Source organism: Pholis gunnellus (assembly GCF_910591455.1).
Source record: "Pholis gunnellus genome assembly, chromosome: 11".
Lineage (NCBI taxonomy): Eukaryota > Metazoa > Chordata > Actinopteri > Perciformes > Pholidae > Pholis > Pholis gunnellus.
In genome coordinates, this window is record NC_136538.1 from 15,379,464 (window position 1) to 15,667,821 (window position 288,358).

General features: G+C 41.1%; 4 protein-coding genes across 6 annotated transcripts in view; 1 reads left to right on the forward strand and 3 right to left on the reverse strand.

Annotated features, from left to right (window-relative positions):
• Positions 1 to 19,586: 19,586 nt before the first annotated feature.
• LOC306703483 (protocadherin-15-like) lies at positions 19,587 to 148,626 on the forward strand (the record flags this gene model as incomplete). Its single annotated transcript, XM_079169461.1, has 37 exons — positions 19,587 to 19,677; positions 29,463 to 29,477; positions 30,628 to 30,693; positions 50,757 to 50,917; positions 53,257 to 53,412; positions 54,565 to 54,684; positions 54,812 to 54,922; positions 56,939 to 57,109; positions 60,804 to 60,912; positions 61,064 to 61,176; positions 64,173 to 64,379; positions 67,134 to 67,268; positions 70,779 to 70,928; positions 72,417 to 72,610; positions 73,481 to 73,613; positions 73,725 to 73,804; positions 79,672 to 79,765; positions 83,816 to 83,944; positions 89,053 to 89,358; positions 90,491 to 90,721; positions 93,999 to 94,115; positions 100,705 to 100,845; positions 102,283 to 102,395; positions 117,894 to 118,003; positions 119,285 to 119,425; positions 122,919 to 123,046; positions 127,364 to 127,579; positions 129,543 to 129,631; positions 130,689 to 130,865; positions 133,162 to 133,380; positions 135,879 to 135,998; positions 143,144 to 143,165; positions 143,821 to 143,859; positions 144,006 to 144,079; positions 145,573 to 145,687; positions 145,850 to 147,786; positions 148,510 to 148,626. 36 exons carry the CDS (start codon positions 19,587 to 19,589, stop codon positions 147,761 to 147,763), a joined length of 6,507 nt encoding a protein of 2,168 aa, XP_079025587.1. The 3' UTR covers positions 147,764 to 147,786; positions 148,510 to 148,626.
• Positions 148,627 to 181,344: 32,718 nt separating this feature from the next.
• On the reverse strand, positions 181,345 to 182,514 carry dkk1b (dickkopf WNT signaling pathway inhibitor 1b; the record flags this gene model as incomplete). The annotated part of the gene is made up of 4 exons (XM_079168445.1): positions 181,345 to 181,610; positions 181,727 to 181,861; positions 182,034 to 182,178; positions 182,299 to 182,514. 4 exons carry the CDS (start codon positions 182,512 to 182,514, stop codon positions 181,345 to 181,347), a joined length of 762 nt encoding a protein of 253 aa, XP_079024571.1.
• A 2,125-nt stretch (positions 182,515 to 184,639) lies between these two features.
• On the reverse strand, positions 184,640 to 266,539 carry LOC306703192 (cGMP-dependent protein kinase 1; the record flags this gene model as incomplete). Of its 3 annotated transcripts, none has more annotated exons than XM_079169067.1 (18): positions 184,640 to 187,063; positions 187,197 to 187,263; positions 187,369 to 187,431; positions 187,537 to 187,659; positions 188,087 to 188,250; positions 188,722 to 188,863; positions 189,030 to 189,119; positions 189,654 to 189,793; positions 189,909 to 190,005; positions 194,223 to 194,297; positions 196,269 to 196,334; positions 205,734 to 205,828; positions 207,341 to 207,418; positions 212,356 to 212,419; positions 215,440 to 215,545; positions 237,703 to 237,816; positions 256,322 to 256,488; positions 266,283 to 266,539. In XM_079169067.1, the coding sequence occupies 18 exons, from the start codon at positions 266,537 to 266,539 to the stop codon at positions 186,965 to 186,967; spliced, it is 2,007 nt and encodes a 668-aa protein (XP_079025193.1). In that variant the 3' UTR covers positions 184,640 to 186,964. The 3 variants fall into 3 exon arrangements, with proteins under 3 accessions (XP_079025193.1, XP_079025191.1, XP_079025192.1); XM_079169065.1 differs by lacking the exon at positions 266,283 to 266,539 and adding an exon at positions 262,458 to 262,777; XM_079169066.1 differs by lacking the exon at positions 266,283 to 266,539 and adding an exon at positions 262,458 to 262,762 and having other exon boundaries at positions 189,870 to 190,005.
• A 14,110-nt stretch (positions 266,540 to 280,649) lies between these two features.
• The window catches only part of sgms1a (sphingomyelin synthase 1a), a 16,916-nt gene continuing 9,207 nt past the window's right edge, over positions 280,650 to 288,358 (reverse strand). Inside the window, exons 2-6 of the mRNA XM_079169068.1 lie at positions 286,042 to 286,953; positions 285,832 to 285,949; positions 284,696 to 284,849; positions 283,680 to 283,846; positions 280,650 to 283,085 (exon numbers count right to left, since the gene is read on the reverse strand). Of these exons, the coding sequence (XP_079025194.1) occupies positions 282,909 to 283,085; positions 283,680 to 283,846; positions 284,696 to 284,849; positions 285,832 to 285,949; positions 286,042 to 286,652 (1,227 nt within the window). The 5' untranslated portion in view covers positions 286,653 to 286,953 and the 3' untranslated portion in view covers positions 280,650 to 282,908. The remainder of the gene's footprint in view (positions 283,086 to 283,679; positions 283,847 to 284,695; positions 284,850 to 285,831; positions 285,950 to 286,041; positions 286,954 to 288,358) is intronic.

The following is a 288,358-nucleotide window of genomic DNA, read 5'->3' on the forward strand; positions in this document are numbered from 1 at the left end:
TGTGAGGAGGCAGTGTTATACAGTTCTATTTTCTACTTTAATAGAAAAAAGGGTAAAAAGCTTTTGCTGTCAAATGACGTATTACGCCTGAGCCTTGCTGTCCAAGTGGCCGTTTGGCTAAAAATAACATTGTAGAAAAAACTAAAGTAAGGACTTGTCTGAAACTCAGAGGAGCTGATCTAACTTTAACCCTTACATTTACATTGCAATCCACAGGTAGTTTAGATCCTTCACAGGCTTCTTAACAGGCAATGCTATGCGAATAGTGTGTGCATCAGCCCTGTTAGACAATCGACTTGAAATGGTCTCTGTGCCGTATGTTCACCTCGTTAATGTGTGACAAGTTCTGAAACACATCATCAGAAGATGGAGCAGAAGTTAAAAAATGAGAGTGCCTGACATAAGTTCCTGCAAATTTCTTTCTATTGAAGCACTTGTATGTAATGCTATTTTCAGTGGGCAGTGCCTATAAGAATTATATGATGCACTGTAGGTAGCAAAGAGACATTCACGAGAGGGAAACTGGTGTGCAGTTGTACACTCTAGGTAGAAGGATCCGTGGCCTTGGATACTTTTCTGGATACTCGACCAACCCCAAAAGTGAGGAATGTAATTTAAAAGACAAAAGAACCAATTATTGTATCGGTCTGAAAATGTCAGGGACAGCGTAGGAGATATTTTTTTCACAAACCACAATTTTATCAGGATTTTGATTTATGTTTGTTTTGAAGAATGACACAAACCAATACCCCACCAAATTCTGTTTTGAAATTGAACACCTCTTTAAATATTTATCAATTACTTTTTCGAAATCCACATGAACCACTCTTCACATCGACATGAAATAGATCCACCGCTGCAGCTGTTTAAAAAGAAAATATGTATTTGTTAAAGCTGGTTTGCCGGTTATTCTCGTTATTTTCGCCTTCCAAAACAGCGGTGAAGAGTTTTTATTCAAACAAAAGTTTGATTGGTGTTTTAATTGGATGCCAAATTAATCAGAGCAGAAAGGGACAAATTGCCTCCTAAGTATATGACCGGTTGTGGACGAACAATATAGGAATCAAAAGTCCATTTTTTAAACGCAGGCTGGCGCGGTGCTCACTCAACATTAAACACACCGTGGGGGCTATATTACATCCTCACGGAGAACAATGAGGATCTGTTTTAACTGAATATTCCCTGGTCTACCACAGCTGAAAACCCCAAAATACAGCATACAGCAGCGTTGTGCCGCTGTATGAAGGAGAGGCATTGGCCATAGAACTGCAACTGATAGAATGTGCAGTGAAGGGCGATACTAACAATCTATCTGTAAAGGCAATTATCTTAACGTAATTGTTCACAATCTAATATTGTTATACCGCATTCACCTATCTGTAAGACAAATTGAGTAGGCTAATATATTGAATTAACAGGTCTTTACATCAACATGACATAATATTGATTTGTCGGCCATTTCATTCACAGAATTGTCCGAAAACAGACATTCTTGTTTAATATTTTACGTATTGTTTGTCGTTTAGATTTAAAACAATGTACTATTTCATTAATTATATCATCGTGATTTAAAAAGACATAGTATATATATATGCAGGACTGTATGAATCTGTTTTACTTTTTCTTGTGAAAAAAGCACATCACAATGATCTAAAGCCCAATGTGATGTGTTCAAATTATCTGTTGTTGAAAACCCACAGATGTTCAATTTACGATCCAATTTATGAAGAGGATCAGCAAATTGTCACAGTTGAGAAGAAGCAATTAAGGGATGTTTGGCATTTTTGTTTAAATATATGGATATTCTTTTCACTTTTTTTGTGACTTTTGATGATATTGTCAGAATGTCAGTTGATTGAGTTGCAGCTCTAAAAGCATGATGGAAAACGTGGCCCCTGTTAGCTTAACCTCCCTGTTTTAATATGCTATAGATAAAATAAACATTAGGAACATCTGGATAAGGTATCTGTGAGGTTTTTAAAACTTGGAAGTGGGTTTTTCTTTGTTTTTTTCAGAATGCCCATCAGGACGGGCAGACGATGGCGTACAATTAGCATAAACACCCTGAACCTTCTTTCTTTGGGGTTTTCTTGGAGCCATTGATTAGTTGTCATCAGATGAAATGCATATTAAGGGGCTTCTGCACTGCAGCATTGGTGGTTGTTGCTTGATTGATGTGAGGTCTTTTGCTCTGCTAGAGCTTCCGGTCTGGCAAAAGGTGTATTATTGTCATAATGGAAGAGAAGAAGCTCAAGGGGATCTTCCCTTTAAGTATTAATAGGGTGAACTGCTGTAAAGAGGTTATAAAATACTGGTAACTGAAGTAAGCCAGGGGGGATAAATTCGGCAGTGGTGAATTATCCTAAGAAGTGATGAAGGGTGTTGTTCGTAGAGGATGGAAAGGAAAGCCTTGGGGTGTGGCTCATACAGGTGGAAGTCAAAATGAGACTAATCATTCCACTGGGCGGTTGGCTTCCACTAGATGTAGCAGGTTATTCTTGATGGAGCAGCTTGTTAGAGAACAGGATGGCTTTCCATGTTCTTCCACCTCAGCATTATCTTATCATATTGAAATACAATGCTCAGCAATCCACAGCTACACAGCTCAAGGCACCTCATGCTCGCATCGCTTGGGGTGAGCAGTTTGCATTCATTTAGTCTTCACCTCTTTATTACATGAGCTCACACCAGGCAGATGTGTTTGTGTGTGTGTGTATGTGTGTATGTGTGTGAGAGTGAGAGATAAAACGGTAATTAACAAGGGCTGCAACAATCCCATGGCTGACTAATGATCTAATCTTCACTGTTGCATCAGCGCTTCACACAAAATGCATTCTGGTGCTGAAACAAATACGACTGCACTAATGTTGCAGCCCTTGAGCACTGAAGGCAGAAAACAAATTTCAGAGTTTAAAAAATTGTCTAAATTTAGGCTTTCGTAGTTTTGTCAAAATTAGTAACATTACCCGTCGCTAGTTAGGTTGAGGTTGGCAATATTCTATGGTCATTATTAACAAATCCCATTAGATTTGAACTGAAGATGTAAATCTTCAGAAATAAGTCACACATATATATATATATACTAACATTTTGTGCATTTGTTGTTGACTACACCCAGCCACAGGTTTATTGCGCAAGCAAATATTTACAGCAGCGGGACCACGTATGTGGGATCGACTCCAAATACACAGCGCCCATGTTGATCGTGAAAAGAGGTCATATGGCACAGAGGAATAAGCTACAATGTATCAGGCTTTGGCTACACAGGCAACACTGTTTGTTTTGGTCTTTTCAGGGCCTTTGTTTCAAGAAAAATGTGGAACATTGCCAGCCTTATGGTGTTGATTTCAAACTCAATCACGACACAATCATGTTGTTTTCAGAAGGCGGTTTGTGTTTTGAAGGATGAAATCTGAAAGGTTTACTTCAGCTGAGTTGTTTAAACTTGTATTAATTGATTTGTTTTGGCCACTTGGGGTCTGCGTAAGAAACTGTAACCACAGCATTGACATACTATCACATGTTAAAGTCGCTATAGCGAATGTGTGAGAAGACACTGAGAGCAGTAAAAATGGACCAAAACTGTAAATTTGCCCGCCAGAGGCTCTGAGTTTGTCTGTATGCGTTACACCGTTCACATTCACACGGTTATTTGAAACATTTTTGGCAACGCATTGTTTGGATATGCAAAAGACCTTGAAACACCAGAATTTCACCCCCCAAAAAGGCAAGACTACAAGATCTAGGAAATTATTAGACGAAAGGTTACACGTTAGACTTGACTGAGTTTGATATTTCGAAATTCAATAAGTGCTTAATTCTCGATTTAGAATTCTTGCTCTCAGGTTTTACAAAGTGAAGAAACAGGATGAGTTATGAAAATGGGATTTCATCATAGGATAAAAAATATTTCCCCTACAGTGTATTACTATCATAACTTACTTATCACTCAGCAAATACATCTTCATTCATATGCACAATGGACACCTCAGGGTAACCATTTCAATATTATTTGATAAGAGACTCGTGGGTGGTGATGCCTGAAATGATTTGGGCCCAAGTGTATAGTGAGAGGAAGAGGAAACGGGAGCAATTGTGAAATGTGTTTTCTTTCTTTTCACCTTCCTCCTGGTGTTTCAACTTCCAGCGATGTTCTTTCACATATGCAGAGGAGATGCTGTGGGTTGCAAGCCTGTGTAATGATTTACCACCTTCTCCCTCCCTGTTTCCATGCGGGGAAGGGCACGTACTGCACAGCAAGAACACCATTATCAGATCAGTAGCTCAGTGTCAGATATCAGAAGTAGTAAACTCCGCCAGCTGTAGTAGAATGAAATGCGCGAATGGGAAACATTAGTACCGAACCAGTTTAAGAGGCTGCAGTGAGCATGGAAATGAGTCAAAGACACAGGGGGGGGAGTACAGGAGACCGAAGGGTTATCTGATTTCTCAACCAGGAGGATGGTGTCTGTAGTTTTAATGAATCTTTTTTAATAATCATACATTTCTTTCCCCCCCCCCATTCGTCTCAGATTGTCTGCATCTCTGCCCTCTTATCGCTCTGTTTCACATTGAACCATTCTACAGCTGTCCTTATTACTGTCTATTATGGATTTGTCACAAATTTTGCATGTCAGTCTACCTATTATGTGTGAGCTAAAACTAATTAGATGTTAAAATATCTCATGCAGTATGATCTCTCTAGATTCAGTCCATCAGTGCCAGTTCATTGTGTGTCAGTTCTTTGAGCCGTCATCTCATCTTTGCAGTTCCAGAGTGAGAGCTTAAACAGAGGTAATATCTCAAGGCTACAATACAACTGCAGTATGGATTGTCTTAAGAACTCAGCACAAGGTGTTTTGGGGCAAATAAGTAACCCTTAATAAGCTCACAGGAGGTATTATATAGAAGTCAAGCAATAAAGTCAGTGAAGCGTGGGATTTTATACTCTGCTTTAATTAACTGTAGGCCACATATCACATATTGTAACTTGCTAGTTAACATCTTTTGGAGTTTTTTTCCTCCCTAGAAAGGTATTTAGTGGAAACGCTAATGAGATGCTCTGGTTTGGAGAATAAACTAAAGTGTCTTGGCCTTTGACCCATAAGACAAGTTCATTGACAACGAACAAAAGAAAGTTTGAGCTACCCTTCTCTCCATGCTGAGGAGAAGCAAAATCAAAATGTTTGAAAGTTTAATTTGGGGCATTTGCATTATTTATTTGTTTATTGTGACTTTAGTCAGACTGGGTGTGTTCCAGCTGTGACTAGAGGGTGGCTGGCATTACATCTGTGGTGCCTGTCATAACTGCAGAAATTCCCTTGAGCCACGCTTTAAACCCTGTGGTTCTCTGCATTGGAGACAACAGTGTGCCGAAACTTTCTAAAAACTTATACTCAACCATGATTTTTTTAAGTTTAGTGTTAAAAAAAACACCATAACATTAGCATGTTTTCCACCCCCAGATTGCTTACATTCTATTTCATTGCATAACAGTGCTGCAGGAATGACTTTGAATTTTTGTAGGCCAACCAAGAAGTTACCATCATTCTGGTTCCCTCAACAAAAGGTCAGGGGATTTATATCGGATTATTGCATAAAATAAGCTCTGTGGCAAACAAAAGTTTAAGACACTTCCAAGTTTTTTTCAGCAAGATAAAGGAACTCAAATGTAATGATTTTTAGAGCTTGAATGCAATCGGCGAAGTAAAAAACTAAGATGACGCTATAAACAAACTACACCACAGTCGCGTGAGTGTGAGTATACAAAGAGGCTGTAAAGGTGGACTAATCGGCGGGACGTCCTCGACAACCTACAGTATGTAGTCTCATTTAGCCACTTGTTAGCAACCACCATTTTTTTAGACACCTAGAAGCGTTAAAAATTCCCGAGTAGTGTTTTCAGTGTTTTATGTTGTAAAACAAAATGTAAAATTCTCTCAAGCTTGTATTAACAACTGACATCATTTCAGCCATCTAACCAAAAACACATTAAAAAAACCTATTGACTTTGAGACGAGAAAAACACTGATTTCCTGGTTTTAGGACTCATTCCTCCAACACTCCAGTATTTTGATTAGGACACACATCCATGCATAACTGGAGCATCTCCACAGACATCATCTTAGAAACCACATTATATGAAAACATTGTATTGCATCTAAATGTGTCTATAAACAGCTCTCATTAAATATCTTAACATTGCCATATTATCATACTAACATTTTATCCAAAGGTGTCCATCTTTTAACTTAGACACAATCTAAACCTTATGTTCAGTATCTAGTACCATTGCTACACTTGACGCAACGAACAAAACTATTCATTTGTAACCATTTGATAGATTGCTTACCAGACATTATTGTGGTTTGCCTGTCTTATCACCAGGTTTACGATGCAGACTATTTTGACTACTGTACTAGATTTCAGTGTATCTTTGGGGCTGAGTTCAGAGATCTTCTGGATTTAAGCTTACCGGTAGTGCCTTACTGTGCTTTTACTGCATTTTTGAAGGATCACTGTGACATATATTCATCTAAATGTTACTCACAGGGCTTTTGTTGGCACATAAAAGACCCATTTCAATACAAATGAGTGCACTCTGTTTTTTATACCAGTCATTACAGAATCCTTTGAAGCATTTGATGCATTCAGAGAAAGTTAAGGAGGTGAGTGGATTGCGTTGTGTGGTGGCTCACATGCCACTTAAATGGACTCTTAAAAGGAGAAATTAATGTTTTATATTTCATATCTTGGTTGAGGCCACAACATATGTGAAACTTCTTACCAAAAGTCAGCAATAAAACATACAATTGAGATGTCTGATCTAAAAAATATATCATACAAATCCATTGAGCATAGCGCATCTGCCAGATATAGATTTTTGAAATGGATTAAGTGATTGTCCTGACTTTGGATGACTAGATAGAACAGTACGATATATTCATCAGTTTATCGAACGTCTGCATTGCAGGCAAGTGGCAGATGGCAAATGCATATTGTTGTAATAAACTCAATGCTCAGTCCTCTAAAATCTTCTCTTGACGTACTGCATCATCAGGTTTTTGCAACACAAATTGCATCTAGTGAACTTACCGAGACATTCCTTTGCAGGGAATTATAACAAGACCAATAAGTCATAAACGCAACATAAACAGAATACAGTATTGGTTTGTTTTTAGTTTTTGTATTCTGACCAAGATGCACACTGAGTAGAGGATTTTAAACTTGTCACTGTTTATAAATTACCACAAACCTAGTTTGGTATTTTTGTACTGCAGTTTCTTGCTTACTTATTAGCCCACATATACACAGATACCAATATATCTGCAATAAGCTAATATCGACCAGCCTGGCTGATGAATCGTTACAGTGAACAATATATCTATTTTCCCGACAATATTTCTAATCTAGATAAATGCACCATAAATCCCCACCTGCCTCATAATTCTAACCATTGCCTTTTGGATTTTAGTTGAATGTGAAAGGATTAGTCATTCCAGAGAGCAACCTTGTGACCATCACAGCCATGCTAGCGGGTGTTAAAAGTCACCCACTGAAGTGAAAGATTTACAAAAAGTCAAAAACAAAACCTTTTGTCTGGCATCAGCTACATGTGTTTAAGTCCATGTGGCTAAATGGTTCCTATTGTGCAGAGCTGTGCGCCTTGTGACATGGATAGGGCATTGTTGATGCTAAGCAGACAGCGCAGAGTGGTGGTGGCACCCACATGGACTGAGCTCAGCGAGGGTTTAGAGATATAAAATGTGGTCATGAGATGACTAAGGCAGGGGGATTAGACCCTCTGAGATCTGTGCCTCTTTCGCTCTGAATTAGAGAAAATGAGAGGTTTAGTGGACCACCGGGCTCTGTTGACATTATCTACTTACTGCACTGCATGTGGGTTTACTTTTCAGCTTCCTATTACGGGTTCCTCAATAGTAAATGAGAGGAAAAATCACAGAGATATTATGGTGTGCAATTATGGTCTTTTTGAACATTGTAATGATGTATGTACTAGTGCTGTGCTTTTTGTGTATGGTCCAATTTTGCTTCAGTTTTTAATTAGTTTGTTTTAGACAGTGTCCTTTAATTTATTCAGCAAAACAAAAATAATATATATATATATGCAACAGAAGATGTTAGTGCAGTGCACCCCTCATATACACTTTTCATCCACCTCATCCTGACTTCCCCCCCTGCCAGCTCCTCATTTAATTTCCCTCATGTCCTGCAGCTGTCACTTTTTCTCGACAGATAATTCAGCGACATAAAAGCCAACTGCTAATTACTGCTTATCATATGATATTCTGCTTTTCCTTTATTATGTGTAATAGCTTTTATCAAAATGTGCAATAATGTATGATTTAAAGCCCCTTGCTGATTGTAGCTTTACCTTAACGCTTTTGCTGCACTATATTCCACATCCTTAAAACTGACCTGGTCTTTACCAGGGTATATACCTGCTTGTTACTTTGGCTGTATTTCCACAGGCCTGGTGTAGCTTGTCAAAGACCCGCTCTGCCACGCCAAGCACTGAATACATGCATTTAGATAGGCGACCCACGCTATTGTGGTCCTTTTAGGCAGCATGGCCTTTAGACCAAAGCTCTGTCTTGGGTTAAACTGGCTCAATACATCTGTGGCTTTGTTGATGGCCAGAGAGAAAGTGCTGTTTATTAAAGTCTTTGTGTTCACATCTCAGTGCTTTTTAGGTTCTAACTGAATCTCTGTGGTTTGAAAGATATATTTCACTCCTATGCTACTTCACATTAAAAGCTTTCCATAAGCGGAAGACTTTGTTTGTGAAGCAGCGACAGAGCTATTGTTCAATAAATGGAATGCAAGACATGGACATATTTGAGGCCATATCTGGTGTGCCGGTCAGTTTTAAGGATTGCAGGGAGGACGAGTAAAACATTAAACAGCCAGAGCACAACGGACATGTCTAGATGATTTGTCTGTTCTTGGATACCGTTCATTAACATCACATCTTTACTTATTAGTTAACTCATCATTGTCAGTTATCTAGAATACCCCTTTATCATCCAGACATTCAACAGTCATAACACACAGTGGAGCGCTAATTTCCTCTTTGTTCTTCTACTTAGAACAAGCATATTTATTGTCTGTGAAACACATTGCATAAACAGGTGCACAGGGTTTATCAAGCCATCTCAGCCCATCACTATAATCATGAGAGCACTTGAGGCCCACAGTAAATCTTTCATTTACTGCGAGCAGCACTGCAAAAGCACATAATGGTGTTTTTACATTTTCCCATTAGGGTCAGTGTTTCCAGCCGAACTACACAGGCTCAACACCACCCCCACCTTTTTACGTCTGTGTTTTGAATCAGCACCAGTCCACTCAGCACGCTTCCCTAACATGATAAAATGCACTCCGTGTCAGAGGTGGGCTGAGAACAACGTACTTGAATAATTAGGGAAACCAAATGAACACCAACTGCATAATAGCTTATCATTTCTGTGTCAAGTGAACATTGAGGATGCTGTTTGCACCGAGGGCTACTCTCTCCCACAGCCACATAAATCCAGTGAGCACTCAGTTAAGAATCGCTCGTCATAAGAGCAGTAACATCATCATATCGAGGGAAGCACCTGCAGTGTTAGTGATTGAAGACAAACAAGTACATTTAATTTAAGTTCAAAGCAATGGGGGTTTATTACAACCCGTTACCAAACCGCCGCAGATACAAATACTATTGGTATTGATCGTGTGAATCCGGAGTACTTTTGGTGCTTTAAGAAGATACATATGCAACCTTTAAGAACAGGATAAAACTATATTTGTGCAATTGTATCAGGGTCAGATTGGACTGCACAGATTGTTTACACACAGTTGTGGCTTGTGCAATTAATTCAGCGTGATTGTCATATTTACACTCTGTATTTATAGCTCTGCTTTGGTGTATGTAGCTGTGCTGGATTCATGTGTCTGGAAGAACCACTGTGGTATTGTTTGATTGAATGAATACAACTCACAATTGGCTAACCCTTCGTCTAGGGGGCGACCCTCTCTACCCCATGTGCGACCGTAGCACATGGGGTAGTAAAACACTGAACCTCTAACTGCTCCCCGGGACTCTGAACCTCTAACTGCTCCCCGGGCGCTTCTCAGGGGCAGCCCACTGCTCCCTATATTCTAGGGATGGGTCAAATGCAGAGAACAAATGTCCCCACTGCGGGACTAATAAAGGCTTGTTTTAATTGTTTAGACACAAATAGCCTGTAAGGCATCGTTAAACACTTAATTTAAATTTAAGCAAAAGTCTCAAAGTCGTTGTTTAAAACATGTCATACAATCTTGCCAAAAACAAAAAGTTGCTGAGTTGCAGGTACAGCAGTGTGTGTATTGGTGGTTCCGTTAGCTATTAGTGGTTTGTCAAACAAACTGTAAAAAGCAATATAAGTGAGCCAAAAAATAGCTTGGGTTGTACAAAACCAATGGGCTGCAAAGTGTTGTAAAACACATTTCATTAAAACTCAAAAACAAGCTGCTATGTAGGCGAGCAATCGGTTCAATGTCGACATATAGGACACGTCATACAATATGTGGACAGACACAGAGGTGCACACTCACTCACAGACGAATGCACACACACGCGATTGTTCGCATGATCATCCTGGCGGAGATAAAGAAATATTTCAACACCTTATTTTAAATGAATTCCTAATTGCTTAGTACAACAGTGTCAGTTTGTAGTACAATTTGACAGTAGATTAGACAGTGTTTTTCACAAAGATGGATGAATAATTCTGCTAATGGCTGCCATAATTGTGCAGCCTTTGTGATGTTATTATGTTGATATATCGACTAGCTCTGTAGTTCACATTCTGGTTTTGTTCCTTCCCTCAGCAAGCAATACGTTAACACTCAAATTGTCAGTAAACTGAATGTTTGAGAATGTCTTACTTCCCTAATTTTTCATACTGTACTAAATGTCCTGTAATGAAAGATCAGGGCAGGCTATGTATAGTAATGCAGGCAGGGATCCCTCAAGCTTAAACCAGTCTGTACTTGAATGGCATAGCCACAGTTGATTTAGGAAAATATACATTATAGACTTATTTGAGACTCTTTGGTCCAAGTTTACTTCCTGTCAGCTACTGCATCCACAAACATTGCAACAGGTAGTAATAATAATAAACCGATTTAGAATGTTTGTTGTTACGTTTGAAAATATATATTGATTGAAGTTATTTGGGCATACCTTTTTGCCATAACATAAACCATTAAATATTCACTATTTTGGAGGAAGTACAACTGAGATTTCGATAGGAAAATGTAAGCACATTCTCAGGAATTTACTGTTAAATAGGTGTGTATGATGGCATGGAAAATGGAAAAACTACTGAGGAGTAAAAGCCATTTTTCATTTCACTGTGACTTTGAGAGCAAGTTAAAAAGATCTTTCCTAAACAGCAGCAAGTGAGGCAACTGGTTCTTTGCTGTCAGTCATCCCTTTAGTTTCCTTTCCTTCCAAAACAACCAGCTAGATGAGTAAACACAAGCATGACATTTGCAGTTTAGAGATGTCAAGTCCAGTTGAAACATTTAGTTCTCATATTAAAGTTAATGTTGCCTGCGCGGTGCAGCTGAAATGAGTGAAGAGAGTGTGAAGGGAGAGTCTGGCCCAGCAGTGCAACGCATGAGTTACACTGACCTCTCAAAAGTCTCCTTGTCTCAGTGATCGAATACCTTACATTAATCAGTTAATGAATGTTCTTGGTATCTATGAACTGGAGAGAGATAAGACTTTTTTGGCTCCAGCTGCTTGACTGGATGTGTAGCCTGCTTTCTTTTCTGTACTTGAATGCTACCCTCGAGCTGGGTGTGAGCCATTTGCAGGACGGTCTGTTCGGGCTAATGGCTCCCATCATTAGCGCACGGGGTGTCCCTTGCTTCCACTGATTACATCTCACAGTAGCTAATAAATAGCTCTCCACTGGTCTAGCACACCTAACCAAAGTGATTTAACATTTGCTTTAGTTATTCATCATTTTGTTTCTTTGTTTTTTAGCGGAATTTGGTGCACATGCATGTACGTTTGTGTCTGTGTATGACCTTGCTTAAGGAGGCAACAGGTTCGTTTACGTTTTGAGTTACACACTAGAGTTGAGCTCCTGGTGTTACATTACTGTGACAGGTATATTACATGCTTGATTTTGCTTGCTGTTGCCAAGCAAAGATCAACTTACAGGCCCCAGGTAAGACATTACACACCTGTGATGTCATCTGTTGGGACTTTTTGGTAATTACCTGTGATGAGTGACGCACTATGTGGCTCTTATTTTTATTAGACCACAACAATCCATTTCAGATTTAGCAGAGTACCATTCTGTGTTTAGATGCTCTGAATTGACCCCACTCTAAGCCCCGCCCCCTGCTGCTACTCCCTCAACCTGTCGGAGCTATGGAGCCAACACTGTCACAAACTGCACTCTCTGAATAAAAATCATCTACTTTTTGAAAAGAAAAAGTTATTTCAGAGAGAAGCAGACAGGAGGGTCCACAAATACATTTAAAGAATCTATTTAGTATGTCGAAATTGATTCAGCTGCAAAAACAGGTAAAAAGGACAAAGATAGAAGCTAAAGCCGATCATATTGTAAAAGTGGCCCACCACATTACCTGATGATCGAGACAGAAGACAATGAAATTAAGTCGCAACACTGTTCCTGTTCCCAGAATCATTAAAAAGCAAAACCAGTTCCAACCTCTCAGGTAACGTGTATCACTATGTTTAACCATGACTAGCTTGAAATCCACAAAACCAGTCTGAAAATTAAATAAAATCTCAAATGATTTCATGAAAATTAGTTTGCGGGACAGTTGTCAAACCCTGGTCAGAGCTGGCCAAAGCTACTCTGATTGGCCAGTTTGTGTTTGAGGGGCGGAACTTAGCCAAAACTAGAATTTATTCTAGAAGTAATATGTTGATGAAAGTGAAGGAGATGTTACATCATGCCATTTACTGTATAAATTGCTACATATTATTTTAGGCTATACCGGACTGGTTCCCGCAACAAAAAGCTAATGGAAGTTTCCATCGGATTTGTGATTAAGGCAGAAAATAATCTCTGGAGCAAACAGACGTAGTACTTACTTATATATGTATATACAGACAGACCCACGTGACAACAGGAAATACCTACCGCAGTTATCAAAATGCTGAAGTAGCTGAACAACGGTGATAGTCTGAATATGACACGGTGTGGCTGAGCTGTATGTATTTTCTTAAGATTTTCTCAATTTGCAGGCTGGTTTTGTGGATTGGATGTGGGTCAAGGATAAATATTAGTCATACTTATACTCATTACCGAAAAAGGTTAGTAGGACATACACGCTTCTAAAATATTACGTTTAGAAACCTGAGGAGTCAACAATAGCAAAGCACTTCAGCAAATCATGAACTAATATTGCTAGGTATTGAAGGTATACTGAATGTATGCTGCTTTTGTTTTATGATTGTAGAAGTGAATAAAGACCTACCCGGCTTTAAAGGAACAGTGCTGATCTTAATTTAACTGTCTTCTGTTTCGATCGCCGGGTGATGTGGTACTTCACTTTTACACTGTGATCTGTTGGCTTTAGATTCCGTCTTTATCTATACAACCTGTTTCGGCTGCTGAATCAGTTTGACATCCTGCACGTATCCTTCAAACGCGTATTATAGACCTTTCCGTCTGCTTCTCTCTGAAATAGCCTTTTTTTGTTTTTCCAAAAAGTAGATGATATTTCTTCATAGAGTGCAGTTAGAGTTACCAAGGAGCCCACATTGTCACTGACAGCTTGAGGTGTAGCAGCGGGGGCGGGACTTAGCAAAGGGTGAATTTGCCGTGTTAGCAGTGCCGAGCTGGAGCCAGCATGCATTTTGCAAAAGTCAGAACCTACACAGAAAGGAGTCATCTTGCTGTGTTGAAAGACTGCTGAGCTGCCAGCCCCTTTTTCTTAATAATTTTACATTATATTCTTGTCTTGTCTGCTTGTTTGGTAAGTTGGTTGAAAAGCATCTTTAATTGATTTGTATTGGCTATACAAAACACAATCCATTGTTTATTTTAACTTATTGTTCCCAGTGTTCCTGCAAAATGACAAAGAGTGTTTGTTTCCTGCGGGTGTTTTAAATATGAATATTAGAGGACAGTCTGCTGCTGTTATGATTCTAATTGAGTTGTAATAAAGTTGTAAACATGGTGATTAAACAAATAGTCCTCGTGTTGCAGTTTGTTTGAGCACCCTGGCATTATGGGTAATATAGTGTCCACTGATAACTAATTTATGAGCCCATGTGCTGCTGGCATCTCAAGGCTTTTATAACTTTGCATAATTTATAGTGCTTTGTTTTTCATTTGGTCACTTGATCAATCGGATGACATGGCTCTGCACTGTAAGTTGGGGATGGGGAGGAGCCACTCAAGATGCAATCTGGTGCTTTTGTTACACTGATGAGTCTGCAATTTGTATTACCTGCACTACAGGGAGGATGCTGACATGAGATTGATGAGGATGTCAAATCTCTTGAGAAATTACTGTTTTCTTTAGTTAATATACGAGTCACTTTGTTCCCGAATATTCAGCTCAGTTATAGATTCCAAGGAATTCAACTGCCTTCCACAAACTAGATAAGCTTATTATACCATAACTATGATGCTTATTTTGAAAATATGTATTTGGCAGAACACTGAGACTTGCTGTATTGAAGTATTTATTTGAAAAAATAAAAAATAAAATCTGTAATTCTGTTATTTTCATTATTGATGTGTCCACAATTTATCCACAAAATGTCAGAAAATAGTGTGTATCACAGTTTCCCAGTGTTACACAAAGTCCAAGGTGACGGTCCTTAAATGTCCAACACCAACAATCAATCAATTCAGCTCTATTGGATGGACAGTATAGAAGCATACAGAAAACAATGGGAGAGAGAGAGGGGAACCACTAGCAACACAGTAACATGGTAATGCTGTATTTGTCGTATGCACCACAGGTTAACCATCAGGTCTTAGGTAGAAAATGTAATTTATTAAATTTGTCAAATCCTGTTTGTTGGAGTTATGATAAGATTCAACAGTAATTCAGTATGATCTTTTATCAACTTTTAGCAGAATCGTATTGTGTTGTTACAATCTGATCATGATATTAATCTACACATTTGTTATTTCTTAGCAGTGATTTTGAGCAAACTTTGATCGCAATTTCCCAAAATAAATTGCTGAAGTTGTTGCAAGAGTTTGTTCTAATGTAATGCATAATGATGGAATACAGTTCTTTGCTTTAACAATCTAACATTTGCAGCATCATGATATGTATCTATCGGTAATTAATCTTGTAAATACAGTGATAAGGATTTGAACAATTTAGCCCAGCACTCGTATTTAGACTAAAGTGAAATAAGTAACAATCCAGATAACAGATTGTCCGAGTGGTGCATCAGTCAGATTATGTAAGTGAATTTTGGCTTTTCTACCTCTAGTCCATTTTGTTCTGCCACAGTGGTTAACTGCACTGTTACAGATTTGAGAGACCATGTTGTGACCCACTCAAGAATCCTCCACTGTCAGTTATCAAAGAGGAGCAGCTTCCACACCTCCACTTTTAACAGCTGGAAAACAACAGCGAGGTGTCATTACTTCACTGTCACCAGCTCAGTTTCACATTTCGCAAAACTGAATGGGTTTATTTTGACATAAAGCAGACAATACAATTCATGGGGACAAAGAGCACTACTAGGTTCCATACAGTCTACACATGAAAGGATTTTGCTGCTTCTTTTGTAGAGGTCCAAGCTGTGCCGGGTAGACCTTTTCACTCATTAGTATTCAAAAATGTTCTTTGTTTATTTTTCAGTGCAAACTAGTTTTAACTTCATTATTTTGTCAATATGGATTCAAAAGCTCTGTAAATTGAAAAGTCAGTAAAAAGAAAATGAAACAATTTGTAAAGGCAAAAATAATCACATCTCACCTTTTTTTTGTTTAGCACGGTGGGTCAAAACCATTTTTGTTTTACCTCAGAGACTATAATAGCGAGGCTGTAAGCAGGGAAGTGGGCAAGGGGATGAAATCCAGCTAGTCACGATGGTATCCTGTTCAGATGGCATCCTCCTGTGCGATGACACATGGGGGAGCACCTCAGCAGCACCTGAACTAACTCTTATTAGTCTACCGACTCTCATTCACTGACTTGTGAATTGGAAGACAAGTTTCCCCTTTAGAGTGGTTTGCTCACCTCTTTGTTCTGGCACAGAATGGGCCTTTAGAGGGTGACTACGCACGACAGTAAGCATGATCGGTCTGTGTACAGTGTAGTATGGGTATCTCTGTGTCTTTATATGACAGGAATCTATGCATTTTCCGGTTATTTCTGACGATGTGATAACCAACGAGTATCACCTATGCTTGAGGAAATTAAACATCAATTAACAAAACTGTAAAAAAAAAAAAAAAAATGTGTTGCTTCAAAATGCAGAGGTTGCTTCAGAGCATTTCACCCTTCTTTGCTGGCAGACTACAAAATCAACGTTGAAGGTGCATGCTGCTAGCTACGTGGAGATGCTGGAGGGTGAGGCGGCTTAACAGCCCAAAGATTAAAGATTAAGTTCTACCCTTAAAACCACTGGGTGAGTCTGGTACAGCCTGACTCTGGATGCTAAAACTGAGATCCCATAAGCGCGAGCTTCAGGTCGAAACAATTCAGCTTAGCTGGCTTATCCAGCGTCAGGCTGTGGATGAGCGCAGAGATGACTGCTGGAATTCAAAGACGTTTACGTTTATGTAACAAAATTCACTTCTGGATGGGATATTTTGTATTAGTTGCTTTCAGCAGTTAATGACGACGACAAATTAGCAATTGATTTGTCACTTTCTTTTGTCACTTTTCACCAAACTTATAAACTTCAGTGATGTTCCGGTGCATCTGTTTGGTGTTCATTGCGACTGTGCCATTAATGAAAAGATCATAAGCATTGCTTGGCCTTTAAGAGTTAAAAGTTGTGATTTCTGTTATCGAGACATCTCTGACAGTCTGTCAACACCAGAGCACATGAACAGGAAGAGGTGGAAAAAAAACTCGATGCCGGAGGAGAGTCGATCGAAGGAACACAGACAGCGGAAGAAAGAAAGAGACACGCTGCTTTTTTTTCTTTCTTCCAGGGAGCGCAAAACCCCTGCAATTTAGGGATAAAGAACGGCATCTTGACTTTTCGAGTAATCCATAACTGTGATTGCTTCATTCGCCTCTCCACACCCTACCTTAAACACTGTCTGCTTGTTCTTGTCCACCCCCTGCATCATAAGTTTAACCACTTTTCCCCCCTTCACCACAGACATATGATGGAAGATATAGGCAAGCATTTTCATTTGGCAGAATCACTTGGAGGGAGCTGTGGTTTGATTGCGGTGATATGACATGTGTTGACGTAGAGCAGAGTGGGATTGACCTGTTTGCGCTGAGAGCTTCATGAAAGCTGAAGACACGGATATCTGTTCATGATATGGCTTATGGGCAGCAATGAGAGGACTGCGTTGGACACACAGCATTGGAGCCATTCTTTCTTTCAAGCACCCAGTCAACAATCTCTCCAGTTTCCCTGTTCATTAAGTTTGAAGGAACATCGTTGTTAGCCTATGTAAATGAGATACAGCGTTCCCATGTCAACCGAGAGGAGATTTGGAGGAAGCTGTGTAAAAAGAAACAACTTCCCTCTTCAGGGTGGCTGTCTGTGCAGGTCTGCGTTTTCTCATGTGAAAAGGATCAAAGCAATCTCACTCAGCCCTGTTAAGAAAGATAGATGTACGAATGTGGGGTATCAAATCCGCTTCAAAAGAGAACACCACTGGGAGCCAGAGAGATGAGAAGGCAGTGAGAAAATAGGAAACCAGTGTGAAATCGCTCTTGTTTCGCTGTAAGAGAAGAGAACACAGCTGTCTCCTGCCGTCCACAGACTGTTCATGCAAGATGTCTGTTGTTTGGGAGCCCTGGGTGCAGCGGGGTGAAATTTATTTGGGTGGACGACTGCGCAGATTTGTCAGAAAGCAAGTGAATTTATACATGCTGTACAATGCGTGGTGAAGAGAAAGTGAGTGCGAAAAAAAGAGAGAGAGCGGAATCACCGAGTGCTGATAGCAGGAGTCAAAGATTTAGATTTTGTTCAACATGCTTTGATATGATAGTGTTGATACTTGTGAGTCCCCTCCCGTCCCTTTAGCATATGCTATGAAAGCTGATTTCACAGCTTATCGCCTGCTCTGAGAGTAAGCCTTGTGAGGAAGGTGTGACATCAAATAGCTCAGACAGACAGAAACCCCCTCTATTCCTCCTCCTGACACCTTGGTTTCCTAAAGCTCCGAGTGGAGGCTGTGTGCTACGGATTTGTGTGTGCCCGAGTCTTAACATACAAACTGTATGCTTTGCTCGTGATTTTCATTAGAGCCAGACACCGTCGTAATGTTTGGAGCTGATGCAGTTTGCTCTGATTCCTAGGCGGGCTGCGTACGATTTCTTTGATACAAGGTCATAACTTCTGATGAGGATGTTTTGTGGTATGCCATTAAATTCCACATAAAATGTATTTATTCCTGCACGTGCAAAATATTCCCTTTCTGCAGACTCATATAGTACCTTTAAAAAAACGTTGTACTGCTGGACTTTGAGAATGGAGGCTGTGGTTGGATTCCATCAGTCAGAAGTAGTATCACAACTGTGGGGGAGGTTCTCAAGCATTACTTGCAGCATCATTTTAAAACATATTTGTATTTAGTCATATTCCACCAAAATTTGTGAAGTCAAGTACATTTTATTTATATAGCCCAATATTACAAATCCCAATGCACCTCATGGGGCTTTCACTTGAGCACACTGGTTTCACTCCAGTCTGTATTCGTTCCAGTCAAGCTCGCCAGCAGATGCATTTGTTAGCTGATTTATTAGTTGGCTATCTGGAATTGCAACACTAAACCGTTGTGGGTAACAAGACAGATTGACTCTTGATTGCTCAGTGTTCACCTGAGTACACCTCCTAAGACCCATCATGGTCTCATTGGAGACACACTAAACACGCATCCATTGTCTGTTAAGGAAAGGAAAAATGAGTGCTACTTGCTCTGAATTCTCCAAACAAAAGTCAGGAAAAGTTTTTCGCCTAAAATAAATTCTCAAACAAATTAAATGACAGAGATTTTACACGTTGGTATCCATGAAGTTCTGATATACTGCTCAGACCATGAGACAATGCAACTTACGTAATGTCAGTTAATACGAATAAATCTGCATGAGAAATCAAATTGTTGCTGTAATATAGAAATTACTCTTTTTTTTTTTACATTTCGATTGATCCAGATAATCCAGCGGATTATTTTATTTTCTGTAAACAAAATTGGATTCTCAGATTAATGTGTTCTTTGAAAATGTTAACCTCATGATGATGTTGTATGTAGATGTGCGTGTGTGTTGGTCACTGTGTGTGCGTGAGGGCTGGAGGGCTTGCTGAGACATGAATGAAAAATCCTCTCTCTCGTTTGTTTTTTTTGTCCAGGTGGGCAGGCAATAAGGCTTGACAGAAGATGCGACGGGGGTGGTGGCTCGTCAGATGGCTGGGGACAGGAATGGCAATCCTCTCTCTGCTAACCCACAGCTGGGGCCAGGACACAGAAGGTATGAGCAGCCAACACTGAGGCCAACACCCTCAGGCCTCCCCTTTTTCAGTTTACTATAGCTGCACTGCCAAGAGAGGAAAGTTGCAATGTGGAAAAGGCAATGTTTCATTTCACTGTCAGAGAAACAGTATGGTGTACAACAGCAAATCTGATAAATTGTTACTGAATAATGTGCCAAACTGAGGTGTGGACCACTTGAACAATATAAAAAACTCGTAATGGATCGAAAGTAAAACTCATTTAAAGAGTTTCCATCTGTTAAAGATTTTGAGATGTGAATGCCGTCTGAAAAGTCATATATATGAATATATGTAATGTTTATGTGCTGTACTCCTGCTGTACCCACTTCGCTGTATCGATCTTACAAATACTGCAATGTTGTGTTTATGGATAGTAAGGATGATTGTTTTTCATGCCAGTCCAAATATGTGCCATTTCTAAAAGTCAGTACATAGTTGAAGGGCTTTCATGAAGTGGAGAAGGACCGCAGAGACGCTGCTCTCAGGTGCGCTTTCAATGATTTGCATACGGCGATGCTTCAGTGAAAATACTCTATTATTACTCTAATATTCTTACTATCCTCCCTTTTGAAATTTACACAATGTTTTTCAAAAGACACTAGTTAGAGAGGGCATATCATCCAGCTTACTTCCTACGCAGTTCACTGATAATGCTGAGGATTCTCCTTGTACTTTCCTGAACACGTTCCCACATTACTGAGGGAATCTTAGCATTTATTGTCTCATCTCACTGACTTTGTAACAGATGCCAGTTAAAAGTGAATTCCAGCTGCATGAGATTGGCAGGTCTTTAAAGAAGGTGCTGAGATGAAGCAACACATGCACAGAGACGTGCTTAATTCTCCCGTGTGGCAATATTGCACATAATTCAGGTCAATTTTGAGATCCCAACCCCGTTTCCTTCTTTCCTTTTTTTCATCCCTTTCCCTGCTTCCCAGCCTTCCCTGATAAGCTCAATAATGTAAATGCATTTTTAGATAAGAGCATAATCTCTGTTTACTGTCTTTTGAATCAAGATTTTATTTTGAGAGGTTTGCTTCATGGGATTGTATGATTTTAGCAGAGAAATGACTTCATGACTGACTGAAACTTTGACGGTGAATGAGTGCCTTGTGGTTTCCTTTAATGAAGTAACCCTCCCAGGCTCTGACCGCATTAATAGACATGCGTTGCTGTGTGGAGTGAGGAAGCCATTTACCCCAAGCCTAGCAGCTGTGGAACTCAAGAACGGCCCTGTGGAATATGGGTTTGGGGGTCATTATTTATCAAAGCTTCATATGGTTTTGCTTCACTATAAGGCAAATTATTACAATATCTTTATTTTGTCATTTATGTTTTAATATTGGATCAGTTTAATAAAAACACATAACCACTTTTTTTCAACATTGCAGGTAAAGAAACAAGTTGCCTTCTTCCTCAGCTTTAAAATCCAACTCGAGCTAATTTGCTTTGCCAATTGCTTTTTAAGGGGAAATATAATTGCTCCCTCGAGTCTGTTTTCTGGCAACGTTTTCTGAAGGAACATTTATCTACTGCACAGTAGTTAGGGAGGAGGTCAGTATGCCTCAATATGCAGGATTGTGACACTGGATACCGGGGGATTCCCATCTTGAGGTGACAAAAACACTTTGGTTAAGAGTAACCATGTCTGTCACGTTATTCACTTAGAACATTTATTAACAACATTCCTGGATGGCATTGCATTTCTTACTAAATGTGTTTATTAGAAGTATATCACCGAAAATTCTAGTCAGTTTCTATATCAGTTTGGCTTTTTAACCTCAGGTTGCTTGGCACAATTTAAGAAACAAACTCATTCTCAACATTTTTTACAGATTTTTATTTTCCTTTTTGTTAAAAATGCATACTTAAATGATGCAAATGTGGGAATGATAAGGCTTTCATTTTCATCTTTAATCATCAAATGGTTCCTGTATTGGTATACAATCAAAAACCGTCTGATATCGTCCTGTAATCAAGTAATAAAGGGTTGGTTTCATTCTGCTGATTGGAGATGGGGCTGCAGCCTGTAATTTGACAGGTTGCAGACAGAAATAATTACGAAAGGGGCTAGCTAGGTATTAGTGATGCTTGCATGCTCATGAGCTCTGCTTGGATCAGAGTCTGCCAATGAATGACTCACAGTGTCATAGTTGTAATGAGGGAGCAGAGGGTGAGATAGAGTACATGAGAGTGAGGGGTGTGGGGGCGAAAGTGGACACTGAGTCCGTTCGCGGGTCAGTGTCACCCAGGGATGAACTTGGTTTGAGCAGGGATCATCCCCTCCCTCAACACATGCCGCATCTCCCCCCCCCCCCCATAAATCTCCCTGCTCTGCCCACCTCAAGGTGCTCTTGCTATTTGGCTCTGTCAACTTGTTTGTTGTCTGTCTATCAAACAAAAATAGCAACCAGAGTTTTTTTTATTGATGGATCTGAGCTGAGGAGTGATGCATACATCAATTTCCAGTGGACGTCACAGTATCTTCAAAGTCCTTCATTAATTAGCAGGGAGACAATATGAATATCAGGCTTCTAATTAATGTGAATGTGGACACTGAGAGAGAAAAGGGCTGACCTTGAGGAAAATTAGGGTTTCTTCAACTAATCAATTAGTGAATGTAATTGAAATACAGCGTACACTTGGTCAGTGTTATTGTCTCCCGTCTGATGAATACTTTTAGGCAGGGATCTGAAATATATTCTTTATTAAAGTGTTTTTATGAATACTGCTCTGTGTCAGTTTCCAGTAATGACTGACTAATAGCTTATTCAACATGAAAAAGAACATATAAAAACAAGTATTAAGCTAAGAATTGTCTGCGTCTTTCAAGACGATAATGACAGCTTTGTCTCAAATAATAGGGGGAAGCCATTAGGAAAATTCAAGCACTGTCATCTTCCTGCTGCATTGTGTGCGTATTTCTCCTCCATATCGCTTCCCACATTTCCTCAGTATTCTACATCTTAATACCTGTTCTTAACACCGTTGCTGCTTTCATTTTTCATTAATAATCCTCCCTTCCATGTGCCATGCTTTCATGTTCTTCTCCTTACCTTTCATCATCTGACTGCGACTCCACTGTACTGTAGTCTCCCTCAACAGAGATTAATCTTTGACTGCACATATGCATGCAAACCCTTGCAGTGTACGACATGTGTGTCCATCGATCTTTGCGTGACTGGAGACTAGCACTGAACAAACTTCAATCCAAAGCTGAGCAGACAGATGCACGCTATCCATACCTCTAAATCCCTGCATCGGCAAATCCAGATGTAGGACAAATGCATACACACACACACAAACATGCTCGCTTGTATTTGTGTGAGTGTGCGGATTAGTTAACATGCCTGCGGACGCGTCTGCCATGTGACATCAGCCTACCTTCCCCTCTCACACTATTTCCTTCTCTCTGGCGGTTTCCCTCTCTTCCCTCTCTTCCCATCTGCACATCCATTCTGACCCACAATTGTTTGTCTATTTTTGGGATTGTCTGATTAGGGGCCAGATGTGCAGACTGTGTCTGGCTGCAGCAGAAGCCCGTGCAGTGGGGGAGCAGCGGAGTGACAGGGGGAAGGGGTTTTAATCTGCCCGCCAGCAGGCTGTAATCAGGCCCTGGGCAGCACAAGAAGGGAGGGGGGCCGGGGGCCAGGGGCCGGGGGTCGCTCTTCGTAAGACTGGGCCCCGTGCTGCCTGGAGTGTGTACCAACAGGCTCAACCTGGGGCTCGGTACGTCGGCATGTGTGTGCCGAACTGTTCCCTGGGAGTGTGATTGCAACCCTTGCCCTGCTGCCTGTGTGGTTAACCTGACGGAGACAAACAGAGGCAGCAATGAGGAGGAAGTCTGGATAAGAGAAGGAATGAGAGCTCTGCAGAGGGATTACACATCAGTAAAGTAATCCCCTTCTCTCTCTTCTCCATTATCAGCCACTAATGATTTACATGATGCTGCAGGAATTCATTCCCACCTCTATCGCTGACATTCTCAATCACTAATACCCATTTTTATTTCTTCCTTTTATTTCCATTTTGTGTTGACATATTCTACCCTACGTCTAAATACACACAATTACAGCGAGAAGCCATGCAGAGAGACCCATGCTTTTAGTGATTCGTAAGGAGAGAGGGAGAGAGGGAGAGACTGGAGAGAAAGAGATGGCGAGAGACGGAGGCAGTGATTGCATTTCTTGTGCCAGACAGACATGCTGCAAGAAGAACGCACGCGTCTGTCTGCACTTTAAATTAGCTGTTTTTTTCCTCTGAAGAAACGGTGACTGGCTTAATGTATACTGTACATGTAAGGAGGTTGTGCTGCAAGAGTTTTGTTTGTTTTACATTGAGTTGGGTTTGAATTATTAGATTGTTAGCTGCTACCATCCTTATTGTTTCCTTATTGTAACTCTGTCAGATCTGTTGTCTTGGGGAATTAAATCTATATATTTATTTTTTTATGAATATTCTTTTTTTTTAATGGCAGTTTATGGGAGAGTACAATCGATAATATTTAAAATAATGAAAAAGACAGAGACAACTAAAAGAAACACCTATATGTTATAATGCAATCAAATACAATAACTTTATGAAGCTTTCTCAAGTTTGAGTGTAACATTTTATTATAGGGATTTGTAAGAACATCACATAGATACAGATACTATATATACTACACATATGGATAACATAATACGGAAACATTATGAAGTTTTAAGCAAAAACTGATCTACAATATGAACTGTCCAAAAATCACTCATATAAACATTTAATGGGTTTTAGATGTGACAAAGAAATGACCAGTGGAGTATACTAAGAAGAAGAAGAGACCTTTATGATATGAACTGTAACTGTAATGCACAGCTTTGACAGCCAACCCCAGTGGATGACTGGCCCCAGCTCCCCTTACTATAACAGAGACAGCTCATCAGTTTTGACCTGCTGTCTGCCCATGAGCAGCCATTACCAGGCAATGTGTATGACTGGACAGCTCCCCTTTGTGGGGTCTCACTTTCCTTTGCCAGGGCCTACTGGACCTGTCCCAGAATGCCCCTCTGGACATGGTTCCATGCAAAATAAACTATCAAACCAACTGGGAAATTAAAACAGTGGTCCTGTTTGCTCCTGTTTCCACTCATCCCTGTCCTGGGCTGCCTGCCACTGCTGGGATTAGTGATGACTCTAACCTCCAATCTAGACGTTTTTAAAGTAGATGCTTGTCAAACCAGAGGTCGGCAGTAGAGACGCACCGATACCGGTGTGGACCACTGCTGTTAAAAGTTAAAAGCTAAAAGAAGAAAAGAAAACCTCATCCACATATTCCTGTCCTTGCTGGAGGAGCCTTCCAAAGGCTCCGTTAGACATTTCCTTATCATCACCTAAGGCTTGATATTTATGTGAAAGGGCAGGAGCGTTTATGGTTTCATATGGACATTTAGTATGAGATGTTTTATGATGGAACCTTGTGTTGAGTTGGCCATTTGCCGTCCATCAAAAGAATGAGAAATGAGCTCCTACTTTCCTCTTTGTTGCTTCGGCACTTTCTCAAGAATCCCTCTGTGCCTCTGCCTTTTTTCTCTCCATCTCCTTCTTTGACAAATGTGGGTAACGTTAGTGGCTGCCCACATCTAGAGAGGGCAGTGTTTTGGTGTTTGTAATTGTGAAATGATATGCACCTCCTGGTTATCGAAATGCGATGCCTCGGATCCTTTGTAGGTTTATTGTGAAGGTGTGCCAGATTGATTGAGACAGTGCAGCCTCATGGACCACATTGCTTGTTAGGTTGTTTGTCCTTTAAAGTCTGTTTCCTTTTTAGATCCCCACTCCCAGGGAGCAGCAGTTTGATTTATCGGTTCCTAAAATGGTGCTTTTGCAGATGAAGCCACAGGAAAGCACAGGCTATTGAATTGAGTGTCAGGTAAAAATGCCTTTTGAAAGTAAATGTCAGTGAGCAGAATTCATCTCGCCACTGCCTTGTTGCTTCGGTAATACAGCGGTCGATGAGCTGCCTTGTAAAGACTTGAATTTCTTAAGAGGTTGTCTGCAACTCAGCCCAAAAAACATATCTCAACACTGTTCAACATTTTGATTAATTCAGTCATTATCACTGTTTTCTTGTAGTATTGTATATGAGTAGTTCATCTAAGACTGAGTATGTTTAATAGTCCCCTTATCTAAAAAGGGAACATGTCATATTTTATTTGTTTTATTTGCAGTCTGAGAGAAATGTCGTGGTTTTGCAAGGAAAAATGCAGATTTGTTCAATCACGAGCAGCAATCATTTCGTAATTGAAGCTTCACGGCTTCAAGTCAGCATTGTTCGGTTGATTAGGGAGACGATCTCTTTCGGTGAGAGTAAATTACCCCTGGGTCAAAATTAGAAGATTTTGATTGTCTTTGGATTAGGCCTCAAGTGTACAGTGCCCTGATTAGTGATTGAAAGCTGCTTGTTGCATTCTTTATGATTCCCGTCTTTTTAAATCCCTGACTCTACCCTGACCCTACCCAATGCTCATTTCATTTGGAGCGGAGAGATCAGGTCGCTAAAAGATTTTTTTTTATGAGATTTATTTAACCAAAGCCTTTTGAGCATCAGCTGAGGACTGTGAGGGAGCCACTACAGCCATAAAAGCTAGAAATGGAAGTACACAATGTAATATTGAGGCTGCTCTCTTTGTTGAGGGTAGGCAAAGGGCCGCAGCTCTTAGTTGCTCCATTTGAAGATAACTTGATGCAGTATCCCAACAAACGCAAAGTTAGTCTGCAATGCTCCAGCTGTGAGAGATAAAAAAAAATAAAAAAAGTTGAATGAAATGGTTGGCTTTGAAGTTATGTTCCCTTGGAAATGAAAACAATATATCGTATGAACATCAAACAGTGTGCTGTACTTATCCTTGTAGACTTAATTATTTGGGATTTACTTTTGTCTCCTCAACTATTTGGCTTGTGAATGTTCTGAACACCTAATGCAATAAGTATCATAAATCAATATTAGCCAAGAAAAAACTTTTTTTTTCTCATAGTTTAGGAAAGTTTGGAGTCTCTTGTGAGGCAGCCAGCTAAACCAAACTCAGTCTTCCACTTGCTCAGTATTTCCTCTCCAATCAATGGTAGCTTCTGCTCGTCTTACAAACGTGCACATTATTATGTGTGGGCCTACATTTAATGTCACACAAGGGCCTGGTCTTGTTAAGAAGGGTCAGTCAAAAATAGTTTACACCCCCATATGAACTGTTTCAGCCACTGTTGGTAACTAGGCTACCAGAGTTTAGCAACCAGGCAAACTGCATATTCGTACACATTCTTTCCAACACAATCCCAACACGATACCTCGATAATTCCCCACAACCATCACATTTTACCCCAACAATAAAGTTGATAAGAGGCATATGAATCTATTTAAAAACGCACACAACCCCGAGCCTGATGAACAGATTTGTTTGTTAAGTAACTGAGTTCCCCGTGCTGCTGCATACACCTCTCCCTGAGCTGTGTGATCGAATGTGTCTTTCCTCTAGCTCCCACGCTTCTGCTTTGTATTGTTTTTGACTAAACAACTGCATCGCATTTCATCATGAGATAGACATAACATTCCCTTATGCAGATTGAGAAGGGCACAATATTTACACTTTGCTTTTTTATGCCTTTTGTTTTCAATTTTTCTCTGCATTCCATACATACTTCATATTGCCAAAAAAGCTCGGCTCTCCTTTGCTGTTTGACCCTCCTGCTGCTATTCTTTATTTTTAAATCAAGGATGTAGCTTTTTAGGAATTGGTCATAACTTATTCTAGATAAGTGGATTAATCTAAGTAGTTTTCCAATCAAGTATGTTACAGTATATGGATGGATATTATTATCTTGAGTGCTGGGGGGGGGGGGGGGGGGGGTACAGGAGATTTGGTAGGACCATTGAGCTCATTTTTGTGTACCCTTGTGCAACCAGAGAGCCATGGGGAAGTATTATTCTAGAAGGCTTCTTAATGGGAGGAAAGCTTGATGTAGAATATCGTTCAAAAATATCACCCACTGCTTAAAATATGCAGATTTGGCAGGAGGTTGGGATCATCCGAACTTGGTAGTGAACATGACTGAGCAGACCTTGATGCTTTGTGTTTGTATTCACATGCATGTGTATGCCTCACTTCATCAGTGCAACATGTTTGTGCTCTGATCGCAATATAGTCCCGTTAGCACTGCGAAGGGAGGCACTATTCTTTTTCTCTGCTTGGTTCTGCCTTTTGTCTTCAAAGCAGACTCTTCACATCTTTCTCCCCTACTGCCACAACTTCCACTTCAAGCTGCACACACAAACACGCGCGCACATGTGCACCCGCACAAACGCACATATATTCGTGCCTGAACACACATATGCAAAACTAACTAAACAGACTGTGATCCCTTAAAAAGCTTCTCAAAATGAGTGCAAGTAACTTTTATTCCACACACTCGCACACCCAGACGCACACATGTGCACACTCTTTCTACTTCACAAAGAGTATATTCTCACAGAGCAGATTTGCATTCTTATTTTGATGTTGTTTGTTGTTTATGTCTCCATTTGCGAAGTGTGACCCACTTGCTCTGTTCATTTTGACGCTATTAAAGGAAACCCTCATCCTGCTACTTCTTCAGCAGACGGTTACAGGTCTTCTAATTGCTATGGAATCATAGAACTCTAAAATCGAACAGTGAATAAGCAGTGCAAGACGAGTATGTGTTGCTAATTATTCCCAAGTGATTTTAGATTAGAGAAGGTTGTTTGTGCTTACCGACGTATTGCCTTCTACTGAGAAAGGAATTTCATGCAGCCTATCTCATATGGAGCAAGATGAGATTCCGTGCATGGATGTGAATCTCTGCTCTTTAAAACTCTCTGTTCAGATCATGACACTGACTTAAATTAGAAACAAGAAGATGCAGTCAATGATTTGCATGAAATGTTCCGTGCTGTTGACGCAGGTTTTTATTGCCATTCAATTGCTAATTATTGTGTATACCTACACTTTAGAAGTAGCCATGTTTAACATGTGTAACATCGCATCCTAAGGTCTGAAAGGTCTTAAAATAATCTCTCAAACCACCACTTTAGTGAAGGCTCATTGGCATGCATATTTCATAAGAAAACTATCCACTGCTACGCACCTGGCAACAGGTGCCTAGTTCCACGAGTGAAGTCAGGCAACAGGAGGCGGGTGTGAAACCTTAGAGCGCTGACTGTTGCTGTGGTGTCATTGACCATGTGTCTTTCTTTCTGTCCATCTCTGGTTACATGTAATGTAAGTGGACACCAACTGGCAGCAAGCTGCTTGAGATTCAATATCTTACAAGATGCAGGCAGAGCGATTTAGGAAAGAGGCCCATGCTCTTTCACGCAGTTTTATTTTTTTCCTTTTTCAGAACACATGGTACCACTTCATTTACACAGAGAAAGCGTTTTAGTTTTTGAGTTGATTCATATTTATAATGCACCCCACTGACTCTCTTGTGGAATAATGTCAGCCGGCAGCTACTGGCAGCGAGAAGAGATCGACTGGCTGTATCTGTGATAACTGTGTGTGGTTCACTCACATAAACCATTTTTCTAGCAGTCTAGCAGAGGCTTCCCTGAAACTGTCTCTCTTTCCCCCTATTTTCTAATATCTTGTCTTTTTTTTAATAATGATTTTCTCTCCTTTCCTAACTGTTCCTCAACCAACTGTTTCATACTTTTCTTTTCTTCCATGCTTCTGCTCTGCTTCTCTCTGGCTCCACTAACCCCTGACCCCTTCTTCAGACTGGCAGTATGAGGGTAAGAGGGCAACTGTCCGTTGTCTGTTTTCCTTTTGTTTCATTACATTCCTATATTCTCCTTCACTGTTTCCCTCTATCTTTGTCTAGACCTCTCTCTTTCCTGTTGAAAGACATTTAATCCTGAACTTTCCTCACATCGGCTGCAGAGCGCCTCACCTTGCAGCGCCTATTCCTCTACACTAGACACCTCCCTTCCTCCTGTCTCCACCTCTCCTGCTGCCCCATCTGGTGCTGTCTGTCAAGCTGCAATTACCTGTTTCCCGTGTGCCCATACCATCTAGCTGCTGTGACCTCTCTCTGTGAAGCCGCTCTCATCAGTGCATTGCTTATGAGGTTGCCACATGCTTTGACCACCCTGTTTGTCTGGTGTCAGTATCGTACAGTCCACTCCTGTTAGTGCTGTGGTAGTCATAGATGCCACCTGCTATAAAATAAATACATGTTTTAACATGACAGCTTATGGCATAACAGGAAGACACTGAGACAACATTTGAGGTTTATTTCCTCAGCCCAATTAAATATTTACAATGTTAGCGATTGCATTGTCAGTTTTCTTTTTTCAATATTGTTCTAACATGCTGTGGGCTATATTCAGATAATATTTCATATCAGTCCTTCATTCAAAATTGTATTATTCGTATATGGAAGTATTAGCACCATTGATGTGTTATTTGAGTAGGAAAGCCGGAAAAAAGGCCTGATACACAAATTTGAACACATTTCTTTGGACCTTTCTATGATTGCCGCTTTTTTGGTAAAATATACTATAGTTTGAATTCTTTGGGCCTCAAACAATAATTTGGATAAAACTATCTTAGAAGTTTAAAGGGCACATGTGCCTCTAGTATGAAAATATGTGAAACAGCAATGTTAGGCTATCGTAGCTTAATTGTTGAGATTCTGTGGGATCAAATAACATAAACATGATCCCATAGGCAACAGGTAATGAATCTAAGGAAGTAAACTCGGGGTAAACCAAGCTTTGTCTCAGACTTTAAAAACCCTTGCTCAACACGACATGCAGTCATTTTCATAAGCTGCCATGAAGCACAATATACTGTTGGGATTGCAAAGTCAATTGTTTAAATCAAGCACAGTGGAGTTGAGCTTCTTTGATGTCAATTTGCTTTTTCTTTATTCACATGCAGAATGTAAGCTGTCCCGGCCAGGCCCCCCTGCAACCATAGTGACCATTGATGAGGAGAGCCCCAACGGTATGTACCATACAGTTGCTCACCTACGCTCCTTACTTTATGTTTGCTCCACTTCCTTCTGTGTTCCTGTATGGTAAAAGCGTATTCACTCAAGTGGCTTGTATTACACTGTTGGGATTGTTTCTGTTGCTTTGGTAATGCATATTAATGCTTCCCCTGACGGGACTGCTCGGTGTTGTACAGTCGCACAGCTGACGATCTCTCGGGGCAGGTTGGTTATTGGAGAGGTTTTGTCAGACATATTGGAATGTCATTCTGGTCATATTTTAAATTAAATATGAATACATTATAGTTGTTCTTGGTTTGTACGTTTGTTCTGCTCTCCCAGTGGTGTGTGTGTCTGTGTGCGTGTCTGATTGAATTAATACAGATGGTGTTTGGCATACAGATGTGACATGGGGCTCCATTAATGAGTTGTGTGCTCCCCTCGCAGGTTCTCTTTGCTATGGTATACCTGTGCTACAGCACCACAGGAATTGCTGATGCATAGAGCAGACACACTATTAAAAGTCCTTCTAACATTTAATCAGCAGCATTCATTGCAATTGTAGATATACACAACTACTTTTTTACTAGTAATAATTCCAAACCGACTTATCCATAATGTAATTTTGACTAGTAGCAATTCTAATTAAATATATCTACAATTAATTTCTCACGAGTCAAAATGTAAATTCTTGACATCAACCATGAATTTAGTGGAAATCTTCATTGTAGATGTCTGTAACCTAACTACAACTGGTCAACTTTAACCATGGACTTCTATTCAAATTCTTTGCAATGGAGTGCCACATATTTACACTATGATAGAAAAACCAGCAGCATAATGAACTGTGCCGGCTGTGCGGGCTTTTAGCGCTTGTTAGTGCATGTTATTGCCCCACTGGCTAGCTCACAGCTGCTGCTCTGCACTGCTCTCAATGGCAGTTACAGCTGATAACGTCGTCCCGACCGACAGCATCATTGTGGAAGCGTAGCACCCACCTTCTGGTTCCCCCTGAGGCAAATACTTTTCTGTCAGCACTATCGCAGTTGTTTGCACTGTAGAGCTGTTAGCACAGTTAGCTATGAGCCGCCGGCTCGCCGTCGACATGTTGATATCCGTTGAGAGTCAATCGAAATGCTCCAAATATCGTATCTTTCACCTTTAACAACGAAAAAGTATTTCATTAGGTTTAAACTGTCAATTTTGGCATTTAAAAAGCAGCAATATACCTAAAAATAGCCTAACATTTCAACATATTGCCAATCATTATCACCGAAGGGGAAATTCCTTCACCAGCCCTAATGATGCCCAAAATACAAAATGATTTGTTGACCTTTCTGAAATGCAATAGTTGATATTTGAAATGGCAAATTACATTTTCACCAGTCACAATCCTTTTTCAACATGTGAAAATTCAATTGTAGATATTCTGTATCATTATTCTTACCAGTGAAAAAGGAATGACTGATATTTATAATGTAATTTGTTTAGTTTTACCGATATCTTAAATTAACACTTTATTCAGTGAAAGTTAAATTTTTTAAATGTTGAAATGTAGTTTCTACTAGTGTAAATGAAAAACATTTAATAGTGTAAAAGGGGTTTAAATTAAGTGTAAAAGGGCTTTAGATAGACATGCAGTACTTGAGTGGATCAGGTGAAACTATCTCTTTTTCTCTTCTTTCCTCCATCTTCCTCTGGCCACCTGCACCCACTTCTCAGTTCTCTCTAGTTTTCTTCCCTTTTCATCTTTCACCTTCTTCTTTGCAACAAGTGTAGAGCATTTGCCATCTGCATTCTTTACTGAAGAGCTTGTGTGTGTACGTGCAACTGTGTGTGTGTGTGTGTATGGGATAGGGAGCGTTCGCTGCTGCTTGGGGAGGAGCTATATGTTCATTGTGGGAATGAAAAATGCATTCCCCCTAAATGGAGCAGGTGTGTGTCTGTCTCACTTGGTTCTCCCTGCAGATATTAGTACTGCAGGTTAATAGAGTTTAATGAGCAGCTCTGACTGAAGATAGAATCCAGAGCTTGTTTATACAATCAGAATACTATTCCACAGATACTCCACTTCCCTGCAATATGTGCTCTGGGCACTGCTTTGTAGGTGGTTGTGAGGAGAAATTGTCTGTGTGCACATAATGCGTACACCTTATGTGCATATTTGTATCCCAAGAGCATGATTGGGTGGCGCTGTGTCAAATGAGGCTGCCATTCGTCAATGCAACAGCCTCCAATTCAGACTGTCATACTGTCTCACCTACTCCTTCCTCCCTGTGTGTGCAGCTATGATTTGGGGCTTTGATCGATTGCCGGGGGAATGTGTGAGATGGAGGTAGCCAAGCCTGCATCCGAAAGCCTCCCTCGCCCCACATGCGCCGATGCTCTGTGTGTGAGGGATTTGCGCTAATCTTCCTCATAAAGCACTCATTTACCTGGGATGCGGGTCTCTTCTGGCTCCATCGTCCTTTTATTTATCTCTCCGTGATGAAACGGCCCAGGGCCCATCCTCCCTATAATGGAATGTAAAACAGGCAACCAGCCGTTATTGACCAAAGCAATTATCCTTCCAAATGTGTTTCATCACTTTTCTTCTGTCACACAGAAACCATACAAATGACACGTAATAAGATTCCATCTTTTCAGAGCATTTGCCTCTATATTCGTTCATGTCAGTGAATAGGAAAGCGAACGACATAATCACTTTTCAGTCTGGATTTGTTTGACCTAGGTCAGAAAAGATAGACAAACAAATGCATTTAAAATCCTGCTTTCCTTGGCTCCTCAGAAGAACAAATTCAGTCAGAAAAGCTAAGAAGATACAGAGTTCCCTGTGGAGGAGGTGTGTTGCTCTGAAATATGTTAACATTTGCAACTGTCAAGGCTCTGTATTTTATCAACAGTTGTTTGTTCATTGATTGTCAAGGTTGGAATCATATATGGCTCTGTTAAGACAATATACCATGGCTAAGACCTTGTGAAATAAGCCCATTTTCTTGGTCCTAGCTTCTGCTTTTTTGTTGTGTTTTTTTTTCCAATTCAGCGTGCTGTTTTATTCTTGGAGGTTTTCACTTTAGAGAAGCAGATAGTCACGAGGGGATAGCAACCCAGTTGCTCAAATGAAGCGTTACATGTTTAATTTATCCAAGCTGCTGCTTCTGCAGACCCACTGACAGGTGCCAGACACAACACATAAAGTCTAACTCGCTTGCAGTGTAGATCTCTATTGGGAAGACAAAGCTTTTATTTCTATAGGCTCCTTTGCTTATTCAGGCTATGAGCTAAATCCAAAAGTAGTTAATCAGATTGAAGAGATTTCTATCTCTTGGATCGGGGCAGCTGGCTATGAGGAGAGAGGAAAGAGAGCAGGGTATTTTCTCATTGACATGAAGCTTCCTCCAACAGCAAACAGTGTGTCCATAAATGAGCGTGCCGTCTCCTAGCTTTTATCTTGTCTCCGCAAATTCATGATTTGTATCAACTGTTGCCTGAAGCGTGTGAGGATCCTCTCAACCCGCTGTATATTGAGCAACAGCTTATAGGAAGTCAGAAACAAGTGTTGCTGAAGGGCTTCATTAAAAAGAAGTCGGTTCAACATTCGTGATATGTGGTGTATCTGCCAAGGTAGATTTACTCTAAATGCTGACAAATCATTACATCTTGAGGAAGGCTGACATTTATTTGAATGAGCCAATAAAAGTAAAAACCCTCAACAGGCTGATGATGCAGGTAATTGTATCAGTCAGTCACTAAAATGCATGCTTGACCTGAAACGCCAACGCCCCCAGTTACACTGAATGTCCACAACAAGTGGTTTAATGATCCGATTTAACCTTTTCCCCAGTGGAAGAGGAACCCCTTTGGTTGTTGTACCTTATCATTGACATAGTAACTCACCAGCTTCGAGCCAGGAGTTAGTTGTTTTTTCAGATAAGCCTCAATGTATATGTTTTCTTACTAGTGAAGTGGTAGTCCATTGCAAGTCTTTCACGTCAGTGGTCCAGCTTTAACCTATAGCTGCTGTAATGTGGCTACAGTAGACTTTTTGTGTCAAGCTATTTGAGTAATTCATTATAAGCCTACCATAGTGGCTACAGTGATCACCCGTCTTTAAGCCATGAAAAAGAAAGATAACAATTAACCCATAAGCTGTTAATATTATGACATATTGTGGAGCAGAATGAGGCTCAGTATCAGCTTAATGGTTATTGAAGTCCAGCTAAGTTATGTCCTAAAAAAAATGTTACCTTTATTTAAATATGATAATGATGAAAACTAAGACTTTATGTCAGAGTGGCACTCCCAACACAAAGCACTCATTACCCTTCCATCACTTTATGCCCTTTTGTTGTTCCAAGTACTCAGACCAATCGCTCATGTGATGGAAAGTACACTCTTTTTGGGAGGAAACAATATCCTTGTCTCGTCTCTGCCTCCTCACGCTCGTCTCTGAACGTCCACCAAAGTCAACTGCACAAAGCTCTTGTGATAACTCTTCTGATAACTGTGCCAGAGTCCGTATGAAGACGAAGAAAGACATCAACTTAAATCTTCTGCTTCAACTTTTCTCTGGTCTATTGTCATCTCCTCACTTTCATCGTCTTATTCGTATGTTGTGTTTAGACTCCGTGCTTCTGTTTTTAGACCCAAGGCAACTGGCCACAGAGCAGCCTTGACACGGCATTAAACGATTTGATGGAGCTGAAATGATGGCAAACAGAGCAAATGGAGAGTGCAGTTGCGAAATACCATGCAGCCTGTTTAAAGGTCTTTCCTCTGCAGCTCTCATAGAGTTGCGTGGGCTTTCTTCATGAGCACAATACCAGGTCCTGTATCATCGGTTTGTCTCTAGGATTGAAGGGCTTGGAGGCAGGTCAAGAAAGTGTTAAATGTGTTAGCAGGTTTAAACAATTAATGCACTGAGCCAGGCTATGTGAGTGTTTTTTCTCAGACACCATGGACTCATTAGCTTCTCCCCTAAAAGTTAATTCAATCCCTGACACTGTTTCTCTCCACAGAGCTTGTCATTAGTCCGACCATACTCTCTGTTGCTTCATTCCTTTACATTAACATGTTGTGTCGTTACTCTGTTTGTAGCCTTTCCCCTTTCTTTATGTCTACTTCTTTCTCTCTTCTTTTGTCTATATTCCCAGACACGACATCTAGCTTGTTGTTAGGGGTGCAATGATCATATCAGCAGAAGAAAATGGGTGCAAATATAACATTTAGACATGATTTTTTTTTTTTATTTCATTTGAAGAGCAAACGCACTGGCTGGAATTTAAATGTGTCGTTCAAATATAGGAGCAAATTTCCTCATTAAAACTGAACATCCTCAGACCTGCATGAGAAGTCTGCAACCTTTCTTCCATCAGTTGCACCTGGAAGGCAGTAACATTTCCTCCGAGGTTAGCCCAACAGTGGACTAACACTCCAGTTAGACAGCGCTAAGCATGTAGCGCTATGCCTTACTATGATGAATCTTGAAACACCCGGAGTCCTGAATTCAACGGTTTTCAAACAATAGTAGTCGTCAGCAGGGGAGCAAATTGATGTATTGTGCTTTCAATGAGGCCCTGTACAAATAGCAAGGGAATAGTTTGTAACCTCTTTGCCAAGTTGGGTGAAAAAGTCTTGGTCCCTGTACAAGGTATATTGCTCCATCTTCAAGTGACAATTCACAAATGAACACCGTTGCCTAACTATATATCTAAATAATTGGCAGGTGTGAAGATATCATGAATGTACTTTAAACAAATATATATATACAATATATATATATATACTGTAAATATGGGTATGTGCATATTTCTGTTCTACTGCTGTACACTGTGTGTGATACTTCTGAGACATGGATACAAAGTGATGAGAAGTCACGAACACATTCTGCAGTACACGATCTGTGTTATATTTAGGCCTGGCCAAAACCGATCAAAATACGTACTCAGTACAATGTGCCGCAATAACAACATCCAATTTAATATAGGTTTCAACACAGGCAACGTAGAAACTGAAAGCCTGCCCACTAATTAATCTGCTCTTTTCATGTTTGTTGACATTAGCTTGATGAGGTTAGCTAGCGTTAGCTACCCGGCTAAATGGCAGGAATAGCGGAACAAAGTTGAATCTGCAAAAAGTCGACTTCCATCTCCCATGGCCTCCTCTCTCGCAGCGAGCTTTAATATATATATGTTTTTGACTGAAAATAACCGTTTGTGCACTTTGTAATCACTTGATTTTCACGATGCAGGCATTTTCAACATTATGCAAAAACCAAACTTCTAATTAAACACATTTATATTATATATTTCCCAGCCCTAGTCAGTGCCAAGTGTGCAGGCAGCCATGTAGAAATCCTTAACTTCTCTTCTAACCCCACTTGTAGCACTTGTATCTCTAACCCTTGACTCCACACTCTGTGGTTGTATTGTCTCAGAGCTGGTCTTTTCCTGACCTCAAAATAGTTCTCATTGAAGGTATACATTATAATGAGGTGCCTTCGGTTTGGTGAGCGGGTCGATTTAAAACAGCTTCCATTTAAAAAAAAACATTGAAAATATGTCTGGTATTCTCACAAGGCTGGCTTTTTTTTTCCTCTCGATTATGACTTTGGACATTCCTGTTCTTCCATAATATTTGCAATTTAGCAGGAGATGAAACATCTGGGCAAATCTGGCTACGATGTCCCAAGTTACCAATTTGATTTTGTGGAGCTGTGAATCTGTTCCTCAAACAAAGCGAGCACTGCTGTTTTATGTGTGCACACACATTCAAGCATTTGAAAAGTGTGTGCCGAGTTACAGTGTGTGCGTGTGTGTGTGCTTGTGTGTGTGAGAGTGGGGGACATAGTGAACACGATTTCTCTTTTTTACAAACACACACACACCCACACACACTGGTCTCAATTCTATGATCAAGTCCAGTTGTGAGGACTGCTAGGTCATCAATATGTAATTAGAGCGTAGCTGAAAGGCGGGATTAGTGCACACCACCTGCTCCTTGTGGATTAGCAGAGCAGGGGCGGGGCACGCAGTGAGGCTCAATTATACACTACATATACATTGTGACCATATCAATACGTCATTATTGTTGTATGGTTTATGCACCTCACAAGCTATTATTTTTGATAACGTAATTTATGGTAACCTCTGTCTGGTTTCCAGATGCTGAAGGTTAATCAGATTTAAAGTGGGTCGCAACAGCCTGTACTTGCCTCTAATTAGACCATGAGTGTGTTAATGCTATTGTTTTTCTTTAGAAGTGTAAACATATTTTAATGTTTGATGTGCAAATAAAGAGAGCAATTATAGAATATTGTTGAGATAAACGGTCAGCATAATTGCTTCTGTTGCCGTTGTAAATCACTTTGTGCTTATCCTGATTATGTTATAAAACAGGCCTTTCATGTGTTTTGCTGCACTGTAATATTATTTGCATGAACACACTTTGATTCGCTGGTTTAAATATCAATGTAAAATGCTCCGTCTCTGAGATGCAAATAATCTCTGAGTCAAATTGCTTAATCTAATTTATTGTGTTTACTTCATGCACGATCAGAGAAATGAAATGCTCTGAATGAAAAGTAAAGGGTCTGAAACTAAAATTAGCCAAATTATTAGAGCTGATAGAATGAAATGCCTTTTTAATGAGTCCTGGTGTGAGCACACTGCCCTCACTGTATCATCACTGTATTTTCCCCAGAAAATGGCAGGATTGTCAACGTAGATTAATAGTGTCATCAAAGAATGTGTTTTTTTTTAATTCACATCCCGCTAAAAGGATCCCTGTGTTCTTTCTCTGCAGCATCTCCCCCCCCCCCCCCCCTCCCCTACTGTATGTACGTGAAGAGACTATAGAGCAGAATGATGTTGCTAGTATTCCACACTGTACTGTGGCACAGACCAGAGCAGAGATCACTGCAGTACGTTCAAAGCACACTGTGTTGGCCTGTGTTAGTCTGGTAGCATCTTTGGATGTGCGCACACTTAGTCCCTACTCTGCATGAGCAAAATAGTTTCACAAATATGCTAAACAGTGAAAATTGATCACCAGTTATGTAGATGGTGAGGTTTTAAAACAGAAAATCAGCCGTTTATATTGTACATCACTTGACATTCAAAGGGTTTCTCCCCTAAAGCTGCAGAGCCAACACTGTATTGATGGCATCACCGCTAGAGAGATTCTGGAGCTGCTCCACTGAAACAATGATACCAAGTTTGTGGACACCATATTGATGCTTAGGGCGGTTTCAATAATGCTGGCATTTTTTTGGCTCATCACTGTTAAAATTGCAAGAACATTGAGGTTAATCAACACCTCCATGAGTGTTGAAGAATCACACACAGCTCGTCAGCAGCAGCACCAAAGAGGTTCTTGCTCTGTGACGGCCCCTTGTTATTAGATATTGATTGTACAGTATATTCTACATTATACCCCAGCTTGTAGGGTTATTAGTGGGGTTTTGCGTCTCCGGTATTGAAGGAGGGTATTTATTGACTTTCCATTGTAGGGAAGCACATACACTGTAAATAGGTTTAAGTGCGTGCCAGCAAAAAAAAAATACAAACAATTGGAGCTATTTGCATCACTTTTAAAAGTAAAACATTAAAACACTCTCTGTGATGTTGGATTTATTTGTGTAAGGCCAGCTGGTAATTTGCAGTCCTCTATTGATAAAATATGGAGCGTTCTCTAATTAATTTCCAGCATATTGTAATGAGATCGTGGATTAGTTTAATCCTCACATTAGGCTGAACAGACATTCAAATTATTGGTGATTCATATTTCGTGTTTGGATTTCATTATTAAGCACTGCAAATTAAATCTGTGCTGTTCAACAATAGAAATGTTGCTGTGAAGACTGAACCATGCATCTCTTCCAATCATCATGGTTGTAAAATGGCAAATGGACTACTTATATTTAGCTTTTTTGTAGGACGAAGTGCTTTAAAGTTAGATTCTGATTCACCCATTGACACTGGGAGCAATTTGAGGCTTCTTAAGTTATTCAAGGCTTTACGTACGAACCCTGCTTTTATCCAACGAGCCGCTTTACCACTTGAGCTACAGCTGCCTCCTTTTATACATTTTTCCTCGGCGACATCACAATATCCAGATCTGCCTTTCCTACTTGAGCTTTAAGTTAATGTGGAATGGCTGTAGGAGTTTGCTGACTGCTGTTGACGTGCTGTTTGCTCTGCCACTTTCTAAACTGAGATATCTTAACAACCACTGGATGGATTGCCATGGCATTTCGTACAAGCATTTGTAGTCCCAAAAGGAATAATGGGGATCCCCTAGCTGTTAATCTGGCGGCACCAGCTGGTCAAGGTTTTCTACAAGATGTATTTGGAACTAGTCTACCTGTGGCCCCTACCGGCCTCTGGCTTTTTTGGACGGTGTGTTTTGCGATCGGCTAACAGAACTACCAGTATGCACACACACACTGCTGACTGCATCGCCGCTGCAGCTGCTCTGCGGCTGCTCTCCTGGACCGTGCGCCTACACAGAGCCGGGGAAGATATGTGCATAGATTAAAGCCAGAGCGCACATCTATTTTTTGAAATGTGTGAGAAAACCCCCGACTGATACACTTGTAAGTCACAGCAGTGGTTGTTGCAGTCACACACCTGGTGGAGATCTCTACTGAGTGGGTATTTCTCACATTAAGGTGTTTATTACTATCTACAACACAGCTACAGTACATGCCAAGGCTGAGCCACTCTTGCGCCGGCTTTCTTGATCACTCAGCTGTTAGTTTGGCATAGAAGGTAATCATAGTCCCCATAGTTAGTTACAAATGAGGGGGGATGGGATGAAATATGAGTCAAAGACAACAGTGAAATTGGAAGGCAGGCTGGTGAATATAGCGATGCCTTCTGTTTTCTTTACAATGCACACAGAAGCCAGTCTGTTCAGGAAAATCCGGTTAAAGCAGCACATTGGAGTTTACATGCACTGCAGTAACCTGGTTAGCATGAAACCCATGTTTGGTCAGTAATGAGATTTCTCCCCCATGGTGCTTTGCCATATTTTTGAATGTTGGCTGCAATACTTAAAGTGCACTGGTGATACTGTATGTGACACCTCAGCTCAAGGATTTCAGAGTATTTGGAGTCACACAGCACAGTGGGAGGACATACTTTGTAGTGTAAGAGCAGTTCCTTTTTCTTTTTTTTTCTTCCTTCACATAGAACGCAGCTAATGGCCAATACATCTGAAATCTAGCTGCATGTACCAAGTTCCTCTTAATACCATGCCCCAATTAAAGAAATGTTGTTTCTCAGTCACATGTTTATGATAAATGTGTTACTTGTGAATGGATGCAGTTTTATTTTTAATGAGCTAGCACTGCCTGGAGTTTGTCTGACTAACAGAGACTGTGGTGAGACTTTAAGATAGTCGGAATGTTTTCACTCACCTCAGGTTTGGCATCAAGTAGAGAGACAATGGTAAAAAGTATGAATCTACGTCATGTGGAGAAGCAAACCCCGTTCTTAGATTTAAATGTGGTTGTTGCATAGCCTACTACACTGGAGCTCTTGGAAAATGTGTCACACATAGCTATTTTCGTTCACATGGGACATCTCAATCTTTCAGGTAGTGTATTCGTTATAGGGAGTGAAATGTGTTTCAGAAAGAATGTGTACATTTTTGAATTATACATGTTTGAATTGCAAATGGCAAATATGGATACACGCTGTTAAACGTGATCAGGAAACACTGCCTGGGTTAAATCTAGCTGTCAGAATCTAAAAATAAATAAGCCTTTTCCTTTGCCCTGTAACAGTTTGGGGTGTATTGGAGGATTTTCATCACTCGCTCCCAAAGCTAGAAATGAGAAAGATGAGTTTGTCCCATCTCTGATGTCATTCCAATGTACAGTTGCATAGAGAACTGCTTAAAAATGATGACAGTCATTGGGTGAGAGTCAGTTCCAATACCCTGAACATCTTTCAAGCTAACGTTCTAGGACTGCACAAAGTCAGTCTCCCATTCATTATCAATGGAGCAGCTCCAGGCCGTAAATCAGAATGACGTCACAGATGAAAATCGTGGATCTTGAAATCTGAGCTTGGGACAGCTCACATTTATGTGAGCTTCAGATGCTAACTGAGTCTGTTATAGATACTTCAGTGTCATGCTGCGGTGGTCTATTTAATGCCCCAGTTTTTTGATATTCACACACCTCTACTGGTGAAGAGTATATGACTCATGACTTGTCCAATTTGACATTATCACTACTGCGGTGCACATTTTAACCTTAAATCCAATCCAAATGTTAAGACTAGTATGTCTCTTGTTGGCCGTCACTCTTTATGTAAAATAGCACATCTGAACGGTTATAACCAGTCATGTGAATCTGCTAATCCTGAACAATTACAACTTTATTCAACGAAGATGAGCTCCCTCCCTCTTTAACTCAGCTATTAAAGACGTGCCCTGCAATTGATGTGCCTAAAATGTGTTCATTTAATCGAAAACCACCAAAGCAGTGAAGACAGACACAAAGCTTTCTGGTTGATTGGACTTTATTCAGATCCAAGCAGTCTATTCTCTTTTAATCGGAAATCGTCTCACACACCCCTTCATGTTACTCAGGGTAATGAATGCTCTGTCTACAAGGTTCTTGTTGAAAGGTTCCGACCTCTTTTAAGGGCTTTGAGTTTTTAGATGAAGGTCTTGCAATGCTTGGCATACTCACATGTAAAATCGATGATGTACAATCCACTGACATTTACACCATATTGCATGTGATGTCAGTGACCTGATCAAGGACATATGCTAATGCTTTACATCCGTTCCAAAAGTCAGAAAATGTGACCTTCTTGTGCTAAAGGCGCAGGAACAGAGTTTTTATGAATTTGACAAGACAGCAGTCTGGAGAAAGTATTTATGTAAAAGTAATTTCATTTTGTAGCATAACATTTTAGTGAGTTATGGATTGTTCCAGTCAACAATTGCTAGCTCAAGGCTTAGATGTGTCAGTTCTTCTGGTGGTACAATGCTTTGCAACAATCTGGGCATTCCACAAGCACCTGATGCCGGCCAAACAGCTGACTACTTATATCAGTCCAGCCATCGACTTTATTATATTAGCTTTGATAAATAATACAATAGTGTTGATGAACAAGTTGCGATTCGCTGCACAGGTACTATACATTTTACGACCGCTAGCCTCAGCTACAAAACACTGTGAGCATGATGATTGAGAACGTGCGTCCCGCCCCCACATGCTCTTTTGGGATGTGTGTGCGCACGCTCAGCCAAGAGCATTGTCCTCAGTGTTTGATAAATAGTAGCAAAATAATTGATGACAAAACATGTCAAAAATTGTATTAATTGCACAGACAGGGGACGCCCTCATTAGACGGGCTTCATAGGAAAACACCGTTGCAGCAAAGTGACAATTGTGCGACACACAGACGTTTAATGCTGTAGTCTTAAAACGCACTAGAAGCTTAATTCTCCACTTTACAATAATATAGGCAAAATAGGCTATACCTCTGGTGTTGTTCTTCAGGCGACAAAGCAACAACAGCCTTACTATTTATTTTAATGCTTTCTATTTAGAAGCAGTGCTGATGGCTTAATGCACTTTTCAGCATCAGCATTAAGATTGTGTTGTCCATCTTTCCTTTCTCCACACAATCTCCTGCAACTAAGCAACCATGTTTATCTCTTGGAAAGCCTTCGTATGTAAATAGATGTAGATCATTTAACATACTGGCCTCTGTGATGGTTTGAGGCATACTGTATGTGACTGTCTATTGTTCAGTGTATTTCTTCCATTTACTCCTATGACTCTCTGCCTGGACCGTGACTCTCTGCCTGGACCGTCCTCACCACACCGTCATCTGGCCTACAAAACAAAATCGTTCATTATTATGATTTTATGCAAGTTGCACTGTCAAAACTAATTTGCAGGACCAGTTTGCCTCTTTGGCTTACATTCAAAAGGATTATTGTTATTACACAAGAGATATGAAATCATCCTGACTATGTGGCACATGTGGATCAGACTGAATGAAACAATAATGTGTCACATTTGTTTGCACATTAGTTTATTTCGACTGCAGTGTAACATCTGTTACCACACAGCAAGAGATCTATTTTGATTTTAATGAAAGATGAGGCTGGCGATTAAAACATCCTCATTTATGTGATTCATATTAGGCTTTGAAATTGAATTATTTATGTATTCATTTGCAGGTGTGGGAAATTGTTTAATCTTCAACTTGAGCAGTTGATGTAGGCAGCCATTATTAAAACAAACTAACGAGTTACAAACATACCTGTATCTACAGTCTATACATGTCGTAGAACAAGTAAAATCAATATCGCAGGCTTATTTATCAAGCAAGATAAATTCATTCTTCATTTATTGACACTAAATATACTTGTTTCACTTAATCCAACCAGCCTTAAAAATAGGTACAAGTTATCGCCACAGAGAGCTTGAGACACCAATCAGTGTGGGAACAGGAAGCAGGAGCCACAATTGGCCAGCAGCCAAAGAGGTTCCACAATTCATACTACATTGTGCAACATTATGAGAGGATGTACTGTCTGCAGACAGTAAAGTTCCTGGTGAGTGCAGATAAAAAGTGTGTTTATGTCCGTGCGTTTATCTGTTCTTTTGGATTGGAAAAGTATCTGTCATCTCTGCTTGATTACTTTAATAGCCCTTTTTCCAGCTTGGGTGAATTATGTATCTGAAGTTTCCAGCCTCTACAGAATGTTACAGCCGGAAAACTTTCAAAGACACATTGGGCTTCCTGTACTTGCTGCTGATGCAAGATAGAACTGATTGTCAAGTTCTCCTCAAAGCTTAAAACACTGAATGGTGGAGCTGCATCATATCTCATCTGTCATACTATTAGTGAATACATTGAGCTCTTCTCTGCACTCACTTGACTCGACTATGTCATCCGGTTATCCCCAGAATAAATCAGAGTTGTGTTGGTAGTAGAGCATCTTCCAACACCGCTTCCTAAATTTGAAGTACAGAGAGAGTCTCACAATTTACAACTAGATGTACTGTATGCAATTTTCGAACAGCCATTTATGGCCATGCTGGTTATGTGGCGTTATGGATGGCAAAATACCTTTTTCACTGCAGCCATGTTTCCTTAATGTAACAGGGCAATAATAAATGGTATTAATTCACCTGTGTTTATCCTACAATGACATTTCAAAACAGTTGCTGTGAAAAAGGCCTTTTGTAGGTTGTTAATTGATCACATTTATGATCCCCTGACTATTCATGTTGTACCATCATCAGGTCAAAGTTTTGATTTGTCCAATACTGTGGTTTATGACCAAATACCTGCAAATCTACTGACACACCCATCCTCATCTGTCCTTATATGTTCAGTGCTAATTAGCAAATATGAGCACGCTAACTCGCTAAACTTAGATGTTAAACATGTAAACTTTATATCAGTTGTATAGGGGTTTCTATTTTTTATGTGAGAAGTGGTTTAAGATCTCTCTCAGTCGTAATGGCCCGAAATGTATCCAATGCATATTCTGCTCAAAGAGAGTGTGTGGTTTAAAACTGAGATTAGGGAGAGAGTTGTATCAGTAACTTTGACATCACTATGCTTTTTGTACTGTAGTTATTTTCAATTATCAATTTGCAGTCAGGAAATTATCTTTGTATTTGGGCTGTTTTGGGTAATCCACAGAGGCAAATTTGCTGTTAGCCAAAGTGATGAGAAAAAGTTGATGGTTTCACTCAGGCTCAAATTAACCCAATTTTCATGAATAGCAGGGTGTTAATTGTATGCCCTGTATTGACAAAATGATGCTCAAGGCCCGATATAAGCTCAGCATGCACGTACGTGTGACATGCAACTCACTCAATATGGGAGGAAATTAAAAATCATTCATATCCATCTTCATAATTCCCTGGAGGAAGAGATTGCTGCAACACCATTTGGGATCCGTGTTTACTGAATAAAACAGCTGCAGCTTTTTTTTCCCTTTGTCTTCTTGACTCTGGTTTACTTTGGCAGACATGCATAAACAGACAGATGTTTTTCATGTCAAATTATATCAAAAGTAATTAAGCATTTGGAGTGCTACGATGGCACTGATATTACATCCCCCCTCATTTGGTGATGGCTGCAATGCACTTATTTTACTAATGGCAGCGCATGCTGCACAGTGCGCTCCTTGACAGCTGTGCTCGTGTTTGTACTGAATGTGCGTGAGTTTGTGCCTGAGTAAGAAAGTTAAACGCCTCTGTGCGAGCTTTCTGAAGCGAATAGCCTGCATTGTAAGTGTGATTTCACACTTTCCATAATTGCTCCATAGTTGCTGGTTGACCACTCCACACATTGTGAGCATACAGACATGTTTAGTTTGGAGTTAGATCATCCTCCTCTTCCTCATGTCAGGCATCACTGCTCAGACAGCAATTATGCGCTGCAGAGGCCCCACAGTCACGGCTGCACAAGACTGTGATGGAAAGGGGTGTAGGCTACTGGATGTTTTTCTAAATGTATTGAGTAATGCACCCTATAAACTGTCTTTGGAGGGGGAAGGATATACACATCTACAAAAACACTTCACACACATGAGGTTGTAGACGGAGCAGATACAAAATAAATAAAAAATAAAATTCACATACCGTTTTCTCATCCCTTGATAACCTTAATTCCTGCATTTATTTCCTATTTACATATCTTAACTTTTATCCTATGATGTGAATGCTAATGAACACAGAAGTATTTTATTAGCATGCAATGCAAAAAGTTGTAATCTCTGACTGCGTATGCACTCGCTTTGAAGTGTTGTTTGATCAAATGCCTGTAAAAATGTTATTGCACTCTAAGATTGTTCATTATCAGGTAACTGGGCCATGAGCTCCTAATTAACTCTTTCCAGAGTCTCGGTACCTAAATTGCAAAGGCTGATCTCCTTTGGTCTTTAGACTTTTGAACATCCAAAACACAAACTTCACAGGATCTCAGTCAGCAAGCTGTCGCATATGGAGTCCCCCAATGCTTTACAAGTAATCAGTAAGATGTTAAAATCACTTCTAAAATTAAGTAGCCAGTGAAGTGACGCCAGGATAGGGAAATATGCTCTAATTTTAGTGCCAGAAAGATACTTTTTACCATATCCAGAAGAAGGGGAATTACTTTAATCCAAATGGGACATTACAAAGAAAGTCACCAGACTTGTTTTGGGGAGGAATCCACTTCATAGATATTATGAGTGTGAATTACATGTGGAAGAGGCAGTTTGAAAACATGCCATGAAGAAATGAGGGTCCACTCAGAGATGTTCTGAAATGACCTACACATCCCTCAGACCTACACAAAAAGTTCCACCAGAGAGATAAAGAACAGTAAAGCGCTGTGTTGACAATGGCCACCCAGTGCTAGCTAAGTCTGCTAAACTATATCAACTGTATCAAACATTGCTCGTAGATGTAGAAAACTTGAAAAGGATGTATCTTGTTGTTTCATAATCATTCATCTCTTGTCTTGAGGAAGGCAGTTTGAGCTCTGTGATAAGCTTTAAAAACCAGACTGAAACCTTCAGCCCACAAAAAAAGATATTTGAGATGGGTCCAAAAGTCACTGGGACCAAGTGCAAACCTTTGCAGCAGAGGTTCAAATGGTGCATTCAAAGAAAAGACAGTGGGAACAGTGAGTGACAAGAGAACCATTAAACACCCGGAGAGCTTTCCTACTTAATGAGCTATAACTGAAATTGTTGTTAATTTATGTATATCCTGCAGCTTTTTAAGAGAGTTTGGTTCCCAATAATTGCATCCATTTTCACATACCACCTACACAGGTGCTCATCTACCTTCATTTAACAGAATGATTAAATGCTGAAAATATTGTTTCCCTCACTGTTTTCTTGCCTTTTGAAACAATGATCTCATTGAACTTTACTTATGTAGTTATGAGTTAACTGCTTGTTATTACCCGATCTTACCCACTTTTTTTTCTTCATGAGACAGATGACAGTATAGAGGCAGACTGTAAATGAGGCGAGATTGAGGGGTATGACATGCATCAAAGATCATGGCCAGAATCGAGCCCGGACGTTGTATATGGCGTGCACCGTAAACATTTGGCTACCAAGGCGCTCCATTATTTCTTTTGGTTTGCTTCATTGTGGCACCCTCAACCTTTTATGAATTAAGATCTTGGATTAAACTCAAAGCATATTTCAAACAGGAATTCATACTAAAACCAATACAGCTTTTTTTTTCATAGTAAACCTGGAGCCCTATCAGAAACAGGCCTCCACACTTATCTGGTGCCATCATCTACGCATGCCAACGTTATTGATATTTGGGATACAAGTAAGCCCTCTGTGTTGTCTCTGTGGGGTTCGTCCACTGTGAAGGCCAGATCAGAGGCTCCTCTGACCGGAGATGAGCCTGAATGAATCACAGGCTGCTAAAGAGAGAGATTTTATTTATTTTGAAATGAAGTACATATTCAGCACGGTGGAACTCAGGGGTAGCACTTGTTTGTATAGGTCTGACAGACTCTGGCGTCCTACTGACTGATGAGGACAACAACTTTGTAGTATTGACTGTTAACGCAAAAAAAGCTGAAGTTCAAATAACTTGAGAAAGAAAGAAATGCTTAATATTACCGTGTAATATTATTAGCGGTGTAATTCACGACCCGAGAGTTTCAAAAAGATGTAGCTCACCACTCAAGTTACTGAGGCAGATATATTTATGAAAAGCTGTGTTTTAGATTAATGAACAAGCAACAAGGGGGTCTTTTGACTTTTAAATTAAATTCTTAGTAGATCCATTTTTCAGACGGGGCACAAGTAAGACAGATAATTATAGATCTTTGTGATTACAACACACAAATGCATCAAACCCTGACTGCTGCAAACGGGGAGCACGCTCATTAATAGTAGCATAAAAATGCAGGAGTGGGTATTATAATTACAAAGCAGAAGCTTCTATCACACTTCCGTCTGCGCTCCTTCCAGAGAGCCGATTGATGGACCTGCTTTATGAAAGGATGAAATTCAAGATGTTATGGGCAGTAATTAAAAAAAACACATTAAAACATCACCACCCTCTTAGGTTTTACAGCTGGCATGTCAGGTACTTTTAGTTTCCACAGTATTCAACATATATATATATACAGGACTGTCTCAGAAAATTAGAATATTGTGATAAAGTTCTTTATTTTGTGTAATGCAATTAAAAAAACAAAAATGTCATGCATTCTGGATTCATTACAAATCAACTGAAATATTGCAAGCCTTTTATTCTTGTAATATTGCTGATTATGGCTTACAGCTTAAGAAAACTCAAATATCCTATCTCTAAATATTAGAATATCATGAAAAAGTATACTAGTAGGGTATTCAACTAATCACTTGAATCGTCTAATTAACTCGAAACACCTGCAAGGGTTTCCTGAGCCTTGAAAAACACTCAGCTTGGTTCAGTAAACTAAATCACACGTATGGGGATTATCACAATATTCAAATTTTCTGAGACAGTCCTGTATATATATATATTTGATAAAACACAGTGTATTTGAGTTGTCACTTTAGGCATATTGTTGATTACATGTGAAATATGTGTGAATGTAAAAGAGTTGAATTAAGGTAATTCAAGAAAAACAAAACATGAATAAGAACTCTGTATAACTCGTGTTTTTAACTGAATGCTTGGAAGCGGTGATTTTGCTCACATGGTTTAGCCTGTCATGGTGCTATAACTCCTAAAGCTTTATATTTGATTAGACAGTGACATTTAAATTAACGTTCTCTTATATCTGCATGACATGGATGATTTTCCTACACAGCATGTGTAAATGAATATGTGTAATCTAAATATACTTGTGTTTCGAAAAAACCTGTTACTCTGTGTTTGATAATGTGAATTATTGTTCCGTTGTTGCCATTAATTGAAACATCCTTCACTTTGGCACGAAAGCACCGGCACTGAGTTTTGTACAATATATTCACCTGGATCTCCAACATGATCTGTCTCATATATTATTTAAACTGTCTGGATGGATGGATAACATACCAAAACGATACTGATACGTTATGTAACAACGTGATACACTGAGATTAAAAGCTAATTTGATTCAATCTACCTACAAAAATATTTTTATATATTAAATTTTTTTGTTACAGAAATGAATCAATTCTTTTTCAAGTCAGGATGTATGTGTGAGATAACTGTAAATTGCTTCAGAAAGATAGAATAAGGGTGTACCTGTATTTGCTATATTCATCAACTATTAAAGTGACAGCAATGCCCCAATAAACAGTGTGACAGAGCACTAATTTATTACTTTTCATAATAGGCAGCTTTCTAATAAGATTTATAATTTTTCTCATAATTCTTTTGTAATAGTCTTTCGCGTTTCACTTTTTCAGGAAGGTGTACTTTTACTTAAGTATGTATTTGAATTCCATTTTGCGCCACTGATCTCAATTGAACCGCCTTATCACTGCTCCTGCTGGCTTTTTCTTTTTTTTAATGAACCACCAGTTATTTCATAAATCAACCAATTTAGCCACTAATGAATAAGACAATCCTCCGCTTTAACAGGCTTCGGGAGAGTTATCCCAGAGGGCTGATGTGGCAAAGTTTAATCAGTCACTGTTTGAAAGCTGTGGAATATAAACCAGAACATGTTGGAGCCCCCAAGGATGATAATTATTGATTTTAGAGATTTACCTGCATGTGGAATAGTCTACATATATCTAAGGCATTATTTCCCCTTTTCTTTCAACACAGGAGTAGATATAAATAGTAATGTTAGTTGTTTTTTTTTTCAGAAAATACAAGATTAAAAAACCTATACCACCTCTTCTACTGTTTTAGGTATTATAAAACCGTTATTCCAGTAAGCTTCGTGTTCTTTGTTTTTCATTTCAGCTGATTGTTTGTCAGTAATATGACCTTTATCCTCCCGTGCATTTGCTTTTTTAGTATTCTTTTTTTTAACAACAAAACATTTTTTCAGTTGCAAACATGGGCTTTTGGAAAACATGTTTATTGTTCCATCAACAAGAGGGCCGTTTATAAGTAAAGACTACTCTGCCTTCACAGGTACCGTTTTGGTGGAAAACATGCAGATAAATGGCCGCGCCCAAGACCCAGGCAGAACCATCTCACTGACGTTGCTTGACAACTATGACTACTGGGTGATACTGGAACCATCACGTCAGAGGCTCTACCTCAACAGCACCGGGCGCATTCTGGACAGAGACGTGAGTACAGGACTAAGGATGGGGATGTGTATGGAAATCAGGGAAAATAAAGTTACCCTTGTGTCGCTGTGTTTTTAATTAAATCTATTTTCCTTCATTTATGAATACATGTGAGCTTGTTGTGCGGATTAGAGAACAATATTTCACACAAGCTATTAATCACTGGTCTCATGGTAATGATTAAGTGTTGTAAACACACGGTATCCGTTTAATGTTAATCATAGGTGAGTCAGTTTCTTCACATTTATTTTTTACCAGGGCCATTAGAATGTACTAATTAGTCAACATTATTATCATTTATGAGGCCAGTGGGAGGCCGTCCACATGATGAAAGAATAAAGCATATTCAGAGGTTTTAATTATCTGTTTAAGGTGATGTGGTCTTTTTACAGTAGCGGTGACAAAAACTTCAAAAGAGGTTCTAAAAATGTTGTATCTTCTTGTAAAGAAAAGCAACCAATGAGTCAGAAGATTTCCACTGAAAAGTACCGTGCATAACGTGCATAACGTGCATAACGTGCGTTGAGTGCGTTGAGTGCGTTGAGTGCGTTGAGTGGATGGCCACAGCAGGAATAGACAGCATTTTGTTAATTAGACACAAATTGTTGTGCATGTCCATGCACTTTGAAACGTACTTTACTATTATTATTTATTTTAGGAATCTATACAGGAAATACATATTTATACAGGAAGTGGTACCAACAATTATAATGTTTTAAAGCTCCCCCTAAATTTCTCAAATGGCTTTCTGGTAATTTGAACCCTGATCATATTTTTTTTGTTTTTACTGACTAACTACTACATAGCTTAAGTTGTTGACGCACCTGCACACATGACAGAGAATGATCAGTAACCTGGATAAGGTGTTAACTTTCCATAAAATCCCGGTTTCTATCAGAGTGTTCCAGCTAGAATATCCACGTTTCTCTCAAGTGCAACACAGCAGGATGCTTCTTTCGTTTGTTATGTTGCCCCCTTTTTTTGTGGTTGTGTTTCATCTTTCATGCTTACAAACAGTAAACAGATAAGGAAGGGAATAAATCAAAACGTGGCATGTGAGATGGCCTAAATAAAGTTTTTGCAAATTTGACTGATATTAGCAGTCATGACAAAGTGATCTATACGATAAGGCAATTGATCTTGATCCTAATCGTTTAATCTTTACCATTACCTTCATTTTAATAACTAATTGTAGTTCATGATGTTTTTTTACTGTTACTCAGCTACAAAGAGAACATATTGTCGATGTAATGTAGCACCAATTTTGCATTGGTTCAGCCTAGATTGATAATTAACCCCTAGTGCTAAATATAGTAAGTGAAGGAATAAAATTCCAGTCACTGTGTCTGTATGTAATATGTTCAGTTCAGTTCTCCAGGGTACCCAGTAAACCTGCCGCGAATACAGATCAGTTAAAATGGTACAGTATGTGAGGTGTGGGGTTCACTGGGTGTTAAGTGCTGTGACTGCCGTGGGAAAGAAGCTGCTTTTGAAGTGTGTGCTTAGGTTGTATGGACTATGGGGATGGAGCTATACTTAAAGCTGCTAATGGGAATATCTTAGCAATATGGCCAATTAACAGGAGAAATGACAACAGGGGAGGAGCACATGGGAATCAAACCTTTGCAAGTGAGAAGGAGGGAGGGGGAGGAAGAAGCTTACCAGGCTTCATTACCCGTTACTGTTTCTAAACTCAGGTGATGCCTGACTGGCAGTGGTGGGAGTGAGACAAGCTGTTGCTGTCCAATATACATTTTAAACAGAACATGACACAAGGCCGGCAGCTCTGTTCGAGCAGACATTTGAATAATTGATTACATTATTTATTTAAAAAGCGATATAAGGCTGCACAGTCCAGTTTCAAATAATAATTAAAAAAACAATAGCTGTGATTTGTTTACACCAATATAATTGCACCAATTCACCCAGACTGAAGTAGATTTTGTCAGGATGAATTCAATGTCAGAATACAGAATACACATTGATTCAAGTAAATTGATTCAGTAAAAAACACTGGTGGATGCTGGAAAACCCCTCTGTCTTATAGCTTTGATCATCATTTGTATGTCTTGTTTGTTTGTTGTACTGGTTCGGTAGCTTGTTTACTTGGAGTATTTGAAACCAGTGGAGGTCAGTCAAGCGGCTCTCATTTGATTATCTCCGACGAAGTACACATGTTGTTCTTTCGAAAAGGGAATTCAAACCTATAACAACGTTCAGTGTGATTCTTCCAGAGAATGAAGTGTCTTTCTTTCTCTGTCTCTGTCTCTGTCTCTCTCTCTCTCTCTCTCTCTCTCTCTCTCTCTCTCTCTCTCTCTCTCTCTCTCTCTCTCTCTCAGCCACCCAACTACATCACCACCATCGTGGTTCAGGTCCAGTGCACCAATGAGCTGGTTGGTACCGTAATTTTCCACGAGGTACGGATTGTTGTGAGGGACATGAATGACAACACCCCTCGCTTTCAGCAGCCACGCTACTATGTTGCTGTAAACGAGGTAAGGGAGCGACTCCTGTCTCTCTGGGAGAGACACTGTGTCCAGAACTTTAATGTTGATTGGACCAGTTTTTGTTTAATGTGAAAAACTAGCTGATTCCAGTGAAAATTGGTGCAGCCTGTGTGTTATTTTCATCCTATTCATCTCGGTTTCCCCGAGTCAGATCCACGAATGAGGACAAAGTGGCATACATCGCTGTTTGCCACAGAATCTGTTTTTTCTTATCCTACCGGTGGAGTCACCAATGTCTGAACTATTCAAATCACACTGATGATCATCAACATGGTCCTGAAGAGTCAAATTAAGTTCTTGACTCAATGAGGAACGTGATTATCTGACTGCCTGCAGCTATTAGTTATCAGCTAGGTTCTTGTTGACTACACATTATTATCTTTCATTGTTGATACTGAAATAATACCTTTCATCTTTTACAACAATTCTGTTCAATGTGGCCGTATGAACCATATCGTATCAAACCCTGTCAGACATATTTGTTCTTTTTTCTCAAGTTTGTACATTTGATCTCTACTGTACGTATCCATGCTAACTGGCAGGTCAGGAAAGCATTCAAAGAATTGTGTTGTTGCTCGCTCTGCATTCATTTACATACTTCCTGTCAGCACCAGGCGTGACAACCTTTCGCCTCCGGAACAAACCTGCAATTCATCAAATCTTCTGAATTTACAGCTCATGTGTTTTGAGATTAGGAGGTAATTCCCTGCTGAGTTCCGTTGTTTACACTTTGTGTACATTGCATGTGAGAGGTTCCTGTCACAGTGCGTTATCCTTGCCGTATGCAGCTGCCCCAGCAGTATAGTGAGTCATTCTACATTGCTGTCAACTTCTCCCCTGAACAAGCGCTCCTGCTCGCTGCCTGGTCCTGTAGACCAGAGCTGAGGGCTCTGGGGAAAAGCTGTGGTTCTCATACTTACTTTTTGTTATTCTGTCAGCACGTAAGTCTTCAGACTGCTGCTGACTGCAACGTTTCCTCTTTTAGATATTTTTTTTTCTTTTTGTGTACTAATGGGCTTGGGTGGCAACAGTAATAGCTATATGCATGGCAGGCTCCCTGCTGTAAGTAGATGTTGTACTCACAGGGGAATGTTTGAGCCGTTGACTTTTCTTTCTCCCCAATCTCATATTTTCTTGTAGCTCACACCAGTTGGAACAACCATTTTTACTGGCTTCTCAGGAAATAATGGAGCTACGGACATTGACGATGGGCCCAATGGACATATAGAATACGGCATCCTTTACAACCCCAATGACCCGGTATATGGACGACTCGCGTCATGATAAACACCCTCTACACCATTGTAAATTTCTTCAAGAGTCATGAGTTATTGCTCACATCCACCCTTCTTCCTGTCTCATCATATCGACTCTCTTTTTCTTTCAGGCATCGAACAGTACAGTGAGTGTTGCAAACACCCTTTCAGGACACATTACTCTGGCAGAGAGGCTAAACTATGAGGAGAGAACTCGCTACCTGGTTTTGGTCCAAGCTAATGTAAGTGGCTTTTGATTAATCGAGTGATAAGACTAATAAGCGCTCAATGTCAACAACTTATAAATAGAAAAGAATTGTGAGGTAAAGAACTCACTTGCAAATACACAAATATCTCAAGAGTCCCTTTTTATTCAGTAGCAGCGGCTGTATTCACACATTTTCATTTGAAGCGAGGAATTGAATCACTTACGGTCCTCTTATTTTTGGCCTAAGAGAGTAACAGTGTTTCCGCCATATTTCAGATCTTTCTAGGTCTAGAGAGTGGATGTTATTAACATGAGGTCAATAATTTGCTGCTTCAATGAGTTCTAGTCAATAAACTGCATAATTTCTATTCCTGAGTCAACTTTTGTTGCAGCATTTATTTAATTTTTTTCCAGAAATGTGCTCATCATTAAGCATTTTATAAGTTTGACCAGTCATAAGTTGGATTCTTGTTCCTTTTACACATATTAAGAAGAAGTAATTAGAAATTTCACAGTTGGCATTCAGTGTAAAGGAACAAGCGTTTTAACTCCCATTTAACTAGTACAAATTCAGAGCTTTTCATTAAAAGTGATTGAAGCTGTCTTTGAGACATTCTATGATAACTGTTGGTAGTATGTATTTTCAAGAGCAACTTTGCAAATCAGAATTAAATATGGATGCGTAATTATGGAGTTTACTTGAGGGAGTGAATTTTCCTTTACACTCTCACGGGGCAACATGTCTGCAAAACTAGTAAACATGTCAGTATGAGTTATAATGAAGGCACTTTTATTCTGTTTTTCTAGTCCTTACCCTAAGCCACAAGGCAGTAAATGTCTGTTGACCAAGAGCTACCGCGAAGCCACTGGTCAAGCATTTGACTTCAATTAGACAAACACCCAGGCTGGGATTTAAGAGTTCCCTGTTTCTATATAAACAGTGTTAGATGTTTCAGAACCTTATTGATTGAAAGCTATGAGTCTCAATATACAGAACCTTTCTTCACAAAAAAAACAAAAGCAACAGTTATCATAAGTCACATAATCATTTACCTTAACAAGCAGTGGTCGAATATTAAACCCTATACTATAAAAAGGAAGCACTGCAGGACAGATAAGCATTTAGCAGTTAACCAATCTTCTATTCTCTCCATTTCCTGCATGAGGGAGCAAAAGACTCATTCCTTTACTCTGGCAAGAGGTCCTCCAGGGAGATGTTTATTTTCTCTTGCAAGAGGACGTCAGAGTAGAGAAAGAACGAAGACATGGTATTTACTAGAACGCTGTGCTGCTTGTGTCAAGAGTTCAATTACACTAACAGTGCAAATCTTTGGTGTGCCGTGCTGCTCACTTCTCAGGGTACAGCTCTGGGAAGCAGCAGTGCAACAGTGGGCGATCTTTATTGATAGCTGCTGAAAAGATGTGTTTTATTGTCAATAATTATTTCATAAGAATGAGTTTAATATACAGTTGTACCGTTCGATCTGGTTTGAAGTGGTTTGACGTTAGGTTTAATGTTTGCATCCTAACATCGCTTACATTTAAAAACATGAAATGTAGCAAATCAGGCAGCTAACTGCTAACATTTAACATGATCGTTTAACAAATACTTAATATTGTAGTAAAAACAAAATGCCATTTGTTTAGGTGTTTTAAGTCAAAACGCTCCTACAACCTATTTTTCAAATTGTCTTATATAAAGACGTTTTCCTTATTGCATTGAGATAACAAATGGGTTATTTAGAAGTGATGATGGTATGCTGGCAAAAAATATTTAAATCATGTTCTACTTAAAGCATAAGAAAATGTGTTCCAGTACCCTTTCCTGAAGCCAGACAAATGAGGAAGGAAAACCAATGAATGCATGACTGTGAGCTTCCACAATGGCAAACAACTGTAATATATGCTCAAGAACAGCTGCAGAGATCTGTCATGGTTTTAAAATGTGATATTTATTTTAGCCCGAGCAGTGTGTATTTCCGGTGCACAAATCAACAAATCGTCCGGGAGTTTGAAGTTTGAAATTGAAAGCGTTTTCTTCATCGTCCAGGACCGCGCTCCATACCCCCCCAACAGACGAACGGCTACCACGACTCTGACTGTGGACGTTCTGGACGGAGACGATCTGGGCCCCATGTTCCTGCCCTGCGTTTTGGTGAACAACACCCGTGACTGCAACCCCCTCACCTACCGTGTTGCTATCCCTGAATTCACTGAACCGGTAAGAACCAGGCAGACAGGCAACTGTGAACATGCTGCTGTTCCACAAGGTCATTTGAACAGAATTCCTCCTGTTATTGGTATGTGCATGTTTATAATTGTATCTCCAGTCGTCCTGCGTGTGCCACATAGATTCAGATTTGTGATACATTTGTACAACAAATGTTCAACTATGCCAGCATGTTAAGAAGCCTAATTGTTCGCTTACACCTTGTTTTTGCCTCCTCACATGTAGGCAGAGTAAGCTTTGCTGTTGTGTCTCAGCATGGTTATTCCAGGGGCATTTTCTGGTCTGTTAGACCAGCAATTAGAGCTGAAGGCTGAGTTGACCTGGGATGACAGCCAAACACTACTGGAATTCACAGAAGCAAGAAAAATAGAGAGGGAGATGAGATAAAGAGTCTGAGGTGGTGCACCAATAGAAATGATATGTGTATCTATAAACAGTTTATCTATGTCTATAGAAATCTATATCTACTGTGTATTTCTATGTATTACAAGATCTGAACTGATATTAACTGAACTAGACTGTGCTGAATTGTTGTGTTTGATTTGACTAGACTTAAAACAATCTCACATCAAGGTCATCTGAGCACTGTTCTGGAGGTTTCTATCATATCACATTGTCTTCATCAGAAGATGGAGTCTGATCAGCTGCCATGGATCTATAGATGTGTAGACTTTCCATTATTCAGAGCACCTCAAGGACTTCTTATATAAGTCAAGAGCTTGACAGTTTGTTCTTGATCTTTAATTAGGGCTGGGCAATACAGCGATATTATATCCATAGACTATTCTAGATGTCGTCATAGATTCTGGATTTCGTAAAATGGCAAAAAAGTGTGTATCTCTTGTTTTAAAAGCTGCATTACAGTAAAGTGATGTATTTTCTGAACTTAACTCACTTCATCTTCATTATTTCCACATCACTAATTATTTATGAAGAATTTCATTGTGTAGATATTTTGTGAGAGCACCAATGGTCAACCCTACAATATCGTCCCAATATCGTAACGAGGTATTTGGTCAAATATATTGTGAAATTTGATTTTCTACATATCGCCCATCCCCAACTTGGGAACAGCAGTTGACAAACAAGCTCAACTAAAAGTCTACTTACTCGCTTGTTCTGGGTTTTTTTTTATAACTGTATTACACAGTCGTCATCAGCAGTCTAGACTACATTAGACAAGTGGACTGGATTGAACTGTCTTGAATTGGATTTGACTGGAGAAGTCTGGATTGGACTTGATTGTATTTACTGCACTGTAGTGGATTGAGGTTGGCATTGCAGTGTCTTCAAAGCAGCAAGGTTTGCGAGTTTGTTGCAGTCGTTGCAGTATTATATACTGCTTGAAACAGAGAACAATAGTTACTATAACTATAAAATAACTCTTTCACATTAACAACAAACTGAGTATGTGTTGTTAATGTGAATTATTGTGTCAGAGCATTTTCAGAATACGTAGAATTGCTTGCTTTACAAATAAGTGCCAAGTTCTTTTGTTCTTTTTGTTAATTGGAGCTTGACAAACCAATTTATAGTTTGATTAGCTCCACAAGCTGAATTATGATAATACTATAGGATACACAAAGCTGAGAACTCTGCTCTGAAGCAGTTATTGGGAAAAGACTGCATCAAGCATTGGGTTAAGTGTGTGGGTTGACATGTGTCGCACATATAGAATTAAACTGAGACAGGGAAAGATTAAGTAACACAGAAGCCTGCAATAATGACACAACAGAAGCTATTTGGATTGGTTGAGAAAATGAAAGGTTGTAGATTGCGGCTGACAGAGAGAGAAGGGGAGCTGCCACAGTGCGTCACAGTTGTTTGTCCAGACTTTCCATTCAGAGTTTGCCCATGTAATGTATAATTTATGATAAAAGGTTTGCAGACTGCTAAGTATGCAGGACCTGGGAGCACCGGGTGCACAAACCAAAGCTTTTTCATTAGTGTGAGAAAATGTTGCCCTTTTTCCCTGTCTTCCTGCTTTTCCCCTGGAAACACTGCATGGTTTCATCCTGCCCAAGCCTCATGCCAATAAAACCTGATGTTACACTGATAATACATCCCTTTAATGTATGTATACGGTTGTATTACTCTCAATAGGATGTCTCCTCTTTACATTTAGAGTTTTTCCAAAATATTGTCTTAAGTCTGTTTCATAACATGAGTCTTCTTTTACTTTCCTTAAACAGTGTTTCATTTCATAACTTTGCAGTTTTCAGTCAGTTTCTTTTCTCTATTCTGCAGTGTAGCCATTATGCTAACATATCTCTCCACGGGGAGATTTGTCTACTCATAATTGATGAGTGTATTGTAATTAATCACAATGGCTAGACAGGCATTATTAAGTTGATCTGTATTCATTTTTTGCCCTGGGGGGATATAATGTAGGCTCTGGAGTCCCCTTGATAATGACTGCTGGAGGAGGGTATTATAGCTAATCATCATTGTGCAGAGCTAGAGGGATTTGATTTAGCGCACCTCCAGACATTGTAAAAGCGAGAGGGCTGGTTAGGGAGGGGTGTAAGGATTACTCCAGAGCTGAGGGATATAAATGTGCCCCCTCAGGGAGGGATTCTTCCTGCCAAAGAGCTGTTAGCCATGTGCCTGTCTATGCTAAGGAAGTTTAGCGCAGGCCTCTTAGCATACTCGCGCATACTGTATCAGGCATTTTGCATGAGGAGAGGTATTCTTAAATGTGATGTGCTAAACATATTCCCACTTAGCCATATGTTGGTGCAAAAGTGTAGAGGCAGAGCTGGGCAATTAGTGCTATGACGTGTGAGTCTGCATGAGCAGAAAAGTAGCCTGCAGCACCACAACAGATTACCCTCATTGTGCAACTCTATTATGCATTTTAAAAGTATGCATATGAGAAATATATCTTATAGCACTGGCTTATTAATCAAATATCCCAATAATTGGCTAGTGTGCTAAACATTTTTACTGGCCTACATCCGGAATTTGGTTCTTTAATTGGATATTAGAAAGAAGGGATACCGATCCAACTATTTCAGTACCGATATCTGAGCTTTGGGTATCGGCTGATATTTGTAAGGCAACATCAGGCTTGATTAAACATTGCTTTTCTAACTTTTTACAACAAACTACAACAAGTAAATACATCGGTATAAATGTATTGAAATGTTATTTATTAAATTAATGATACCTGATACCAGCAATCGGCCCATTGTCATCCCGACCCGATTCAGCTACTTGAAATATCAGTATCGGTATCTATCAGAAATATTCTCTTTGTTTCTTTTAAAAGTCATAATATTCTTTCTTCAAAGATACCCAATTGCAGCAGCTCAGCTCAACCCCTTCAAAAGCAGAAAACAGTTTAATGGGCCAGGAAGAGAGTCCAGGGAAGCTTCTCGAAAGAGATGTTTTCATCCGGAGGAGCACAGTTGCAAGGGATGTACAACACATCGGATAAGATTATACAGCAGCCAAAATATTTATATATACCCACACAATATGTATTCCAGGGCTGATGATATCCCATCCAAGTGGAATTTTCCGTTTCATAACACACTGAAATGTCTGTCTCTGCATAATCATGCTCTCATAGGAGACAATATCTGTGCAACTGTGGGCTACAACTTCACAGTCAACAGAAAATAAACAGGTTTGCATCTGATTGTCTTGCTGTGTTGTTGACTGACTCCCCCTCTTGATGCAGAGCAAACTGAACCCACTGAATGTCACCCCTGTAATCCGGGCCGTGGACATGGACAGAAACATACAGCCTCCATCAGACAGACCTATAATTCTTTACTACATCCTGGTTGGTAGGTTCATCTTGATGGATTTTGCACATTTGATGTTCTTTGGCTCTGTCGGGAAGCCGTGACTTGACTTTGGGATGTTCATTCGGCTGTTCTTGACGTTATCATAAAGTGCACTGAATCCAAAACTGAATATTTCTCTTCTTTATTGCAGGTCATCCGGTCACATATCCAGAGTATTTCTCCCTGAATAGAACCACTGCAGAGCTGCATGTCCTGCAGCCTATCAGCAGGGATTTGTATCAAAGGTTCACTCTCATCATCAAGGTAAACATTAAAATTCTGAACCAGTGCTAGTTTTATTTTGTCAAAGGTCACAGGACATCACCTATACTATTCAAGCATAGATATAAATAGCTAAAAGAAAAAAGAAAATCTGTTTAAAGTCATGGAAATCCATTGGCCAAAATATGAATGGAACCCTGCATTTACTGACCCAGATGGAGCTTGATTGTCTTCATCAGGGTTCAGCCCAAGGTAAAATATTGGTACTCCTGTTGTCTCTGCATTAGGTAAGCAACGTTTTATGAAACACCTTAATTCTGTACTAATGTACAGATGTGTGCCACATCACGTTTAACTTATATCTCGAAAACTTAAGCATGCACCCTCTCCACCTAGATAACCTCAGTCCTGAAGGCCATTAACCTTATCTTTAGCTGCTTTGGAGATTGGGGGGGGGGGGGGGTGAAAAAGATGTTATGATTTATGGACTTAGCAGGAGGATGGCCTGCTGCACTTTCCTGAATCCCAATTTAGAGCAGAGTCAGGGATTGCCTCGTTGCTGCTGGTGCAGAGCAGCAGTGCTGATGAACTTTCCATCCAGCCATCACTAACCTCTAGACACCTCTGAGTGCTGTGTAACCTGCTGTTTACCGGAATAGCTGGGGAGCAAAGAGATGAGAGGAAGAGCTGATTTCCACAAGAGGAAAAAGGCAAAGGGCGATTGATCATATGAGTGGCATTTTGCATGTCTTCGGGAGGATTGTGCATAGCTAGGGGAATGGAGACAGTTCAAAGGGGGAGCAGGAAAACACCAAGATAGATGGAGAGATGTGTGTGGAGGAGGCACTGTAGGAGCCTTATCTACCTCAGTCATAAAGACGGAGCGGAATCGTTGCTCAAGGACTCCAAGGGGCAGGGAAGTGAGAATTAGACTTTGGTATCTTGAGAGTGCTGTGATGCAGCACAGTATGTGGTGCACATAGCTAATGCTTTAGGAGATAAAAAAAAAAAAAAACAGTGATGGAATGAGCAGCAGCATCTCAAGCATATTTAAGAAAACACATCTTTTGTTCTTCAAAAGTCATGATTGATCCTGACAGAGTCAGAATGACTGGGATGAAATGAAGACAAGTGACAAAGGCAGAATGAGAAATATAGAGAAAAAGAGATCCAGTATGACACTGTCAGAATGATGGAGTCAGGACAGGAATCAAGGCAACAATGACTTTTAGAAGCAGTGAATCTCCTCCAGGTTTCTGTGTTGAATCGGTGGAGCGCAGGTCATTTAGCGCTGCCTCCCTGATATAGGGACACCGCTAAAGAGCCGAATCACCACGGAACACTGACCTGCATCTTGTCTTTTCTCTCTCAGACAAAAATGTGTGTCAATGTCGAGAAAAAGAGCAGAGAACAGCCAAGCGAGCACACTTTGTCCGTCAATGACACCACTTTTTCCTCCGGTGTTTATGTGAGCAGATTGGATCTTTAGGTCAGTGCAGTGTGGGTGTTCTTTATTATCACTCAGATAAGGGGAAAAAGGTAGAAGATGTTTAGAAAAGAGAGGCTGGCATAATATAGCGATGCCAATGAAAATATGAAATGGAGTGAAACTCAACTTGATGTGCCAAAACTGCAAAAGAGTGTAGCAAGGCTGTGCAATTATATGATATACACACAACACAAGAAAATACAGAGTTTGTTTTTTTGGCCCCAGCACTTTACCTTTTAGCTTTAGAACTATATTCTCCTGTTGCAATCGGTTCTCTGCAACACAAGCCCAGTGAAATCGAGCTAATGTGCAGAATCGGTTCCAGGTCATGGCTGAAACTGATGTCGCCTCACTCCCCCCCCTCTCCATCTGTATTTTCAAAGCCTTAATGATTATGAAGCATCCCAGTGTGGGAGCCAATAGTGACATATGTGCCGAGGGAAAAGATTGCAGTGACAGCCTGGCCATACCACATTCATCTGGTCTGCTCTCACTGGGCTCGTTTAAGACACAACTCGGGTTAAAGTGCAGCAAAAATCAGGTTTTTTTACAGTTTGAAAAGCTGGGACAACACATATTTTGATTTGTGGTAATGTACTGAGCTACTTAAGCAGTCATGTCACCAACGGTGCTGGAAAATGAGGGGAAAGGACTGTTTACGTTTTGATGATTGCGCGATACAGTTTGATTCGTGTTCCACTGAACGTGACATTTCATTCATGCATTTTTGGGATTGTACAGCTCTGGGAATTTACTAAGCTGTTTTGTAACATTTAGTAGTTCAGTGACCCTGCATGTTCTAGTATTTTGAAATATTTTATAGATTTAGAAATTACATTGATAGTATTGTATTGTAGTATATCTTGGAGAACATTGGTGGTTTTGTCATGAACTGACTGATTGAGCAATTTCACTCTTACTATTTATATCAACTTGCAATGTGACATTTAAATGAGTTGTGTTCCACAGTTGAGCGCTGCATGTCAGTTTTTGGAGAAAGATATTAACATGTGGAAGAAATGAAGAGGTGTCAGCTGGGATTTTGTCATATCAGACTGTTCCATGGTTCACTCAAGCTTTCAGGCAAAGCAGAGACACTGTGTGGAAACGCTCAGGATTCAGCTCAGTTGAGTTAATGGAGAAACAAGTGCTAGTACCCTCGTTTAATAGTCAATTCTGGCACCGACTTCGTGGGTAATATTTCCATTGAGCCTCCTTCCATCACTGGTCATCCACTCAACGGTGTAGCAAGAGCTACCAATTACTGCCTCTGCCCGACAAATGATGGGATTTGCGTTAAGTGCTCTGGTAATTACTAAGGCCTAATCCAAAGTGGACCCTTGATTAAATTTAGTCAATGTAGCTTTTTGTAATTAAAATGACATTCGAAGAAATTATGGCTTTCTGTCCCTGTGCCTGCGTAAGAGTTTGGACAGCATAACTTTCATCATCCAACTCCTTATTAGTACTTCCTAATACATTTTCCAGCAGTAAATAAAGACTTCCTTGGCTTGTTGGTATTTGACTTTCACTCTTTTTTTCATTTCAGGCTGAACAGGACAACGGTCACCCCCTCCCAGCTTATGCTGACCTCATTATCGAAATCCTGGATGAGAATAACCAGGCACCATATTTCCAGTTTGTCACCTATCAAGGCTATGTGAGTGAGTCCTCCCCAGTGGGTACGACTATCTCAGCCAGTGCCAACCTCACTGCCCCACTGGGAATCATCGCTCTGGATAATGACATTGAGGAGGTAGAAAGAAAGAGCCTTTATCCGGCTATGCTCACACTTGCCTACACTTTACACATGTCCACCCATGCATGTGTGCATACAAACACAAAGCGCTCGTAGTGCATTGATTGAATATTGATTGAAGGTCCACATTTATTCATGTGTTTTTGTTGTGCAATCAAAAATGAACACACAAATTCACGAGTCATTCTCCTGCTGTATTTTTCTCCTTGTTGTAGCTGGCTCCTGGTGATACACCTGTAGGTAAAGGGGGTTGCTTTTAGGTGCTATGGCACATACACACACACACAGAGTGTGATTTAGGGATGTCCCGATCAAGTTCTTTTCTCTTGCTCCTAATCTCAAATGGTGGTGCTTTTCAATGTTGAGTATGTTTTCAGTGATTAATCCAATATTTAGGTAACCCTACATAAGAGAGCTGCTCTCTTGATAGCTCGATTTATACCAGTACAGCAAATTCAATTGAGGAATGTAGCTGCTTAACCGCTCTCCATTAAATCTGCATCACAGCTTCAATTGGCTCCTTCCAATATTGAATGTAAAGCGTCCTGCAGTGTTTTGAGTAATATCTTTGCAGAAAGGAAGAAGTGTCGGTGTGGGGAAGGTTTGGACAGGATTTAGACACGTTTTTTTCATCTCCACTTGCTGAAGGTCAAATGCATTTGTTTTGTTTTGTTTTGTTTGATTGGTGTACCTAAAAAGTACTCGCTTTGCCCCCTGAGGCAAATTGTCAGTGTGCGTATCATTAATTTAATTGGATGTCTGCTAAGTTGCCCATAAAACCAAGGCTGAGCAATTTTAAGGAATATATCTAATTGAGATTTTTCTGAAAGATATAACGATTGCGATTTGATTTCTGATATGAATTTTCTAAGATGAGCTTCAGTTCAGTTTCAAATATTTGTTGTTAGTGGGCGAATAAGCAGTCGCCTTAGGCCACTCCTGATTGGAAGAGGACGACAGGGGTTTATGAAACCATTGGGAATGTTAGAGATGAGCTGCTGGTTGCCTCAACAGTAGAGAGAGCAGTAGATTGCAGCCGGGAGGTAACAAAAAAAGCGCCTAAAGCTGATCAGCTCAGAGTTGGCTTCACTTGACCTGCGATGGTGGACGTTACTGTGGAAGTGGATGCATTAGAAATCCCACTATTATTATTATTATTATTATTATATAATTGTATGGAGATGGACATGATTATCAAAAGTATGATACTGACTGATTATTTCACTCTATAGATTACAGAAAAGTGCAAACAAATTTGACAATATTGGGGGGTTTTCTCTTTCTTTCTAGTAAGTCCAAAACTAATCTAATAAAGATAAAGAAAACTAACACGATCGAAGTGGAGATAAACAATAAATTAACAACAGCATAGGCATACCTGGAGCACAATACGTTTCTATAAACAAAGGATCAGTGGATAGACTTTACTTTGCCAATTAAAAAAGCCTTGATCAGCTTGATTCACACTTTGCAAATTGACTCGGGACATCCCTACTTTTAATTCATGCATCACTTTGCAAAAAGTAAAAACAAACTGAGAGCACTCATCACTACTGGAGACATCCTAAACAACAATTTGTGAGCATTCCAGTGTGTTCGCAACATCAGAAATTATATGTTTTCTGTTTTGAAATCTCATAAACGGTGTATTAAATGCTCCGCAGCTCTCCGGTAATGATGGGTGTGTGTAGATTAATCTTGCTGATGCACTGACATTTGTAGCCTAATGGGAGTGTGTGTTTGGAGTGTTTTGCTGTGCTGTGTTGATCGTCTTTATATGCAGATGGATGTTTTGCTGTGGTTTCTGCCGTTTCCTCAGTAAAAAGTTATACAATTCTCTTTGAGTACCAACTTTGCTCTTTCACAATATTGGTATTGCTTTTTTATGAATTAATTGTTTGGTGTGTAGTTGGATAAAGTGGGTGTTTTGAAACATTTGTTTGACACATTTAACAAACGGTGTGATTGTGTGGGTGCATGTTTGTGTCCGTGTCAACAGACACAGTGGAGAGCGCATCGAATTCCCTTCTACCCTGACTGCACTGATAGATTTATATTTGAATGGGTCGAAGCAAACAGTCACACACACAGTCAAAACAAATGACTACTACCTCTAGTTCATCTTTCAAAATATCCCTTTACTCTGTCTTTGGAGAAGATTAACAAATCAAAGTGGAGTGGAAACAGAGATAACACAAATCAATAAGCCACCCGGTCCTGATGTTTACCAAACTCTCTTAAGAGGACTCACTGATCGATGTGAATCGAAGCCGACTCGCAGCAATCGACCACAGTGGACTCAACGTTTATTTGTTAACACAGTCCAACCACAGCATTTAGGACACATCTTAAGCAAATGTCTCTTATTAAAAATGTTATATGAAAATGTTACAAAAGCTGTATAACTCAAACCTTTTAACGACTGCTTAATGTGGACAATATTTTTCCCTAAAAAGGAGCAGAGACTATAATGGGTTTATGTTTTAGCAGAAGTCATTTCCTCTTGTCTTTTTTTTATTGAGGCTATAATGTTAATACATTGGTTTCTGGTTCCCGTCCTCAGCTCTTTCTCCACTGTATTCTAAAGACTGATGAGAAACCTGCCAGTAGATTACTTTTTCAACTCTTTGGCAGATCAAAATGTACTGTTTGATGGTTTTCTCAGCCCCACAGCTGCAGCCTTGGAAAAATGATGAAACACTCATGTCACTATGGTAATGCATTTCTTTTTGTATATCTTTCTGTTGGAAGACGAAAGACCCCATGTTGAAGATTACCCTGGATGACTACGCCGCGATCTTCAGTCTGACTCCAACTGGGATGATCCGCTACCTGAGGCTCATCAAACCTGTGGACCGGGAGAAGCAGATGGCCTATACCTTCACGGTAGGCCTCGGACTCAGTGGAAGCTATCTGCAAGAGAGCACTACAGCCCTTCAACCTACATCCCCTATTCTGTGTTTATTAAAAGTCTCAGGTTAGCTCTCTACCAAGAGGCACTTGATACAAAGATACAAAGCTGACCTGACACTTTTAGAACAATATGACCTTTATCAGGAGTCAAATAGCAGTGAAGTGAAACAGTCTGTTCACTTGAATTTACAAAGTTCCATCAAAAAGTAATCCAAAGACACATCAGACCTCGATAGTTTTATGCTTTCAGTTGGAAAAAAACAACAACTTTTATCTTATGTTTATATAACGTAATTTAACTCATTTCTGTAGACAAAGCACAAGCAAATGAAGAACCCATCTTCACCAGTTTGACTACGCAAAGAGAAAATGAACTGCAAATGAATCACATAGGCCAGAAAGAAATATGCTGCAATTACAGAAAACACAAACAAAGCAAGTTGTACAGAACACAACAAACAACAACAAAATGTCTGACCAACATTAAAAACTGATCAATTCATTTTAAATGTAAATTTTAATTCCAACATTTTGATTGTATGATTTGTATATTATTGGAAATATTAACTTATTTAGCGTTAGCCTGTTAAATAATTACTCGCTTTCTTACCAGTTTTTAGTTTCCAGGAAACTTACATTTTGTTGTAACTTAGTTCTAATGTTGTGAAGGGTTTCTCTGTTTGCTTGTGTCTTCAGTATTTGCAGCACTTTTCTGTTTGTCCTGTCAAATTGATGAATGTGATTCTTAACTGGCTTCTGTTTATCTATTTGCTTGTGGTTGCAAATGTAAGTTGTACCGTATCTATACATTCTACAGTAAAAAGTAAAACGTGGTTACAAATAATTTAAACACTTATCAACACAAATCTCTAAACTAACTCTTGGCAAGAAGGCGAATGCGCGTTTTCCCAACATGTCAAACTATTCGTTTATAGCGACATATAAAGAGTGTATTTGGTGGGAACTCTCTAATCCTTTGATATATGAGATGGTTCAATCTCACTGAACTCTGCAGCTAAACCTTCATGTTCCATTAGGATTCTATAGTGGGTTACTTAATCTTTATAATGTTTTATTAATCTTCTTGCTGTGTGGTGTTTTTAGTGGGCTTTAAGTTTATTTTTTACTGCTGTTACATTGACGTCAGCAGCCTGGTTTACCAAAGTGACTTAATTCTGCGCTGATGCTTAGCATCTTGTGAAATACAGTAGGTCCCTACTTCAAGGGGTATTCTTCAGCAAACCAACAGCGAGCTCTGTGGGAATGGTTCCCTGGAGTGTGCAGGAGCTTCTGAACAGGGAGGGTTCACTCAGATATAATGCCAAGTTTGGATTTATTGGTTTGGACATAAGCATTTATGCAGGTATGATATGTTTCCCGTGTGTGTGGAAAGGTGGTCTGCCCAGGTTTGTGTATCTGTTTACAACCTCATGTTTATTATATAGTGTTTTTATCTCCTGTTTGAGGTATGAGGATCTGAAATGCTGGTTTTGTTTCCTTTAAGGTCAGGATACATTCTGACTACACAATACAGTGAGAGCTGACAGTGTGCCTCCGCTTTGCAGTTTTCAGAGGGCACCATGAACACAGCAACACGCTCCTGACTTAAAAAGCAGTTTTTCCACCTTTTTACTGGTTAAGCAGAGACAGTGACCAAAGCATGATTAGTGAACCAAGCTTTAGCTACTGAGGCCTTGACCTGCTATGCCAACTGTTAGTAGTAATGCAGAGATGGTGTGAAGAGGAGTCGGTGCTAGAGCCCACTAGAGCTGTGCCGCTGTCCTTCGCTGTTATGTTCTGGGTGCCTTTTAAGAAAAGATTGGAACTATTACGTACCCAACTACAAAGGCCTGGCAGATTATCTTATAGACAGGCGTGTTGGACCATAAACTGAATTTGATCAAAGATTCGTGAATTTTAAAAAACGTGCTGCATTCAAAGTAATTCCCAACCATGGTGTTGTAACTGTATTTTATGTTCTTTTGCGAAGTCCAACAAATCCGCAATATACAATTCCAACTAAATTCAAGGCAGTCCTGGTGTGAAGTCATGTTTCTGTGTTTTGGTACTAATGGCAGTTTTTCTGGAAAGTTTTATTATAATTATGATAACGTTCATCGTGATATTTTTGCCCACAATAATCGTGAAAATGTAATACTGGTACATACGTAGTGTGTATATCTAGAGTTCAATCCAGCTTGCACACGAGATTCATCAATCATATTTTTATAGAGCAAATGCTACACAAGCTATTAAGATGAACTAACTTGTTGTCGACTCAGCATGGGTTTTAGCTGAATTGTGGCATGGTATTTTGAGTTACTAATCTTAATTGGCTATATTATCAGATATGACATGTGAATACAATGCTTTCTGAGTTCTTGCTAAAAGCTTGTTAATGTTTATAAGCTAACGGCATAGAGGCTTTGAAAGTTGTGCTGTGGCTTTCTGAATATGGTGTTATGTCAGAGATTGTCATTGAGAGAAATTTGGTATGAATGCTAGCATCAAATCAATCGTATAATTACTCTGCATGTCCTGGACTGAAGGGAGAGAGAGCACACAGATCCAATTAAGATAAATATCAGCCTTCAAAGTTTGTTGTGTTTTGTGTCATATCTTACTGTTTGTATGTGTGTGAGAGACAGGAGGAGAGGGATGAGAAGGCAGGCTTGACATTTGACATTTGTTCTGTGTATGTGAGTGTTTGTGCAGGGACGTGTCAGCATGTGTATAAGTATGGAGTGTCTATACATACAGTTGTGATGACTCAGTGAATCCAAATCTGTTTTCTCTCTTGGCTCCCAAAAAGTGTCTGGCGTCTCTCTCCTGGGGCTGGCTGGAGAACAGAGACACTGTTTGATGGGAGGGAAAGTAGCTGCTGTCGTGTATGATATCATGTGTTTCTGTACACCTTCACCGTGAATGTGTAGCTGCTACTGAAGGCACCCTCCTGATGTACAGCATAACCGGCAAGACGCGTAATTTCCACTTCAGCGTTAAGTGCAAATGTTTGTGGAAAAGCCATTTCCCCAACAGAAACATGTATTCCTTGCTGTTGCCACAGTTGGTGTTCCTACACTACATTTGTTGTTCAACTTAGTCCATTTTCTTTCTCCCTGCCAAGTCCTTGAGATCAGAGCTGGCAAGGACAAATGAACATGCAGTTAGCTCAGTTTGCAAACTGTCCTTTAGGAAGGCTTTATACTGTAGAAGCTCTCTCTTCTCATCTCTTTAAAAGGCACTTCCAATCAAAGGGTATAAAAAATAAACATATGCAAAGGCAAAGGCAAAGTGACTTAATGGCGCTGGTAGAAACAAGGTGCAGTTTGACTCATTGTCGTATCAAAGCAAAACAGTCTTGAAGGAATAAGGCTGAATAAAAGAATCAACTCTCTCTGATTTATTTCAACGGACGGACTTTGTTAACTTGTCTCCAGTTTCTTAAGCTACAATGTGCATTTCTCTTTCTCGTGTTTACAGATGGTGGCAACGGACGGCGTCCAGCAGAGTATCCCAGTAACTGTCAACATCCTGGTCATTGATGCCAATGACAATACGCCCACGTTTGCCGAGGTCTCCTACAGCGTTGAGGTCTTCACAAACATGCAGCCTGGGGAAACGGTACTGCAGGTAATCAATCCAACAATCGGTCTCTCGTATTTCTTCTCTTGCTCTGCCATTTCTGCTTCACGCCATCGCCTTTGTCCCAGTCCCGGCGCAGAATCTCTCACACACACACATTCTTTCACTCTTAAAGTAAAGAACCACAATGATCCGAGGCCCAATTACAGTTCCCTTGGTCTCATCTGCAGTCATGACGGGCAAGTCAGAGAGAGTATTTCTCTCCATCCACAACGCACAGGCATGGGAAACCTTTTACCCTGCAGAACAGCTGCTGTCACGACTGAAGTGAATTTATTGTGGTAGGCATTAAAGATGGCCATTTATCAATCTTTCCCATTGCATTAAAATCATTTTTTTAAAAGCAGGATTTTGTATGTTTTGATCCATGTTATGTATTAGGAACATTGGTTGCTTGATTTCATTAGAACACCGGCTTTAAAGGTCAGATCTTTCCTTTGCATATACACACTCTAAAACCAAGTAAAGCAAGCTTTCATGCACATGCGCAGGATGCGTGTAAGAATATGCGAAAGCACATATACACGTATATGCACACACAGTCGTCAAAATGTTAATCCATAAGCCCATTCTGCGATATCTATTAATGTGGAGAGCGATCATTTCATTGTCTCTTGTTTAGTAGTTGGAGCATGATCTTTTCGTCTTTCAGTCGATCTGTCCTCTCGGCACAGCCTCTCCAAAAAAAATGCCAGAGCCTGAAAAGGTCAAGTTTGATCGGTCTTCAAAATCAGCCATTTCGCCCTCCCTGAAATGAGGCCAGGGGTCACAGAGTGTCTGGTATGACCGCTTAACCGATTTTTATAAGCAGTTTATGAGAGCTGCAGGCCCCCGGAGAATGCTGCTGCTTATTTGATGCTACAGCTTTTACTCCAATGTCAGGAGCATGAAAAAGGAGGTCTGGGCAGCTTGGATTAAAGTTTCAAGGCCTTAAACTACACCAGAGATCATAATTACAAGCAGCGGGATGCCCTAAATAATGGGCGTGAATGAAATTGTGGCTGCTTAATTCATTTCACAACAGACTGTGCAAGAAATTATTTATATATTTATATTATGCTTTCTTCATCTTTAGCAGATGTATTTCCACATCTTTGTAATCCATCTCATATGAAAGGTAGCATGAAATTACTTCTATCCAATATAAACTTTAAACTGTAATCACAACGAGGGAGGATATTGCAAGTCAGTAGTGTGTATACTTTCAGCTAAATGCCAACCAATTCTTCTTATCTTCACAAGAAACAAAGGTCATGTTTCTATTAGTTGACAACAGGGCACCAAAATGGATTCTATTATTCGCTGGCAACTTGACTAAAGTCAGTCACAACCCCCTACTGAGAAATAGTTACTGCTTGACTGGTTCAGTAAGCATGTAGCTCTCGGCTGTGCAGAACTCCACCTGCAAAACTACAAAGTTTGGATAGAAGTAACAACATGTTGTGTGTATGTCCGTCTTTCTCTCCATTCTTCCAGTTAACAGCAACAGATGCTGATGAGGGACTGAATGGTCTGGTGACCTATGAGATACTGGCTGGTGCCCAGGGACATTTCATCATTACTAATCGCACTGGACGCATCACTGTGACGCCTGGTGTCACTTTAACTGTGGGACGATCTTACGCACTCACTGTCAAGGCCTCTGACAATGCGCCAGAGACCCAGAGAAGGTATTTTACAGTAGTTCTCTTCTGATGTGTGATGTCTTTGAAAACAAAAACAAAAAATGCACCATCAATAGAATGAAGGTGTCTTCTTTCAGTGTGATGTGCAGTTCATTTGTACACTTTTTCTTTGTGTTAAAAAAGCCTTCAGAACTCACATCCTCAGGGTTGCAGAGGAGCTACCAGCATGTGTTGTTTACAAGTCTTATTTAATTCAATATGTGTTCATAGTACAGCACAAGATTCTGGGTGACATGCAAAGTTTTCTCTGGGCTGAATTATAAAGAAATAACATTTCTGACAAGCTGTTGTGATTTTAACAACAGATGGTCTTGCTTCATCCAACATTGATTCTGGTTTGGGGTGTTTCATACATTGTCTACTGTTTACAGCAAAATAGTTAAGTGCAAAAGCAAAAAAGACAAACTCATAGTGTAAGACATTGTGGTTGAGGAATAGGTGGCCTCTTTGATTTCAACAAGAAAACAAATCCTGGCAATGACACATTTAAACTGGCCAGGATTCAAACAAGCTACAGCAGGCTACAGGCCCAATGTACTTCACAGAATGGTTACTGCACTTGTCAGATCAGCTTCAATGAATGTACCTTCATAGCAGTTTGAACAAAAGACGTCTTACACAATGAATGAGTAAGCAATGAACACAGTCAGGACCATTTGCATGTGCACAACTGAGAACAAGCCTAACAAAAAACATCATGAATGCAAGGCCTGTTTTGTGTTTGATATCCCACTTAAAATAAATGAAACCAAAACCTGTTGAGTTTTCTTCTCTGTTCTGCAATCCAAATGATACATTATGAAAATGTTTTACTAGGTTGTAAAGTGGGCTGATGCGTTCTTACCTTTCTCCCAGGAGCTCCATCACTACAGTGTACATTGAGGTTTTGCCTCCCAACAACCAGAGCCCCCCACGCTTCCCTCTGCTCCTCTACAACCTGGAAGTCAGCGAGGCCATGAGGATAGGAGCTATTCTGCTCAATCTGCAAGTGAGTCGCTAACCAAGCCCCCCCCCCCAGCTCAGCTGTCATATCTCATAGCCTTTAACTTTAATGGGAATATTTTATCTTCAAGATCCTGCTTTCCCTCTCCTTCCCCAGGCCACAGACAGAGAAAACGACCCGATCACATACCGCATTGTGAGTGGGGATTCCCAGAAGGTCTTTAACCTCTCTGAAACGTAAGTCCAGATATTTTTCAAGTACAGACGAGCCCCAGAAGATATTCTCACCAAGGCCCACTTGAAATGGAGGGATGATTGAGTATTTATATGGATGTCTGCGTATGTTTCCTCCAAGGTCTCATGTTTCCTTTATAAAGATCAACAACATGCAGGTTACTGTAGGTGAACTGGAGACTGTGAATGTGTTTGTCTATATATGTTATTCCCCACCCCTCTCTCAATGCATGTTTAGCAGGATAGTTGCATGGAGAATGGATGGATTGCAACATGTTTTGCTAGATTGCTGGCAAGCTAACATAACAAACTCCTGGCAAACTATTGTTTAAATTATTATAGAAAAGTTCTGCAAGGGCACTCTTCAAACCCTGATATCAGTTTGAGAGTTTATTGAGGTTTTTGAGCAATAAGACAAAGCTGTTGTAAGCAGTGTTCAGCTAAAATTCTTTAATAAGCTTTTGTGTCTCATGTTGTTCTCTCAGGTGCAAAGGCTATACGTAGACAATCAGTAATGATATCTTGTAACACAACGTTGACTGTGTTGGCAATAAAAGAGGCCCTTGAAGCGGAAGAGGCAGGGTCTAACCATCATCATTAGCTTCCCTCTGATGATATAGACTGCCAGAGCGAGTGATGGTGGTGGGAATGAGAGTAGAAGGGATTGTGATAGTAGGGAGTAGATGCTGACTTGCCTATTATTGGTTTTGGCTGATTTATTAGCCAATACATGACTTTGTTTTATGAACACTGGCGCTGGCTGCTGGCACCATCAAGAATCCCAATGAACCAAGTTGAAAAGCAAATCACAAATTTGCCTCAAAGGGACTTACAATCTGTTGCAGGAAGAAAAAAGGGAAAAAAACATCAGAAATAGAACAAAGGTGGAGTTCCTCTCCCAGGACAGATTGCAGACATGCAATGGAAAATGTAGACATAAAGAACAATAGTAACAATAACATATGGACAAACATAATAACATTAATAAAGTGCAGATATATGAAGAATACACATCCAGGAATATTATAATTATATTAATAAAGGAACCAATTTGCAGCTATCTCTTTTTCAATGCATTCATTAAGTGTTACATTTCCTACGTAAGTAAATGTATCTTAGATCAGAGGTCTGTTGTAGGATTGGTTACTATTTGCAAAACACTAATTTTGGCTCCGTGGAATGATGAGGTGAAAATTATACGTTTCTTTCATGTATCATCTGAGTACCATTATTATGTATGTAAGCTGAAAGAAAACCAGGAGAGACATGCATTTTTACCAAGCGAGGGTGATTAGGTCAGAGCTACTAGAAGCTGAAAGGCAATGCTGATTTGTAACTCAGAAGAACTCCGTGGAAAAAATCACACAGGATAAAACTTTATTTGATAGCAATTTCTATTCGGGTCTTCTTTCCTCTTTCTCTCCATTCTCAGTTCCATTCTCAGCCATCTGCTGTCTGAGAGAAGACGGGGGCATGAAACACCAAATAAATGAAAGGAAAGGAAATGTACCCCACATATCTTACCTGACGTATCATAATCAAAATCAGTGTATAAAAAACCCACCCCACTAAGTCATTAGTCGGGAGTAAGATAAAGTCATACAATATTAAAGTGGTCTGTGCTTTTTACCATTAAATAAGCAAACTAATATGGAAGGAAGAGACGTGGCGAGACTGAAAATGCAGGACCCTGCCAGACACGTTTCTAACTAATTGATTAAAGCCACTTTTCTCTGCATCCTCAGTCTCCCAACTATGCAAGGACAAACTGTGTTGCAGCAGTGAATCCCTGCCTTTTGTTTACTCTTAATCTGCTCCAGTGTTCAAATTGTTTGTCTTATGGAGGCATGTTTACTTTGTGGCTTCATAGTTTTAACGGCAAGCTGAAACTGTGATATGATCAAATAATGGGAGACTATGATTACTGCCGTTACTATAATCTCTTCAACCAGAAACGACAGAAATCTTGTCGAGTAGATAAATCTCCTTCAGTGCATTCTCCCGTATGGCAGAAATACTACAACCCCATCACAAGCTCTAAGCAACCTGGCAATATGATAACGTCAGGCAGGTGCTTATTTCGCACATGATGAATCAAAGAATGATTAGCTAGTGTGCTTGATGAGTGTGCAGTATACAGAGCCCTTCTTCACACTCTCATTTTTCAACCCGTCAGAACTCCAATATGATTCAGTAAAGAGAATTTCGCATTTGCTGCATGTTCAGATTCAGGCTACATATGGTGCTGGCTCAACCCAGCTATTATGAATAATGAGCTCTCAAGTCTATAACTTCCTATAAATGGGGCAGGTTCTCTCGAGGGAAGAGGCAGGACTGCTTCAGATTCACTCACCATTTTGGTAGTGAGCGGGGCTCACCCTAAAGTCAGTGGCCCTGTCAGCCACCAGGCGCGATGCAGAGAACATTTAGTAATGACATACTAGCAGGCAGAGGCCAGATGTGGTTCACACATAAACAAGTCTAAAGTATTTCTAATAAAGTCCCAGGTCTGGTCGGTCCACTTAAGATGTGTCACATATTCAGTACACAGTACTTACAGTAACTTTGAATATTATGGTCAGTGTCAGTTTGGAACAAAATAGATCCAGTATATACTCAAGTACTGGAAAAGTACCTCCTGATGACCCACTAAATATACATGTCAGCTGCATCAATATACAATAGCCATAGCTATATTAGCTTAATGCAGATAATATAATTATCAGTGTATATGTTAGCCAATAAGTAACAAGAACCGGCAGTATAGAAATGCCAAACTAGGTTTGAGATCATTTAGAAACAGTGTCATCATTACATAAAGCACATGAAAAGTACAATTTTTACACTTAAAATATCTTTCTTTGTCACAATTCCTTGAATAAATGAATAAGGGACGTGTATCAAGGTTGATAGTTCTGTTTTTTATGTTTAGAAAAAATGCTATCGGCTGATTTTTTACACTTCAAAATATAAACTTCAGTAACAGCCTCAAATATCCAGTGTCAGTTGGGCTATAATCAGCAGATCTTGCTGCTATTCTCTATTGTTCATGAGAGCATCCCCTTTGAAGCCAAAGCCTTTTTTGTAGCACCTCAAAGTCACAAAAACCTAGAGGCCACGCCAACTTTGATACTTGAGCCGTTTTCAGTGCTCAGGTATCCAGTTGGCAGCTGATTGTTCAGTTGGCAGCCGATTTTCTTGCTTCACAGAGAAATTGAAACTGAAATTGGAAAAGAGTGCAGAAGAAGGTACACCTTTTACAACCCTGTGAAACCAAACACTGCACACTCAGTTCTGATTAAATTGACTCAAAACAAGGGTTTTAAATCACACAATTAAAGTACAAATATACTGTATGTCACAGATTTGTCTTTGATTTCCCCTTGTGGAATAGCGGAAGTTTATCTTATCATAAAGAAGTATCCCACTGCTGGAAAGATTGTCTTTTCATAAAACCAGGCTGTGTATGAAATAGAAAGGTGCAAATTATTGTTTTTTATGTGGTGCTACATGACCAGAGAAAACAGAGAACATTGGCTGTGGTATTCCCTTTTTAGAAAAAGGTAGAAAAGGTAGAAAAGACAAATTATGATACTATGTTCAGTAATTAAACGTTACGCTTTTACTTCAAACTGCCAACTGTTTTAAGGTGACGTTAAAAAAAAGAAGAAAGAAAACACTATGCTCAGACGTCGGTTTTGTGGCACGGGCTTTGGTTGATTTTTCCAATTCCTTTTCGGGATCCTGAAATATATCCTCAGCACTCCCCTGTCCATATGTGGCTCAAAGCGTGGATGTGTTACGCTTGCTTGGGCCTTACTCCATAAAGTTGGATTCAGCAACTTCATCCAACAGAAACGGGATTCTGTGAAATTTGCTGGAATACAGCAACTCCACTTGTGTTTCCATCGGTGCACATTTATCCCAGCGGCACCACGAGTTGTCCTCCACATGGGGCGGCTCTGCACCCTGACCCTCACCGACTAGCAGTGCGAGACTCTTTGCTGTGGCGGCCTTTTCCTCCTCCATACGCCCCCGCACTGTACTTGGGCTCATATAGCCGAAGTAGCTCCGAATGTCTGAATCCAGTATTACAATATGACAATCTTCATTATCAACGAAAACATTTGCCTTCTGTTACGGTGTTCCAGTGGATGTTGTGATTTTGGAGGGGTGAGGGGGCAAGCATAAACAAAAAGTAGAATCTGCTGTTCGAACAAACATCCCTGGAGATTACGTGTCTGGTTAGGGGGGGGGGGGGGAGTTCAGCACTGTTCATTTGCATATACCTCCCACATTATAATGATAGAATGCTGTTTGAAAATTGGCAAAGTATCCCTTTAATCTGTATCTGCGGTATCTGATGTCATGCCACACTGCACTACCATCCTGTACATCAAGTCCAATAGCAAGTTGAATTTGCCATTTAGGGATCCAAGCAGAATGAAAGCCTGACTTGGTGTGACTCGGATGGATGGCCTCTAAACTGCATCATTGTCGCTCTAACAGTGCTGTTAACAGCACCCTGTCAGTCTGACAACATCTTTTCATTTGCAGTGGCTGGGGAGAAGAGGCAGGACGCTATCACACATGATCAGTGAACCTCTCAGACCCAGCCGCTCGAGTGTAGTTCAGCACTGCAGCTGTAGTAAGGAGCAAACTCCCCAAGCTGACTAAGTGACATTAATCATTCCAATCTTTGTTATCATCAGCACCGAGATCATCATCATTCTCACCGTAATTAGGACAGTTATCACTGTATATCTTCATTATTACATTCACATCACAGCTCCCTTTACCTTTAGCTTCATTGAGCACACAGTGGATTATTTTCTACCGGCATGCTTATGTATAAATCAACATGGGCACAGCAGCCAGTGAAGGATGTTCTGCTGCATATTTATGGTGTTTTTAGAAATGTGTTCACCTTAACTTTGGGGCAAGTGTTTTGAAAAAATAGACAATGTTGATCGAGGTTTCTGTTATTTGCCTTTCGGATTTTTAAGATGAGGCTCTACAGTTTGATGGTTATGAGCCAGAGAGGCAGGAAGGAGGCAGCGGTCAGGTTCTGCTTGGACTGTTTGGCCAAAGAAGCCTTAAATTAGAACAGTGATGGTGCATGGGGACAGCAGGGAATTGCAACAGGCATTAATCTAGCAGTGCGTTTCGATGCATTCGTCTTTCCTTCCATTTGTGGTTCTGGCAGAGCCTCTCCAGAGCGTGGTTGGGAAATTGTTTTGTTCATGCTGTGTTTGTGAGTGTGTGTGTGTGTGTGTGTGTGTATATGTGTTAATGCTCTTGCACTCACGTGTCTCGTGTGCCTGTGTGTGCTAACAACGATAATTCAGCGTTCTGCTTGGGAATGCATCCACACTTTGTTTGGTGTGTGCCAAATTATACCTTGTGAACGAGCAGGAGGGTCGCTGTGCCTGCTGCAGTCATTGGAAAGGAAACATGAATCTTTCTGTCTGTAGTCCATGTGCTTTGGGAGCAAGAGGCAGGCTACAGAGAGAGAAAGACAGAGTGGGAGCATTTAAAAGCCCACCTGCTCTAAGCTAGAAACGTAGCCTCCTCTTTCAGCGACCGTGTTTTATAAATCTGTCTAATCTGGAAATAAATAAACTCTGAAGTGCAGTCCGCTCCATCACTCTCTGTTGGATCAGCGATAAAGAATTAAAAACGTTTGTACAAATCTCTTTAAGTGAATGCTCTTTCGTCATATGACACAAACAAGTAATGCAGGACCATGTCTACACAGAGCCCTATATTGTGTTTCTTTTTGTGAGGTTGTTGTATTAATGTCTCTAGTTGTCGGTGTGTAATAATAATAATGATAATACAAGTGTCTTCTCTCACCCCCCCCTCTACAGGATTGGCCTACTGCTTCTGAGAGAGTCTCTGGACAGAGAGACCACAGATCAGTACCGTCTGATTGTCACAGCCTCCGATGGGAACCCTGGAGGGGTGAGGCACACTCCTCTTTATGAAACTATTAGCCTGAATCCTCGGGGTCTGTGGTCGTCAAACATTTTGAATTCCTAAAAAAAAGATTCCTAAAAACTGTGGAAGCATTAAGAGTCAGGTGTCTCTGTGCCAAACCAATACGACACCAGAATAATAAGGGCTGCCTGTTCATTTAAGTCCGTGCAGAAATCATAACTTTGTGATCTGGTAATCTGTTGAGTTGCTTTGTGGAATTGCGTCATTGATTGATAAAAGCCTCTGCTGAATATAATTGTGCAGGAGGTAGAGTTGTTTTTTCTCCGAGCACAGAAGTGGTCATACTGACATACTGACTATTATTAATTTCCCTTTTTTTCAAACTCGAGTGATTCTCACTTGCCAACGATTTGACTTTGCAATTACTAAGGCAATGGGCAAAACTACCCTGCAATAATTTGAATGTTTTTCACTGTCAAAGACTAAGTTATAACTATGTGAGCTTGCAAAGTATTTTGTACATTTAAAAGTGTGTCTGTTCTTACATCTACTGTTAAAAGTATATTTTGTTGGTGTGTTTTTTAACTAGATAGTTTGAGCTATCAAAGCAGTTTTGCTCCACAGATGTTGAACAGTTGTTTTGAACGGCCAAAGTATTGAAACAGTGATATCATTTAAATAATTTGTTGAGTTTTTTTTAAGCTCAGATAATAATTCTTTAGGCAGAGTGGGTGTATAGTGTTCCCTGAAATGGTTCAAGAATAGGAGCAAGAGCAAGATCAATGCATGAATAGATGCAAAGTAGTGGACAAGCAGCACTAGTGTTAAGCCAATTCTTGAAGTCTTTAAGGAGTACAATGATTTCCTTTATATAGAGCAAACAATTTTACCTGAGTAGTACTAACCATAACTAGTAACCAAGCTTTAAATGTAAAATTGGTGGAGTTTTCTTATATTAACTGCTGCCCATACGATGTCATCACGAGTAGATGTGACTTTTGAGTGTTTACATTCACAGACCTGTCTCTGCAACTTAGTCTAAGGAAACAGCAGACACTACAACTGAAAGTGAATGCAATGCTCGCTGCTCCTTCTCCCACCGAGAGCAGATAATCATATAAACACTCTTAATTTAATTAGACTTCACCTCAGTTGGCTGAGTTTTCACAGCTGTCTCTCTTCCAGGCAGAGGTGAAACGTGGTTTCCTTTTTAAGATGCAGTGTGATAGGTAATAAACATTAGCTGATGAGCTGTTACAGGAGTGATGTTGATTGCCCCCCCTCTCACCTGTGCACGCACAAACACTCAGAACTGCAGCTCATTTTCATCTGTTGGCAGACTACGTCTGTCAGTCAAATGGAGCTATATAAGAAGCATTATATGCTGCAGCTGTGTCACAGTTTTTGTGAGATTCCCAGAACTGTAGGAGTGCAAATTGAGACAGTTAGAGTGTGTGGGGCAGAGGAGATGGACAGTGACGGGTCAGAGAGAAAAGAGCATCACCTCACAGAATGAGGGAACCACAAGCTGGTGTTCTTTGTCCTAATCGTAAAGGATGGATTGTACAAGCAACGCCCTTTGCCTGTATGGCGTATGTCTGTGTGTGCGAAACGTCTCGTCCACAGAGTAAATTACTGGCAGACTTGTGTGGGCTTAACGTCACAGCTGGGCAGAAATGCTGTCACAACAGGAAGGAAGTGGAGTGACTGAGATGGGTAAAGGGTTGTGGGAGGTTTGGAGGTGAGAGACTCATTCAGCAAGACAAAGTGCTGCAAGGAAAGCTGGAGACAGAGAAACAATCAAAATATGCACAGGAGGAGGGCACCGAAAGGAGAAACTGACTGAGAAAAGGAGGGGGGGACACCAGGGATTCGCATGTGTAATTAGCACAGAACTTTGGTAACCTTGGGAACCTGACACAAAGAGAGAGGCAAGCCGCTCTTTGAGTATTGTTAATTGTTTAATCGCTAAGGCTGCAGCTGTCGATTATTATTAGTTATTAGTATTCTAACAATTATTCCATTGATTATTTGAGTAATCGTAAGACTTTTGCTTCATTAAGGAGCAATAGTAAATACATAAAAGAAAAAAATAAGACAGAACTACTGATCAACATGGGTATTGCTTTGATTTCATGCAATAATATTATCTGTCAAAAGTAAACCCATTTAGTGCATTTAAGTGCCTTATTACATTAAGGTTTCAATGTTCCCCTCGTGAAGTCAATCTAAAGTCGATCTAAACTTTAAACAAAAAATTGCAGAAAAACTTTTTGTCATTTGATGAATTTGAACTCTTACATCAACTAGTACATGGACGAATTTGTGCTAATCTGCATGGCCAATTCAACATTTGTATTCTCAACAGTGCAAGCCAAAATCATTACCATCAAGGAGACTCCGATCCCAAAAGGGAGGACATGATGAAGCTGTTTCTCTTGCCCTCAAAGAAGGGATTACATAACAGCCCGATCATATCAGTCCCTGCAACATGGCTTCTGGCCAGGGTTCTCACTTGAAAGGCAAAAGCACCATCAGCCACCTCTAGATCTTTCAGACAGTGAGGACAGAAGACGAGACATCACAGAGCACCATCTAATTTATGTTAAATAAATAATAGCCGCTCATTAATCACACTCCTGGTCGTAGAGGTAGGCTTTTTTTGGCTTTGATAACAACACCCACGCCAGGATGGAGACGCTAATTGGCTTCAGGTCCTCTGTGAAATTGAAAATAAGTAGATCCAATCACCATACTGATGACGAGCTGTATCCTGGTAGTGAAAGAGAGGCATGAAGTGTGATGGTTTTCAGCATGGGTTGCCATGTCAAGTGGTTCGTGAAAGGAATGATTATGTACGTCTCAGAAGCTAGAACAAAGAAAACAACAAAGGTGGAGGAATTCCCTACAGACACTGTGATGAAGGTGACATTAACTAGGTCATTCCATTTGTGATATTGCGGCTTAGTGTCTCAACTGCAAGGGTAACTTCAAACATCTGTATTATGGGAAATATTTTCTCTTGCACAAGGTCAACTCCTCCTTCCATCCTTCCTCCCCTAACGGAGACCATTTATGCCATTGTTTGCATGTAGCTTCTCCTCAGTGCACTGAGCGTTTATAGATTACACAGATTCAGCCATTGTTCTTTGTTGATTTATAGGAGTGCAATAGGTGTGTCATTGTTTGAAGGTTACCAGCAGATGCCGGGGGGGAATTTGCTTTGCCCAATGAGCTTTGAGATCAAACAAACACAGCACATTTTACATGACAAACACAAGCATGATTTAATTCACCATAAACATGACTAAAATATTGTCTATGACATCCTCCAATGCCATACAAAAAGTGCCAATTTGTTGAGTATTCTGCATCCTCCAGAGGAAGACAGATGTGATGGATCTAATCTGATGTTTCTATGCCCCAGATGCTGGCTCCCCCAATCTTACAACCTTTTACAGTTTGCTCTTAATAACTACCACCAAAGCATCTGCCCCAACGGGAATGTAGAAGGTCAATACACCCAGGATTAGTACACCATGTTTCTCTGCAAACAAAGCATTAGTGTTGCTGTTCAAATTTCACTCCATATTATTATATGGTATTGTATTATTCACTTTTACAGGGGTTGTGACACTGTCAATGTTGATGTCAGTAATTTCACATTAATTTATATTCTATGTGTCAACAAGATGAAGAGCCTCTTTGCAGCTCTGTGAGTTTGTACTGGATGGAATAAGCACTGTGCAAATCAAAGATTTTGAGAAGATGCTCCTGTGACTGAAAAGTCAGGGGATGACCAAAGTTGTTTGATTCATCCTCTTGAACTTGGATTGTCCGTGCAAAATGTCATGGCAATCCATCCAATAATCCAATAACCCATCAGCTGCCGCAGTAGTGACAGCTGATGGGGATCTGAGTAAAATATTGCAAAAGCCAGCGCCTAGTAAATCTGCCTGCTATACAGTAGATGAAATAAACAGCATACACCATATTTAAAAGTAATGCTATACAAAGGAACACTGAATAACATCGGTCTTTATTGTGCTCTTTGTTCGTTTATTTTTTCTTTAGACATCCACTGCTACTGTGAACATGGTCGTCACTGATGTCAACGATAATGACCCTGAGTTTGACCTGACCATACCCACAAATTTTACTGTCCAAGAAGAAAAGGCCAATTTGTTTGTCGGACAAGTCAGGGTAAGTTTGATGTCTTCTGTCTCACCAACATCCACATTAGATACAACATGGTCCGATCACTGTTGTACGTCCACATGTCGTTTCTCATAAATTGTACTGAGTCACAACTGTGCCTCATTTCTCGTTGTTGTTGTCCATTAAAAAATTACCTGACATTTTCCAACATGGCCAATTTTGTTGGACAGATTTGTCACCCGGAGCTGCATCTCTGTTGACTGGCTTGGTTCAGCACCAGTGAGCTGCCAGACTTTTGTAATTACTGTTGTAGATTAATTGGCCTGATGTTTGTCAGTGATTTACTCATGAAAAAATGACAGAAGACATCCTCTGCACATACAGTACAGGCTTACAAAGTGGCCGACAAGGCGATACAATCCAGGGGTTTTGTTTTTTTATGGCATCTGTTTCTCTTCTCTGTCAAACATGATAGCGACCCCAAATCCCCATGTCACTGTTCTGAAACATAGTTTTAAAGCTCAATACAGCTCAGAGTAAAGTTTCAAAACAGTTGACCAAGCGACATTTTGGGGGATTTGCTGGAGGGTTTGGGCGATATTACAAAATCAGTCCGTACCTTTATATGTTGTTAAAGAGTTTGTTCTGAGTATGGAAGTTGTCTTAGCAACTGATCTTTGATGCAGGTTCACAATATCAGAAACATTGAATAATTATTGTCCACAGTGATATAATTAATACATTAGTTTAATATAAATGGAATGTAATTTGATAATTTGCAGTAAAATGTGTCATGTCCTTGTAATTGCTTATGCAAACAATACATTCACCAAGGGTAAACAGGCACCCTCATATGAGTAACATTTGTTGCCTTTCAGGATATATACTTTTAACATTATGCATTCCATTACATTTTTCAGGAGGTAATAAAATAGACCACGAGAAAACGTTGCAAGTTTATGAACTGTGAAATAAGACAAAAGGACAATGGAAGGAAGCTTTGTGTTTGAATGAGGTTAAGCTCCCAAGTCTTTTCCTCACAAATGCAGCCAGCAGCTAGATTAGAGTTTAGCCTGCCCCACTGTGTCTCTCTCTCTCTCTCTCTCTCTCTCTCTCTCTCTCTCTCTCTCTCTCTCTCTCTCTCTCTCTCTTTTTTTCTCTCTTTCTCAATCTCTCTCTTTCTCAATCTCTTTCTCAATTTCTCTATCTCAATCTCTCTCTCTCTATCTCTCTCAATCTCTCTCTCTCTCTCTCTCTCTCTCTCTCTGTCTCTTTCTCTCTCTCTCTCTCTCTCTCACCCTATCCTGCTTTGAAAGGTTTTGCCGCCTTGAGCTGAGACTGCTTTTCTGAATGAAAGAAAAGTACATTAAAGTACTTAGCACAACACAATCCTGCTTTCTATGCACATGCACATAGAGAGGCTACAATGTTGCCGGTTGTAGATGATCAAGAAAGGATGCTTTTTTTCGTTGATGCAACACTTTTTCATAAAATCTCAAGTAAAACAAAGGTCACATATTGTAGACAAACATTAGTGAATATATTGATCCACCAATAGATTAGATAATATGATAATACCATGAGTTGGACATGTCGTTTACACCTTCTTGTCATGAGACATTCTGCTGATGTTTGACTGTGGACACCCTACCTTTGTCTGAATTGTTATGCTGCGTTTAGGTCCTTCTTCCAGGTTTGTCCCCTTCACTAAATCCTTTCATGGTGGAGAGACACTTTCCAAATGTTTTGCCCGTCAGCAGATTATGATTATCTGATTATGATCATGATTATTTGAAACCTCATGCCCGTCAGGATGAGGTTTCAAAACAAGATAGCACTTGTGCTGTAACATACATAACACCATTTTTAAGTTTTTATTTATATGAAAATTCAAATTTGTTAAGTCTCATTTAGCCTCATTAAGTCACCCACAACAGAGTGCACCTCACATATTTCTGAGCCGAGCCAGATGCAGTTAAAGTTTGTGTTACCGGGGTGCGTTCGTAATTCGTCACTCCGAGTGCTGGAGTGCACTCTGGCACAAACTGGACCGCTTGCGCAGTAGATGCGTGATGAACAACTGAAATCACACAGAAAGTAGGTCAATCATTACATTTATTTGTAAACTATTTTCACTAAAAAGAACTTCAAGCACCATGTCAAGTAGACTGAACCCGATCCGAACATCATTTGTAAACAATTGTCTGGGTCGGGTATCCACACTCTAATCCACAAGCTGCACAGGTAGTCAAGAGGGATAAAATATAGAAATATAGTCTTCTTAATTTAGCACACTCTACAATCTAAGATTGCACACAGAAAGAAAACAAGTTGTTGAATTTCAGATCTGTCTAGTTTGTACACTGGATGACACACACACTGTGATGTGCCATAGATTTTGTATTTTTGCTGTTTCATCATCCGGCCAGTTAGGCTTACAATGCTGTAACTGCTAGCTTTCCAAGTGTCTGAATAACATTGTGTGATGTGGATGTGTGTTTGTTCCTGTCAGCACGGTAGCCGACTTACTTTCATATGACGCGCTAGGTAAAAGTCAAGTGGCTGATGAGATGCCGACTGCTTGAATTAAGATGCTATTTGTGTCTTTTCAGTTATTTCACATGTAAATGTGATGTGTTACTGTGAAATCAGTTCACCTTTTCCTGTAACACCTTGAATTTCCCTGCAGAGAGATAATAATAATAATGCAGTCAACCACGAAGCTTCAGGCAATTGCCAACGGTGAAGATGACTGCAGTGCAAATGCATAATGTTATTAAGTAGCTTAATGCGCACCCTAAAGCGTTGTGGATTACCGTAATTGGAAATGGTTCCCACCTGTTCTTACTTTACACACACTCAGACTGGAGACGATTAACTAGGTTATCAAAATTGACAGCAATGCTGGTTGTGCTAATAGAGTAATTTGTTCTGTGACTGACTAATCCTAAACCGTACGAGCCCATTCTGTTTGCTCACAGCGGGGACCCATAATCTGAGCATGCAGATGACCAGAGAAAAAATCGATTAGCATTCGTGTCAGACACATCATGGCAGCGTCATGCAGAGTTTTTGCTAGTTGAAAATAATGCCATTTATTTATTATCCAAGCAGATTCCCTGATCAAGTGGGTTTTTGCGAGCATTGATTTGATGCATTTCACTTGGTTAAGGCACATACACTTATCACTCCCTTTGGTTTGGTTTTGTGAGGTTGACAGCTTAATTCTATGTTTCAAAAATACTGTGCCTGTGGGCTTGTTTTATTTTTTTTAAGACTGCAGTCACCTGTTCAAGCTGCTTCTTGTGCTGCAATCACCCACATCTGAAGGATATTCCTCCACTTCCACAATAGATGTAAGAGCTCTCCCATCAGCTCACAATCCAAAGTATGTACCAGTGATCACTACAGGCGTTTGGATAGAAAAACTATGAAACACATTCGCACACACGCTGTCACAGTGTGAGGAAGACGGCGAGCGATGATTTAGAGCAAAATAGTCAGAAAATACCCAAATATTTTTTTGATAACAATTTGGGCAAACAAACAAAGGCTTTACGGTCTCCACCAAGGCCATGTATTACAACATGACCACCCATGTTTGTCTTCCAACATCTGCTGCAGGTGGTGTAGGACCTGGCCTGCACAGACCTCTATAATACGTACAGTATATTGTCCTTTGGAGGCTATTGAAATATGAAGATTTGTTTATTGATTTTAGTGCCTGTGAATTAATTGGATTACACCCCTTACAAGGCAAGGAGCAGTATGAATGTTTGTTATGTAATCACTTTAGAGAAGTAGTGGTCCGTGTGCACATATTGACACAATGTGCTTTGGTCTGTTTTGCAAAGGCTTAATGCTGAGGTTCATTTTTTAGCCTCGGCTTTGAATCTTTGTCAGGCGTTCCATGTCAAACAAATTGGGGTTAGCAACCATATGCGTATCCTCCTCCCTACTCAACTGTTCCTCTTTTTTTCCCTCTTTGTGCTGCCTTGTCCTTACTTGCACTGAGGTTGATAAAATATTGCCAAACAGACAGATGAAATGTGGCTTCATCTTACTGTCTTTTCTTCCCTCCCCCTTCCCCTCTCTGTCTCTCTCCTCTGTCTCTATTTAATTATAACAAAGAATTACCACCGCACAGGGGACAGTTGGATAATGAACACACTCACACACATCTAAACACGAGGCATAATGATTGCCTGTCATATCCACACAGAAATGAATATTTGTGTTGCAGATAACGTATTTTAGCCTTTCCTAAATACATTTTATAAATATTTTTCTGACAATTTATTTTATTACGTTTTTAATTTACTATTTTTATTCAAAGTATAACATGTATACTACAAACGGGTGATTGAGGAATGTAGAGTTTGCATAAAAAAAGCGGTTCTGGCCCTTTTGAAATCACTATTACTAATGAATCTGTGACTTAAACTCTAATCTCAATATGAAGAACAGGAAATGGGAGCAAACGTATGGCAGTTGTTTGAGCTCGGATGCAGAACTCTAGCTTACATGGCTTTGTGCTTGGATCCTCTGTAAATACGTAAGGCATTAAGATGAAGCCAAGCTCTAATGGATCATGTAATGGATCGCTTTTGTTTTTCCTATGGGAATAACACAGTGCTATTATTGATGTATGTAAATGGTTTCTTAGTGTTTTCCGCAGGTTGTCAGTTTATTCCAGCAGCATTAGGAGGTTAAACGGGGTTTATTGATGACTTTTTATTGACGTTTCATTCAGCAAGCCCACGAACTCACATTTCTTCCAACATATGCAGTCTCTAAGTCCACTGTAAAATAATGGCCAATGCAACATTAGCCGACTATTATGCTTCCATCTGATTACTCAGGCTATATTTCAGGCTGTGTCTTGGTTCAGTTTGCATTGGCACAGACCAATGAATTATAGTCATTGTAGTTAACTTACTTGCTTTGGGAGCTTGGCAGAATTAAATGGTAATTGGTTGAAAAATCTATCAGCAAAAACCGCATGATGTCACCCATCAGATCCCCTAAGCGGAGTCAAACACACTTGACCCAGATATTACTATTGAAGGGGAAACGTTTCTTTCTACAGGCCTACACTGACTTAACAAAAATAAGTACATTTATATCATTACATCTTTTTTCTTTCTCCCCAGGCCACAGATCCAGATGCAGGGGTTAATGGACAGGTGCTCTACCGGATCGTGAATCTACCAGACTTGTTTATAATTGGCGCTAACGGTAGCATCTACACAAGAGGGCCTCTTGATCGGGAGCTTAGGAGCCAATATGACCTGGTGGTAGAGGCCTCTGATGGGGCAGTGGATCCACGGCGGACCACCTTGACCGTCTCAGTCCAGGTCACGGATATTGATGACAACAGCCCAGTCTTCTCTCAGCAAACTTATGTGGCTAACGTACCTGAGAACAGCCCAGTGGGAACTCTGGTCCTAAACCTAACCGTACGTACTTATGTGCATGTGTTTATTGCCAACGTTTTTTATCTCTCTCTTTCCTTAAATGTCGTCTGTCTCTCCATTTATATAATGTAGCATAAGTGCTTTAAACAATCTAGTAACTGGCTTTTAGCATCTTTCAAGTGTTTAAATGTCAAACGTTTCCAGGCGGAAGCATTAACAGTGACAGAAACATACAGCACACCGCCTTACATACACAGAGAGAAACAATTTTTTTCTCATGCCATGACAGCTCTTTGGGCATTTTTAGACTCAAACAGAATAAGAGTTAAAGCTAGATGTTTCAAGTCATAACCTACATAACCAACAGCCTTTGCCATCTGTCCTTGAATATAATAAATTAATATAATACTACACACATTTTGAAACAAATGTTTCAACTTGCTCAGGCGTTTGCACTGAAGTGAAGTGTAAGGAAACCATGTGCATGCAGAACAAAACACAGAGCAGAGTTGCGAGTAATTGCTGGCATATTGTGAGTGACATTTCCCGGAGAGGGATAAAGCAAGAGGAGAGGGTAAGTTAGCAGGGGGTGAGGGTTGAGGGGCGAGGAGTGTGAATGATAGTGGCACTGTGACACCATTAATCCCCGAGACAACGTCACCTCAACTCTAAACGGACGGGGGTGGCTGGCAAGACGCCTAAAGAGCAAAAGTGAGATGGATATAAAAAGAAAGTGGATGACTTCGGTAGCTTGAAACCTAATGCGTATACCTGAAATGATTCTATCCTTTTGTTGCGTGTCATGGCGTATCCAAACAACATGTGTTCCAGCATCCATATACTGCATCTTGTCATTTTCTATTACAGTAGCCTTTGCATTCTACTTAGAGGTGTGATTTTATGCAACGAGGCCCAACTTAAGCTCCCCTTACTGGTTTAATTTAATCAGAACCTATTAACGATTGATGTAAGTAACCACTGCAGCATAAAAACACAGATTTAAAATAGAAACATGAATATTAATTTCCACAGCCTCAGTGCTTATATATATATATTATATATATGTATGTCCAAATTTAGAAAATATGTGTCGTCCTCTTTCCGTCACCCCACATTTTCTCCACACATGTACTGTAGCTTGCTTTCTCACTCATCCTTCTCTTCCTTCTCACAGGCGGTTGACTCAGACCTCTTTTCCAATGTCACGTATCGGATCAAGACTGAGTCGGCCAGGCAGCTGTTTTCTCTGAACCCTGTCACCGGGGAGTTAGCTGTGCTGCAGACCCTGGACTTCGAGGACCTGGCTGGTATGGGCGTGGGGGCCTCTTTCACTTTCCAGGTGGAAGCTGTCGACCAAGGAGGGGTCATGCCCCCAGGGCAGGCCACCGTCACGGTCCGCATCACGGTAAGAGCCCCCGGATGGTCAGTCCACCACAACCTCTCAGCGATCTATTCTCCTTCCATCCATCCTCATTGTCCCTGAGGCGCAGCAGCACTGGCAGTGAATATGTGGTGACTCATTAGCAGAGTTTTACAGTAATAGCAGCTTGTCTAAACCATAGTCCGAAAGGGGATTAGAGACAGATTGTACAGAGCTGCACCTGTGCTCCTTTTGTAATATGAAATTCAGTTTTACTCCATTCAGTGCGAAAGCTGAATGCATTTCCTTTGTAAAACATATTTTGGCCTCCCAACCTGCTTGTCCTGGTAACATCACCAGGACAAAGAGAATTTGATGGATAGGTGTTTCAGCCTCGCACACAGTGCTATTCCGATCTGAATGACTCATTAGCTTTGCGACAGCAATTATGTCAGCTTTTTTTTCAGGAGCTTGTATTCCCTTTACAACCTTTCAAGAGATTAACGGCTGAATCCCAACGAAAGGATTAGACGCCTTATGTTGTGCTACTATTCATGTGTGTATGCGTGCGCATTTGTGTGTGTTAATGGGTGTGTGTTTTTGCTCTGTGGGTAATTCTGCACTTCAAAATGTGTGCATTCACATCCATCTATGCGTGTGAATTCAGTCATCTCAAAGTCTGCAGAATTACGCTTTCTATTACATTGCATTACATTACAGTCATTTAGCAGATGCTTTTATCCAAAGCGACTTACAATAAGTGTATTCAACATAGGTATTCAAGAGAACTACTAGTCACCAGAAGTCATAAGTGCATCTCCTATTTTTAAACAAGCATCTAAGAGCATAAACTAGAGCAAAAGTACAGTGCAGAAACAAAGTAATACAAATACAATAAGTGAAACAAACTAGTATGAATACAATAAGTGCTAAGTGTAAGGCTCAGGGTAGTACTTCCTGAAGAGGTGAGTTTTCAGCCTGCGCCGAAAGATGGGCAGCGACTCTGCTGTGCTGTGTCAGTGGGAAGTTCATTCCACCACTGAGGGGCCAGGACAGAAAAAAGCCGTGACCGGGTCGATCGGCCGCAGGGACCTCTGAGCGACGGGGCAACCAGTCGCCCCGAGGCAGCAGAGCGAAGTGGTCGGGCGGGGGTGTAGGGCTTGACTGTGGCCTGGAGATAGGAAGGAGCTGTTCCTTTCACTACCCTGTAGGCTAGCACCAGAGTCTTAAACTGGATGCGAGCTGTTACAGGCAGCCAGTGTAGAGAACGGTGAAGGGAAGTTGTGTGGGAGAACTTGGGGCGGTTGAACACCAGGCGAGCTGCAGCTTTCTGGAGAAGCTCCAGAGGTCCAGAGTTCTATATTACACTGAATGGGGGGGGCATCTAAGCTTATTTAGGCAGGCTCGCTACATGACCTGCCAACCTGTAGAGGGAGTTTGTCCTCTGATAAGGACAGGCTTTGTTGCAGTGTTTGTGCTTTCACCCAGGTTTTCTGTTTGATAGGATAAGGCATTGCAGCCACTGATATCAAATCCATGTCTGCTATTTGAAACGGTAGACATAAATCCGAATGAGCCTAATGGATTCACACAGGCTTCTCGGGGACTAGAGTTGGAGCTGATTCAACTTATTCCATTTCCTTCCTCATATAACACCTCCAGAGGGTTATTTGAAGTCGTTTGTGTTTGATTTCCCCTTGTATTGTTTTGTTGTTGTCTCGTTGGTCGGATGCCTTGCAGTGATGGATTGAGTGTCCTGTCTGTCTCTTTCTTCCGAATGATTCTCCCAAACTTTTTCTTCTATTCTTGTACTTTAGAAATGGAAAAAAGACACCTTTTGCCTGTGTGGGTGTGTGTGTGTGTGTGTGTGTGTGTGTGTGTGTGTGTGTGTGTGTGTGTGTGTGTGCATTGATAGAGATACGGCATGTCTCAAGCAAACACGAGTGTGTCTTCGCTTGCATCCTGTGAATACTTGCAGCACAATGATCAAGCTTTGTTGTTCAAAGTAAGAGCTGGATCATAGATTGTCTGCTAGGAAACACTAAACCTGTGTATAGATCATAGTGAGGCTGTCCTCCACCACTGAGTTTATATTTTGAGGCCCATGGCTCATTCAAAACAGTGCACGGTAAAGAGAAAAGTCAAGAGAAAGGAAGATCATGCTCCAGCAGTTTTACCACAGAACTAATCTATTCCTGACAGATATGGCAATGGCTTACTTCCTTCTCACAAAGCAAAGCAAAGGGTGGCACAGTTAACAAGATTCCATTGCTTTGAGGGCCGATAAAATGGTAGACATCTGCTGTGCATTATTTACATGGAAAAGGTGATTTAAAAGTGGTGATAACAGAGACCTTCGGTGGCCTTCTGGTTATCTTGAAATATGAAAGGGTCTTCCTAGGGCCAATTTGGTTTGTCCATTCTGGGCTGCAGTAGAAAAATGGTGGTGCAACACTGCAGACTCTGTGAAGAAGACCAGCTCTCTATGTAGATATAAAGGGTTCATTCTAAGGTAACAGAAACACAAAGATTATTAGTTTCAGCTGAGTATACACGAATGAAAACATAGTTATGAATACTATATTCCATTTCTGCAAATAGAGCCCCCGAAATCCTACACACTGTTCTTTAAACACAATGAGCAGCTTTTATTTATTCCTGTGGAATGTGTATATCAGTAAAAAATAAGCCAAACCCAATATAATAAATTGTTATTATGAATAATGTAATTTCACAGCAGCAGCAGCAGTATTTTGTCAAAATATAATCAAATGTCGTGAATATTTACCAATACATTAATTAACACAGGCCTTGTTAAAAATTGGTTGAATTTGCATCTATGTTTTAGTTTTAATCAGCCAGCTATACGATATATTGTGTGATTTATGATTTTCTTTTTAATTTACAATATGGATAGATTTTTTTCATCTGTACAGTCACAGTTCTTAAAGTACATGGACAAAGCCTGGGGCATGGTGAATTACTGCAGTGGGAATTTTTGCCTGAATCCACAATAACTTGCTTGAAGTGTTAGCTGACATCAAACAAAGCAGCAGCTGCAAAATCTGCACTGCTACATTATTGCTCTTTCCGCATGCAGACAGCATCAGCAAAAGTAGTAGAAGAATACATCGATAAATGTGTTTGACCCTATAAATGCCAAATCTGATCTGTCACCGAAAGAATATCTGTCCTGCCCGTTCTCTATAATCTGTTAATCCGCAGTGTAGCTGAACATTGTGTTCTTTGCTGACTTAATAATGTCATACAATATCACCAACACTGATACACCTACTTTTATGGAATCTCTTTTTGTTTTTAGGACATGAATGACTTCTCCCCCATCTTCACCCAAGATCTGTATAAGGGCTTGGTGGCGCCCAATGCAGAGAAAGGAACTGTCATCACAACTGTTTTTGCTGAGGACCAAGACCCACCTGTGAGTATAAAAAAACACACCTGACACTTTAACTTTATATTCAAAACATGCAATGTAGACCACATTGGTGGTTACATTTCAAAGCACACGGAGCATGTTGACTCCATCTGTTTCTTTAACAAAGGTAATAGGAGAGCACATGTTGTGCTCTCAGAACATCAGGTAATTTCAGCCATAGCATTTAGTACAATGCGTAAAGATGTTTTCAGTGCTGTGTGTATATATTGTAAGGGGTCTTCGCTTGTATGAGTCTTCTATCAGTTGCCTCAGACAGCTTCATGTTTCCTCAGCCTCCTTCACACCACTATATCAGAGCAGGTTCTCATGGGACTGGAGCTTTTTTATGGAATCTGCAAACCAAGGAACACAATGCAGAAGAGCAATTATGCCACAATGTTGAGACTGGAAATTATATGACTAAGAGGAAGCAACACAGGAGCAATGGAGAACATTTTTGGGGGTTGAGAATCACATTACTTTCTTTTAGTGCTGGGCAACGATTAAAATTTCATCGCATGTTTTTTTTGCGATTAATCGCATTGTTATGGCAAAGTTCAATAATGAATTCTAGAGTAGTGTATTGCGCACTTTTATTTTAAAAGTACTGCTATATGAACAAAAGTGCAATAACATTTGGTTTGCAAAACACTCAAAACAAATAAGGTGCTTTTTAACAGCAGTATTCCCTTTACACAGTAGCAGTTATATTTCTTGCACCATCTCTGCTCAGTGTGCTGACTTTATGTGAAACGTTCCACTGCTGTGCAACAGGAATAAAATGTCTGTCTTCTGTTTCCATTATAGTCAGAGCATGCGAATGCAGCTCTACTGTTCATCAATATAATGCTGTAACTCCGAGGTGATTATGGTTATGTCGTAACACCGTCGCTTTTGTAGTCCTCTCCTTTTCATACAACTCGTGTGCTCTTCTTGTGATGGTGCGTCTTGAGGGAGGCTCTTACGTGCCGTCATTCGTTGCGAATGCACCTTGAGAACGTTCCTTAGACCGACATCTTCCACAATACTAATTGGCCTGCAGTTTGTATCCACTTCACTGTGGCATTTCTTAGCTTGGCTTGCTTTTATTTCTCTATACTTCTCCCACACGCTGCATCCAACGTAGTCTCACAAAGACTTCCTCCACCGCTGCCAGTGAGCAACGCACTTTCAAAATAATAATTAAAAAAAAAAAATGCATTAACGTGCGATAAAATAATTGTTGGCCTTAATTAATTAATGCGTTAACGCGATAATAACACGTTAACTTGCCCAGCACTACTTTTTTTAGTTTATGTCAATAGGGTTGACATGGTTGGACACTTCAATAAACCAGCGTTTTTCTCTCATAACACAATGTGTCCTTTGTTCATTATTTTCAAATTGTCTCTGTGAAAAACAAAAGGAATAGAAATGGCCTCCTGCTCTGAGTGTGTTTCTCAATGAAGTCTTGTACTGTATGGTTAGACTCGATGCGTGTTATTAGTGGCCCTCTTGCTGATGGGATCTCTCCAGGGTCTGGGTGAGTTTATGTACTCTCTTAAATGCTGAGGGATGTGGATGCCTGTCCGTCCCAGCTGTGGGTGGTAAAACATGCCCAGAGCGCCACAACGACCGCCGTTCATCGTATTTCTCCTCTCAGAGGGAGACTCTCCCCCTCTTCTACTTTACCTGGCCACCTCTTCTCCACGTCGCTGTCTATGCAGCTAGGAAATCATTCTTTTTAATGTCAACTTTTCCTCTAGGATTTTATTCCCTGAACCATTCGTATAGAGAAATCTTGTGCTGTAGAAAATATCTAACAGTGCTAAGACCCGAATATTAGGTAGGAAATGTAAGAATTAAAGACATGACAATGAAAATAACATAATAAGTGTAAACATGTACTTTAATAAGCACAATTCTGCTGGCCAAAACGAGATATTAAATCACAAATTAAGACATTCAGAATCACTTAATAAAGGCTGGGGTCACTGAGAAGAATGTACCAGTTTTTAGTGATGTAATGATGTTTTTTTATATCGTAGGCCATGTTGCTGTACTGTGTGGTGAAGTAGATTCTGAGAGGTGTTGCTAACGGGGTCTCTTGTTCAGATGATGATTCCTGTCTCAGGATTTGGCTCCGGTGAAAGCTTGATCGAGGCCCTTTTTGTTGTAAGCCCTATGTTCAAATCGGTGATACATGTCTTTGGCTTGGTGCTCAAAAATCATTCTCAGTATATCTCAAATCCCTGTCAGCCTTTGAAACTGGCCATATGCTATATTTGATACGAGGCATTTTGTGTGGTAACCATCCACCTTCAAGATGGTGACGATCAACAATGATTCTCAGGTCCAGAAAATGTGTATTACAAACTGAATTTGATGTTGGGGTTAGTGGTGTTAAGGTATATAAGGTAAAAGAATAATAAAAAAGATCACCAATATATATCCTGTTCCACTCGATGTTGTCTTTGAAAAGATTGGTCTGGCTCTATATGTGCCTTTCTTTCCAAAGTTCCCAATAGTACACACGGCTGTGCCCCTCACCTGTCTGTAAAGTCTAGTTTATGAACTTCACAATAAAGTCTGTGGGAAGAGTTCACTTTTGGTCTCTGTTGTAAATAGTAATAAAGCATCTCAGCTGTCAAATAGTCTTTGTTTGTGTGCAGAGACTCCACACTATAGTGACTTAGTATGCATCGTCAATGCGCTGTAACTCCTCAAACGTTTTAACACGTGATGTCCTGGAGATATGCTTCCAGAGAGCTGGTGACTGGTTTGATGAGAGAGTGAATGTATTTAGACGCTGGATCAGTGATAGTATCAATGATATTATGATGGGCCTGCCTAGGAGTGTGTTCAGATGTTGTTAACATTTGAAGGCAAACTAGGGTTTGGAGGCAGAAGGAAGTCACTGTGATCCATTTGTTTTCAAAAGCAGTGTCTACCATGGCTTTAAGTTTGTATTCTATCGTTTCAGTGGGATTGGAGGTTTAAGGGACATGATATTGTGGGTCCCTGAGTTGTCTGAGAGCCTCATCCCTTATCTACTGGTTGTTAATTGGGAAGACCTTTGATTTGGGTCTGAAAGGACTATATGGCACATTCACGTAGTTAACAGATGGTGCGGCTACTGCATTAGCACGCCTGTTGTTATACCATGCCTCCAAATGTAGATCACAATATAACCTGTTGTGTTATAGGAACAAGGGAAAGACCTTTTGACAGGACTTGTACACAGTCATTAGAAAAGAGTGTTGCTGAAATATTGTTTATCTTCTCCTGGTTTGGGTCCAGTGAAATCCCCCTGGCCATAGGTGGTAGTCCTAAAGTGCCGCCTTCCTCCTCTGTCTGCCCTGTCGTTTTTTTTCTAGTTGTGGAGGCTTACCGATACTGATACAGAGGGAGCTTGACTGTTTCTATAACATGACAAAATAATATATTGTCTTCTCCTTGTAATCATCCATGTCTTGTATTCTTTTTTTTAAATATTTAGTCTTTGCCAGAGAGTTTGTCAATGTCTTCGCGGCGTTTTACTTTCCGTGATGACGTAGTTCCGCCCTGAGTCTTTTTAGCTACCTTGATTAAACACATCAAATCCAGTGAACATTTGTTAAGGATTGTCTTCCATTTGTTTTTAAAGTCTGGATTGTCCCTGCTAAAGAAGGGAAACTGATTCTTAAACCTCTGGGCATAATTTCCTCTGTCCAGTAGTGAAAAAGTGTGATAGCATGTAATTCAAATGTCTTGTCCTTTTCCAGGAGTTTTCTTAGATCTAGGTAAGAGGCCTGTGCCTCAGTGATTTTTAATGAATCCATGTTGAACAAAGACTCCTTGACAATGATATCATTGCCTTTTTTCAATGGTGGATAAAAATGTATTACTCAATCTCTGTGACATCCTGACTATAAAAAAGGCCGACTATCCAGAGCAGCAGAACGGAGCAACTCGCCAGACTAAGCCCCAATTCACTGATTCTGAAGAAAGAATAGGGAGTGCTGTACTGGGTCAAGAAGCTTGGTGTCGGTGATGTTGAAGTAAAAATTGGTTTCTCTTCAAGGAAAAGGCAAGTAGTCGAGTAAGAATAAAAACCAATGACTGTCCAGCTCACTTTAAATGAAGTCCATGGTATTGGTGGGTAATCTGAAAGCATCCGAAGATCTCTGATTGTAAGTTTTCATTGACAAAGGGATAACTCATTTTGACTCGAGTCTTCATCAGGCTATGAAGTGCAATGAGGACAGGTGTTTTTTTAAATGGAAACCCATGAGGAGATCATGTGACAAGAGGAAATCATCATCATCATGTTATCATGAGCACAGTGGCAGCGAGTGAGACATAGGAATGACTCTGTAAAATGGCTTGACAGACAGCGCGCTTAGATTTTCTAACAGGAGCTGACTAACCCAGTCTCTTGTTGACCTGGATTTGGGAGCTCAAATCATTTTATTGACAGGATGCCTGTCATAGACACCTCATGGTTGAACAGGGCTTAGTTGAGTGCTTGCTAAGTACACACACACACGCATTCTCCCTATTACACAGGCTCATAAAAACCGGCACACACAAAAGAAAGAGAGGAAGTGACTCACTCTGGCTTTTAGTCTTGATGATACAAACATGAGCCGTGCATATTTAGTTTGAAGGTTATAATGATGTAGTGACCATTCCTTCTCCTATTTTGAAAAGAGGGCACAATATCTATCCCCCTGTGCCTTGGGAGTTATTCTAATGGTTTTTTAAAAAAGTGTATTTTGGGCAGTGCCACTCAAACCAATAACCTCCATGTTAATACACACTGTGAATGAGAGAGGAGATCACCATGAAGACACATGTTCCAAGAAGAAGCTTGATTCTTCAGCACAAGATTTGTAGAGTTTGTTATTTGTGACTGAACTTAAAAGTTGTTGTTTTCTCTATGGCATTATGCATCACAGCAGAGGACGTTCACTGTTATAGAGATTCACATTTCTTCACTAGTCTAGTACATTAAATCCCTCCTTGTTTTATATAGCGCATTATCCCTGTTTATTGGTCACTTGTCATCAACTGTTTCACAACCCAACCATATTAAGTTGTATGAATGTGTTGACTTTGTGTTTTTACACTCTCAGCTTGCTCAAACCTTGTTTTTACATTGTTTTTCTCTGACGCATCATTCGGTGCTTCTTCATGCTTCTGAGCTTGTTCTTTAATTCATGAACCAGCTATTCTATACTAAAGAGAATTGGGTTCTTTAAAAAACAAAATTCGAACAAACCAAATGAAAAATGCTCTATGTTGCAACAAGGAAGAATCATTTTGATGCCAAAGTACTAAGAACAGTATATCTACATTTTTTGTTGCTCATCTGCAATGTTAATAAAGCAGTGAGGTCACTCAGCGGTGGACATAAAACATTCATAGTCTGTGAGTCAAATGCCAGACAAGAAAGGTGTTTGTGCAGCTGGAAATGTCTGTCGACAGACAGACTGAGATGTCACTGTAACTACAAGATACAGTTTTGAATGGTGTTGTATTGTGAGTGAGGGAAGTTGTCTCGTTTTGGTCCTGATATTCTAAAGCTCAGTTGGACACAAGCTAACAATATAAATGGGAGAAACAATAAATGGAGGTTCGCTGCTGCTGCTACTGAGTTGACTCTACAATATGTTAATTCCTTGAGCAAAGTACTTTTATCTTTATCTGCTGCCATCACTGTAAAAGTCTTGCTACTGAAGTCACTGTATTCGACTGTGTTTTTTGTATTTATTATTGGCCCTGTCCTGACATCTTTTCCATGAAATGTTGGAAAACAAGTTGAAGAGCTTTTAGAGACGAGGCCCTTTTCTGAAAATCCCCTCAGTGAATTCACTCAGATAGTTTTGTAACCTCTTAGAGACGCGTTTGTGTGAGTAAGCCTCCCAAGGGATCCATTGCTACTGCAGGATTTCCATCTCTCTCTAGCCCCAGGTTCTTACCCCGTCCCAGGGGAGCCAAATCAGTTTAGGCAAGGGAGCAAGGTCTTAGAAAGAAGAGGTCCAAAGAGATGAACCGGTATATCATAAATTATAGATGCGATTACTAATCAGGAACTGTGATTAATCTTAATCAAAGGGTCATATTGAAGTCCAGGCTCTCACTAATGAATGTAAGTGTGTTACTCTGGAGACAAGAGGGGTGGGTTTAATGGAGAAGGTTTTTATTCCAAATGAAAGGGAAGAGGTCTGAATCAATGAATAGCAGTGAGAATACATTAGACTGTCTGATGTGGAAAGAGACGAGTAAGACATTAGGGTAATTCTTCAGGTTACATCGAGAGAAGAGCAACCTTTTCTTACTTTAACCACTTCAGCTCTTTATTTTTAAGTTTTTCTATTTGTCAGATACATATCTATAAATATCTATATAATATATATACATACATACATGGAATTTGTGTGATGAGATTATTCGAGAGTATTTCTAAGCAAACAATATTGCTACTCCCTTATGGCTTTAATACATTCCACAGAACCAAATTACTTTGACACACTGTCTTCCATCTTCACAGCTTCATTTGAAAATGTGATAGGTGGGTACCAGATAAGTGGATTGATGTGGTTCATGTTCTTCTTTCTCCTTCCTCCAGGGTACTCCGGCAAGTTTTGTCCGCTACAGAGTGGACCTGGACAGGTCACCGTACAGCGGGAGCATCTTTGATGTGGAAGAGGTAACTGGAAGAGTCATCACTAAGGTCAACCTCAATGAAGAGCCCAGTGTCACCTTTAAGGTGAGTGGTGGTGATTATCTGCTGTCCCTTGTAATGTCGGTGTGTTGCTGCCGAGATGTAAATGTCGAGAAACTTAGTCCAGAAATTGTCCATAGTGAATGGTTATACAGATAGATTTGGCAGAAAGGGAGCTGCTCTTTGAGAGAGCTCTCAGGGAATCCAACAATATCAATCAACGATTAAATCACCCGTAGCAACAATATAGCGCATAAGGAGGAGATTGGGGTGGAGGTGGAAAGAGCTGTGGCAGCAAACAGCGTATCAGCAGAGTGATAGTGAGAGGTGTCAGGTTATAAAGTCAACACCTGCATACTTACTATTGGACATTAGTGGTCAGCTGATAGCCTCACAGCTAGTGAAAGAGCCAGTGATTGTGAAGCATGAATTAAACAGCTGATGGCATTCATCTATTACACTTAAATCATCATCTTCCTAATTTGGATTTTTATAAAAAGGAAAATGTTAAACTGTTGTTAGTATGTACAAAATAGCTACAGTATATAAGCTTTCAACATTTGACTTGAGCTAATAATGATGATGGGGATCTTATGGGGGCACTAGTATAATTGATGATTGGTGAACGCTATTATAATGATAGTCATCATTAAAATCTCATCCTGTATCACAAATACAAGAAGTTATTTACAGCATGGATGCTTTCTTGTTCTCCTGATTGATGTTAAGTGCTGTGCCTGCATGTTTTAGGGTACTAAAGGTTGCACTGAAGATCAGCGGGTTAGAAATGTGCACATTGACAGTTTCAGGGCAGTATTACTGAATTGTCTCAGTGGACATGTGATTGCTTCTCGTGTGTCTGCGACCAGTAATATTGATTTTTTTTTATCGATCAAACAAATTCCCTCCCAAGTGCTCACATAAAGGGTCTTTTACCAACTTAAAATGACCTAACATCGGCATATCTCTCGTTGTGAACAGTGGACCAGATGCTTTGGGACATTAGCAGATGAGCTGCTTACACTCCAATCTTGTCTGGACACCTCTATGCTCTTTTTCTCCTCCTCTGTTTTTCTTTAAACATTTATCTGTGTTTATTCTTTTTCCGCCTATCTCCCCCTCTCTGCCACCTCGCTCCCCTTGCTTCCCCCCCAAGCACCATTCTCCACAGTCTATGAATGTAGATCAATACATTCACACTCGCTCTCTGGGAGCTTTGCAGGCTGCTCACCAGATCATATTTTACCAGTCTGTTTTTATTAGGATTCCAAACATGTCGAGCAAAAATGCCTGGCAACCTCAAAAAGGTTTTGTGTAGTGTTTGTTTGTGTAGTGAGTAGTAGTATGGTAAAGAATAATAATAATTGTGTGCTTGCATTTGCATGCATGCATGCATGTGTGTGTGTGTGTGTGTGTGTGTGTGTGTGTGTGTGTGTGTGTGTGTGTGAGTGTTGTTGATGTGCTCTCTCCTGCCCACTGCAGTTGTTTGTGATAGCCTATGATGATGGAGAGCCTGTGAAGTCTAACAGCACTTCGGTGGAGATCACCGTTCTTCAGCCTTCCCGCATCCCGATCTTCACCCAGGAGGAGTACAGGTACGTCTCCTTGACACACTGTTGATGCAGCTGCCTCTGCCTGCAAATTAACACATCAAAGAGCAGCTTAGGCTGTAGCACCAGGCAGGTTAGCGATTGTGAACAAAAGCTGGAGTAAGTAGCGGACAAAGAATCTTTAAAAAAAAACACACACATTTATGTCACATCTTCTACTCAGCTTCTGTTAAACGTTGATTATTATTTTATCACAAGGTAAATTACATGTTCTCACTTGAACTGCCGCAAATGGCCGTGAAGTCACTATTCTTCATACATTTAGTATTTTGGGATAACGATAGTTATCTGGGCATTATTGCGCTTCCCGAATAAAGAGGCCCCAGTTTCGATTCTGTGTCTCCGTCTTTATCACGCTGTCTTTTCCGTGCATGACTGATTAATGAGTTTTGAGTATAAATATGCATAAGAGCTTCGGGGTAGATGCTGCAGATCGTCACTGCTGTAAACCACATTTGTTTCTCTCCGAGGGTAAAGCCTCTGAGTTTATTAAGAGTCTCATTTGACAAGATTAAGTGTTTAGACCGGTAAACTGGCAGAGAGAGAGAGATGCAGGATGAGGGAACATAATCTGCAGTGCTCTGAGATGACTGGCTGCTGCACATGCGATATACGGCTGTACTGGGCGACGGCGAGGGCTCGGTGGAGTTTGTCTGTACTGATGGTATTGTGACTCAGGAGGAGGCCAAGAAGTCATTTATAATTAAAGATAAACATGGATTATTAACACTCTCCAGCTGAAGCGGCTTTGAAAAATCCTCCATGATGAGCAAATAGGAGCATTAACTGTGCTGTCTATTTTGTAATGCTGCGGTATAGGTACCAGTCTGCAGTGTTCAGGAGACTCTAGCCAGACTGAAAAGCTTCAAGGTCTGATGGCAAAGTTGCCTGGCACAATGCAGTTCCTGGGAGCTTAAAGTAAAGCTTGTTTAAAGTGGATTGTTTTACTAACTTGCATGTCAGTCAAAGTAGGGAGTCTTGGCAGACTACACTCTGTAACAGAATTTGATATGCCTTTATGCATAAGACAGGGAATGTAAGGCCTGGCCAACTTGTCAACACATCAAGGCGAGGTGTGCGTATCTTTGTTTGTGCACTGGTATGCCTTTCTGCCCATCTCACTTACTTTCGTGGATGTGTGCCTGTTGACTGTGTGCCTGTTTGTGTCAGTACTTGTGTATTTCCTAATACAGATGAGTTTGTGTGCATTGCCTACATCCTTTGTAATCCAGCACTTTGTGTGTGCGCTCACGTTCTCCCGTTGCTCAGCTTTATTCAGTGATTGATACGCAGGCACAGCGGCACAGCCGCTGAAAGGCCATTGATTAACACTTTGAATGAGTGCTCTGTCTGACACACACACAGAGGGTCGGGACCAAAGGCACAGACCTTTGTAAGGTGTCACATTGACAGTGCCAACCACACGCAGTGGCAGGCCTGCTGTAAATTGTGAGCCATGGAAGCATTAACCAGGTGCGCGAGCCTCTCCTGCTGGACGAGGCTCTCTCCAGCGGAGAGCGTCCAATCTGCTCGCTCTGCGATGATCTGTCTCCTCGTTCCTCGCCTCTCTATCTCTCCCTGAGGAACCTTCTGAGCACAAATCACTCTCTAAACGTCCACAGAAGATCTCGTCTGTCTCCGTACAGGCAGTTAGTTATGGCAGCAATCAGGTAAGCTATGCCTACAGCTCCAGAGCACACAATTAAAACAACTCTGCAGGGCTTTGGCTGACTTAATGATTTCTGCTCCTGCTTTATGGTCGGTCCCCTCCATCTGTCAGAGGGAAATGAGGGGCTCCTAGTCGTTGTTGGCTAAAATAAATGGCTTATACCGCAGTTGCTACTGTAGCAGCATGTTGCCACTTGCTTTTCAAAAGGTTTTGAGCAAAACACCTGGTGTTGTTTCTGTGGAAATACAAATGATATGTTTAGAGTTTCACAACCTCTCTGAAATTATTTTTAACATAATCCTTGTGGCTATACCGTATTGGGAGAGATTCTCTGTTTTTTTAGGGCCTTGATAACATCATCTTGATAGCTGCAAAATCTGCTGCAACTTTGGCAACACTTTTGCAAAATATCTGTGTGTTATAACTTTCATCATCATTCTTTATTATTTAGTTGTTGTTTTTACTTTTCTATTTCTCATAAACACTGTAGATATCTGATATCAATTCCTTGTCACACAGTCTTGTCTTCAGCCCTGTCTCAAAAAAATACATTTTCAAATAATGCTTTTACTACATTAAATGTATCTTTATCAAACACCAGGTGTTTTGCAGACATGTTTAACTCATGATCTAATAATCAAGCATTGTCTTGGCCTTGTTTTTAACTGAAACTTGGCAAGACCAAGAAAACTGCAGCAGTTCTTATTGAGTCAACTTCAGTTTTATGAGCGACCTCTCAGACGGTTGGCTAAAACTAAACATGGAAAAGCAGCATTCAGTTTGTATGCACCACATATCTGGAACAAACACCCAGAAAACTTTTTCTCTCTCGGTTCTTTTAAATTAGGACTTTTCCATTTCTTGCACTGCACTGCAATTTTTATTCTACTGTTTGATTTGACTTGACTTATTTATTTGAATCTTATTTTTAGCTTCTTTTTTATTTTGCATACTCTTTTTTTAAATCCTATTTGAATTTTTTTTCTATCGTCTTTTTCTATTGACTTGTGTTTTTTATATCTTGTCTTAAAGCCTTTGTGTCTTAAAAAATGTGCTTGTTAAAAGATTTTTTAATTTATGCAGTATTAGTGATGTGATGTCATTATTTGATGCATTATGGGAGAAATTAAAGGTAGAGTTTACCCTTAGATCCATGCCTTCTTTCAAATATAATGGGACTAAATGTCACAAAAATGCATTTGAAAAACTCAACAGCAATGTCTCTTTCCAATGACTTGGTTACTCAAGATAATTCACAGACCTTGTTTCGAGCAGTTTCATGAAGGAACTATCTTTTTCAAGCATAGTTCCTTCATGAAACTTTTCAAATGTTGTTTTGGCGCTTTTAGCCCCACAAGCCGAGGGCCATAGATATATCCAACATTGGCAATTTACACCAAAATGATCCAGATTGAGAGACAGCAAAACAGATAAGAGTCATACAAACATGTATTCTTGATTTTTGGGTGAACTGTCCCTTTAAGTGACTATGGAGTCAGGACTGTGGTTATGAATAAGCTGCATCCTACAGCAGCCCTACCACCTCCAAAAATGTTGGGGGGGCGGGTAGCGGTGGGAATTGCCAGAGATCCCGCGATACGATATTATCACGATACTGCGATATGCTGAGTATTGCGATAACATATATTGCGATTTATTACTTTTTTCAACCGCAAATGATGTCCCCAAAGGAAAACTGTGTCAACATGTTTTATCGAATAAGATAAAGTTTTCAGTCTGTTCATCTCACTTCAATCATTTTTATTGCAGCGAAATGGGATTGTCAAGCAGACAGACGGACTAACACTGTCATAAATGTTGCACCTGACAAACTGAACTGTTTGTATTACAGTCTACATAGTCCAACTTCACTGAATGCAAACGCGTTGTCGGTTACAACCACCAGGTTTTTGTCGGCAATCCCCCATTCTTGTGCTGCATTTTTTTTACAGGAGGCAAAAAGTGTATAGTTTATGTAATAAAAGATCGATACTTGGCTGTATCGATACAATATCGCCACGCAAAATGTCGCGATACTATGTATCTATTTTTTTCCCCACCCCTAGGGGCGGGGGGTATGATTAAAGTACTGTGAACGGCTCATTTAGATGGTACTCACGGACACAACCCTTTGGGGAAGTCTTTAGCACTGGGCACATGGGAAGGGAATGAATATTTATTTTCCCCTGTGTGTATGGCTGGAGATGAGGAGGGGTAAGCTTCTCCACTTCTCTGGCCTCAGTGTTACAAACCTGTGGTCTGAGCAGTTTTCCGTGCTGCTTATCTCCCCGCAGCACTTCCCCTTCTAAATCTGCTCTAAATCACATGAGACTTTTGCCTCACCGCTCCTGAGTATGTCATTTTGCTCTCCTCTTCCTCCCCCCTCCCCCCCAAGCCTCCTCTCAGTTTATACCTCTCTCTGTCAGTTTCTCTCTCACTTTGTTTTCCCTTTTCTTCTCTCCGCAGTAGCCCTTCATTTTCTCCTCAGCGAGGGGGTGAATTTCTTTCTGTGTGATTCAGTGTGCCTGTGCTAACACTTGGACAAGTGCATTCCTTCATATACTTGATATGTGTTGTGCTCTAGATTAACCTATTTTGGCCCAAATGATTATCTGCTTAACTGCCAACTGTCATTTAACATATGTCCATATTTATATATTAACAGTTACCTCGTAAAATCTTTCAAAAGTTGGTCATTTTAGTGATTGAAGAGGATATCATTTGGGAGGGAAATGTCACACCATTATTTAGTTCACTGTAGTCGCAGACAGCAGATGTTAATGCCATACCTGTCACATTATTATGCAGTCTGTCAAATCTGAGAAGAGCACCACAGCCCATTATTGAGCAAGGCTCAAGTTGTACTGCATAGTAAACAGTGTCAACATGGAGTATTACGACAATCAACAACATGCTGTCACTATATGCTTGCCGCCCCACTAATTACTCAAATTAGTGACTGTATGCTAAAAGGACTGTGTAGGCATTTTGTTTGCTCCTCCATTCATACACCTACAAGCACATAAATCGAACATTTTCTTGGTTGCAGCCTCTTAAAGGTGCATTTTTTATGTAATGGAGAGACAACTTATCTCAGCCTTTAAACATTGCATTTCCCTATTTCTCCATTAGCCATTCTTACTCTGGTCATTATTGTGAATGTCGGTGGTCATAGCTCAAACTGGGGAATATAATACAACACGTCTCTTTCCTGCAGTTTCTTGATGTTTACAGACCATGGAGACTGCCAGTGTAAATTTTATGACCGCGGTGTGACCATTGATTTAATGTTCTCAGCGGTCCGCCTCACAAATGGCTGCACCTGAAGTACTTGAAGTAGACATATCATGTAGCTTGAAATACCAGCCACCCTGGACTCCACAGCCATTGGCCTCTCATCAAAAAGCAATTAATTGCCAAATTAAATTAAAGGGAAAAAAAACTGCTTCACATTTTAGAGGATAAACTTAACTCTGTCCCCTCCATCAACTCTTCCTGAGATGTGGAGGAAAATAGCATTCATCATTTTGAGAGAAAACTAATCCATCCATATCATTTCTAATTCAGACAAGGCTGCAATTCTCCCATAATTAGGCAGATGACATGCTTTCATAGCGTACAGCTCTTTTATTGGCTGCCTTCTTGGAACTGTTGTCCTGCCAGACGTACACACAAGTGATGGAGGTGCTCACAGCCTACTCGTTTATGCTCATTGCCAGGCATTTAAAGGGTTAGCTGTAAACCCTACAGTGTGCTCTCCCACACACTGCCGTCATGCCTCACTGCAAACATACATTAAAAAAAGCAAACCTTAGCCCTCTCTTATTTCTTTCTATTCATCCATCCATCCATCTATCATTCCATCCTTCCTCCTCTGCTATAAGGTGTGGGGCACTGTCATACTTCTGAAGGGCATGATTGATTTTCAGCCGCAGGTTTGAATCTGCTGCCCTGAGTCTTAAACCTCTAAGCATCAAGAGCGTACTGACCTTTCACTTGTCTCTGCTAAGTAGGCAAGCATCACTTTGCTGTCTAACAGCCGCCAAGTCACACTCCTAGCACACATCCCACATGTCAGCTAAAGGTCGGTGCAGAATGCCAGAGAAGAAAAGCAGTATGACCTATTATTAAAGGCTAACTTTCCGGATAATTATCAGTAAGTATGAACAGTATTTGTGGATGCAAACTATCTAATCCAGTGCATGCTTCTGACTAATTATATTGTTTGTATTTGGTCTGAACGGCTATTTCCAGCTAGAAAGGTGAGCAGCTACATTATCCAATACTACTGAGAGTGGTGGTGAAGTTGCACGTTGCTGCATGAGATGCTGTGTAAGCTTTGGTACAAATGAAAGAACTCCTCTTAAATCTGTCCTGCCTATTCTCACTGGTGCTTCATTTTTTTGAGATGCAAGTTATTTAATTATCTTAATTTAAACAGAACAAGGGATGAAAGCAATACAACAGCGTAAATGTGAGAGACAAGTGCAATTCAAGGGTTTTATTTACACAAATTCCAATGTTCAGGGCAAACGCATCACTTTCCTCAAACACATTTAATAGGTAACATGGCAAAATAATGCAGCTCTCATATAGCCTCGTATGAACTGAGATCCAAATCACAAACTTAGCGACAGGCATGAGTAATGAAGACACAGAGACAAAAGGGGGGACGAGGGAAGTTACCTATAAAGAAAAGAGATAACATTAACTGTAATTTGTTGAACCCACAATATTTCTTTGCTCTGAGTGATTTAAGATCAGAATTAAGTTTTTATCTCTTTTGTAAATGACTACTATGGACATCACCGAATAAACCAGTAAAGGTAAAATGAAACAGTTTGGAGAAGTTCAACTCAACCCATTCACATAATGCCACATTCATGTCATATTGGAATTATCGTCATTCCCGACATACCAGTAATAATTACGACTGGGACGCTCAATTTTTTTCTGAAAGCTCGACTCTATCTGACTTGTCCCCTAATCATTTGGAAGTGGAAGAATCCATCACTCAATAAGTAAACCAAAATGTAATCGTTTTGGTATTATATTGTCAATGCACAGTATTTTAATCCAGTAACAAGACTTTCTCTGTAATCTTGAAGACATGATTACTTACAAATTGTTATAATTTAATTATTTCCCATCTCTGCCATCACTCCCACAATATGTGAACATTGTAAAAGAGACATGTGAATGGGCCGTTACTGAAAACATTCAAAGAGGGTTTCTGTAAATTGTGTTAACCAGTCCAACACACAATCTCAGATACTGATATTTCTAACAGCATTTTTGCTAGTTAGAGAGGTACTTGTGTCTTTCTGTGGGCCAGGCCTCCTGGTGTTGGTGTGGTCGAATAGATCATCTGTGCAGGAGCAGTAATTTGACAGTAAAACAGGCAGGATGGCATCAGTACCTATGGCACCGTGTATATCACTTTGCAAGCCTCAATGGCCGGGCCAGTTTGGACAACACATTCATTCACCAGCATCCAGACATTTGACGGCCAGGTCTCCTCTTGTGTGCTAAATGACCCAGTGGATGATATGTGAAGTAATGTCCCGTGGGCTCACATTGCTAAGCTGGCACACAGTGTACCACTGTCTGGCTGCACAGTAAATGTTGTTTCTCCAGCTTTGCTTATGTTTTCCATCTTGCCCTCCGGAAGATATTTTTTGATTGAAGCCCCCTTTATTTCTCGTGGAACTCAGAAAAAGGGCTCAGTGTGAATACAAAAGAAGCTGTGGGTCTGGTGTGGCAAGATAAGTGATCAGAGGAATAGCTCAGGGAGGAACATGATCAGACGAAGGGTTGTAAACATTTGTTTTTCTTGTTTTATAGAACACAGTGGTTTAATGTGAAGACTTGCATGACTTCATGTCAGCGGTGTTGGATTTCTGAGATGTTTGTGAGAACCAGAGCATTTTATTTGTGTGCAAAATCCTCTTAGCAAGTGAGTCAGCAGCTCATAAACATTATGCGCAAATATCTGCTAGTGTTGAAGATGATTTACAACTGAGAGTATTTGCTGGAGGAGGTGTTGAATTGTTCATTTGTACAGAATTTGAGGAAGCCTCGATTGGCTTAGATAAAACGTGTAATAATAGTTTGGAATCTAAGTAGCTAGGGATAATGTTGTGTTTGAAAGCTGCAGGGCTTTGATACTTAGAATAAGCTGTTCAGTGCTAGGGAGCTCGAACAGCAAATGTACACTTATTATGCATAACACAAATTCATTTTTTAAGATGAACATTTGATGCAGAATGACTTTAAAATTGCCCCCCATCTAACAGGGCTATTGCCTTGTATTTGTGTCTCAGCGATTATGAAAAATCGAACATTATAATATGTAAGAGCAAGAAATTGCTTCAATAGTTACTGAAATAACTATAATGCTTAAGATATGCAGACATAGCTTTCCTGTTAAAATGTATTGTTAATGACAAAGATGACAGTGTGATCATCAGAGGCTGACAATGAGGATAATACATTTTACTATTGTACTGCTAATTGTCCTTATAAATAGGTAATCAGCGTGCAATCTTCTTTTTTTTTTAAGAAGCTAAACATCAAATATCCAACGGTAAACCTTCATTGATGTCACATGGCAATGATAGTGAAAACAATATTTTGGATACTAACACTAAATCAAATGGCTCCCTGGACTGTGAAAGAGGTGGTAGCTACTGCAACAGCTATATTTGATTAGCTTGATCAGTCCACACATTAGAGACGGTAACCAAAATAAATGCTTAGGTGCAACAAGGTCAAAGATAATTCAATAGAATTCATAATAATTCAACAATAATCAGAAGCAGAGCAGCAATCTCTGCAGTGATGTTAGCTACTGAAAATAGTTTACAATTAAGGTTTTGATCCAAGATAGTAGAAAATAAGTACTAAAATGCAGTATTCTTCATTGTTTTTGAAAACAACAAAATAGCTTATAATATATACAATCTTCCCCACCTTCCTTGTTTTTGCTCCTGAGCATTTCTTTTGTTAAATGGTGAGTTCACCGATCAGCATCTACTGTATCTAACCTTTCTATAATCTTTTATGTGTTATCATGTCCTGCCTTCTGATGGTGTACAAACACATATGCGTCATATAAAGAGCTTTCCATACAATCCGCCAGAATGCAGTAGGACATTTATCTACCATCACACTTTACCCTGTATTATAATGTACATGGATTCTTTTTTTGTATTTTAGTGGGCAGCACAGCGCTCTTGTGGAGGATGTGTGCTCATGCATCCTTTAATAAGAAGTATTAATGCAATTTAATCTGTACTTTCTGACTGGCAACACTGATGCAGTAACCTTTATCCCGCTGGGCCGTTGTGGATGTTGCTTTCACAGTTGGGTGTTTTTTATCCACAATGGCAGTACCAAAAGGCTGGCTGTTGGACCCTGCACTATTTTCCAAAACCTTTCGAATATCTTGAGTGGTTTCAGAATATTGCAATAGCTCTTTTTATCTCTGTTTCCCGTTTACCTTTCTCCCTTTCTCCTCTTGCCAAACATAACCTATAATCTTTAAAGTTCACTCTTCAGTCAATAACACACCACAGCTCAAACATTAGGATAACATTATATTAAATAAGTGACGGTTTATCTCAGCGTGAACTTTGATTTTAATGGACTGCAGTCCTGGGAAAAAGGAAAATGCGTTTCACTGAAGTTTAATGCTGGGCAAGGATTGACATTTAGCACATAAATATGTTAAGGACTCAGTTGCATGGTAAGAAACCAATATTTTTCTCAAAGAACAGTGATGCATTTTTTAAATGACACACATAATACAGTATTTACAGTTGCTGGCTTAGATTTTTACAATAAAATACAGTTTCCAACATCTGGAACTGGGATGTTGCGATTAAAATGCAATACTTGAGTCATGAGCCAGTCATTGTTTATGTTAGATAAGCTAATGCATTTTGAAAACCCGTCATAAGATTCAGCTTAAAAGGCTGGTTCTTATGTATATCATGCTGTGTGACGAAGCTGACTTTGCCTTTGCGGTCAAAATCACTTAGAAATGTGATTTTTATAGAGAACATGAGTTCTGGACTCAGCAATGTTTTTCATGTTTGTCTGCTTATGTTCGAGGAGGCGCTGAAATGCATCCCCTATGTGTAATTTGTTTTAAGTCAGAGGAGTCTGTTTGTCACTCTCCCAATATGCTTCCAGGCAGGAACAAACAAGTTAACACCAGGGTGACATAACAGCGAGCTAACAAACTCTCAAGCACATATCCCCCTTTAACAGTCATTGAATTAGGCTGATTCATAATTGCTGAATGAAATGTACCATGCAATACCACCATCAGTAGTCAGGCAGAAATGTGGTGCAACACATTTGCAAGTGCATATGTACGTATATGGTCATCCACATCCAGACAATGTTTATAACGTTTGCTTGCGTGCACATTAACGTTAAATGACTCATATCCGTCTTTGTTGTTGTTCGAGAGCTTTACCCAGCACTGGATCCACGCATTCACCAGACGAACACTGAATTAATCAGAGACTTGCACACAGCGAGGTCACTCCTTGTATCTCCCTTCGTGTCCATCGGCGCTCGTGCACTCTGTGATGCAATCCATGCATAGAGAGGGAAAGCAAGGTAGAAAGAGAGTCAACACGGTAACAGAGGCCCCTGTGGTGCACGACAAGGTTTCTACGCCTCTGCCTTGTCTCATAAGCATCACTCAGCCATTGGCCCTGGGGCAGAGTGCTCGCTGGCACCTGTGTGCCGCCCGCGCTTCTCAGTGGCATGTCATTCACCTTCTCTCATGTTGACACCAAGACTCTCTGCTGCTGGGTGTAGACATGTCAGCATCTTTCCCTTCTCTTTACCTCTCCCTCTCCCTCTCCCTCTCTCTCTCTCTCTGTCTCTCTCTCTCTCGGATGGGATTTTTCGTCATCGGAATATTAAAGAAATGAAAAGTGGCTTTGGCCCCCGCTCAGTAGTACATGGTATTGCATTATGCATAATTGAGTCTTTGAATTCGCCCACCACTCGACTCTTGAATACACAACTTATTTACCTTCTCCGGTATCTTCAAGTCTCAGTATGTCTGCCAGCTCATAACGCCCTCCATTTAATTAAAAGATATTATTGGAGTGCTTGTGCTCAAGTAGCTATTTAGATTGTTGTTCCTTTTTGACATTGTATGTGCCTACTAGACATATCTGTTCTTCTATCTGTCTATCTACCTATCAGTAGCTACTGTATCCAACCTTTCTGTGTTCATGCGACTACACCTTAATACTAATCTGCACACGTCATACACCTTTACACCTCCCTTGGCATTTCTCAGCAGCTTACAACCCTCAGGCAGAGCTACTTTGTAGGGAAGTGATAGCATGTCAGCTCTGCCTCTTCCTGGCAATCACATCATGCAGCCCAGTGCTGGCTTCACACAGAAGTTCCTAACACACTCACTCAATGAACATAATGAGTGGGTCAGCACAGGTTACACAGCCTTCCTCCAGACAGTTTTACCAAAGCAGATTGCTCCAAGAAAATGAAATATTTTGGAAAAGGCCCAGAATCTAGAAAGGCATAGTGCCTCATGCAAGAACTACTTGTCCAAACAGATTTGTTCCTCAGGGGCACGTACATGAGAATTTGTAACATTCAACAATTTTCTGGTGTCGAATATTCTTTTTCGGAATCACCTACTGTGTAATATTCTGGAATCTCTCTCTGTGATTGTCACATCCCCTTGACTTCCTTTAACGATGGACTGCTTTGCTTTAGAGAGCCACGTCTAACTTCTTGTCAATCTATTCACTGCGCACGCTATATTTCGTCTGCTGAAGTTGTAAAGTTCTTATCTTTTTTGAGTGACACATTTGTTGGTGAATGGCTGACCTGTTCTGCTCCTCTCACCCTATATAGCAATTTGGAGACATTGAGTATGCTAATGTTCAAATCTCATGAATGCAAACCTCCTCAAGAACAGGTGATGTTAAACAGGTTGAAAAGAGCAATTTACGTTTCTGCGTCTGGGCTGGGAGCAATCGTACGACCAAATCTATCACATTTTCATGTGGTCTGCCATAGCTGGTGGTGATTTTGAAAGTGGCTATTTATAACACAGCAAGGCTCAAAAATAAGTATTTTGGGGGCATTTGTTTTACTTGTTTGGGGGATCTTTCAACCTATGACGCTCAGCTGGAGTGGTTGGTGCTTGCCTCCACCTCAGCTTAACTCAGGCACCACACTGAGGCCCAAATTTGTTTTTCTGGCTGCAATAACTGCCAAGAACGGGTTGAGCAGAAGACCCTGCTTCAGGCTTCAGACATGCTACACATGTGGTTGAAACTTCCTGGCTTTCACATTAAATGGTGGACGTATTGTAAGTATATGCAGCTACAGCAGGCAATAGTAACAACTGGGTTGAAAAAGATGATTATTTGCATAACTGTTTCATACATTCACCAAATATAGTAATCCAATAAAATGATTCCTCATTGTGCACATCATTCACCCTGATATTTATATTTATTTGATTGCAAGCAACCACTTAAAGTAACATCCAAACCCTGTTGAGCAGTGGCCTATACAGCAGGTACTTAAATAGTCACACACTAGTTGAATCTGTGCTTAAAAATCTGCATCATAAACACACACTTCTATTGGCTTTAACTACGGCCGCCGAGCAGCAAGACAGTTGTTAGTGTCTGTTGAAAACAGTCTCATCTGACCAATGACACCCCCACCTTTGGGCTGTTAATCTCCAGGAAAGACATTAGATGTTCAAAAGTGCTTTAAAAGTGAAGGCACATACGTTTAGTGACAACCCTTGGTCCCAATGAATAGCACATTCATGGGACTGATTTAGAGTCACATGTTGAGCTGTGTTACACTTTGTTGTGCTCACATTGTTCAAGGGCTTGCCTTTGTGTTTCTGTCGGCCTATACCATTCTGTACGGTTAATCTGCTTATGTTAAGCCAACAATTGGTTCAATCACTGTGGAGCATGGTGCGGCTTAATGTTCCTTGATGCCACAGAGACCGCAATTATTCGGTTACAGACCAACAGTACACCTAGAGGGAAATTGATCAGGAGTCATTTAGTATTATCTAAACAACACAGTATTCACACGCCAATAAAGGCACTGTATGTTTCGTGAAATGCTTTAGGAGCGCATCGTGTTAGGTTCACTGCAGCACACTCTCAACATTACCTCCAAGGATGGTATGGTGTATCACCCACTGTCCAGGAGAATGGCTCGATTCTTCCAGAATTATTCTCCCCAAAATGTCCTTGGGGAATGTTTGTCTCTAGAGACGCGCCAAGCGTTGCTCCCAAGATGGATAGACGGATCTTTTTTACTCAAATGTCCTTCAGGAACTTCTGTTTGTACCTGCGTTTGCCTCTGAAACTTTGAGAGAGGTAAACACATATTCTATACTGACTGTTATACGTGCCAACTGTCCTCCTGCGAAGACGGTGTCATTTGTTGCCTTGACATCTGCATATCTTTCTCCAAATTCTCTGCTTCTGTGTGAATGAAGCGCTTCCCACTCTTCCTCTTCACCCTTCGGAAATTGTTTCAATCACCCTTGTGAAACCTCCCACAACTGCATTTATATATAAAATAACAATCAACCCTGAGGGAGACATTTTGCCTGACCGCGTTTTTGTTCTTTGGACAATTTTATTATTCACAATGTTATTTTTATTTGCAACACATTTGCAACACATTTTATTCACGATAAAATGTGTTGCAGCTGTGTTGCAGCTGTGGGGTCAGCAAAGACTAGAGAAGTCGAAGCATTAAATAAAATGCTACAGTACAAATATGGACTGGAGGCATCTAATCGCCTCCGGTCTATTCTCCCAAAAATACCCCATAACACTGACGTAGACTGTATAATAGAATCTGACTGTCACAGATTATGCTGTGAATATTACTCCCACGACGATGTCACCAATTTCTTACTGCTGCTGTGAATAAAAGTCAAACTTTAAATGAAAACTGCAAAAGAAACCGTACCACCATGCGTGCACAAACGAGTACACACCTCATATGCAGAGACGAGGGTATAAGTGAGAAAGTAGTCACAGTATCATAAGAGGGGTGTCACAGTGAGATGACATTATCAGCTTAAATCAGCCCATGCTGACACACCGCCGAGACAGGGTTCCCTGCCATTTATGGTAGCAGTTATTCCTGTGGAGAGTGGTGACAATCATGCTGGAGATGATTACCCACTTGTACGCCTAATAGTCAAGTATAGTCATCAGCTGTTACAAAGTCTCACTTATCAGTGAAAAAAACCACTCATTGTTTCACAGAATAATTCGTGCTGCATTAACTATCAAATCCTTTGCTTGGATATTTGTTTTTTGTTTGATTATAGTCTATGTGGAAGTTAGAAAGGTCTTTGCTCAAAGAACATTATATTCAAAACAGTTAATTATTAGTTATTAGTAATTATTAGTCAATTAATAAATATACAAGCAATTAAAAATGTATTGTCGAATTGACATTTTTATGTATCAATATGTTTCTGTCAATTCCATGTTTAAGCAGCTTGAGCTGGTCAGGGTTTAAGCCACAGTTGCATAAGCAGAGCAGCCTAAACATGCTTTACACCTACAACTTCCTCCAGCTCCCTCCTGGTGAAAACCCCAGCACTCTCCGGAAAGCTGAAAGATCTAATTCTTCCATAATATGCAGGGTCTGTCCTGGTGTCTCCCCCCAGTGGGTTGTTTCCGAAACCCGCCCGTCAGAAACTTGTCAAGGGGCATCCTCACTAAGAGCTCAAAAAAGCTCAGATGGTTCCCTTCAACACAAAGGAGCAGCGGCTCAATGCGAAGGTTTTCTTGAACCGCTGAACTACTCGCATTATCAAGTCGAGTAAGACGAGCCACCCTGCAGAGAAACCTCATCTCAGCTGCTTTAATCTTCAATCTCATTCTTGCGGTCACTACCCAAAGCTCTTGACCATAGTTGACAGTCGAGGCAAAGGCTGAGCTGAGAAATGAGAGCTGTGCTTCACGGCCTTACCTCCACACTCAGATACAAAGCCAGCTCTCACCTTTTGAGTGTTCTTATCCTACTCACGATGTGGTTATTATTGAATGAATGTGTGGGAAGATATGGCATTGGTCCAAGCAGTTCTGAATTATTTATTTATGTGTCATATTGTTTTCCCAGACTACAATGTGCTCCCTTAGAAAAAAATGGTTTACTTATTAATTTAACAAAAAGGAAAAAATGGTGTGGTGTATTGTTATCGAGAGACCTGAGTGAAGTTAATGTTTGAACGGTAAAACTACTGAAAGAAATTACAAAAGAAAGAAACAACAAAATCCTTGGAACAATAAGTCCCTCTTTTTTAACACTTATATTGAGATATAAGAAAAAGCTGGAAAAAATAGATATATTTTCTAATAAATACATATATACAGAATTGAAGCCATTAAACACACTATGAGGCAAAATAAATGCTTTTGGGAAATAGTTATTTCCAAAATATTACAAGTTATTATTAAAGATGGTTAAATTACTTACTAATTATTTACACAATCACAGTAATTAATACCTACTATGTACTCTTCTCTATGGAATCTTTTCCATGCACTAAGTGGGAATTCATTGAAGTTAATCCCAATTAATCAGTTTGAATCTATTCCAAACATTGTATTGTTTCTTATAATGTACATAGATATACTGTAGCTTCTATGACAACCTTTGTATTCATATTGACCATTTGAATACTGTATCTATGGAATATGCATCTCAATTGATCACTGAGTTATGATTTGTGTTCTATGTTTTTCCAGGTTTCCTCTGGTTAGTGAGCTGGCTCCATTTGGCACACCGGTGGGGACTATTCTAGCTGCTGCAATCAATCAAACCATCTTCTACTCCATTGTGGCAGGAAATGAACTAGGTAGAGTATGTGCTACAGATCCTATACAATTAAGTATTTTTTCAAAGTACAAAATGTTGTTCACCAACACTCCTACAAACACACTCACTCAAATGATATAGTAGGCTCTGAGTTTGTGCCACAAAGCTCTTTTGTTCCTGTTTTTCGTGTATTTTTCTGCATAAAGCAAACACATTTTTTCTGCGCATCAACTTGTCAACTTGAAGCCTTTTTGTCTGACAACTGCAGATGTCCACAAACCATATTTTAGAACAACAATTAAAATATAAGATGTGCTTTTACTAACATCAGAAGGTACAGAAACCAATTTTTAAATACTTAATTTGAAAATTGCAAGCTGCACGTCATAGCCGTAGGGTTTGTCCTGTCTTTGTCTGGAAGTAGAATGTTTTGACATACTTGCCGCTGTAGACTGCGTTTCACACTGAAATGAAGTCTGAAGAGCATAATTACTCCCTGGGAGAGAGAGAGAGAAGACAAGACAGGTGTGAGGTTAGCTCAGGTGTTTAGGACAAAAGTCGGAGACGTAGCTCTGTGCTGGAGAGAGCAAAGAGTGCAGTAGGAAGCTGGCAGTCAGTAACTCCTTCCCACCATGCACCTCACATGGACACATGAGCTAGAGTCACTTTTCCTTAGATGCTCTTGGAAATCGCAGGCTCGAGACCTAACCAGAGTGCTCTATTTCTACTACCCTTGCAGTAATATTCTCAGGAAAATGAAAAGCATTCTGAATTTTGAGGCATGGTCTTTTTATATAGCCAGATGTATTCCTGTGATTTTTTATTTTTTTAATCTGTGCTTACACTAAACATTTGATTTAAAAACGCTGTTAAGGCAGCCTCCATTAGAAGTTGTTTTTGTGATTTCTGTATTTTCTAACAACTGCTTGTTTTATTCACTCTTTTCTCTTTTTTTTTTAATAGCACGTGTCAAGATGTACAACTGTGTTAGCACCTGTATAATTGAACTCAACATTGTCGCAGGCTCTTTGTGTGAAGGGTGCTAAAAAGGCCCCATTGAGCTTCGCACTGAAGGACCAAGATTAAAGAGCCTGTGAGGGAGGATAAATGCAGTCAGTTGTAATACATGCAGAGTCACGTTTTACCAATATTGACCCAGAGATGTGTTGTGCCAAGAGTGCAAACAAAGCCGAGCCATAAAGCTCTGATCAGAACACTACTGTATGTCCAGTATTCAGTGCATTCATCCATTATGTTACTTATCTCCTAGTTTTGTCTTGTGTCCACTCACCTCATGTGCTCTGATATTGTTTGTTTCCAGGTCATTTTCGGGTGAACAACAGGACCGGTGTCATCTCCATAGCTAAACCTTTGGATTACGAAAATGTGACCAGCTATGTCCTCCGGGTCCAGGCAGACTCTATGCTGGTTGTCATGTCCAACCTGCGGGTGCCTTCTAAAAGTAAGAAATAGCATCCAATGAATGGGTGAATATGGAGGTTGAGTTGTGCTGTGTTGTAGGAAATCAGGGATGAAATTCTTGGTTCATATTATTCCAGATGCTGCATTTGTATTTAATCATATTAATCCACTCACTGTGACAGATTATGGTTAAATACAGGATGTTGCAGCCTGTTTGTAACACTCATATTTATATTCATTTTTACCTGCATTATATGTTTGTACGTATGTGTGGATTATTACATGCTTAATTCTGCCTCTTCACACATTAAAACTATGTCTGCTACCGACACTGTTCGCCTGCAAATGTGGATCAAAACCAGGAAAACATTGTGTCACAGTGTATATAGCTGCACTTTTATGCTTTATGCACTGTTGCCTTTCTTCACTGCACTGATCCATTTGTATACTTGTTGGCAGGTTTACTGCAGCCTGTAATTGGCTGTTCAGTTTCACACTTCAGTCTACTTGTTTGTCTGACTCTATGTTGACCACTATGGCATTTTCATACATTCAGACTAAAGTGACTAAACTGCATTACCAGCAGTTTTTTTTCTATTCCTTTGTAGAATTACTCAATGCTTTAAGTATGTGGTTAATATTTGAACACCCTCCGTTCTACCCGCAGAGCGCTGGCTCTTTGTCGAGCTGCCGCTGCTAGACAGCGAGTAATCTGAAAAGTTGAGTGTGATTATGTAGAAATATCAAGTATGTGATAAATGCATCGACATTTAACTAATCTATCAGTGATGGTGATTGTAAAAAATAACCTTATAATATGATTTATCTCTATCTTTATATCGCTATCTGCTTAAAAAGCAGCTTATCATAAATCACTAAAGACCTGTCTAAATTCGTCACAAAGGTCTAACGATCAGATATAGCCCATTTGTTTTAATTAAGTAAGAACTCCCCCAAAACGAGGGTGGGTGACAAAACATTAATCATTGCAAATTCTCATAGAGTTTGTTCCCATTCTGAAGGCCTCTGTGTGCTAGCGACCGCATCCAAAGGCGAAGCTAAAAGCCTGCTGTCACAGTCTCTTCCTGGCTGCGTCCAACAGCTTCCCCGATCTCTGTCCAAGACTGCATTGTCTTTGGCGTATCTTTGTAGACCAAGCGCGATGGGGGATAATGGCGCATATGTTCACCCATGTTTGATAGTCCGCATGCTGAGCCCTTCAGACAACGCTCTTCTTTTGACCATGCTTCGGCTGGAATATCATTGGGCTTGTTTGTGGACCGTTAACTGACAAATGTTTTGTGAAATGCTAACAACAAGTTGGGTTCTTCATACCTCACTCTCGATCCATTTGAACTGAATTATCAATGGCCTACTTTACCTGCATCTCTCCTTCTAGCACCATCTGTCTGTCACATACTAATGACGGCAATCACAAGTACACAATACGCAGGCACACACACACACACACACACATCACTTGTCTGATAGATGTAAAGTAGAGGACTATCTCTCTCTGACAGGGGATTGAACTTCCCTGGCATCTACAGGCAGAGTGTTGAGACACTGTTTCTTTTCTCCCTTATATTACCTTATATTAGGACTCTGTGACTCTTTCTTCTCTGTATTGAGTTTAAATGATCAGATCATTGCTGGACTGATTTGTCAGAAGACTAGTACACTGTATATGTATGCATAAGCCTGCATACTCTGACATTTATGTAATAATCTAGAGTACGACTAGATTTAATTAAACAAAAATTTTCTAAATGATAAACTCTTCGGCATGTTTAAGCTCACTCTGCCTTAGCAGCAATCCCTCCACTTAATGGACTGGTTTCTTTCATGCATCTTTATGAGTGTGTGCGAGAGGAAGGAGGAGGAGGGTTGTATTTATGTTTTTATACCCTGATACTCCGAGGATAAAATATAGCCACTTTCTACAAAGGACAGGGAAGAGAGAGAGACTCTTCAGACCTCTTCTCTATCCCCTGGAGTCCTCCCTCTGCGCCTCACACTCCGGCTTTCGTGCCTGTAATTTGATGTGCTGTGTTTTTGTTTGTCCAATTCCCCTGGTGCATCCTTAGCGCCAATGCCACATGGCTTTACATTTTTGCATGCCGCCAGGAGAAAAATGGTCCTTGACACTGCATATTTTTTCCCTAAACTGCATTGTTGGAAGGATGCTCTATGTATTTATGCTGTTCATTGCATAGCTGTAACTGTGACGAATTAGGTGGCACAAATCTGTATTCTCAATATATGTGTGTTTTCTCTTTAAAGGTGCAGGATTCATATTTTACAAGCCTCACAAAAAGACCAGTTAACCAACAAATGTATTTTTAAAATACCAAATGATCTGCCTCCTTTCCCCATTTCTTTTTTCACAATGTTTTCTCTAACCCCTCTCCTTGATTATTGGCTGCCCTTCAAATCTTTATTTCCTATAATGTGCGTATTGCTTGCCAGTTTAGCTTTCAGAGCCTTTTATTCAGTGCAGCAAGTTGTCCGGTAAACAAACTCCTCAACAATAAATGATGCGAGGTAGACCTTACTTAACATTAATGGCTTCGTAGGCAAGATTTCATCATCATTTGTATTATTTCACAGAGCCATATTTTACTCAAAGTGTGAATGTTCTCAGTAATTGGTTGGGAAACAAAATGCAAACTTGCTCAGTTGTTTTTCTGATCTACTTATCGTGGGGCAGTGAGAGAAAAAGTCATCAACACACTTCAGACCCAGTTTCTCTCGATTCAAAATATTTACTGTAATGAAAACAAAATGAACCTCCTCATTATTGACTCAAAGTTGTATGCTTCACCAAAATAGCTGCGCACACTGTTTCATTGGAACGGGTTGAGTTAGGACCAAGGGAACTTGTGTTTCTTTACAGCATGGAATTACAAATCCACTTTAAAAAATCGTTCCAGCTGAAAATTGCTAAGAGTGGGTATTTCCACTTTTGGTCAAAACGAAAACAAGCAAATAGCATCAATATTCCCACATTTTTCAGTCAGATTTAAAAATCTAGTGGAATCTGACTCCCCAATATAAAAATAAAGGAAATAGATTTCATTGGCAATGGCCAGACACAGGATCTCATTTGAAGACATACTGTGAAGTTTTCAGCGATGATTAACTTTCAAAATATTCTGGGAAGTGATTTCAAGCTGTCTTTTGAAGTTGTGGACCATGAAAAAAATATATTGACATGACAATTTTGAGGCTAAATTATGCAACATTTGATCAACGCCAGTTCGGATGACTTCAGAGATGTGTTTATTCAACAGCTAATGGCCGCGACGACACACTTTCTGGGCACGTGTGTCCCAATTCTTATTCTGCGAGGATGCAGCAAACCTTGGCTATCAGATGCTTGAATTGTTTTACATTGAAGTACACACACTGGAGTTATTTGTTTTTTGCTTCACATGAATTGAAGTGACTTTAAGCCTTATAATATGCTATGTACTCGATCTGTATCACCCCAAAGGACTTGAATGCATTCTGTCGCCATTTGCTTTTTGCAGCTAACACAGCCAAGGTGTACATTGAGGTGCAGGATGAGAATGACCACCCACCCGTCTTCTCCAGGAGGCTCTACATAGGCGGCGTGACGGAGGACAGCAAGATCTTCAGCTCTGTGCTCAAGATAGTGGTAAGAAAACATCAGCTCTGGTCTTTCTTCTTGTTGGTTTGTGCCTGACTCTGGTCCCACATCTTCAACACTTACCCTGCGGCCATGGTGGGAGAATTCCTCCGATCTGCTCTCTGCAACTCAGTTTCATCTCCACCCACTATCACTCGCTACATCTCTTCATCAGAGTGTAATCCCAGTATGTTCACAGAAGCATGGCTGGACATCCTGTCTGATTATCAGCCTGCTCTGCCAAGGAGGTTTCACTGTCTGTCTGGTTTCTGTATGCGTGGGTGTGTGTTGGTGTGTCCTCAGGCTTGTGTTTGTGTTCAAAATCGAATCAGCACTACAGCTGACAAACAGTCGTGCATTTAGGTGAAGGTGAAACAGATTTGTGATTTTGTCAAGGGTGTCTTATTTGTAATGAAGTATGCAGTATTTTAATGCGTGCAAAAATGTAATTTTCACTTTTCAAAATCCTATTTTTGTCCCCCACACCGTTAATGTGTCGGGTGAATTTAAAACAAAATTCTGTGAATTCTCCTTCTCTCCAGCCACCAAAGCCTACGTCATTAACAATTTGAGATCAGGAATTTGATGTAGATTATATTTTCTGCCCACGATCAACCCAAACATCTCTGCTTTCAATGTCAGTGATCGAGTGTCATCAGCTTGACTTTGCCACCATAGTAATAGCGGCGCCACTACACATACTCTACATCAGCCGACGGGTGTTTTTCACTTTTTTGATTCCCCAGAACACGACTTAGTGTAGCATGGCCAAGGCCAAGCTTTGTCTTTAATGTGATGCTTCTCTGTGATGCATATAATCAGGACTTTTTTGTTGCAATTTAGCTGAAGGAAATTGATGGGCCACAACTAACCTGTACCTTGAAAACTGATTTTCAGCTGAGTGTCCTCCACTTAACGACAGAAAATAGAAATGTGTCTAAGTGGAGACTTATAAATAGGTATACGTTGGCGTTTCATCATTTGGTGCAATTTTAGCAAACTCATTTGCCTGTTTGGTTCGAGACTTTTACGCTGCATAAGAATGATGAATGTTGAACGAAACTTAATTGGGAGGAACTGTATCCTGTAACTGTAGTTTAAATTGAACTGGCCAGAAACATGGGAACTTTACAGTATTATGGACGCCAATGGTGTCTTGAGAATAGTTGAGGAAAGATGAAGAAGGTGTAATATACAGCAGGCAAGCGGGAGTACAAAGGTCATAAAGGGAGATTTCATAGAAAGTATTTAAGACCTTCCATCAGCTGGGGAAATCAGCCCAAATCATCAAAGGATACAGAGGAGAGAGCTGTCACTCAACCTTTAAATCCCCAAGAGAATTTTTTTGCTGTCTAAAAGTAAAAGATTGGAATACCAGGGGCAGCCGGGGATTATATTCATTTTATTGATGGTCTCAAAAAAGTCATGGGTTGCTTTTTTTTTGCAGGAAATGAGCTTATCCTTAATCTTTATGTTATAACTTTAAAAAGAAAAAGAACTCTCATAGGACAGAAACATTTCTCCAGGGCTTATTTAAGCTATGTGACTCTTTCTTTACTGCATTTGACAACTCCAAACATGCTGTTAGCATATATTTACAGAAGATTGCATGTGAAGAAATTCAGGCATGAGATACCTATCAAAATAAATAAATCACTTAATAATCACATGCAGAAAATGTCAAAATGGTTTGCACAGGCATTATCTGAACATTAACTTAATACCTCATCATTACACAAGTATGTTAAACTTAAATATAATATGTTGAAGCATTGTTACAATGCACTTTGTATGGTCAATGTTTGGGTGTGTTATATTTAATTAAAGTCTTCAAGGTTGAAGAGATATCGCAGAATGGCATATAGTGGGTATGGGCACTGTAGGAGATTCAGCCTAGAACCATTATACAGTACATGATCATTGTGTGGTTGGATGGGTCTTCATGTTTATAACTGTCTTAAAATATTAGTCTGACACATATGTATGTCCATGCACGTGACATGAGCTTTTTATTAATACTTGGTAATTCAATTGGTTAAAGTATGAGCTCAGTGTGCATTTTTTTGTACGGTCTCATTCTTGATCCTACATTGTCATATGTATCTGGTTAATAATCGCATAAGGGCTTTGCTATTTAAAAACTAGAGATTGATTTAACTCAATCTAACATTTGTTGTACAGTAAAACAATTTCAGAAACAGATACCCATTGAGAAATGTCAAGGGGACTGTAACTAATAGAGTTTTGGATAGACATCTTGATTTTCCAGAGCAGGAAAAGCACAGGTGTAACTAATAACATTAACAATGAATCAGATCCATTTACTGTTAGTGTCCCAGGATGCCATACCATCAGGACATACCGGGACCCTGTAACTGGCAAATGTAAATGGAATGGAGAAAATAATAATTAATTTGGCATGGATGCCATTAAATGTAATTACTTAGAATGTGTTTTAACTGAAAATACATATACTTACTATGTTACAATAGCAATTAGGAATCAGATTTTGTGTGTGAGAAGAAATGTGTAAAAATAATGATGTACAAACTGAAACCGTAAAAACATGGATTGAAGTCATGGGAGCGTTCAGATAAGGAATGATGATGATAATTAGAAAATATGCCCAAGAGCTCTGAATATGTAAACACATATCTCGTGTAGGCTCAGATGTACAGTAAATCATCAATGGCTAAACACTGTGCAGTAGCTTAAACCTCTCGACCAGCTCAGAATCCCTTTCCTGTCTTTCCTTTAACTTGGAATCGACACCAACATGTAGAATTATGGGTCAAGTGCTATCTATAATTTCCCCTGGGCCGAGGCTTCTTTGGAGTATGGCTAGTGAGAAGTGTTTGTACTTGACTTCATTAGGTATAAGGCTGAGCGCTGCTTTCTCTGGAGAAATACCGTCAACATTTGACATATTCTGACACTTAGTCCAAAATAGTATCGTCACATTATATAGTCACAAGGAGTAATTTGCAGACATCTGTATGTCAGCAAATGCACTTTGCAGTGCCAGACGGGTTGCAGTGGTTTGGAAAGTTAAGTGGAAAATATTTCATTAGCACGGTAAAAGTGTTCTGTTCAGAAGAAAGATCTGATTGCGTAATTACCCCCTGCTCCTTGTCATTGGATTCATGGGTCACCAATTTCTTTTTCAGGAGCCTCTCTGGCTCTTTACTGTTTTAAAAAAGAGTGAAAAAAGCTTTTTTTGAACAACAAGCAAATGCCTTAATGTTTATATTTTTAACGTAAACCATCCAAATCTATACATTTGTTGTACTTTGTTGTCTTGTGGCAGCTTGCAAACAAACCTCACTCTGTGACAGTTTCCCCTCAGTGTCCTCAACAACTTTTAAAAGGTTTGCCCTACATACATGATGAGTACATATTTGCGATAAATTTGTCTTCACCCAACGAGGATATCTCACTCTGTTGATTTATGCAGCCCTTGCAGTGGGACCTCCCCCCCCCTCCTCTTCTCTTCCAATAGCTGGAGAAAAAAGGAGAGATTGCTCCTATCAATCAGTGTCACTTGCTACAGACAAGCGCTCTGAATTGCTTTGCCAACGATGACACAGTGTGGTTTGACAAACTTCATGGAGATTATGATACTCATAGATGATATGTTGTTTTTGTTGATTTAATGTTGTTTTTTTAACCCAGGTCATTTTCTAGTTTTGATTTAAGAAATGCTATTTTTAATAATCAAAAAGTCTTTGCTAACTTGTAATAGCTTTACCAAATAGAAACAATATATTAAAAAAAACGGATAGGAGGGCATCACTTAAAACTCTACTCGTTCACCTCATGTTTAAGTTTGCTGTGATCATAAAATATGTGCCAAACTGTCGGTGGTTCCCACTCCAGCCAGCTGTAGTTCCACACAATGTTATAATGGTTATCTATCAATGGTTCTGACATTATTAGATAACATTTCTTAACACCATGGCAAAAATCATGGCTGCACTAAAGGCAACGCTGCCCTCAAGACGTTCTATAGCCGGACGGCTTGTCTTCAGATTATTGAATCGTTTAAATTTCTCACATGGCTTCACAGTTTGTGTAGTAAATCAATGCAAGATTGATGCATCACGGGGGGGGGTCGAACAAGAAAATCCCGCCTTCAGTGTTTTCAGCCACCATCACACCGTCAAGGGCTCAGGCAATGATCGGTGGATTCTAGCTCAGGCTGTATTGAAATCTTAAATCAATACTTTTCTTTCCATGACACATTTCTCTTTTTGTTATTGTTTTGAGTATAACACAGTTAGTTTCCTGACTAACTTTCTATGTGTGTGTGCTGCATTTGTGTTACAGGCCACTGATAAGGACACTGGGAATTACAGTGAGATGGCATACCGCCTGATTATCCCACCCACACCAGAGGGCCAGGACAGCTTTGTCATCGAGACGTACACGGGTCTCGTCAAGTCGGCCATGATGTTTCGAAATATGCGCAGGTCCTACTTCAGGTTTGAAGTTATTGCAACAGACGACTATGGAAAAGGTCTCAGCAGCAGTGCTGAAGTGGTGGTGAGTATCCATTATTGTGCCTTTATATGTATGCTGATCAATATCTATACTGCACGGGTATTGGGCTGTGTGCACACTGGTCACCTGCACACCAGTGGCATATTGATTGCATGTGGCTTCCACAGTATGGTATCTCTGCAGAGAACGGTCCTTTGAAATATGAAATCAGTTTTCAATGTCATCTGTCTATAATTCATTTATAGAGGAGCCTTATCAAAAGGAGCATCCCGGCGTCAAAGTCAGACTGTGAACACCGTTGAGTGAGATCTTCTGTAGCTCTGGAGGAGTTTAACACGTTTTGTCATGTCTGAGAAAATTACTCAAGGGTCATCACTTTAGTAAACTCGGATGGGGCTTTTGGGATATTTAACACAAAAGTTTGACATTTTGGGAAATGCACTCATTTGCTTTCTGGCAGAGTTCACACTCATGTCTGTATAATAAATATGAAGCTATGGTCAGCAGCCAGTTAGCTTAGCTTAGCACTAAGACTGGATACAGTGGGAAACTAGTCTGGCTCTGTCCAAAGATAACACAATCCACCAACCAGCACCTCTAAAGCTCAATGATTAACACTTTACATCTCTTTTGTTTAATCAGTAAAGTCTGCTTGACTTGTTAGCATTGGACAGACCCAGGCTTTTTTTTTTTTTTACATCTGTTTCCAGTCTTCGTACTAAGCTAAACAAACCAAGAGTTAGCCTTATATTAAACAGACAGATAAGTCTGCATTATAAACGTAATAATAGAAGAAGAAGGTGTAAGAAAGGACATTTCAAGTTGCGATATGGGAAGTGTTTTTTTAGCTTGACCTAGTAAAAGTCAGGATATCTTAGCATCTCCTGCACATATTTCTATCTTTTTGACCATTCTTTTTTTTTTTCATTCTAAATGTAAATTATTGTAAGTATATTTATTTTGTATGTTTGTAATTATGTTCCTGTTAAGCACTTTGTAACTAATGTCTGTGAAAAGCTCTTTATACATAAAACGTACTTACTTACTTACTATTTTCTGGAAGTTCAATATCAAGTCGCTGGAGTACACCATAAACATGTTATTTGTTTTATAGAGTAATACTTTATGCAGCAGAATTGTTGGCACGAAAGTCTGTTTTATTAATTATGTCAGTCTATCAAAAGATGTCTCCCATGAAGAAACACCGGTGTATTAATTTTGAAACCTCTTTTTTTTTTCCCAAACTAATTTGTTCATTATGAGCCTAGATATTGCTTTTTTTTGTTTGTGTTTACTCAGTGCCAAATGTTTTGGTTCCATTCTATTGAATTATTCACAGTAGGTAGAGGACACACGACACCGGCTGATGATCTAATTAAACTGTTTCTTTCAGCAATGTGTATTAACACATATTGTACATATCACGTGCATTCGTGTGTGTCTGTGCGTGTGTTTGCCTAAATGGGTGTCTCTCGTCTTTTTCTGGCTTTCTTTTTCCGAATAATTTCCCCACGCACACGCTGTGATTGGGTTCAGCTTTGTTCCCAATTCAATGCTTATCTTTCCTGACTGTGGCAAGGATTATTTTTCGTTTCAGTGAAATATGTCTGGCTAACAAGCCTCTAACGAGACAGAAGGAGGGTCTGGGACATTGCCTGGTTATGGGAGAGCAGCAAGTGTGGAACCATGGTGCTCGTTAATTTTCAAGGGGAAACCTAATTTCACAGGAATCGCATGGGAGATTTGGCTTCAGAGCACAGTGGCTGTTGCCTATGCACTTATATGCGGCATCAGAATTAAAGCCTGTTAAGTTTGCCGCACCAATGCAAGCAGGCAATTAGAGGGTCCCTTTTGATTTGACTGAAGCATTTGAATGTGTCGACCAAACTCACAGTAGGACATATGTGACACACTGGCTTGATCGCAATTTATTTCTATTTTCTGCTGTCTGTTTTACCACTTGGTCTGTTATTTCTCTCCTTCCCTCAATCCTTCTCTCTCTCAGGTTTCTGTGGTCAACGCGTTGGACATGCAAGTTGTTGTGTCCACTGTCCCACCCACTTTAGTGGAAGAGTATAAAGAGCAGCTCATTAGGTAAGGCAGCATTTATTGTTTTTGACAAAAAATGTATTACTTTGTTAAATCAGTAGAAACCAACATCAGTGTACATGTTCATTTCAATAAAACGCAAGCTACTGTTTAATAAGAAGGGGAAATATTCACCTTTCAACAGATGACCGTTAACTCATTTTGCTCTCATCCATACAACATATTATTTTCAGGACATTTCCTTACCCTCTAATATTCCTTTTGTTAATTGACACTGGAAAATGAATTTCATCTTTTTGTGCGGCGCTATGATAAGGGGTTCACTCGGTTCAAGGTGGCACCTTCATTTGCATATACAATTATTTTAGAAGGCCTGGAGTGACATATATGATTGAGCTGTCCCAAACGACAATTGGACATAAAATGTTACATACAACTTGTCTGTTGTTATCTATTAGGATCATGGATTAGCCAATGAAACGGTTGAGTCTATCCTATATAGTCTGTTTTCCTGGTCCAAATTAATTAATGAGAGCGATTCATGAAACGTCTTTTATCAGCTCTTGGGGCACCGTGTTTAATCTAATTAGTCAATCTAAAAGGCAAATGGGTGTTAATAGTTGTTTTCAAGAGCTTGCTGTGTCTCTCCCACACAAATGGCACTGCTCTTTAGGCTGACAAACACACACATTAGTCATGTTAAGCTCTTCGCAGTGATGACATTTGAGAGGTCTACGATTTTGCACAGTGCTTTTCATGATCCCGGGCCATTTTACCTGAGTGCTCAAACTGTTTATCCACCTTGGCAAAGGCAGACAGCAAAGCATTTCTCTATTGGCTGTAATTTGAGGTGTGGATTTCTCCCTGCCTGAACAGCATTACCAAAGCCTTGCTTTGCCAAGAGCCCAGTTGTGAAGCAAAAAGCCGCCCAATGAGACAATCATTGCCAGAATGGAGTGCTTAAGATCGGTGGCTCTGATACTGCTTCGGGCACAGAGGTGCCAGAAAATATTTGAACTAATGCGAACCTGGTTTTTGGTGTATTTACGCCGTTATTGCCTTCCTTACATAAGTTTGACCTGTGGTTTTGTTTTCATTTCAGCGTTTTGGAGCGCCACGTCCAGGACCAGATTCCAGGTGCCAAAGTGATTGTAGAGTCAATCGGGCCACGTCGTCATGGCGATGGTTTTGAACTAGAGGACTACAGTAAGTCGGACCTGATGGTGTACGCCATTGACCCGCTCACCAACAGGGCCATTTCACCCAAGGAACTTTTCAAGTGAGTGGGTGTATTTTATTACAAGGAGTATAGTCCTCCATTTGGTTTACATGTATGTTCACATGTCCGTGCCGTGCTGCATCGCTTCTTCCCTGCAGGTCTGCCTTTACTTTCTTTTTTGAGAGTTTGTTTATCCAATCTTCCCATGTGTCACAGAAAAGGGGATAATACCAGGGAGAACAAGGGGGGGGTGTGGTTAGAAAGGGACAAAGTGAGAGTGAAGCAGGGAGTATTTCAATGAGTCCATTTAATCCGTCATGCCAGAGCCTTTAAAGAGCCTGCAGAAATGCCAACAACACGTTTTATTCCTTTTGTTTGGGGACATGGAGATGGAGAGATTTCTGTTTCTGTTGGACCGCTGAGAGAACATGTTCACATGCTATTAAAGCAACAGAGAAAAAGTGCCTACATGACACCATTTCATCCCTTCAGAAGAACGAATAGTCTGAGCTGCTGCCTGAGAACAATCTCACCTTTCTCGTGTTATTCAGCCCCTCTGTCAAACCGATCAGACACTAATCTTAAAAAAGGCACCTCCATCAGAGCATGACAGTCGCCAATCAATAGGAAACACCCCCTTTCTGAGTTGTCCCCTTCACTCCTAACCAATTTGCTCCCCTGCTTGACTTACATTGGACTATCTGACAGTATCTGCGGTCTTTATTTGTCATTATATGCTTGCTGCCAATTCTGTTTTGTGTGTGGCTTGGAAGAAACCTTCCCCTTGTCTTTGAAATGAGATTGTGACCATTTCAGTTCCTTTTGAACTGCTCCACTCAAATGACATTTAGAGGTGCTTTGTGTATGTATTGAATTAATCTATAGACATTAGCTTAGTGTCCTTGACTATCAGAGGAGTGCCTCAACTGTTATTTTAAGTGGGGGATTGAGGCCGGTGCCATTGAAAAGGTGGCACTTGTGTCATAAGAACAGCTCTTGTTTAACCCAAATTTGTGACCGTCGCCATTATCACAAGTAGCAGCTTTTAAGAGAGCCAAGCTAATTCTAAGGGAGGCTTGCTGCATCCCTGCTTTAATACAAGTCTGATGCCGTAGACACGGATACTGGCAGGAAAATCATTTAGACTAGAGGAGAAAGGCTTTTTATGTATGCAGTGTGTGTCTAACAGTGTTGTGGGGTAATTGCATGTAATATATCTGTGACTTGCCTGTCAGAATATAGAGAGAGAAAGAGAGAGACACCATAGTGAGACAATTCTTGCATTAGAGTGTCCTTATGCCACCTTGAATACGGCACTCTCTACCATTTGACCTCTCTAGAGGATGGATTGCCAGAGAATACAGTTGATAACCTTCATCTCCGCTCATTTATTCACCTACAGTATAACAAAACAGAAATGACAGTAATTTGATGTGGCAGTTTGCTCAGTCCTCTGTGAAGCAGAATGTTTGAAAGCCACTCTTTATTGTTACAAAATAACAATGGGAGAACAGTGAGTGGATTGCTTTTATGCATGTTCATTTTACTACAATATTGATGCAAATTCTGAGTGAAAAAGAGTGAAAAAACACACTTTTGGTAGAAAGATGACAACTTCCAGACCAGACAACGCCACCACAAGTTAGCCCGTCCTAAAGCATTCCCTGCTTTGTCGTCTGTTATGCTCTAAATGGGACAATAATGAATTAAATGAACATCATGCTGTATTAAAGAAGACTTGAAACTAGCGACTGCGACATAAACACATGTTCACAATGTTTACTGAGGTAATAAATCAAGTGAGAAGTAGGGTCATTTTCTCATAGACTTCTATACAATCACACATCTTTTTTGCAAACAGAGGAGTCGCCTCCTGCTGGCTATTAGAAAGAATGTACGGTTAAGGCACTTCCACATTGGCTTCACTTTTCAGACTCGGAGGTTGCAGCTTAGTCTCTACCAGCTTTTAAGGGAAATCTCTTGCTCTTTAGCTGTGCCATCTGCCAGTTAGTGTACAGTGGGTTTTTCGAACATTTCCCCTGAAAACAGCTGCGTGCTGCACTGAAAGATGTGAGAGCTGTGGGAGTAAACCAAAACAGTAAAGCTGTGGGCTAAACAATGAGCTAAAACTTTTTGGCAAGTTTTTGTAAAGCTGAGCTGCAGCTTCGGGTGATAATTATCTGTAGGTTCATCATTAGCGAGCAACCCCTTTCACATTGTCTCATTGTCTTCACATCATCATTCGATACATTGTTTTTACTCAAATATTGATTATAGCTGCTTTAAGATAAATATGAGTTTGCAAGATTAAGATTGAGATTATTCTCCTGTTCCTATTATGTGTTGTAAATCACAGATTTCTCGATGGGAATGTGCTGGAAATCAACAAGGAGTTCCAGCCATATCTGGGCGAGGGCGGCCGCATCCTGGAGATCCGCTCCCCTGACATTGTGGCCAGTGTGAAGAAGGCGGCCCAAGCTGTGGGCTACACAGAGGGAGCTCTCCTGGCCCTGGCCATCATCATCATCCTCTGCTGCATCCCTGCCATCCTCATTGTCATGGTCACCTACAAACAGTGAGTACTCTCGCCTCAGTAATCATCACTGGCTTCTGCAATCGATTAATCATATTTAAACTGTTGTCAGGAAGTTAAGAGGGGAATACATTTTAATTAAGCAGACCATTGTCTTGGGAGATATTGTGTTTCACTTGGTTTTAGCGGAAACGTTTGCTCCTCACAGACTAATCAGACATTTATTGTTATTTTATTGTTCTCTGTACCCTCTGGCCCGCAAAACCGCAAACAGCGTTGTTGAAAAGGGTATTTGTCAGGTTTTTAAGATAAATCGAGAGCAGTTCTTGCTTGTTTGCTGCCTTTTTGTGTGTGTGTGTGTGTCTCTCTCCCTCTCTCTCTCTCTCTCTCTCTCCCTCTCTATCTCTGTCTCTCTCTCTCTCTCTCTCATCAGACATGCTGACTGCGCACTCTGCTGGGCTAATCTCCTTGCTCATGCTCTGTGAAAGCAGATTAATTAACACTCATTTGTGACAAATATCTACAGCCAATTGTGACCGTCATAGTGCGTCTTCACGCTACTTAATCATCTCTGCCTGACACACACACAATAAACAGAGTCTGGCTCGTACAAACTCTCTCATTCACACACACACACACTGTGCAGTTTATGTTTTTTGTTCGATGGTGAGGTAGGTGAACTCTTGGCTGGCTGGAGTAGGGGTCTTATCCCCTCTAATCGTTAGTATGCTGCAAATGTTCCATAAACAGTGATGTTTGGGAAATGTTTATTCACGGCAGATGGGCAGAGTGGTTGTCCCTATGCAAATGCACAGACCAAACACCCAGCAGAAAGCTGTTGATGGTGACATTAGACCTAACACACAAACTGTCACAGCAGATGGCACTTTGTCGTTGGCGTCATTACTTTGGTCAAATTAAATGATTTAGGAAATCAGTTTCTGTGTGTCAACATAATTCTCTGTTGCCTTAATTTGGGAATGAGCGTAATATTTAAAACATGAATCTGTTTATTCATGTGGAATAATTGAATTTTGTTGTGAATAAGTTATGTTGATAGAAGATTCACTTAAGGAGAAAGCTACTTTTGCATGTAGCCCTGCAGTCACTGCTGGAGGCTTGAGTGCTTGCTACTTTGGGTAGAAATTGGAGTGACCGTACTGAAAATGTTCTCCTGTTGGTTCAATAGATAAACAATATATGTTATGCAAAGATATTTTGTTGTCTGTGAAAGGATTGCATGAATAATGTTTGTCACTTAATCCAACGTGTCTGTGTTGTGTCACCTCCCAACAATAAATACCTCCTAGCGTTAGAATTGTATGGAGCTTACACTCTTGACAAATTATGCAATTACTCAACTTTTTTTGTCTCTTATTTCTCTCTCTTCCTGTCTTCTCTCATTCCTTCTGAATCAAAACCAATAACCAGGTTCAAAGAGTAAGTAATCCTTTTGTCTTCATGTCTTACAAGAGATTGCTTGGAGTGCGTGTGTCTCTCTCATATTCATTATTCAGTCGTTTTTTAAAGACGAGTTGAATGTGTGAAGATAATGAACAAAATGCACGCTACCTATTGGCACTCTCTGGAAATGTCTGCCAGTATAATGACATAAAGCAGCAGTGAATCACCTTGTAGGTTACAGAATGAATTTTTATTTTGGCAGTTTAGATTCATCTAATGAAATTCGAAAGGAAAATCAAGCCAAAGTCAACAAGACATATAGTTCTGTGCAGCTTTCAGAGTAAACAAGTAGCTGGTGAAGAGGACTGAGCAAGCTTACAGTCGACAGCATGTTATCCATAAGAAATTAACTTCATTGAAATAGCTTCTAGTTTGCTTGGGAATCTGTTTTCTGACCTCAACAGTCAAAAAGAAAGCTTACTGCAGTTTTAATAAAATAAGAATAGATGTTAGTACCTAAACCTCATCCAGGCATGGGACGACAGGGAAATATAATGTGACGATTGTCCGGGCCACAATAAATGCGATTCACAATATTATCCCCATATTTTTACTGCATCACAGATAGGACACACATCTCCTTTAGTAATCAATGTTTGTAGTGGAAAACAAACAATCTTAAATAAGATGATTGTAAACCCTGCATAAATAGAGGATAAATACAAATAAAACAAATAGCAACCATTCTTTTTCCACAAACTCTACATCGTCCCATCGCTAACATCATCCCATTATATCGAGTTATTCTTTGCCTCTCGCCAATATTTATTTGACATGACTGAACATAACAGGAACTTTACTTTTACTGCCAGTTACTGCATGTGCCTCCTTTTTCAAAAAGAAAACTTGTGAAAACACATCGTTAATTCATGGTAGACTTCATGCATAAGTGATGTGTCTGGCTTCTGCTCACTTTTTACCCACACGGTTCTAGAAAGGAGTAGTTCCTTCTTAACTGCGTTAACTGTGAAAGAAACATTTGGGGTTGATTTTCCTTTGCCTGTCTGTGCATGACGTTGTTTTTCTGTGGACTAGAGACATTACTTGGTGACCGTAAATGTTGACACTTTGCACAGGCGACAGGCAGAGTGTGCCAAAACTGCCAGGATTCAGATGGCTCTACCACCAGGAGGGAAAGCAGCTCCGGCGGGTGCTCCCACTGCTAACCTCTATGAGGAGCTGGGCGACAGCAGCATGTGAGTCAACCCTGACCCCTTTTTATCTACCTCCCATCCCACCTGTTCCCATGATAAGCAGATACTCTTAGTCTGCAGGTTCCCTTCTTTGAGTTTCTTGTCAGGAAAAAAGAAATGCTCTCATGTTGAATGCCAGTACCAGTGCCTTAGTGTTCTCCTGCTTTTGACACCAGCTGTTGTCTGATATTCAAAATAATGTCCCTCTGCTTTTCTAAAATTACTCCTGGCAGCTCTGCATGTTGACCTCAGACATCCACCTTCTGCTTTAGACATATTCGTACCTACATCAATGGATCTTCCTGCTATTTCGCTTCCTAACCATTGTCCACTTTAAATGTAGCAAACCACACAGCACAGCCTGTGATAAGAGCTGATATATGTGTTGTTATTTGACTGTGTGCATTTTTGCAAGACGCTCTTTCAAGGCAAGAAGAGTGTGTTGTGTTTATAAAATATTTGTATAGTTTACTGGGAACAAAAACAAATACAGAGTCTGGCCTGTGCTTCGTAATTGTTTTTTTATAAATGACTTAAACAATCCTTTCATCAACACCTACATTAAATTCTTCCTGAGCTTACCTTAATGTCTAGTGTTTTGCCATCTGATTTCTCCTTTCATTTTGAATAATACCCCGAACGTCTAATGAATTGTTAATACTTGCTGATTAAAGGAATTTTAAATGAGACTAAATTGAATTCAAACAGCTGCCCCGCTGGGTTTAATCATTTTGATTTACAGCATTTAAAGAAATACTGCTACTAACATTACATTCGCCGTGATAAAAAAGAGAATAAAAGCTCAACGGCAAGCTGTAAAGAGCTTGTGTAATGTTTGCAACAGATGTTGACCAACACTCAACAACAAGCAGAAGCTTTTGATTCTGCGGCAGAAGAGCTCTCGTGGGGATTGTATTGTAGCCGAGCAGCGTTTATTTGGGGATTATATTCCAAGAAGAGTTGCTCCTATAAACAACCCCATTAAAAGTTAGTGTAAAGTTTGTTATACAGAGAGGTATAGTGTGTGTCTGTCCATAACGTACATCATTACATTTTAGGGTGAGGACTCGCTTTAAGGTTACATCTAGATTAAGGGTAAAGTTAAATTTAGGGTTAGGCTGGTAGCAGTTATTGTTGGGGCGAGTCTCCAAAAAATGAGTGCAAGGCAACGTAATGTCCCCAAAAGTCATGAAAACGCGACGTCTGTGTGTGTGTTTGTGCCAACAGTCTAGCATACTCTGCAGGTACACACAGCATATATAAGCTTACGTTTCATCCACACCTCTGACAGTTCTGCTTTAGTCTTCTTACCATCTGTCTGTGTTTCTATCTTCTCCATCATTTCTATTCCCCTGTCTCTCTGGATTCAGACTGCAGTAAGTAATCCCAAAATATATGACATCTGAGTACTTCGATTAATATTATTTGTATGATATAACACAGGGGAGGCACCCTAGTTTCCCCCCTTGCTGGTAGCTTTTGCTAAGCATATACATATACTATATATAGCATGTGATTTTGGTATGTACTTAACCCTCATTCAAATGGTAAGATCTTTCACCATTAATACCCCTTGTGCTTAAATATATTTTGTTAATTGACCTCGGTGAAGTGGTAGCAGTTGAAAGGTTTGTTTAGGCTTAGGGAACGACTTTAACTTCCATGTAGTCAGGAAACGTGAAGTACCCTTGTTTAGATTCACTGAACTTCAGTTGATATCACTTTAGCTGTCTCCTCTCTCCCGTCCCATTGAACAAGTGCCTCCTCATGTGCTTTGTTGCCTTTACCTTCACGTCTCTTAGTGTTGTGACTGATTGCTGCACTAATGCATCCAATATGGGTTGATGTTGGTTATTTGCATCATACTGTACTACTTTGGACCAAAGCCCAGAAGATCTGTTGTCATGATAATTTTAAAATATCAATATTTAATTAATTAAAAAACTTGCATTATTTAGCATAAGCTTCGAAAGCTTTTTAAAAGTCATCTTTTTTTTTACTGTGCAGACGTTCTCAGTAACAGTCACAATACTTAGAGTCGTAATCAGTTAAGATGCAGGAACAAATGATAGCAGTGTTGCTTTCGCCTCGCTCTTTTTTCCCTTGCTTCGCTCACCCTTAGACCATCAATTTTCACCTGTTTCAAGTCTTTTTTTTCTTCTTCACCTCCACTTTTTTTTACTGGGGCAGGGTTAAAAAGTCTGTCATTGAGGAGGCCGACCACCAGAGGATTCTTGGCACCTTTGCCTGTCGCGCCAATGCAGCCCGCGGCAACGGAGCGTTGCATGTCAACCTGTCCAAGTCGGAGAGCAACGTGACCATCCTCTCTGATCGCAACCCACTCACCACTCACAACCCTGTGTACGATGACAGCAGCCCTGAGGTCTCTCCGTCTGAAGAGCGCTTCTCCTTTTCTCCTGCCCACTCTGCGGGGTCGGAGTATGTCTGGTCAATGCCTGTTCGCATTCACGATGGGCTGCATGGTTATGAGGTGCCAAGGAGACAAGCTCTTTTGGACCCAGACGACTGGGAGCTCCAGTTACTCAAAGCAGCCGTGAGCGGCGGGCGAAGGCCGGAGAGTTTGGAAACGCTTCGCCTGAGTAGCAGTACAGAGACCAAGTTGTCAGTCCGTGATAAGGCCAGGCAGTTTGAGCAACAGATCCTCCTGGAACAAACCCTCAAGCAGAGCAGTGGCTCCCAAGGCTCCCTCTGCTCCATCGTTGTCAGGGATAGAGACAGCGATGACATGCTGGAGCTGACCTCAGAAACTCTGCTCTCCATCATAGATTACCCCTACAGCACCACTTCTGTGGGCAGGGATGTGCCCCCCAGCAATATCATTAATCAGGGAGATGACCCAAGGCCCCTTGCTAGCCAGAGACCGTCACCACCCGACCTCAGGAAGTTCAGCTCCAGCATCTCCAGCTACGTGACAGTTCAGCCTTGTCACATCACAGTGGAGATCATACCAGACCCACCAGAAAATCCTGCGCCTCCTCCTCCACGGCGACATCCACCTCCCCCACCCACATCTCCTCCCTCTAGTCCACCTTCTTCTCCACCTTCACCCCCCTACGTTCATGAACCTCAACATTCCCCTCCCTCCTCTCCTCCTCCTGTCAATGAACAGGTTGCGCCCCCACCTCCACCGCCTCTTCCTCCCCCGCCCCTCCCTCCACCGCCTCTTCCTCCCCTCCCTCCCCCGCCTCTCCCTCCCCCGCCTCTCCCTTCCTCACCCTCACCCGCTATCAACGTTCAGTCACGCCCAGTCGTCCAGTTTGTTCCAACCTTTTTGCCGTCCGTCTCCTCTCTTCGCCCCGTTTCAGAGCGAAATCATCCCCCTCCTCTTGACACATCACAAACTGATGTCGGGAAAAAGGAACTTAAAGGCATCCTGAAAAACATCCAGAATCTAGCCGACATAGAGAGATCTGTTGCCAATCTGTACAGCCAAGTAGACAAAACTTGCAAGGTGCCCAAGTTTAACAAGAAACCACAAGTGACTGAAGAATCAGAAGGTGCTAACAAACTGCACAGCTGTGATCCCTGGGATGAGCAGAGCACGCCAAAAACAACAAACTCCAGCACTGCAGTCCAAATCAACTCGACAACAAGTGTGAACTATGCTGAAAATGGAACGAGTGAACTGAACATGGCAACAGACGTTCAGCAGACAAGCCAATTGAACTACAACAGCCCAAACACTGCTGAGCACTCTTCCTCTCAATCCACAGCGTTCTGACTTTTTCTCTCTGTCTCCGCACTCTCATTATTTCCATTTATACATATCCATGCCTGCTTTTCTGGTTTATAACTATGTTTTATTTTCTGCACAGTTGGTAGTATTTTGTATAAGCGTTAGCCAAGTCTGACGAGTTTGACTGTGTGGGTCTTTCAGAAAAAAAAAAAATTTTCCCTTGATACTTTGTGTGGAAATCAAATGGTAGTGCCAGCTGCCAAGAAATGTACTCCGCTCTGCCACATTGGCTGTACAATGTGCTCACGGGCTTGCATTAGAACATAAAAGGGGCTTGCATATACAGTCAGTCAGTTTGGCCCCGTTTTGCATGTTTGAATTATCTAAACTGCGATGAGATCTATGGTATGATAGTGTGTTATGCATACCCCAGAGTTCATATTATAGGTTATAGTTGGTGGTATAGGTTATTTCAGTTCATAATCTTAACATTTCAAAACCAAAGCTCCTTTAATTTGATTACACTAAACACCAACATTTATAAATCTCAAAGCCCGGCGGCCTGTTTCCTAAACCTTTTTTTCTGGCTGCATATTTGACTTCTTCACCTAAGAGCAGAGCATGAATATTTAGGATGCTGTTGCTTTGTGCAGAATCCAAATTAGGTAAATAATAATGTTAAATGTTTGTTTTTTTTTCAAATGAGGGAAAATTACCATAGCTGTTCAGAATTCCCCCAAAGGAATGCAAATACTATGAAACCATATTACATTTTTTTAAACTACTTACTGTGATGAATGAATGTGAGGTATAAATGTTTCAGATGTGTGATGCAGCGAACTAATTGTCATATCCACCCTTGAGCAAGGGAACAATATACACAGAAAGAAAAAAAGAATCTACAAATATAAACAACAACATTACATGAAATTAAATTGGATATTACACTAAGTAAATCCTTTTTTAAAAAATTTAATACAGTTGAATGCAGATACGACAGGGCCAGGCACTCCTAAGTGAAAACATCTTATTTGGGCTATAAAAATACATCGACTGGGTTACCCGGCAGGCTCATGTTGAATGAAGAGAGCCAACCTCTGGGGGACCTGTCTATTCACATGTCTGCAGAGATCCTCCCAGCATGATAAAGTAGTCACTGTGATGTTCGGGTGCACACTGGAAAAGGCTAATTAGAGAACCAATCAATCGTTAACTAGGGCCGCTGCCTGTGGGACTGTCAACTACTGTTACCCTCTCCTTTTCTTTCCATCTCTCTGACCTTCTGCCTGTCCCATTTGTCTGTGTTTCTCTCTCACTTCTTCTCCCCTGTAGTTGGCTCTAATACTCTCCGATCCTTGGCCTCTTCTTGTTAATCTTTCCTCGTGGTTCTCGGGAGATTCTATTACCTTCTTTACACTCATTGCAATGCGGCCTCTGTCCCCCTCTCGCTTCCTTTTTTTTGTGCTCAGCTTTTTTTTCCCACTTCGACTCCTCTCTGTCTTTCTCCCACATACCCTTCATGTGTTTGTTTCACCCTCCATGGCCTAAGGCAAATGGTCTTAGCATCCCTCCTTTCCAGAGCAATGTTATGTTTGATTCATCAAACGTTCCCCTGATGGGCAGATCGAAGGCCTGCTAATTCTGTATTCCATGTTCACGACATGGGGTAATCTCTTTTGTAAAAGGCAAGCAGCTCACATGCAGTTTTTTGTTTCACCCAAAGAGCAGCAGGCGTTAATGAATGGTATTCTTTCTGTTCCATTTTTACAAGGTTTCTTTTGTGTGTCCTTACTGATAATTCAATGCACTAACGATCACTTGGAAGACAGAAATCAAACTTTTCACCAGTATTAATAATTAAAGTAACTTTTCTCAAGAAAAGTTTGAAAATAAGGGATCGAAAATCAAGATAAACTTAACAATGATAGTATGTTTTAAGAAGAAATTTCAAATATGATACTGTTTCAAATCACCAGATCTCATCATAGTATCTTCAAGAAAATACAAACCAAAGACCTTATGATATTCAAAATATTAGGCTGCAATCAGTATATATATGTACACACAAAATACTATTCAGAGAGATCCTTGTCGCGTGAAAAAATCCACCTGCTCTTTTTTCATTTTCATTGTTGGTCAACATTTTGGTCAATATGTTAGTCGCTTTTGTACCGAGAGTTTGATTAGAAGATCAATACCACTAGATATCATCTGACTCGCAGCAAGAATAAGCATATTTCCCAACATTTTGAACTAATCCTTTAACTTTAATTTCTGCTACGACGGGTTATGTAAATGTGTTAAGGTATTTGTGGCACAATAGTAAAAATGATTGTATTGTTTTCTACATAGAAATGTGTAGTGACAAAAATGTAAAGCTAGTTGTTAGTGAAGATCACCTTACTGTTGTTGATGTAATACACTGGGTTCTTCAGGATTCAAGTCTTGCTGTAATTCTGAGCTCAACTCTCTCACCTCTTTTTCTACAACATTACCTTATCACCTATCTTCCCCCAAGTCCCCGCTTGTGCAAACGTCCTATGGCTGCTGTCCACTGGGCCATTTCTCTTGATGTTTCATGAATCAGCAGTAGCCAGCAGCCAAGCCAACAGGTCATCCATCAGATCCCACTCCCATCATCCACTCTGCCTGGGAGGTGTGGCCATATGGCTGTGCCCTGTCCCCTGGTCCCTGCCCGTAATAACAGATTACAGCTCTCCTGAGGAAGCTCACATCATTGCTTGGCCATATATCTGAGTGCAAAAGTCGTCATTATTTATGGTCCCAGACAGGTTACAGTTGTACGCTTGTGAAACTGGAGGGTTCAGCCGGGCTGCTCCATTACTCGCCGTTTCTCATTGACTTGTACTGAATGCGCTGCAGATGCATTGTTGTCCTCAGGAGCAGCTCTGAGTTGTTGTTAAAGTCTTTGACGGAGTGGAAGTCCTAAAATTTACTTTGCCGTCTGTTGATAGAAAATGGCACATTCTGACGTGATAACTAAAGACAATTTTATTAACATTCTTGGAGTCAGTAATTCCTCCCTGAATCACAATGCCCTTTTTTTTTATATCTGCTCGGAGATTTCTTTCTGTATGAACACTGATTTTTTTTCAAACTCCAATCTTCCCAGCCTCTTTGATATTTGCATTTATTCTATCTTCTTTTTTTTCTCCCTGTTTGGAAGAGATAACATTGGGAAAAACAGCTCACACCAGCACGATAACATTGTGGCCTCGGGCATCCTTTTTTTTTTTTTTAACTGAATAATATCTGCAACTCTGTAATTTAACATATGAAAATGCACAGTAAGTACATCTACAATTGACTCACTGGTCAGCAGAATGTAGTGCTGTAGACCTAACAATTCAATTATTTTAAAAGCACTTGAAATGTTGCTGTCGATCCATATTCATTATTTGTCTCGTTTCCTCCTTTCTGCGGCACACAGCAGGCGAGGCTACGGCAGACAGGTAAGCATTCCTGTTGTGATGTGTTCTTATCTCATTGTTGCGCCAAGACATTTTGTCACTCTCAAAGCAGGTTGAGGCAGCTTATATCCTATTATTCTTATCTACAACTGACTTGATGGAAAACTCTGAATGAGACTACGAGAAGATCCCGGTGATAGGACTTCTGACACTGACATTACAGTTTAGGTTTGAAGTCTGTTGTATTCCTCAATGTTCCTGTCAAACAGCAGATAAGCATTTGGATGACTTTTTCTCCTGTGTTAGAAAAAGAAAACTAATCAGAGACCAAACAAAGTGACTCTGTTTGACTTTAAATTCTTTCTTTTTTTTGTCACCTTCAAATAATCTATGAACTGTCAGCATCTGACACACACGCAGGATGTTTTATTTGTTGTTGCAATTTCTTACTTACTCTGATGCTTGACTAACATCTTCCCACTTTTCCCTTGTTTCATTTCTATCAATATTGTATCAATCTTTTCATCTTGCTCCTCTATTGTGTATAACGTAGACCTAACAAGACACATAAAACAAGCCTGCACTGTCTGGATTTAAATCTGAAATGTGTAGAGTGAACTCTTCCTTATGTTTGTGTCTCTCCTGACCATCCCTTCCTTTCATTACCTTATCCTTCCTCTGTACTAATCTTTGGCAGCAACAGCAACTGCTGAGGCCATCTCTTCTGAGACCTGAGGTAGAAACCCTCCTGCTTTTCTTAATTCACAGGGATTGTAGTATTCTGCTATATACTCGCCCTGTATGCTGCTGCTGCTCTTCTTCTTCTGTCTTTCTCCGAGGAGTGCTGAGTAATTTCTCTCTCTCTGCCTCTCTGAAATGAAGGAACTCTCCATGGAGTCAGGTATCGACCCAGGCCAGGACTACTACACACAAGACTACTATAATTATGACCAAGGGTGAGCATGCTGTTGACCCACTGTCTCATCTGTCATCATGCGTACTCTGATCCATGGAACAGATCTCCTTCGGTTCATTTAAAGCTGCAAAAATAACATCATTAGGACTTTATTTATTGGGACCTTGCCTTCCAGCTCCCAAGTCTTAGGTCCTTGGGGCGAGGCAAGCATTTTAAAGAAGTTCAAAAATAAAATGATGAGCATAACTTGTGCTTCCCCCTCAGCTGTACATAACATCCGAGCGGTTACCCTTTCTACTCCCATCAAATGAGATCAATTATGCTGCCTTGAGTCGAGCACCTCAGAGTGTGATAGTGTTTGCCCATGGTTTATTGGATAGAGGGTGTTTTGGCTTGCCTGTTACATAGCCCATATGGTCTAAAGAGGGAAAACATGGAACTCAAAGTAACAGATGCTGGGAAATTGTTATTCATTAAACGCCCCCGCTCTATGGCAGGTGACTTGCACCACACTGGGGAATTACAAGTTTATCAAAAGAGGGAGAAGATTCTGAACTTTACAGGCTTAAAATGCTGAAAGAAAATCTGACAAAGTTTAAAAGCTACCATATTGAAATTAAGAATTGTAACTGCCTTCGTAGTTGCTCAGCGACTTACTGTATGTAATCTTTACAAACTCTAATTACCTCAGCTGTTGCTCACGCTGTTTGAATCACGCTGGCTTTCATTTGCAACAAGCTGTAATTATATTTGAACAGTATGTCACAACGTTCATTGTAAAAGCTGCTATTGCTAATGAGTGTGCCATCATCACTGTGACTGGATGCCTTTGATGTGTTTCTAGATGCGCTGAGCACACTGTAATAGCGGTCAAGCTTTTAATCTGACAATCACCAGACCGTGCAATGCGCCGCCTTCACATGTTCAGAAGGTGGCGATGACATGTTCAGTATCAATGTTCAGTATCAATGATCCAAGCTAATTGAGGTCATCCACCACACTAATGCAGGCAACCTAATGGTTGAAATATTAAAAGTGTGATATACAAATATAATAGATAAATGATTAAATCTCTTCTTCCTTGTCTTTAATCTTAATCTCAATTGGCAAAAAAAAAAGAACTGCATTCTGCTCTCTTTGGAAGGTAGTATTGGATCTTATAGGCACTCATGCGCTGGAATAAAAAACAGCACATTGGAGAAGAGTTATGCAACCAGATTTTAGTCAAGTTCAAGTGTTTTAATGGCCTTTTAGGCATTACTTAGTAGTACTTTGACAAACACAGGCAAATATGTACTCCACTATGTTTTTTTTTTTTTTTAAAAGCTCTGTCAGCCTCTGCAACTTTCTTTCTTTCTATTATATCCCTCCAAACTTACAAAGTGCAGTAAATCACCACAGCAATTACTGCCTATCCTATGCCGTCTTGTTTAGTTTAGGAATTATTCAAATCACAAGTTAAGGGTCAAGGTAGTCCACAGTAATTATAAACCCTGTGTTCTTGTTCATGTTTTGTGTGAATCTATTTTTCAGGTATGACATTCCTCAGTATGGCAGCCGGAGGAGGCTGATATCTCCCATGTATGATGAATATGGAGAGGTGATCATGGAGGATGATGGGTATTTCTACAGTCCTCAAGGCGCCGAGGTATTATCTTTCCTTAGATATGAATTCCATACTTGCATTGATAATGTCAAGATTGTTAATTATTGTCTTAATAGGTTGTGTGTCCAATCTATTATTGAAAGCAAAGTGTTAACCCTGATTTATCATCACAAAAAGTTGCTGAATTAAATATGACTGTCTTAGGGGCGGGGCAGAGGCAGGGGACGTGGTCGAGGTGGATCCAAGAGGGTTGCATTTAGGGACATGCCGCCAGGGGATGAAATCGAACAAGCTGAGCCAGCAGGGCCTTCTAAGGCTGCCAAAAGACTGAAGTCTGTCATGAAACTCAGCAAACTCCTGGCAGCCAGTAAGCAGCCGTCTGATGCTGGTCCTTCTGGCACATCTCCATGGAAGAAAGCCAAGATGTTCAAGATGTTTGGTGCCGGGAAGAAGGACCAGGATTACGCCAAACTGATGTCAGCCCGTCGTATTGACAGCCAGGAGAGTCTGAGTGGTGGACCAGCAGCTTTGGGACCTATCGATAGCAAGTCTGATACCCGCAGCCGGCTTGGCAAGGTTTTGAAGAAAATCAATTTAGGCAACAGGATGCAGTTTCGGAGGAAGTCACAAAGTAGTGTGAGTCGTGCCTCGGCCACAGGCAGCGAGAGAGATGAGGAGGCCTCACAAGTCGCCAGTGAAGATGACAAGTCTAAAGTGTCCATTAGTGTTACAGAAAGTGAGCCAGAAGCAGGTGCAAGTGGAAGCGGAAGCGGTCGGGAGAAAGACTCTGATGAAGAATCCTCGGAGAAAAGCAGTATTGACAGAGATTATCTGAAAGTAGATTTGGACCGGGATGATGCCAATGAAAGCACTGTGGACTCAGAGGAAGAGCCTGATGAGGAGCCGGGGGATTCTGATGAAGAAAGCAAGTCCAAATCTGAAGGAGAAGAAACAGAAAAGGAATCCATCAGTGAGAAAGAATCTGGGACTGAAATAGAATCAGAGTCGGAGAAAGAGTCAGAGTCAGAGAAGTCATCGGCCACAGAGAAAGAATCAGAAACTGAGAAAGACTCAGAGTCTGAGAAAGAGTCAGAGTCTGAGAAAGAAACAGAATCAGGAACAGGCACAACAACAGAGAAGGAAACAAGCACAGAAAAAGATTCAGGGACAGAAAAAGACTCTGATGAAGAGTCTGATGAAGGAGAGGCTTCAGGGAGCACTAAAGAAAGTGGGTCTTCTGCCCGCTCTTCTATGAGATCATCAGCTACTGAGGCCAGCAAGGGGAGCAGCGCTTCAGGCATCAGTGAGAGTGGAAGTGGGAGTGGAAGTGGGAGTGGAAGTGGAAGTGGAAGTGGCAGTAGGACTGGTACCGGAGTAAGTGAAAGTGCAAGTGAGAGTGGCAGCGGTAGCGCGGGTAACGCTGCATCTTTATCTGGCTCAAGTGTTCGGTCGTCACAAAGGACCAGATCATCAGGAAGCACAGTGGCCTCAGAGAAGTCCAGTAAAGAACTCAGTGAGGATGAGTCAGGGACAGGGACAGCCAGTGAGGCAGAGTCAGGAAGTGAAGGCTCTATGTCCCGAGGGTCCAGCCAGAGGAAAATGTCTGGTTCAGAGTCCGGTGAAGGCTCTTCATCCGGCAGACAGATGACAGACCAGAGTTCCCTGGGAAGCGAGGAGAGTTCAGCTGGATCCCGGTCCACCAGTGGCAGCCGGCATTCTCAAAAGTCCATTCTGAGCCGCGGATCTGAGGACACAATCACAGAGGAGAGTGAAGAAGAGGATGAGGAAGAATCTGAGACTGCTGACGAGAGCAAAGAGTCAGCCAGTGAGCTCAGTGATGACGCATCGCCCTCGAGGTCCAGTGTGGGGTCCAGAGACCCTGGGCCCTCTACTTCCTATACTGGTCCATCATACAGCTCCGAGATCAGGAGCATCGGTGACACCTCTGTAGAAACATACGGAGGACTGTCCCCTATCACTGAGGTGGACGAGGACGCCATCTCCTCTGACAAGTCATCAGCCAGTAGATCCGCATCAGAGGCCGGCAGTGCTTCGAAGGACTCAGAAACAGAAGAAGCTACGTCGGATGAGTCTGAAGGAAACTCAACTGCCTTCTAGAGAGAGATATTGTCCACTGTGAAGTAAGAGTGAATAAAATCAATTACCCTTGCATGGGAGTGAAGAAATATTGCTTGCCACTGCAGAGTGTTTCAAACGTCCACTTTTTCCTCATTTCCCCCAAGCAAGAAAAAACGTTGGTGGTTTCCTGCTGCAAAACATCAGAGTCTTGCTCTCTTTCTTACACCTTTGACTTATTCCTCTCTTTGATGTTTCCTGAGAGTCTTTTTATGCCTGTGCCTTTTGTATAACATTATACTCTTGTTTCTGCTGTGAGATTTTGCATGTTGCAGTATCTGGTTTTACTGAATCTTTTCCTGTCATTTTGAATACACAGTATTACTCTTTTCCATAGAAAAATAAGAGTTCTCGCCATAAATTCTGTTCTGACACAGAACTGCAGATACTTGATATTTTTCAGAAGTATGATTTATTTTGTAGTACAACAATTCCACTTAAAAGTGCAGTTATATTACTGTAAAAACACTATTTTATGGTTGGATGTCCATATTTGATTGTTAGCATTAATTAGGTTTGTGGAAGACATCTTTGTTTCAGTATATATGAGCATAAATTCTTCTAAAAACAAAAACATTATGGCGAGAATTCCCTGTGAATACCATGATGTTGATACCTAGTGTACAACCTAGCTAGCTATCTGCATTGTTGATGTTTGCTTTTTTTTATGTATACTGCACCTTCTGTAAAACCTATATATTGACTTTGACCCCTTCTCTCCTCCTCAGCCTGGGAAAAAGAAGCGGATTAAGCTGGTGGTAGATCGGGAGAATGAGACCAGCTCCACAGGAGAGGAGAGCACCACAGAGACTCAGCGAAACCGACTCCCCAACAGCCACAGCAACATCAACGGGAACGTCTATCTCGCACAGAACGGCACTATCGTCCGAACTTGGCGGCCACCTCACCCAAACAACTTGAAGGTGGGCTCTCCGTGCCGGCTCGGTAAGCATTTTAAAAAACTAGACAAGTTGGGGGTGACTCATGAAGAACCCCCACCCATTCTTGGCGATGATGGCACAGGAAACGATACAGAAAATGGAGCAGGTACGTGTGTTCCCTGTAACGTGGACATCAACCTCAACAGTCGGCCCTCCTGTGGCTCCCTTGGATCTACCATCACAGATCTTAAAAGTTTTGGTTCCAAAACCAATATTGCCAAGGTCTTGATTGACAGAAACAGCAGTGGCCCTTGTGTCAATGAGGAGCAGGAGACTTCAGTTGACAACCACAGGGAGAGTAGGGAGACACTGGAGTCTCACAGTGACCACACATTATCAGACGAGGAAGAGTTATGGATGGGACCCTGGAACAGCCTGCACATACCAATGACAAAACTCTGACTTACCATGCAGAAATTACATCTCCTTTTTGTTATTTTACTATCTTTACCACATTGTCTTTGTGAAGAAAATGATCATAAAAAAATGATTGTGTGCCTCAAGTGGATAAGCTCTGATCACTGTCTACGACAGGCGATTACACTTAAAGTCATTTTATTTAACCATAGTACATTAAAGCTTACTTTGACCAAGCGTGTATCAAAGACAGGGCTATTACAGATGGGACCATAGAGCTGCAAGGCAATGAGTGCCTCAAAGAAAAATGAATTTTTATGTGAACCGTTGACTGTAATTTTAAGTCTTTACTCAAGACAGAAGATGGGCCTCCTTTATTGAGTGATTCCATGTTTAACTTTCTTTTCTCAGTTTGAGTTTTTTTGTTTTTTATTAAACAGATCACAAAGAGATTGTATTTAATTTCACTATAGATATTTACAGAATTGTGATTATACAGTCTATGATAAAGTAAAAGAAAATTATTTTTTCCTAATAGCATTTTACTTGCAAATAATTAAGATTGTCTTGATTATTTTATGTCGTGATCACTTGACAATGTTTTTGGAAATTTCTGAAATTATATGAAATTATTTTTGTCTATTTTGTATCTAACAGAGATGGAGAATCTAACATATGACATTAAAGACAAAATACCCACATGAATGTTATCGCTGTATTTCAACAGTGAGATATGACAGTCTGATTATAGTGTTTTTATAAGGACTTTTGTAACTGCAGAATGCGGTATTTTTAACCCCTTTACATGATACAGATCCACTCTGCTCATGATCATTTATTAACCGACACATCAGGAACCCGTAGGGTGGGAAAGGACTGCCAAAAAATGTACCAGATTCATCATTAATGTTCTAACATATTTTAATGTGTATTGTGAAGCACAATTGCAGGATTTGATTATTTATGCCACTTCATCCTATCCTCAATGTCAAGGTGCTTTAGCAACGCAGACAATTTGGTTAATAGCAGCTTTCATTTTTGAGAATTTTGAAGTGCGTCATTGTGTGCCTTGATGGCAATGTGAAGAACGCTTGGGGTTATAAAGATACAGTCCTTGGATGTTATAATGGGGATGAAAGTTGAAAATAAGGTAGCACACAGCAGTAGGACTCAGCAGTAAGCTCATAAAAATATGTCTGCAGAGAGATCTATGTCAGAATGAGGCCTTCTCTGTGCAGTGGGCTTTCTTTCTAAAGAAGAGCAATGACAGGTCGCCAAGCATGGGGATATGGGGTAGTTACTATATCTCTGAAAAGCAGTGGGGAGTATGCGGGAAAGTCTGAGAAACTGACAGCTTTCTTGAGCCCACTCTCTCACCTGTCAACAGAAACTGAACCGAAAAAAAGATGGCAGTGATTGCAACCAAAAAGGCAAAATATGATGGAAATCTCAAGCACATTCTCTTTATTTGTTTCTTGGTTGATAGGAGATTGACACTTCTAACACATCCAGAATGACATTTACAAAAAGTGTCCTGCAGTCAATCAAACTGTGAGAATGCCAATCAAGTTCACAGAGTTCTTTGGAGGCTGTAGTTCAGAAAGGAGAAGGAGCTGAATGCCAGAGTGAAGTAGCTTGAAAAGCTGCTCAGAAAAAAATAGGTCAGGAGGGAACCTGGTTCCCACCACAACAAGCCCGGTGTCCTACAGGATCAAAACAAACCTCTGCACTGTGCTGATGGAAGAAGAACAAGGAATGGAAGCAAGACCTGGGGGGAAGAAAAACAAAGATCTGTTTTAATTGTCAGTTGTGTCTTTTGCAACTGTTTAATGTGTGACATCTTGCGTGGATACATTTTGGGATGTGCACAGAGAAGAACAGGGTCTCTCTAGTGTTCACTGTCTATCAAGAGCTCCACTCTGCACCCTCACAGGAGAGCAGCACTGTACAAACCCTGTTCAGTGCAGATAGGGCTCAATATTTTTGGCCGTTTTCTTAAGACAACTTTTATTTTTCAAAAATCTTTAAATGAATTACAAAAAAAATCAGTAACCAGAAAGACAAAATAGAGCACTAGATATGTAATGCATCTGTGCACAAGGACACACTTGACCAATCTCTCCTGATGAATTGGATTAAAGCTGGTCCAACGAACAATGGAAGCGTTTCTACTGAGCGTTTCCTTCTGTCACAGGATTATGTCCCGAGCATTTTTTTGACTCTTCGCCCTGATCATTTCACTTAGTAGATTAAATTACAGCATTAAGAATGGAAATATCCCTGCAGTAATCTTTTTTGGGGGCTCGAGAGAACCCACAATCCAATGTCTTTTCAAATAGGATTTTCTTGTCATTTGCATTTAAATATTTATGAAACAAGACTGTCAAAATGATGATGAAATGTTGCACACCTGCCGGATATTTCTAAGAAGATCTGAAGTTCCATTACTGTTCACTGTCACAACATTGGTTATCTGTCACAGAAAAAACAAAGTGATACTCTGCAACAAAGAAATTCCCTGCTCTGATCCACAGAAAAACAGTCATCACAAATGATTGAACAGGTTAAAGTTAAATGAGATCTAATTAAATAACAACTTAATAAAAGCCAGTATGATTGGATAAAATAAGAGGATGAAATATGGGGAGACATTAAGTTTATAGAAATTAAAAACAAACTTTTAAACTCCATGCAGCACAAAATGCTCGAGCCACTGAGCAAGATAAGACAATTTAAAAAGCTAGATGTTAAAAACATTTTCATTTCATTCCTGCCCTGGAAGAAAAATACGTTTCAGTGGAAAGTATAGGCCACCAACGCTTATTGCTTCAAAAAACAATTCTTAATTTGATAAGTTGACATTCTGCACAAATATAATTTCCATCTCCCAGTTCGTCTTTATCGTGACGAGACAAAGAAGAGAAGAAAGTTATGCAAGAAGTTCTCTCTCTCTCTTCTATTATCTAGAAAACAGCCAGAGATATGTATTCCCTTACTCAAGTTGCATTACATTTCAATTCTGCTGCGGCAAGGTGACCTGTACAATCCTTTTTTTCTAAATGTGTTCTCATGACCTTCCTTTAAAACTGGGAACTATGGGAATATATGTAACATTAATACAGATATGCAATAGTTGTAATGTAACATGCACTTCAAAAAACCATCGCTTTGGTCCAAACTGGAGTATCTCAGGGACGAGTAGTGACTGGTGATCCCCTGACTTTGACCCACGTTGAATTGTAACAGCTTTGGTAACTTTTCAACGAGACCAATCATCAGGTCAACATTTATTATTTGTGAAGTACCGTGGTTTGTGACCAGGTATTTACAGATGGCTGTGCGCCTTTAGTCTCGTGTGGATATAACATGAATGTAGATCTCCAAGTGCGTTTCTAGTTCATCAAAACATGAATAGTTGCGCTCATGACAGTTTGTACGAATGGGTGACATCTGCAGCAAAATAGCCTCAGTTTCCGTGTCTGTAAATTGTTATGACAGTAATCTGGGCTTCATAGTAAATCAGATGTGTAGGAATTCCGCTTTATGAACTGATCACAGTAGTGGCATGCAGTATTTCTGTACCCCTGTATCATATAATCTTCACCTCAGGGTTCATTTAAATGTATTTATTCGTCCTGCAAAAGAGGTTCTGCCACAGTACGTGTTTACGTAAAGACATTTTCTGATGCAGTAATTCTGTAATAGACCCGTGGATGTAAATCGTGACACAGATATACTGCTGTGCTTCACAGAGATTCATAAATCTTGAAAGGTTTTACGGAGGGTTATTATTCATACACCGGGGAGACTGCAAAGTTGGTAATTCAATGCATGCACCAAACAATGGAACAGAGTCTCGCTCTGTCTCTATGCTAGCTTGTGACAGTTTGTTTAATCTAAATGGTCTTTTGAGGCCTTGTTCCTGGCCCTTTAGTTTAATCAGTGCAACGAGCTTGTGCATGCCGATCAGATCTCTTTAGCAAGTGAACACATTTATTGGCTTGTTGAGGATGTAGTACCGCTGTAGCTGATAGAGCCACAGAGCTCCTGATATGTGAACATTCAATTTGACAGGAAGAAGAAGTGGGAGCAACTTCACAGAAATGTATCAATATTAAATCACCTTGTAATCAAATATTCATAGTGAATGTGAAATAGAAACGTAAGCTCAATAGGAACTTCGATTCAGATGTTTTTTTCATTATTTTTTTTTTTCAAATACAAAAGAGTCGGTAGTCTGTTATGCATCAACCCTGTGGAGTAATGATTCCCTCCTTACATTATATGGCACATCTTTCATGCCATTTTCTTGCGTTTGATGTAACAAGAATTATATTCTGGAGAGCATTCCCGTTGATAGGTTAAAAAAAAAAAAGTTATCTGACGTACTTTTGATGCCATTGCAAAGAGCGTGCCGATTATTGTTATCGCTAATGTTTCAAAACACAATTCCCGTTTCAGGAATGCTTTTGAAAAAATTTTGAAACACTGATGAATCAAAAGTCATGGAAATGTCACAAATACTGCCTTTGTAGAAATGCAGCATTGATAATTGTCCAGAATGAAACAACAGTCCCTGTTTGCATGTACAGAGTAGACGCAGCATTTATATTCCTGTTTGATTTGTTTGCCCACATTTGTTGATCTTTACCCAGCGTGTGTGCGTGAAAAAGCAAATACAGGAGCCACTTTTATGACATGTAAATACTACATGTCATAAATATGTAGAGATGTTTGATAGCTGAAGCCAAAACGTAAGCATGCAGATTTGATTTTCTGTGTGCACAGGAGGAGCGGCTAATACATTAATGTCATTTTCACTTGCTCAGGAAGAGGATTCCCAGATACAGGTAGGCATTGTTCTCATTCCAAGTCCACCGGCAAGCCCCCTGAGTTTCACCTATTAGCATAGCCTATATAGGATATCCTGGCCTACAGGCAATATGGTAATCTACCCATGACTCATTCTAAAGGAGATTATCACAAATCCCCAACGGAGGCAGGAGAAACTCCTCATAATACCTATCCTTCACTATTGCTTATTGCATACCCAGACCTGGTGGGCAGGACTCTTCGGTTCCTCCTAAATAAAATTATCCATTTCATCACTTCAGTCTTGGAGGTCACACATTTATTCACTTTTGCAAAATATGTCAAAGATAGGACTGCAAAAGAAAAAAAAATTCTAATCCTGAGCCCAAATACAGAGGCTGAGTGTTGTGTTTTGTGAACACGCACCACAGCTACTGGTGAAATTACAGCTCATGCCATGCATGGGTGTGTCATTATTCTTGTTATGCAGTGAACTCTGCCTTTTTACTCATTAAACTAGATCAGATCTGCCCTGCAGCCGCCACAGGGACTGATTGGAATCGTTCAATCCTGCAGGGAAAACTGAGGCTGGTCACAGGTTGGTTATTACAGCGGAGCCACTTTAGATGGTGCTGTGCAATACTGTTCATTCCAAACACACCGTCCGGTGTAGGGGTCATTTCTTTGATATACAAAGCTGTGAGGTGAAGGTCTTTCGTTTTCTTCAGCACACTGGTACAGTACAGGATTCTGTGATTACTTTAGAAATTAACTTTTAAATGCTGGGCTGTTCCCCGAGGTTTAAAGTCATTCCCTGATTCACAACAATGAGCTGATGATGGTATTTTAAACTTAAATGTAATTACTACAACCGAAACTTAAGTATGTCTTTAATATTTCTATAGAATTATGTTATAGATCAAATAGAGCTAGTCTGAGGGGTCTCAATGCGATTGATTACCTGTACAGGAAAAATTACAAAGAAATACAACCTACTTAAAGGAACAGTGTGTAGCATTTAGGGGGCTCTATTGGCAGAAGATGAATATTAATATATTAATACATGTATCTTTAGTCTTAGAGTCCTTCAATTAATTCATAATGTATCAGATTATGATAAAGTGGTGGAATCATTAGTATTAGGCTGTAGTCTACATTTTAAATATGTATGTCAGCTTTAATCTGACGGGTAAAAAAAACACAGGGGCCAACTGGTGATGAAAAATATGGTTGAAATTTATAAAATATATAGATCAATAGACATAAGAGACATGATCGTAAACTCACAATCTGACCCAGTAATAATGTTTTTAAAGGTTAAAATACAGTGGATATTTAATGTTACCCATTAAATTTGGATCTCGGCTCAACAGCATTTAGTACCTCATTACAGCTACCTCAACAAAAGTAGTAAAGTTAAACAACTTGGTTGAAATGCTGTTAAAACACGTTCACTATACACAGCCTGTAAGACTCACTTTCAAACTACATTCTACAGCTGCACCACGATCCTGCTCACTCAGAAATATGACCAAATAATCTCCAATATTATACGGATTATGTTCCATCAGTGACAGCTGACATCAACGTCATATATATATATATATATATATTGATATTTAAAAAACTAGCAAAAAGAATTGCAAAAATAGCATTTTTATGGTATACTTTTTTATTGTACACTATACTTTGACATATGTTTGAGACATTTTTTTATATTTATAATTTTAAGGCATTGTCATACCATACTTAAGACTCATATGGCATTTGTATGATATACTATATTATGACATTTGTTATGGCATACTAGTTTAACAGTTTTTATGACATGTTTATTGCAGGCTGCACTATGACATTTTCATGACGTGTTTTATGAAATACTATATTATTTTTATGGCATTACATGTCATTTTATGGGATACTGTATAATTCAAATATTCATGACATACTGCACAATTACATTGTTTTTTACACTTTGTTATGGCATGACTTTTTTTATGACACTTATAGCTTACTTTACTATGACATTTTTATCATGTTTTATGGCATACTATACCACGCATTTCATGACAATTGTATGGCTTACTATGACATTTGTTTTTCATTTTCAAGACATACTATAACTTTGAAAAAACATGTATTCATTTTTGTTATTTTGTTGTTTTGTTACTTACATTATCTCACAGCAAGGGAAACAAGCGAGGAGCATTAGCTACACATTTGACTGTAAGCAGCTTAAACAAATTTGTTTCAGAAACGCCACAATCGTATTGAGAGTATTATGTTTATCAGTAACTATACATTTTTTACTCCAGATATAGTTCATACTTGTCGCTTTCATTTAGTGCTCATCCACAGATGGCGTTGATTTTCTCTAACAGTAGAAAAGGTAACGTAACTTATAACAAAAGCAATATTGAACACCATGTTCTTCCTTGAAATAATCTTTAATTTTCGTTTAGCATCATTCGGGCGAATTTGACCTCTGCATGGTTTGTTTATTCACCCCAAACAGCCATAATGTTAGCATGGGTTAGCTGTAAGCTAGCTAGCCACGGTAGCAGCGACCATGTGTTTGTTATTGTTTGTATACCTGCAGACGTCATGGCCACGGTCAAAAACGGTATCCTTTACCCGGCATGCAACACGCCTGGCTGCATTACCTTTCCTGTCTAAGTGCAGTCCCATTATATGTGACTGCCACCTAGTGTACAAAATAATGCATTACACAACACAAAAAGACTGGTTCATAAGGCACAGGTGTGGTGTCAAAAGTGATCGTCCTCCATAGAACGGATGGCCGTTAGCAGCCTGTGAAAGCTGTCGTCCAGTTTATAGTTTACTGTTGCTTCATCTGGATAAAACTGTCATGACGTGCAAATACACAAAACTGGATGCCCACAGTGATTGCAAGGCAAGTGTGAAACTTGAACTCCTAGATTAAAAAGATACCCATCAAGAAAAACAGAGATAACAATGTAAGCCAAAAGCTCTCTTTAATCTTTGAATATATTTTGTGGAATACATAGACGCTGAGAATATCACCTGAGCTGGTGGTCTACCTTCTATGGATACCTTAAGCAAGATGCACTCAGCTTTAATAAGATTGATCTTACTCTCAAGAGACGCGGATCAGTGTGGTCTTTTCCTCAACGGTGCCAAATGAAGTTAATGTACTGTATTGTTCTTGTGCCCTATTGCTTACACAGCTGAGTTGCTTATCGAGTTTGATGCTTTTGCAGCTCTTGACAGTTAATTAATCCTGCTGACAAGTGATAGTATTGTAGGAGCTTTGGCCTTTACCGATCAATGCTAAATTCATCAAAGCCTCCCCATCGGCCATAACTTGATTAACACTAAAGTCCTATTCATAAACATTCTGTGAATTCTCTTCGGGGCACTCAGAAGCCACTAATTTCATTGGTTATCTATTTGGCCCTCACTTTTTCAGTTTTGCCCTGCAGCTCAGCCACCTGTTAGGATTACACTTAACCCAGCTTCTTCACATTTCAGCACACCACTGCTTGCTAATTAGATTTCCTCTTGAGTGCAGTGGAGTCGAAACTCTGATCGGAGAGATAGCAGCCAACTGAGAACAACTTGAAGAATCCCTGCTTGACCCCGTGGAAGCATCCCAAACTGTTATTCCCACAGAGAGACACCCTGAGAAATGATCACTGTCATGCAAGAACATCATGAGCTAGACATTATGTTCTAAAGGAACATAGTACTTGCATTCAATCACTTCTTACAAGGTATTCTTGTGCAGGCCTTGCATCATATTCTCTACTTTTTTCAGCCTGCCAGGGTCGGCGGCAGCAACATTGTCAATGATCCACTTGTATTTGAACTGCCTTTGCTTCTCTTGAAGAGTGCATTTTTAGTAGTAATAGTCATATGTATCTCTCACTCTGGGTATTCCTCCTGTAAGTAATTCTTACACTACATTACATTGTATAGTCTCAGAGTAAAACCAGAAACAAACATACAAAACATACAAAACTAAAGAAAACATCACCTGATGTTTGCCTTGAACAGTGCATTAAAACCATTTGACTAATTCATGATGCATTTGCGGGGCTCATGTGAACACAAACGGCCACAAGATGGCGCCTAAAACTCACGACTGTGGCTTGACATCTGCAAATTAAGTGATGACAATTGCTTATAAAGAGGTCGAACTGACAGAGTGGAAATAAAATAGTGCATATATTTTACTTTTACTTTCTTTCGACATTAGAGGCCCAGCTGCATGGCTGCCTATTTATCTTGTGTGGGTTTATGTCTCCACGAGGTGAGGACATGCTGTAAATGATGACACTGATCATTATCTTTGACCAAAATAGGAACATGAAAACGCTATTAAAAGAGCAGTTGTTGCATTGAACGCGTTCATATTTGAGTCTTTCTGAACTAAACATATCTCTTCTCTTGTTGTCTGACCTTTTTTTTTTTTACTTCATTGTTTATGTATTACTCAAATAATAATTAGTTGCAATGAGTTTTATGCTTTAGCTCTATAAATATGGCCCCGATGGAACAGTTAACATCAGTGACTTGTTACTGCTCCTGTCTGCCTAATTTCTCTCAATCTGATTTTTTTTTTTTTCTTTCTGGCATGTAGAGGACAACAGATCACTCCTATTTTAAGAGAGTGGTGCTTAGGCAGAGGGTAGATTCGAGTCCATCATCATCTCCTCATTTCCTGCAGCTATTTAAGACTCTGCCTCTCCAAAATAGGCGCCCGATGACCGCAGCCGAAGCTATCTGGGGACCTGCTTTCAAACTAATTTGAGGATATTAGGATGTCTCAGAATGTTTTGTTTTGACATTTCTATACCTCCGTCAGCCGTCGTGTACACAGCGTGTGCCATCTGACTTAATGCCACTTTAGAAGTCATCTCTGATGTTTTAGGTTTCCATAACTATATATTGTACAGCTTGAGTGCTTTATAATTTCTATGCTGCACATTGTTATTTTGGAAATGTACTCAAAACCCAAAGTAAGGTTTAACTGACAGACAGGTCACACACACACACACACACACACACAGACACAAAGTGCAGCTCAGTGAGCCCAGTCCTTCGACATCCCGCCCAAAGGTTATATTCTATCCGAAATGTTGGGTGTGTAGTAAAATACATGCTCCACACTGTCTGGCTCTCCTAATGAAGGGGTTTATGACTGGCAGTTCTGTGTTTGTACCATGTATCATGCACCGCTCTATCACTGGATACAAGGTCAAATTATATCTCATCCTATATCTGCCAGCAATGCAAGTCTGCAATGAGAGCTCCGTCTATTAGACACAGTGGAGACATTATTCCAGGATATGAAGCCACTACTGTAAAAAAATAAATAAATTGATAGCTTTTGAGGCATAAAATTATAATTTAATGCTTTTTGGAGGCTTTCTCTGCTCTCATTGTTCATGTCTTTATAAACGGCACATAATGGAGTTTTTCACAAAAAGCCTCTCTTGTGTTATTCTGAGACGCAGCTGTACGGGGCCAGACTTGTCAGACTGAGAGCTTTCAGCACCCACAGTGTTAATGTATAATGTCAACGCAGTAGGGAGCCTTGTTAAAAAGCAATTAAGCCAAAATGATTTAAACATCGTGCGGTTTGGACATTGGCGAGCCTCGAGGTACACACTGTGTTGTTGTCTTAAAATGAGAATTTCACTGTCTGCTCACACTGAAAACCGCTATTTGTGTGAGTGTAGCTCTAACCACACTTTCCCACACCCGCCAAACCATACCGAACCACAGACTTCAGATGAGTATGCTCACCACACACACTCACACAGAGACACACACACACGCAGTATTCACATGAAGAGTAATTGAGGGGTTTGACTAGTTTTTGGTGCATTAAAACAGTAGCTGTTTTAAATGACAGGGGCTGAGACATACTTGCATTGATGTCTGTGAGGCTGGTAAAGATGGCTGATTACTCAAAGAGGACGTGGCATTCAGTAACTCTTATTATATTCCTCTTTATTCGGTGGAGTTTGACGGAATCGCACCATTTAAGCTGTTCCTGACTGTAATGCATTCTTAATGCGAGGCTTTCTTGCAAGGTACATTCGTTTCTTGAGTGATTTCAGGCACAAGCCTTTCTGCAAACAGGGTTATATACTTGGTCTTATTTTTGATGACATTGCTGCTGACAGTTGCAGCTCTTCAACAGGCAACCCAGAGCTCTTACGCTGTTCGCCCTGTTTCCAAAGCAACAGCTCATCCCATATTCCATGTGATAATTTGTGTGTATCTCCCAGTAAGTCTACCAGAGTTACGTAAGCAGCCTCGATTTTAGTTTCAGTGGCCGTTGTCTTAGACTTAGATTAGTGCTAGGCCATAGTCAGACACATTTTAGCTGTTGGCAGATTGTTAGCTAACATTATGTGTGCAAATGTGCTCATCACGGCCAGACGGCTTGGATGTGGTTTGGAACATCTGTGTGGTCCCCGCTCAGAAGAAGACAGACAGGGGAGAGACAGAGTGTGAGGAACAGGCCAGGGGAGGGGTGGTGGGACCCCAGGGCGGCTCAGAAAGAAGCCCTCAGTTTTTCCATCGATGCTGTCGCCACCACCACGGTGGCGGTGTTGCCTGTGAGCAGAGCCAAGGGACAGTGTGAGGCAGATGCAAAGTGTGTGTGTGTGTGGGGGTGGGAATATGGAGGAGAGAAAGCAAGATGGGGACAAAGCGACTTGTGGGGAACTGTCAGTCTAGTCAATGACTGATGAAGTTGAAGGTTTGGTCTGGCAATTCATGGAGCTGCTGGTGGGGGGGGGGGGGGGGGGGGGGTTGAAAGGAGCCTTGGTCCAAACCTGCGGTGGACTCCCCCACCACCAGCAGCAGCAGCACCACAGCCCAGCTCCCTGCCTGCATGCGTGTGGTGTTTATTTACGAGCCTGTTTAACCACAGCGCGGTCCCTGTGGTGGACTGACACAAGATGACAGCAGCCTAAATGTCTTGCCCTTTAAATCCAGCCTAATGGTCGCTTAGTGCTATGGAGACAGGCACTGGGATAGGCGCCTGGGGTCTTTTCATAGGGGCCCTCTGAGTAACACATCAGCTAACACATCTATGGGCCACCATCCAGAGCCTTATTACTACCTGCTTCTGCGGCCATGGCGCCACAGATTTAGCCATGGATATGTGTGTGTGGGGGGAGTTGGGGGGGGACAATGCAAGCATGGGAATGGACACTATCCACCTATTACAGCTGCTCTGACAATGATTTTGGATATGAATGTCTTTTTAATATCTGTGCCTGTGGCGTCTGGGACAGTTGGACTAGCCACTCGATGGCTGGTTATATGTAGAGTTCAAAAAACAGCAATTTAATATGATGTTTGGTACGTCTGCGCTCCACAAGAGCTGAATTCCTAATTCTAAACCTACAATTTAATTTCTACAGCAGAAAAATTGCAGTCCTTTTTTCTGTTGTTGTTGTTGTTTTTAACATTGCAGTCCAGACTAGAACACCAAGAGTTAATCCCTTGTGTTTTTGCCTGAAGTAACTCTGTGGTAAGTTAATAGCAGATGTGAGTGTTATTGGGCAAATTATATGCAATATGAGAGCAAACATGCACTTCACATAAAAACAACCTTCGTAAACACACCATTCATAACTGCATACCATTCTGTGTGGGCTTGCCAGCCAATGCAATTAGACGCTTTCTGAGAGGAAGAAAAGATTATCATCCAAAACCTTGTGCCTTGCTCAATTCGTGTGAAAAGAAAAAGAGGTTTGTTATGAGTCACAATCTGCCTGTCAATAATCCACTTCAGATCTTAGTTAAAGTCATTCTGATCACACCTCTGGGATCTATGAGAGGAAACAGGCAAAGGGAAAAAAGTTGGCCACAAATCCCATGGGAATCCATCTCTGCAGAAGAGTCGTCTCCTGAATCACCTGTTGGCCTCGCATTCTGTTGTTACCCCAACCTCAACTTGTTGCTCAATGAAGCACACACACACACACACACATACACAAAGTCTTTGAGCTTCAATCTGCATGCTTCGGTCCTGTGCAAACACAGATCAGACCATACTCATTGGGCCGTGTCTCTGGCACTCATCGGGCTGTTTGTACTGCAATTTCCTCCCCGCTCTTATCCATGTTTTGTCCACTGTCATTCCAGCGGGATTATGGGATGCTTTCATCATGCAGGAACCTCAACTGAGGCAGTGGGGGAAATGCAAAGAAGGCATGTTGTTTTGCTCCTCTCATCACACGTAGTGTTATCATCACATGCCTTAATGAATGCTGCAGTCTGGAGTTTTCCTTAGAGCTTATTATTATTTTGTTGCTGCTCTCTTGTCCATCTCAACAAATACAGTGTTTGAAGCACATTCATATTCTCTCCACCTCTTCCAGCCACTGGCAAATGCTGAATCTATTGTACATGTGTCTTTAAAAGCTATAGGTATAGGTTTTGCAGCAAGAAAGAGTAATACTGTAGTAATATAAAACTTCTCAAACTCATTTACACATGCATGCACATACAAACTTTATGGGTACCTTTGACCTTAGTACTTTGTAGGAAAGCATGTTATTAGCAGCCGCGACAGCTTGTGGCTGGTTATGTTGTCACCTTGTAAGTCTGTGTGTGTGTGTGTGTGTGTGTGTGTGTGTGTGTGTGTGTGTGTGTGTGTGTGTGTGTGTGTGTGTGTGTGTGTGTGTGTGTGTGTGTGTGTGTGTGTGCGTGTGTGTGCGTGTCTGCGTGTGTGTGTGTGTGTCATCATGGCAAACTGTGGACACATCTCTTTTTCCTATCAGAGCAATGTCAAAATGTGTGTCACTGTCGTCTTAAAACTGGTTCTGTAGACATGCTTTTGTGCAAAGATCGATTTGTTTTTACTCTCAGTTGTCTGATTATTTCTGTACTATTTTAAAAAGTGAAATATACATACATTATAAAGTTGTTTGACAGAAGCATGTGTGCACACTTTACTCATGTGCCTCTGTGTGTAATCTTCTTACTAAACTAGACCAGTGATGTCAATATCCTCATCTGCAAATTCTTAGAATAAGTCATCAGAGTAGATTAAGGCTCCGTCTAGACATAATCTGTGGTTGGTTTTGTGTTTTCTCTTCACATTAGTTAAGGCTTTGGTGAGGTTAAGATTATCCAAAGACAGTGCTTCAAGGCTTCGGACGCTTGTGGCTCTAATCTGCGGGGGGACAGTTTAGTAGATTTTAGTCTTTGATGAGGTGCACTCCGTCTCCAATACCGATGAGCTGTTAGTCGTCACCACTGCCCAGCCTCGCTGCTGTGGTCAAGGCCTGCCGCCTCCCTTCTATCCAAGAGACTCATTCATCCCAAAACAAACAGACACAGTCATTACAATTAAGCAGTGCTATTAAAGGGACAGGCGACTGGCAGATTAAGAGAAGAGAAAATGAAGTGGATCATTGTGTTATTGCAAGCAGTCAACTCTTTAAAGGTTGTGAAGTTGTGTTTGTTTGTCCATGAGTCTAAATATATCTATTAGCGTGCATGTTGGGATTTGTGCAAGTCATGCGCCTGGAAAAAAACAGCTTTGTGACTGAAGACGTTTTTTCTAACTTAAAATTGCACTGCTTTTGCTGCTTTGCGTCTCAAGAGCAAATGAAAACAAGCCAGAGGAGACACTGAGGGCTCAGACTTGGTTCTTAAGGGGCCTTGAGACTCGAAGGATTACGATTTTGGGGGAGGTTCTTTTAAATGACGGATAGCACAAAGTGAGAGAGGGAGCAAGGCAGGGCAGGGCAGGAGTCTGTGTGGCGGACCAGCAGCAGCTTTACTCTTCAATCAGTGAGATGAAAATTGCCACCCCTGTCAAAGTAGAGGTGTTTACTGAAAGGAGGACAAGGGCGAAAAAGAAATAGAGAGAGACCTCTTGAGAGGGAGAGTTATGCAACCTGTATGGTCCAGGGTTCCCATGGCGCAGGGCTGCTAAATTTGGCCAATCAGGGCAGAAATAGCAGAGGTGTTGAGAGGTAGGATTAGGTATGATCCTGCAATGATGTATATTGACACATAACCAAATTGCACATCTCTGAATGTGGCTAAAATGTGGCAAACAGAATGACAGCTTTCTGGGAATGAAAGTGGAGCAACAGCTGTAAGACACACTCTAGATCTCTTTGAGAAAGTAATTCCACAATGTATCGGGGAAAGTGAGGCAAAAATGCAGCGTCTGAAACTCCAGGGAAGTGTTTTGGGTAAGAGAGGCTGTCGACATGTAAATGTCACTCATGACCTCAGCTGTTAATCATTTGTAGGGGTTTGAACATAAGTGATTCCCATTAGAAGTAGCCTAAATCTAAGGCTTGGTATCATGGTGGTCTCAATGGTGATTTATGATACAGTAGGGCCTTGCGGCAATGCTGCCCGCAATATATTTTGTGTTTTTCTAGATTTCATTGATCAGTGATGTGATGGACAGATGTAGTCAGGCCTTTTTGTCATTGTTAGGGTGCTTCAGCAGTGAGGATCCCTGAAGTTTTATGACCTCTCTGGCCTTAGTGATTTGTTGCTTTTAAAAATGTATTTTTAAATGTGAGTTTCTTTCACATGTAAGCTTATTTTCAGACTCTGCCATCATGTTAAAGAACTTTGCGGTCTCCATAATTCAGAGCAATTTGCAATTTGATGTCACTAAGAAAGGCCGCTGGATTAAATGCTCATCCATTTGGCTTTTTAGGGAAAGTGGATCATATTTGTGTGGAGTGCATTGTGACATCTTCATAAATCAGCCTAATCATAGGGTTGTGGTACACCCCTGCTTTGTTTGTGTCTTTTTTAATGCCATGCACATGTGACCAATGACATGCTTGCATAGATGAGCGAGCGCCAGCATGCTCTTTCAGCTGTAGAGGCGGTTAGACGTCTGCTTACATTCAAGAACGTATTGTGGGGAGAACATGCCAGACGTTGTTTGGATGTTTTGCTGTGGGCTCTGGCATAAAGCAGTACTCCACTTCTTAAAGCTAAACCCCTGCAGACGTGAATGTCATCTGTCATTTTATAATTTGTGCCTCAATTTTGGTTTGAATTTATGTCTGATCACCTGGCAATGTCCATTCTACTTTTCTTTACATACTGGCTGACTTTGCCCTGTTGTTTCATACAGCGGAATATATGAGTTTATTCACATATAAGCACACTAAGAGCTCCTTTATTGCAGCAATATATTTCACCAGGAAGAACTTGACTTGCTTCAGGCTAAACGCAGCTGGGCACCACATGCCTCATATCCTTGGTGCGTTCCATGAACCGTGCAGACAAGATACTGCTCCCGTCTTTGTTTCACTTCACTGGCTTCTCGTCTATTTGTGCCGCTTTCTTTTATCCAAAGATTTATATCATTCACTGTATTTTACATGCTGCACCCATCATCAGACACTGCATTTAAGTTCTCTTTAAAGACATCCGTGCTGTCTAAAGTGGAGGCAGGCCTCGTTTGTATAGCAGCTGATGAACGCTGGAATGCTTTTGGTCTTATCGTGTTGTCGTCACTATCCAGCCACAGCAGGCCGAGCCCGAGCGACGCGCAAGCGAGACACGATGTCATCATGAACTCAGAGGTTTGAGCTACACTGTGAGTCACGCTTTAAATCAACATTTCCCTCTACTACTTTTACAGCTTCAAGTCACACACAAGCAACCCCTGTGAGAGCAAGAGTGCCACTTTTCATATTTTGATGTAGATTCCTGCAGGAGCATCTAATTTATGTTTTTGTGTTGAATTATGGCACTTTAATGGTTCACAATCAAATAAAAATAGCTCTTTTAGGGACCAGTTTGTATACAAAGTGCTCTTTAGTATCTCCTGCTCCATTCATTTGAATGTCCCAGTGAGCTTGTCCCCTTTTTTCCTTTCAGTTGAAGTATACATTTACTTATTTTATAATTATTTCTTATTGTTTCATAAGGAATGTTACTGCAATCCATAATCCTAGTTGACCACAAACAAAATATTAAACCAGTGGGTGAATACAGTTGAACATTGTGGTCCAGTCACTGAAATATGGCTCGCGTTTCTCTCATACGCAGAGCACTGGTGACACAGGCAACAACAGAACGACTGGCTGTCTGTCAAAGTTTCCAGCGGTGGCTTGTAGTCTACGGTGAGCACAGATCTGGTTGTGATTACTATAACAGAGACAGTAAATCATGATGCAGCAGGAGACTAATTTGTGGTGGGGGGGGGGGGGACCCGGCCTTTTCTTTATGGAGTCGCAGTTAACTTCAAAAGACACATTAACGTGTGCAAAAGAACATTTCAGTTTAAGAAGAGCAACCGTGAAATTATATACTTATGTTTAATGCTCATGATATAATGTACAAACAAATGAAGGGAAACACCAACATTAGGTGTCTTAGAAAGGTTCTTCGCCAACATCAATTCACCTCAGCATAGATCCTACACGTCTGTGAACTCTACTACAGGGATGAAGACCACTTTTTCAAGAGATATTCTCTCATTTGATGTTTTGATGATGGTAGAGGAGAAGGTGGGTTAAAGGGCTAACACATAACACACAACACATTACATAAGTATCATATCCAACAAAGACCCTTTGTGTCCTGTTTATTATGTTCCTCCACTCATTTATGCAGGTCCATCACTTGACTTAATCTCCTTAATCACATTGCAACCATCAAGACAAATTGGAAAAACGCAGAATGAGTCATGTTTGCTTGTTAGCTCACCTGTGTGGATGTTGTGCATTTAAACAGGAGTCCTTCTGTCTCAGACGCAGATCTAACAGCATTTAAGTCAGAATTTTCCACTCTGGTTGGAGGCATAGTGAGTCAGCATCAATAAAAATGTTAGGGCCATCATGCCTTCTGTGAGCCAAAATTCAGCACTACAAACAGCAAGCAGATAAAGTGGGATTGTCTCGCATATCATCTTTCCAGGACAGCCTGGATGGCTTATTAGGACACTATATCCCGGTCTGTTTGTTTTGGAACAAGAACATCTTGTTTTTTCCACTTTTTACTCTAAAACCACAAAATGTTTGACAGAAGAACATCCTTCCAGCGAAGCTATAGGACTATGAGATAACTAATAGGCAAAAGACTCCTTCATTTTTCAAGTCTCCCATACAACACAAACAGTGTTTAGAAGTGCTCCGTCTGCCCCTTAATCTTTGGCTGCTGAGATGTTTTTGTCTCTACGGCTCTGCTTTTCAGTTTTAACTCCTTTGAATCTTCCTCTCTGGGTCAAATGATTCCCTGGCTTCACATCAGTTCTGTGGTGGCTCCACTAATGGTTGCTGTAATTTTGCATCTCTTTGAAGTTCTCCCCGACCGTTGTGTTACCTGAAGTCTGCGCTTCTCTGAGGTTTTGGGATGGGGCAGGGTAGCTACCCTCTGCAGCCTAATTAAATGTAATTGCTCCATTTTGTAGTGGTGCCCGTGTGGAGAGGGGAAGCCTTGTAATAAGGGAGATTGCGTGAAGGGTCCGAGGATCACAGACGCCAAAGAGGAGCCACGAGGAGACGATCGGAGACGCTTCCCCCTCTGTCGCCTCCTCTGTCCTGAGCAGACCTAGTCATTACCCCCTCCACTCTTCTCATTCTGGCTCTGTCTCTCCTTTCCTCCGTTGCTCTCTTGCTCCTTCATCCTCTCTGTCATCATTCACAGTCATGCATAAACAAAGCGAGAGCGTTTTCAATATTCCACTCAAAAACGCGCTTCATATGCAGTTAACGTGTTGTCATCTGGACATGAAAGAGATTCATGTTGCTGCTGGAAGATGAATCCCGAGTGTGCACAGGAAGTGTCTGGTATGATCGCTATGGCCTTCCCTCAGGTGGCGTCACAGTTGTGCAAAAGCTGGAATTCTTGGAATCCTTCAGGCACCTCTGGGACTCCGTAACTGAGTCAGACACCAAAATGGGCTGTTTAGCCCCCCGACGCTGACTGGTGGAGCGGCAGGAGACACATTCTTTCCGGTAAAAGAGGAGAGGGAAGGAAGGAAATTACAGGAGAGAGACAACATGACACACAGAGACAGGGAGCGCCAGCTTGACCGTGACCCTGTGGGATGACAGGCTGACAGGGGATGTGTGATGATGTGTGTGTTGTGGGTACAAAGGTGACTTAGATCGAGGGATAAGCATCATTCTCTCTCTTTGTCCACTTTTTTTTGGTGGGGGGTGAGGTGCCAGAAATCCCTCCATGTGAGGATGATGGCATTCCTTCCTGCTGCTGTAGCACCACATACTTTTCCTGCGTCAGGCTGTCCTGCGATTTGCCTCTCTTGTCTTCCTCCTCCTCCTCCTCCTCCTCCTTCTCCTCCTCCACCACCCGACTTCTCCACTCTGTGGTGCCAGCGCGTCTGCCACACGGCCTGTTAAGGCTAATGCGACACAGGCTCCGGATCACATTTCAGCCTCACATGAACACCCCCCTACTTGATCCCCCCCCCCCTCCCTCCCCTCCCCTTTCCCATCCTCGTCCTCCACACCCTCCCCATTTCCTCTCTTCCACGCTGACCAGGCCTGGCATAGGAAGTATCCATTTGATTGGAGAGCGCAGATCAATAAAAGCGCAGGATCCCAGAGCCATCATTTGGTGTTTTATGATCCAGGAAAGTGTCCGCTAAATGATTTCTCTGCTTATTAAAATAGTTTTGTGAAGCTGGAAATGGGTGGCAGTAGCCAAGCCTCTGCTCAGATGAAGCAGGGGCGTGTGTGCGTCTGTGTCTGGGTGTGTGTGTGTGTGTGTGTGTGTGTGTGTGTGTGTGTGTGTGTGTGTGTGTGTGTGTGTGTGTGTGTGTGTGTGTGTGTGTGTGTGTGTGTGTGTGTGTGTGTGTGTGTGTGTGTGTCTGTCTGCTTTCCCGACAGTGAGAGTAGGGGTCTCGCGAGGAGCAAAGATAAAAGTCGAAGAGGGAAACATCAAAAGTGCGGTGGGGAACGAGTGTGGTGAGATCGCACACAGTGCCGGGCCTGCTGTCTCTCTCATGACCTCCCTGTCATGTGGCTTCCATGAGAACCAAACATCCAGCCACAGTTGTTTCCATGCTAAACCAAGCTGCTTTGGTGATCCGAAAGCTTCTTTTTTTTTCTTTTTGACTACCACAAAGCAAATCGTTTGGCTGTTTCTGAACCACTGCTTTCTTCATGTTATCATGTGTGAAAGTCTCAGCATCACACGCGGTATCATTCTCGTTTTTTTGCAAAATGTCTTCACTGTGAACCAAATTCTTTGTGCCATGTGGTCAATCCCTAAGTCACACATAAACATTCTGGTAAACACATGTTGAAAGATACCAGGGGACAAAAAGACTTCTTCAAAACAGTGTTGTGTACGTGTGCACTGCTTCATAAATCTGCCAACCTTATCACGCTCCTGTTCTTAACAGGGGGCACAACCAATTAACGAGGCAGTAATTCGCTGTCTGCGTGTTGAATAACTCCTCAATCCCAGTTCCCATTAGTGGCTTATAGCTGCAGAAGTTCATAATTATACCATGAATTGTATACGTGCTTGATTCGTAATTATACCATCTGTGTAATTATAGATTCATGCTTCCTCTGCAACCTGTTTTGACACATATTTCTTGAACTCATGTGATCAGAGCTATTGGTGTGTAAATGTTAGTGAGTCAGGGATCGCAGTTGATCTTTTGGCAAATGTTTTTGTTGTTTCCAAACATTGGTTAAAAACTGTTTTGGTATTAAAAAGTGGAAATGCTTCAACCCCATTTCTCTGAGGATGAGACTTTCCAGTCAAATGGTTCTGGCTTATAAAGAAGGCAATGTACTTCATTTATTTTCTATTTTTAGCAAATAAGTCATGTGTTTTTTTCTTCTGGGGTGATAGAACTGGAGCTATGAAGTCCTCACAGTCACGGTATAGTAGGTGCCCTGGAATGAATGTAATTGTTTGATGTGTAAAGTAAAATCAGCATCAGATTGAATTCATTTATGAGTTTATCAAATCCAGATGGAGCCATATTTTACTCAGCATGATTCAAATATCCATCTCCTTGAGTCTGCTTGCAATTAAACTATTCAGTGAATGTTCAACAGCCTGAGAAAAATCCAGTCTTTTGGAATCAGTGGGACACAAAGCAGGGTGAGCTGTTAACACCGGGAAAGACCACCCCTGATTTTGACTGTAAATGATATTATACGTCCGTCAGGGCTCAAAGTCCTACATCAAAGCAAAGCAACAATTCAACTGTGACTGGTTTTTGGCCTGTGTGAAAAAATCAGGAGTGTTTTGAGTGCTGTAGAGTTAATCTCTTCTTTGGATACACAACAGTGATCCTTCCGTACACTGTATGAAACTTAGCCAATCAGGTGACAAATGAGCCAGCGGACCAATAAATAGTGCATTATGGGAAACTCCAGATATTCTGTGAGATCGAGAAAAAGAAGAAGAATCCCTGTCAGAAATTGCCCCCGGGCAACATGGGGTTAACGAATGGAACATATTTGTGTGCAGTTGATTAAAAAAGAAAACCCCGATTAAACCCACTGATACAACTAATCGGAATTGTGTGTTTTGTGGCTAAAGAGTAGAAAGGCAAAGGAAAATAGAAATATTTTGATATCAAAGTGTAACTAAATGACAGATTGGGGACTGCCTGTAATACAAATCATCTTCTAACCACATAATGAAGCAGTATAAACATGTTTCTTTGAGATAACATTGCTAATCCTGAAGACAGCAAATCTGTTGTGTATCTTTCTCATGAAGTTCAAAAGGTAAAGCTCCTGATCGGGTGACAACTGGCTCAAAGGGTTGAAACCTGCATTAAAGTCTCTCTTTTATTTCCTTTCACTTTCAAACATTTACTGTCCTAAAAGTGTAAATAAGGTTAACCAGAAAAGAAGAAATGCATGAAAATAAGGTTATTTAATTTTCCTATTTTTATTAATTTGATTAGGTTTTTTTTTTATGTATATATATATATATATATATACAAAAAATTGACCATTTGACAGCATTTGGACTGTGTAAGTTCCCCCCAGGGACAGAGGTGGACCACTAAGCACTGGATAAGCATCACAGGGGTCAAAGGGGTCAAACATCTAAATGAGAGAAAAAATAAAATACGTTTCAACCTCTCTCATTAAAGCGCAGTGCACCGTGGGGACTTCCTGGGTTAATAACTGGGATGGGGTTTGCATTACTTTGTGTCTCAGCAGCAGGAGAGGAACACAACCCTTTAATACAGCAGCTTCAATTACACCACATCAGGAAAACGATGTCCCCTCAGATCCCATTAACAAAAATAATACTCAGAAACTGTAACATGTGTGTCTGGTGCCGCGTGTGTTTGTGCATGTAGGACGAAATTGAAATGTTCTTTGATGAGTTAAATTTGGCTCCGCAACTCATATAGCTGCTCTGGAATTCATACATTTATCAGAACTGCCTTTTAGTCAGTGCTGGAAAGACAAATGTGTTTAAAATCCACCAACATCTGTTAAATTGCTGCCATTGATAATCATCTCAACTACCGGCAAATTGCTGCATCTTATCGTGGGCAATTAACAAAATACGGAACTTCTAAAACACCCTCCGGCTGTCTTTTCTCTTCCTGAAATTCTCTCTTTCTTTTTCTCTCTCTCTTTCAGCTGCTCAGACATATGTGGCCTCATGTCAGGGGATGCCTCTTGTAGTGAATGCCCATTGAAGGAAGCTATTTTGCCAAATGCCAAAGCCATTGAGTTGCTTCATATCCTGTCAGATAAGCGGCCACAAAGAGCTCTCTTTTTTTTTTTTTCCCCCACTTCCAAACCTAACATCCTCCCCTCTTCCTCCCCGCTCCCCTCCTACTCCACTTGTTAGTTGATAAAGAGCGTTGTAATGTCAGGAAGGACACACATTCCTCACAATGTACTCACAGATCTCTGAGGAGCAGGGGTTAGCTTCCTCGCAATGCGTGTGACAGATCAGAGGCAAGAAGGGAAGAAAAAGAGAGACGGAGACGACAGGAGCAGCAATATGCAACATTTGAGAAGAACTGAGAAATACATGGGGAGATAAACTTGAAACACACACAACTCTACCTTAGCTTTATCATACATGAGCCACTAAATCTTTTTTTTTTTTCCTCAATTGCATCAGTTATCCCCCCTCTTTGGAAAAACTCAAGCTCTGAAGGCCAGACTTGGCACCGTGCCGAATGTAATGTCTCACAGCTCCAAAGGGCACCAAGTTAAAATATCTTCAACTTTATATGATTTCACCGCAGGAGTCAACAGTAGCAAGTTTTCTAAGTCCATCAGTTTGATTGCAAATTACATGCATAGCACAACAAAACCGCCTCTGTGTTTCCAGCGAAGCCAATGTTTCAAAATCTCCCTTGTGGCAACATTTGGACGCTCCGCAAGTAGAACGCTCAATAAAAAAGCAGACTTGGTGCTCTGCCCCAAACTATTAGTAGTGAGCTGAGTCACTCGACGTGGTACACAGGCGTTAATTGCCTCGTTGCCTGTAACTTTTTCTGGAATCCTTTTTTTAACTCTATTGTTTTTGTAAACAGGGTTGTTTGGAAGGGATCGTAAACACCTGTGTGCTGGGAAATGTGATCGGGACACTTGGATGCTGAAGAGTCTGTCTTGGGCAAATAAGTGAAAAGCTGCCAGTGTGATTGTTCGCAGGCTTGGGATTTGTGTTATCTCACAGACGCTTGTGGTTCTTGTTGTGCAATCAAGGATCTTTTATCACTTTATTTTCTTTAATCTTTAAACCATGCTTTGGTTTCTTACACATCTTCTATTCCAAACCTGAAGCTGATCTGTAAACTGTCTCCAGATGCTCCAGTTTTTGTAACTGACTCGATTTGTCAAAGCAAGAAAAAGAGTAAAGTGCCCAATAACAATATTAAATGTCACATATGTATTACTCAATACAGTGTTGGCATCACCATTCTTGAAATCCTGATAATAATATGTTTTTAAAGTTTAAGATTTTCACATCCCTGAACTTTTTTTTTTAACCTTTTTTTCTCGTTCCTACACAAGTCAACCTTGGCCTTGCTCATTAGATTTACAATCTATAACATTTTACAGTCCACAACCGCCTTGAGTTTATCTTCATTTTATTTGCACATTTTCAATTTGTCAACACGAACTATTTCAATTTAGTCGCCCTGCTGACTCTGCAAAAAAGGCTGCTATATGTAGCGCTAGCAGAAACAGTATGAAGCCTTCCCAGTTTGGCTCCTATCAAAATGTCTGAGATGCTTGTGGCTTCGTGATTAAGCTGCTGCAAACCGCACAGCCCAGGGAGAGTAAACCCAACATTTAAACCAAAACCCAGATACAGGCAGCCTGGGCAACAACAGTGGCATATTAGTAATTACCCCAAGACAAAATGTCCGTCATTTGTGTGTAACCCACATTCAGGCAATTCAGCTTCTCAGCACATGGAATTACGTTTGGGAGGCTTTATGGGGTTTGGGGGGGGAGAATTATGCAGCCATGAATTGTCTGCAGGAATTAAGAACACTGTCTCAGGTGATTAATGATGAGATGTTCAGCTTCATACTGTTGTCATTTTTCATGTTTATTTTTCATTGTCCTCTCGTACGGTCAAACACAGATCACCTGGTAGTTGGACTTCAAAGCAAGCAACAATTGGAGATCAATGGCACCATTACTTACCAAGTCCATGTGAATCCCTTTCTGGCCAGTAGGACCTTTTATAGAGGGGGAAAAAAACAAAAACATCTGTCCGGCAAATGCTTCCATATGGACACAAAGAGAGGGGCACATTCTTGTGGAAATGAAAGCAAGTCCTTTAATCTAAGAGACATAATCAATAAATGATAAGGCCTGTAGCCACAGGGGAAAGCGGTAGTTTGAAGATAACTAAAGACAAGATTAGTGATGGGACAAAATGGGGTGGTGGGGCTGATGTTGAATTAAAACATTATGCACGGAGGACTTAGTAATCACGGGGTCCTATCAGCTCTTTAGATCACTTCCTGCAAGCTTAGCTAAGTCGTATTCAAGTGATCATTGTTTTATCTGGAAGGAATGCTAATTGGAGTTGTAGAGAAGCCAACCCTTGACGACATCACCAAAATACATTATGTGGTCAGTTTAAATGAGACAACAGATGCATTCACAACAACTATTATGCAAAGGGCGACATTGGAGTACCAATTTGGAATGCAATCTGAGTCTAGCAAATATTTACCAACAGCCAGAGAACAGAAAAAGAGCCTAAAAGACAGCAAGCATGGTTAGAGAGTACAGAGAAGGGCTGAAATGTACATTTCAGAAACAGGGGGTTAGGCTGAGGCTTCTGAGTGCGATTCAAGCCCCTCTGGAATGTGTTGTGTTGGACATTTAATGATGACCAAAGATAACCAAAGCAGTGGGCATTTTCAATCAACGTAGGCTTAAAGACCAGAATTATATCTGAGTGCCAGGAGAGTTTGTTCATCTCTGGAGCTGTTTCTAATGATATGGAATGACCCAGACGGGTGCTACTGGTCTTAAAGTCCCTAAAAATAGAGATGCTTATTTGCAATCCCACATTTGGGCCATGCACACAGAGGATGGCAAACTGTGACACCAGGCAGGGAGTCTAAGTTTCTAGCAAGCCTGGCAGGCCTTTGAAATATTGAAATATATCCTTTGACATCTGTATTACTGGTGGAGAAGGTTGAGAGCTCTTGGCATTCACGTTATGATTCAGTCTTGAATCACTCAAGTGTAAGGCAACTGTTCAATTATTCCCTCTTTTCCCCCATGATCCCTTCTCTTCCCTTCAATCCAAAACGTATACACCTATTCTTTTCTCTAATGTGAAATCTGCAATTTCAGGGTGACGTAAAATGCAACAGTGGCCTTTTTTCAACAGATGCATGTTTAGTTTGTGGTTTGTACCGGCAGTGGTATTTGTTAACGGATCCTTTCGATGTCCACAGTTTATAAAATTAGTGGAAAAGATGTCCTACACATAAACGTAATCCTTTGTCTCTGGCTGTAGCTGACAGTGTGGGTGCTGGAGTGCGTGTGTGTATGATTTATACCTTTCTCTAAAATGTCAGCTGTGAGAGTGACAGTAATATGATGTTTCCCACCCACAACGGAGGAACACACACACAGACAGCAACCTCAACATGGCTGTTTGCTGAGGCTATGGGTGTTCCCAATAGTTTTCTTGCCCACAACAGAGACAATGAGCATGCTGCACGATTTAGGTTTGGTCCTGTGAGTGGAAGAACCAGGACGTACATGAGGGAATAAAGCAGAATTCAGTCAGTCTGTTATTTGTGGAAATCTTGCTGTTTGGAATTAACATCAAGACTTTTTAACTTGCGCACTTGGGGCGGGTTTAGCAGTAAACGTTGGCAGTGATGAAGGGAAGAGCTGTGCAAACGTCTGTCGAGAGAAGTGAACTTGACCACTTTGCTCATTTGCATTCACTGGGTGTTGCCTTTAGTCCGCTCATTTAGGGTTCCTCAGATGTTGGTGTGAACAAATCAACATTTAGATAGCGTACTAATGTGCGCTGAGAAGACCCTCTGAAGATAACTACCTTTGATATGACCCCCTGCGACTCACACTGTCCCCAGCTTAGCCTCACCAGCAGGGGCAAGACAATCCAATCCATTTGCCCCCCAGAGAGATCAAAGCCCCGACCTCCTTCTTTTCATTCTATTACCAAAGACTCCACCTTTGCAAAGTCCCTACACAAATGAGATTGTGCATCAGCTATTTTCTTTGGTGGGGTTAAGGACAGTGTTTTTGAAAGGACAGAAAACAAGCGGGGACATTAAAGAGTTTGGATGATGAAGGAGAAGAGATGGACTGGGGGGCAGTGTGGCATGAAAGGAGGTGGCAAGTGGCGAGAAAAGGCTCTGATTAAGGCCTGTTGACTGTTAATGGGACAATGGTGTAACCCGCTGGGGCCATTACTGTGCCATTGTCTGATAGGGTGCTTCCCTGTTGAGTAAAGGCCAGCCATTACACAACATTTGGCTTTTGATGCTCCTGCTTAAGCACAGGGATGTTTGTCCATATCCCAGACAGACGGGCTCATCTCCTGTTGAGGACATTTCATGAGCTGAACCGAGGGCTCAGAGACACCTATTTCCTGCCCCTCATAAAAAAGTAGCCTGCGCGGAGCATACTGGATTAGGCATGGTAACCAGCAATGCCTACAGATGCCTTGCACTCATACTGGGGTTTGCCAATCATTGGTTAAACTGTCTCTCCTCAGTACTATAAGGTATTTTTCAAAGTATACGGTTTCTGTGGCCACCTCTATTCAATCAGCTGTGCTAATTGACTGTGACTCCATAAGCCTGCCATCTTATATAACTGCATATAACTTTATTTTTTACTGAATAGCGACTCAGTCCGTGTTAGTTTTCCACCAACTCTCTCACTCTGCAATATATATTATTTTTTGACTTCTTCGAAAACTACGTGAATAATGAGTAAATTATATGTGTGAAGCAGCTTTGCGCAATGTGGTTGTGGCTGAGGCAGACTTAACATAGCAGCCAGGAGCTGAGCCAGCTCTGGCCCTGGCCCTTATCCTAGCCCCAGCCCCGGGCCGCCAGCATCAAGCTTCTGGACCAACCATAATGAAGAGTAGGCATTTTTGTCCCCAGCTTTAGCTCTAACCCCCCCCCCCCCCCGGGTGCATCTGTTCGTTCCCGCTCTTCTGGCAAAGCGGGCAGACATGGCATATTGGGATATTATTCGTATAAACAATGGGCAGACTGTTTGTTTGCATGCACTGAAGTGGTCGCAGCTGTGTAAGCACTGGGATATGCTGCACTTGGAGGGACTGGAGAGAGTGAGGGAATCCACCTGAAGGATACAGGTGGTGGAGGATGAACTGAAGTGGTCCTCAAGTCCTGCCACCACTGGCTTTGGTGAAAAGGCCAGAAGCAAAGGGGAAAATAAACATGTGCACGAGTCCAGAGAGCAACAGAGCATAGCAAAACACATGGTAATGCGGTCAGGTATCTCTTTACTGAACATTACACAAGATAATATGACCATTTCTTTCTGTTTTAGCCGAACACACTTACCAACTGTGGGCCTTTACAGCTGAAGTCAGAGCAGCCGAGTTGCCTTCATGTGGTGAACGGGGACTCAAACATGGTATGACATCATCAGAGAGGGACCTGAGACCACAGAGGAGGTGTCAGCTGCAGATGGGAGGAACACCAGGATGGATCAAACCAGCCATTCATGAGCCTCCCCTGGTGTCAGGGCTCTATGCCTGGGTACAGCAGTGAGAGACGGGCTGGGCCTCCAGCACCACACGCAGTTCTCTAATTAAGTGGAAATGTTTCCCAAGCATCACAATGAATGAAAAAAGATTTTCTCAATCTTGGAAGGAAGCGCATTTCCAAATGTACACTTCATTCTGAGTAAGATGAAAGCTGGTTAGCCTAGCTTAGCATAAAGACTGTAAACAGGTGGACACAGCTAGCCAGGCTCTGTCTGAAGGTAACAAATCCACTTTTACTAGCATCTGTAAAGCTGCACAGAAGTGCTGGATGAATTGTTAAAACCCTTCTTTGACGGGAAATAGCTCCAAAAACATTGTGGGGCTAGAGTCAAGCTAGATATCTCCCACTGTGCCCAGGCTTTGCGTTAAGCTAAATGCATCCTGAGTCTATAGTCAGTGGTGTTGATTTTATCATCTCATTCTAGGAAAGATTGCTTTTACTTTTAAATTAGGCGGAAATATATGCAAAGAGAGAGAAACACGGAGAGAGAGAGAAGGTGAGGGATGAAATACAATATTCAAACACGTAGGAGGTGAGTGAGAACAATTGTCACCGGTGAATTACCGGGTCATGTAACATGAGACTCAAACAAAGCACAATACGTCACCGCCTCGCTCTGTGGAACCCCTTGTTTCTCCTGTTGTACTGACATCATGTAGAAGTTGAATCAGTGGTGCAAAGCTGTTCTCCACCTGCATTCACACACTCGACGTATTGTGCCGAATGAGTTGTCCTTTGTTTAATTATTATTTCCCAAGGACAGAGAGATTTCCCCGTATTGCTCAATCAGGAAGAGTATTGAGATGAATAGTGAGCATTGTGCTTCTTCTCTAGGGCCAGCTCTAAGAAGTTCGACACCTCCCTGTGAAATTTTGTTTACATAGCAATTATGGGTTTTGATCCGAATGCTCATTCCAGGAGTATGACATCTCCTCATCTGACAAATTGACATGCGTTGCCTCTGTGTACACGGCACCCTTTCATCTCAGAGTTTCTTAACTCAGGGATGTCTGTCAAGGGTGTTTGGCAGCGACGCTGGAATAACAATTGCAGATACGCCAGGTACTCAAGCAGAGAAAAGCTTTATTGCACCTCTGAGATCGTGAAGGGAGATAACAGATTTTAAGGCAGCGGTATAAACAAATAAGTTCTGGGTTTCATTGCCCATTAAATGTTTTCATATAATACTTTGCTTGATGAATATTTAACCAGCTGAATCAAAGCATGGTCTGTGTTAAGTTTGCGAATGAAACACACATAAAATGTCAGCGTGAATCAGTGTTTTCTTGAATCGTAGCATGCATGCTTGTTGTTAAGATACATATTTGCTGTAGTTACATTTTTCGGCTTCAGCACAGTAGCATAAAAAAGCATGTCGGTGGAAATGCTGATTCATTCTTGTGGTATGACATGACTAAATGTTGTTGGTAGGGATGCCATTGTTTTGCCGGGCATGTTATTCTAAACCTCTCACACCCCAAGATTTGCCCTTACCGTGTAAAGGTGTGTGAATGTGTGTGTACATGTGTGGACACGAGTAAACTTGTTTGTATATGTGTAATCGCTGTGAGGTGGCATGTGGGGACATGGTTGTGTGCGTCTGTTATCGTGGATGCAGATGTTGTTGCTGTTGTTTCTCTGGAGTCCACTAAATGTACCGTAGCTGTGTGCGTGTGTGTGTGTGTGTGTGTGTGTGTGTGTGTGTGTGTGTGTGTGTGTGTGTGTGTGTGTGTGTGAGACACACACACCCTGGCCTTGCTGGAGTTAGGGCACATGCCTGTGGCCTGTGTTAGCCTGTGGTTGGTGTAATGATGACAGGCACACACACACACACGCAGATTCCAGGACCCCCACAAACATGACTTGGCCGAGCCTGCATGGTATATTGTACTGCTGACAATGCTCCCATTACTCTTAATTACTCTGAAGAATGGACACTAAATTGTTTAAATGGAGTGTGTCTCTGTATGTCTGCCTGCCTCTTTGTCAATGCATCAGTCTTCAACAGTGGAGCAAGTATTCAGATCCACTATTTCAGTAACAGTTTCAATAACACAGTGTAAAAAATACCCTATTACAAGTAGAATTCCCATATGTAACTTCGGTGATAGTTTTTAAGTATTTCTCAGCAAAATGATAAACACCATTCTCAGGTAGAATGGCTCCTGGCAGTGTTATATTATCATATATTGCAATGGTGTGTTATTATTACACATGCATTTACATGTAAACAGCTAATTTCAACTATTACTGCTATTACTGTTGGGCAGTTTAACGTGCTGTTATACAATGCATTGTATTTTATAGGCTCATTATAACTTTTCTAAAAAATCTATCTGCTATGTAACCGGTAGTAGCAGCCGCCAGATAAATGTTGTGGTGAAAAAAGTACACGGTGTCCCTCTCCAATGTACTTAAGAAGTATAAAGTAGCTTAAATAGGGAAAGCACAAGTTAAGTACAAGTACCTCCGAATTATACTTAATTAAAGCACTTGACTACGTGACATGAGTTACTTTTAAACACGTCAGATTCAACCTCGCCGTGTCTTCCTTTGACAAACTTCAAATGAATGTCTGTGGAAGTAAACAGATGAAGAGGTTATCTGGCTCGGTCAGATATCAACAGCGCCTTGTGCTCCTTTTGATCTGACATGAGAATCAAGAAGAAAGTACAGTAATTCCCTCGCCATCTTCTAATCTAAACAGGTCTAATTACAGACACCATGGTGTATTTGGGTGGATTCTTAGCCTACACATTAGAGCACAGCCGCCGCACAACAGCCAGGAAACGGGGTGTGCTGAGCAATTGGATCGAATGAGAAACCAAGATCCTTTTTTTTGTTGTTGTTGCATCACAAAAACTGAGGTGCAGCTCATTTCATGAATCCTTGTGTAGATTGTGTAAGATGAAGTAATTAGAGGCTTTAGTTTGGATAGCTAGCTATCTGCTCTGCTGCACATGAAGGCAGGGAAGTAATAGTATAATTAGAAACTAGCCAGCAACACCAAAGGGTTAGGTGGCAAACACTGGCCAGGGCACACATACTTTGTTATTACCCCCTTTGCAGTTATCATTGGATATGTCAGCATCCTGTCCTGTTTTAGTCTGATGACATAGCCCTGATGGACCATCATCTGTTTCTATAGCAGGATGTGGCCAGCTGAGGCTCCAGTAATGACTCATCAAAGTTTGTTGTAAGTATGTGTTCAGAGTGTTTGTCTGCACATATTCCAGCAACTGTGTGTAGTGAGTCTGAGAAGAATATCTGGGCCAAACATGTAAACCATCCACTCAGCCTCAACCACTGATTTGAGAATTTTGGGCTACGAGTTAAACACCATCAAGTGATTGTTCAAATAACTCTTGCTTTCCAGAAAGGGGGGGGGGGGGGGGTTGTTATATTGCGAGAAACATTTCCCACTTGTACCAGCTGAATATTTGGACTAAATTGTTTGGAGCCTGCTGCAGAAGACTTTATATTCAAGACATTTTGAGTGAAACCTCACTGAAATAATTTCCCAAAAGACATTTATTTTGTTTTTACTTTTGTTTTTTACACAGTAGATCCGAAGACTACTGCCAATAAATGATGGGCAGAAAGAAGGAGTACGGTTATCACATGATGTTTAATAAAAACAAATATATTCAAATTTTCTATTTATAACATTTTCTTATAAAAAACAATATACATAACACATTTACAAAGCATGCAGCATAGTGTTGACAGAATTTAATAGCTCAATTAAGTGCCACCTTCAGGATAATATTTACAATACAGTAATTTACTGCAATAACTGAGGCTTGAAGTTCCATAAAAAGAGAAACAAAACAGCTCTGCCATTACCGACGACTTGTATCGATCTTCCCAAGACTTCTGAAATGTCACTTCCTAACTTCCGACTCCTCATTTGTTGACGGGGAATTGGATCAGTCCGTCTTGCACTGTTGCATCCCTCTGGGTGTATCACTTTTCCAGGAATCATGTCTATCCTTCCGGGTGCTGTTTGTGTCAGCAACTTTGGCAGGAAAGAATGTCTTCGGTGTTGGGTGTCAATGCGTGTGTGTGTGTGTGTGTGTCAGCATCTCTGGTGTGTGGAAGGCTAAAAAGTGTTTGTCAGTGTCTGTGACTGATTTGCGGGTTTGCTGACTGGGGGTGTGTATGTGTGTGTGAGTGTGTATTTATGACTCTGTGTGTGTGTGCACGCTTTGGCGTCAGCGTCTCTGACAGGTGTGTAGGTTCCGGGCTGCTGTCCTGCTGACACTGTGGTCTCGCTCTCCTTTCTCTGGTCGGCAGGCCAGACCGTCGCCACAGTCACAGCGCTGGAACAGCTCCAGGCCGTGGGTGCCTTTCCTGCGGTGGCGCGTACACACCTGGCCCACCGTCAGCACGGGCTTACAGATGCGGGACCAGAAGTGTCTGGCACAGCACAGACTCTCAGAGCAGTCAGCAGATCTCAGGCAAGTATCCCCCTCCTGGCCTGGAGATAGAAGGGAGATGAAAGTATGTTACATGAAACAGACGTTACTAAAAAACAGCTTGTGCTGGGTTTCTTTTTATGTAATAAAGACGGATCATTCTTAACAGGACACTCACCTTTTGAAGTATGAGGCTGATTGCTGTGGGCAGTAGTGGGCTTCTTGGCGTGATGCTCCAGAGTGTTGTTGTGTTTCTGCCAGCCTGTGATGATGGATGCATCTGTACTGTCGATGTCATTTGCCTGGCAAACACCTAGAATGGTAAAAAGAAGAAAATTCAGTTCAGCTCTGTATTTACCACAGTCAGTAAACATCCAGACAGTGTGACTACACGCAAACTATTCCCAACTATCAGAATGTATCATCAACAAATTGTTAACATTATGAATGTCAGTAATTATTTCGGATGGGATGCCTCTGCTCACCATTGCTGCAGCGGCTTCCTGCGCAACACATGGAGTCCCGTGCGCAACGCTTCCGGCTCTTACGGCAGGGCAGACAGGCGCCGCGGGCGTCGTTGCAGAATTCATCACCTCCACAGTCTTCATCATCCGTGCAAACAACTGACTGCTAAAGGTTGATAGAAACAAAAGCAGCGTGTCATTTGATATTAAATATAAAACGTTACACAAGCGTTAACTTTCGTCCCGGCGCGCAGAACTGACTTTTACGCACGGGAAAGCGAATTACCTGCAAGGTGTCCCCGGGTAATTTGTGTGCCATGCTACCGGAGGGTGAGGTGCGCGGACTCGGACTGACGGTTTCGGCGCCTTTGCCACCCGAAGCACCGGGCAAGTTTTTGATGGCATTGGAGTTCACCAGGACTGTACCCGCGTAAACGTCCCCAAGATATCCAAACAGCGTGAGACACACAGCCAAGAAGCGATGCGCTGTCGGTAACAGCATGATTCTCCTGTTAAATACTGCGGTGTTGTCAAAACACGGAGAAAAAAAGATCCCGTCTGTTTTGCTGTGTGACAAAGTCCAAAGGGCCCTTGAATCCTGAATCACAACGTTTCCAGAGAGTTGTCGGCACGATGCTGTCGGAGCCTCCTGCCTCACAGTCCTGGGATGATCTCTTTATACATGTGGACCTGTTTGTCTTCCCGCCCCTCGCTGAGCACAACAAAGGCGGAGGGGTGGAATTTCAAAGAGAGCCCCACTGTACGGAAATGGCCATCCATTCTCCCCACACAGGACTGCGTTTCACAATGTGTGTGTGTGTAATGATAATGACCTGCAAAGTATGTATTACCATCACTAAATAAAAGAAAAGTATGTGCAGACAGGAATTTCTACAAAAAAATGTAAATAAAAAATGTTGTCATGGTCCACCAGTTTTGTTTTGTTTCAACACTGACTTAAGAGCAGGAAAACAAATGCAATAGTCTCATCGCAGTGATATAACTCCTATAATATAATATGGGTTTGTTTCCAAACAAAACATTCATGAGACAAAAAAAATCACTTATTCAGATGACGACTTTTCATTTGTTTTTCCAAAAACATTGGAGCAAACAGTTCGCCATTTATTAATTCTAGTTTATTTTAATGACTTTCTGACTAAATTAACTTAAAACAACAAGTGCATCTGCTGCAAAATATTGCAGCAGCATTTAAACGTGATTTCTCTTTATAGCTGTGACAGAAACTCAAAATGAGGGATGGTTTCTTTCTTCATGAGCTCCGTGGCGCTTCTTTATAAAAAAAAAAAGCTGTTTGGTTATACTAGTTTTCTTTGACATTCAAGTAGCATGCTACCCTTCGGCTGTGTGAAGGCAGCGATTGAAGTTCCTCGCGTCGATTAACTGGGTCTACTTCATTTGATCCTTCTGATTGCAAAGGGGGCAATTATCCTCCAAAGTGTGCTTGATTACACCAGTGGCGGACATCAATGTGTGGGATATGCAGACCATTAAGGGGTGTGAAAAGTTTACCGAATTAATGGACTTCCGTGGCGAGGCCTTTCAGGGTTGACTGGCACTTTGAGATTAAAGGCAACTCTGATCTGTCCCGCTCTCTGACCCTTCGGGCTCCTCGGCTGGAAGAAATGCGCAGCCTGAAATATTCCAAACAAGTCTTAAAAGTCCACCAACCACCATCCAAGTCAGATAATTCCACCCTTTTTATGTGCTCTTGAATTAAGTCACATTTTGCTTATTAAGCAGTGATGTTAAATTGCTTAATTCGCTCCTGGGAAGTGAAACCGCATTCTAGGACTCACTTTGTTTTTTGTTTTTTTTAGTTCCCGATATCCAGGTGCTGAAGTTCGTGATGGGAAACGAGTCCTTTAGTGTATCTATGAAGATTTCTTGGCACTTGGACGTCATCTGCTGGTCACGTAGCTTACGTTTGAGTGTGAGGATGTGTGTATGTGTGTGTGTGTGCGAGAGAGGGAGAGAGCGAGAGATGCGCCATAGACACCTGACAAACACACTGTGGCACTTTGCACGTTTGAATTGCTGTATGTCTTTTGAAGTGGAGCTTTTATCTCCACTTTACTAAATGTCAGTGCTGGTAAGGTGAGCTCCTTTGATGCACTTTGATCCCCTTTGATCTCGCAGAGGTGTCACCCTGTTGTTATGACTGAAGCCACTTCCCTGTCCCCCCCCAACAGATCTGTTGTGCGAATAACACCGCGACCAGAGAAGCTGAATCATCTGCACTTACCAGTAAGTGGATGACAATAACCCAAGCACCGATTACTAGATCTCAGGCAACTTTTAACCGGTTCACATCAGGCGGAGCTGGTTCGAGGGAGATCCGTCTTACCTGCAGCTCCCTCTCGTGGCAACGAGCAAACTGTAACATCACCACAGCACCCACTTTCAGTCACGCATCCGAGTTGTTTAAAATAACGTAAGAGACAGACAGCACTCAAAAGTATTGTTTTTTACTCTATAATTTCAAAAATCTTACAGGTGGCACTCTGCAAAATGAATTTACAGCAGAATAAACAACATAACACAAGGCAAATATCAGGTAACATTGCAGAAGGCGGTCAATATAAGACTCAAAACCAGTGGTTTGTAAAGTGATGGCATACATAAGGCGTTGTGATAAACATAACCTGCCCGTAATACAGCAAAAATACTTATGGTATACCCACAGAACTAAGATTCCTTAGCTCTCCATCGGCATCATTCAACGATTTATATCACGTAAATGTAAGTGTGTCGGTCTGTTTGGCTTCCTGGGATGAAATATGAGTTGAAGCTGTTATAGAATGAGAATTTGGATGATGATACATTACGATTAATGCCATCATGCCATCAATGATTGTCAACAGTGGTAAAGAGGAATAATGCTTTTCCAATCCGTGAAATGTTCCAAACTGCAAATCATTCTCGCTTTCTCTACATGCTCACAATTTCGTGACTGAAACAGGTGATGGATGGTCCCTCCGAGCTTTGATTCACAGTTCACTTTATATCAGGCCAGTTGTGGTCGACTTCATGAGACCATTTTAGAATGTAGAGACAAGCATGTCATTGCAGGCGTATCAGGTATGATCTATTTTCTTTCTCCATGATTTAATATAATAATGTTCCTGTGAGAGAAATCAAAAGCAGAAAGCAGGAATTGTATTTCATATGCAGTTTTGTCAGCCATCAAATGAAATTCTCTTTCCATGGTGATTAATGTATTTATTAGATATAACAAAAGGATGAGAAGCAGCCATCTAAGAGGACACACACGTTTTTTTGAGGTGTATATGTGTTCATGCAGCATCGAATAGGACTCGTGATGTAAATTTTGTATGCCATTGATTTAAGGCACTTACATTTCTTTAGATTTAATGATTTGATTTTTGGACATGAGGTGATGAGCTGGGTGAGAGATCGTGGAGCTAGTGGTCAAAGTTGTGAGTTTTAAAACAATATAATCTGCCCATCATTCTTTCTTCTTTGTTTTTAGGAGACATTTTTTTAAATATCCGTAAGATGAAGTTAAGTCAACGTGAATCTGGTCTTTCGCCTCTCAAGGTGAGGATTGTTAATTTATATGGATGAACTCAACCTGTTTAAAAACCTCGAGAATACCTCTTAGCACAATGTAACATGGTGTCAAGTGATTTCAAACAAATCTTCACTCAAGTTTACAAATTGACACAACGTCTCCAATTTTCTAAAGAGGGAAGTCAAGTACGTCACAAAGGAATCGAGCACAAAAAAACACTTTACAAAACAAAAGCCAGTACTGTCATTTCACCATCGCTTACTATAATTTATCAACAGCACCAAATACATTGAAACCATGTTCACAGTTATGTCAGAACTATACAGGGGCAAACTGAGGACGAGGCATTTGGGTGATTTAAAAACAAAATTAAGAAGTATGTTGGTAGAGAAGCATTCATATGAGTGATTAAAAGCATATTAAATAACAAAAAAAAGAGTGTAACTTCATCCAATGAAGCTTAAAATTAGCTGTAACTGCTAATTTATTGTTCAGTTAATGGTCTTAAGTGCATAATGACACATTGCTTCATGGAAATACCAGCTACTATTTAATGTGTGTTGGTGTGTTTCATTAAATATTGAGCAGGGCACTTTTAAGTGTCTCTTTCCACTGAATGCACAGTGTTTGTGCTTTTCAAGGTTAATCTCATAGAAAGTATTTAATTTTGCTGTGGTCCTGTGTGTGTGAATGTAAATTCAAATACAAGGTCCCGAGCATTCTGTATGCCACGCGGATGTTAAATTAGAAGATAATCAGAGACATTCAGGTTAGTCTTGAGCACTTGATACCAGTTTTACTTGCAAACTGTGGTGTGTAGACCTCTGGAAAGTATCGGAGATTGCAGCAAGCAGCTGCGCGTCAGAAACCAGGGAGCAACTGCAGTGACATCTTAAACCCTCCACACATTTCATCAAATATTGCGGAGAAACAAACACAAAAAAAAAAAAGATAACAATCATCGGCCTCCTCTCTTTTTGAGCAGTCCACATTTTTCACACTCTTATTTATCCTAGAACCAAAACCTAGACAAACTATCGAGCATTCATCCACCCGCTAGACATCTTTCCCCGTTTCAAAGGGAAAACCTGGCTCCATTATCAGCCTTTGTTGTGTGTATATGTGTGTATCCCTGCACTTTCTTTGCCTTTAGAGCCGAGTGTAAGACAACACTGAAGAAGTGCCATAATAAATGCTTGTTCCAGAGCCACAGTGAAATAAAGGCATATCGGTGACCCAGAGGGTTTGCCATCCATCCGTTTATCTTCTTTTCCATATCCTCTCTTTCTTTTTAAAGCAGTTTTCTTTTTTTTTTTACAACACAACCATGTCCTCAAGACGGCCTCCAAGCCAACAAAAGAAGAGTTTCTTTTGGTTTTAAGTCGAGAGGAGGACTTCAAAAGTCAACGTCCCAGCCGGAGTTGTCATCAGGAGGCGGGTCCTCGTTGTCCTCTGGGAAGCTGTCAAAGTTACTTGTGTCAACAGCTGATGTGACCTGGTGGAAAGACAGAAGAATTGTTCACAGAACGACTAAAGAAGCAGAAAAAATATGTATTTTGAATGTGAGATTAATTACAAAAGAGCAACTAGAAAGAAAATGATGAGGAGTATCAGTGGTGTGCACTTACATTAGGGACGATAGGAGGAGTCAATGTCCCCTTCTTCAAGCCCTCCCAGTTAAAGCCCTCAAACCATCTAAAGGAAAAACAGCATTGCTTCTTAATTCCATGTGTTACTACACAGTTATACTGGGAGAAATGATTAAATAAGATGATTATAATAATTTAAAGACAGGCTTACTTGTGCTTTTGAATGTCTTTGACACCATTTTTCAAGTTTCCCAGTCGTTCAGAAGGATTATCCCTGCAATGGAAAAAAAAAAAAGAAAAACATATGATGATTCAGCACACAGACCACTTAAGTGAATTACGCTGAGCTTCAACTATAGCCGGAAGCGCCGGCACTCACCTGCATAGCTTTTTAATTAGGTTGGCAGCATTTTTGGTAATTTTCTTTGGAAATTCGATCATGTCGATGCCTCTCAAGATGATGTTGTAGGTTTTCATAGGATCAGGGCCAGAGAATGGAGGGCTACATAACAGAGGCAAAGATTGTTGTCTTCTTAATAGTATTTCATTCATTGTATTTGGTGGCATCTAGTGGTGAGGTTGCAGATTGTAAACTGAATACCCCTCTACTCCCCCCTCCCTTTACAAACGTGTTGGAGAACTATGATGGCTTTCAGGTACTCCCCTCTCTAGAGCCAGTGTTTGGTTTGTCAGCTCTGGGCTACTGTAGAAACACGACTGACTGAGTGAAGAGGACCTGCTCGCTATGTAGATGTAAACGGCTCATTCTGAGCTACAGAAAACACGACGATTCTTAGTTTCACGAGATTATACACTAATGAAAACATCGTTATCAACACCATTTTATTTCTACCAACAAATCCCCCTAAATTCCACACACTGTTTCTTTAAGATATGAGTTTTATGGGCATGCCCGGGCTTGTGTGTACCTGCCAGTTAAGAGCTCAAACATGAGGATTCCTAGAGACCAGTAGTCGGCTGAGATGTCATGGCCCTTGTTCAGAATGATCTCTGGTGCTACATACTCCGGCGTCCCACAGAAGGTCCACGTTTTCTTTCCAAATCCGATCTTCTTGGCGAAGCCAAAGTCGACCTAAGAAGAAGAAAGGTTTTCTTTTCCGTCAGTCAGATGAAGTTCAACAGGAATATGAATTCATGTCGTAACAATGTCTTCCTAATTTGTATCAGATCATGTACATTCTTGTGTCTAATTAATGGCAAAGTTGGAAATGGTGTAATCATTTCAGTGTTGCAGTTTTCACTTGATGCTTTGACATGATGGATAGAAAGAGTTGAGCAGCTGCTTGCTGCTCTGCCAAAAGCAACAAACTGGTTTCTCCAGCAGGAGAGGAGTGGCGGAACCCCAAAAAACACAGAACTCGACTAATCCTCAATTATACTTTTCTTTATAGTTTAATTATACTTTTCTTTGCTGCCAACACGAGGCAAGTGTACAAGTTTCATTTGCTAATCCATGGTAACATTATAGGAAGATGATATTTCTCTCACAAAAGACACAGAAAAGGCAATTTCTTTGGGTCGTAATCCCTTAATGGTCTCTTACCAGTTTGGCATATCCCCTGTGGTCCAAAATAAGGTTCTCTGGTTTGAGGTCTCTGTAGATGATTCCTTTGGAATGCAGGTAGGCGAAGGCCTCCACCACACAAGCCGTGTAAAACCTGGTGGTTGAGTCCTCAAATGAACCCCTGGCAACACAGCAGGACAACAGATACTTGAGGTTTCAGGACTATTACTGTCACTGAAACTCCATTCATGTCGCTGTACTTACAGGTTAGCATCACTCACACGAACGGAAACACGACACAGCTGAAACAATTCACTCGTATCTGAGCTGGTGAAAAAGAAGCTTACCGGTCTCGAAGAATGGTCCACAACTCTCCTCCTAAACAAGCCTCCATCAGCATGTAGAGGTACTTGCTGTCCTTGAATGTTCTATAGAGTCTGAAAACACATAAGCCAATGTTACCGAAAACAGCTTTTAAATACAAAAGCTGTGAATATCTAGTCGGATAAGTGCAATTAATTAATATTCCAAAATTAAACTCTTACAAAATGATTGCTGACACTAGTATGCGCACAGTACATCTAAATAAAAAATCTGTATGAATGCTTTTGAATGTAATTATTTTATTAACACAAATGCAACCTCCAGTCAAATGCCTCAGGTACCCATCTTTATATGGCCAGAAATAGAGCCGTTTTGTTGATACTACTATACCTTTAGATACCTTTCACTGTATAATGTAGAGTAAAAACAACTCTCATGTGCCTTCTTATTTTCTTTCAGGGTCACAAGAGATTCAAGCATCTGCCAGCATACGCAGAGAAGACAACACATGAGCATCACATGAGCATCACAATTAAGACACACAAGCACTCAAAGAATCAGGTCCTCTGAGGCAAAAAAAAAGCACTGATTCTTGTGACATGAATGGAGAAAAAAAACCAGTCAATGAAGCTGCTCAGGGGGTGTACCTAACAATGAAGTCAGAGTGGGCCTCCTGCATGATGAGTTTCTCTGAACGGATGTGCTCCTGCTGTCTTGTGTCGACAATGTGCCGCTTCTTCAGGATCTTCATGGCGAAGGTTTTGTTCTCGTCGCTCTTGAGCTGAACCTGCAGTGAGGAAAAGAAAGACATTGAAACACAAAGATGGGGCCGCACATTAACCCGCGCAGCTTGCTCGGGCGACTTGCGAAGATGTTCCTGTCAATGTGCAGCGCTCCCCCACCAGCTCAACGCGGCCGAATCCACCGACTCCCAGAGTGTCGATGATGTTGAAGTCAGCTAGGTTGAGGTTGAAGAAAAACGCATTCTCCGCTTCATATCTGTGGTGCCGAGAAAAGACGGGGGAAAAAAGACAGAATAGGAAAAGGATTAGAGATGAGCTGAAGGATGAAAGAAGAGATAATCCACTTTCAACAACCTGAGACAAAATATCCGTGTGCTCATTTGTTTGCAAATCTTAGAGGGCTTAACTCAGAGTAATCTAACAAGGATGTTATTGAGGATGTGGATTGTATCAATGGGAACAGGATGTGTTTGAGTTTAGTCCTCTGGTAAACCACTTTGACCTCTCTTTGAACACATACAGTCCCCTGGCTTGATAGAAAAACAAAAACAAAGATGGGACGTCCGCCACACAAGCTCACTACTCATCTGGCTCTGAAGACATGCGCCGGCTCTGCCACCGAATACCCCAACATGGCACTACAGACCTGCTCATGTCAGGAGAAAAAGATTGCTTCCTCGTGTGATGCAGACAGAGTTTCATCAGCTCAGTCTCTGGATCAGTGGGCTTACGACAGTTCTGAGCCCGGACAGCCTTTTCTGGGTCAGTCAGAACAGACTATCGCCCTCAACATCAGACCTTTTCTTAACCAAAAGCCACACAGCCGTATTCCACTGGTGGACATTTACCAAAAAATACCCCTACAAGGAATAATTGTTTAGATAAAACAGAAGTCTTCCTCCATGTTGCGGCAGGGATTAAGTTTATTTACATAAAAGTTAAACAATGATTCAGTTCTGGGTTCGAATTTGATAAAAAAAAAAAAATGGCAAATGAGACATGTACTCTGAGCTCATGTGGCCATTTGAGATGTGGAAAGAGGATTTTACTCCACCAGATCCACCAGATACATCGGTTACACTGCAAGCCAGGACAACAAAACCTTTTTCCCTAAGCTGCATACCAGCGGGCACCGTGAGGGCATGTGTTGGCAGGTCACTGAGCCACGATGTTTCTCAGAAACACATCGGGTTTCTAGGACAGTCACTGTTTATTTGTGTTTAAATAGGCACTACAACTTAAAATTTGGAGGTGATCCTTTCATCTTTTCCTCCCCTCCCATCACCTGGAAGCAGGCCCAGAAAACACGTCAAATCCGCAAATATGCTCTGCTTAACAAAAGGATGGAGAGATGCAACCGAGGGTATACGCATTCCTGCGTGTGGAACAGGATTATTAATGAGATCGTGATGCATGACACGTGCGCATACATGGACTTACGAGCGCCCATAATGAGGGAGGTCTCATAAATTCTGTCTCGATATAAATTGGTCAGGAATGAGGGGATCATTTTACATCATGCAGGCCATTAAAAAGGTTTTAAAGTAATAGTAGGATCTGGCCAACAGATGGCAGCATTGCTCCATAAGGAGCTTCAAGGTAAATACTCACTCTATTCTGTGCTATGGATGAACTCTTCTTTAAGTGAATACAATGTGACAACCTTGAAACCAGCTGGTGAAGTTATCAGAGCATTGCAATGAATGGGAATGTTTAATAGTTTTGTTAGAGGAAAAACATTTCCCTTAGCTCAATGTCTCAGCCGAGGACACGTAGGCTCTCTGGTAGTCGATGTATTGTGGAGAATATTTACAAAATTGGCAACACAAACACTCGCATAGATTTTTTTCAGAACCTCACTCGTCTATGTCCATGGCTGAAGGTCTGTGGAATATGATACTGGCGAGTAGATCCAGTGTGACTGAGACCATACAGAAATAGATGTTACCATGACCGTGTAAAACTAACACAGAACTCAGCTGCATCCTACAATAATGTAATTTTATGTAGTATGTTTTTTTTGTATATTTGAATTATTATTCTAGTATTCCTAACAACATCAGGCAAAGTAACTGCAAATGAAAACTAGCCTTTCAGCTAACTCGTGTACATTTACATTTGTATGAATTAATGCACATTGTCCCTTTTCGAAGACAATAGAATTGAACCCTAGTACGTTACATATAGGCCTTTGTGTATTCTGAGGTGCCTTACATGAAGTTGGACTGTAACTTATTACTGTTTAGTAGAAAATCTGTTACTAGCACTACAATACAAAGTGTTCCTATGCAGGTCAATAGCGCCCCAGTGGGTGATGATCTGTATCAGTGAACGGATGAGATCATAAAAATGATGCAATCCCCATGTGTCTAAGTGTGTGAGAGTGTGTATGTGTGTGTCTGTGTGTGTGTGTGTGTGTGTGTGTGTGTGTGTGTGTGTGTGTGTGTGCTATTATCCTCATTTCCTTCGCTGTAGCCTGACTCAAGGGAGAGGAAAGAGGAGAAGACAGCATCTCTGACCTTAAAGCTGACTCTCATTAAATGTCACTTTTATTTACCAGTAATTCTCGCTTATTGAACTGCTACACCTGCTCAACAGACACTGGACGTGGTGAGTCATACTGGGTTCGTATTTTCTCATCAATCTTCATCATGCTGGACGGGCCATGATTAGCAGTGAGTGGAAAGCAAAGTATTTATACTAAATACAGGACATTCTGCAAGTTTCATAAACTTAGATTTGAGACATTTCATTGACAGTTTGAAAGGAAAACAAGATAAAGTTCATCACAAAATAATGGAAAACAAAAGCAGCTGTTGACCTATCAGAGGATAGTTTAAATTTCTTTTTGAATTTGAGAACCAGGAAACAGAAGTTTGCAGGAATGAAATGCAACAATATCCCTGAACAGATTCAAACCAGGGCTGTTGCAGTTTGAGGTCAGAGGAGCTGTAACCCACGGCCCAATGTTTTAAAGACTTTTGCAATTGTATTCAAGATAGGGGAATTTAGATAAGATAACGTAATCTTTTTTCTCTCATCTACAAACTCTCATCTTGCCTTCCACTAAACTATACTTAAATCTGTGCTTTATGCATGGCGAAATGTAAAACATTTCAACAGTGACTGATGTGTTGGCTCTACTTTCTGTAGCGTGGGGCTCCTCTCCTGCAGAGAGAAGCAGCGACCTGATCAAAAGCAACGTGCACATATAGCACAGCAGCGAGGTAGTCTTTGAAGAAAAGACCTGTCAACCTCACAGAGAGCAGCTGTAGTAGTTTGCTGTATAGTATAGAATACTGCTGCATGGTGCTCATCCGCTGTGACCAATTAGAGATAGTTTCCATCACTGTGGGATCCTGAGTCAGGCTTTCCTCACCAAGAAACAAATGTGCTCTGTCGGGCGGGGAGCGCCAGCGAGAGACGACACACACACACACACACAGCAGGGAAAGATACCTTAATCAGGGTGGAAATGTCTTTCATGTGTCGGGAGCAGAGGGAGAGTGGCTTTTTCTTTTTTAGATAAACTTCTGTAGCAAATAGGGTTGATTACAAGGTTACAAATGGCCATGATGTGTTGCTCATTTGCATGAAATCAGTCTTAAATCAGCTTCCCTACAGGCCTAGGGGGGGATGGGGTATGCACACCGCAGGTCTCCTTCTAGCACACATATTTGCTGGAAATCATCAGTGGTAGTGAGCCATAAGGGGGACCTGGCCGGGGCTGAATGCCACAGGCAAAAACCAAACCCCTACCATTATACCAGCCCCCCATTGTCTCTCTCTTTTTTTTTAAGTGCCTCTGTCCAACACAGTGCTATGTTCCGCTCTCTGCTGACTAAATTCCACTGACTCGCAAAAGATGACTGACACACTCGGCAGTCAGCTAGAAATCCAAAGCGTCGGACAGAAGTCTGACCTGCTTTGTCCCCCGTGTTGTTCTCTCCTCCCTTAGTCCCTCCATCTACGTCTCTCTCTCTTCCTCTCCGGGGCGATAAGCTGTTCCTTCTCTCTCGCTCTCTGTAATCTGTCATTACCGGCTTCTTGTTTCTCCTCACCTTGGCTCACGGCGTAGCACCGGGTGAGCGAGGTATCAGATTATGCCAATATGTAGCTGCGTGTACCCCAAGATGCCCACCTCATTGCCAAGGTGCCTTCTATAGTGCTATTCTCTTGTTTCCATAGCAACGATAAATAGAGTACATTATCAATTCCTCCAGAAATAGAGGCGAAGGTCATAGCCTCTGCTTTCTGGCCTGCCACATGGGTATTGTCTTGTTATGTAAGACACAATACATTAACAGTTGGCCTTGAGCATGTTTCTTTATAAAGTGTTGCCGCCGGTGGGCAGCCACTATGTGGTTTATTGAATCTAAAAATGACTCAAGCAAGCCCAAAGTAAAAAGATATATTTGCATAGTGGGTATTTTAATGAATTAGTGCATACCAATAAATTATAACATGTCTTACTTGGCTTTGGCATCAGCATCCTCATGGCCTTTACTGGACTCATCCTCCAAACCTCCAATCAGGTGCTTGAATGAACTGAAACACAGACAGCAAATGTTAAAACGGCAAACTTTTAGGATTTGTTTTGCAGTTTGCACACTACAGGCGATCCGTATAAGTAGCTGGTGCTGTCATTAAAAACACTGCCAGTTACTATTAAATATTCATCAGTCTGAATTTACTGCGGAAGAGATGAGAAGACGGAGCAACCTCGAAGAGGTGTTAAATAGTGTGATAGCAGACGTGGGATGAGTGGGTGAGGCAAAAGAAAGTCAAAGAAATGTTTTAATGAATGAATTATGGAATAGAAAACATACCCTGCTGGGGGATTAAAAGAAAAAAGTCATCGGGTATTATGACCAATATTATAATACCGAAAGAACAATATGTTCTGTTCTTTACGTGTTCTTTTCAGGCGACAATAATACAATTACAATCGTGAATGAAACAATTTTCTCACTGGATATACCAGAAGAAAGTGTATTATTATTAGCATGACTACAGAGGATACAAACATTAAAGAAAGTTTACGATTAGAGGTTGACTGCAGAATAACAAGCTACATAATAGGCTAATTTGCTGAAATAAAATCCTCCGAAGTTGCGCTTCTGGGGAGATCTTGTACATGAAAAATAATAACTACGCTTGGGCTCATTTCTATCTGAAGTATGGCTGCCTAGGAGAACAAATAACGAAGATAGTTTTCATGCAAGGCTCATCAAGCTGTCAGCCAGACGATGTAATACATCTGGTGTTTTCTCCTGTTGAGACTGTAATGCCTGTAAGCTGGGACTGCTTCCACGCTGAGCTTTTCCTTAAAGTGTTTGTCTGCTTACAGTCTCTATTGCAGGAGTGAATCGGCGACTCCCTGCCTTTTGTTTTCATTCCCCATCTCTTTCCAACTGTCTCCATCTCCTCCGTTTTCTCCCGCAATTATCCTCATCTTACCTCTAAAGCTGCACCGTTTCGTTCTGATGCTTCACACATGCACGGACATAAAGAAAACGAATACATGCACACAGAAGGTTTAAATACTATAACTTGGAATCTGCACCAAAAGTGTCTTGGCTGGGAGACACAAACACACACACAATGAGCTAGTTCTGGGGGCAGTGAGGGTATTAGCTGCTCGTATGACAGGCGGAGTGAACGGCAGTGATAATCACCTGTGCCAGATGACTCACTCGCTCACTATACCCTCTGTCAGCCCTGAGGATGCCGTGTTCCCTGAGGCTAGAGGGAGGCCCTGGGTAAACTGATACCATCTCCTCCCTGCGCCCAATCCATCTGTCTCTCTATTCTCACCACAGGACTTAATCCTTAGATAGTGACCGGAGATACACTTCTGAGGATCTACATTTTTAAGTCTAAAAACATGATAAGCATTGTGTTAAAATGTCACACCATGCCACTGCAATGCAACGCTAAAAATTCTTTGCTGAAGTTGATTTGGGATTTAACACACATGTCTTCTTGGTATTACTTGAAAAGTAAATCTAATAATGTTATCTGTTTGCATGATTAGAAAACTTGCATGAGATAAATTTACATGAGAATTCGGTGAGTCCTGAACATAGAAGCTGGTGATGATGTGATTGCCTGTTAGGACAAACAAGACACTGGAGGTGAAGCTAAGGGGAAGCATGATCCTGGAAAATGCACAATTCCTGTCTCACATCACGTTTATTTCATTTGTAGAAATGTAATGTATTAGATCATGGAGGATAAATTGGACATTTACACGAGAGCTTGATGCTTTTTGAGTTTGAAAATTGAAAGTAATGACAACTAAATGTGTTCGATGTTCATCCATAAGGTGCAGAAGTGGGTTCATGTGGATGTCTCAGTAAAAGGTACCACCGAGAAATCATGATGAGCAAAGCAGAGTTTGTGGGCTTGTTTTGCACGGCTGCTCATGGCAGACCACTTTAATGCTGATGAAACAAGAGGATCAATAATGTATAACAGTCATTATGTTTCTAGAGGGAAAACTTTATTGATACTCACTCTCTGTCGATGACTAGACAGGTGACTGCCTCTGCTGCGATGACGTTGGCTGTCCTGATGTCCTCCCTGAACAAAAAGAACATACAACACAATCAGGCACAGAATTGGCACATTTGATCTAATAACCGTGCGGCTGTTATTAAATCACAGCTCTGTTTTATCAGAGCTGCGATGATGGAAACAGTCGAAACGTAACACCTGCATTTCAATTATGGGTTATTCAACTCCATTCGCTCCATAAAGGCACATAATGAAAGCATTACTGTCAACGGGCAACACACATCGCTGCATGATTGGCATTACTCTTTATTATATTTGACATCAAGTTCGTCTTCCTCTGATGACGATGCTTCTTCAGAGGAGTCGCCCAAACCGCACGAGTCCTCAGAGTCTGTATCCCAAGAATCCATCCTTCACTGTGAAAGACTTTCTGCACACGGAGTCCCGAAAGGGATGAGCTCTAACTCTGAACCAGCGCACTGCTCGGGGCAGCCCTCCGACAAAAGACACGTCTGTCGTACTTGTACATTAATCTCCAATCCAATTGTAGTGTTACCCACTTTACCGCAGACAAAAATAGTACAAAAAGACGGGAAATTCTTCAGGGGATGTCCCACAAGCAGATTATTCCGTGCACCATTTTCTTTTAAAAAGAAAAACAAGATCATACTCTGGATGCATTTATTATCCCATTGGGGAGCAAATAAAAAGCCAAAAACAGACTCTGCTCTAGACTCGCAAAAGTTGATTCAATTAAATTGCTGACAGTAGCTGACAATCACTCTCTGCATCTGATCTGAACTCAGACACATGGCAGCCTATTTCAATGAGCTGAGGTGACAATTCCTCCTCATGCCATGTCAACCGCCTCTGCCTTCCCTCCTCCAAACTCCCCCCCCCCACCCCCCCTTCTCGAGCACAAACACACACACACATACACTCGGCCTCACTCTTTCGGCTGACCCCTTTGAATAAAAGGGCACAGCTGGTGGGGGAACGACACATTTTGAAAGGTGAGGACTACAGAGGAGGCGAGTGCAGAGGAGTGTTTGTCCGGGGGCAAAGGATGCATTGGGCTATCATCGCTAATACAGTATTTCATTCATGCCTGATAAGCTACTATATGGCCGGCATCCATGCTCTTGAAACACAATACTCTGGCAAACACCGCTCCACCTGTTCTTCTGTTTGCACACAACAGAATTCAAAAGCATGTGAATAAGCACACTTACAGTATAACCAGGCTAATGGGTGAAAGCACTTGATGTCCCCGTTTGGATGAAGACACTGTGTTACACAACGTGGTTGTCACTATTGATTATGTGTTGATTTGTTTGGGGAACAATAGTCGCGATGATTGACAGTCAGTGGGAATGATTTTTCAAGACTGAGGTGGGAAGAGAAGATGTGAAGAAAAGTTCTTGGATGTGTGTTATTCATAAATGGAGGCATAAGAAACCCTCATAAACGTTGGCCTAACTGTATACCGGAGTTGAATACTGTATCTTTTATCCTGATTTAGGTCCTTTCATAACTTTTCTGGTAGTAAAATAAATAGTCTATATGAAATAACCACAAGCAATTGATGAATGAAAAGTGCTGAATATTTCCTCACTTAACTAAGAACTTTAGTGCAAAATGAACACGAATGAATTATAGAGAAACAACAGATAAATATGTCCAGATATACACTAACTATGTTTACATGTATGCACAAAAATACAAAGTAGTCAGATTAAGATAATAGTTTGGTTTAAGTGGTAATTCAATAAGCAGAATTGTTTTAATGATAAAGCTGAGTTAATGAATGTAAAAAGTTCTGCTCACTGCCGTTGGAAAACACTCACAATTTATTTTAAACAACATTTGGGTTCACAGTGGAACTTCACACATTATCATTATGTCCTTAGCTGTATGCACAGTTGTATTGTGGGGTAATGAAGCTGAGAGGTTGGAGAAGCTAATGACTGGAAGGCACCAGATGGAATCCAATTTGTTAATTGCATTGAACTGAGTGGGAATGTAATGTGTGACCAAAACCGAAATCTTCAAATGCCATTCCCTCAAACTATTTCACCAGCTGAATTCCTAGCCGTGTGGTAATGAAAGCAACTAAATAAAAGAAACAATATTAGTATAAGTGGATGATTATTGAAATATTCAGAAGCTGAACAAGGGGTCAACTTGCTCTGTTAAGGGCTGTTGAGGCACAAATGCTTGTAATGTCCCAGCGGTGAATCAGCCTGCTGTGGACTCACTTTTCAAAAGCTTTCGACCCTACCTCTACAAATTGACCCGCCTGGTGAGTAACTTGAAGAAGCTTTTTCATTAATTTCAAATACTGTACGTATCCAAGGACAAAACAAGATTGCCTATTAAATTCTGAGAATTTATAAGTCAATAATTCAAGAACGCCAAGGATTTAAATCATTTTAAATAGCTGTTGTCATAACTGTAAGTTTAAGAAGCTTATGCAACACATTTTCAAAATGACCGATATTTAAACAAGAGTCAACTCATCGGACACAAACGCATCCGTTTTCTCGTGATAATGAGCTACCACTACAGAAACAATCTATTACACGAGTTAATTTGTCTCATAAAAGAAAGCATACAGTATTTGGGTAATTCCCTTACCATGGTGATGGAACAAGACAACACAACACTTGGGCTATATTGAAATAGTGATTAAGCATGAATTATCCTTTAGAGACCGCAAGGGTTTCATGTTAGAGAGCAGCTTGTTACACCTGTTCCCCTGCTGCTCGAGTGTGGCTGAGGAAAACAACTCAGGGTGCCATTGCGTTGATGCTAGCGATGTTCTATGGGAAACACGATCGCTAAACAATATGTGTCAGAATGATTCATTTGCATGCTGATGAGCGTAAGTCATCCACTAAGCCAAAGAAGGCTCGGCACTTGTTAATTGCAGCGCAACAAGAAAACGCATTGGAAAACAGACACACACTCGCACACAGATGCACAAGCAAAGACGCACTAAAAACAGCTGCATGCCGTGTCTGGAATGTCCTTTGGACGTGCACAGGAGGGAGCCCGTGGTGTTGATTTCCAGTAGATAGTTGAAATGAACCTGGTAATTGGGACAGTGATCTGGTGTCCCGGGAAGGGGGGTTATGAAAATAACGTACAGGCTTGGAGGCTGAGAGTGGGGCAGTAGCTCCGGGACTGCAGTGAGGGAAGTGAAGCCGGGGTCAGGACTGGGGCAAGAACAAGAGGTGACTGTGAGACACACAGCCAATAATTTGTGCTTCAACTCTGTGACTGGCAGGTGTTCAGGTGGGCCTGTCACAGATTTCTATTAAAGCACTTACGTAAATGACTGTGCCAGTGCTTTTGTGCAGCCGTTTCCCATTAACTACAAAATTGCCGATTTTACACATAACTGCAAAGTATGACCACTTTCCAATTTTTCCATACCAGACATTTTTACATATATGAATATATTTATCCTCTTTCAGGCAGCCACTTTCACACTGGCTGGAAATTATTCATTAGGAACAAACCCCTTGATATGCACCATCTCGTTTTTAAAAGGTGCCTCAACAACAATACAACATGAGCACAATTAGACAAAACATTTAACACAAAACAAAACAAGATATTCAAAAGATACAAATGTGACAAAAACAAACAAACAAAATAAACAGATATCAAGTAATAAGACAAAACAAATTAGGACGTCAAACTGAGAATAGACCATTCATTCATAGATTATAGGAGAGTATTAAAGTCAGTGATCACATTAAGTAATAAAGTTATAAAACATAGGTCTACAGAGATGTTATTACAGAAATATGATCCAATAATAAGAAGACAGGGTGATTTTTAACAAGTGGAAAGATGATTGTGATCGGATATTCACAGGTAGATTATTCCAATCAGAGGGAGTTTAAAACTTCCTGATTGGTGCATTTGTGTTGTTTTTCTCTTCCATATCCAAGATTTAAGTGTTAGCTGCTGAAGATTATTTCAGTCACACGTTATGCTGTCGATTAACCACACACACGAGGAAAATGCTAATGTGGAATGGTTACTCCTGAGTCGCAAGATGTCTGAGCTTGCCACTGACACATGAAAACACTAACTGGGAACCAGTGTTTCTCATGTATGAACATTATTTCAGTCTGACATAATGGGGCATAATTGTTAGTTATTTTGTAAATTCAAGTCTCTAGCCCCCCCCCCCCCCCCCCCCCCCCCCCCCCCCCTCCTCCATCCCCATCTTCCCTTGGGTTCCAACATCTGAAATACAGTTTTGGTCTGCGGGAAAGTCTGAATAAACAGTCCCTGTTCATACTTGGATATCAACACAACAACTGTGCATGCAAAAAAAAAGGGGCAACATGGGATTCAGTTTGACAAAGTACTTCTCAAGCTTCAAATCGTTGTTGGTTTATTTGCATGCTGTAATGGTATGAACTGTGAGCAGTCGCTGTATAAAATAACAAATGTCTTCAGTTTATGGTATGCTTTAGAGCAAACTAAAATATACAGAGCATACGGACAGCAAATATACAGATTTGTAGTTAATAGCAGATGGCAGAAGGTAAAGCTTTGACTCGTGGGGGATGAGGTATTAAAAGACTGAGGGTACGGCTTGGAGTGAAGGGAGATGGGTGATTCTACAAAGCAGCATTTAGACCAATGAGCACTTCATCACTTCAAAATGTAGCATTGATTTCAATGAGACCGTTGTGTTGCAGATTGCCCTGGCCAAAATGGTGTGCAAGGCACGTACCAGGTGTAATGATACTCTACAGTCATGGTAGCACCTCTATTGTGCTGAGCTAAATGTTAACTTATAAGCATGCCAACATGCTTAGAATGACAATATTTACACGCCGCGGTTTAACAGGTTCATTTAGCGTGCTGTGATAATATTTAGAGCAAAACGTAAAGTACAGCCGAGGCTGATGGGAATGTCATGTTTTTGTGTTTAGTCGTGAACCAAAGTATCAGACAAATAAACAATTTGTGATGGCACTAGATAACAGGTTAAAAGGCACAGTGTGTGTAGGACTTGGTGGTATCTAGCCGTGTGTTGGCAGATTGCAACCAACTGAATTCCCCTCGGCTCACTCCTCCCTTTCCAAGACAGCGGTATCATGAGCTGCAGAGTGCAAAACCTCTAAGGCCCTTTAAGAGGGCCTTAGAGGTTCACCTCAGGGGGTCACTTAATACAGTAGGATACATCGTCTTGAAACCATAAATGTCTGTACAAAATTTTAGAGCGATACATCCACTAGATATTTTAGTCTGGACCAAAGTGACGACCCTACTCTTAACTTGATTTATTACCTCAGTAAACATGAGTTTATGGTCTCAATCGCTAGTCTTCTTCAAAACTGCATGAAGTTCATTTAGTAAATGATGGTCCCATTTAGAGGAAAATAGACCGAAAAACAGGGTATGCTTTAGGGCGGGCTACCTTGTGATTGACAGGTCACTACCAGAGCTGTATACGGCGTTTTTACCATGACATCACTCCTCCGCAGTCCAAATACGGTCACTTCCATTCACTAGTTACAAAAAAATCCCAAGATGGCGACGGCCAAAACCCAAGATGGGGAGGCTTTAAAACCGCAGTCCACAGACCAATGGGTGACGTCACAAAGACTACGTCCACTTCTTATTCACTGTCTATGGTATAAACAATGTACGTCTCATCTTCTCACCAGTACCTTTAGCAACATACACACACCAACACAGCCTCTCAGGGTCATTAATCAGAGGGCTATATTGTTTGTCTTGAAGTGGTCTGACACTGACACCAATCACATTTCTGTCTGTGACATTACACTTTTTTTTTGTATCTCTCACTCTCTATTAACACACACACACACACACACACCAAGTACACTTGGGTGAGGAGGTCAAGGCACATATTGTCTGTGCTGTAGATGGATCTACACCTCAACTGGGAGTTCACACTTCACCATGACAGGAAGAATGTGACATGAGATATGCTGTTGATCCATCTTTTCCTGGAACATCCACCAGCTGTAATGAAGGATTCATTCAGGGCTAACCCTGCAGATAAGACATGTAATGTGATTTTTTTTCTTCAGCTGTTATAATGTACACATAAGCCCGAACAAAATCATTATGTCTGGCACTGGCAGGGGAACAGACTTTCATTTCTAAATAGGTTGTTCTCACAGATCAAAGGCAAAGTCTGCAGATGGACACGGTAGCCTGTGAGTAGGGGCTATTGAGTTTCATGAGCAAGGGCACACACAGTTAACTTCTGATTAGAAAGATGGCCCTGCAGAAGAGCCCTGTGATCAAAAGCCTACTTCGAAGATGGCCGGCATCTCAATCATGTAAATTTACGAGACATGCTTGACCATCAAAGGTGTAGTTGAATGGGCTTCTCTCGCTCAAGACACTCCAAGACAAAAGGCGGTCAGGCCAAAAGAGGATAACAATACCAAGCAGATGCAGAGGTGGAGAGAGCACTTTGTTTTAGTGGGATGTAGAGAAGGTGCTGTTTTCTTGAATACAAAAACAAAGCATGAGATGTTCTAGAAGGTGCTTTGAAGAGCTTTTCAAAACGGCACACTACTATTCTGGGAAATACTAAATGTATTAGATATATTCACGGATATGCGTGATGTGGCATGTATTGCTATAGAGACGTGTGTGTGTTGTGTGTGTGTGTGTGTGTGTGTGTGTGTGTGTGTGTGTGTGTGTGTGTGTGTGTGTGTGTGTGGACATACAAAATCGTCAGCGTGAGACATCAAGATTTTTTGCCGTCTTTCTTTTAAACAATTACGTAAAATCATTGAATTCCTGGAAAATTCAAATAGTTCAACACAAAAGTAGCACAGCTGCTGAATCCATAATAAATGAGTACTTTGTGTCATGATCTCATTCATCAAACAGCAATATTTTTTTTTAACATCTCATCAGTGTAAAGTATTGAATATCTGTTTGGGAAAACCTACTCCTCCCACTGCCAAGAGCTCAAGCTTCCCGTGCCTCACGTGTTCTGCATGAATATTAATGCTCTGTCATATTTGATATCCTATGGTTGTTAGCTTTAACATACGGGAAGAAGCCCAACCAGCTGTGCAATTCCAGCTGTCGCCCGAACCGCACATCTAACATCTGGAGTGTACCTCTTAAAAAAATCTTTACAGTTTTGACAACACATAAGCTGGCATGTATTTTTCACAGGACACTGCTTTGGTTCAATTTAAGTCTCTTTGTGTCTGAAGGCGTTAATATATGCTCTCGAGATGTGATTGTTAAGAGCTTGAGACATAACACCAGGAGGCTTTCACATGCATCAGCCACAAGATGGCAACATCTACATTTTTTTCATGTTGACAATGTTGGCCGTGTGTTTGCACACATTCAAATGTTCTCTCATGAGTGCATATGCTCTCTGTTTCTACCTGACCCCTCACAGGTATAATACACTTTTTCTCTCCCCCTCTTTCTGTTTTAATAAAACATTGTGCACAGAGGCACACTGTATACGACAGGACAAACAGCAGGGTAAAAATATCCCATCGGGGCACGGTGCTTTGATGCCAGAAGCCACGTAAAAATGTTTTTATTACACTGAAGTGTCCTTTCAGTGAAAGTATTTGAGAACTTGGATGCCACTGAGTGTTAGCAGTACGGCAGCAGTGAGTCATCTGATCCCTACAGTCTATAAAGCCTGGTTACTTCAAACTTGCCTCATTACATCTTCAGAGCTAGACATTTCTGTCTGAGGCGTCTAATGTTTGAATCACATGTTTTTCTCTATTGAAATAAACTTCTGTGTTAGTAACAGCCACTATGCTCACATACTTACCACACGTGTTTATCAAAGAGAGGGATTGTTACAATCAGGGACACCACGAAGATGTCTATGGCCCAATCCAAATGTCCACCCAAAGGCTTAAGCCCTGACGTCACCTGGTGAATGGTGTGTGAGAGGCAGTGAGGGCATGAAATGGTTTGAATACTTGTGGGACAGCACTTTGCGGCAACATAACCTGTACCATGACAACATCATAACATGCTCTGTACAATTGTGGGTTTTTAATTTGTGTTTTTTGATGCCTGATTTCAACGTCTTCCATGTGCCTGCCTTATGAGACGAGAGTTAATTGTCAAATAATCTATTTACTTGTTTTTGTCAAGACAGCTTCAGTAAGCACAATTATAAGAAATGGTTGATGAATAAACCAGGTGTGTAATATAGCCTCTGCTTGCTTTCCAATGATTTCAAGTGTTGTATATGTCCTATCTTAAATTCTTGATGTTAATGTTTCTGTGTAAATGTAATATGTGCCATCCTCTTTCTTCACCTTTGTTTTTTCTACGCTTTCTACGTTCCCCCTCGTAACCCGGTGTTTAACGTCACAATACTATGAATTGTGGGTAACTCTCGCAGGCAAAGGCTGCACAAATGCGGACTGAGGGCTCAAGATGTCTGCGAGAGAGCCCTCAAGCACCTGGCGATTTGACAGTGGGACAACTCTGAGTCTGTGAGTGTGGAGATTGGGATTGGGCCCTTGATATGGCAACCAACACAGAGAATGAGAAGAAAAGACAAAATAATCTAAGAGACATATATATATATATATATATATTATTGTCTAAATGAAATAAGTCTCCAGCTAAGAGCACACTGTACGACAAACACAAAAGTCCACTCAAAATAATGACTTTTACCCTGTAGTTTCTGTGTGACTAGCTGTTTGCAATATATAGCACAGACGGGTTGTGACTTGATGTGGTTGTGAGGGATCTCTACTGTCAGCTGAACATTCACACTGTTCTTTCATTTGATTTGGGCAAAAATAGAGCTTGAGAAAGAGGAGCATGCATCAGTAATTGTATTTGCCCTCATTTTTGCTTCATGCAAAGGGCCTTGAAGGTAAAATCTTCTTTAGATATGCATGCTGTTTATACAGTTTTAGCAAGGAAAACAATTACATAGCGAATCATTTGTAAATGTTTGCAACTCAAAGTGTATCACAACGTATTTTCAGTTGCAGAATATATACTGTATATATATATATATATATATATATATATATATTTCTTTTAAATGTATTTCAATGAATCCCTCTGTCTGATCAGGTCAGACGAAACATATTTTATGTGATTCAGAGATAGATAAAATGTGACTGGAATAGCTACAGTAAATCAGACCTGAAGTTGTGTAATGTGTGGTTTGGGCTTTAATTTCCAAACACTTAGCAAGTTATCATGCCTCTCAGGACAAGTGAGTGGTGTAAAAAATAGAGACAGACAAGAGCTGGAGGCTGATGACAGCAAATTAAAAAGGATAAATGCACGTTAGGTACAAGAGGGAGGATATTAAAGAAAGGTTGCATCGTGAAAACTAGAAGGGAAGAGGGTGACAGAGAAGCAGACAGAAACAGCGGGAGAACAGAAGATTTAAATTGGAAGAGGCATTGTTATTAGGAACAATCTTACCCTTGCAGTGCTTTCTCTCCAAACCAGTCTCCTTTTCCGAGGCTGCGCAGGTAGACAGGCTCTCCATTGGGCAAGTCTTCCCTGGTCACATTAACCTGGCGAAAGGAGGCAAATGCAGGCGGAGGAGAGTTAAACAGAAGAGTAGTGTGACAGGAAGGACGATGTGAAAAGTGATGTGAGAAGGGTTGATGTATAACAGTATGTAGATGTGTGGTAAGTAAAGGAGAGGACATTTCATTTACACATTGCTCCAAATGAAAGTGATAGTATATGACTTCTCAATATGGTAGGTTAATCACACTATTACAAACAGGGGAGGGGCACTGGTGTGACGGATATCTCTGTTCATGGGTGGTTTGTTACAAATAGGTGACGGCCATCTCTGTGAGCATCTGGAAGACGCCGCTGACCACTTCATTAGCCAGATGACATGTGAGTGATGGCACTGTGCCGTGCCGGTTGTCTTTACAAATCAAAGTGATGTTACGTAGATTTTTAGAGGAAGTGAATGGAGTCGGTCGTTTCGCCGAATGAAGGCTCTTGTCTTCATCCATTAGTCAGTTCTGCACAGGTGTAGCAGCGTATCCAGCACCAGCACACTGTCACAACACCTGAGTAACAGCGTTAATATTCATGATCTAATATAATCGTGTGGGGGCAGGGGAGAAAAAAGAAGCAAAAGATGGTAAAAGGTTCAGTCCGAACGGCAGGTTTTGTGTGTGTTGTGAGATGCCAAAATTTGGAGGCATGCTCTCTAGTGTCTGTGGTCTGGCTGGAGACAGTTGTGTGGTGAGTGATGTGGAAATAGCCAAGCGTAAAGCATTGATAAAATCAGGAGCGTGTCCACTCATGTCTGCGTCAATGTGTGTGTTTTCTTTTTTTGTTGTGCCGACCTTGTGAAATGGGATCTGTTTGGGGTCAAATGGGAGTAAAAAAAGACAGGAAACATAATGTATCTTCATCCTTTACAATGACAGGTACATCCTGGAAATGTCAACTGTTGGAAAATACTACATAGTAACATAAGTCTCACTCGCTGGGATTTGTGAGGGAATTGGATACATATATATAAAAGTAAGACGTGTTCAAATCTTAGCATATGTGGATTTAAGAGACTTATGATGTTGTTAACAAATGCACATAATGATGAGGAGGAGGAAGGATAGTGGAGGAGAAACATGAACAGTGGAAGGAGCCTCAGAAGGAGGATAAACAAGATGAGGACGTAGAGCAAAGAGAAAACAAAGGAGAAAGAGTAGCTGCATCAAAACATGTCAACAATACAAGCACATGAAAACCCACCAACGGTGTTGATGCCGGATGAGTCAGTGTGTCATCTGTGCTCAGTGTAAAAGCCAGTGTTGATGACAGAAAGGTGAAATGAAAGTGACTCCATCCTCCTTTCTAGATGCTCCAAGAGCATCTGCAGGAGATGATGACAGAGGCGGCCTCTCTCCCTTATCTCCAGGATGATTGGTGACGGCCGACTTTCACCCAAAAATACGTTGCTCCAAAAGAGAGGTGTCTGTTGCCATGTGTGCAACAAGTTCCCCCGTTGCGATGTCATGAAGATTATTTTGGTGGTAGGCTAGAAAGACAGTTCTCACCTTTCCCTTACTGATGATGAAGAAGGTGTCTCCTCTGGCCCCTTGTCTGATGATGAACTCTCCATCTCCATAATGTGTCTGTCAGAAGAGAAGACCAGAGAAGAGACGTGTTATTCAGGCACACTATCATTATTTTGTCTCCTTTCTCACATTGGGAGTGAGACTTCTCACTCCACGGACCAAAATGTACCCTTCAGAGGAAGTGAGGCTGAATTGGGTGCAGTGAGCGATATAACAATGAGATGCTTTTCCTTGCAGAGACTTGCCGGCTGTCCAGGTGGGTTCTCTGCTTTCCACCCACTGCTTGCTTGGACATGCACCGTGACCTTGAATGAGCATCTATAGAAAACGAGTAAATAAAATGAAGCTAGCATAAGTTCATGCAGGACATGGAGGTTATTCGCCCCAGCTGTAACCAGCTGACAGCCAGCCGATTGAATCATAGCTTCCAATCGGCCACGCACCAATCACAGCCCGCTCTCACTTCAAGGAGGTTTATTTAAATATGGCTTCCTCCTCACTGATTCATTCTACATCGACGCTGTTACAGACCGCACTGCTGGCGCAGCTTCGCCTCCTCCACCCGAGCCTCCACCCTCTTTTTTTTTTTTAGTTCATCTTCTGGCAAATGGTTGAAATGTATTTAAAAAAATGTGCTTCTGGCTCAGTCCTGTAAACCCGGGGGGGTTATTGCTCGGTGCTCCCCGTTTTAGCTCAGTAGCTGCTGGCTAATCCGGGGAGCATTCAAAGAGCGGAGCCATTATCGCCAAGTTTAACTGTATTCCATTTGTTGTTGCAATACATGGTTAAAATCTATAACGAGAGTGTTCCTGACTGAAATGAATAGTGCATCAAATCTGAAGGCAAATCACACCTCCTTCCCAAGAGCAAAACTGATATATCCATCCATCAATCCATTTTCTACACCAAGTATTCCTGTTGATGGTGCCGGAGCGTATCCCAGCATTCGTTGGTTGAGCAAAGAAAAACATTTTCACAAAGACGTTCCCTCCTTGCGTTGAAAATAACCTTCAGTGCCAGATAAGAAATGCATTTGCTTGCCTGATGCGTGAGATGTGACAGAACTTCATATGATGTGAAAAACCTTTCATGCCATGGAGAAAACTGGATACAGAGGTATAACATGATTTATAGAACCAAGGCACAAGAAGCTAAAGGAGCCACTAAAACCCTTATAGGGGACCGAAGGTTAACAAGCATCAGTTTTTGATTTTCATAATGCACGTTCCGGTGGAATTTTGACGTTCCCAGCAAACTGTATACACAATATGCTGCACTAAGTCTAGACTGAAGACAGAGCTCACTATTTCCTGTTCGATCATAAGCAGACTTCACACTGTAGTTGACATTTGCCAGGTTTCTATTCTCCCACTATTTCACCTACGGTACCTCACATCTTACTTCACACAAAGCAGTGAGTGTCATTTCCGCTGTGCGTCACTCAAGAGTCGAGCTTCTTGTTGATAGTAGGTTGCAGTTATGATGTTTAGTTCAGGTTTATCTATTTATATCATGTGGCCCCTTTTCTCAAGCATGTCCCCAAGGAGAAGAAAGCTGGAGTTAAAAAAAGAACTGCTCTATCTAATCAAAAATCAATCACAGACCAAAATGATTTATTATAGTAGAGGACAAGACATAGGTCAGCATGATGGATTTAGCCATATGTGCACCACCAAGCTATAGCACCTCTGCTTGTAGAGGGAAAAACGCAGACTCTTACTAAAAAATAGAAGAAACATTGGACGTGCATAGGCCAAGTCAAATGCGTGCACCCCTGCTTGATTGTTTATGGTGTGACAGCGATCAACAGTCTATAAAGCTGATAAATACGAATTCAATCAACTACCCGACACTAAAACAGTATCTCCCCCTCGGTCAACAGTGCAAACACATTAATCAGAGTACATTTAATAGGCATTTCTAGAATGCCATGCAAAACAGCTCATTTTCACTGGGTTAACATGGTGTGTCATCCCTGTACCAAGCCAAAAATGATAATCTCATTAATTTTATTTGCCGGCAGTGGAGGATTTGATTACGGAAATGTAAAGGTTGTCAGACAAGGCTGTGGGTCACTAGCCATATATCGCCACACAGGCTTGTTTTATGTAGACAGAGATCTTGAAAATCCAAAATCTGTGAAACCGCTTTATGTTTGCTTGCATTACCCAAAGTTCCTTTTAGCTGCGTTTCTCCCATTTTACATTTTAAAATTCAGCCGTTCACACTGTTTTGATGTGGGTGGCATAGCTTGCAGCCTCCCCCCAACGATGTGCTTTCCCACAACCTCTTTCTTTTCCTTCATGGAGTTGTCCTTCGCTATAGAGGTTGTTGTGCGAAAGCTCATAGATTTCCTTTTCTTGCTCCTCCTGGCCATCCACATCCCTGCTGCTTCATCCTGCTGAGCTGAACTGATTCTCTTCAGTCTCTTGCTCTGCTGACCCTTTTAACCGATAGGTCTTTGAATTATCGCCAATTTTACCTTTAACCACTTAAGAGCGAAGTTCTACACTGTGGTGGTCTTTGCTGTTGTACATCGTACATTAAATGGTACGAATAATGGACTTATTATTCACCATGGCATAAATAACACATAATGGTATTGGCCAAGGTCCAAGTCACAACACTGTGCTATGACACTGACAATTACAGCAGTGTAAGTCAAACCATAGCAGTATGTTCACATGCAGTAGATTTTGCAGTGGTGCATTATTGATTAGTGTACAATTGATACAGTGGTTAAATGACTTTATGTATGTTCATCAAGTTGCTGTAAACAGGTAAACTATTTACACTATTACCTCGTTTCATTATTTGTATATAAACCCACCTGATGGCAGCAAAAAAATAGTAGTTCCAGTGATACTGAGTAATTCAGTAATTCTGTATCAATGCATGACATAGCTAACAAATCCTCAGATCCTGCTTTTTATTTATCATTTTTCTACAATCTAAAAAATTGTGTTTTAATTGCACTTGACTCAAGAGGCCCATATGAGTGGATAGTCTCCCACGCAATGTCAAGTGTCACCGAGTGTGTGAAAACAACACCATGTCCAAAGCCGTAGACAATGAAAGCTCTTGCCACACATTTGAAGCTATTGGGCTGATTACCTGTTGCCTCCTTGGAATTTGATAGGCTATATGCCAAGTAGCCTACTGTTGTCATCACTGGCAGTGGCACGTGGTAGTTAGAAGTTAGAATTTATTTCAAAGAAGGTATTTACTGCGATCGCCATAAACTATGTGGATAATCTTCTAAAGCACAAATATGAAAGTCTGCATTTTAAAGAAAAACCTGAGAATAAACACCTCCGTGCCCACCAGCCGCGTGTTATTGTTATAAACTATACGTCTGGTAAAAATAATCAGATTTAATGTGGAGTGGTTCTCCGATGGCTAACTGCTAGCTTGTCAGAGAGGACGTTTCCCGTGTGTTATTCAGAGAGGATGGTACCTTGTTCAACAACAGACTTTCAGGATCTCAAGCATTTTTTGAGAGCATTACCAAACTTGAAAGCAGCGGGACAACGTAGTGAAACTTGGCTTGCTCGGCAGAGCAAACATAGCTAACATAGCTAACATAGCTAACATAGCTAACAGCTACACAAACTGACAGCACATACAAACGGGTGACTGAGCAGTATAACAGCCCAGTAAGACTCTCACCTTTGTTAAACTGTGTGGGAAATATGAAATAGTGCATTATGTGAAATTGTGTCATTTTCTGGCTTTGCATCTGTTTAAAGTTGTTGTCGCCACTGTTCCACTACGATGATTTGATGATTTTATGATTTGATGATTTAAGACGATATGATAACATCATGAATTGAATGTGATGCTACCTTTTCTATAGTTTCAGGGTTTGGGAACTAATTGCAGGTTTAAAATGTGTCTGAGTAACGGTAGCCACCATTTTGCAGGGATGTTTGCGAATATTTATGTTCATATCGAAGAACTAAATTATACCTCTAATTTTTAGACTACACAACTAGAAACTCCAAAAAAACAGCGTTAACATTACATAGCCAAGTATCCTCTGGATGAGTCTATAATTAAAAAATGTCCTTTATCTTTTCTTAAAAGCAAAAGGATCTGGAACAGACTCCTCTTACATGATTGATTGCACATACACAAACATCAACATTGAATAACATAAAAAGGTAGGCGACGGCCATATTTTAATGCAATTCAACATATTGAAAGCCTCAACGTGAGCAGCACACATCAAAAGTATAAATGAGAATGTGTTTGCATAACTAAATTATGCTGGCAAAAACATCAAACGAACATGCACATCGGTGGAAAATGTGATATTGAGAAACATCTCAAAACACACATTGAAATCAGCATGAAAAAAACAGAGGACATACTGATTATTTGGCATATCTTAGACATATTTCAACTGCTGTCCATTTGCAAAACATGCTGAAGAGTTTCAGGTCTTTGAATGTGTTTTTCTGAAGTCTTTCTTTGAGAATTGGTTTACATTCCATTATAAAATACATCGTTCACTTTGTGACTATTAAGTGGTTAAAGTAGGTTACCATGGTGACATTTAATGGATGTCTTATAATATCAAATAAAATGGATTACGATGTGCCTCAGCTTGCTTAGATTGTTTGCCCCCCTCCGCCCCCATTGAAACCTGAAATAGAAATACTGACTTCTTGTACAGGTTCATGAAATTAACTGTCAGTTAGTAGGTGGACTATTTGGTTTAACATCAGCACACTGAGCACATACTGAAAGAGAAACAATTACTCTGAAATCCCAACTATGCACACTTTGTTTCTTTAATTCCCCTTAAAAATCTGCACCTGTCTTCAACCAGAGCTCACTATCTGCATTATGTCCTCCTTCCCCTTCTGGCTCACCGCTCTCTCTGCAATAAAGGAAAGGGCATGTATGGAAATCTATTAAGATGTGTGGAGTATAGGCTTGTGACATCTGCGTTGTGCTGCAGGTGTCACAGGCTTTTGGAAGGCACTTACCTCCTCAAGGACATCGGCAAGCTTGCTCAGAATATCTTCCTGCAGGTCGTGGAATGTGGGAACGCTGCAGGAGAAAGAAAATAAAGTGCTTTTAGATCGAAAAGGTTCCTACATATTTCATATATTACTGATTAAGACTTTTGTTCTTGTAGAAAGCAGCGTGGATGGCAGCTTAGTATAGGTATTGGCTTTGAAAGTGTTGACGAGAATCAAAGCAGACCCTTGATCTGTAGAGAATAACAACAAGCAACAGGAACACATCAAAATCAATAGTATGCTATGGCAGTTGGTCTGTATATTGTATTACAGATGGTGCATATAAATATTTCAGCATAAGCTAGGCAACGTGTCTAGTTACTCAGCAGGGAATCAGATCGTAGGTTGAATAGTATGAGGCCCTAATGTTTGTTCTGTTGGCTTCCCGGCAGCCTAAATGAACCCTATCTGCCTGTTATCAAGCCTACTAAATAAAACTGGCCCAGTGTTTATCAAGGAGGAAAATAACCCCTGTTGGTGAACAAAGGGCATATCTCCCTATATCATCTATCTCTCTGTGTGTTCCTCCATCTCCCTCTTCCCCCTCATTTTCCATGCTTTATGACAGTAATCTGAACCATCTTGCTTTGGCCCCCAAACCGGGCCCAAGCCGCTGTGTTCATCCTCGGGTTGTTGCTTCTAGTTAATCAGCTGACCCTACTTCACATGAAACATATGGAGTTTCAATCCCTTGAGCTGCGAAGCAGTTGACACAAACAAAAAGCCTCTGTTGTAGTAAAATTCCAATCCAACAACTTAATTGTCTTGCAGGAAATTAATTAACTATACGAGGCCAGTGGGGAAAGTGCCGCTTCGCTAGTGTGGTGTTTTTCGTCGTTTGAAACATTCTAACATCACTACACTCATGGCACTGTGCCACTGTGAGTGAAGCATAGGACAACATTAAACAATTTCTCTGGCAATCCTGGAAACGCAGAGAGAAACCAGCACTTATTTGGGGTCTGATTAACGCTTTCCCATGCTCATTTCCTGCACTTTTTCACATATTGTTTAGCGGAGCTGTCTGCTTTTATTACATGCCCTATAGCTAGACTTTTACCTAAAGTGGAAGGGGACCGAGGGTAGACTAATAGTCCACCAACCTTTTAAAAATATAAATTCACAGCAATATGCAATTTTGTGATGTTTGTCAGTTCATCACACACTACCCCCGCAGTTGCTCTTCTTGGAGCAATGTGCCTGAGCGATTTCTAATACATGCTAGAAAGAGGTTATGAAAAAGGTCTTCACAAGCATACGCACTTCCCGTATGTATTATCATGTGGGATTTCCCCGTCAGTCTTTCATCTGTGTACCTCCTCCACAACTTGTGAGAGCAAATAAATATATAGTTGGACAATTTACCAGTGGGTAGAAGACTTAGGGACCAGCGTGTTTGTTCTTACGCATGAATTAACGACAGCTCTTTTATTAGATTTGCTTCTCGGAAGCAGCACACGTAATTATTTACATTACAATAACAAATGATGCGATAAATATCTGATTGCCCGCCTCCCAGCGACCCCTTTATAAACCAAACACACAAAGAGTGAGCCCAAACCAAGTAATCTCTATTAAATATTTACTTATCTGTTGGACTGTTACATAAGAGCCGCTGAGAGGCCATAGCTGCCACACAGTCCATGCTCATATACTCAGTGAAGAGATAGCAAGTGGCTGTCTTTAGTCAAAGCCATCACGAAAATTGCTTCAGTCTTAGGACATGAAAGTAAGATTAGTAGATTTATTTTGGATGGTGGTGGTTGGAAAACATATTTTTGGTATTAAATGTCTCCTTTGGTGGTGAAAGGGTACTGAGGAATACAGCAAAGTGGCTTTATTGTGACTGACCTACAAATGTCACAGACTGTTACACTATCCAGGGAGACTGTTCTCGCCAGAAACAACGAAAGCATTTGTCATTATGGTCAAACACTTGAAGCAACTTGTGTTTATGTTTCCCAAACCAGCAATATCTTACAGTCCACTCTCAGAAGCAAAGGCGGAATTAGTGTGACATTTCTTTATTTCTGCTGCAAAGGCAAATGAGTTAAAATTGAGTTTACCCTCACATCTAAGGGAAGAGGTGAAAGTGAATGGCTGGGTGTACAAAGGGTTTGACTTTGACTATCAGTCTACTACGAACAGTAAACAATGGTATCTTTTAACCATGTCTGTGATCTTTCCCTATCATTAGTTTCATTTCCAAAACATAACTATACCTTTACCTTAAAGGCTGCACATCAGAAAACCAGCATAGGTTGTCAAAGGAGTTGTCTTGGAAGGTACTGACGTACGACCGATTTTGTAGCTTAGGTATGAGGATGTGTTGGAAATATGCCTGCCTTGAAACATCTCAGTAGTGTCAGAGTCTGATCATGATCACAGTTATTCACGAAGCCTCGTTCAGTAGAAATGATCCTCGGCAGAGTGTGTGCTTTTATCACCGGCAACTTTAAACATAAACATATGAGAGGAAGAGAGAAGACAATAGAGCAGCGTCTAATATCGGCCCTGAAAACAAAGTCGTGAGAAAATGTTGTGGCATTTGAAATATAGGGAAGATGTGATATAATATTCATAATTGGCTTGATGAAGACCAAAGTGGACGAAAGAAAAACAGGAAAGTTGAACAGAGACCCGGGGACAAGAGAGATTTATACTAGAATTGAATCTCTCATGCATCCGGATCACTGCTCTCCCTCTGTCTTTTGATGAGTCTTTGCTTTTATCCTACCCTCCATGCAGGCCTTTTAAGTGATAATGGGCTTCTAAGGTGGTTAGGCTGCAAAGCTCTCCGATTGAGATAGGGATATTAAAGACAGATGATACAGTTACGAGGTATTTTTTCAGTTGGATGAATGACACCTTCAGTGACACACCAGCAATTCATTTAGAGTTGTTAGTAAAAATGAATAAGGAATCCTCAGGGAAACTGCTCACACGTATTCTCCTTCATCCATTTAGTTAATTCATTCATTGCATTTCAAATCAAAGTCCTATTCAGGGCCATTTGTCTGTCGTTGTGGGACAATCAGGGTTTCTCACCTTTTCAGAAACTCCATATACTCTTGGTGCTTGATGAGACCCGTCCTCATCATGATCGTCTGAAAACATTGTCGGTCGATGGCCCACAGCTTCACATTTGTTAGAGCTGGAAAGAGGGATAAACAAGATAAGCAATGTCCAGAAAGACAGTTTTTACCCTCAGGCATTCAGATTAATTAAACAGCACATTTTACGCATTATTAATTTGCTGCAACAGCTTTATGCTTTGTGCATGCACATTATGGATATAGTGAATATCCAATGCACTTTAAAGCATTTGATATTGAACTGGAGATGTGAGAATAATCATAGTTGTGTCATTGCATGTAGCATGTGTGAGTGAATTCAAACTAAAACCCTATACTGAAATCAACGCTCAGAGAGAAGGTGGGAGAATCCTTTATGTTTGGGTATGTTTTTTGTCGGCAATAAGTTGCATCCAAATGTTTTCTTTAGCTGCTGATCAGGCCTGCAAAGCAAACAGGAGGAATTCTGGACACTCAGTCTTATTCAGCAGTTGGGAGTTAATTGGTATTATTGAAATACTTTGCATGGGTGACTTGCTCCAAGTCACACTGCAGCGTTGTAATTGGTTTAAGGTCAGGTGTCTGACTTGATTAGGCTCAAGTGTTTTTTATTAGTTCAACCCCTTGAGTTACTGATTGCTATTTGTATTAACGACAATTGTAAAACTATGTGATGAAAGTTATGTTAAGTTTCAAATGACAAACAGCCACCCCTGATATTTGTCTGTACAATTTCTTGAAAACAATTTTGAATTAAATGTTCCACCAATGATTGCAATCTGCGTTGGCCCCGAGGCACCAACCCCATAACCATAACACTCGCTGTACATTCAGTAGATGGAGGTTAAAGAGTGTTTTTCTTTGTTTCAATATCGCACTGTGTCTTGTTTTTCCACAGAGCATTGTTCCGTGAAGCAACCAGGTAATGTGAGACAAACATTTGTCTTTTGAGAGCAATAGTTGTCTCTGCATGGCAAAACTCATGTTTTGGCGATTTTCTTATTGTGGGATTTAGTCGGTGCAAGAGATACCCAGAAAGCATCGCTGTTACGCCACATCTTTTTGACACCTCTTTGAATAATAAAGTTGTCTTGCAGCAATCCTTACAGAATGCCCAGTCCCTGATCAGAAATGGTGCTGAATCTCTTGCATTTCTTTCCATTCCTCTGCTGAGCTGGTGATTGATGGGGGCGGGGGTCTTTCAGAATTCCCTTTCTTTCAATTTTCAGTGTTTGATGAGCCTCAGCAGCTATGAGGTCCTCTGTAGTCACTTTTAATCAGAATATGTTTCACCTCGACAGATCTCTGTTGTGAAGAGCCGGCCCTGTTGGAACCAGGCCATGCAGATTTTCATCAGAACAGTGGACTTCTAAACCACACCTGCATGTCATTATATTTCCACAATCAGCTCCATTTCCCAGAAGAAATTGGCTTGTTGGGGCAGAAACCTTACAACAAAACATGTCAAAACCCCATATTTCAACTGTAAAGTAACTTCCAGAATTAGTGCTTCACTTTGTTAATAGCATTTCATGGTAATCATTTCAAAATTTGGAGTATCTCCCCCGGTCATTATCTTTTGCAAGATATGCTCTCATTTCGACTTCACGGCTTCAATTGTGCAGTTATTCAGTAGACTGGAAATCTCCAGTCTGACCCCAAAAACTGGAGATCCCCAAGGAGCCTTGTGGCCACAGGGACATGTAGTAATATTAGATGAAAATGTATCAGATAAGAGTCAGACTGCTTGGTATTTTGTTTTGAGTGTCTGTTGCAGAAGCTGATCGTTGTATCTCATCCTCCCAGTCCGACACGTATCTAACATTAGTTTTTAAGATAAAATCCAGTTTTGTCAATATCAATGTGGTGTGTATTGATCATAGGAGAATAATTTAACCTTCACTTTCCTGTGTTCTGTCTTTTTGTCTTATCTGTGTGTTTGGTATCTTGTGCGAAAATGACCAAGCCAGACAGCAACGACAAATCAGGAAAGCAGGTAAAATCAATGGCATCGACCAAGAAACAGCCACGAGCCTGTAAACCAAACTTATCCGACAAAAATCTTTTCTTTTAGAGGATAGTATACCCCATTCATTTCAATTTTCAACCTGACGCAGGGAAAGACTTCGTCACAAAATCAAAACAGGTGGATACAAGACCTCTTTTCCCTCAAGTCATCAGCCAGAGTAACATATAGCTGAATCAACAGGTCTCTTTTTAAGTCACGTTTGATTTTAAAGTGGATCGACTGTTTTTTAAAATTTCATTTCACCTTATTGTTTATTCTTGCTTATAAGTCTTATTGTTTATTATTGTTTATAAGTCTCGGCATTATCAAATGTGTTTCATTATTATGAGTATATTGTGGTCTTATTGTTTTTACTGTGGACTTTATGGTGTCCTCGTGTCTGAAGCACTGGACCAAACTAATTTCCCGGTGTTGGATGACAAAGCTGATCTGAATCTGTCAAGGGCCTGCAGTTTAATGGGCATTCCTTAATAGTGTATATTTGATACTGCTACACTTAATAAATGTGATGCCCACTCGCTCTCACACACACACACACACACACACACAGTAAACCAGCGTATGTTTCTATTCTCGTGAGTATAGAGGTCTACCTTCAGAGAGTGAGGATATTTTGGGATTCTTGCCAGTTGTCATGTCTTCATGGGAATATTTTTTTTTCAGGGTGTATTTTAGGTAAGAATAATAGCTAATGTAACTGACCAGTTTAGGGTTAATGCTCGAGTTAGAATTGGCTGTGATAACCTGGAAAATACTAGTAATTTAAATATGGCTGCATGAACACACATACAAAAATACAGACGCGTGCTGACGCACAAACTCTTATACTCCAGGTATTTATGTACAAACACACATACACAAACACACACACAGTGAGTGAACACACTCTCACAGACACCACCATTTTTCCTCTGCTGACCAAGAGTTTTGCTGCAGTTTAAAATAGGGCCAAACCACAGGAGAAATGCCCTCATTAAACAGCCTGACACGGTTTTTGGTCAAAGACACTTTCTCGGAGTGGGAACCCCAAAACACACAAAATGTATTCAGACACAGATGTGTGTCGACACAGACATGCAGACATCCTTTACGAGCACACACATGTACATAGGGCTGTGCAATATATTTATATTATATCAATGTCGTGATAAGAGAGGTCTCTTCTTCAATTTCGGATACCATAATATGGCAGTGTTGTCTTTTCCTGGTTTTAAAAGGCTGCATTACAGTAAAGTAAAATATCAGACTGCTCTAGCTGTTATATTATTTGCCTTAAGCTCATTATATCCTCATTACTGGAGATTATTTATCAAAAATCTCATTGTGTAAATATTTAGTAAAAGCACTAATGGACAAAGCACAATATCGTTGCAATATTGAAAGAGGTATTTGATCAAAAATATAGCGATATTTGATTATCTCCACATCGCTCGACCCTACAAACACACAAAGATTCTCCCCAAGATTCCCGTATAGTATGTCATACATACTGTATAAGCACATGTGCTGCTGTGTGCACATACACATAAACACACCCGCAAATGAACAGTAAGCAACTATAGATACTCCCTATCTGGATATCATTTTGTCTTTTTTAATCAAAAAGGTTATTTCTGCAGGGGGGATGTGGACGAATGATTCCAAGGTAGACTGAGGGCCCAGTCAACCTGGCATATGGAGAGCGGTCTTGGGTGAAATTATTAAGAGTAGCCGTCTAATTTGACCCCGAAGCAACAAGAGTGGGAGGTTAGACATCACTATGCAGTGTGCAAAGAAGTGTTTTAGCGTGTGGGAGTGTTGGGCACTGGGAAATAAGATATGTAGGGAGCCTGCAGTGCACCACAGTAGGTAAACGTATTATTCGGAGGCTTGAATAAATTGCGGTGAGACTCAGGGAGCTAGTTATCCTGTAGTGAAGGCGCAGATGAATGTCATAATGCTCTTGGGTTGTCGACCATTAGCTTCACAGCTTTCTGGATGCTCGTATCACCCCAGGCAGTGCTGGAAAGATAAGAGGTGCTGTCTGTGAAAGGTTTTGAGGAATTTGGCAGTGTGTTGTTCCAGTTGGATGGGGCTTCAACAATCATGCAATGGTGGGCTGCAAATGCATGCGATATGAAACTAAAATGTGTACGGGGGTAGACAAAAAAAACAAGAACACCTGTGCAATTTAATGCAATACAACTGAGGCTTGACAAGTACTTTTTTCAAGAAAATTGGTGGTGAGCATGTTGCTCTTGATTGCATTGTATTGTTGTTGCATCATATTGTAACTTATCTGCTGTTGTCATGCCCACTTCATGTAATGCACATCATATATAGTCTTAGCCTGAGAACATGATCATTAGCATTTGTCAAGTTGCAGTCGTTTCTGTTTTGCAGTAGATATGCTGGTGAAAAGTTTAACATGTGCACATCTGTTCTGTTTTGGTGCAACACACATTGGCGGCGTTGAGGAGCGTTGATGCACGTCGACTGACACCTGTAGCAAACACGCCGTCATGCAGACAGAGGAGGTAGTTTGAATACTGTAGCCAGGATGAGACGATTCCAGCAGCCAAAGGGATCAAATTGCTGCTATTGTGAAAAGATGTACCGCCATTGACACTGCGAAAGTGGTCTCTTGACGTGCATCCATCCAGCGGTGTGTGGGTGTACATAGACAATAATGGGTGCATGTCTTTTAATGTGTGTCATGTGCAACAGGTGTGTGTTGCACTTTATTGCATATTACTCAACTCAAATATCACATCATTCCAACAACGGCTGGTTTTCCTAAGTGCATGTAAAGTGTGTAATTGACAAATTTGAATTAAAAATGCTGCTCCCTAAATTGAAAATCACTATAACCCTGCGGATTACTGTTTAACGCCTATTTTCTCTTTGCCCCTTGAAAGCTCCACTAAATTGAATGTAATCCCACCTCGGAGTAAAAAGATGGCTATTCATAGCCATGCTGCCAACAGCCAGGCACATTATCATTATCATCTGTTCGTGCTCCTCCTTTCCTTCCCTCTCCTTGATGAAGGGATTGTTATTCCTGAGCCTTCGATTCATCCCAATTATTTGCAACAATAGATTGTTGATTGTGAATACTGGCAAAACTGGACAACTAGCTCCTGTGACATGCCAGGGGCCCAAAAGAGAGGATCTGTGTTTTAACCTGAGGAAAACAGTGAGAGGTATATGGATGTAGCCACATGCAGGACAAGGCCTTCCCCATTCATTTGGCCCAGTCATAATTCATTGTAACTGAATTTAAGGCTAGGGGATTATGCAAATGCTCCATGCGTGTTTGTTCTTGTAATCTAATTGTGGCTCATTAAATGACATAAATGTAGAATGAGCTCAACAATGTTTCTTCTCTGTATTCAGGTCATGACAGTTTACATCCACAGAGCGTGCGTGTGTGTGTGTGTGTGGTGTGTGTGTGTGTGGGGGGGGACACACATCAGAACTTGCATATGTTTGTTACTGTGACTGTAATCTTGATTTTGGTAGTGTGCCGTACATTTTACTGGTAAAAATAACTCAAAACTGTCTACGTCTGGCCCACGATGGTTAAGCTGAAGTATCCACAATCCTTTCCAAAAGCACCACAGGGCTACATGAAAGTGGTACTTAAATAAAGATTAGACCAGAGTCTCAAGCAGTGAAGTGTGTACAGAAACGTTTACACTCTGTTGGCAAGAAAAATATTTGTTAGTAACACAGTATAATGCACTGCTCAATGTACGTCACTGTGTTTACACTAGAGTAGAAGACAGATAATGGCATGTATCCTGACACAATACTGTATGTTATTAACAGCAAAGTTTTAAATTGTGATTTCTTTGTCACATGTAAAAGAACATTTATTAGAAAACCTTGGAAATGTTAATCAACATGTGTCTTTGGCGCCATGCTGGTTATTAGGATGTGCTCGGCCGTGAAATATCATTTTAGCACTTGTAGATTTTTAAATTGGGGTTACAGCTCTGAGACACGTGGAGAGTGGCATCTCCAAACTAATTAGTGGGAGCACACACCATAAGAATTTTCACCCCGGAATATTGTTTTAATGTTTGGGTTTGTGGGCATTTGAATTGGTTTTCACCGTCACTCCAAAAACTTTTCTGTCAAATCTGTGACTTGCCTCCTCCTGCAACTTAATTTCTCTCGTTAACATTTTTTCCTAAACTTTCCCCCTCTTTACTTCCTAGTAATGTCTAAGAAAATGAGAAAATCAACCGTCTTCCTCTCACTGACTCAGAGACACACACACACACACACACACACACACTCACACACACTTAAAATCACAGTCACGTGAACTCTACTCCTTCGAGGCCTCTCACATGTCTTGTTTTGGAAAACGTTAAGAGAGCGATGCTGTCAGGGCGGCAGGGTGGAAGAGTCTAATCTCTTTTCCCCCTAAGTCATTAATAACATCAGCCAAGTCTGATTACATCTGGATGAGCTCTTTAGAGCGTGAGAAAGCAGGACAGGTCATTTACGCCAGTGTCACACAGCCTAACGAAAAAGAAAAACATTTGAGGAATTCTCCTCATAATTACGGATCTAATTATTGTCAATGTTGAGGCTTAAAGAAACACAAGACAGTGTAGGAAATACAGATTCCTCCTTGTTATCTGGAGCATTGCATGTCTGTAGGTAGGGTGGTATTGTGTGCTCTTATGACAGCATTTACATCTCAGTGGAACCCAACATGGAAAACTAGCCGGCTTAATCAGATGCCGGCTCCAGCTGCCAGTTCTACCAATGCTCCCATGTGGGAGACAGGAGTCCATGGACTTGGAGCAGCAGCTGCTTGAGAAACATTGAGCTGAACGACATGCCACTCATCACGCTCACGCTATGTTGTATCGAGGAAACCCCGTCTTTTGTTTTAGGGAATAACAGATTTCATTGCCGTTACATTCGGGGTTTCTATTTCAGCTGCAGTGACGTAGAAATGTGTTTAAATTCAAAACATGTTAAACCATGTCCACCATTAAAAATGAAAAAGACACCTAGACGTGTGGGAGTCCATTTCGGTTGGAAACTTTGTGTCAAAAAGGCTGATTGAATAGGAGTATATCTAAAATGCTTTTGGCTCGTCTCTGTAACATTAACAAACCTCACTCTCAACCTTTATTCATAAACATGCACGCATTTAGAAGACTGGAGTTTTGGTGTCGGACTGAATAAGAATCCTGTCCATCCATCTGAAGTTAGCTCTGTGATGTCACTCATGTCTGAAGCAAAGCAGTAAATATTTCTTATTGCCAGCTTGTAGTCTTATGCATAAAAAACCTCATCATACTGTCTAATAGCATCTACTAAAGTCAATCAAGGAGAAGCGTGTCCAGAGGGGATGTGCTGTCTTTGTAGACAATCGTTCATGACGGGTGACATTGTCGTTACCTTACGCTGTTTTCAAAACAGTCTCGTCGCTTGAAGTTCACTGCTAACATTTCAAATAAGCAGAAGGAAAGAAATGTACATACTGTCACCAATGTTAACATGTAAACAGGAAGGCTTTGCTCAATACCACAGCAAAAACACATTTTATAAGGAATGTATAAAGGAAATAGGCTGAATTGGAAAGTACTGTAGAGCAGTGATTATATATTTTATAGTACAATGAGATGAGTGCAATCCGACCTTGAGTCATAGTTAATGGACTTGAGAAGTATTGACATTCATAACTGGCGGGGAGAATGTTATGTGTGGTGCAGAGTGAACGGATTATAAACCTCTAAAGGATGGGGAAAACAGGCTATATCAATAAAATGAAAAATTGTTATATAATGTAATATATTTTATGTAAAGACATAATATTTGTGGGCGAGTATTGTAATTATGGGGATAAACTAGTGAAACGGCAAAACAATACAATGCCATAAACGTAATAGTGAAATACCATGTTTTTTCATTCATTTAATTTGAAGTATCTGTGAGTCTAGAAATAGAGACGGGGAAAGGAGGATGGGGGCCAAGAAGAAAAGTGGAATTTCTCTTGAGGAGTAATTCATGAATGGTAGAAGAGAAAAGACCGAAGTGAATTTGAACAAAAGAACAGTGCGTTATATTAAAGAAAAATGAAGCAAACTGTTAACATGTTGTTCTTTCTAAAAGCCTTTAATTATCCCAATCAATTTTCAACAGGCTCCTGTCTTTTGTTGAAAACATTTCCCATTAACAGGAATTCATCTTTTGTTCTCCCTACTTAGATTTAATTTCATGGTGTCATGATTGAAGTACTGCTAACTGAGCTGATGACTTCAAGAGGAGGAGGAACAACCACGGCAGCATCTGAACTCCAATAAAACGTTACCTTTCAGCACAAGTTGCTTCGTCGTCGGTTTGTAAGGTCAATTTTAATTGTTTGTCGTCGTCATCGTCATATACAAGCTACCAGAAACTATTTGCCACAGAGGAAATCAGTTGGAATAACCTGATAATTTTCAGTCTGCCCGGCTGTAGAAAATCAAGCGGAGGAAATGAAATGTGTTTGCTATTCATCAGCATGTAGGCTATTTTTAGGCCCAGGCGCAGGTTGTATCAGGTTACAGCAGATTACATGTTTCTCTATATATCCGGTTCTGTGGACTACTCAAACTCCACAATGAAATTTGTCAAATTATTGATTTTTCAGGCTGTCAAATATGTATTTCCTTGGGGGCGTGGCAGTAATGCTGATTGAATGATTTTAGAATGATTCTGATTCACTAACATGCGCACGGTGGTAAGAATTACTTTGGACAGTGCACGTGTGTTCTGTATTCCGATGGTTATTTTGGTGTGTGCTTATTATAATAACAATTCAGTGAATGAGGCGCATTGTCCAATTGTCCCTACATCGGTCCAAACTTTAAAAAAGTAACATCCTCTTAAGTCACAAGACATCCAGACATTAGTGTGTATTGCTAATCCTTGTCTTTGTCTTTTTTGTATAATTTAGTTTAAATCTGTATGTCTTGCTTGTTTGTGCTATGTATGCACCTACTGTGGAAAATAATTTCCTCCTTGAGGACAAGTACTAAACCGTCTGTCTAATATCTGAAGATAATACCCTGCTGAATGACGTAACCGTAGTGTTTACACTAAAATTACATCAAACTTGTGAGTTCTTGTTTCAGTTTCTGTCGACAAGAAGAAATAACTTGTGTCATTGTTGCATTTCATCAGGCTTTTCTGTCAGTCAAAGCTGACGTTTTGAAACCCGTTGAGGTAAAAGCATCAGATCTCCGCACCCAAAAATACCGAGCAAAGCCGGCGTGATAATTCCCCCCACTGCTTTGCCGGAACGTGATGAATATATGTTTCTGTGCCTGTGTGTGACTGCATGCCAGCATTGGTGCGCATACTCGTTGTGTATGTTTGTCTGCCACTCTTGATCTTTTTTAGTTTTTTTGTTTTATGAGGCAGCAATTATTCTGATGAGAGACTCTTTACTCTGCAGGAGTTCTAGATTCAGCTCAGCTTCTGGAACTGTTCATTATAGGAGGAAAAGATGCATAACCATGCAAATATTAATCAAACTGAGCTGGCTTCCTCTGTTCAGTGATCTTGTGTGTTTAATGTGTGATGCCATGTTTGACAGAAAACATCTTACTTTATACATTTCAACTTCCAGCGCACACGTTAGTATGTATCCTTTGATATGTATCCTTTGCGCACTATCTCCAACCTACTGGTCAACACATATAAAGTGTTATCATTCTGCCACCAACAGTTAGTTTCAGATTAACAGTCTGTTGCTAGTAGCAACCAGTACCAGAACAGCCTAAAGCAGTTTATGATTGGTACATCCAGCGTTTTGTTAGGCAAATATTGATAAGTATCGTTTAATCCTCTGAATGCCATTGTTGGACCATAATTTGTACTTCATTTCCTATAGCATATTGTTAGCTTATAGCTATCCTTTCCATGGTGATACTTTGTTTTCTCCCAGAAATTGTGTTTGTATATAAAACATTTGCAACTGCAAAAATGTGTTTTTAGAGTCACGTAATGCCATCTGAATTATATTTTATCAACATAATAAAGTAAACATTTTTGATGAATATATCTGGAGAGTGTTTATACTGAATGTGGCAACAAAACAACATACTTAAATGGTTTCCCCTGCACCATCTGCAGTTACAATACATTATGGGCGTGTAGCAACTATCATAAATGCATTTTATGGTTACAATTAGGCAGTAAAAGCACTTGGTTAAGGCTAAGGAAAGATTGAAGTCGCTGTTAAATATTGAAATAAAATGAAAGGACTTGACGGCCATCCCCTGTCTTCAGCCTCTATAGGAGGTGTGTTTAGCTTGCTGCAAAGCACTAGCACCTATACACATAAAGAGGGCAGAGGATATATTGTAAATAAATGATAGAAAATAGCACATCTTGTTCACCATCATCCACTTCTCACAGGGCATGAAATTAAGCTTGGTTTTGGGAGGATGGAGGTCAGCAAATAGAAATTGCATTGCCTCTCAGTCAGTTACTTTAATTGTATTGCTATGGTCCCAAACATCAGGGCCTCTTCACTGCCTCAGACCAGAATTGGCAAGACACAATTTACTTGATGAAATTGTGACGAAAGCAGGTGGGAAAAGAAATATTGAGGGCAAGATCACATTTTTTTCCCTTTTTAGAGGTATTCCCGACTGAGAAGTTAAAGAGTCAAATCTGGTTGCTCAAGTCTTGCCCGTAGTCGACTGATCATTGAAACCTTTTTTTCCCTTGCTCATTGATCCCCCACTGTTTAAGCTGTATATACAGAAAAATAGCAAAAACAACGTTATTGGCTGAGATATATGTGACTATTGCTTAACTGTTTCAGAATAATGTGTGTGTGTGTGAGTGTGTGGTTGCTGCGCTGTCTGTAGCACTGAATCTGAGCGAAGCTCATTGGACAATGAGGAACAGCTCTTTAGCCTGCTTGCTTTTTATGGTTGTAAGAACAACTTTTGGTCCTAATTCCACTTCCTCACTGTAGTAATCCACAGACAGAGGGGAAACAACAGGGAAGTGAAGGGACAGTCAACAGGAGACGGAGAATCAAGCCTCAGACAGCTGTGATATGCACTGTTTGCACAGCTGTTTTCTATACCCCTATCCCAGCTGATTTTAGAGATTCGTTCAGAAATTCAAAATATATCTGACAGTGCTACGTTCTTATGCGAGTGATTGTATTTTTCAGGCAACAAACGACAATCAATTCTTCTAAAGAGGAAAGGTTAGTCACACCTTCTCTCCCAGATTTGCTCAACAAATAGTGACTAATTGGAAAATTGTATGTATCCTAGACCTATCTGATCTTTGCACTGGGAAAATCAAACAAAATGCCACATTTAAGTCTGTAACAAGCATCTTGTTTCACACTTGTTTCACTTTAATTCTTAAGGCTACATTTTCTACATTGTGTGGGAAACAGCTCGCTTACAGAATTCCCTTTCCACAGATGAATCAACAAGTTCCTAAGATCAATAAGTCCATTAAACAGCCAAAGGTGTGAGTCACACATGCCACAGTTCCGTCTATGGAGGATTACCTTTCATGTTCCTCTTGAGCAACATCTTCCAAAGATCACTACATGTATCCGAGAGCCCATTAACACTTACCCTTTCAAGTGTCTTTAGATTTAAGAGATTTAAGGCACTTCCATTCACACCTAGCCACATATATGCGCCTCCGTTGGCCAGATCACAAATCTGATTGCAATTCATCTTTTCCCACAAATCCGCTTGTAAACCTGGATCAGAAACACCGGAAGCCTAAAAACCTTTACACCTTTTCAACATCTGGCTAGAATGCGTCTTGGGAGGTGATTCGAGCAAACCAATTTTAGTCCATCGTGAATTCCTCTTTCATGAATTAACATTTAGCTTTTTTAAGATCAGATTGCTATTCAATTGGCCTGAGATGCATTTAAGGAACAGCGTGAAGCATTTAGGGGGATCTACTGGCAGAAATTGAAGGTAATATCAATAACTATGTTTTCTTTAATGTATAATCACCTGAAAAAAAGAACCGTTGTGTACCACTAGTTCTCTTGCTTGGCATATGGGAGTAATTATGAATCCCCCTGCAATTCTTAGCAAGACCTACCCCAGATAGATAGTTGATGCAGAGATAATTGATTAAAATTAGGCATTGACCTTGAGTAATTAGGGTCAGGATAGCCAAGGAAAAGTGGCCAAGGAATAGGACCTGAACCAATCTAGTTCGGTACCTCTGCGAGCATTGACGCCTGGCCAATCCTACGCTCGAATAATACACAGGGTCGCTCTTGCAGCAGTGGGATTCATTATAACACCACACAGGAACAACTTCAGTTGGTTGCAATCTGCAACCTCGCCTCCAGATGCCACCAAATAATACACCGCACCTTTAAGTGACTATATAAAGACGGTAGAAGATTCCAGATTCACAGTACTGCTAAGAGAAGCAGCTCAACAAAGTTCCCTGAGCCACGTTCCCTCAGTGATACTGGGCTATAACTTCACCAGCGACTAACCAGCTTGTAAAACAGGAAGAAAAACAACAACAAAATAATGTTTGAGCGCAGAGAGATGTCCTCAGTTACCCTGATATTCCCCTGAAGCAAACTGTACGTTCTTACTTTCAGCCTGTCCATATTGTCACATAAAACAAGAAAAGCAGTTGCTTAAAGCTACACCCGTGGAGCGTTTATTTTTTTGACTGACTGACTGTACATTGCTGCCTCTCTGGGTGTTTTAACCTTTCAAGCAGTCTGAAACCCCTGAAGAGCCTCCAGCTCCGGGATCACACCTGCGCTCCAACCGAGTATCACGACAACAGCAGCAGCAGGGGCCCTCAGTCTAGAAGCACACACACACACACACACACACACACACACACACACACACACACACACACACACACACACACACAGTAACAACATTTAACACAGGCACTTACACACAAATTAAGATGCCTTCATTGAGCTAAAAAAAAGCCACATTGTCAAGTTAAAGGCACCAGACAGAACAACCTTGACTTCAAACAGCTGGGTGGGGGCTTCCCCGCCACCATCACAATGTTACCACCACATCGCTTGCCGCACTGTGGCAACAGTGTTACCATGGCAGCCCTGGAAACAGAGAAGATTCTTCTCCCGCTCTGTCCCACTGGAATTCTATCTACCGACGCCATTCTTTCTGTCATCCCCTCTCTGTCCCCGTTTCTGCATTTCATTTGTTTCACCAATGAAGCCCTTTATCATACGGCAATATATCACTCCCGAAGCTCTGCATACATCTGCACGGGGTGATGGAAGCAGAATGATTGTGTCTCAACTTTTGCGACAAAATATCTGAGCAAAATTACAGACATGTCAGTCGGAGCAAACGAGATGCCAATTTGTGAGTCATTAGTATTTCCTATTGCTTCGTGCGATTTTAGACGTGTTTTCTTCGTTTGTCTAATTGCGTGTCTGAATGCCGACGTGTAATGCCTACTCTCATATTCACATTTGCATGTGTTATCTTTTGATGCAGTGCATGTCCATCAATCTCTTTTCCCCTGCTCTAATTGTGTTGAGTAGCCTGCAGCAGCAGAATAGATGGTTCCTCTGTGCTTCTTGTTAAGAGTGCACTCGCTAGCTTTCCTGATTCTAAGAGCCCTTATCTCCAACCCTTCACAGCCCGGCCCAGCCTAATAATGGTGCTCAGGTTCCACACACAACCACCTTCGGTTCACAAGGAAGAGTATCATTTGTCATTTCTCTTAAGATCTGCAGTGGTTTTGAATCTCCAAGATATTAATTATATGCAATTAATACTCTTAGCATACTTAAATATCCAGTATATTACTCTCTTAATATCTATATCTGTCAATTGTCTCAACAGTTCGTTTTACCATCTTCAGCAAATGTGGCTCTTCTCTCACTTAATACATAGGGGGACTGGCCTTGTATATATACATACACACCTTTATGAATTATAGCACTAGCGTTATTGTACATTAATAACAATCTAGAATTTTGAAGGAATATTCCACTTTTTTCCAACCTTAACTCTATGATTGAATGAAAATAAGCAAAGATAGAAAGAAGCTGGCAAATTACAAATGTGTCTTGTGTGAGTTTTTATATTACATATAATGATCTGAAATTAAATAAAACCAATAAAGGTAAATTATGCGATATAAAGCAGCAAGTGTTCTCCAGGTTTGTCCACACTTGACATTTATTTTTTCATATATCTGTAACTGGAATGTATCATAAAGCCTTTAAATCTTTAAAAAGATTACGACACAACCTGACACTAATGTTTTGGATTGCAGAAACACTTACTGTGGTGTTCTGCCGGTACTGTCACTAATTTGTTTTATCTATATTTTTTTAGCACCACCGATGAACGTAGCTGGCTACTCGTAGATATAGATAGGTGAGGCTAACCGCCAGGCTGCATTTATGCTTCATTCTGCTAGAAAACATGTCCAGCTGATTAAATACAGACAGCGTATACTCAGCTTACAAATGTTCTGCAGGAACAGGAAAAAAAGAGGCAAATGGCTGCAAAGCATTTCAGCAAACTAATGCTTATGCTTGCATTATATCATCAGCTAATACTGTTTGCTTGAATGTTGAATGTGGGTTACGTAGCTGCTAACGGTTGCTAATTATTAGAATGAATGTAAGACAACACTTGCTCCAACATATTTCCTTCGTTGACGTGCAAAACCTTTATCACTGTGGAGGACACATAGCGATGTCGTCGTTCTAATATTCAGCTGAATTTATAGGCATATTTCAAGTGCAAAGTGAAAGTGCTCTTTCTGGGTTTCAAAAAGCACAGAAATAATGCCTTTTGTTTGGAGGGTGCTTTTATATTCTGCACTCACTTGATTTTAATCATACTGTAAGCAAATCGAATAAAAAAGCAGGTGTTTTTCTCTGCTGGCGAGGCAAACAGCCGGTGCTTGGTATTCTGCGTCAGATTCAACATGAGAGGAGTCCCCAAGAGTGAGAGGAGGCCATGACCAGGTACTGATGTTGAGGAATCATACTGCTGGGCCAAAGAAAGGCTGGAAGCAATCTCACATTTCATTATCAAGTCATGCGGAAATGGTTAAGTGCAGAAACGTTGCTTTCTAAATAGTATGCAATGCTGTACTTTGAGATGGCACACTGACAGCCATACAATCAGCATGCTTTAATGTATAAACACAACAGAGTCCCCAGCAAAGGCCGCCATTCTCCACCAGTCATAATGTTTAATAATTTGGTGCCTGGTTCTCCAAGGAGTCATCCCTGCTACTTATCTAGTTCTGCCAAAACAAGGTTCACTGGGAACAGGGTGATTCCTGAGACTGAGCAGACGTAGCCTACTACACACACGCTCACACATTTACACACACTGGGCATGCACATTTTCCTCTCTCAGATTGATTAGAAAGACGACTGTTTGCTCAATCCCCAGCGGAAGGAAGGGTTTTAAACAGCTGAGCTATCGCTCTGTCACAAGGGCCATTCTTCAGAAGTCTCCAGGACAATGCTGCTGCTGAGGTTTAATTTTCTTTCTGTGATACCATGATACCAAGGGCTTTTTTTAGTAACACGTGTGTGTGTGTGTGTGTGTGTGTGTGTGTGAATGGATACTGATGCCCAAGCACTGGGCCTGTGCTCGCTGTCAGGTGTTGTCTAGAAGGTGTTTGATGGTGCTTACAAAAGCTCCAAACATTCAGTAGGTAGAGATCACAGGATTGAATGCAGTGGGGGATAAACAACATGATCTCAGCTCAGACTCCAACAACTCCAGCAGCCACCAGCCTGCTGTGGACAGACCCAGATCCGGCTTTGCTGCCGCATTCAACATGCAGTTGGGACTCCAGCGGGAGGAGGAGAGCTGAGACTGTATTGCTGGGCCCACTGGAGGGAAGGGAGGCGTAGAGGAACCAGAACCAGGACTGAGCGGACGTTTAGACCCTGTTGCTGTAGAGGTTTACCAAAAAGACTCTGTTGCTTGGAAACACACTTTGTCCACAGGGGCAGCCAACATCTACACAAAATGAAAGTTCCCCGTAACAGCTTTAAATTTGGTTACTGGGTGAAAGTCCCATGTTTGACCCATCCATCTACCCCGACCACCTCCCGACGCCAACTTTGATTAAAACACATTTCTGTTGAACCAGACCCTCGGTGTGTCCACCCCAACAAAGTGTCCACGTCATTTTAACACATTACGAGGCACCACCATCTAATGCACCAGGTGGTGGTTATTTCAGATCAAGCTGTGAGACAAAGATTAAACTACTGGCAGTACAGCTTTTCGGGCTCTATATTCATGAGTCAATGCTGCATGTTGCAAAGTCCCACTACTTAACATGTACCCTCATAAACATAAAGCCCTTAATCCTAAAAGACAGCTTCAGTTATGGCTTGGATGCTGCCAACTATATTAATTACAGATAGGAGATAATAAATGTCAAATAAAAGCAATCATAAGACAAAGGAAATGTCGATTGGAGATGAATCTCTGAAGCACAGTATATAATGTTTATGCATGGACTGGTTGGCATTAATATGCATCTAATACATTTATACATTAGAACCAGTACATCAGCGACTCCCAACCATTCAAGTCTGATGTAACCTTTCATCGACCACCAGTAAATATATTTTAAATTGGATGTTTTTTTTTAATACTTGGAATTATGTAAAGTTTGATCTTTCTGCAAGACGTGGTGATCCTGGAAATGTTGATGTTTAGGCTCAGTCTCTTTTTTTCCTCCTTTTCAGTAGCTTTTGTCAAGTTTTAGTGGCCGGTAGTTTCAATCATTCTGCTATTTATTTAGAGTCCTTTGCACACTTGGCAACTACTTTAATGCATTCTCAATTGCACTATGTGGTCTTACTGTATGGTCACAACTGAGGGGTTCTATTATAACAGTTTTCTGGTTATTGTGGCTGAAAACATATATTAGCATCGCACCAATTGATAATGTTATTTGTGTGTTTATTTTCCTTCTAAACACAGATATGTGGATATATCTGTTTGGTAAATTGTAATTGGTTTGAGTCACTTTGGCTGCAGAGGAACCCACTGGGGAACACGTACCCTCCTTTGGGAGTGACTGCGATACATTGTCAAAATATAGGAAAGAACAACACTGTGTCCTGATATAATTAATTAATTCTCATTCATATTGTCTGTAATAATTCCAGTAACAGGATACTTTACAATTAATAGGGATCATTTTCACCCAATTGTGCATTCATGGACTGACCTTCAGGATGACAACGATAATACTATAAGCCACAAATAAAGCTTTTGTATTTGTACAAAACAAACTCTATAACTTGCCATGCATTTAGTTTCCAGTCAATTTAATACTAGCAGTTTCCGAGCTATTTTTTCGCCACGGCAACAGACCACTATGAGTTGGAACAGCTGGAGCCTAATTCTCAAAATTACATGTGGGTATGACAGGGATGGCGTGCCAGTGTAAAAGATGACCAACCCATATTAGGACATTGAGCATCATGAAAATATCTGACTGCACGCCATAACATTTGCTGTGTGTGTGTGTGTGTGTGTGTGTGTGTGTGTGTGTGTGTGGGTGTGTGTGTGTGTGTGTGTTTGAGAGAGAGTGAGTAACAGTCTCTGTCACCCAAAGTGAGAAATGAGTGTGAAATGAGTGTGTGTGGTTGTGTGTGTGTGTGTGTGTACTGTTACAGTATACTTGATGGGTAGAGCTGAATAGGATTTCCTATCAAACGCACGCTGCCCCCCACCTCATCTGGATCCCACTTTAAAGTAATGTTCAACGTGAATTATGACATTGTTTTTATTACAAAAGCACAAGTTAGTGCATGTTTAATTATTCATGTGCATGTGCAAATGAGAGCTTCTGCAGAGACGTCTGAGACTGCTTTACCACCACTATCATTAAGATGGAGCACACTGATAATCAGTCTGACTGATTATGTTGTTAGTGACTGGCAGTGACCTCACTCTCTGAGAGAGGACGAGTCCAAAAACAATGTCAGGATTCCCGACACTCGTTTGGTGCTCCTATGAATAAACAATACGCTTATTTGGGTGTGTGACACGATCTGGTATCATATTTGTGAGAGCCATAATGTGTTTGTTAATTTTCTATTTCATTTGCTAGTAATAAAAAAGAATATATTTTAATGTGAGGATACATTTGTACTGATTAATTTTACTGTTGAAACAACAAAAATCTTTGTTGGTCCACTTTTTTAAAAAGCCAGACCTTGAGATGTGGTTTAGAAGCTGTAGAAGAAGAAGAAATGTAGGATGTCAAAAGGTCTACTTTTATAGTGTAGAATGTTTAATCAGGGCCACATCTGCAGATAGTGCTTGTGATTGGTTAATATTTAGAGCAAGTATGTTTAGAAGAACTGACGGCTTGTTGGCAAATTTAGATGGAACTACAAAGCCTGCAGAGTAAAGTACACTAGTGTTGGACCATATTTATGGTGCAGTTCTGAAATGAATTATCTAATTGTTAAATCAATCAGCAAATGTAATCTCCAACTATCTTAGTAATTGGTTATTTGATTAAGTCATTTTTTAATCAAAAATGCCGGACAGTACCTACAGGTAGTAACAACTTCTCCAATGTGAGGATTTGCTGCTTTTCTCTGTTTTGTATCACTGTAAACTAAATATCTTTGGGTTATTGACTGTTAGTTGTCAAATAAAGTAGACATTTGAAGACGTCACCGTGGGCTGCAGAAAATTGTTACAGCCATTGTCCTCTATTTTCTGACATTTAATATACCAAACAAAGAATCAAGAAAAATAATTGTCAGATTAATCGATCATGACAATGGTTAGCCGAGTTAAAACTTTTACCATGATTTTGAAGTTTGCAAATATATTCTTTAAAGCTTTTTCCAAACAACAGCCTGAGCCACAACAACAATACAAAAGTATTGCTTTCCTGCTGTCGTCATGTGGCGCAGTGATGCTCACTACAGTCGACTGCTGCACAGCTTCATGCCGCACCATGCTGAATTGCATCCTGTTATGCAGTCTTCATGAAACAGTGACATTTTGATGCTATAAAAGAATATTTTTTAGCAGAAGGCCACTGTCCGTCAGTCTGCAGACAAAATAAAAATACCAATTTTGTCCTGCTTCCCTTGAGGTGGGTCCCTCATTTTGTTGTCACTGCTGTCCAGCTCTCTCTTTTGTCTCACTCCTACCCCTTTCTTATTCTCTAATCTTCAGCCAGCATCCTGCCAATTGTTATCATGTGAAAATGATCTGATATGAATTTGATGGCAAGGGGAACATTTTTCTCTCAGGCTGCAAATGAAATCCCACCTCGTTCGCCAGGACTGGCAGAGCCAAACCCCAAATGTGTCCACAACTCTGCACTTAAGTGTCTGTATCCTGAAACTAAACACACAACATATTGATTGGTGGAGCTTGTTGGAGACAATGCGCTTAAGTCATGGCTTACTTTACAGGATCCATTTCTCTTGGGAGAGTCCAAGCAAGTGCTCACACGTGACATCCCCTAAAGGCTGAAGAGGAGGGGGGGTTTGGTGGAAAGCTAATATTTTTTGTCAGTCCCTCCGGGGATTTGTATGATGTGCAAGAATTAATACAAATTCAATCAATCCTCGTATTACTTTGAAGAGCTTGCAACTTTGTCTTATTAGAATTTCGTAACTGGACAAATAATTGCACATTTCTGCGCACAAATTGGTGTTTTTGAAACATTTCGAAAATGAAACCTGTACTATGGATTTAGTGTGTTATTTGTTTGTTTTACGAAGCCTTCTGTTTGTATGTTATTCTAATTGAATAGACTACATCCATAATTTTTCATATTAGACATTTTTCTATAAATCATGGATACTGTTTTTTCAAAAATGTGTGATTCCTTCTTTCCAGGCGATCTGGTTTCTATTCATACCAGTGTGGTTTGACAAACAACTTCAATCGAACTGAAAATAAAGTGTGTGATAGACAATCAATCACAGTGAATATTGTATCCGCTTTTATTTTGTCAGAGTCGTGAGTCGTGTTATACCATTGTTGCAAGTGCAAATTGATTTGTAAAGCCAGCAGACAGACACTCGCTGTGATGAATTTCCAAAATCAAGCTAGTTTCAAGTCAGTGACTTTCTTAATGTTCTAAAATGAATAGAAACCAAATGAGGCCTGGAGGATTATAGGAAAGAAACAATGAAAAATCCAAAAGTCTTAGGAATGCTTTGGAAAATAGTTGGCACTAATGTAAAATTAAAGGGCTAAAATATGCTGGAACGGCACTTTAAGACTAAAACAGTTCAAACTCATTTTACTGTTGTTGGAGTGATTGAAATCATGTTTTCATGTTACCTAAAGAATCCAATTTTAAACATTTGTGATCACAAAATGTTGCACACTGCACCACAATTGAAACAAACAAACAAACGTCATAATTATGTCAGCTACCTAAACAAATTGTGATGTTAAAGCCTTCAGGTGTGCTTGATCAGTTTGACTGTGTTCAAATCATAACTGCAAACAATTTCTTTAAATTAGTTATTGCACATAATGGCTCTTAAATGTAATTGTTTCTGTGAGTTTTCTTAACAGACAACAGCCTCCAATAATCTCATAATTATCACAGTTAATAATAATGTCATTACATTTTGAGAGAGACAGACTGTACACACCTTTATGGAGTCCACACTAGCAGGTTAATCATCTAAATTCGACTGAGATGTAATTATTCATGCATATGAAACCATGCAATGTATGATGAAATTACAGTGAGGATATATCCTCGAACAGGGTTCCACGAGCTGATCAAATTAAGTTATCTGATTGGAAGCTGATCCCTCATGCACACTCATCAGGTAGTTGCATGATTTCCATTGAAAGCCGTCACTTCTAATTTCCTATGTCACGGCTGAATTCCTCGGTACACTCTTGTGTAAAGACATACATTAAAACAAAGACAACCACCCTCTAAGACACTGCCACCGACCCCGTTAGACTGTAAACACACTTCTGCCTATGTAGACAATTACATCATTTGTTCCATGCAGAGTTTTTATGAAGCCGCTACATCACCAGCCAAGCGCTGACGTACACTTCTAAAGATCGTGAAAGAAAGTTCCTGCCGGTGGGCTGGTGGCAGGCAAGAGGATTTACAAAAGAAAAAGACAGACGCACTGTCGCCTGTGGGAAGGGGAATATTTTATCCCTTAAGAGCTGGCTCATCTCCCTGTGGGCACCCGTTGCCATAGCAACGGGAGTCGGGGAGTTTCCGTCGGGTTGGCTGGTCAGTGGTAGGTGATCATAGGACATGAAAGGGGTCAGAAAGGGGAGTGCGACCCCGCTGCCACCGCCATCAACCCTGTTTTCCTCAACACTCCAACTGGCGCTTCCTCGTTTTCGTCGACAGGCCCGAGGGACCCCTGCTGCCCTTCATGCAATCATTCCCACCTGGGTCGCACGCAAAAATCCACCGCCTCACGGTGTGTGGAATTATTTACCAGGCCAATAGTGATTATACTGAATTATGATACCGTAAGCGCCAGCTGGAGCACTTACCCAGACACTTGATTTGAGCTGCATTCATCTGCACAGAAACGCTTTCACCCATGACACCTTATCTCACCATTTTGCCCATTTAATATTCTATCCAAAGACACGTTTCCAGCTATTCCCTATTTCCTGCCTGACATAAACACACATATTTCCTCCTGACACACTCTCTTCTAACACGTTACGTCTCAAATGTGCGCGGTCCACCATCTGTCCCGTCCTTTCTCGGTCTCCTCTCCTTACTCTATTAGGCTGACTATTCAAATCACAAGTCTGATAGACCACCTACTCACCCACTGTGCGTCCTTGATAGCTGGAGCTTTGACACATGAAAGAGTAGACCTTGACATGCACCTCACAGGGGGTCTCGCAAGACACTTGGCTGGAGTGTTGTGGAAACACGGAGGGGGACGATGATCACGACCGAGGAACAATGCTATCTGTGGTATACAGTGACTGCTTGATCATCCTCTTTGTGTCAACGCAAGACTGATGTCTTACAGGCAGAAAGAGCCCTAATCCTCCACACCAAGGGAGCAGATTTCAGTGGACGTGGGTATGTGTGTGTGTGTGTGTGAACAGGTGACACGATCCGTCACCTGGGGAACCTGCGGACATTCGACACAGAATGATGTGAGCACTTTGGATGTTTTTCCAGGTGTCTGTGGAGACTCACTCTTGACAGTGGCGGTCCTGGTGCAGTTGTAGAGAATAGCAAGCTCTCCAAACACCTTTCCTGGCCCCATGGTGCAGAGCTTCAGGCTCTCCTTCGTCACCTCCACCTTACCGTCTGAAAACATGCAAAGAAATACAGGAATGTCATTAAGCATATTTGATATTCAAATTGCACACTCATTTTCCCGCCTGATTACCCAAGCATGAGAGTCCTCTGCTACATTCAATATGTGCAGCAAACAAAATTTCGGTGAAGAAATGGAGTGGATGATAGGTGTCCGGGGGCTTTTGCTGCATTTTGGGGGGCACCCAGCCAGTGCCATTGACTCACTGGGCTGGAAAAAAATAAGATTATTTTGCAATGTGGAGTTTCCAAGGGCTACCGGCCTCGTACCAAGCCTGTGCGTGGCCCTGTTAAACAGCAATGCAGCAGTACCAACGTGTGAAAGTTCTACTTAAAACTTAACACTCCAAAGCTCACAGACACAGTATGATACGCCATCAGGTAAGGACCAGTACATTCAAACACACACAAAGAAGGCTCTAAAATATAACTACTGCAGTATGGATTGATTCACAAAGTCACCATTAAGATCAGATCTGTTTCTGAATTAAAAAAGCATTGCCTACCATTTAACTTCAACTTTTCAACTTATTAATCTAATATATTTCAATAACAATAGTTTTTTGCAACATTAAAGCTGGAATCATGTGGCTGCAGAGATACACGTCAACGTCTTGGTGAACCTACGCAGAGAAGGGTGTTATCAGTAACCGAAGGTCGAAGAGGAGCCAACGTGCACACCTCCCAAATCTCAGCAAGCTGACTGTTTGGTCCTGTCAGGAAGTTTTCTTTATTTTTTTAACGGTATGACGCACGTCATACCGTTGCTCTTCTCGTCAATGTCCCGTCCGTTTATGTTTATGAATCCAAATTCTTTCATGTTTGATTTTTCACGGATGAAGCGGCTTATTTCCACAATCACCAGGTGAAAGTAGCTGCTGCCACTGTGTTTAGAAAGGCTTCGTCAAGCATGTATACTTTCCTGGAAACTCAGCATTCCAGCAGGACCATAACTCTGACTCACAAAGTGCAAAAATCCCAAAGAAAATAGTTAAAAGTCGGCTCTAGGCTGCTGGTGAAATATGGCATGATGATAAGAGCAAGCGAGTCATCCACGGAGGAAACAGTTTGACACTTTATCTTGTTGCAGAAGGCCGTGAACTCCTTTGACAAAAAGCCTCCAGAAAACTTGCCATGTGTCGGGACTAATTATCGTCTCCACTTTGTGTTTGTTCCACCTTATTGGAACGATAGTGCAGCTTTTGCATCGTGGTGAACAATACATCATCCATTAAGACCCAGCATGAAACTTTACACGCAATGTTCAGCTCTTAAACCGTGTCACCATCTTACTGTCTACTTCCCCGCTGTTTTAACTGCCCATGTTTGACAGCATTTCTTTTTGTGTCTCAGCTTCCTGCAACACTCCCATTTCCACTCGAAGGGAGACACGGCTGGAGATCAAAAAACCTAACTGGGATGTCTCGCCATTCAGCTTTTTAACAATGTGCATCTTTCTTTATTATCAACTTAAGAGCTCTCTTAAATATATTAAAAAACCTCTTTCAGTTTAGCATGGCTCATATTAACCAGACTGCTTTCAGAAGCTTGTTGAGTCTGAATCTAATAGATTACAGCTACGGGTGCCATGCTTTCGAAGTTTGTTTTTCAGTGCACATAGAAAACATATGAAAACACTCGTTGTAGATTGTAGCATCTTGAATTTATCTTTCCATATTTTTTTTTTTTACTCCTTCCAAACAAATGTTTCTGCTTTCATGAGCATGAAATAGACAACTTCCTGTGCACACTGGGATTTCTCTCAGTAAAAATAGGGAACGCTTGTTCACAAGAGAAACTGTGAAAACATTTCATAACCCAAGTATAGCTGAATTATTTTTTGTAGTGTCAATCAAGTTTTGCAAAGTAATGACTGTTATTACTGAGCTTGATTTTCTGCAAGAACACCCATTGAGACTTGATGAGCTCAACATATATGTGCCAAACTAATCAACGGACTGTGAGGGCCGTTGAGAGGATTGATTTGAGTCGCCACCTCCCAAAGCCCCCCGAGCCCCTTTTTCAGTTTGAAAATTGTTAGCAAAGACAAAACCCTGTGTGTTTGTTTGTTCATCTAACCAGGTGTTCAGCTCGTACCGATTTCTGTGTGAGGGAGGCGACAACCCCTCTTGTGCCTCTTGAGCCTTGCCATATCACAATAAGCAAAGCAAAAATGGTTGGCTTTGATCCAACAGTAGCAACATGGACATTGTGTTTCAGGAGAAAGAAACAAAGTAAGTCTCTGCACACTGTTATTCAAAAGTGTGGGATTGCCTGCCACAAAAGCTTGACGTGTTACAGTCTGATGGCTGAGAGGAACGCTCGATATGTTTCTAATCATCGTTTGTGCATTATTAAAAGGTCGTAGATTGCCTCTTTACAAATAATGTTATTTTGTATGAAGGGTTTTGTACGTGGAGAACAAAACGCTGTACACTGATTAGTTCAACCAGACTGACAATTGAAAGTGCAGAAGGAGACAAAAATCCACCTAAAACTGTTGAATAAGAATACAATCGTTAAAAGAAACTGGAGCTTAGCATTATAATGTGTGCAGATTTAAATAGGAACACGTTCCTGTTTCAGTGTCAAGTGCACAATAAAGCCTGTATAATCAACAGGTCACAATAGAAATAGAAGGTATAGGATTAGAACTGGAATATCAGCTGAAGATACTATGGACTGACATATCACAGCTTTAACCTATTCAGACAGCAGAGGGCCCAAAGAGAAACGGCTACCCAAAATATTAGAGCCCAAACCGCAAGCACCATGTAGTTCAATAATGATCCAGAGTCACGTGTACGTTTCTGGACTGGAAAATGAATGAAACAAAGTGTTCAAACAATATTCTCCCCAGACATATAACACTGTGGGGACATTGACTAAACGTCATTTTTAATAATTAAATCCTTCTACTTTTGGGGCCAAATACATTTGGTGTCTGAATAATACTATACTTTAATATATTATTGAAGGAAAGAAGAAAAACATCAAGTGACTCAAAACTTTTGCAGTTTATTTCTGTATCAATACAGATAATGGCTGCCCTTCTCAAAAGGACACAAGACACAGAGCTTCATTAAGTGCAATGAAGGGCGGTCTGAGGTTTAATAACAGCAGTGTCTTGTGGATGGGTTCGTGTTAGGACACAGACAACATAAGGGAGCAAAAACGTAACGCTTGACTATGGACAAAGCTAATAACTTGCTGTGGATGGCCATGTAATTAATCCCTGAGAGAGGTGAATAGTTGGAGCACAGAGCTTGTTTTGGACGACTTGCCGGCTGAAGGCTGTGAGGGAATTGCTCGGAAGTTAAGTAATCCAATTATTAAATGATTAGCAATATAGCAAAGAAATTGCTATTCAGAGGTCCCCATTAAATCTATCCACACACAAACCAGCTCATTTCCTGTGTTTGTCCTCAATAAAACCTGTTTTATCACACTTCTTTACTACAATAGCTCCACAGTTACTTGTTATTCCCCTCACATATGCAGGTTATACTCAAATCCCATTCAAATAGCACCACAGGCAAATACACGCTCTCTTGGGCAGTCGATCTGATATCAAAGTACAGCAAATTTACATCTCACCGGGCCATTTAACAACAGCCGTTTACTGTCCTGTCTATAGCAAATTCAAAGCGCAATAAGAGGAAGAAAGAAAATATGCATACAATTCCACCTGTCTAATGTTAACTGCCAATAGGGATTTTTATTTTTTTATTCCTGTCAATGTATTCCAGCGTGTATTCTCCCCCTGAGGTGGTGTTGCTGTGTTAATGGCTAATCATTTGAATGCACACAGCGGGGCGTTAGGACAGACGGACGGAGCAGACTTCCCTCTGGCTCAAGATCAGATGCGATTCTGGCTGCATCCCAAATCAAAAAGCTGCTGTCTTTTGGGTTGACTTTATCTCACACTGGCGCTGAAGACGTCACAGATGAAAAAAGTCAATGCAAATGTGCTCCTACTAACCCTCTGACAGGAGTGATTTAAATAATCCTCTACGATCTGAAGGATATCTGAACAAATTAAAAGATATTTTCTATTAAGATATCTGTCTTTTAGACGAAACCTCGTGGCTACAATTAACACGGTTCAATTAAAGATAAAGGCATTTTTGTAATGAGTCTACTCAGCTGTGCCTCTGTGAACTGCATGTGACACAATGTTCTTAAAAGGGAATCTGTTGATTTCCACGTAAAGTCTTTCACACTGAGGCCATTAGGCCGCTTCTATAAATAAAGTTTTAGGGGTCAGGCGCAGGATACGGTTTCATTCTTACTTCCCTACTTTCATTGACAGTTTTTATGTTTTTCAAGCAGCACAAAATGGACATCAAGAAACAGGATGTGGGGGAGTTGAAAATCCCTAGAGGATAATATAACATACAACCGCTCTCCCATCTTGTTGGGCCGTGTTCTTCCGCCACTGCTCAGAGGTTTGATTTCCCGATAATATCCCCATCCATTAGAGCAACACTGAAAGTAGATCAAGCCGAACATTATTGCATCCTGCTCCCACTGGAAAGACGGGGTCATTACCACTGAAGGTGTTCGGTGTTCAAATTCTAAAGTTGACACTTCACTAAAGGGACTTCAGCTCAGCAATTATATATCTGTGAGAAAAAAAACATTGTGTTCTTTCTGACAGTGTGAATGATTTTGCGGAGAGGAAGACAAGAGAGGAAGGAGACTGATGCTGAAAGCTCTTTTTGGTCGAGCGTGGGATCTATTCATCAGGGACTGAAAGTTTAAAAAATCACCATCTGCTTTTCATTTGTTAAAAAATAGATGCGGTTTAAAAAGATCTCAAAAATCGCAGCCGGTTGAAAAGTTTGACTTACATAGGCCTGAAGTGTTAGCCTTTCATTTTGCACCTGCTCTGAGCTGTTATTTGTGTTTTCAATTTGTTTTTTCAAAGAACCCAATGTGACCTCTCAAAAAACACTTTAAGCAGAACAAATATTCATAGCTGCCCAGTCGTGAAAAATGGCACACATGAATCAACAAAGTGGGCAGCCGTCAGAAAAATGAAAAATAAAATTAATAGATCTCAAGATCAAAGCAACAGCTCTTCGTACTTCCAGAAAAAAAGAGTTACTCAAAGAGCTGGAAATCAAAATGATTGTGTTTGGGTTTGAAGATATTTAATGGCTTATTAAATTAGAATATGTTTTTTGTTAAATTGGCCATTCCTCCTGATCACTGAACTGTGACCATGCAGCATTCAGGCATAAAGCACGCATTATTTTTCTCTCCAGTTAAAAACAAAACAACCCCTAAAGTTTAAGAAAATATGGATGTCAGCTGGAGCCAGCAGCAAGAATGAACACAAAGAGAGAGAAAGAGAGTCAGGGCACTGTTGTGTTATTAATCGGGGTAGGGTGGCTCAGAATGGGAGAGGCATATATTAAGTTTAAAGCGCCCCGGTGCTGAAAATGACAAACACCGAAAGTTGTTGTTTCAGAGAATCCTTGTGTGTATAACTGCAGGCGGAAACAATACCAGCAGCAGGATGATGCTTAGCTGGTGACCGCCAGTATTTGAGGCGTGTTGTCTTTGATTTGTGGAACGCGTATGTTGAGACACTCTCAGACAGTGAGTGGCTACCTCTGTACCTGACACACAGTTGTGTTGGTTTTCTCTGTATTTTGAATGGGCAGCAGCAGCAGCAGCAGCAGGGTGCACCTCTGCTGTCACGGCGAACAGCTAGATCCAATCTAACTATAAAGCTGTACCATACGCTGCAGGCTGCTGCTGCTATCTGCTCTATTCATATCATCGCCGAGCTCAGGTGTTCTTAATTTGTTTGTTTGTATATGTATCATATTGTTTTTGCAAATTTGAATATTTTCCATTTTTATATGATGTCTTTTACTATTGTTTAGCCAAATTCCTTGTATGTGTAATGTACATGGCAATAAAACTGATTGTGATTGTAGCTTAAAGGTGCAATGTGTAAGTTATGGCCTGAATTTTAATTTAATATGTAAAAAATGAACTAACATTATCAACTAAATTTAAAAAGGTCACAGTTTTGTTGCAGGAATATCTACTGGAATTAGCATGCTAACCGATTGGACCCAGCCCGTCATGTCTTGTAATACCACCAGTTCCTCGAGAGGCGGTGGTGAGTCACTGTAGCGGCAGTCTGCCCTCAGTCACGAGAAGGAAGAAAGCTGCACGGAGGGCTTGTCAATAATGAATCCATGGTCCGTGTACTGAAAGAAAGTTAGTTAATTGGAATAAATCTAAAGTGGCAGAAACAAGAAAATCACTCCCACCCTCGCCTCGTCCTCCCCATCGCAGAGAGACTGCCCTGACTCCCCGCAGGATCCGCAAACCTTCTGTAGCTGCCGTTACAGAGGTTAGACCCAGCGCTCCACCGGCCCGCTGGGAATCCAAGCACTGAGGTCTCCCAGAGCTGCAGAGTGCCGACTGCTCTCCTTCCGGCAGGACTAGATGAAGGTGTGAGTCCTTTTCTTGTTTCTGCCCCTTTGGATTTCGAAAACTACATTTATTCAGCAATGTGCTTGTTTGCTTGGATTGCTGTTTTTTTTTTTTTTTAGGTGAAATGCTGCCCACTATTGCCTTTGTACCAGGTGGCTAGGCCAGTTTTTGTTTAGTATGTTTTAAAGAGGTATTAATTCAACTTTATTATTATTCTGGAAGCTGCCGTTTGTGGTGCTGTTCTTAGAGTTATGCTGACAGGTGTTTTTATTATTTTGTCCACCCCATTTATATCCATGAATGCAGGTTAAATAACAGAAACATCTCTCTGTATGAAGTAATACAGTTCAACAGCACAACAAACTACAGCCTCCAAAATGACCACACACTTGAATGAACACTAGTCAGTTTAACTATGTTATGCTGCTTTACCATTCGATGTGGTTCGAGTAGGTGGAAAGCTGCAGCCTATAAACATAAAGAGAGTTTGATGTTTACCCAGAGTCCTTTGTCCCTGTTCCACAGAGCGGCACGTCTGCATGATCTCCAAAAAAAAAAGACCCTTATTGACTGTCATCAGCTCTCTGTCAACAAACTTGTGGAGCAGTCTGTGAAAGCTTCTCCAGCTCCACGAATCTGTAGATGGAGGGAGGAGAGTGCAGTTCCTATACTGGTGCCAAAATATTTCAACTTCAAGATTCTTTGTGAATCTCATTGGTCGCTGTTGGGGTCATGTCAGTGTTTTTCTCAAGACTCCCATCATCAAAGTAGAAAAGCAGAGTAGAATCAAAATAAATTTCAGTCTAACATTTTCTGACTGACTGTTATCTGTGATGGCTGGAGTTCAATTTGTTTTTGTGCACCACCATTCCTTCCAAAATGACGAGAGCAGACAGTTGTGTTTATATCCACCGCTTTACATGTTGGCTCTCAGTTCAAACTGGCTGACGTCAAAACACTCAGGAACAACAGAAGGCAAATCAAAAGGCTGTGAAAATGCGAGTGGGGTGAGAGATGTAAGAAGGCAGCGCTGAAGAGAAACACGGGGGAAAGCAGGGGGGGCCGACGCAGGAAAGACGAGGACGGACACCTGATGCTATAAGCGACGCTGAACATCGCATCATTTGAGATGAGAGCAATTCACATTTTTTTCAGTTCAACTGAGGCACCCTCATGCAGGGCTCCCTGCCATCGGCACAGTGGGAAATTGCAATGCAGTTTCCGTACAAGTGGTTTGTGAGACCAAAAGACGCCAAAAAAAAAAAGTGCGTCGTCGATGGGATACGAGGGCCAGCTGGTTTCATCCTTTTTACATCATTTTACCTTAGAGACAGGGATTCATCAAGAACACACAGTAGTACCGCGTCTACCTTTAGAGCCTGTCAGCCTCACGCTGGAGGCTACTTTCACACGGTGAGAGTAAGAGGACATGTGAGGTGAGACACGACAGTTCCATTCCCTTGTCTAGAACCCGCTCCTATCTCTTTTTTCATTAAAACATTATAATAGTCCTGGTTCCCTCCCTGCTAGTCATCAAACTCTGATTATGGCTGTTGTTTTGACAAGCTGATTGATGGCTTGAGCAGGGGGCAGTGAAAATGATCATTTTGTATTCACAGACAAAATCACTGTGTTGTAATTAGCAGTTAGCGTCCATGCCATGTGCACATACTGCGGCGTTCCTTTTATGCGGACCAGACTTAATTAGACAGCGTCAACATCAGAATACAAATTAATATGGCATCTGAAGTACTACAATAATGGGCCCCTCTCATTTCCGCAGCCTTCTCCCATTTCAGTAGCCGCTGTATCGCTGTAGACATGACAAGGCATTTGCATGGAAATTTGTATTCCCTGTCAGTGTTGTCAAAGTGTTAGGGACACACATTTTTTTTCCCAAACATACACTTTGAATATTTCCATGCATAAAGGGAAACGAGTACGCAACAAGACCAGGAGTCTAGTCACGCTAGTGGCTCTGCGAGGGTGTACTGCACAGCTTTGAGTTAAATGCTAACATGCTAATGTTTAGTGGGCGGGATGTTGACAAAGTTCTGCATCTTATTCAGCATGTTAGCCCATTCAAATTAGCACTAAACACAAAGTGAAGCTCAGGCTGATGGGAAAGTCATTAGCTTTGTAGATATTTGGGCAAAAATATTCTGACGTCCCCGTCCCCCCCCCCCCCGACTGATTAAAGATTACATGCTGCTTGATGGGCTGATAATTGTTTCGCTTTCTTGGCTCATGTAATCATTTCAAAATCTCTTAATTAATGTTAAAAAATATGCTTAGTTAAGCTTAAAACAAGGCTGTTTTTCTTAGTATCGCAAAAGTTGAGATAATTAAGATACAACACAGCGATATGCTAGCTTATAACAGTGAGTTGTACTTTGCACGACACAAAATGTGAGAATTCCTGTGCTGGAGTGGAGAGACATTGGAGGAAGCGATCGAAGTTAAAAAAAATATCAAAGAGATGAATTCTAACACAGCAGACTCAATATAAAAGTCTGCAGTCAGAGAACAGTAATTTTAAAGAAACCCTTATCTCACAGTCTCCTGTAAACCTTGACTCCAGAGACACTGATTGATGAAACTGGCCTTTCCAAGCTCACCGTATTCACTTTTTCTCAATAAAAGCCATGAACACAGACCAGCTTTCAAGGTTTGACATAGTCACACTGTCCTCAGGTGAGAATGTGGTTTAAAGCCAGAGCGTACAACATTTCCTTTATTCCTGCAGCTATTTCACGTGTGTGTGCAGTGCATGTGCCAGTCTAAGGATGAAAGGAGCAAGTGGAGCAAATGCATCCCCATTATTTAATCAGGGGGAGCAAAGTCATAGTTTTGCTACGACTTATCGTCATACAGTCCCCGCAACCACGTGATAATATTAAAGCAGCCTATATAGATGATCATTTTAATACTGTCAGCAACTGACGAAAACAAGCAATCACTCATTTGTGATGAATGATGTTTGTTGAATGAACCCGCTTGGCCCACTGACTCCAATCAATCTTTAAATTGTACTGTTACCAAAATGTCAGCTAACTTTGCTAGCCAGCCCATCGAACATTAGCTCGATGAACAGACAGAATTCAGCGGTGGAGATTGGACGTTTGCGAAGGAGCCAGTTCAAAGAGTCAGCTCTTGAAAGTGTTACATGTTTATTTATATTCTGCATATTTGGGGTTTTCATAGCATCTTCTAACTATCTAATCCAGGCAAGTGAAGGTGTCCGTTTTCTAGATGGTGTAGAAAGGCATGAAATTTGTTTTAAATTAAAGGAATTTTGGGGACAGGACCCCCAAAACGCTGCCAAGTATGTATCTTTCCAAGTCTGCTCCCCCATTTTAAAACACAACCAGGGTCCTGTGAAAGGGAAGGGATTCATCTATCACTGTAGCACAGCATATTACTCGTGCCCTATCTTGTATCCTCAGTGTGAACCTCAGCAAACACACAGCTTATCCAGTCACAGCAGACACTCAGCATCACTCCAAGTCTATGGCCACCACATCCACAGGCGCACACACACACACAGAGAAATACGTACTCAATACAGTACAGTTTATACCTATTTAAGTCAAAGCAAAGAACGGAGTTTCAAACAAACATTTGCATAATACTTAATGGTGTTTGTAAGCTCTTTTTGTCTGTTTCTGCCTTTTCTTCCTCCTCCTACACTTCTCTTAACACACACACACACCTTCCAACCTCTTTTGCAGATGAGTAACTCTCAAAAGGGGTGTTAACCACAAAGGAGCGATGAAGGCTCAGGGATCATTCACAAATCGCACATTAATTCTTGCTCCGAGGTGTATTCATCGGCCTCTGCGGAGAGAAAATGGGGATCAATTCTTATCCAGGGGTAAAAAAATGAAGGCCAGCTCGCACTAAAAGACAGAATAGTAGGGGGTGCATGGGAAAGAAAGGCAAAGAGTATCAAGAGAATAGCAGAATGAAAATGAGGTAAGATGGACAGGTGTGTGGGTGAAGAGAGACAGAAGAATAAGGCAGTTGTTAAAGAAAGCGAGGAGCAAGTGGAGAAAGATGGTGACAAGAGGACAGATTGGGGTCAAAGTCAGTAAAATGTGAGGAGGAGCGACGGTGGGGAGACTGGTGCATGTCTCTGGTTTTGTATTTAAGCATTTTGAATTGATAACTTGAACCTGTGTGTGTGTGTGTGTGTGTGTGTGTGTGTGTGTGTGTGTGTGTGTGTGTGTGTGTGCGCGCTTGTGTAAAAGTGACAAAGGGAAGGACTTCGAGGCAGAGAGTGCAAATGAGAAGAGACACTTGCCAGACAAGAGTATTTTCACTAGTTCAGGGCAGATGGTGCACTGCTCAGCGTAGGTGAGATTATTAGTCTGCAACACACGCATGCATACCATTTGCACATAAATGACACATTAGCGGACGTTTTATTCATCTTGATAGAGGTATCTCAGATAATTTGGCTATTGTGTGTCAGCAAATGCTGGTGGGTTCCCACCTTCTTAAAATCCAACAAGCCACCTGAATGTGGTGTAGTGTGTAGAAAAAACTGTCCACATGTTTTCATCTCTTCTCACCACTTTTCATGAATAAAAAAAAAGCAACTGATATTGTGTTGAACGAGCCTTTGCATCTGGTTAAAACTCAGCCTTGAAACAGAAATCAAATTGCAAAAATGCTAAAAAAGTTCAAATATCTTATCTTTTATTCATTTTTTATTTCACTGTAATTGATTTGTTATGCCTCAACAGTTGCCGACAGTCATGTGAATAAAAAGGATTACACACGCACATACACACGTGCTGTATAGATTTCTAAAATGTGTAACAGAATTAATATCACTCAGTGACATTTCCGGCTGCAGCAACGTGGAAAAATGTCATTACACGTGTTTTCATCTAGTAATGCGCAACTTTTATTTTTTTATTTGTATTATACTATATTTATCCCGTTAAGGGGGAAATGTGTCTCTGCATTAGACCCATCCCTGTATATAGGGAGCAGTGGGCTGCTTATGACAGCTGCCCGGGGAGCCGTTACGGGTTTATATTATATTATAACGGGGAGGGATGGCCACATTTAAGTGGACAGATAAAGGGCTACTACCTGAACCTGAGCCTGACTTTTGATGTGTGGGAGATAACTCGGGTGTGTGTTTAAATGTCATTCCAATTACAGACCCCTCACCTTTTACCTCAATAGGGTTATCATGAGAGCCGACAGCCTTGAAAGAGTGCCAGCTATATGTGCACTCAATCGCCTGGTCATAATAGTATTGCATGCCATGTTAGGAAGAAACACACACACACACACACACACACACACACACACACAATGTCAATCCTCAATTCGATTTTAGTCCCAAGTAGTTGAAATTCAGTTCCCCCGAGAAGCCTTCTCAGCAGGCGGGGTGAGTTTGAGCCTGAGCGGTGGGTTAAGGTGCATTATTAAACTACAATTGGCCGCTCTATAGCGCTGTCAAGCTACAGCAGCGGTTGTTGTATTGAATGCGTGCGACATGCTGTATTCTCTGGGGCCAATCAACACAAATTCTGTGAGCATTTTGCCTTCCTGGGCTGCATTAGTTAAGTTGCCAGGCAACAATGTGGCGCAGTGGGTTTGTGCACTCACATGTCTGTAACCCAATGCATTCTCTATCTCCATATTAGCTTATTAGTATGCGAATATATCATAATAATCAGCCGATAGTTTATCAAAGGCAGTGGCTACAGTCGTAATTTGCTTCATGTCCTCTCACACATGACACTGAGTCACACTCAGGTGCCCCTGTTGATTACATCTCTATACTCTGCTCAGGAGGAGACAGGTGATCATCTCCCTTTACTCTGCCTCATAGGCCAGTGAGCACAGAGGGCATCTCTCTATGGACTCAAGCCTGTGGCACAGTGAGAGGACAAGTCCGATGTATTTCTTACGTATAACAAATTGGTCCACTTGATGCTTGTTCAGGTGGTAGACTGGTTGTTCTTTTGGCTGGTTGCCATTAAGTTAATATTATTTAGAGGTTGAAGAACTAATATATTTTATACTGGGGCTGATGATGAAGTATAAAAACAGATATAATACTAAATGTTAAAGGGAACTCTGGATATCTGTTTTCATGTTGGGTTTTTAATAACTCAGCCTGTAAGGTAGTGTACAAGGTGACAGGTAAGATAAAGTGCTAGTGGAAGCTACAGGGGGATTATTAACAGGATAAAATATGCTGTTTATATTTGATTAGAGAAGCACGCAAACAGATCAGTATCAGTGCTCACACACACAGTCATGACTCATGTCTACCAAGCGTCTTGAGTGTCAAGGAGTCAAAAAAACATCAAATACTCCCCTCAGAGAGAAACTAGTATCGAGTCACAGTGGGTAAACATCGCCATTCATTGTTATTCAGAGGTATATCTCAGTAAAAGCAGCACAAAAAAAAAGGAAAATTGACTGACAGGTGTAGTTTGGAATAAGCCTCAAAACAGCACATTTGTTTCCGTCATATTCAGACATTAAAAGGATGCCGTTTAAGTTTTTCTTGAAGAAATCTGTCAACATGTTATATTTGTCTTGCCTAAGAGCAGGTCAAATAAAATAATTGGGACTCTATCCAATTTGTGTTGAGAAAGTGCCAAATCCTCGGCGTCTTTTCAAATCCCCTGAACATCTCCAGCTGAATAAAATGGTCTACAGTGCATCAATGGTTGCATTGAATATGGTAACCTGTCAGAGGACCTGTCAATGTACTGCGAACACCTGGGATTTGGAGCTGACTCATACTGTAACATTAACACTCTTTCTCCTCACTTTTCAGTCTGCCCTCCCTGTAAACGTAGTAAAGATAAGAACACACGAGGGCAGACAGCTAGTTCTCCCAAAAAGATAAAAATGCATAATTTATAGTCAGTATCACCTATGCCTGCACCCTCCAGGCCAGGCTTTTTTTGTCAGTGAATGCACTTGTACTTGTTCCCCAAACAGGGTGAAAAAGAAAAAAAAGCAAAGAAGGAATCTTAAATTAAATTCATACCATTCATATGTAAATGCTAAGTTGGCAAAATGAAACCTAGCTAAAAGAGACCTCATACATCCTGTTATCATGACTGTTCAGTAAAGCTTTCCTCTCCAACCGGTGGTTATTATGTGCAGAAAGAGAAGTACAGCCCAGATTTTTACTCTCATATTAACAACACCAAACCATTTAACTGAACCATCTAAAGGCCTGTATGCAGACAGAACTGAAGCAATTCAGTTGAGCTGTTTTAAAAATGCCCCAAGGTCTCTTGTTCCAGCTTCTCAAATGGGGATATTTGTTGATGTATTGAATGTCTTGAGGTCTTGGACCACTGGTGGGACAAACATGCCATTTAAATTTGTCAATTTGGGCTGTGTGATGGATATATTTCCCTATTTACTTGCAATTTGTAGCCCAAATTGTCAATCAATTAACTATAAATAGGCATATTAATCAGTAATGAAAATAGTCTTTACTCGCAGCAACAATATAATAAATAAATATTTTGTATACGAAACCTAAAGCTAACCTTTCATGCTGGCAGGTCAATCCGTTATTGTAAATTAAACTTCAAATATGAGCCTATTCTGGTATCAACACGAAACCATTTACTTTGAGTCTTTGCTCCTTCTTTTTATTCCCCAGCTAACAGGGGAAATGATCACCATTGTTACTGCAGATTAGACTGAAATTAGATCGATCACGTGCCCTTTGTATTCATGTGCATTTTGCATTTTGGCCTCAGCTCAGCTTTCCGTGTGTTCATGCCATCCGAACTGGTCACGATATCAAAGCTAAGGATTTGGCTCTGTTACACCTTTGACAGGCGTACTCTGTGTACTACTGCAACAGCAGCCAGGGCTACCTCTCATTAGATCAAGTTGAGTAACGACTTTGAACGAAATCAATGGGGTTTTACTGTCATGGCAGTACTTGATAGTAAGTGGATGTGATTATACTAGTTATTATCATCAGCCACCTGTACGGGTCTTCGTGGAACGACACATCCAATCAAAAGCGTCTCTCGTCTCCATGGAAACGTGAGAGCTATTGTCTCAGTTGCAATCAATATGTTAAAGCGGACCGTCAGTTACAGCCCAGTGGATGCCCAAAATACAGCAAACGTTCATTAAGGCAGCTACGGCCGCCTCGTCGTAGAGCCAGAATCCATTCTGTTTCTTCAGCTCCTGTGTCGTCTGATCTTTAATTATCAGGCGCATCTGCAACAAAAGCTTAATGCTCTGAGGTTGTTCAAACAGGGCGGCTGTGATATCGGGCTTTTCTTTATTATAGGGGGAAATACGTTATGCATATGCTTTCGTAACTTAAACAATAATGATGTATGACGAAATGATTCGATTTTTTGTATTGGTGTAGTTTACTTGTGCCTCATTTGGTTAGATGATGCGTAATAAACGATGTCAGCCCCGTGGCAAAGCGTTAATGATTAGCCTGCCAAGTCTCACTAAGAAATGACACCAGTGGCTGAGCAGTGAACACTCCATCTACTCGAATAATGATGTACCATGAGCACGCGCAGCAGTATGTTTTACACGGCGTGGCACAGTCAGACATCCCGTCAGTGTGCATTAAAAAGTCACAGACTATGATGGGCCTCTACAGACCTTGACACAAAGTCGTCAACCCCTGGGCGGACAATTTTAACATTTGCTTTTTATGCAAAACAAATCGAGGCCAGTTAGGGTGAAGACTGCAGGCAGAGAGAGAGAGAGAGAGAGAGAGAGAGAGAGAGAGAGAGAGAGAGAGAGAGAAACATGCAGACGAACAGAAAGTGGAGCAGAAAAGAGTTTGGGGCCACAAGAGAGAGCTGACAACGTTCATTGAAGATAAATATGTTAAGCTTCCCTTAAGGATTACAAAATGGAAATCAATTAACCAAACATTTGATATTAGTGGCACATGAGCACTGTTGAATTGAAGCCCTGTTTTAATTTATTCTACTGGTCTTTCCCCTACCACTGTCTGAGAGGAAATCACGAAGCCCTTCAACAATTATTTCTCTTACAGATTTGTATCTTGCGTCCCTCTCTTTCTGTTGCGCTCAACAGGAACTTATTCATCGTGTCAGTGTGGCGCTTGCTCATTTGTGACCGAGCACGACGAGTCACCTCTGGTACAATCGACTTCTCACAGCCTTCATAACAGGGAGAGCTTAAAATCTATTCAGTACCTGTTAAAGGGTAGCAATCAACAAAAAAAGACCACAGATGTTGTTGAACCCAGCTCAGCATCTGGGGTTCGTGCCTTCGCTTTTTTTTTTGGAAAACTGAACCGGTTTCTTTTTCCTGTTTTCATCCACAGCTTTTTCAAACAGAACACGGTGGATCAATAAACAGGGACGTGGCTTCAAATTTCTTTCAGTGGTTGCCATCGAAAGAGATAATCCACTATTTGTTTTTTACAGTGCCCAATACCCAAATTTCAAAATGTGCTCTCAGGTGACTTTTGTACAGGCCACAGTTTTGCATTTAATTTGCATGACGCCAGTTACGCGTGAGACTCTTTACATATCTGACTCTCTGCAGTCTGCAGATAAGGGCCACAAGGGATGACAAGTGCAACAGTGATGTGAATTATTTACTTTAGTAAAAGTATCAACACCACAATGTAAAGTAGTATCAGCGAAATGTACTTCTGCAGAAAAATGGCCCCTGTGACATATACGTGTAAGAGTCTACAGACATTCCAGCATCTCTGTGAGATGAAAAATCAACATGCTGACATGCTCACAGTTACAAGGTAAACATGTTGAGGTAGAGCAGGTATAATGTTTAACGTGTTCACCATCTTAGTATATAGCATGTTAGCATGCTAGAATTAGCCCAAAACGCACAGCGTACAGCTGAGCTTGATGGAAATGTCATTAGTTTTGCAGGTATTTGGTCATAATGTCAGAAGGATTCATCCTCTTTTTGACGGGGATTGTCCTGGTTTCAAGCCGGTTGTCCTGAGTTCAAATATCTGTAAAGCACTCACGACCACATTGTCCCCGTTTTTTACACCGATTAAGATGATGATACTCTACTTGTTTTCAGCCCTGACATAAATGTTTATGTTCTATGCTACTCATTATTACCTTACCCAATATAAAAACACAAACAGTGTCTGAACTCATTACTGATTTGTCTGTATGTGCGTCAATCAATCAGTGTTTCGTTGTTAAGGCTGTTGCTTTGACACTTGCGGCTCTTTCTGACAGAACCTGACAGTAGGCTAACGGTTAACTGTCACGCTGCAGAGACAGTCTGTCTTCTCTAAAGAGCTCCAGGAGGCTTACTCCTTCCTTCATAAAGACACACTGCAAGAGTACATTATCAGTCACGTTCAGTGGAAATGCCGATAAAAAAAGATCATATTAGGACAGCCAGATAGCAATACACAATAGCTGGCAGAAAATATGTCACAGTCGGCCATTTAGCAGGCAGCAGGAGACAAAACCAAATTTTTCGTCTGCTGAGGCGCTGTCCATGGTGTTGAAAGGTGTGCCCGGCAGGTGTGCTGAACACTGAAGTAATTGCTCCCCATCCTGATGTGTGCGCATGCATAAGCACATACATGTGCGAGTGCATGAAGTGCAGTAGACTTACGCTTCCAGTTTAGGGGTTTGAACATTTTGATTAACCTAAAGTAATACATTATGCTTTTGTTTTATTGTGCTTAATATAATTACCCTTTATCCGTTTCTCTAAGATGGCAGTAGAGAGAGAAAGAGAGATCTCTGGTGGTCTACTAATCAATATGACTGAGTCAGCTCCCCAATACAATAACCTTTAAAGTCACAGTTCTTAGATGCGCCTCAAAAAGTCTTTGAATTCCGACCCAGTGACTCACTAAAGACCAGATGAAGACGGAAAGCAGCCATGAAACTTCTGCTGGCATCCCAACACAGACACCGTCTGTCTCTGGAGCCCTTTCACATGTGACAAATCCTACCTGCCTCGGCTTGAAGAGAATGTATTTATAGAATTACAGAGTTATGATGGAACTGAACTTACAAAAAAAAATAATCTCTGAGTTTCGAAAATTTGCTTTCTCATTATTTTGGTTCTACCATCCCACATCTGGGAATTGTCTTTCCAACTCAATAATTAAAATAGTAAGTGGCCGACATGAAACAATGGGGGAAACAATCAATATCAGCATTCTTCCTAGTAAAGTATTAACCTTTAAATGCCACTGGCTATATACCAACCAAAAAGATTCTTTATTCTCTCCTTCTCTTCATTCCGCCATGTTGTTTTTGGTTAAGTGGAATGTATTTCCATCCTGAAACGTTTCAATCCATATTAGATCATTTACACCATCCAATGCAATTGATTGTATGTGAGAGCTAAATGCAAGTAATTAAGGTTTTAAAGAGGCAGTGAGCAATAACAGTAATTTAGACGTTATATATTTTAATCTATATTAAGTCGGTGAGTGTCGAAGTTCACCTCTATGTAATGATCAGTTATATTGTGCGAGCATTGATTGAGGCCATTTTCCCCGAGGTCAAATCTATTGTCATTGACGAGGTCTCTCTGAACATTTTGTAGCGGTATCGGTTGTGCGAAAATGCCCTTTCAACAAATCCCATCAGCGCCAGGCAACGTGGACTGTTGTTCATGTCATCAGAGCTCTCACACTGTATCATTTTCAAAAGAAAAAGATGAGTATAAACACCCCATGCTGAAACAATACCGCTAAAAAAGAATGAAATAGAAAGGATCCCAGCATCCCACAAAATAAAATCAATGGGACATGAGTGAATAATAGAGCATCACAAAGTGAAGTTTTGAATTTGAGTTCATCGCTCTGCAGATACCCATCAATAATGCCCTTTCATTTCTTTTCTGTCATTGTCATGCTGGCGCTCCTAAAGCTCGCCATACACAGCCCTACAGATCTACTTGAATCGGTTTGAAGAGTAGCTATTCTTCTTGGGGTAAGTCTACTCTTTCTCATTGTGGCTTGCGTTTCATTGCAGGATAGATGTTTACATTGGGGCATGTGTGCTCTTACCTTCCATGACGTAGACCAGTGAGCCCACATCGCCTTCCTTAATGATGCAGCTGTCCTTTCCATAGTCCACAGGGTACATGCAGTCCACGATCTCTTGAATCTGCGACAGCTCCAGGTTCTTCATGAAGTCATTGTCCAAAATGGCCTCCTTGATCAGATCCTTGGACCTGAAGACAAAGGCGAAACAAAATGAGACCATCACTGTGCAAACACTGATTCTTATGGCATCGGTGGTATTATAGTAGATAAAATGTTGAGATGAAACCTTTTAGATCCCTCTAAATGCTGCTGTAAGTCAATAAATGGGCTTTGGTCACCTGGTGAAGAAAGCCCAGCAGAGGCTCTTCTTCCTGAGGAAGCTAAAGAAAGCTGGCCTGCCCCCTGAACTTCTGGTAAACTTCTACAGAAGCGTGATTGAAAGCATCCTCTGTCAGTGCTCTACTGTGTGGTATGCCAGCTGCATAGCAGAGAACAGGAGGGACCCGGCCCGTGTGGTTAAAACAGCACAGAGGATTGTGGGAGTTACCCTCCCTGACCTGTACACTGTGTATGCTGGCCGCCTCCAGAAGAAGGCCAGCAACATCTGCAAAGAGATCACACACCCGGGTCACTCTCTGTGTGTTCCCCTGCCATCAGGAAGCAGATACAAGACTATCAAAACCCGGACTAACAGGCTGAGGAACAGCTTTTTCCCTCAGAGCGGTTTCCTCCATTTTTACCTGTTGCTGCTGTACTGACTGATGAGTCGCCAACTTAATTTCGTTGAATGTTTTTACGATGACAACAAACATCCTTATCCTTATCCTTTCTCAATACATGCGTAATGGAAGCAAGTTGTGTGGCCTCAAGACTGTGGAGTCGTTAAGACATTCCACAGGTAAGACTTTTTTTTGCAATGTCTTTGCAAGGAAGGGAAAAAATGTAATTAACTGTAAAACGTGCAGTCACCAAGGTGCAGCTCGGTGCACAGAGCAATTTGTCAGGCGGCCTTAAAGGGGACATTATGTCAAATTATCATTTGGAACGAGAGATAATTAGATGCTAATTAGGAACCATCAACGGAGGAGAGAGACATTCGTTCATTCGAGGTGTCCATGTGTTGACGACATGTGAACGAGAGCCAGGCGCAGCGAAGGTTCAAACTGCCAAAGCAACAGTCAAAGAAGTATCCAGAGACAGGAGAGAGATCTGAAGCGGACCCGTCTCCAAAAAGTGAATTAAGATCCCTCATTCATTGAAGCGCTTAATCATCTGAGTCAACGTTGCTCGTCTGGCCGGTTTTGACAGAGTGTCAGCTGGACGAATGAAGTTTTTAAAAAGAATGTATCAGGGTTAATTCAACAAGGAGTCCCCTCTTGTGGAGCTAAACTTGTATAACCTAAAAGCACTCTCAAGCTCTTGCAAGTAGGATTCAAGGGCACTGGTGAACTGCCTTGCCTTTCTGCACTCTGTGCCCTTTTCAGAAACTGATTTCTGGGCGCATTGTTGACGCTGATCACCCGAGGAGCTTAAAGCTAAAAGGGCAAATAACCTGGAAGGCATTCATGAAGCAGCGCTCCCACAACACACAGGCTTCTCTGACCTGCTGCCAGCCCGAAGCAAAGTGCTACACAAAACACACAGCAACACAAACTTCAAGCTCTTACACTTCAGTGTCTGCAAACCCCCTTCTGCACATTTATGATGTGAGGTTATGTTTTATAGTCAGTGTCTTACTTCTCCTCAAGGGCTTGTCTTGAATTTATAAGGTCACACGACTGCTTCTCCCTCAACCCTTGAGACACATTATCAAATCTGTGGAGAGACACTGTTGCTCCTTCAGATGAAAAACTGCCAAAGTGTTCCACCCCGGCCAGCATCTACACATCAGAAATGTTACACCATCAGCTGAGTGATTAGTTTTGGTTTGAGTCTCAAAATGGCATGCTATCACTAACATCAAAAAACAAGATTCTCATAATGTGTGCTCTGTATTCATAACAGTCTGGTGAATTTTCAAGGCCAACAACTCTGTGTTTACTCTCTAATACTCTCTACATTACTAAAGACCAACATTAGCTAGTTGTCACAATCTACTGGGAATACACAGATTACTTACTTTGTTATTTTAAAGTGCAAGATTTTCCCCGTCATTTTTGGACATACCTTTTCAGCATTTACTTCAGGGAACTCATTTGTTAGACACTCCCCAGATATGAGAAAGAAGAAAGAGACAGTGTAACAAGCATCCAAAGTGTCAGGATTTTCATCTATTTGAACTTGAGACAGTGCAGCAACCAAGATGATCCAATGGTATCTTATTCCACCCTTGGGCGTCAGAATAATCCTGACACCCTACTCCTGGGAATTGAAAGAAGAGTAAGGCGTTGCACCTATTTTTAAATTCCCATCCCACAATCTATGTTCCTCGAAAGTTCACTTTTTTAAGCAGAGACTGCGCACAGAGGAGACAATGATTTAGACTTAACTACTGCAGTGCCCGTTTAAAAACATATCTCTTCAGAACAGACCGATTGCTTGGCCTGTGGTCTTGCTGTCTGCGGCTTTCTCCAGAACCGCTCATCCAAACAATTCCCACTCAACAATGCGCTGCCTTGGGTCCTGAGCAATACACCTGCCACATCTGCATCACACACCCAAGTCACGGTCAGAAACACCGGCGAAAAAACGCCCTGGCGGGTTTTTACCTGTGAACCAGACATAATAGACATAGTTGGGGCCCCCAACTAAAAGGGCTCCAAACAGCAACTGATTTTTTATATTATGAAAAATGTTGTTTCAATTCTGACTCATCGTACCACGAAATTATTTTAAAAAGGCCTCCAAAGCACCCAAAGAATATGCAACTCACTTTACTACTAAATTAGCCTGACAGACAAATGTTTGGTTATTGAGATAGATAGATATATATACGTATATATATACCTTTTCAAAGCCAATCTGTCAGGACCCGGCTTGCTGTTTACTTCCTGTCACCTGCATTAACAAACATTGCTAGAGGAAATACAAAGCGGCCCATTTTGAATGCTTATGTTGTGAAGTCTAAAAAAGTCTGTTCAGGATTATATTTGTATCCATGACAAGTAAAAGCTCAACCTTGAACCGAAGTTCAAAATGTAAAGTTACATTGTGCTGATATGCCTCTCTGTCATCCTTTACTTGAGATAAAGATAGATAGATAGATAGATAGATAGATAGATAGATAGATAGATAGATAGATAGATAGACAGACAGACAGACAGACAGACAGACAGACAGACAGACAGACAGACAGACAGACAGACAGATAGATAGATAGATAGATAGATAGATAGATAACATTAGCTTTTTACTTCTGCCGATTGCATTAACTCCTCAAAAATCCTTAAAGTGGTGTTCATTTGTAATGATTATCTTACTGAACAAAACGTGTAAGTGTCATGAACGTTTGTTCGCCACAAAGTATATTTTCTGCAATAATCAAAAATGTCGGGGGAACCTGTGCGACGTTAACTTCCGGATTGGCCTGCAAAAATACGTCAGCACTCTATTCAGAGAACGTGTCGCTTGGCCAAATTGCACCAAATTAGACAAAGCACTTCCTCGGGTCCCCGGCAACACACCTGCTAAGTGTGAAGTAGATCGGAGGGACAATTCTGGAGATAAATTCTTTGCTTTATAGCATCTGTCATTAGGTTTAGGGAGTGATTCTTAAGGTGTGAAGTGACAGTCTGGACCGTGATGATTCTTGTGATGTTCCAACTGAGTTAATGATGCTTTAAAATGTGCCTCGTTGACCCTCTTTCTGTTATTTTACTCTTAGGAGATGTCTGGCCTTCTCAACCCTGATCTGGACCCCCCGACTTGAGCCTCTGATAGCAACGTTAGGCAACGTCTTATAAGCAGACCCTTGTAAAAACATCTGCCTTCCTCTCCTTTGTGAGGATGATATATTTGCCTTCATCCCGTAGTGAAGTTTAGGGCCGAGGCAAGTTTAGCCTTCCTTAAAAGGAGAAAATATGCTCATTTGGGAGGAAAAAAGAAGAGGGGTGGCAGAAAAGTGGGAGAGGCTAACCAAAATAAGAGGCGGACAGAGGGAAGGGGTGGATAGCTTATGTGTGAGGAATGGTCGTTGGGTCTTGTAAAGAAGATAAAGTGAGTGAGAATGGAAGAAAAATCTAAACATTTAGCCAAATCCAAAAGAGATTATCGCTACACTTCAATAACCAAAACAAAATGAAAATGTAATGGAGCTGTTTTCATCTCTTGAGGGCACTTGCGTAATTTATTAAAAAGAAAAATGTTCTATTCCTCTTTATGATGATAATGATGAACTAATAAGAGAACAGTGCTCAAACAGGCTCAAGTCATTTGCATTAAACAGTCGGCTCCTCTCCAATCATAATTTTTCATGCATCTGCTTATCAGAAGAGGGATAAATGTCATGAAAAGGTGTGGCTGACGCTAAGAACATTAAAGCTGTAGTTGAGAGACTTTGATGGAAGTTCAAACTCGGTTAGAAGCAGTTAATTTTTAGTTCCATCATTAAATAATCTTTCACTTTCCCCGTGGGGATCAATCATTCTTTCCCCATCCTAATTGGCAGATGATTACATTGAAACTCCATAATGTCCGAGACATCAAAATGGGTTGTTTGAAAAATGTCAATATGCAGGACAATGGTTGTTCTTTGGTTGTTTTGTTGTTGCTTTTTGCAAAAGGATGATGACAACAAACTTACCATCAAGGTCTCCCTAAAAGCCTCTCTTAATGAACATATGTATACAAAATAAAAGCTTACTATCATAATGAAATGGTCACTGTATTTGGTTCTCCTCATCTGCCACCCCAAGCTACAGGTCCAGGGTCTCACGCGTATAGCGAGGCAAAGAAAACCAAAACACAACACAAGCTTTCTGTGTTTTTAGCCAACGCACAAAGCTGACAGCTACAACAAAGACTAATGGCCTCTCCCCGCTCAGATAAAAGAAATCCCCTTCATTTTTGAATCTTCTTTCATGAAATCCATGGAGCATCGTTTGTTTGCGTGTCGAGAGATAAATTACATTCATACCTGACACATCTGATCTCTCTGCAAAGTCTGAAAACAGCAACACAATGACAGCATTATTTCATATAAATGATTTAAATGTAGATATTAAAGCAATGATTTTAAATTGAACACTATTCTGCTCATTTTGTTGTGAGTTGACATCCCTGATATGCAATTTCAAAGCTGGATTTAGTTTTGAAATGTATCGATTATATTCAATGCGCTTGAAGAATGAAGAGTAGATGTTTCAGTGTATTGATTCACAATGGCACAACCTTCAAATTCAAACCCAACACACAGCTGGATTATTTCACAACAGATGGCTATTTTAGTGCCAGTTTCAGTTTGAGTGCCAGAACTCATGTTGCAGAGGAAGCTGAGCAGGAGAGAGATGTTTGGGGTAGAGTTGGAAAAGAAGAGAGAGAAAGAGAGAGAGAGAGAGAGAGAGAGAGAGAGAGAGAGAGAGAGAGAGAGAGAGGGAGGAGTTCTACACAAATCATAAGTAAACATGCACAGGGAGCCTGTTAAGACTGCCTGTCACAGAACCTGCAGCTTGTATAAAATTGGACACTGGTACATTAGACAAAGCTGCCGTCACTGGCTCTCTAAACCTATAATTCCCATCACTGGATGGCATTTCATTTTCTCTCATGCTAGGCTGGGATCAGGCTTATTGATATCCAGCCTTTTATCACCAAGCTGCTGATAATCCTACTGATAGCTGTCACTATCATGACAGTTTTCTGACATTGTTTCGCTAATTTTCATAGTTGACGACACCATATCGCAATTTCCTTATATCCTGTGTGTGTGTGTGTGTGTGTGTGTGTGTGTGTGTGTGTGTGTGTGTGTGTGTGTGTGTGTGTGTGTGTGTGTGTGTGTGTGTGTGTGTTTGTGTGTGTGTGTGTGTGTGTGTGTGCGTGTGTGAGTGCTACAGAGCACCACTTCATCCATATTTGCTACAGGTGCCGTACCTGCTGCGCCACACGTAACATTACGCACAGGAATCAGAAAGGTGACAAAGGGTAACAGAACTGGAGCGCAACAGCTACTGCAAAACAATATATATTATGAACATAATGCCTTCATAATTTGGACACCTACTGTGGGCTTTTGGGGTAGAAAGGTAGGGTGACATGGCTAAGATCCTGGATGTCGAAGGCTGTGGGTTCGGCCGAAATTGCCTGCCTCTTCGTCCGCTGCTGCTCGTGCAGCTCGTTCTGCTTGTGGACCTGCTGGGTTGCCGGTTTGATAACGGAGCGGTATTTGTCGAGCTCGGTCTGTAGTCTCTGTATGAGCTCGTCTTTCTGATCGAGCTCCAGCTCCAGTTCGTCGATGAGCGCGTCCCTCTGCCGCAGCTCCTCGATCTTCTCCTGGAGCGCGTACTGGAGGTCACGCAAGGTGCCCATTTCAGACGGAGACGAGCGACTTCCCGATAAGTTTATCGAAAGGTATGCAGTCTAGTCTTTGTCCCCTCTCCTCTGCCACGCTGCTCATAAACTTTATCCGGCATGAACAGCGTCAGAGGATGCAGCCCCTGTCTCTCCTGCGGGGGTGAGGGGGGGGGATCCTCGCCGCTGTCCGTCACTTGCGGATTTTGGGAATGTAACCGAAGGTATGTTCGGTGGTTGACGCGATTTCCGAGGTGAGCCCGTAAAGCGTCTCTACCACTATCACGTAAAGTTTGCCCTCTCTCTCTCTCTCTCTCTCTCGCTCGCTCGCTCTATCCCTCTCCCTCTCTCTCTCTCTCTCTCTCTCTCTCTCTCTCTCTTCCCCTCTCTCCTCCCTCCCTCCCTCGGCGGAGGACAGTCCTCTCCGAGTGCGTCAGGCTGCGACCCGGGGAGAGCGCATGGTGAGGAGGGCGCCTACAGGAATCCATGGCACAGTGCAGTCTGCCACTCCAGAGAGAGTCGCGCGCTCGTCTCACATGAATAATGGACTCGGTGAGAAAAGCCACTGCTCGGAGAACCGTGGCATCAAACCTCGGCAGATCGCCCCGAGGCTGTCGAGTTACAAATAGATGAGCACAGGAGCCTTAATGGAGGTTGACGGTGATGGAAACTTAATGACCCTCAGTGTTAAAATAAACAACGCGGGTTTTTTTCGTTTTTTTTCTCTATCCATTGGGGAAGGAGACTGCATGTATTGTGTCGGACTACCTGTGTGTTTTTGTCTACATGGACAAAAATGCAATGCTCCATATTTCAACCCAGATCATGCATTGGGCACAAAGTGGAAAAGAATATTCTGCTTTTCCCAAATCCCTGTCCACTATTCATTTTGAAGACTGAGGAGTCCATAGAGGAGCAATTGAAGGTGCTAACGGCGAAAAACGATAGCAGCAGCAGCAGCACCAGCAGACATGACTATGCCAAAGATACAGAGGCTCACGACTCTCCACAGCAGCTCCGCATTCCTCATTAGATCATGTCTGCGTTGACTGTGCGCGCTGCTGGTGTCTGTCCACATTATCCCAATGAGTCATCTGAAAGCTCAGTGAACTGCATTTGGCCTCGTGCGCCCTGGACAAATTGAGACGAGGGTAAAATGCCAAGGACAATCTGATAGGGTGAGGAGCCACAGCAGCGATCACTGCGCTGAGACGAGTGGGAAGTATAGCAGGCTGGCTGCGAGGACAAACGGGAGAGTGAAGGAGATTTATTTGGCTGTTAGTGTGTTTTTTTTGTTGTTTTTTTTCTGCTTTTTGGGGTAAATAGCTTCTTTTCCTTGACGAAAAGCGTGTAAACAACCCTGGAGAGAGACGGTCGTTCTAATAATAGATCGCAGCTGCCCTCTTGTGGTGGGATAAAGCGTCGACTCAGGCAAACAACAACACGGTGGCATCATGCCTCTCTGCTCTGCAGGCAGACATGCCCAACACTTAATGATCCTATGCTGCATGTATCATTGCCTTAGTGGGTGACTGAAATAGGTATAGCTTGTACTGTGTGAAATGAACAATGACTTCTTCCATTGCAAATACTGACATGTGACACGTGCGATCAGTGGAAAACGAATGCACATCTAAGCAAACAATTCTAAACCTGCTTTCAGACATCAGAGTAATATAAAAGTATGAATGATATAGAGCAACTGTGAGGAACACCTGTTTAACAAACAATTCTGTTCATTGTCTGTTTGAGTCATTAAAGTAATACGAAGTAATATAAGTATATTTTTCCACCTCCAAAGAGGTGTTTTAATGAAGACAAGGCAGCCTTTCTCCTCTGAGCCAATTAAAAACCTAAACATTTTTTAAAAAAATCTTTTAATCTCTGTCAAGGGAAGGGCGCAGGACACAACGCCTGATCAGCAGCAAAGTTTCCTACATATCGGGAAACTGCAGGCGCCTGGAGACTTCATGCTCTCTCCAGTCCAGGGTTGCATCCCCACATCCTCCCATCATCAAAAGGCCCTCCCACTGTCCTTCAAAGCACCTCTGCGCTTTAAATTTCACCTCTCTAACCATCCAGCTCAGCCCTTTTCCTATGCAGATCAATAGAAACAGGATCCTTTGCTCCATGCTGCGGTAATCCGATGAGCAGGGCGGGACGCCGGCTGGTGCCACGTCCTAACTCTAATGGGGGTCACACTGTCTCCGACCCCGCAGCGGCCTGCGGATGCGGGAGTGCAGGCGGACCCCCCCCCCTCCACACACTGGTGGCACTGAGAGCATTCATGTCACCTTACGAATGCAAACAGGTTTACTTCCGTTTCACTGCACAGAGTGTACGGCCATGTGCTATTAACCTAGTTAACCAATGAAGGCCCATTCAAGCACAGCGGCCTCATCAGCTGGGTATACTCATAATAAGCCCTGAGGAAGGTCGGGAATATGATTAGTATTCTTTGAATGTATACTTGTTAGTCATTGTTTCTGAATGAACCTTGCTCATTCATGACCTCCGCACTTCATTCTTAAGTATTTTTGTTTTATTTTTCTTCCCTCAGGACTCTTTCTGAAGACTGCTGTGTTTGTTTGAATGCACACCGAGCACCAGTCAGTGAGTGTAAATGAGGAACCCACCCTGTCTGCAGGTTAATAATACAAATGAAGACTGGAAATTGTCTAGCCAGCTTAATAACATTAACCCCATTCAGTCAGGTTTCTGCCTGTGTGTGTGTGTGTGTGTGCGTGTGTGTGTGTGTGTGTGCGCGTGTGTGATATCAATATAGCAAGTAATTAATCCTGCTGAGATTATTATAATAGGAATGAGAACATATTAAAAGATGAGGACAGAGGGGGTCAAACTTTTTGCTCGGAGCAATTACACCAAAGTGAAAAGTATGAGATAACAACTTACTATTCAGACTCAGGTCTGATTTGAAACCCTCAAAAATCAGAACAACCATATCGTGAAGCTAAAACGAGCACCTAAAGGTGATGAAGGAAGCATATGGTCAAACAAAGCGTTTTCTAATGGAGTATTAAATATCCTCAGACATGCACTTCGGGTCCTCAGCGTCCAGCTACTAAAAGCCAATAATGCATCGCACTTCCTGTTGTCTGTGTCCCGTGGGACTGGCTTGATGGATCTGATCAATTAGGAGCTCTTTCTGAAGCTCGCCTTAGAGCTGCGTCATCGGCAGCCAAGAATGAAAGTGCTCGTCCATTCATGGCAAACGTCTCCATCTCCCATTTAGAAAAAAAAAAAAAGGAAAGGTAGAAAACAGACAGAAAGAAAAGCTTTGTGGAGAGAGACGACACGGAAGTACACAATAACCTATGAGTGTGTAGAGTTACCATCAACACATGCACATTAATTGCAGCACATTTCTTATGAGAGAGAGTTCTGCTTCCCAATTACTGATTCACACGATGCTGGTAGTGAGGAGAGAGAAAAACACTCGGAAAGATATTTTAAGACGGGAAACAAAGTTTGCACATGGGCGTCACAGGGCAAACAAAGCACAAATGCCCGCTCTTACCAGTCGGACTTGGCGTATTTCCGGAACGCCTGCCGTGACAGGTCCTGGTGCGTCTGAGGCTCCGCGGAGATGCCCTGCGCCCTGCGGGTCCTCGGTCCAATAAGTTGAGCGCTGGGCAAGACGGACTGACATTTGTGTAATTTCCTCTTCAGCTCCTGGATCTCGTCTTCCCTGTCCGCCAAACGCCTCTCCAAGTCCCGTATCCTCTCCTCCTTCAGCAGCAGGATCTTGGCAAAGTCGTCCTCCAGGTCACTCATGTTGGAATCTCTTAACGTTAAACTTTGCCTGCGATTCTCCGCGATACGGGGCAACAACAAAAAAAGCGAGTAAATCTCCCAGTACTCGCACAGGTTGTGAAAACGGACACAGATCCCCCCCCCCCCCCCCCTCCCTCCCTCCCCTCTAAGTACGCGCAGGATGGTGATGCTCCCTTCGCTGTCCACTTGTTTATTTCAGGAGAAAAGGAGCGCTGCGCTACAGTCCACCAAGCGTCCGGGGAGCCGCTGATGATTCTTCATTGAGAAACCAATTACAGCAGCTCTTTCTCTCCGAGGGACGCGGGCAGGCCGTCAAACAGGGCACTGAAAGAGCCGAGGCAACTCCTGTAGTTCACCGCCTCTCGCGCGCTGCAGAGGTAGCCCAGCGCTGCTGCTGCTGTGAGATATTTGTTTACCATCTATATGCACGGTCCCGAGCCGTCCTTTTGAGCGCAATGTTAAACACCCACATCACCTTCCCCGACCTATTGCAACAACAACAAAAATCAATTGTCCCGCACCCGCACTCCTTTCGTAGGACAGTGGACTGAACGGTAGCTGGTTTGCAATGGTCACATGGTGTAGGCGCACATCGATGGAGTGAAAGCAATGAGACAGATGGCCTTTATAGAGGTTGCCCTTCAGCATAGATGTGAAGATTCGTTTACTTCATACATGCATGTTTTTATAGGATTAATGCACTTTTTTTGTCAAGGGGATTGATCCTATGTTATCTAAACTCAAATGATAACAAAAAAAGTTTGTTTTTTTAAATGCGTTGGATATGAAACATCAAATTCAGTCCCTTCTGATAAAGAAAAAGTCTATTAAGTTACATTTGAAATCTTGTCTTATATCAAAATGGATGATTCTAAATTGCAGAAGATAAAAAATAAGTGTCTGTTATCATGATGCATCCAGCATGAAGTAAAGTCAATTACACAACCGATCCGGAGCCCGTTGTTTTCATGATTAAAGTAATCAGTTTCCATCCTTTGGCAACAGCAGCTCATCACTTTCATCCTCGGTGTGCCGCGCGGAGTGAAGAGAGTTCAGTAGATCATCGCTTCTCCCACTGTAATATTAATCTCCAAACCCAGCCTGTCATTTCCATGCACCATTTTTCTTTCTGCTGCCTAAATCTGTTTCAACTCAATGAATTCATTGAGGGGGGGACGGGGGGGCTTATGGGCGCTAGGGGGATGTTTCATTAAGATTCTGAGTTAAAAATAGAGTGAGCAGATCTTCCCTTTGCTGGTGTGGTTCAACATATCTCACCCTTCATTCTTATTCTTCCAACTTCTTATTGGGTGAGGGATGAACGTTTTTTTTTCCGGAAAAGCGTGGCTGTATAATTCTTTTTCCAGAGTTTTAATACACACTGTTTGACATTTTCGTTCCCCCTTTTCACCTGCAGCCCTCCTAAATGCATCTAAGAGGAGCATATCACCATGGTTGTAAAACCCTCGTCTCCCATGTGACACTTGGGATGGCCAGCTTAGCTGATGAGCGTTATCAAGTCATCGTGAAACACATATGATCTGCTTCTGTGCTGTGAGTGTGTCACGTGTCTCACGGTAATGATGAGTGGCGAAGTGAATGCACTCGGCATTCAAAGGCAAGGTGAGGACCCGGGTCGTGTTGTTATCAATGTGGAAAACAGAGATCGATTAATTATGTATGCAGCAGACACTGCGCCCATTATGACAGTGGAAAATTAAGTGTCACTCTCTGTGACCCTGTCCATATCCACTGGGAATATGGGTGCACTGAGAAAAGCACTACTGACATCCTATTCACGAAAAAGGGCAATCATGCAGTCAGACAAAAAGATGTATCATCAATCTAGAATGTCTTTGATCTTATGTCATTACCACAATTAACACCCCCACCATTGGCGCCCGTACACTGATTACATCATCACCACGACTATATCAGCATCACTGGCCTAAGAGGTACATCTGTGTTGCGTACTCGACTATTCCCCATGTTTGCACAGAGTGAGTAATGCTGCACTACCAGTTCCAGCTTGTGTTGTCTGAGCACTACACGGGTCATCTCCCTCGTGAGTTGTGGCAATAGGTAATGGACGCCAAGGATAACCCCGCTGTGCACCAAGAGATATGTGCCCTGGCTGCGTTGAGAGAGTGGCCGTTACACGGGTGCCATTGAGTTCATGATTTCTGAGCGTGGCCGCGCTGTAATAAAGGGCTCCATGTGCTCGTCCTTGCCTTGTTTCTGAAGCGTCTCTGGGCAGAGAAAAGCCGGTGCCCTCTCATTCGCCTCAGGGATAGATCAGCTTACGGAAGAGACGAGGGCAGACATTAGTCACTGTTTTCCTGTAATACACTCTCTCTCACACACACACACACACACACACACATGCTCACACACACAGAAGAACTAGAGAGAGGTATCTTGGGTATTCCCAGACATATGCTTGCACATCATGATCACCCACGCACACACTTGCATGCAGACATTTATGTAACCATTCACAAAGCTGAACTCCCTACAGACACACACACACACACACACACACACACACACATGATCATGCCAGTATGGAAACCTTAGACGGGATTACTGTAAGTGCAATGGTAGGAGAGGTATGCTGCTGTGTCTCTGGAGTATTGTCCCTCTTAAGCCCCCGTTGTCTTTGATACTACATCTGACTGTGTTGTCGGTGTCTCTGCCGCCGTCCCAGTGAGACACCACCAGCTGGCCGCCTGCCTGGGCCAGCCATCCCAGGAGAGGCGATATGAGCGCTGGGAGAAGGTGGAAGACGGAGAGAGACATCCTGGGACGAGGACGGGAGAGATGCTTTAGCACCCGGGGCAATCTATTTCTGAGCCTCCCCAGGCCCGTAAAACACTACACAGCAAATCCTGCACTTTAGCAGCAATATCATCACAAAGATGTAGTCTCACGTCGTAACTTGATATCATATCCAGAGCTGCAGATTGATCACTCCGCTCACACCGGAGATGGGTAGAACCATAGCTCAGGAAATTGACTTAGCAAAACGCATTGATGATTCTTACTTCCTGCTTTCCTGTATTAGCACTATCAAACTCAGATAGGTGATCGTTCACCGTTTCCTGGGCCTCAACAAACAATTACTTTCATCATTAATTTATTTCTCAATTAATCTCTGTGAAGATCTTCGGTCAAAGCTAACTTGACTTCCGGTAGATTATTTAAGAGGAGGCTAATCATCTTTAAAGTGTATATGATCAATGTTTTTATATTAACATAGAACCTACATCTGTGGGGACGAACCCGAAGAGAACTCCTCCCCCGACTTTACATTCCCCGTCAGCTTTACAGAGCTTTTACCATCTTTTAACTCATTGTTTTACTGTTTTGGTTCACTGAGAGCTGTTTCTACAGTTTGCAACTTAGACAATAATGCAAATAGAGCAAATATTGGACTTACATTCATCAAGTGGACAGAAATACAAATACAAGTGAATGCTGATGTTGCTCCGTATTTGTTGGATGTGTAAAAAGGCAACAGTGTGCTATCTCTTAATCACCTTATCACCTTCACAAATATATAATATGTCAGTAGTTTACAGCTTGTTTCCCCTGCCCCCATATGGCCAAAATGTATTAAAAGTGATTACTCTTTAAAGAAGTCTAGTTGCATTTGATATAGCACCTCCAGCATCAATGAATCATTTAATCATACCCATAAAAAACTTTAGATTGTGAGAACATTTTCCAGAGCTCATGTTGACATCTTTAAATTGCTTGTGTTTTTCCAACCAACAGTCAAAAACAAAATTATATTCCATTAAAAAAGAACAAAAAACTTCACATTTGAGCAAATGTTTTGTCATTTTTACGTCTGTTATGGAAAGGGTAAGATGCTCTATGTAGCTTAGATGGTTGAATGTAACTTATGAGGTTTCTTAAGCAAAAAAGAGAGAGAAAATAGAGGCAGGGGCAAGACGAATGTTACAAATACTAATCAGTCAATCAACACATTTTTTACCGCTTGAGCAGAAAAAGTCTAATCAGAAAAAAAAATCTGTTTTGTGATCAGAAGATGAAAGTGAGTGTGAGAAAAAGCTCTGTAAGTTATAGTTGTAATAAGTTCTGGTGTGACGGAGAGAAGAAATGTGTCTGTGAGGCAAACAGGAGGTCACGGGTCACTGGTTGGAATGCTGCATTCCCGTCATCTTCCAGGTGTGCTGGGTGACTAACAGTGTAAATGACCTCAGTCATTTGTACGGTGGCCCTGAGAGCTCAAAGCACTGCCACAAACACAAGCGATCGACAATTTGACAATGCAATAAGCAAAAAAACACAGCAAATATAGATAAATATAATATGGGAAAATTGAGAAACACAATCACCAACTTGACGACATGTGTAGCAAAAATACAGGAAACATAAACCAATCCAGAAACTTTCTGTTTAATCTAGGTTAAACATTCTGATTTCATGATTCAGATCCGTTAGCCAAACTAGCCTCCAAATTCATTGAAACTGACAACATATGCTGGCAAATACACACAATGTGTTAATCTGTGTACTTAGTGTGAGCTAACCGCTATCTTTTACAGTTTTTCTGTGTATATCCATCCAACGTATGTATACTTTCTTGATTACATGGAATACAGCTGAATACAGCTGAGTATAGCTGCGAACGGTGTGAGAACAGCCTCATATTTGCATTACATTTCGTCATGCTGTATATTGGAGAAGATATGCTCTCTATTTTGCTGTGTTTTGTCTTTTTGTGTTTGCTTTAGATGCATGTGTTGAGCTCTCAGGGCCACCGTACTCTGATGGGGTCTTCAACCTTGTGACAGAGGGACTTTGTCTCAGAGTTACATCTTTTGTCAGTAAAATGTCAACTGACAATAACAGTTTAGGGTAATGAATTATTCATATCTAGCAGATAATGAGTATTTCACTTCTATGTCCTTTGTTTTAGTGATTCAAATAAACTGGCTTTAGCAAATGAAAAGACTTTGTTGACTTTGTTGTCACGCTCTAAGTCCACTGATGTTTTCTAGTCACGATAAGTATATTGCTCTGAAGGTGTTAGCTGTATGGACAAACACAGTGGACACTTCAGGAGAAAACATACAACAGCCAGACGGATCTCTTCACCAGCTCTTATCCCTCATGCCTGACTCCAGATGGCTCCATAATCAGCTCACCTTTCTTGAGAAAATGGATATTGTGCCACTCTGCACTCGCTCGCTCGAAACCAGATTATTTTTTGCTCCCCTAACAATTCCCGGGGTGAAACCGAGGTGTCTCTTTTCACGCCTGTCCCCAGCTGTCTGACACTTTACCATCAAGGAGCAGCGACACAAGGGTTGTGATGTTGGCATCACAGGAAACATTCCTCCGTGTGTTTGTTTTAATTGCACTGAGGCATTTCACGGAGGAGTTGACCTCTGTAAACAAAATATTATGGCGATCACCCATTTTACAGACAAAATTGTGTTTGATTTGTGGTGTAAATATGGATATCTATTCATTTTAGTCACAGGCATCTCAGTCATCAGAGCTTGTTTATCTCACTTTGCATCAGGATTGAAATCCCTGCACTCATGGTATTATTGATACCCACCTTTGAGTCATGGACAAAGCCCTGGATGTATTGAATGAAAAGGGACATGTTACATAAGCTGTGGAGAATTCCTCTCATCTCTCAGGCTGCGAGACAACAAGTAGCCGTCTTTCCACCCCAGCTGGCCGTGCAGCAGCTGCACTAAAGCAACAAACTAATACAGCAGTGGAGGTGGGAAGTAATTGATGGTTTTGAGTGAAATGAAATGACCCCGTTGTCATCTTTAGCTCACCTCAGGCCTCTCAGCCTCACACATAGGCCGACATGGATGCTGCCTCACTCTCTCTCTCTCTCCATCTCTACCTCTCATCCTTTGTGTTTGTGTTAGCGAAAGTGCGTGTTTGACAAGGTCGTCACCTGAGACACATATGCGATGAATAACCGCCTGAGAGGATGAGCTGCGTTGACTGTTTTTTGGAGCTCGAAACATGTGTTGCAAAGCGATGTAGTCCGTCTCCAGAGAAGCTTCTTTTTCTTGTGTAACAAGCTGTAAACACACCTGAGATATGAGTCACATCACCGGAGAGCTATAGGATCTACTAGCGTGCCATTATCAGGCTGTTAACAAGGAATGCGTTTAATGGAAGCTAGTATGAGAGAGCACGTTCCTCCCCCTGTGTGTAAACCATACCATATGGAGGCTGTATGCCAGGAGTTGTTCTGCGAAGGTCAGGGAATAAATCTGCACAAAGCTTTCACATACAATGAGTTGATTTTACTGGTAATAATGGTTTTATCAACCATTTAGAGCACATTCTGAGCTTTGATATCTTGTGGAAAAACAAGTTGTGCTTTATCCAACATGACTGATAATCAGTCAATAAGCGAAAAAGACGCACACATGGAGTTTTTATAAGTACATATATATATATATATACAACTTCAGTCCAAAATGTGTATTTATATTGAAACATCTAGGAAACATTCAGCTGTTCTTCCTTTGAGTCTCATATTTGAGAAAACAACAACAACTGTGCGGTCAGTTGAGTGTTTGTGCCGAAAAGGAACTGAGAAGTGTGAAAAATATTTTTCCTCTTAAAAATGAGATTATTGTAAAGCTTTTACAAATCACCTTAGCCTGTTATTCAGCTGCAGGTGAAGGCCTGCTATGAAAAGAGAAAGATGTTGCACGTAGCTTAGATGGAGTTTGATGTAACCTGGGAGTTTTCTTCAGAGATGTACAGTGTATGAGCTCTCCACCTTCTGCCAGAGCTCCAACTAAAGGTCAAAAGCGGGAGCAAAGCCGAATCTGTAGTCTGATTTGAAGGAGTTTCTGGTGAAGCATGATTTGATTTGATTTTGCAACCGACTGGCCCAGTTGACAACTATTAAGAACAACTATTTAGGAATCAATCTTCTCGCTGACGGCCTCGTTTACTTGTGTAGGTCATGTAAAGCCATCAGTCGGCTAGCAAATTGAGAGCATTTCAGTACCATACAGCTGTTAAACAAATGCAGTGAGGTGAAAAGGACAATATTCCCCCCTCTGATTTGTAGTGGAGTAGAAGTAAAAAAAAAAAAAATGGAAATAGTTAAGTAGAAGTGCACTTAACTGCAGCACTTGAGTAAATGTTCTGCATTACATTCCACCACTGGACAGCTAGAAGACAGTGGCCGTGGCGCACAGGAGTGTAAAATCACAGCGTATTGGACCCTTGAATTCTTCGGCACATGCTTTCTCTGCAGGGATCCCGGCGAACTGAGCTCGCTTTGCACAACCGGTGAAAGGACAGAATGTAAAGTCACAGCGGAGGCATGGTCCAAGCGTCTGCAGCGAGCTGGAACAACCGTGCCACAGCACGCCTTCACTTCAACAAACTCATAAAAGTCTGCGCAGCTAAAGATAGACACATGCGGTCACAGGGACACGGCAATAAACCAGTAGGAGACCCCCAGGGCCCTCGGATGCATGCCTATCTTGCTGCCATTGTGCCGATCCTCAGCCTGTCACTGAACTAAACCCTTCTCAACATGTCACCTAAAGACCTATATGTAGAATGCATGGTGCTTTAATATCCCAAACAATGACTTGAGGACGTGTCACACGGTTAATATACTAACAGTGCTAGCATTAGCTCTGCAGGAGAACCCTCTCCCGTCTGCACGGTTGAGCCTTACAACTAGAGGGCCCCCACATTCCTGGCTCAGCTGGACATTCAACAGGCCACCACCTGCGGCATGTCAACAAACTCTACGGGGTTAACAATCCCCCCCCCCTCACTGTGAAAGCATTTACCATCTCCCTAACTGGAAGGTGCTGTAAAAGAAATTGTGTCTGAAAGCACTTACAGGACCTGTTAGTGAACGCTGTCCAGCAATAATAATAGAAAATAGAAACATCAGAGGCAAAGAGAGGAGTGATTTAAAAGTATTTTTAAAGATATACAGCAACACAAAGCGAAGAACAGAGATGATGCTGCGTACACAATAAAGAGAATGTACCAAGAAGAGATGTTGAGGATACAGTTGACGCTCGAAACAAAAGGCTGATGTCTTTGACTGACATTTGCCCACAGTGCTGACAGTGGGGGAAGGAAAGACACGGCGTCTTGTCTCAGCTGTCACTTCAGAGTCCGTGGTGGGAAAAACGTGAGAACAACAATGCCCACACTCTCAGTCACCTCCACAAGCTGAGATCCCCTCTCCACCAGCCAAATAAAGCCACACTGGAACATCTTTTGTTCTCTTTGTCTCGTTCTTATTGTGTACAGTGTTTCCCTTATTCATCTTCTTGAAAAGATTTGACTGACTGTGATGAAAAGAAAAAGAAGATGACACAATTCATTTTCTTTGGCAGCCGAATGCAACAATTGGCTTTGATGTCTAATTTAAGAAACCTTCGAGGTTCACTGTGGATTAAGTGCAAATGTAATTTCCCTATTTGCATAACAAAGACTAGACTGATTGATATTAGGGGAGATTGAGATCTTATCGCCTGATCTGCGCTTCGTAGCAGTTGCCTAGTAGCCAGCGACGCCCTCTTCCTTTCCAATCGACATCACATGGCGCCAGAGGAGCTCACCCAGAATAACTGGACGGGCCTCCAGGGGCAACCGCTCACTAATGTAATATGCACGAGCTGAGTGGCCATCTATTTCTTGGATATCACGGATAGTGTGTGAGATATTCACAGAAACAGAGAGACTTTCTTCATAGATGCTCGGGTGAATCTGTGCCTATGTTGCGTAACAGCGTACAGTAAAAAAAAAATCGGACCATGTTTTCTGGATGAGGGCACATTACTGTATTGCTGCGGGAAAAAAACAAACCGGTGGATGACTCAGCCCGAAAGAACGCTCGGAGGTATCTGGTAAAAAGTCAGACATGGCTGTTAAACACTCCTCGTCTTCATGTTCCAGGCGTGATCGCTCTTCATTTGCGTGTGCTGCAGTAAATCAGCCATGCAGGCCTTCATGATGGAGAAGCCTTTGACCTTGTGCATGCTCATCAAGACAAACAGCGTCACTCTTCATCCGCATAGATTGCAGCTGCAGTGTTTCTCTATTTTCTAGCACCATTGCTTCTGAGGCCATGTCAGACGTATATATTTCATTTTGATCTGATCTCTAGCCGGGTTATTTGTCACACAAACCTGTCTTCCTTTTTTAATTTTTCACCGCAGAGCGAAAGGTAATGTTCCTACGGCCAAAGAAAGTATGATTACTTAGCAGATTGGACTTAAGAGGATCAGGTACATAAATCAGCTTTTTTTAAAAATACAATAAAGATGAGACAGCGGCTGAACCTGCTTTTACAGGCTCTACTTTTATTTATTTTTCAAAACCCTGAATGGAGCAGCTACAGAACATCAGAACAGTTTTGAAAATCAAAGATTACTGATTTAGAGTAAGTCGTTGAAATGAACAGTGGTCTAGAAGATTGTTTGATGGGTTGAGATCTCTTCAGCTCTACTGAACTACAGATCATATACCGGAGCACCTCTATAGTGCTCCGGTATATTCCTCAGGGGCACTTGTGCTCTCTGGCTTTAACAGCCTCATCACTCCTTATATATGGTCAGTATTTTCTCCCCGGGCATGCCGTGACTTACTGAACTAACACGTACAAGTGTTACATAAGACTTTATATAGTCTGGATTTATCGCTGACTCTTCCCGTGTTTCCCCATCTGCTGACCAAATCTTTGTTCTTCTTTCCAAATGCCATCCCAGAGCTAACAAGTCACCATGACTTCGAAAATAATAGAAAATAATCCATGGCAGTCGGTCACAGCGGGGCTTGATACAGAGCACTAGAATACAAGAATCCTCATCAGAGCTACTCAGCAACACACTGAGAACAATCAAAGGAAGACAAAATAGGAGGATGGAGGCTTGTGGCTTTCAGTCAATGTTGCAGTCGGCTGCCGTACTTCAAAATCACTCTCTATTGATTTACTGCACATCAGGTCTGGATTTTTCATTGTGGCTTTTTACAGGAAGTTGTGATTTTGTCCAATGACCAGCAAGAAGCAAGCCAATAGTTTCCCACAATGCCTTGAGAGCCAAGAGAGCCAGAGAACACACTGCTGCTGTGGATGCCAGGAGCAACGACCAATGAAGCTCAAGACGCACTGGATTCAAATATCAAGAGATGTTCTGTCTACCAATAGCCAGCAATAAATCCCAAATATGTATTGATATTCTGATATTCACTACATTAAATCTGCTCTAATATAATCATATTTAATGAGAATATAATGATACAACATTTAGACTATGACTAGTGTGAAAAGGGTCGCTTGATGAACCCAGATGTGTTGTCCCGCTCAGATCTACGGAGCTTTTTAGCATCTTTGAGCTGGTTGTTTTGGTTTTATGGCCCGCAACTTTACAACTTTGGTTCATCCTCACCGCTTTCATCAGCGCCATTTCGAGACCCAAAGTTTACAAATTTCCATTCGCTAAATTAGTGACGAGCTGGGGAACATAGTGGAGCATTTAGCAGTTAAAGAGACAAATATTTTTCGTTGGTGGAGACCAAAAACAGAGTTTAAAGTGACCAGAAATTTGTCACGTGACCAGAAACACGACTCCAAATGAATGCTGATGTTCCGTCGTATTTGCTGTGTGTGTAAGGTTACCGATATAATAATAAACCAATATCACATAACATTCATATTAAGGTTGTAAAATGTCAATGTTGAAATTTTAGTTTTTGCCGACCTCCAGTGGTTTGATTATGTTCACCTTGATGCAGTGATGTACAGATGTACCCCAGGACCCTGTGACATCACCGTTGGGTGTGGTTACAGGTGTAGCAAAGCACATTCTTCTGACCGCACCCAGTCAAACATTGCTTTTCAACCTGGTGTCAAGTTACTCTTAAAGGAAAGGCACATACTAGTACACATATTCAAATAAGACGAGATTTCAAAATCCACATTACAGTGATCAATAAATACCTATAGAGCCACAGCTCAGGAGCGGTGTGGTCTCTATCTAAATTACACTTTGACAACAAGGATCTGACGATAATCAGGCTGCCATCTGCTCATCCGAACATGGCCCGTTTCCAAAATCCATCAACAAAAATAAACCACTCAGTAGCCAGAGATCAGAGTGTCTCTTGAAGGATGATACATTAAAAATCGTGCTCACAGGTACAGCGGTGAGAATACCGAGGACGTCCATATCTGCATATCGGTCTGCTGTGCCAGCACTGGTGGCGAGGACTGTGGACAGATGTCACAGAAACTGTTTCCAGAGAGTCACCTCGGTTGGCGTGAGATGACTCTTGACTTGTTACATCACTCAGTACGTCGCTCTCCCTCGGACGGAAACCTGCTCCAAAACCTGTGAGATTTAGAGAAGGGAGAGGAAGCAATGTCACAAGCCGTGACCCGACTTATCAACACCGTCTGAGCTGGAGTTTCTCAGACTCTCTCGGAGCACAGCGTGTCCCGAGGATAACCTCCACCACTGAAAATCACCTTGTCATATGGGCTGTTATGCCGTTTACTGAGTCACCTCTCGAGTGGTAGATGGAAACTGCAGTGCAATTTCAAGTGGTCAGAGGCTGGAGGGAGAGTTGGACCAACTGACAGAGCGTGGCGAGATTAACAAGCTCTGAAGTGAGGGGGGGGGGGGGGGGGGTCATTTCATGGTCTCTTATGATTGTGTGTGGGGCCCTGATGGTGGAGAGGGTGGCGTTACATCTCACTGATAATGGTGTGTGTGATGAAAATAACTATCGTCGTTACAACTGTCTTCAGCAACAGCCTCATTGGTTTTGGGTCTGGAGTGCTTCGATCATATCAAGTTTCTTGAGAGCAAAGCGTGCTGTTGTCGGAGGACGATCATGTTTGTTTCTCTCCTGACCTCGCCGCGCGTCAAAAATTGTTGGCAATAAAAGGGATATAAAAACGCATCTTGCTGTTTTTGAGTGCTGATATTTTAGCCTTTTTTTTTGCAGTCTTTCAGATCCGTGCTTGCAGCAAAGTGAACCAAAACAGCACAGAGATTATTGGGCTGATGTACACTTAAAGTTTGGGGTCAGCAACAATGGAAAAACCAGCGAGATGTAATGAGAATTTCAACAAATATAACAACAAAAGGTTTGAAAAAACATTGCCAACCCTTGCCGTAAATTGGCTACAATCAATATTTTATAATAACATTGTGTCAAATGACAATGTGAATCATCACCTGAATCTGCTTCTTATGTTTACGGAGCTTCATAGTGAGTTCCAGCTCATTGTTTAACTGTTTCACTGTTTTGGAGTCTTACTGCAGAATGTGTAACTAAGCTTGTTTGCTAACAAGTTCACAATATCGACATTAAGAATGATGGAGTATTAAGGCCTATTGTGACTTGATCAACTATTATAGATGTCAATCAGAGGAGGATATGTACTCTCATTCACACGCTCCTCAAAAACACACACACAGCACTAGACAAGTGCTTGCAAACGCAGAGAGGCATGTGGAGGCATTAATGTTCAACCTGGAAACTTCTTAATCTCCACGAGACATTGGACAATCAACAGGCTTTATATTCTAGAACGTGATTGTATATCATGGCAGTTTTATTAGCCCAATCCTTCTCTCTCTCTCTCTCTCTCAAACCACTCACTTTCCGGGTTCATCCATTAATAGACAAAACTCCACTCCAGCAACATTATCTTCACGGGCTAAGTATGGTATTAGGGTGAACAACCGCATCACTGCTGAGAATAGAATAGAGTTTGTTTGTGTTCCCGTTTGTTCCCATTGTGAACCCATGAATCAGATCGCTGTTTCTCTTGGCTTCACGGCCTTAAGGGAGGGTATGATGCTGTGGCGCAACTGGAAAAAGATAACGTTCACATATTGACGCACAGGCAGTAGAAATGTTCTTCTTTTGGAAAAGTGATTGATGGACGGCGGAGTGTAGCGCGGAGGATGGCCAGAGTGGACAACGCCAGAGCAACATGGTAACGCGCAGTATTCCTGCTGTAAAATGCAGAACATGATGTGAATAAAACCTCGTCGAGCTGAGACACACGGTTCATTTTAACACCCCGAATTTTTTTTTATCCAAAGCAAGCTGACAGTAATTAAGAACAGTCTGTTTTCTGTCCACAGTGCAAACCGCACACCTGCATATTTACAAATATTTCCAGCCACATTAAGCTGCTATCTTTAGAGCATCACTCTGGCCTATTTAATGAAGTCAGCTGAAACGACAAGATGTTCGGAGCAGAGTCGCTCCTCGCTCTCCGTCGTTTGTGTACAGTTGTAGTGTGTGGGAGTTTTTGGCTTGGCTGATTCAGAACATGTCTCCCCAGGGTGCCAGCAAATTCTCCAGTGGGCCCAGGAGCCAGCTCCAGACTCGCAGATGATCCTTTTTCATGCAAGGTATTATGAGGGCCCTCTTGCTTTTTTTTAGCAGGCAACTGGAGAAAACTCATCAAATCCCCCTTTGCTGCAGTTCACCAGCACCTGAGGTCGTGATATAATTAGCTTTTGTTTGGATCGCTCGTATCCCCAGAGGCTGTTGTGGCGAGATTCCACAGTAACCAGCATGGATCAGTCATTTGATAATTGGCAAGATAAACTTTTTGGACACGTTTACTTTAGACTTCAAAGCGTACATTAACAAGGCTATCTTAAAGACCCAGAAAACCTGCTTGACAATGTATTTTTCGAGGGACTGGAAAGCGTGTGTGTGTGTATTTAAAAACCACAACAGACTGTAAAACACCTGGGTGGATGAGAGGAGAGGGTACAAGACTAAAGTTTGAAACATCAGCATAAAGTGTTTAAAAGGGATAACATGAGGCCCAGAATGAGCTACATTAATGGAAAAGGGAACTATGTGAGACACAAACACAAACAGGACGCATAAACACATTTAGGAAGGAGAGGCCACCCCGTCTTATTTATGCAACTCAATACGTCCATCTGCTGGCTGTTAGTGGGTCTGCCATGACATCATCTTTTGGCACAATGAGTTGCCACGAGAACGCGATCTGCTGCATGAAAAAACGGATTGTGATAAACTGAAGAAGAAAAGACACGGACAGTAAATGAAATACATTTTAGTAAAAGGTTTTATTCAAAAGCGTCCCAAGTACAATCCTTTATCATATCTTACAAATATCTGGAATACACACAAATTGGGACAACGCTGTTGAGAAGTTTACAGAGGAACATACGAGGATAACAAACGCTGAAAAAATAAATCCAACTTGATTGGCAAACAAGAAGACGAACATTAACTCCAACTTTCATCCTTACCAGACCCCTAAAACATTACTAGAGAGCCGTGTTTGGACTGTTACTTCAAATCAAAAAATGGCTGAATGTGAGGAACCTTGTGTGCTTTTAAAAACTGAGAAACCTTTCTTTAAGTGAAATGATTGGACAACGCTACGGATCATTTGTCTTAAACAATAAGACTCTTGTCGGCATTGAAAGGTATCGGCGTCATAAATTGGAAATAATGGTATTTCTAACCACCTTCTTTAGACAAAGTTTGAAGAAATTAAATCACATCATCCTTAATATTCATTTGGGATTTGTAGAATCTAAAGCTTAGTGCAGTTTCTCTTTATCAAAACTTATCAGTTTAACTTGAAATTAAAGTTTCACAAAACGTTAAATCTTTCCCTATAGATGAACTTGTGCAATACTTATTCTTTACAGTTCGGTTACACAAAGAAATGCAAAAACAACAACAACAAAAAAAAAACAAGCCAACATGTACATGATTAGGATTATCAATAAAGACGCATTTTCACATTAATGGAAATTAATGTCATCCTGCACACACACACGTGGTCAACTACATCACCAGCTCTGTGCATCATGCTTCAGCTTCTTCCCCACACACAAGTTCCACGTCGAGTGTTTGCTGCTTCTAGTTTTTGAACTGGAAGGTAGCAGCTTGATTCAGTGCGCGACAATACACACAAAGTACTCACACAGATTCATTACAGACATGCTGATAAACTTTATCTGAAGCTTCTGGGGAGGGGGGGGGGGGGGGGGGGGGTTATACTCTAAGACTCCCTAACACCAGTGTTGACTTTGAACATTTTCCTCTAGATCTCATCACCACCACAAAGGTTACAAGATCAGACAGTAATAAGGATGAGTCAAATGGGACTCAATGTAGGGAACAAGAGAGGAGACACTGGTGATGACGATGCACAGACACGTCAAAAGGTCCCGAATAACTTCACTCGGCACCTTAGAGACACGTCTTCTCCCATTTCCAATCAGGAAGTGATGTTTTGCAAATAATGTAGTCGTGGAAAAGTAAAACTAACAGACAATTTAGCATCAATGATCAGGCTTTGAGCATGGCTGGTGTTGGTTAAAGACTGATTGGTAAAAAATATCAAATGTTACAGACAGAAAGAAAAATACAATTAACAGTCTTTTTTTTTTGTTGTTTTCTGCTAGATCCGCATTATCCAACGAAGCACAAACTGACATCATAAAGCATCAATAAATAAACGGGACATTTCACTTACTGCACTTAATTTGTGTGAACACCAATCTTCTGGTAAGGCTGGCGTAGTTGTTTTTACATTCATGGGAACGAGACTGTTAACGAAGTACCACCTCGTGCCGCAGCACAGAGACACAAGACACAGAGTACTTGAACTGTTTTACAATCAAGCTAGAAAGGCACTGGAATTACGTTATACCACATTAGATTCTTATGCTCTCAGTTATCCATCTTGAAAAAGGTAAAAATCTAAAAATCTTTTGTTGGACATCATTTCTTTTTGAAAAATAAAGTTTGACATACTAAAAAAAAATATTTTTTTGCACCGTTGACTCATTTTAGCAAGGACAGTTTACAAAAAGTAATTTGCTATAAAAAAAAAAGAAGAAAAAAAAATGCTAATGGCATTTTGGTTATCAAATGATCGACACTATTTTGCACTAAAAATCTTGTAAGAACACGAAGACGTTAACTACGGTTTTGTGCAGAGAGGGGAAACGTTTAGAGTCCTTGTGGCCAAAAAAAAAATCTTTGAGAAGTTTGTCGAAATGCTTCATAAACCGTTGTGTGGCCCACGACGAGGGGAAAAAGAAAATATCACACAAAACAAATATAAATTAGTGCTCTGTGTTGGCAATACTACCAGAAGAGAAAGAAGAAAAACAAAGGAAACTAAAAGAGGAACCGGGTGGGTCACAGTGCTACCCATGAGGACAGGGACGTGTCTGTTACTGGAGGTGAAAGGTCAGCGCTACGTTTGTCAGTGCCGTCTTCCATCGGGTAAAAACAGCACTTATGGAAGTCAGAGTCCTCGCTTGCTTCGACAGGACAGGGGTCACTGGATGTCCAGTTTGCTGTACTTCACGGCGCGGCTCCACTGCATCGATCGCAATGACAGCGGCAGCTGATAGTTGCGAGGGACCGTGCCGCTGACGTTCTCCTCAAAGTACTGGAACAGTCTGTACCACCACACGCGAGAGAACAAGTTGCTCTGTGACGTCTCCTTCAGCGACTGAAATAAAAAAAAAGATACAATTAGTGTAAGTGGGGTCACGTACACGGACAGAATACAATGTTGTACTTGAGAAACATTACACAGCTAAAATAACCAGACAAAAATGAGTTTCAGGTCTTAAATTAGCTGGATTAGCCAAATGAACATAAGGTACTTCTTCACACTAATGCACAAATCTTAGGAATAGCTGGGTATTTTTTGGAAATATCCATTTCTCTCTCAGATGAGGAGACAGCTACCACTCTCTTCTGTACGTTAAACATGAAGCTACGGCCAGAAGTCAGTTACATGACGCTAGAAGAAAAGATTCAAAAACAGCCTCGCTCTGTCCAAAAATCCAGGTCATACCTTGATTGTTTAATACAAAAGCAGAAGTGTAAAAACAACAGGGTGATTAACAATCTACATGACTGTACATAGCGAGGCCTCTGCAAGCAGCTGATGACAACACAGGAAGTCACGTGACATGTTTCCCCACCTGGACATACTCTATGTAACCTCGGTACTGAAATACAGGTTCCAGTTAATAAACCCTCTACTTTAATATAAGTCCAACTGAGTAACCTAACTCATGTCGCATGTTGCACTCACCTGCTGGTTGGCCATAGTGTGGTACCACCAAAAGAGGCGTGTAGTGATAAAGTATGCAACCACCACATCCACAGTGTAGTGGTCATGGGCCAGAAGGATGCAGAAAATACCCACAGCGCTCAAGCTCCAGCAAAACCAGTGGTACCACCAGAACCGCTTTGGGGAATCTGTCAAACAAACATGAGAAACATGCAGGGTTTAATACAGGAGCGACGCAGGACGAACCCAGCAGCATCAACTCTAGAAGAACAGCTAAACGGGGTATTAGGACCGGTGGAAATACATTGCATTTGGAAATATTAACCAAACGTTTCTCCTTTGCACCACTAGATGTCACTGCTGTGGTGGAAAAGCATTGCAGTAGTAATGTGATGCAGCAGAGTTAATAACTCAAAGCCTTAGAAATGTACCAATGTCTACAACTTGACCCAGAATCCGTTAAGATGCGTCGGACTTCTGACCCGTGTGCTTAGCGGTGGGCAACCAGCTACGGTAGATAAAGGAAATGCCTGATGAGGAACAGAAAATGTGGTTATGTAACAGAGCAATGTCTTAACACGTGAACAGCTGTGAACAGCTGTGGACGTGGATAGCGTAACATTTCCTCTACATTTCCTTTATGGCTACATTTCCTGCTACAATTTAGAGAAGTGTTGTGAAAGCCAAAGCAGCAACGGGCTTTATCAGGAAGATGCAGATGCTACTGAGGACGGTGGTGTGTGTGTGTGAACCTATAACATCAGTGATGAAATTGAGCGTTATGTCGTAATAAATTCGCCTCGATAGCTGTGAGTGCCGACCTGCTTATTACTCTTGGCTTACGGTTTAAAAGCCCGGAGACCATCTCTGAATAGTACGTCATTCTTTTGACATCTCAACTGACCTGATCTGCTGCACATTTGTAAATATAAAAACAGACTTTGAGGAGGTTAAAATGAGCGTCACATGTGGCTTTAGAGTAAAAACCTTTGTGTATGTTGGTACTAAATCTATAGTCTTGACACAGTGGAACTTACACTCCTTGATGAAGAGGTACGTTAGCGTTAACATGACGGTGTGGCCACTGTACAGGTAATCTCCACACATGGTGTGGGAACCTGTGATGGAGAGTCCCCCACCAGCAATCATCTTCATTATTCTCCTCATCTGCACCTCCCAGTTCCCGAGAAGCTGAAAGAAACGCAGCCAGTTATTACAAAGGGTATTACAAACTGATATCACTCATAGCTGCGAAAGAAATATATGATGTGTAAAAGTAGGATGTAGAGGAGAAAGTGCAGCAGCACTTACAACACATCAAGTTCTCTCACTTTTGCTACAAACATTGCAGGGGGGGAGGGGTCCCATTTCAGAGCTATCTGGTATCCTGATGCTTTACATAAGAAGATATTGAAATACAGTGAAAAATACTTAACACGTTAAATTCCTGCATTCAAAGTTTGTCGCGTAAAGGACAGATGTATTGGAAGCGAGACGTACTTGAAGTATTAAAAGTAGAAATGGACAGTGAGAAGAAGCAACACCTACTGTACAGCTGTAGTAGCAGCATTTCTTGTGATCTCATCTGTAGAATAACTATTAACCCATTCGATAACATTTAGTGGCGCAAAAAAAGATTGTCCCTTTATATTTTCTAAGTGTAGTTTATTTAAATGAAAAGTAGCAGAAAGTCCAAATACTGGAAAAGAAGATTTCAATCTACAGTAAATACAGTACTATGGTGGACGGGTGGAGAAGAGGCCACGCATTGTTACATTAAAAGCTAAGAGATGCAAAGAAGACAATATTTCACAACAGGAACACACGATGGATTTAAATAAAATGATATGAAAGTGCTTTTCTCGTAGAGCATTTGCAATATTACAATAACAGGACCTATTCAAAACAGTGAAGTAACCACTCGAAGCTCCTCTGACTCACAAAAACAGTGGACATGCACATATCTTACAATCGGTGGTCAGTGGAGAGCACTCACAGGCTCTCAGCTTACAAAAGACATCTCAGTTTTTGCTGAATTTGCCTATTCAGCACGTTTTTGCCTAAAGCGTAAATAAGAAAGAAGCCTTTCATGCTCAACAGACCTACATTGGGGAGAGAAATACATGAAATACTTGTGTGTGAGTGTGTGTGTGTGTGTGTGTGTGTGTAATACCTTTGGAGAGCATTTGAAGTGCATCCCCGGAACAGGCAGAGTGGTGATGTACATTGTAATACACCGGTACAGATAGAGTGTGCCCACAATGAAAAAGAATCGCCTGCCTATAATAGACCTGGGACAAACAGACGAAGAAAATGAATAATATGACCATTTCAATAACAATTAAAAATAATAATAATAGTAATAATAATATGTAGAGTGTACCTGTGCTTGAGTAGAATCCACTGTATCAGCCACAGTCCCACCAGCAGCATGCCGTTAATCTCACAAATGGAGAAGGCCCACTCCACCCGGTTAAACAGGTCGAAGAACTTATCGGGTAGCGGTGGGGTGTGCTCCTTTGCCGGTACCCTCTCATGAACCACCGAAATGACGACCGTGGTGGTCACAAAGCACACCACCGCGTAGAAGAACGCTATGCCCGTCTTCCCCCACTCGACGGGAAAGGAGGTGCGCATAGTGTCTACCGTGGGGATGGGGATGTGGACCATCTCCATCCGGGCCTTCATCCCCATCGTGCCGTTCCTCTGAGGCTTGCTAGTCCCGTTAGGCAGCCCGCCAGCGTGTCCGTTTGCGTGGCCGTTTTTGTGAGCCTCGATGTGATTCTCTATCCGCAGCGTCTCCAGTCGCTCCAGCAGCTGCTGCCCGCCGTCGGACGACACCAGCGAGATGGGGGGCATCTGGAAGTGCGCCTCGTTGAGCCTGAGCAGAGCGGGGCCGTCGGTCTGCCGGAGGGCGTCGATGTACTCCGGCATCCCCTCTTTGCTCAGCCAGTCACAGACGTCCTCTGCCGACCATGCCGCCACCTTCTTCATCTTGGCCGGCGGGGCAACGTGGAGAATTTACGGGTCCTCGGACGGGGGGGGGGAAGTTCACCAGAGGTTTCGCAGTCTACGGGGCAGTGGGAAGTCCTCTCCGGTTTTGGCACATGGTGTTTCTTGCACCCAGAGGGAGGCCCAGTCTCCTCTTGAAGTGATGGTGGAGGGGGGGGGGGGTGGGGAAGTAGGCCGCAGGGTCACTCGGGGGGTCAAGGCCGACAGATAGCAGGTGAACCACGGTGGCCTCCTTCGGCTGTCTTCACCTCATCAGCTCCTCCCACACACACACACTGCACCCCTGTGTAAAGAAAAATGAAAATGCTGTGAATCAGAATACAGTGAAGACTGAACTTGTACGTGTGTGCACGTGTGTGTGTGTGTGTGTGCATGCTGCACCTCGTGACCTTATGATACGATACGTAGAGCTAATGTATCTGACATTTGCCGTTTGGCACATGACGAGTTTCCAAAAGGGCTAACTAATAAATATAAATCCGTCTATTAATAAAACAGAGCATGAACTGCTGTGCGGTTTGAACTGAAGGCACGAGAAAGTGATGGATGGGAAGATAAAAGGAAAACACAGCGGCAGTGATTAATCATTCATTTGAGACACAGACATTTACTAATATCTACAGTGTGATGGCGTAGCAAAGTCAACAGAGCATGTAACTCAGGTTATTTAACCGGTTTAATCGTCTAAACTAAGTACAGCAGGTAGAAAATACTACCAGTTCTCTCCCAGATCAAGTTGCAACTCCACTTTGTGTTCCATAGCGTGTGTTTCTCATCAGGGCTTCAGGCAACAGCCGAGGTTTAGCATTAACAAAAAGGGGATGAACTCGCACATCTGCTGCGTATCATGAGTTTGTTTATAGAGAGTGACGTCAGTGGCGGACACAGGGTGGCCCAGCTTGTGTCCGGGGGAGTGCGAGGTACAACCGGAGGCTAGGTCCTGATCTACTGCATGGATACGAGGAAGGAGGGAGGATGGGAGGGGGAAATGAACTGCGAAGAAGGAACTCATAAATCAGAGTGAAGGTCAGCGCCGAAGCACCGAGACAGCCCCACCCCTGTTATAGGAGGGCAGTCAGCCAGCAGTCAGGCACAGCTAAGGCCAGCGGCAGCTAAATACACTGGCAGGCCGGGCCTGTTGGCAGGACAACAAACTGCACATCAGTACCTCATCTCACCTCAGAGGCCGGTTCATCTGGGTCAGCAGAACAGAGCCAAAGCAATGGGGCTGTGAGCTGGGTCGCCTACAACTCTGACAACACCTGGCGTCGGATTCGATTTGAACAAATAGCCCCACCATTCTAACTAAGCACGTGTAAAAATAAACATATGGATAAGCATTCAAACAGCCCAGCAGGAGAGTCCTTACGCAACAAGCTCAGCTACGTGACGACCCAGCTGTGTACCTTAACGTAGTGTGAGGAGTGCAAAGGAGAGCCGTGTTTAATGGAAACAAAAAGAGACACGGAGACAAAGAGCACTGGCGTCGGTCTGTTAACAGTATAGGATTGAGACAGATCAGAGATTAGTTGTCACTGAGTCAGCTGTGTGCCGAGGACCTTTGGTCTCTGAATCAGCTTACAGCGTGCTCAGTGAGGAAATAATCGCACTTGACTGAACTGAGAAAAGGGAAAAACAAACTAATCCTGGAACTAATGAAAATACCCGTATTTACCCAGGTATCTCAA